The 288,358-nt window shown below is 42.0% G+C and overlaps 2 protein-coding genes and 1 long non-coding RNA gene across 20 annotated transcripts; 2 read left to right on the plus strand and 1 right to left on the minus strand.

Moving 5' to 3' along the window:
* The first annotated feature begins 925 nt into the window (after window positions 1-925).
* Window positions 926-172,906, plus strand: SLC1A2 (solute carrier family 1 member 2). Of its 3 annotated transcripts, none has more exons than XM_050758753.1 (11): window positions 926-1,013; window positions 105,959-106,098; window positions 108,276-108,428; window positions 110,902-111,152; window positions 117,339-117,507; window positions 122,251-122,377; window positions 131,341-131,574; window positions 136,872-137,066; window positions 142,837-142,971; window positions 158,434-158,665; window positions 163,280-172,906. In XM_050758753.1, exons 1-11 carry the CDS (start codon window positions 997-999, stop codon window positions 163,349-163,351), a joined length of 1,725 nt encoding a protein of 574 aa, XP_050614710.1. In that variant the 5' UTR covers window positions 926-996; the 3' UTR covers window positions 163,352-172,906. The 3 variants fall into 3 exon arrangements, with proteins under 3 accessions (XP_050614710.1, XP_050614711.1, XP_050614709.1); XM_050758754.1 differs by lacking the exon at window positions 926-1,013 and adding an exon at window positions 57,978-58,681; XM_050758752.1 differs by lacking the exon at window positions 926-1,013 and adding an exon at window positions 58,717-59,335.
* Window positions 172,907-191,610: 18,704 nt separating this feature from the next.
* Window positions 191,611-283,161, minus strand: CD44 (CD44 molecule (Indian blood group)). Of its 15 annotated transcripts, none has more exons than XM_050758734.1 (18): window positions 282,669-283,158; window positions 246,086-246,251; window positions 242,462-242,595; window positions 236,388-236,456; window positions 233,225-233,455; window positions 226,405-226,533; window positions 225,092-225,217; window positions 222,151-222,264; window positions 221,563-221,679; window positions 218,750-218,878; window positions 216,906-217,037; window positions 214,940-215,041; window positions 213,085-213,174; window positions 211,701-211,904; window positions 208,234-208,296; window positions 203,758-203,829; window positions 201,412-201,490; window positions 191,611-194,849 (listed from the first exon to the last, which is right to left on the minus strand). In XM_050758734.1, the coding sequence occupies exons 1-18, from the start codon at window positions 282,733-282,735 to the stop codon at window positions 194,645-194,647; spliced, it is 2,229 nt and encodes a 742-aa protein (XP_050614691.1). In that variant the 5' UTR covers window positions 282,736-283,158; the 3' UTR covers window positions 191,611-194,644. The 15 variants fall into 15 exon arrangements, with proteins under 15 accessions (XP_050614691.1, XP_050614692.1, XP_050614690.1 ...); XM_050758735.1 differs by having other exon boundaries at window positions 216,906-217,034; window positions 221,563-221,682; XM_050758733.1 differs by having other exon boundaries at window positions 221,563-221,682.
* Window positions 283,081-285,973, plus strand: LOC126936219 (uncharacterized). Of its 2 annotated transcripts, none has more exons than XR_007719396.1 (3): window positions 283,081-283,302; window positions 284,083-284,350; window positions 285,382-285,973. It is a non-coding gene; the product is annotated as an uncharacterized LOC126936219 (long non-coding RNA). The 2 variants fall into 2 exon arrangements; XR_007719395.1 differs by having other exon boundaries at window positions 283,084-283,302; window positions 284,086-284,350.
* Window positions 285,974-288,358: the final 2,385 nt, after the last annotated feature.

A 288,358-nucleotide genomic window follows, 5' to 3' on the forward strand; every position in this document is an offset into this window, starting at 1 on the left:
TCAGCCGCTCGACTCCGCGGGGCCTGGGACCCCTAGACGTGGGAGGATGGGGTGGGTGTGCCCGCCTGTGAGTTTGGGGGTGAGTGTGAGCTGAAGCGGGTGCCCCGGGGAGTGAGGAGGGAGCGCCAGGGGCTGCTCCAGGGAGGCGGAGACGGAGGGGCATCCCGGGTCTCCGCGCCGTCGCCTGCGCTTCACCCCTCACGGGGTGACCCGGGGCCACGCGGGCTTCAGGGGAAACAATAGCGACTCGTTAGATCCTGGGCTTCTGCCACCGGCTGCCCAAGCCTTCCCGGACGAGCGGCGGGGCCTCTTTTCTTATTTGGCTAATTTATGGCGAGAGGCTGGGGGGAGGGATGGCAGAGGAGGGACCGCGTCTGGAGTTGGGGGCGGGGGGCGGCGGTTAAAGGAGTTGCCCCAGGCGGCGGCGCGGGTGATGTCAGCTCTCGACGAAAATAGAGAGGGATCGCCTGCAAATCCTCAGCTCCGGCGGGGCTAAACCTTGCAATCCCTCCCCGGCCGGCGCCGAGCCAGGGCGCAGCGGCCTCCACCGCCTCCCCCGGCGCGCACACACCCGCACACGCGCACGCACGCTCACCGTCCTCTGCCACCACTCTCTGCTCCCGCCACTCGCCGCACCCGCGAGCCCCGCAGCAAAGCACAGGTGGCAGCGGCTGCAGGGCGCATCTCCGGCGTGCGCCCTCCTGCAGCCCTGGGTGCATCGCTCTCTTAGGGAAGCCACCCTCGGAGCCCCCGGAGCTCACGCCAAGCGCCATCCCCGCGGGCGGAGGGGAGCGCGGGTCGCGCGCCGTGGAGAGCCGGGACGCGGATTAGCGCCCGCAGGAGCCTCCTGCGCCCGTTGAGGCGCTAAAGGGCTTACCCCGGAGGCGGGTGAAAGGGCAGGCAGAGGCTCCTCTTAAATACCGCTCCCGGCACCCGCTCTCTCCCTCGCCCACAGCTGCCGGATAGTGCTGAAGAGGAGGGGGCGTTCCCCAGACCATGGCATCCACGGAAGGGTGAGGGGATTTTTAGCTGTACCCGCGGGAAAGCGGGGTCGCGCGCGGGATGGTGGTGCCCCTATCCAGGATGGGGACAGAGAGGCGTCGGCGGCGGGCCTGGGAGATGGTGGCGGAGCAGTGGCTTGGCTGGGGATGCGATGGTGCGGAGGGGATTGATTTTCTTTCCTGGAGATTGCTGCTTAATCCTTTGAAAATGAGAGAGGCGGAGGGTTGTTGTATTTTGATTAAAAGGGTAAGGTGCGCTGGGGGCTTGAGAGTGTGAGGAAGAAATCCTCCTGAGGTTACTTTTGAGATTTCAAAACAATAGGGGATTGGGCACAGTGTGAGCAGACACCGGGGTAGCAGCGCCTGGAGCGCGGCGCCGCAGGCCCGACGCGGGCTTGCAGGTGGGACCGGCCCGGAATGAATGAGCCAAGACCGGGCCTTGGGGCGGGGCAAGGACCAGCGCGCCTGGCCTTGAACGCCAGGTTTGCAGAGTCGCCGTGGAAATGCTGGGCCCACTCCGATCGCTCCTTGTCCCTGGAAGGCGGAATCTCCCTGGCTAGCTCTAAGGAAGGCTGGAAGAGATTTGGGTGCTTCCCGGGAGGAGGCGGGAAAACGTGTGGTCTGGGACAAGGGCAGGAGTCGCCAGACTCCAGCGGACGGGGATAGCACTGGCTTCCCTATTCAGCCCGTGGGTCTGGAGTCGTGTCCTGCCTCCCCGAGACTGCAGTTGGCATGGGGAAAGCTCCCTCACAGTGATAATTAAAGACTTCTGTCTTTAGCAAGAGACAGAAGGGGCTGCAGGGGGCAAAAGGATTCTTTGAATACTCACACATCAAAGAAAAGGTCCACAAACAGAATCCTTGGACCAGTATCTCTCAGAAAACTTTTTGGGCTTGATAGAACCTGAGTGGCAATGAAAAGACTGGGCAGCTCAGCCCTTTGGTTAATTCCCAAAATTGCACTTACTCACTTGCAAGCGATCACAGGATCCATGTTATGTGAAAAGCAAATATCAGGGACTTCTCTGGGCTCAAGTGGTGGTGTTGGCATTTTCCAGTTTCTCCTAAGACATTTTACCAACTCCGCAGGCTTGTTTTAGGGGAATGGATCTCTAAGCAGGCGTGAATAGCTGGTATCCAAAGCCAGATCTCTAGACTGCAATCTCCAATAGAAGGAAAATATTTCTAAAACTGTCTCTCTGTGTGCAGGAGAAGGAATTCCTTCCTTTTCTGTCCCCCAGAGTCCTTCCAAACGCATCTGGCATCTTGTCATTGCATGAAATTTTGTCTCTCCCTTTGCCCTAACCATTCTGCAGTTTGGACTTTTTTGATTATTATTTCTCCAAAAAGATGTTTCAGGAAGACATCTGTGTACAAGGAGGGTGGTACCTTGTGCTAAAAAAAGATCTCTAGAAATAGATAGTAGGAGCCCATATTGATCAAGATCAGTGCCTTCCCATGTTTAATTAAAAAGGCTTTTATATGAGAAAAGATATGAAAGCATTTCTGGTTGCCTTCAGGGACCTTCTAGACTTATCCTTGCTTGTAAAGGCTAGGGTGGAAAACATCTGTGAAAAAGATGGATGATATTAGTTTTCCAAATCCTGCATCCAGCTTACTCCCTATTTTGATGGCCAGATAGAGGAGAAGTTATGACAACAACCCCAAAGTGAGTATGTTTATTTCACCTTTGTCCTAAATGAAAGCTGTCAAATGATGTGACATTCAATATAGAGCCAAAGTGATTTTCAGCATTTTAGAAAGATTCCCATCCAATTAATCCCATCCTTCTGCACCGGCTATGGTTAAGAAAAGAGTCATCAGAGGAATTTATATTTAAGAGATGAAAGAATTGAAAAAAACTTGAATGGCTGGGAAACAAATATAAGATCTATGATCCGTTATTATTTAACAGCAGTAACTGATGAGCAGGTGACATTCTCAGAGGCCCTGGTCTTTCCTTTCTTCTTCTCTTCTTTTATTCCAGGAGCATTTACTGAGCACTTGTTGGGTGGAACTCACATGTGAGGAACTCTGAGTTGGGGGGATACAGAAACAGTCTGGGATCTGCCTTTTAGAAGTCTAGCTCCATCCAGTCAAGGATTTTTATTAGTAAATTGTTCACGTGGATTCATGAGATCTCTTGCCCCTTCTAACATCTTTGATTAATGTGCCTTGTAAAGAAAAATTTACTAAGACTCCTCAGGCTATCTCCTTTGTTGGCTTTTGCCATTTAACAATATTGAAATTGTTTCCTTGAAACACATTACTGAGAAGGAAGCAAAAATAGCAATATTGTTATATGCTTTCAATTTATATGTTTTCAGTTCAACTCTGTTTGATCCAGAATGTTTGGGGAATAGGGTAATATGGGAAACTGACCATTCTGGTTCACATTTATTTGGTGATGTCATTAACAGCAGCAGAACGTGTTAATTACCAATTTCTAAAGAATTATTAGAAGCAATAATGACATCTTATGTTTGTTTAACACTTCACTTTCAAAGCTCATTCGTGTACCTCATCACATTTGGTTCTTCCAGTAACTCTGTGAAGTAGGCAGTCCAACAAAAATAGACTTTAAGGATAAAATTATACATAGAGAATATAATACCATCTTTCCAGAAAGATTCCAATACTTGGAAAAGCTTTGGGGTTATCATCTGAAAATGATGTGTGCTGGGCATGGCTGGTGCAGATTACTGGCTTTCTCTCAAACTTTTGGCATACCTATCCTGCAAATTGCCTTTTAGGATATTCTTTGTAACCTGTGCATTGGTCTTTGCCTGTGCAGAGCGTATGCCACCACAGTCTGGTTTTCTGAGAGCTTTGATTATTTGGAATTGAGATTATTAGCATCCGGTTTCTATAAAAATCAATAGTGGACACTTTGGTAGTTCCCAGGTTCTGAGAGATATTTTCCTGCAAAGCAAGGTCGAATTTAATAGTTGAGCATTCTTTCTTTCTGAGTTCCCTGTCATGGCTAGAATTATGGAGATGGCTTTTAGGTCCCTGACCCAAATTGGAAAGAGATTATAAGTAGTTGGTGGCAGCCAGGCTAGTGTCCATTACAGACTGGGTCACAGTGGAGTGCCCAGATGCTGAAGAGGCAGGCATTTTAGAAATATCTTCTTGGAGGTGGGGGGTGGCTAGGTCACTCTGTATGTCAGAGACCCAAGGCAATCTGTCTTCTGATCAGCTCCCGTGAGCCGAGGGGTCAGGGCGAAAGCCAGCCATGAGGGCCTGTGCTTCAGTTTGACTTAAAGAGCCAGGGAAACAGAAATCTGCTGACAGTGGAAAAACCCTGGCAAGGGAGACCCCTTGAATTTATTATTTCAAGCAAATAAAAGCAAACCATAACCATTGTCCTCTTGCTTTTCCCCTTGGGAATGAATCTGAGGTCAGCAGGAGGAAGAGCCCACAGAGTGGACTTATTGGCAAATGAGTGAAAGATATGGGGCTTATGTGGTCTAGAGGGGTTTGCAGGTTGCATGCCTCAGGCTTGGCTGGAATTTTCTTTTCTCATTTTCAATAATATAGAAATCAGCCTCCTTGGGGAAAATAGATATTAGGAGAGCTATGAGAAAACCATTTCATGTTTATTAAGACAGTCGCTTGTGAGTAATTGAAAGCTTAATTCTCAGGAAATAATTTCTAAATCCAGATGAAACTTGTGAGGCGGAAACTCCATGTTATTAAAAACCAAAAGACAAATCTGTTCATCAGTATCAATGGCCACTTCTTTTCCTCTTCCATGCAACACAGTTAGGTGTTTTGTGTCTCCTTTGGCTTTGGCTTTAAAGGATGTGTCAGACAAGGAAAAGTCCTTAAGCAATGATGTTTCAGCTGCAAAAAATGAGCAATATATTTAACAGCTAAGTGTGAGATTTCTGGGTCAGTGTGCCATAAATCCTACAGTTCCAGAATTGCAAAGCTTTTTCATAATTTGAAGCTCAACACAGAGTGATTTCAATGTAAATCCTCCCCTCCCTGCCCTCCTCCATGGCTGTGTCACACAATGCCCTGATGTCTGGTTTCCCCCCTTTTAAAGGCAAACCGAATTGTTTCTCATATTGAATTTTTCCCCCATTGGACTGGCTTGCCTCTTGGCATGAGCTGAAACTATTCTTCATTTCAATCATCTACTACAATTATTTTAATCTACTAACACACTGATAGTATTAAATCTTCTAGCAATAGTAAGCAGAAGCATTATTCTGAAGATAAAATTTTAGTTTTGCTTGCATTTAAAGAACTTGTCTTCGCAGTCTGAAGAAACATCTAACAAACAAACGCCAGACACTGCCTTGCTTGCAGCTTTTGATTTCATGCCCTTAACAGCTTGTTGGGGGCCAAGCAGGATGCTGCATAGAAAGGGTTTTAGAATCCAGATTATGGCAAATCTCTTTATTTACCGTGATCGTGAGCTCGCTCTCTCCTCCCTCTGCCCGCCCCTCACCCCGCAACTCTCCAAGTGCCAACTCCTTGGAATGAATTAATTAAAGGAATGTTTAAAAATATCTCATTGCTCCATCTCCACGTGCTCCATCATTGACTGGAGGCAGATGGGCCACATATTTGTCGGTAGAATAGAAAAGGACTAGCATCTCGTTATAAATCTGTCTGGTTGTCTTTAAATGATGTCAGAAAAGACAATGGGCCCGCAGTATTAAAGGAGAATGAAAGGAAGATCTTTAAAATTTTAAAAAGAAGACCTCATTTTCTTAATGCTTTGGTTTTTCTTTTAAAAAGTGTTGTTTCTCAATGATGTTGGTATTTATTTATTTTTCATTCATGTATTTAATGTCTCACTTGGATAAGCAGATATGACCACTGTTTGTGGAACTGCCGTTTGGTGTTTTTGGCAATCTCGACAGTTGCTTTAGAGTATGGACTCACTGAGCAAGAACTGTCCTTTGAAAATGGAATGAAAAGAATGAACTCGATTTGGTGGCTGGACTTGATCTGTGTCAATCCTGGTCTCTAGGATAGATGACGGCAATGTTAAAGACCTTGAATGAAGTGTTTGGGGTCAAGGAGGGAGATGCTGTCCCCATGCCCCGTCTATATTAGAGGCGTCACTTATATCACTGAGAGTACTTTTTTCTCTTACGTTTGGTCAGGAGGGCCATCTGTCACTTGCTGTTTGTAATCTGGCACAGGACTTTCTGTCATGTGGTTCTGCCATCCCAAGTTCCCAGCCACTGTGCTGTCAGGATCACAGAGCTGGTGATGAACTTGGAAGTGAGGCTGAGACCTGTCTGCCTCCTGCTTTGCCTGTTTCCCAGCACTGGATGTGAGGTACTGGGTGCCTGTGGACTGTATGTGGCCCATGGGTATATTCTTTTAGGCTCACAGAGGATTTTGAACATGTTTTAATTGTTCACCTATACTTAAAAATGTTTTACCTTAAAAAAAAAACTCCCAATTCTGGCTTCTCTTAAAAATTGGGAGATCTGATGACAAACAACCTTTCCTTTTATCTTGGTACCATTTATTGAGTGATTATATCCCAGTATGGCTTTAAACACTTTAATGTGTATCAATGTATTTAATCCCCACAACAATATGATGCAGCAGGAGTGACTCTTAGCCTCATTTTACAGGTATAGAAACCGAGGCACAGAAAGAGTAGGTGAATTGCCCAATATTTTACAGTCAGTGAGTGACAAAGCTAGGCCTTCGACCCAAGCATCCTGGCTCTGGGATCCATGCCCGTAGTTACTAGGCCACACCTCTTAGCCAGCAGGGCAGGGGTTAACTGGGGTTGAGGAATGGCTGTCTCTTGAGATAGGGCATATACCTTTCAGGTTGCACACAGTCTGTTCTGGGACTGCTTTTCTCATGTTACCTGCTTGACCCCTTACCTCTCCAAGGAAGCTATCGAGAGACTGAAAGCATGCGTTCCATCCTCTTGGTATATACCATTGCCTAGTGGTTCTGGATTTGAAGAATTATTCAAAATCTCATTTCTAGTAAGGAAAGATCATTCAAGCTACCTTCCCCTCCCCCAACCCCCACCCAAGCACTGCTCGTTATTTTCTTTAACTTTGCTCCAGGTTGTACTTAATGGAGAGGTAATTATTTTGTGATTATTGGTTTGGTTGTCAGGAAGCCAATAGCACTGTCTAGTCTAGAGGCAGTGCTTTGAAAGAGCCCAGGGCATGACCACATGGGTTCCAACCTTTGGGATATTGAATTGAGCCTTGGGTATGTGCTTTGTAGTGGTAAATGTAGCCGAGCATATAGCAGCCCCTGGAATTTATTTTTTTCTTTTGCAGCCTTCAGGTGTGGCTGTTTAGGGTTGTGACTTAACTTACGCTTTTTCCTGAAACAGCTACTGGTCTTGTCTCTATATGAGTGGGGCTGATGTTTATTTCACAGCAGATGCAAACAGTGATGAGCTAGGGATGCCTTTTGAATTGAGGAAGAAATCTTCCAGAAGCAAATTTCTGTGTGTTTTAAAGAGTGGAACAGTTTGCTCATCACCCAACAGATGGCAGTAAATGTCAGCACTTGGTCCACACTGGTGGTGGTCTGACTCCCTTTGGAAGCCCTTCAATCCTTAGGGAATCCCAATTTCCATGGCATTTCATTCTCTTTTGATTATAAAAGCTTTCTCCACCAAGTATAGAATTTGGTAAGAGTGAGGCAATGACATATATCTACAGTGTTCAATATCACCATAAACAAATATAAATAGGATCAGCCAAGCTTATGTGGCTATATATACATGACTTCATTTCATCCTTGAAAATCCCCTAGGGAATATTATCTCATTTTAGAGACGAAAAAACTGAAACTTAGAGAAGTTTTGATTTTATGCTGTTACTGAGTTTTTTTTTTTTGTCATCTAATTGTACTGTGTTTTGTATTATCCATATTTTTCAATAAATCCACATTTCCTTAAAATTTCATGGATCCTTCTTTTGCTTTTTTTTTATTTTTATTTTTTGTTCCAGTGGGTGTCTTCAATAATTTCATTCAAAAAAAGCAAGATAGCCAGGTGCCTCTGAAGAAAAAATAATGTAAGAATCTTAAATTCTTAAAGAATCTTAAAGAATTTAAGAGGCACTGCCTTAAGAAGGACAACAATTGTTACAGAAAGAAGTCATTCTTTGAGTGGAGATGTAACATTCAAAAGAAAGTGTCACCATAAAAACGTGAGAATAAGTTTAGGTAATTCAAAATGATTGTCGGACCTATTTGTAGATGTCAAACAAGAGAATTTTAAATGGAAGAAGGAGTAGTACACGAAGGGAGATAGGTAGAAGAAAACAGATAAAGGAAGAAAATCATTCTTCTCTCTTAGATATCATGGAAAGCTAACTGCTGAAGATTGTGTTTAATCTCAATCTTTACTTAAAAGGACAGTTGGGCTGGGCGTAGTGGTGTGCACCTGTAGTCCTAGCTATTTAGGAGGCTGAGGCGAGAGGATCTCTTGAGGCTGGGAGTTGGGGGCTGCAGTGAGCTAACTATCACAATGCCTGTGAATAACCACTACACTCCAACCTGGGCAACATAGCAAGACCCTGTCTCTAAAAAAATTAATTAAGAAAGAACAGTTGAAATTGGATAGATTTCTTAGGAAAGTGGATGGACATCAACATGAACAAAACCCAATTAGACAAACTTGTTCAAGAGTGAAATGGATGGTTATTAACCAACAACACACATCTCAGATATTCAAAAGTGGCTGATGGTACCTGGGGGATTGGTTCAGCTATCATTTTTTCTATTTATATGTAACATATGGTCTAGAAAAAGTGTAAAGAATAAATATTGGACTAATGTCTAAGAATAGAGAGTAATGGAATTATAGACTGAATCTATTTTCCCAGTATTTTTATGGAACTCAATCCCATCAATCAGCAGATATTTATAAAATCATCATAGAATCTTAGCATTTGAAGGATCATTGATTTTTAGATCATAATTAATTGCTAACATTTCAAATGGAGAACTCATTATCTATTAGTCTGAGAGCATTGAACTTTAGATTCTTTTCACAGATATTGATACACTGGGGTTGAGGTGACATTGGTTGGTCCCAGGAAGCAAATTGTGAGATGGAGACTTGTGTGCGTGGAGTTTATTGGGAGGAGCTTTCAGCATAAATCCTCATGAAGGAATGAGGGAAACCAGGGTGGGCAGAGGGAGAGGTTGAAACAGTCGCACCAAAGCCTGCCCACCCACAAGGAGCTCTGGAACAGGGATGACCCTTCAGAATGATCCTGAATTGAGGAAAACAGTCGGGCCTTTCTACCCCTGCATTAACCAGCCATTGAATGGGGCTGTGCTGGAACAGGGGACAGGGTTGGGGTTGGGGGGAATATAGTTAAGAGCTGTCACTTATCAACATGCCGAGCAGCTGGGCAAATGAATCGTTCAGTCCTGAACGTGGGGGGATAGGGATCTGGGTAGCATGTCACAGCATCCACCACTGTTTCTAAATTCAAATGTTTGAAAGATAATAAAATAATGAGTCTGGTTGCTTGTGATCAGAATATTCAGGCATCCACAAAGCTATCATCTGTAATAAAATGCTATACCTTGCGGGTCAAATGATACAAAATTTCAGGTAGTCAGGAGGAATAACGTCAAGTGGTCTATTGTTCAGCATGGTGACTAGAGTTGACAGCAATGGATTGTGTACTTGAAAATTGGGAGAACAGTAGATTTTCAGTGTTCTCACCACCAAAAAATGATAAGTATGTAAAGTAATGGATACATTAATTAGCTTGATTTATTTTATTCCACAGTGTACGTGTATATCAAAGCATCATGTTGTATACCATAAATACATACAACTTTTATTTGTTAGAAATAAATAAGTAAATAAATAAAGCTGTATCTTAAAAAATAAAAATCTTAAATATCACAAAATGGCATAAAGTAAAAAAGTAAAAGACTATCTCCTGCCCCAATCCTGTTCTCCAGAAAGAGTCATTTTTTTTGTCTGCCCTTTAAGACAGGGAAAGTGGATTCTGATGGGCAGGCTGGGGAGAATTCAAGGTCATCATCTTCCTCAGGTTTCTTTTTTTTTTTTTTTTTTTTGAGACAGAGTCTTGCTCTGTCACCCAGGCTGGAGTGCAGTGGCATGATCTCTGCTCACTGCAGCTTCCACTTCCTGGGTTCCAGTGATTCTTCTGCCTCAGCCTCTTGAGTAGCTGAGTTTACAGGTAGACGCCACGATGCCTGGCTAATTTTTGTATTTTTAGTAGAGATGGGATTCCACCATGTTGGCCGGGCTGGTCTTGAACTCCTGACTTTAGGTGATCCTCCCGCCTAGGCCTCCCAAAGTGCTGAGATTATAGGCGTGAACCACCATGCCTATCCATCTTCCTCAGTTTTAGCTGTGTCTCACATAGTCACCAAGTACGTATGACAGAAGGCCTTCTCTTCGTTCCAGTCCTTCCAAGGGTGCCACGTCCAATGGAAAGATGGTTATCTGAAAGTCCTGCTTTAGAGAGAGAAATTAGTTATATTAATCTAATTTCTATCTAGAGTGGTGAGTATAATGGAAGGGGTGAGAAGGAATAATAAATAAATATATTGGGAACAAGAGTGTAGCTGTTATTGATATTTTCAGTGTTGACAGCAGCCATTTTCACACTCCTGCAAGAGTTATTTCCCATGGAGTCCTTACCTGGAGAAAAGTGAACAATGAATTAGATAAATCCTTTCTGGAATATCCACTGCATTGTTCTGTTGATTCAAGAAGTCAGGTATTCTGTCAACTTCAAGCCAAAGGTACGTATATGTTGACATATCTCTGTTCTATTCCACTGGCAAATATGTTCAGAGGTGAAAGAACACTTTTGTTCACACAACCCAAGGCCTTGCAAATTGTATCTTCGTGAGTGTTTTCCCTTATTTTCTTGCATCTGTTGACTCTGCTTTCTGAGACCAAGACATTGATTATCATTGTGTTTGTGTTTTTACCAGCACAACAAATTAATTCCAGTGACTCAATTGTAGAGCAATAGAAGGTAGAGCAAGCCAACCAAATCTCACTGGCAATTGCCTTTCTTTTCTTTCCTTACCTGTTTTTAATAGTTACAAGTCTGTTATTTACCATGGCAGATCGATATTGTGCATATTTCCAGTTTATGGGTAAAGATGTCACTGATTACATTCAATCTACATTTAAGAAATACATTTTTGCACATAGAATGTAACAGCCAAATAAAAGGGTATGAATGATTCACTATTCACTGTCAAAGAAATTATTTTTAACAAAAACTTTTAACCTTTTGTCCTCTGGGCCAGTGGCTCCTTTCCCATAACACAAAAACATGACTTTATTAACAATAAAAACAAAACCCTTAAATCCTTAAATATACCTGACATACGTGAAACTGGGAACAAAAAGAGGTTTAATTAAACTTACAGTTCCACATGGCTGAGGAGGCCTCCGATTCATGGCAAGAGGTGAAAGGCATTTCTTACATGGCAGCACCAAGAAAAAAATGAGGAAGAAGCAAAAGTGGGAACCCGTGATAAACCCATCAGATCTCATGAGACTTATTCACTATCACGAGAACAGCACAGGAAAGACGAGCCCCCATGATTCAATTGCCTCCCTCCCACAACACATGGGAATTCTGGGAGATACAATTCAAGTTGAGATTTGGATAGGGACAGAGCCAAACCATATCAAGGGGAATGAGGCACTGAGACCAGTTAGAAGATGGCAGCAATAATTTAGGTGGGAGATTATGACCTAAATTAAGGCATAGAAATGAACATAGGTTACCAGATTCCAAGGATATTTAGAAGGACTTGGTGACCAAGTGCAGGTGGAAGGGCTTAAAGCCATCTCTCAGCCTTCTAGATTAAGCAAATGGGGGTGAGGTAAGTGCAGAAAAGGAATTCAGGAGAGAAATTAAATTTGAAGAAGACAGTGAATTTGGTTCAGCATACTGGCTTAGCATTTGTGGCAAATGGGATATCAGTAGAGATGCTCACTGGGCAGTTAGAGTCACGAGAAGCCAGGAACTTTATGGAGTGCTATTTGTATTACAGATGTAAGGGAGCTCACCTGCACAGAGCATGAAGTTAGAGAAAAGAATTGGGCTGACAGAAGAATCCTGGGAAGCTCTAGTATCTGAGGATGGGCAGAGGGAGGTGATTCACAGGGTGCAGGGTGCTGAGAAGTAAGGAGGGGAGTCAGGAGTGAGCAGGTGACTTGAAGTGGCCGACAGTGCCGCATGCTATGGCGAGGTCAAATCCTGGGACTGAAAAGTGGTCATTGGATTAGTCAATTTCAAGGCGATCATTGGCCTTTGCCAGAGCTGGGTCAGCAAAGTGATGGCAGCTGCTGCTATGTTGGCATGGGTTGAGAACGGGTGGAGAGAAAATGAATACAAATTATTTTTTTCCATAAATGGTAGTAAGAGGTAGATGGTACTAGGAAAGCAGGTAAGGCGAGAGCAGGATTATATGTTGGGTTGTTTTAGTTTTAGGCTGGGTGTGCTATAAGCCTGTTCATCTGCTAAGGGAAAGGCTTGATTAATGAAGATGAGGTCTTGAATTCTCTGTGGAAGATACTGATGAAGGAAAGAGTTAGAACCTGAGGCTAATTCATTGCTCGCTTTGGGGGGTTCCTGCAGGAAGAGCAGGGTGCCTCTGTGAGACTGATCCCACAGTATAGGGGAGCACAGCCCAGAAGGGACAGTGAGGAAATGGCTGCCTGCCTAGACGGTCAAGTCCACATGGTCAACCCTGGTCATCCATAGAGTGACAGATGGGGCAGCCAGCTTGTCCTTACTTCTATAGCCTCATTAGTCAGCCAGCTAGAGTTGGATATATTTTAGTAGTGCTTGCTTTTTTTTTTTTAATTTACCTTTTTAATCCTTTCTAAGTCTCCCTAGTTGGAATTCTTCTCTTTCCTCCCTTAACCCTTCATCATCTATGCTCTTGCATAGTTTGTAAAAATTTTCTTGCACCCAGTTTTAATCCCAATCTTCTCTTGGGCTCTGCATTCCCTTTGAATCACTTCCTGAGTATTTATATAGCACATGTATCCTGATAACTCCCAAATGTATGTTTCTATTTCAGACCTTTTCCCAGGTTCTGGATTCATATATCCTACAACCTAACTGATGTCTCCATTTGTGCAATGCATAGATGTCTGGAAATTATCATAGTACAATGGAACTCTTGATTTTTTTTTCCCGTACAAACTCATCTGTACCCACTCCCAAGTTTCCCCATCTCAGTAAATTCTATCTGTTTAGAGATTCAAAGACAGAAAGGTTGGTATTATCCCTGACTTTTTTTTCTTCCTTCAGCCTCAACCTACAAGCTTACTCATTTCTACCTCAGTTCCTCAGATATCCCATGGTCTTGTCCACATTTGCATTCTGTTTTCCAGAACCACTTTCTACCCTCCACCTACCGCCATTTCACAGATGACTGGCACCCTCTGATCCTGGAGCATGCTTTGGTCCTCAGTTTGAATGATGTTTCCCAGAAAGGCCTCCTCTTCCCATTCCACCCAAAATAGGTCTCTCTTTCCTAGTCCTACCTCATTCCCCCGTTTGCTTCCTTCGCTGCATCAGTTACAACTTTTACGTATTTTATTCATCTGTCTGTTTGTATCTACAAAGTAAGCACTTTGAGTACTACTTTATCATCACGTCCTCCTAGATCCTAATGCAATGCACTCAGTAAGCATTTGTTGGCTGAATTCTCATCCTTGTCAGCCTAGAGAAGGAGGGAAGGCTTCTCAGAAGAGATGATGTTTGAGTTGTGCCTCTTTCAGGGAGTCTGTCCTTATTACACTTTGTTCAGAGCTCTCTCATAGCAATTCATCATAACAGAGTGTGCTAAGTGTTTTCTCGTCTGCCTGTTCACTATCCTGGTATCTCTCTGAGGATCAGGGTTACATTAATTTCTTTGTGCCTCATCTTATTACCATTATCACTATGAATGTTAGTGTAATTGAATTGTCTGCCTTGCAAAAGAGATATGCAAGGGCATAGAGACGACAGAAGGGAACAGGTGTGGGAGGAAACAGATCCAAGGTTGAGAAAACATTTCCTTTTGCTTGTTGGGGCATGGTCATCTTGGTAAGGTTCTGGTGGTCAATTGAACATCCCTATTCCTGCCTACCAGTCAATAATTACCCTTTGCTAAGGGTTAATAGGGTTCAAGGAGGTTACAAGAATAATCAGTTGGGCAGCAGTTCATCTTGTGAAGCCAAAAATGTATTTGTCACAGTCAATCATGTCCCCATGCTACTGTCTGGGAAAATTACAAACTCCTGTATCTGCAGTTCTTTTAAAATGCAATGAAATTTCATCAGAAAAGAGTCTTTGAGCCCATCCTCTATCTTTCCCAAGATGCCTGCCTCCTCTCAGAATCATGTCTGTCTATTCCCTTCCCTTGTTCTTTGTAAAAGAAAACAAGGAGAAGCTAGAATGAATTTGATATTCAGATACAAAGAAGGGATTTCTTAAGTAAAAGCTGATTTTTCAATTGCATTAGTTAAAAAAAAAATACAGCACTTGAAAAATGATTTAGAAAAAGAAAAGTTACCACAAGCAGACAACATTGTTGTTAAATTGATCTTTTAACTATTAAAGAGACATTAGTATATTTAGTCAGTCTCAATAGAGTTCCCTTACTCTGGTTTTCTACGGGTCTAGAAATAATACCTTGTAGTTGGTATATGTGTTTTCCAGTAACCTAAATAAAAATGTTAGCTATTCTTATATTTCCTGAAATGGAGTTCTTTTCTGGAGTTTTCTGGTGACTGGACATGTTGGGGGATATTTATTGCATCCTGGTGGGATAAGAGAAGAAAAACTATGGCTGGCATCTTTCTTGACTCTGTGAGTCCTCACAGTGCCAGTCCTGTGATTGGATGAAAGATCAGTTTATAAAATCCCCTTCCTGAGCCCTATGGGAAAGTCTTCAGCTGAAGCTATCCTCATCATCCTTACGGAAAATCCTAGAATCCTCCTAGATTCAGAGCTAGGGCACTCAAACTGCTGTTTTTGAAGTGAAAGTAGAGTCAAAACCGCGATGCTGGGTTTTCTCTCGTCTACTCTGATAGGGAAGCCATTGTTAGTTGGGAGAACCAAGCATATACAGATTTCATTTTTACTTATTTGCTTTCTTTCTCCCTCTGAAGACACTCAATGGGGTTCAAGGCAAGTAAACTCCAGATCTCAACACAAAATTCACACGTGATTGTCCAGTGGTCAGACAGACCGGAACAATTTGTCCAGCAGGGAGCACTGTGGAGCCACACCTCTGAGTCATGGTGATTTTCCTGCTGCTTTGAAGCAAGAGCGAGAGGGCAAATTACCTCTTTCCCATGCCCCGCACCAGCTGTTGTCTTGGTTTCCAAGAAGGAAAGCCCAACCACTTTGTTTACATTCCAAGTGACCTGGAGTAACAACCGGGGACCAGCTCTCTGGAGGCCAAGGCTACACCTGGGACAACTGGCCGAGGTTGAAAGTGAGTTGACAGCAGTTGCCATTTACCAGCGGGTCCTGGGTCCTCGTCCTCATCCTTGTCTTTGTCCTCTTGGCTTCCCCTGGGAGTCATCAGCGGGGTTCGAACAAGATTTGCTGCTTCCGGAGCTTGGGTATGTTCAGCCTGGTTTTTTCTGGGTTATTGAAAAATGTTTTAAGGGGAATGGAGCAACCCTGGGTTAGAAGGGAGGCCTTTAAAGCAGGAAGCCTAGACACTCGAGGGATTGAGAAAACATTTGGAAAGGGTTGGAAAGGCCCCAAAATCAACAACACAAGAATGGAGGTGTGAAAACAGGTATTCATCTTTTCAGAATGACTTATCAGCCACCCCCAAGGTCTAGCTTTCAGCCCAATGGGAAGCAAGCAACACAATTAAAATAGGCATGAAAACGTTGTGTTTTGGGAAAGGGCACACTGCCTTAGGAGGCACCGGTGGAGGAGCGGAGATTGATCCACGTGTCCATATGTTTGCTTAGAGAGGACTTTCCCTCTTTGCCTTTGAGCTAAGCTGCCGAGGCAAGCCAGCACGAGGAAGATGTTGGTTCCCTTTTTTTCCTGGGAGCAGGAATATCAGGATTCTGTGTAGCTGAGGCGGCTGTGATGGAGCAGGGACTGATCCATGCTTCCATATGTTTGCTTAAAGGGGACTTTCCCCCGGCGTGGTGGCTCACGCCTGTAATCCCAGCACTTTGGGACGTCGAGGTGGGTGAATCATGAGGTCAGGAGTTCCAGACCAGCCTGGCGAACAGTTGAAACCCCGTCTCTACTAAAAATACAAAATTTATCCGGGCATGGTGGCGAGCACCTGTAGTCCTAGCTACTTGGGAGGTTGAGGCAGGAGAATCGCTTGAACCTGGGAGGCAGAGGTTGCAGTGAGCTGAAGTTGCACCACTGCACTCCAGCCTGGGCCACAGATTGAGACTCTGTCTCAAAAAAAAAAAAAAAAAAAAAAAAAAAAAAAAAAAAAGAGGACTTTCCCCCTTTGCTAAGCTGCTGAGCCAAGCCAGCAAGATGAAGATGTTCCCTTGTTTTTAGGGAGAAGGAAAATCAGGGTTCTGTCCAGCTGTGGCTCTAGTGTCTATTTAGGGGGCTTTTTAAATTAACCCTTGAGTTTCTCATGTCATAAGATCACAGGATATTTGTTGAATAAATAAATGCATGCAGCTGAAGAGCTCACTGGATGAGTTCTTTACCTCAAGAATTTCTGGTTTCTCCTTCAAGGCAATCTTAGATTATTTGGGTATAAACATAGGAACTCTGGGAAGCAGGACCTGCTTTATGGATATGCGACTTGGGCAGTCCATGGTTTAATGTTCTGCTCTTATCTTGAAATGTTTAATTTGAACAAGGGGTCTCAAGATTTCATTTTGCACAAATTACGTGCAGACCCACACATTATGTAGCCAGTCCTACAGGGAAGCCACATGTGTGCAGGCTCGTATGAAATCCTCTTACCAGTGACAGTGAACATGGTAAAGATGACAGATGACCTTGAGACAGTCTGGCAGTGCACTGAAATATTCTCATAAGGAGATACTTTCATAAAACAACTTCTGAGCCAGTGTTGCACAGCAGTTAAAAAGAAGTGTTTTATACTCAGAAAGACCTAGGCAACCATTCCTGTTCCACCACTCACTAGTTGTGTGACTTTGGAGAAGTTAATTAGCCTCTTTGAGACTCAGTTTCTTTGTCTGTTAAATAAGGACATTATCACCCACCTGATAGAGTTTTGCAATGGATGAAGGCAGGATGTGTGTGAAGCACTCGGCATTAGTGCCTGGGACCTGGAAGATACCCATAATGGTGATTGTCATTGTTCTTCTTGGAATAACATTACTGTGTTACTTTTAGTCTGTTGAACTTAGATGGGGTTATCCCTCAGTCTCTTGATTTTGCACATTAGGCTGCTAACATTTGCTGCATACCCACAGGTATGTTTGCTAATTCTTTTCCACAGAGCCACAGGTGATAAGATTAGAAAGTAGACCCTGGGCTTCTTTGATCATTTGAGTGCCGTGTTTGCACTAGTGAAGGGTTGTTTGAAGCTTTTTCTCTTATGTGCATTTAATCCATAACTGTTTTTACTCACAACACTTCTGACTCCAAATGCATGGTGTCTTTCCCGAAACCAGGCAAGTGTCCTACAAGTCAATTTAATTCTGATGCTATCCACCTGGACTATGGATAACCCATAGATTGAGGGCTCAGTCCTATGAGGCTGCCTTCGCTTCAGATGTCAATCACAAGTCCCAGGTTGTCACTGGTACTTCTGACTGACAGGCTGTAATTTCAGGGGATTTGCACAACACCCTCCTCAAGTTCAATAATTCCCTAGAACAGCTTACAGAACACAGGGAAACATTTTACTGATATTTACCAGTTTATTATAAAGGATACAACTCAAAACAGCCAAGTGAAAGAGATGCATAGGGCAAGGTATCGAGGAAGGGCTTGGAGCTCCCATGCCTCTCTGGGTGGGCCACCCTCCCAGCACCTGGATGTGTTCACCAACCTGAAGTTTCTCAGACCCCACTGTTCAGGGGTTTTTATGGAGCATTCATTATGTAGGTATGATTCATCATTGACCATTGGTGATTAACACATCCTCCAGCCCCTCTTCCCTCCCTGGAGGTTGGTGGGTGGCACTGAAAGTTCTAATTCTTAGTCTGGTGAGCAGTCCCCATCCTGAAGCTATCTAGGGGCCCCCAGCCACTGGTCATCTCATTTGCATACAAAAGTCACTCAAAGAGTTTAGCTATGTGCCAGGATCTTGGGACAAAGACCAAATATTTATTTTTTACTGTATCACAGCCCTATAATATCAAAGTCTCCCCAAGCAAGGAGTGCCTGACTTTTCACTCATTCACTCATTCATTCATTCATTCATTCATTCACAAACTTTCTAAAAATATAACTGATTGTTTCAGGTGATGTTGGGTAGGGGGAAAGGAAGTAAAAGATGTTTCAAGCCTAGGACAGGCAGCCACTAGGCAGGGGCATCATAGAGGGCCCCGAGCCTTGGAAGGAGGGGATGGACTGGATGACTGTTGTTTCCTTTAACACTGAGGGTCTACCCCCACCAACATGGTGCTTTAAGGTTTCCAACACCTTAAAACATCTCAAAGGCCAAGATGAGTTTGACTGAGAAACCTGTGACAGAATGGTACAATTAGCAGGTGAGTAGGTACGTGGGTAAAGGTAATCCATGTGGTATAGAAAAAAAAATGCTCATCTCCAAAATAAAACATTAAAAAAGTGGTATGCAGCTAGGATGTGTTAACCAAAAATAAAATTCTAAGCTCCCCAAGCAATTGAATGGACCCCTTCTCTCAGCCAAGGGCATTCTAAAGCAAACCTGAAACACTAGTTTATGCCATCATGAGGATGGGTGGTTGAACATGCCTCGTTATACCCTCCTTCATTTGGAATTCAGGTACAGTTGACCAGCATTAACATTTAAACAGGAACCTTAAGACAGACAAAATAGACTCTTTGTAGCAATAAGATATCAACATGACAGATAACAGGCCCTGAAAGAAATCAAAGTATTTCACCCCCAAATATATATTTAACATATTCTGAAATGCCCTGCAAAAGCTGTCTCTTGTGGGGAAAATCTACCTTCTGTAGAGAATCCTGTTCCTTTTTCAGGTCTTTTTTTCTGATCCAGGAGAGAATTAACTAAGAGTCTGGCACATTTTTAAGCCTGATAAGAAACACTTATAGTCCATTCTCTCTGACAGCTGCTACCTATAGACTTAATCTGCATAATAAGGACCTTGGGCCCCACAACCCCTTATCTTAACCCAGACACTCCCTTCCGTTGATTCCAGGTCTTTAAATAAACTTTTTCAACCAATTACCAATCAGAAAATCCTTGAACCTACCTATCACACCGAAGCCTCACCTACCCACCTCCTTGCTTCCAGTTGTTCTGCCTTTTGGAACCGAAGCAATGTGCATCTTACACGTATTGATTGATGTTTTATGTCTCCCCAAAGTATATAAAATGTGTAAACAAACCAAGCCATAGCCGGACCCCCTTGGGCACATGTTCTCAGGATCTCCTGGGGTTGTGTCATGGACCATAGTCACTCATATTTGGCTCAGAACAGATCTTCTCAAATATTTTACACAGTTTGATACTTTTCACCAGCAAGCACTAAAAGACTTCTATTTGATTATTTTTTCAGGAGAATCAAGTAGTTAGACTTAAAAAAAATTATCTCTCTATAAATTTTCATGGGATTGATTTTTCATGGATATACCTATATGTGGCTGAAGTAAACCATATTAAGGCACCATTCTGTAAGGGTGGAGAGTTTATCCATAACTCTCCATGATTTCATCATAGATGAAATCCATACAAATTAGACACAAGCATGATCTTCAAAAACCCCACAATACTTATCTCACTAACCAGGAATAAATGTCTTTAACATTGGTATATTTTATTTCAGATGCATATACACATGTCAATACATTTCTTATAGTGGGAGCATAGCCTACAGATTTTTGCAACCTACGATTTTTACTTAGCAATGTGTTGTGAACATATCTTAATAAGTGAATCTATAAACTTTTTTAGTGGCTGTATATAGTTTTCATTTTTTGGAGTTACCATGACTTTTACAAACTATCTCCTATTGTTGGATATTTAGCTTGTTTCTAATTTTCACTGTTATAAATATCTTGCATGTACACCTATGCTGACCTGTCTCACTATTTCTTAGGGTAGGTTGCTGGAAGGGAAATCGCCAGGTCACATGGCACTCATACTCATTATTTTGACACATGCTGCCAATTAGCCAGTGTCTGCAAGGGCCGGAGATTCTCCAATGCAGGTGTCTTTTTGAGTCGCCCTCACCGCTGTGCCTCTTACTTGCAGCTGTGACATCGAAGCGCTCTGGGGGTGACTTTGAATTCTTCATCACATGGCAAAATCTTGAGCCAGGGTTAGGCTAAACAAAATCTTTCTTCTGTATTTGGTGAACTTTTTGTTCCTAGGTTGGCTCTTTGTATCTCCCTAACCTTCTCTGACATCCCACATCACCCTATGTTGAAATTGTCATTTAAAAAATGTAAATTGAAGCACATTCTCTGATTTTGTTATCTGTAATTGTGCAGAGTTCACATTGTATTTCTAAGAACTTTGCTTTCTTCTACTGAGTACTTTCTCTAAAATGGTGACTCCCGACTTTATTCAGGGCTGGTTCCTTCTTTTTGGCCCTGCAGATGGAAAGAGCTGAATATCCCCTCTATTTTGAGTAGGAATAGATGATCGAATACTCCACATACAAATGGAAAAGGCATCCTATATCCGCAGCCATCACCATTACCAGGTTTGATTCTCGTGTTCGTAACTATCTTAAGACCCACCCTTACCTCCTCCTCCTCCTAGCTCTACCTCCTGCTGTGGCTATCTAGATTTTGTATTTACATTCTATGGTGGGTCTTCATTTACATAACAAAGTGCGATGGAGAGCAGGAAATCTTTTAGATAAATCAATCAGGGAAAATCATACAAAATGGCTTCATTATCTGGGTAAGTCAAGCTCAAGATGTTTATAATTAGAGTACTTAACTATGCTTGCTTTAGTTTCCCATGAGCCTTAGGAGGCATTTGCAGGAGGCTAAGTGTTGGTGAAGACCAACTCTTGACTTCCTTAGGGATAAAGCGGGACTAAATTGGGAGGACAGCACGGTAGGGGCAAGATGAAGAGGAAGGAAGAGTAGGAAGGACATGTTAAAGGCATCTGTGGGTAGGCTTGCTTTTTCCAGGCTGATAGGAATAGATTGCAAGCCAAACATTTTTATTTTGTGAGTAACTTGCAGGGTGATGCAAATAAACTCCCTCAAATGAAGTGTCTCCTAGAATCCCTAATGACCCAGCCATAGGCAGCCTATGCAAGGTCTAGTGTATTATCCTTCCTTCCCATTCAGGAAGCTGCTGAAACACCCTCTGGTTATTCTCATGTGTTTCACAGCACCAGAGCTGAGCAAATGGAGTGGAGGCTAAGCCTCTTCACATTGCCTCTCTGACACAGTCGGGCAGCGGTACGACTTTCTATTCCTGGATAAACTGTGGACCCCAAATATGTATTTGAGCAGTCTTAACACGGTGTGGTGTTGCTGTAGGCTTAGTATCCTATGAATGGATCATTTCCTAGTAGTGCTTCAAGTTTGGGCTGTGTTTCCTTGATCAAACTCAGGCCATATGTATTTTTTTTCTTTCCAACTTTTATTTTAGGTTCGGGGGTTCATGTTCAGGTTTGTTACATGGATAAATTGCATGTCACAGGGGTTTGGTATACACGTTATTTCATCATGCAGTTAATAAGCATAGTACCTGATATGTAGTTTTGTGATATTCACCCTCCTCCCACCTTCCACCCTCGAGTAGACCCCAGTGTCTGTTGTTCTCTTCTTCATGTCCATATGTCCTCAATGTTTAGCTCCCTCTTATAAGGAAGAACATGTGGTGTTTGGTTTTCAGTTCCTGCCTAAAGTTGCTTAGGATAATGGCCTCCAGATGCATCCATGTTGCTGCAAAGGATATGATTTCATTCCTCTTTATGGCTGCATAGTATTCTGCGGTGTATATGTACCATATTTTCTTTGTCCACTTCACCATTGATGGGCACCTAGGTCAATTCCATGTCAGATCATACTTTTTTTCTATCCCCTTCAAAAGTGAAAGGGGCCAGTGCATGTGAAGTTTGGAAATGAAAGCCAAGTAGGCTTATATGTCTCGTGAGGGATAATATGGTTCTCTACTTGTCATCACTGTGAATGGACTCAGGATATTCCAGCCCCCTTGTTATCCTGAGGACCACAGTCAAAGCATGTTGAGAGACCCAGGTTTTAGCCCTGCTGTACTGCTGGCTGCTGGACCAGCAATCCTTCTGTCATATCTCACAATATGCTTTTTGAGTTTTAAAGACTGTGAGAAAGAAGAAAATGGAGTTCCCTCATGTCTTTGTTTGTGTTAGTGTCACACAATTCCATAAATTGGGTGGCTTAAAAATAACAGTTTATTTCTCATAGTTGTGGAGCCTGGTTAGTCTACGATCGAGGTGCTGGCAGATTCGGCGTCTAGTGAGGGCCCACTTCCTCATAGATGGTGCCTTCTCACTGTGTCCTGACCTGGTGGAAGGGGTGAGGGGTCTCTCTTGGGGCTCTTTTATAAGGGCTCTAATCCCATTAATGAGGGCTCCACCTGCCTGACCTAATCACCTCCCAAAAACTCACCTCCAAATATCATCACCATGGGAGTGAGGATTTCAACGTAAGAAGTTTGGAGGGACACAAACATTCAGTCCGTAGCAGCCCACCTAGCATTTAAGACGTGGCTCGGGTGTATTCAGAGCTTTGCTTCTTTCCACCCAATATGGAAGCTTTAGGAGACTTGCCTGCTGCCTGCTTTACCTGTGTTTGTCTCCTCCTCTTAGGCCTCTCCTTCCGGGTGCTGGCTCTGTTGGGGTCTTGGGGTCTCTCACCTTCTCCTGACTTTGTGCTGCTCCCTTGGACAGTCTTTAGTGGAGGGGTGAGGTGGGAAGAGCTACACTTCCCTTTGCTCTCCTGTCCCTTAATTCCCCAGAGTTTCACACATACAAGGACTTTATCAAAGATTAAAAAGAGAGCGAGAGAGAACCTTAAAAATAGCTATTCTCAGAAGTTAAGAGAAAAAACAAACAAACTCCTAAGCTTTTGACAGGAGGTCACCTGAGAGATTAGCTCTGTGTTGGTGCCTGGCTTGAGGTCCGTCCTCCTCAGAGTAAGTGCTCCTCTTTCAGTCCTCCACGGGGCAAACTCCCACTCCTGTTCACAGTGGATCCCCACTGCCCTCCCTACTCAGGGACAGCCCATTGTTGTTCATTGGGGGTTGTTCCTGAAGTCTGAGTTAATCACTATGGATAGCACTTCCAGGAGCACCAGTGGGAAGGACGCTGTCCTCGGGGGTCTCTGGGATCCTCTGAGCATTGACCCATGCTTAGCACACAGGGCATACACACCCCTGAGGACACTTGCCTTCCAGACCTACCAAGGAGAGAAATGCTTTTCTAGAAGGCAACATACCTGCAGCTGTATCCTCTGTCTGCCACAAAAGAACAGTTGTCTTTATTGTGCCTTGACCTTTTCTCATCTTTCAGCTTCCATGTCATGCCCAACGGCATAACAGTACAACAGAAATGGGACTCAGCACCCAGTACTGTGCCTCTCCAAGCCTCCAGGCCATTTGGCTCTGGCCACTCGCACTCACTAGGTCAGACCTACAGGTTTGCTTACCTGTGGTTCCATCCCATCCTTGGCTGGTGGGATGGTGGCCTTGCAGCGGACTAGGAGAAACTGAAGGTGGGGCAATGGAGTGAACTCTCTAGGAAACAGAAGGGGTCAGCGTACCTGTTTTGGCTGGGTCATTCAGTCGCTTTCTAAAGGCCAAAGTTCATGCTCTTTTGACCAAAGTTAGGGATTTTTTTTTTCATCAGGAGAGTTAAATGAGCTATTTGCATTTCCATATTTTTGAAAAGTGGTCTTTCACTCCAGCAGGTTCAGGCTACCAAATCGGTGTGCCCCCCGCATCTATGGACACCAACATCACAGCCACCCAGAGCAATGGGGCAGATCCCTACGGTGCCTGAGCAGCAGGTTGAGGCTTTGGAAACCTGTTTTGATGTGTCTTTGATCCCTCCACACATGGCTAAAGGCACATAGGAGACAGAGTGTGGACCTCAGGCTTTTGCTGCAACATCATGAGAAAACCAGGTCTCCCTTGCTGCCTGTAGCTGGCGGGTGGGTAGGAGGAATTTCCTTAAAATAAAAAGTTAGACCCTAGAGTTGGGGCTGGGGTTTGTTCAAGGGCTGGGACAAAAGGAGGTGATAGAAAGGAGGGAGCTTGAAAATTGCCAAGGGAGGAAGGAAGGGCTCAGTTGAACAGAGCAGTCTTTTTCCTTTAGGAGGGGACTGGAGGATGCTCCATCACGGTTACAGAAGAGCCCCAAGGGCCGTGGGACCTTCTTTAGCGATTCCCACCAGCCGAAAGCCACAGGGAAGAAGAGGAAAGGGGGCAAAGAAGCCCAGAGTGATAAAAGGGAGTCTCTGTTCTCTCCCATTCTTTAAAACCAGAGCATTTTGAGCAAACCACCATTAAGATACTTGCTTTATTGATTTTTATACATTTTTATTTGGCTATTTTGGGGATTGGGGGAGACACAAATCCCTGAAGGAAATGTTCAAAGCTGGGAGGAAAAGTGGTTGGTGACTTTTTTCCCGTATTTGTAAAACATCCTTTCACATTTTGTCTGAATGCCTCTTGCCGGTTGCCAAATCCTAATTTGATTAAAGGTTTAGCAATGAACACCAGTTTAGAATGGTTTTGCCGTCTCTGCTCAGGACAATAGGCAGTGGAAAGAAGTGAAGAGGGGGCTGTCAGATGCCCCACAATGGGGGCTGTGGGTGCTGTGGGTCACCTGCAGCCATCTAGCTTTGAAATGACTGGGGAAGGGCCTCCTGCATTCACTGTGGGGAGAGGTCAGGAGCTGGGCTGGCCTGTGTCTTCAAAGTGGCAGCTTTAGAAATCAGGAGAGTCTCCTGGGACCAGCTCAAGCTGCAATAAAATGCGGTGCCATTCATGCATTAAACAGTTCCTTACAGACAGGCTGCTTCTCCGCTCGGCGTTAAGGACAGCCCTCTGGGAGACAGACACAGCCGCATCTGGCAGCTGCATGGAGCCCAGCAGCCTGAGACTCTGGGTGATGAGGCACCTTGGGCTTCTGCCACCTGCTAGCACCACACTCTGACCCAAACCTTCACACGGGACACCTGGCACCAAGAAGGAGGATAGAGATGTTTGAATTTAGGACCAGGTACTTACTGGATGAATGACTTGGCCTCTCAGAGCTTCAGGTTCCTCATAGACTCCCACTATAAAGTAGGTATGATAGCACCTGTCTTGGAGGGTTGTAATGATGGTCATCTGTCATTTGACCAGTGCTGAAACATATAGGTATATAGGTGACCAATGCTGGAACATATAAGTATATAGGTGCTTGGAAAAAGGTGGCTATTTTGAAATATGTTATGATTTAAGCACCCGTGTGCTCAATAACCCCCTGAAACACCTAAAGTTGAGACTTCAAGATGTATAAAAGCTTCCAAATGGGTTCATTCCACATTTATCCACCCTCCCCCTCCAAGCACACACGTGCACTGCTGAATCTTCCAAAAGGGGAGGTCCTAAGGGTGCCAAGCCCTCCCAAGATACTGGGAGGGACTTGGGGCATCGCCTCCAGACAGTTTTCCCAAGACCCTCCATAGCCACTGGGAAAAAGAGTGTGGGAACCCCGCGAGCCTTAATTTAGGGAGCCAAAGGGTGGGCCTTGGGAGCTCCAGCTCTCTCCGATTTCTGGTCTGGCAAGATGGAGTATGAATAAGAAACTCTGTAAGCGTTTAACTGCTGATTGGCTCTGGGAATTCCCAATAGTATTCGCAATAGAGAAGGCAGGTCGCCTTCCTCCAAAGCGTCAGAAGCCGAAGCCGGCTTCCTCCTCCTATTCCTGGTGACTTCCACTGCCCTAGACACGTGGGGGCGCTGCAGCCCCACTTTTGCTGGATGCCCTACCCGTCTGAGCCCTGAAAGATCCTGATTTTCCTCTGTATCTGGGTGAGTTCACATTCTCTGTGTCTTCCTTATGTAGAAACCAGCGAAAGCTCAGCAACGTATTTAGAAAATAAAACCAACAATGTGCACCTTCAACCAGGAAACAAAAACTTACTCAAGCAATACTTTTTAAAATTGTACAAACACTTAAAAGTAGGTGTAAGCAAAAAGAATTCCAAATACCCTGTGAGAATAATATTCAAAACACACACACACGTGCACACACACGGAATGGAATGGTAAGAGTGATTTTTATTTATTTATCAAGATAAGGTATTCTGCAAACTATTTTGTTATTAGCTTTTTCACTTAAAAATAGCCCTGGTAAACATTTGCAATGTTTCCTACACTTTTTTTTTTTTTTCCCACAGTGACTTTGGATATCCAGAGTTATCAAATCTAGGATTTGAAGTCCTTCAGTATGAGGGTTGAAAGAGAAAAGCAAGCTGTTTTAATGAAGATTCCTAACTGAAGCTAGGGGAGATATAAGATGCTTAAATTTTGCTCACACCTGAGCTGTATTTGTTTGCATGGCAGGGAGAAGGCTGGTAATTTGTCCTAAAACTAAAACAGCAGTTAACAACCTTTAAATTCCCTGAGGAGATTCCTTCTTCCCCAACCAAACCTGTTCCCATTTCCTTCTAGACTGGTTGAGGGTCAGGTGGGCTGATTGGTTCTGCCTGCTATAGAGGTAGAATTCAGTGCTGTATCGAGGTAGGAAGGGTTTTGGAGGGTGTTTGGGAAGGTACACGCGGGGTAGAGATGATAGCACAGACTTTGTGGTCAGACTGGCAAGGGTTCAAATCCCAGCTCTGTGACTTCTTGCCCAGCTGGGTGGCCTCAGGCAAATTACTTAATCGCCCAAAACCTTATTTGTAAAACAGCGTCATAAAACTGTCACACAATTGTGACTGGCAGTGATAAGTACCTAATGCTATTTTAGGAGTTCCCCAAAGTTTTTCTGCAAAGAGCCAGATAGCGCATGTTTTAGGCTTTTTTTTTTTTTTTTTTTTTTGAGACGGAGTCTCGCTCTGCCGCCCAGGCTGGAGTGCAGTGGCCGGATCTCAGCTCACTGCAAGCTCCGACCCCCGGGTTCCCGCCATTCTCCTGCCTCAGCCCCCCCAGTAGCTGGGACTACAGGCGCCCGCCACCTCGCCCGGCTAGTTTTTTTTTTTTGTATTTTTTAGTAGAGACGGGGTTTCACCATGTTAGCCAGGATGGTCTCGATCTCCCGACCTCGTGATCCGCCCGTCTCGGCCTCCCAAAGTGCTGGGATTACAGGCTTGAGCCACCGCGCCCGGCCCATGTTTTAGGCTTTGTGAGCCATACAGTCTGTATCATAATGAGTCAACTCTGCCATTGCATCACAAAAGCAGCTACGGACAATATGTAAATTCACGAGCAAGGCTGTGTTCTAATAAAAGTTTATTTACAAAAATAGATGGCAAGCTGGATTTGACCTGTGGACCGTAGTTGACTGACCCTGCTCGTGATCATCCCTGTCCAATAGATATATAGCAGTGGCCACAGATAGCATATTAGATTTTCTTGTAGCCACACTAAAAAAAGGAATGAGAAACAGGTGAAATTAGTTTTAAGAATAGATTTTATGTCCGGGCGTGGTAGCTCACACCTGTAATCTCAGCACTATGGGAGGCTGAGGCGGGTGGATGACTTGTGGATCACCTGTGGCGAAACCCTGTCTCTACTAAAAATACAACAATTAGCCAAGTGTGGTGGCTCATGCCTGTAATCCCAGCTACTTGGGAGGCTGAGGCAGGAGAATCGCTTGAACCAGGGAGGTGGAAGTTGCAGTGAGCCAGGATCGTGCCATTGCACTCCAGCCTAGGCAATAAGAGTGAAACTCCATCTCGAAAAAAAAAAAAGAATAGATTTTACTTACATCAATATATCCAAACTATGATTGCTTCAACTTGTAACTCATATGAAAAATTCCTTAATGAGATGGTACATTTTATTTTTTGGTAACATTTTCAAAATCTGTTGTGTATTTTAAACTTAGGACACATCTCATTTTGTACTGGTCGCATTTCAAGTGGTCAGTAAAACGCAACCTCAATATTGCTTCTCAAACTGCAGAAACAATTCTCCAAAACCAATTTAGTGGGTCGAGATAGCAACTTACTAAAAAAAAAAAAATCAAATTTTAAAAATGAAATGGAGGAGAATAGAAACTATCAAAAGTACACTGCATGTAGGAAGGACATGGGCTGTTTCTTGTACTTCGGTGTGTGAATGCCTGTGTGTGCACATGCCTGTGTGTGGGTGTGCGCTGAGACAAGATGAGAAAAAGAAGACATCTATTTCTTACTGTGGATTGCAGGTAAACATGTTTGAAACTCGTTACTGTACGTGCTAAGGTCAAATGGGTTTTTTGTTTGTGTTTTTGTCTTTTAGAGCAGAGGCTGACTGGGGTGTTTAGCTGCTGCTTCACGCAGGCTGTGCTGTTGACTGAATAAACATCTAAAACCAGCTAAACCAGTTGCTAAATGTCATAGTGACCATTATAAAAATACAAACCAAAGTTTCCAACTTTAAACTTTATTATCTCTATTCTTAGTTTTAAAGCATGCTCATTTTACAGATAGCAAACAGAAATCCGGAAAGGTGAAATACTTAAGTCAAGACCCCAAAACCTTGGCTGGGCCCAGTGTCTCATGCCTGTAATCTAACACTCTGGGAGACTGAGGTGGGAGGATCACTTGAACCCAGGAGTTTGAGACCAGCCTGGGCAATATAGCAAGACCAGGTGTCTACAAAAAAATTTAAGAATAAAAAAGAGGTTGGGCGTGGTGGCTCACGCCTGAAATCCTGGCACTTTGAGAGGCTGAGGTGGGTGGATCACCTGAGTTCAGGAGTTCAGGACCAGCCTGGACAACATGGTGAAACACTGTCTCTGCTGAAAATATCAAAATTAGCCAGACATGGTGGCTCATGCCTGTAATCCCAGCTACTCTGGAGGCTGAGGCAGGAGAATCGCTTGAACCCAGGAGGCAGAGGTTGCAGTGAGCCACGATCATGCCATTGCATTCCAGCCAGGGTGACAAGAGTGAAACTCCGTCTCACAAAAAAAAAAAAACAACCTATAGTTAAAAACAAAAACAAAAAAAGACCAAAAACCTGGGAAGTCGTTTTGGAACGAGAATGAGGAGAACTTAGCCTTGAGCTCCTTACCTGCTGGGCTCTCTACCTGTGCACGTGAATGGGAAACTGGGCCAATTCACCCAGTGATTTAAGTATTGAGTCATTTTTTTGCTTGGAATATTTGAATATATGAAATAAAAGTTAAAGAGGTTTTGCTTTAAAGCACTGATTCTTTTATTGATTCTTCTACAAATATTTTTTTCCCTCAGTTTTTGGTCATCTACATATTTAGGTTTTTAAAAAATTAAATTAGATTTTGTACTCAAGGGTACATGTGCATGTTTATTACGTGGGTATATTGCATACTGATGGGGACGGGGCTTCTAGTGTACCTGTTACCCAAATAGTGAACATCGCATCAAATAGGTAATTTTTCAACCCTCGCTCCCACCCCCTTTTGGAGTCCCCAGTGTTTATTATTTCATCTCTATGTCCACGTGTACCCAGTGTTTAGCTCCCACTTATAAGTGACAATGTGTGATATTTGGTTTTCTGTTTCTGAATTAGTTCATTTAGGGTAATTCCACCTGCTCATGCTTTCTGAGCATCTGAAGGTGTATTGTGCTGAGAAACAAAGGTGAAGGAGGCACAGGCTCTACATGCTCGCAGTCTGGGGTGTTGTCTTTCCATAAAAACATGTCTGAGTGGGGCATGGTGGCTCATGCCTATAATCTCTGTACTTTGGGAGGCTGAGGCACGAGGATCACTTGAGTCCAAGAGTTTAAGACCAGCCTGGGCAACATAGAGAGACTTTGTCTCTATAAAAAGTACAAAAAATTAGACAGGCATGGAGGCACACACCTGTAGTTCCAGCTACTTGGAGACTGAGGCAGGAGGATGGCTTGAGCCTGGGAGGTCAAGGCTGCAGTGAGCTGTGATCACACCACTGTACTCCAGCCTGGGCAACAGAGTAAGACCCTGTATCAAAACAAAACAAAACAGAAACAAACAAATGAAAACAAACATGTCTGAAATTATTTAGAATGCTCTGAAAAAGAGTTTGTTTAGTCTGGTATGTAGTTCCGTAAAAGATGAAAATGTGAAACTGATGAAACTCACTTTTCCCCCCTGCTCTTTAGCAATGTGATGAAAGACATTTTAAATAAATCTATGACTCTTTAGGTCTTTCTCTTTTCAGTAAAAATCATTTAAGGCCCATTTTCTGGAAATAAATTCTGGGTAAACCCCACTCCCCTAATGGGATCCCATTTCTTCCTTTCCCAGAGGGCTGATACGTAGAATGAACACAGTCTTGGGATTCAGGCAGACTTGGGTATAAATTCTGCCTCTACCACTTCAAGACTATGAGGCTTAGGCCATGTTCTCTAAGACTCAGCTTTGTCATCCATAAAATGAGTATGATAATGCTGACTTCATAAGGTTGTAGTAACGATTAGTTGCGAGAATATATGTTAATTAAGAAAAAAGTTCAAGTGTGAAAAATGCTTTTACATATGAATTTTTGGTATGAATAAGTTTTCATCACATAGTTAATTGAGTCTAGAAATGATTTTGTTTGTTTTTTCTTTTTTTGTGTGTGTGTCACTTCCTCCTCCTTCCAGAAGGGTGCAGTGGGAAGCTGAGAAAGGAACTTTGGTTCCCTTATTTTAAGGTCCTGATGCTTAATGGCTTACCAACTGCATTTTTAAGATGTTGTTTCTCTACCCATTCATGTCTCTGTCTTATACATGTATGGTTTCTATCAGGAATTCAACATTCACAAAAAAATGGCCCAGATATTATTTTTAAAAAGAACAAAAACCAAATAGGCCTTGCAGTTGTTACTATGGCAACCAAACACTCTCCTGTCATTTATTCAGAAGCGAATTATTAATGAGCTTTGTCTGGGGCATAGTCAGAAAACACACCCGTTACTCTCCAGGGGAAGGTAATATGGCTTTTGTAGCAAGCAAGATCACGGTGTGGAAAAGTAGGGGATGTTCTTGCCTCCTCATTCAGTGTGGGGAAGACCCAAATGAGCCAGCCATTCACATGGGAGCCTCTTCAGTGGCCAGAGACCCCACGTTCCTGCCATTTTGGGATTGCATAAAAAGCTGGGCCCCTCTCTGAGTCACTTTTCTAGAAGCAGCTTCTTGAGGCATTTCTTCCCCCACCCACCCCAGAATGATTTGACCCATTTCTTCTTAGGTAATTCTCTCCCACACATTAAGGCAGCCATCTTCAGTGATTGACCAGGATCAAGTACATATACCAGTTCCACAGGGGGTGAGGGGAGGTACCAGAAGATGGGAAAGGCAGAAGGTCTGTTTTTGCAGGTTACTGGGTGTGGTGGATGCCTGTAATCCCAGTACTTTGGGAGGCTGAGGCAAGAGGATTGCTTGAGTCTGGAAGTTTAAGACCAGCCTGGGCAATATAGCAAGACTCCATCTCTACAACAAATAAAAAAGGGGAAAAAAGATGTAAAATTTTGCCCCTTGTTCTTTTTTAAAAATGAAAAGCACTGCAGGTTAGTCACCAAGCTTCTCAGACAAGGTAATTTTAAGGAATTTTACTTAAGCTTTCTAAGTCCCAGTTTCCACGTTTGTAAAATGGGTTTAATAGTAGGACCACATTATTTAGGGGTGGTTGTGAGGATAAATGCATAGGAACTATATGAAGAAGTTCCTGGCACACATTAAGCCCCTTAGTATGTTAGCTATTGCTTATAAAATGATTTTATCCCTAAACCATATATTGATGTTTCTTGAAGGTTGAATCACCTGAAATCTGTTATGATTTCAAAATACAACCTTTTAAACTGATGGGTTTTTTTGACTTTTCAAAAATATAAATTGATATTCTTTTGATTTCTTTCAAAAGAAAATGCTTGAAATCGCCATCTGAGTGATTGATATTTGATGCCTTTTCATCAGCGCCTTTCTTCAGTTGATTGTTGATTTACACTTACATCCCTGAATTTCATTACAACAGTGACTGAGGGTGTCAACATCTACAGGTATCTGGAAACCATATTTATTTTAAAAGACATTTTTTTTTTCTGGCACAAAAAAAGAGTGAGGAATGAGAGAAGACAAGATAGGCCTAAGAATTTAGATATTCCATGGAAAAAAACCTGAGAGTGTGAAAGAAATATAGCAGGGAACATGGTTAAGGTTCAGAGAAAAGAAAACTGTCATTATTTTTATTTTATTTTTTTAATTAATTAATTAATTATTTTTGAGACAGAATCTCCCTCCGTCACCCAGGCTGGAGTGCAGTGGCGCCATCTCAGCTCACTGCAAGCTCCGCCTCCCAGGTTCGCGCCATTCTCCTGCCTCAGCCTCCCGAGTAGCTGGGACTACAGGCGCCCGCCACCACGCCCAGCTAATTTTTTGTATTTTAGTAGAGACGGGCTTTCACTGTGTTAGCCAGGATGGTCTTGATCTCCTGACCTTGTGATCCGCCTGCCTCGGCCTCCCAAAGTGCTGGGATTACAGGCTTGAGTCACCGCGCCTGGCCAACTGTCATTATTTTTAAAGTTTTGCTGTGCTCCTTGCTCCTGTGTCCTTTGTCTAAATTCTTCCAACTTTGATGAGAGAAATTCCACACAAAGTTTCACCCAGAGAACCTGCAGGCTCAAGAGAAAAATACTATTATAATAATATATGATGACATAAGATTGGTTAGAAGATGCTAAGGAGAATCCAAGCAATCAGAGAAAAATAAAACCAAGCTCTAGATCTTGGATGTAGCACATCTTGGGGAAAGATCAAGTCAGAAGAGCAGATGGCCCCCTGGCTCATTGTGGAATTGGTATTCTGAGATAACTTACAGGTTCCAAACCCTGTCGCTTTAAGGTGTTCTGAAAAAGAACATTTGACTGCTACCCAGGCCCCTCTGCAGGTTCTTCTGCCCCTAGGGAGAATGGGAGACAAAACACTACAAAACTTGTAGGCTTTAGAAATAGACAGACTAGCTGTGTGACCTTGGGGAAATTGCCTAACCTCTCTGAGCCTCAGTTTGCTCACCTGATAAAAGGGAGATAATATTTCCCTTTCAGGTTGTGATAAGGATGAAATGGAAAAACCATCTGACATGTGCTTGTCATAGATTATCAACAGCTGTTACCTCTCTTCAATGTACTGAAAAAGCCATCTATTACCCTAATTCATAAAAAGGAGGGGAGGGCAGGGATGGTTTGAGTTTGGACATTTTCCGGCCTTTCTCAATGACAATTTAGAATGCAGTGAGGGGAAAGCTTTTATTTTTGAATATTTCTATTTCACTGTCTCACTGGGTCACTCTGAGGCCTCTAGAAATTTTATTCTCTAGATATAGTATGATGTTGTCAGCATGTGAATACATTTTTTATCACTTCTTTAGTTTATCTTTGTATAAACCACATATATCTGGGAAATTTAACCAACTGCCTTTCTATAAGTGGTACCATATTTAGGCAGATGGTTACTTTTTGGGTACACAATTGTGGAGGGAACCCATCCTGCACTGAGACTCTGAGACCATGGGCTTCCCATGGCATCTTACTTACTGTCACTTCTCTAGGCTTTAGAGTGGTTGATTATTTGGTTTCTAAAATCCTTCTAAATTCTCCAAATTCTATGGTTCGAAGTCTTTGTGTAATTGTCCAATAGAACAAGCGTATAAGTGGCCAAACTTCTGTGATGATACTCCTTTCCCCTAAAGCCAGTGAATCTTCTGAACATTCGGAAATTGGGATACTGGTGGATATGCCACGGGGCAATTGCATGGGTAACTTCAACGAGCAAATAATCTTCAGTGATGAATCAATATCTTCTAATCCACTGAGCCTAAAGCTGAAACTGTCTGACATTCATTTAGGATTCTTAAATCTAACACGTACTTGTCATTTTGAATTATGGCCATCTGCTTTGCAGATGGCCTCTGAGTGGGTCTTCCTTATTCAAGAAGGAGGAGGGTCACATTCATTATTTGTACATTACTTTTTTAAAGATTCATGGGATTAAATGATGAAATCAGAACTCACACAATCCAGGAGCAACCTGCGTGGATGAGAATAGTCATCGTCCGTATTCCACATGGGATCTGTATTTTCAGTTAAAATATTTATAGAACTATGGTATCATTAAAAAAGTCATACCCAGATCTCACTGACTTCGTTGATGAATCACCCACTCACCAGTTTAAGTTACATGTGGCAAAACAGCTTCTATTACTATTTTGTTTCTTGTTCTTGGATTCCATGAGATATCTATGCTTAGCAACGTGATACTCTCCTCTTTTATTTGCACTAGGGCAAATGTATTTCTCTTTCAAGCAACCAAAAAAGTCCTGACCGGAACAGAGGAGGCAATGGCAGGCCATTGCTAAACTTTGCTGTGTTGTGGAGTACAGATTCTGTCCTTTTTATGTTGTTAAGTGCCAGTACTCCAAACAAGCGAGTAGAACAATTGCCATCCCTTCAGCATGAAGAAACCCCATGGAAGGGATCTGGAGGGAGATGTCACACCATAGATGTACTGAGTGAGATAGTATCGTGGTGGCTGTTCCTCAAAATATCGGCACTGCCCTCCAAAATCCACCCAGGTGACATTGATCAAGCATCTCCTGTAAGCCAGACACTTGGATAGGTGCTGGGACTATAGAGATGAGAAAGACAGGGTATTTGCTCTTGGGTGGTTTATTCCATAATGATAGCAACAACTTATATAGAACCTGTTCTATGCCAGGCATTGTTTTAAATGCTTCACGTATGTTAGCTTGGGTGATCTTCAGAACAACCCCATGAGTTGGGTTGTTCTTACCATCCCTGTTTTATAGACAGGAAAACTCAAACACAGAGAAGCTGGGTAACTTGCCCTAGTTACATAGCTAGTGAGGAGCAGAACCAGGATCCAAACCCAAGCAGAGGAGCAGACTCAGCAGAAGCAGTCAGTTCGAGTTGGGCTTCCCACCGGCACATTCTGCTTGTACTTTTCTTTTCTCTGATAATCCCATAACATCTTTATCTCCTTAAACCATATAGAATTTTCTTAGGCTTATTTCTTTCATAATAACCATTATAAAATAACAACAACAAAAAATACTTTTGACCAAAAAAGGCAGAAAAAAGGCAACACACATAACAAAATTAATTCACCCAGGCCCCATTACTGTTGTCATTTTAGTTTATGTCCTTATTTGTGTCAAACTAACATGGTGTTTTCAGGCATGCTTTTTTCTTTTAGGATTATGCCAGAGTTTTTCCGCTATATTCTTTTTTGACGTAACTTTTAATACCCTATCAGTTTGAGTGTTTTTCAATCACAGCTACACTGTACAATTGACTTAACTGATCCCTTACTCCTGGACATGTCTAACATTCCTCTGTCATAACACTGTTGTGAACATCTTTGCATATATATTTTTTCTTTATGTCTGATAATTTTCTTAGATTGTGGTAGGCTTTTGACTTTTGTAGTGTGCAGGTGGGAAAAGCAGGATAAGTTTTCAGATTCAGGTTCAAAAGAAGCATTTAAACTTTTTTTACCCCTAGAGAGCTAGAAACAATAATACCTTAAAGGTGTAAAGCATCATCTAGATCATTCACCTACCCTTTAGGAGGAATTTTTTTTTTTTTTTTTTTTTTTTTTTTTGAGACTGAGTCTCGCTCTGTTGCCCAAGCTGGAGTGCAGTGGTGCAATCTCAGCTCGCTGCAACCTCTGCCTCCTGGGTTCAAGTGATTCTCCTGCCTCAGCCTCCCGAGTAGCTGGGACTACAGGCGCCTGCCACCACGCCCAGCTAATTTTTGTATTTTTAGTAGAGACCGGGTTTCACCATGTGGGCCAGGCTGGGCTTGAACTCCTGAGCTCAAGTGATCCACCCACCTTGGCCTCCCAAAATGCTGGGATTACAGGCATAAGCCGCCACACCCGGCCTTCGGAGGAATGTTAAAACTTATGATTTGTCCTTTTGGAAATATCATGTATCTTCTTCCTATGAAATGGATTCATGATGTTCCATTATGAGTTAGCTAAACAAAGATTTCACTGGTCTAGTTGCCCCTGTGACCCATCTTGAAGAAGTACTCTGTGGAATGATGGGCAATGAAACACAAGAGGATCAGGAAGAAACCAAATAGGTTTAACAGAAACTCTGTAATCGTGAAAATATTGAGAGGTTGACAAGGACCACAGGGAAAGCACAGTATGAAATATACGGCAAGTAAAGGTCCAACAAGTGGTGGGTGATTCAGTGAAAAGAGAGCAATGCACAGTGGTTTACCACAGGCCTTGTAGGAACATGGAGCTGAGTTTGATTCCATTTCTTAGTTGCTGTGTCATCTTGCACAAGTTGTTCCATTTTTCTGAGCCTCAGTATCTTCATCTATAAAATGGGCATGTTATCATACCTGCTTCATAAGGTTGTTGTGGGAATCTAACCAATCATGTAAGTACAGGAATAGTTACTGTTTGATGGCTTTGGGCAGTGTACTGTATTTTTACAATTTCATCATCATTTTCTTCATTATCACTTCACTCAGTGGAAGGGGACTATGTGATAAGAGATCAGTATTCACTGTTGCAGAACATCAAAATCGTCATAGTTTTGTGTTTCTGGGAAAGACAATAAATGAAAAGGTGCAATACGACATTTACGAAAAATACATACCCGCCTTTGTTTTCCTGAAGTACAAAGTAGGATCAGGTTGGACTTTCCCGCCTGTCTTCTGAGGCAGACAAGAGCAGTTTGGGGGCCTGCTGAGGGGGCTGGTGTCCTCTGAACCAGCAGGGTAGGCATGAGTGGACAGGCTGTGACTTGTACTTTAATGTCCTTCTGATGTTTTTAAAAATTGACAGCTATTGATCATTCTACATGAAGATTTTTTTGGCTGTTCTTGGTAGGACTCAAACTCAAAGAGAAAGAAGGGGGGATCTTTATGGGTAAGGTAAATGGGATGTCGAGGCATTCAGCAGGCTTTGGATACAGTGGACCAAGGGCTGAAAGGCTATCTAGACTTTGCTCCTCTCCCCATCTTTCAGTTGGGTTTTCTTCTGGGTTGTCTTTCTTTCAGGCAGTGATGGGTTTTGGCAGCCCAAGGCTTACAGCATCCTCAGAGCAAATGATTTCAGCAATGGAAAGTGCCTGTTTTCTGATACTTACAGGAAGAGGCCCAGAGAAGAGTCTCATTGGCTGGGCTTCAGCCACACCCACTCTTAGGCTGACCACTGTAGGAAAGGATTGCTCTGATTGGCCAGTCTGGATCACCGTGTGATGATGATCACACAATGGGATGACATGGAAAAGGTGGCTGCCCAAAGAGATGCCCAAATGATGGAAATAAGAGAAAAGAAACAAAGGAATGAAAGGAGGAAAATATATGTGGCTACTGCAAATTCTTTAAAAAATCTCATAATTGAGTAACTTACATCTGAGCTCTGTAATACTTCATTCCAACTTAGTTTGTCAAGGTGTTTTCTTTTCCTTCTCTTTTCTTCTACCTCCATCCCCACATACATGTAATATTGTCAGATGTTGTGTTCTATCGTCTGAAACTTTAGCAGTCGCTGTAACTCCTGTTTCTTTAAGCCCAGGATGTCATTAGGAGCAAAAAGCCATCCAGGGCAGCTCAACTTCTCCCTACAGATTCTAAAAATACCCAGAGGCACTCAAAACAAACAGCGAAGCACTGAGGCACTGCCCGTGCTCACCCACATGCTCGCCTCTTTAAATTGCCTTAGCGCTGTCAATATAGGGAGAGCCAGCAACTCAGGCAGCCCTTTTATTTATTTATTTATTTTGTTTTTATTTCTATACCTCTTTATGCAGAAGAGATGAGGGGCTCCTGATGGGACAGAATTGATTGGAAGAAAGGGAAAGAGGGAGACAAACAGCAAAAGTGTTTGCACTGTCTTTTTGCAGCTCGCTGTAGAACTGAACTAAGATGTATCAAGAGATCAGACCAATCTAGGGAGCAGCACAGATTAGCTGGGATTTAAAATAAAACTCTTTAACAAGAGATCACCTAGAATAACTCTCACATATGCATCCATGAAGAGGCCCAAGGACCACATTCGGAGAAGGTTAGTGCTCACAATGACCAGGGCTACAACCTGGCTTATTTTTCAAAAGCAAAGCAAAAGCCAAGGCCTTTTCCGTGGAATCCTTAGGTGGAGTCAAACCACCCAGGGCATCAGGATTCTTATGTCAAGGAGGTGTTTCATTTCATAGGACTGCGGAGCCGAGGGTATAGGCATTGCATGCTGTGCATTTACAGTTTGAGAACTTGCCTAATGTTGGTTGTCTTATCAAACCAGTGAGCTCTTGGGTTTTTCAAAAGCAGGCTGAGGGATTAAATGATAAAATCAGATGGATTGTGAAAATATGGGAATTATAATAGGTACGACCTTTTATAGATTGCCTGGAACAATCAGGTGTCTGCTTAACATAATGAACCTGACCCAGTATCAGCGTGCAAGTAAAGTCTTTGCAGTTGGTGGTTAAATGGAATTTATTAGATATTGTTAGTGATAATCATGGAAAGGAGAATTCAAAAAGGCCATAGCTTCTAACCAACTCTAGGGATGTCTGGACAACATTTGTTGTGGGATTTGCCATGTGAGTAATGGATTGCCCAGAAGTTGTTTTCAGAGCAACCTTTCAGTTGGCTGGTTTATGGCAGGATCCTGGGATTTAAATTAAAAAGTTAAGCCTTAAGGATAAGCATAAGTAAGTTCTTGGGACAGAATGTGCTTAACATTGTTTCCATCCATACATGAGTGGAGGAAGCCTGTGTGCCCCGGACATATGCTTTTCATTGGGAAAGGTGATCAAATGTCTGTCTTCCTCTCTCCCTAGACTGATTCTCATGGAGAGTCCTTGGCATGTTCTCAAGCCTGAAGCAAAGACTTCTAAGCTCCCAAATTGCTAGGTGGTCTCTCCCAAGGAGTATGTCCAAGGCAGGGGTGCCATGCTCTTTGTGGGTGGGAGTTTGCTTACCCAGGATTTCATGTCTGGCTTAAAAAAAAAAAAATCTGTATTGCCTATTGAAATTGCATTGCCTAAACGTGGCAAAGGATTTGGAATAGTTTTGTGAATCGGGGCAGTCTAAAAATTTTATTAGTAATAACAGCAGCAGCAGCAACAACAAAGGCTATCATTTACATAGACTTCCTATGTGCCAGGCACTGCCCTCTGTGTCGCAATATTTTTTTTTTTTTTTTTTTGAGATGGAGTTTTGCTCTTGTTGCCCAGGCTGGAGTGCAATGGCATGATCTCGTCTCACTGCAACCTCCACCTCCCAGCTTCAAGTGATTCTCCTGCCTTAGCCTCCTGAGTAGCTGGGATTACAGTCATGTGCCACCATGCCCGGCTAATTTTGTATTTTTAGTAGAGACGGGGTTTCTCCATGTTGGCCAGGCTGGTTTCGAACTCCTGACCTCAGGTGATCCATCTGCCTTGGCCTCTCAAAGTGCTGGGATTATAGGCATGAGCCTCCATGCCTGGCTATGTGTCATAAATTTTAGTGGATTTAATTCACAGACAATGGAACTTCAGACTTACCCCTCCATCTTCTCCTTCCCATTCTGTGAGCTACATTTAGCCACATTGGCTATGCATCCTTTCCAAGCTGGCCAGGTATTGCCAACTTTAACTGTATCCTTATAGACAACTTTTCATAGGCTTAACTGAAGAGAACCACAGGTTAAACATTAGTCTGGAGACACTCTTGCTTGTCACACTCTTGTTGCTTTTGTGAGCAGTAAGTTCGAGGCACAAGACTTATCAATCCAATTGAGAGCTTCAGTTACAGACAGACTTATTTTTTCACCCTGTCCTTCTTGTCTCCAATGCATTGGAAAGGTTCTTAATCTTATACTAGGTGGTGCTTAGTTTTCATGAAAAAGGGCAGTGGATTTTTAGTTATTCCTAAAGACACAAACTGCTGATGTGAATAAGCAATTTTTATTGCTTTCAGAGATAAAGATTTTAACAAATCAGCGCAGGTTCGTGACAGTTTTAAGTTGCTTCAGACCAGCTAGCATCTATCTATCTATCTATCTATCTATCTATCTATCTATCTATCTATCTATCTATCTATCTATCTATCTAATGTATCTATCTAATGTATCTATCTATCTATCTATCTATCTATCTATCTATCTATCTATCTATCTATCTATCTATCTGACATTTCTTCTGTTTTTGGTGAATGATGTCTACTATGCAGCCACAAGCTAATATTGCTGTCTTCGCAGGAGGCAGGGCCCTTGGCTGGTGTCTTGTGTATCATCACCCAAACAACGTTTCGGAATAATCAGTCCCTAAAGTAACGTTTTGCAAAGCATCATGCCACTGCGATTTGAGCCTGGGCTTTAGGATCTGGGGGTTCTGCCTGTTTCTAAATTTCATATTGCTTTTCCCTTTCAGAATTTGGAGTTAGTAACTGTGGAAGGGCTTTTGGGATGGGAGGCAGAGGTGGTGCTGATTATGTTTCCAAGTGTAGAATCAATCAACTAGGCTTGGATTTCTGGGAGGTTGTGTGGCTCTGTATGGCTTTATTCTTCTGGCTGAAACTACTAAAGGAACCTCCAAGTTCCTGCACAATGCTGCTTCCATTTACCATGTGCAAGTATTTTTATTTAACAATGGCCAGTTAGTGAAATAGATTGTGAATCTGTGTTTCTTAAAGAAAAGCCCACACTGGGATAAAGAAAAAGAAAGCTTGCAATTTTCTAGATAAGTTAGAACATGTCAGTATGTAAAATGAGAAAACAGAACAAAAACGATTCTTTTTGTTTAGGGTCTGAATTATCTGGATTTGACAAATACAACAGGCAAAATCAACTGAATAATCAGCATGAATATGCCTATTCAGGCCTATCTTTGCAGCTTACCTTTTAGGGGTTGTTGGGGGGTTCCTTTCTTGGTACCTACTCGATGATTTTTTTTTCATATTGCGAGTCTTCCCTGGAAAGAGAATGAACGAAGAGAGCACAGACCTTGGCCATCAGGCATGTGTGGGCTTAAGTTCTGACACAGCCACTTAGCTCTCTGGTGCTGGACAAGTTCCTTAGCCTTTCTGAGCCTCAGTTATCTCACGAAAATAGAGTTGATCATCATCCCCCTTTGGTAACGAACAGATGGAATGGCGGGTGTAGAGCGTCTGTTACACAGTGCGTGCTCTGTGGCATTCATCTGGCTGACCTGCAGCCCACTCTCCGAGTTGAGAACAAACCAGGGATGATTTGACAGAGATAGCCAGTCCAATATGGGTCGAAACAAGAAAGTTGAAAAGGAAAAAGATGGCTACAGTCTCCTGAGACACATGGTTTCCATTCTATATCCCAACTTTACTGCTGACTTGCTGTGCAACCTCGGGAAGTTGCTTAACCCCTCTGACATTCAGTTTCCTGATCTGTGAGATGGGAATAATATTAACGGTTCCTTCCTCCTAAGGGTGTAGTGAATGTTAAATGAGTTAATGAGGATAGAGTGTTACATCAGTGCCCTGCACAATGGAAGGGGGGACATACACCTATTTCTGCTTTATCATTCTGCTTGTCAGTTATTCCGATCTTCATGCAGACACTTGACCTGCCCATTCCTCAGTGGTTTTAGTACCAGCTGCATTTCTGGAAGCTCACTCCTGGCTACAAAGTGACCTACAACCTCCAAGTGATCCAGGCTCTTCCTAGCAGCCGCCATCAGTGTGCAGGGGTTGAGGAAATTTGTCGAATGTGACATTGAGGATATGAGTCAAAGAGAGGGAGAGAGGATAGATTCCTATCTTGAAGCACGTGGAAGTCATCTTGTTTCTGTTGTTGCTTCTTTCTTTCTGAAGCAGATCCAGGTGTCTAAATGTAACCATTGCCAGCTTTAAAAAAAATCATTATTCACAATTGAAAGCAGATTTAATGTTAAATCAAGATGACTAATTATTCACATACACAAGTGGAAACAGGATAATTTGGTTACAATTATAAAGATAAACATGTTGGTTTATAACCTGAGAATGGCAGTGGCTTTGATCCTTTTGTCATTTGTATTTTTTGTCTTTTAAAAATTTTTAAAAATTTCAGACGATTTTAGACTTATAGAAGAATTGGAAAAATAATACATACAGTTCCCAAATTCTCCTCACTCGTATTACATAACCATAGAGCATTGATCGAAACTAAGGAATTAACTTTGCAACAATTGCTAGAATTTACTTGGATTTCATGTTTTTCTGATAATGTTCTCTCTGTGTTCTAGGATCCAATCCAGGGTCCTGCATTACATTTAGTTGTCATGTCTCTGTAGCTTCCTCCCATCCGAGATAGTTCCTCAGTCTTTCCGTGTCTTTTCATGATCTTGATACTTTCAAAGAGGACTGATCAGGTGTTTTTTTTTTTTTTTTTTTTTTTTTTTTTTTTTTAAATAGAATACCTCTCAGTTTGGGATTGTCTAATATTTTCTCCATTTCTAGCTTTTAATTGACTGCACTAAACATACTTTACTGTTCAGGTCAAGGATCCAGTGACAAATAGGAGGTTTTAGGCCTAATAAATTGTCTAGATATTTCTGAGACTAGCCAGGCTGGGTATTACTGATACTGGAGGTTAGGAGTATGGACTTTGGAGCCAGACAGCCTGGATTGCGCTCCTGGCTCTGTGACTTACCTGCTGTGTGACTTTGCAAATGTTACTTGACTTCTCTGTGCCTTCATGTCCTACTCTACCAATTGGGGATAATAATGGAATCAATTTCTTAGGGTCACAGTGAAGATCAAGTGGAAGTATGAAGTGTGTAGAACAGTTTTTCACAGGTGGTGATCACTCAGTATGTCTTAGCTGTTACCATTGCTCACCCTCCTCTGTGGCCCTCGCCATCCCAGTCCAGGCTCAGTGACCTGCTGATGCCACTGCCCAGGTCTGCAAGTACTTGTGTGGCTCTGACCAGAGTGATGACTTTGCAGCAAGGCCCTGGGGCTTTTAGACATGGTTCTCATGGCCCAACTGAAATAGCCACCTCAACTGGAGGGCCCGAAGCTTGGATGCTGGTACCACACGGGGTTTCCGTCTCCAGGACCCGCTGCTGTGCTCAGCTCACCAGCCACCCACATCCTGCAACCTGCACCTGCAGCCATGAGATCCGCTCAGAAATCGCCCCAGGCCCCCTTCTTCTACTCTGCTTTCCTGACCACTTTGTTCTGGGGGTTTTTGTCCTCTCACCTGGGTCTCCCCTCTTTCCCTCATTCCTCTGAATTGACGTGAAGCAGGGAACGACGATGATGACGCATTCTGCTTTTCTGGAAGGACTGACTGGGTTTGCTTCTCAGCCGTAATTCAGCTTCAGTCTGTGCTTCAGCGTCTTGGTATCTAAAAGAGGCTGATCATCGTAACAGTAAATATCATTAAATGTAATGAGGTTTTATTGTCTGCAGGGTACTGCTTTATTTTTTATTTTTTGTTATACAATTTTTATTTATCTGAAAAATCCGTGTCACACAAACACAGTCAAACAGTAAGTCCTCACTTAATGTTCAAAATAGGTTCTTGAAAACTGCAGCTTTAAAAAAATGAAACAGTGTTGCTATATGCCATTCAAATACCTTTTGTTTGTATCAATTAAACTATGGTAAAATTCATTTTCTTAAGCAATATGTTGCTTCACTCACAGTTACAGCTTCTAAGAACCTGTCGACGTTAAGAACTGACTATACACATATGTGATTTATATAGGTATGTGTATGTGTATCACTTTACACATTTATATATATATATAGATATATCTCAATGGCACAGTCCCAGCAGGCTCCCTACTAAGTATAAGACAAAATTATAAGGTAATAGTTATTAAAAAATAAGATAATAGATGGCTTAATATTTGCTTAGCAGTGTTCTAAGCTCATTAATGACAAAGGGCATTTAAAAAAATCTAGAAGGTGAGTAGATACTTTTAACCAGTGGTGTCCAACCAACCCTTGGAATGAGAGGACTTTTTTGCTTATCTGTGGTGATGAATATCATGAAAACTATACACAAACCCTTTTTCTTTTTAGCTCATCAGCTATCATTAGTTTTAGTGTATTTTATATGTGGCCCAAGACAATGTTTCTTCTTCCATTGTGGCCCAGGGAAGCCAAAAGTTTGGACACTCGTTCTTTAAATTGGGGGTTTGGCTACCGTCTCGTCTATCTTCAGATTGTAGGGCTCTTTTCTTTGCTCCGGACAGGTTACCAGATCCAGGGAGACCAGGTTTCTGTAGTTCTCCAACGTCACATCACTATTTAAATTCTGCTGGGCAGGGTCCAGGCATTTCCACTCTTCTGGAGAGAATTCTATGGCCACATCCCTGAATGTTAAGAGTTCCATTTCTCGGCTTCAGGGGTGTCCTCAAGTCTTAGTTATAAATCTTTCAATGCCAGCAGGTCACAGAGCAATGGGGGCTGTGGCAGAATCACCTAGGCCTCCCCGAGCAGAGGACACAGGGCAGTGAAGCCCTGACCTGCAGGACACTACTTTAAATGTCACCTCTATTATATTATTTAATCTTCATCACAACTGTATGACATAACTACTGACATGATGCCACTTCACAGATGAGGAAGCTGAGAAACACAGAGTTTAAATAACTTGCTCAGGATCACACAGCTAAGACATGGAGGAGTCAGGATTCAAACTCAACCTGGCTTTGGAGCCGACATTCTTAGGTACTACGTGTGAAGGTTAAATAAGGTAATCTGTGTGGAGTACTTAGCAAAGTGCCTGGCTCAGAGTTAATACTTTGAACTTGAGCTATATTAATCCCATGATCTGATTTCTGTTTCCTCTGCCTCCTGGTATCTATGACTCTGGGATGCTGTGTTAATCATTGACCCAGTGCTCTGTATCGTGGCGATGGCTCCTTGCCCAGTTCTCAGACAAGTATCCCCGTTGCCCATGCTGCATTAGCCCTACCACTCCTGCCCAGCAGATGAGGCACCCAAAGGCCCTCACCTTGTTGCAGCACGGCCTGCAGCCCTCTCCCTGTTTCACATCTACTCATTTTCTGGGGTCTTTCCTGTGTTCCCATTTAGTTTTACCTCGTACCTCAACCTTTGCTTCTGCTTCTGTCACGCTTGTTTCTACTTTCTGCTCTCACCCACAGCCTGGCCTCACCCCCTCCCTCAACCAGCTGCTCCCCAGCCCTTTGCTTGGTTCCTGGGACCTGTGGTTTGGCACAGTCTAGGGGCGGATGATCGTGACTGTCATCTCTACTGGGTTTGTCCCACTCATGAGGGGGCCCAACCTGGTTATGGAAACAGCAGCACTTGGTCATGGGTCTTGGAACATCTGCTAGAGAGGGTGCCCCAGTGTCCCATACGTGGCTCAGGTCCTGCTCTGGTGGGTCTCAGTGCTTCTACCATGTGCTAAACAAGTTCGAGCAAGTTACCTAAATCCTCTGTGCCTCAGTTTCCCCATCTGTAAAATGAAGATCCCTAAAAATACCAACCGCACAAACTTATTTTAAGGATTAAATGAATGAATTCAAATGAAGGGCTTAGAATGTTTCCTGATGAAAAATAGTTATTGATTATAATTCTAAGAGTTATTGATTATAATTACAAGAATTATTGATTATAATTATTGGTTGTGGATTCTTGCTTTGAGTTATAATTTATTATTGTTTATAAGTGCTATTGATTATAATTATAAACTATTATAATTGCCTTGATGATAATTATTGCTATGATAATAAGTTATTGATTATAATTCTTACTATGACTGAGACTTTATTGAGGCCACCCAAAGCATCATACTCATATTTGTGGCTGGTCCTATGCTAGGCCCTTCCTGGTTATTGAGAATAAGTTTGTAATAATCATCTATGAAGTTGAGGATAAATATCTCAAATAAATTATATGGAGTGTGTACTTGGGAGATACTAAAAGAAGCAGAAAAGTTAATAATCTGGCTTTGGGAGTTGTCATGTGGCTAAATGCCCAGTCCCCAGAGCCACCAAAGCAGGAGAGAGGGGACCAATACACATGATGACGCCATAAGAGAGCAGAGCAGAATGAAGCCATCAGCTGGATGGCATGAGTTGTTGATGAAGGCTCTGTAAGTGAGGAGGGTCTGGGTCCAGCTGAAAAATGAGTGAAAGATGCATCTGATCCTAAAAGACAAGAGAGGCCAAGGGGCAGCCTTGTAGTTCTCTTTACCAGGCAAACTTCCTTCCCTTGCCCTCATCGCTTCTCTGCTTTCTCTCCAAGTCACTTCTTTGTTTACTCCCTTCTGTCTTACACTGCACCCCCTTTTCATAGTTGCAGACAGTGATGAAGGCACCATGACTGATGGGGGAGCCAGCTGCTGGGCCAGACCCCAAGGCTTCTTCATGCACTGTCCAGGAGTATTAGTGGCTTCAGAACTCTCGGCTACTATCACTTTGTTTTGCATTTGCTTTTCCAATGGAAACAATTTCAGACCTGTAGCCTGGTTGAGTTTCAAGATCAGGTAGAATAGTGCTTCTTACTGAAACTCTCATGTGTTTAAGAATCACCTAATGAGGTCACAGAGTCTCCCTTTGCAAAGATCTCAAGGCATCATGGGTGTGTTCCCACCGCTGGTGGTACTAGGAAACGAAGTCACAGGTGCAGGTTTCAATTCTCAGGGGATCCATCAGCTTCACTTTGCTCCACTGTTGTAGACTTCCCAGTAGCCACTGGTCACCAAAGTCACTGTAGTTGACAGATGGTGGCAGGGGGATGAAGAATGTGAATAACCAGTAAAACCTGAGAGAGGAGGTTCTGAGGGCCCAGCTGGACCCTGGTGGATACTTGCCTGTGTCACTAGGAAGGGAGGGAATGTGGATTGGAGCCAAGTTGGTGCCGTATCAAAGTCATGAGGGGAGCTCATAAACAAGAGGCAAATGAAACAATGGGAAGCAAGGAAATGGGGCTTGGGAGTTGGGAGTTTCAGCGGTGGGTGAGACAAGGTGGGTTGCTTTAGGATGAATGAGGCAAAGGATTCTCACTGAGGGTAGCCACCTGGCCTACAGGTGGTAGACCAAAGTGAACATAGATGAGTCAACTCCACCCATCGTCTCTGCAAGAAAACAGCTCAAAACTCACCCCATGAATGACAGTGGAAGATGCCACCCTTTGGGACTCTGTACCCTGGCAGAAATGTTATGATTTATCCCAATAAGCAAGGCAAGTTTTCATATATTTCATGTATTCTTACATATATCTTAGCCATCTTTTCTCTCTCTGGGCCACTCAGCATGTGCAGCTCATGCTTTTCTTGGCCTGGGAGGTCATGGAAATTCTACCTGGCTGTTGCGATGCTGGGGAGGGATACTCAGCAATGGGAATTTCACTTCCTGCCCATCCAGTTCTTCTTCCAGACACTGCCTCCAGTGAGACAGCCTCTCACATAAAATGGAAAGAGTTCTCACCTCTTCCTGCACCTGCTCTCATTCCCCCTGCTGAGCTCTCCTCTTCACTGTTAGCTCTGGGCGGGAGCTGCTCTCTACCTCCTGTGAAACCAGAGTACAACTTATAACACTCACTCTGTTCTTTGGGCCTCTCCTCCAACCCATATGTACCCTCTGTCAGGCTGCTGAGTATTTGCTAAGACCCCAGTCTTCTTTTCTCTTGGTGAGGCACAGTTACCCAGTCACCACTGTCCTTGTTCACTTGAGAGCTGAAGCAACGTAGGTAGTTATTTCAGAAGAAACAATTTGACTCCTTCCTTGAGGAGGTTTACCAGGCACTGACAATGTACCGCCACTAAAGGTACCTAGGAAGAGGTAGAGGAATATTCTGTGGTCACTCCTGCCTCATCACTTTCCCTAAAGAGAGTGAGCTCTGGAATCACATAAACCTAGCCCCAGTTCTTAGAGGATCACATGCTTGACCTTCAGCAAGGCCAAGCCTGTTTCCTCAACTGAAAAATTGGGCAAGTTACACTGTATTTCCATGTCAAGGTGTTGTTCAGGTTAAATTGGATGATCTGTATAAAGCCCTTGCCTGGCTGATGGTTAAGTGCGTCATAAGTATTAACAATTATTATGCTGACACCTGTGCTACAGGCTATTGGAGGGTCACGTATACTTTTCCCTCCATGCCTTAGCCCACATTGTTCTGCCTGAAGCATCCTCTCTCTTCACCTCTTCCACCCAATTTTGTGAGTCTGGTAAGTTTTACTTTACCTTATCCCAAATTCTTGATTTCTGACCACCAGATACTTTATTCCTATATGGACTGTTTCTTACTCGACTGGCTAGGGATCCTTATATTATGATTTTTGTTAGCATCAGTTATGTTTCTGAGTTACTGCCATGCTATCCTGCCCCAGCTCCTGCCTGAATACATACACCTTTTCATCGACGATGATGATTGGTTCTTAGAGGGCAAGGTCAGCTTTGTGTCACTGGCAAGGCAGAGCATAGGAGGGAGTCAATAAAAATTCAGAATACATGTACTGAATCTTGAAGTGGAAATTCCAAGTTCCTTTTAGGGATGTATATGTGGCTGTGTCATTCTCTGGTAGGTTTGAAGATCTCATGTTTGGGACAATGCTCTGGTAAGCATCAACAAAATGTTAGACCATTTAGCTTCTTTATCCCTAAGGCCCCATGGCTTTTTATTTCCAACCTCCAGCATGAGTTTCCATTCATTCTTTTTTTTTTTTTTTTTTTTTTTTTTTAGATGGAGTCTCACTCTGTCATCCAGGCTGGAGTGCAGTGGCACAATCTCAGCTCACTGCAAGCTCCACCTCCCGGGTTCACGCCATTCTCCTGCCTCAGCCTCCCGAATAGCTGGGACTACAGGTGCCTGCCACCACGCCTGGCTAATTTTTTGTATTTTTAGTAGAGATGGGGTTTCATAGTGTTAGCCAAGATGGTCTCAATCTCTTGACCTCGTGATCCGCCCACCTCGGCCTCCCAAAGTGCTGGGATTACAGGCGTGAGCCACCGTGCCCGGCCTCCATTCATTCTTTACACATTTTGTTTTGCTTCAGTTTGGGAGTAGGAGAGAGCCTCAAGGTGTCTGGTGGGGAACCTGGAGCTTGGTAAGCTGCTTCTAGCATGAGGATGGAAAGGTACAACACTATCAGACCTCATGAGTGATGCCGAAATATAACTTGTAATTTTTATACTGAAAGAGTGTTCAATCTCTCACCTTCCCTCACCTTGAGTTATATGACAAAAGGGCCTCTTTATTACTTTGATCTCTAGAGCCCCCAGTCTCTGGGAAGGTGGTGGGGGAAAAAAGTCCATTCTGGGATGCATTATTTTTGCTGCCCACACACTATCCACTCCAGAGCAGGACTTGATGTTTTAAGACCCGGGAGAAGCCTTGGGATGGGAAAGCAAGCAGCATGTATAGTATGCACTCTCCCAGACTTGTGCTTTTCTATAATTTTAATGTCTTCTCTCTAGGCAGTGATTTGAAGTGGAGCTTAATTAAAATCAGGCAAGAGGTGTAGAAATGGAACATTAAAAATAGAAAGGTACAGTAATGGCACTGTCCATCCCCACCCCTGTCATAGTGTCAGTGGCAGGGCTCTGCACTTCATGTTGCTTCTCCAAGTGGTGCTAGACAAGACCTCTGTCCTCATCTGCTTTCCTACACAAAATGGCATATCCCAGGGCAAGCTGACATGCTCTGGGGGCCAAAGACGTAGGGACATCACGACTGGGCCTGAATCTGCCCCAGCTGACAGCTTATGTGTATGCATCATTGTTCTCTGTATCTCATTGTTTCAGTGTGAGGCAACTAAGCAAGCCTGCAGAGCTAGGAAAAATAAAACAGGACAAGAATAAATACCTCTGACTTAAAATAGAGATGACAACTCTTGCTGCTCCTTGCAGCAGTTGTTTAGTAGAGTGGGAAAAGCAAGGCTACGTGAGCTTGAGAGATTACTGAACTGGATTTTACTTTCTTTATGTGTAGAATGGATATCAAAATACCTACCATATAGATTTGATGATAATCAATAATAATGACAGCCATAATTGATTGAGCATGACTTCAGGCCAAGCATTTTTTGAAAGTCTTCAGGAGGTAGGGACTATGATTATTCCCATTTTGCAGACCAGGAAAGAGAAGCTCAGAGAGGGTTAGTGACTTTTCCAAAAATCACACAGCGAGGAAGTGGTAAAGCAGGACTCAAACCTGCAGCTGACAAGCTGTAAATTCTGTGTTGTCAGTAGCTCAACCATACCTGAGTAAAGATTCAGGGAAATCATACAGCTTTACTCCAAGTGTGAAATGAACGTTCTGATGAATTGAAAGATGATTGTAGGGGGCACGTTAGATGATTAGGGGGTGCATTGATGAGGGATTAAATCATGTCCTATCATGGGGTGAGAAAATTATTCCTTTTTAAATTTTCTTTCAATCTTTCTGAGTATGACAAGGATTAAACTTTGATTAAGTGATGTTGTGCCTTCAACACTGTCTAATACTTTTTAACCTCCATTTTTAACAAAGAGAGAGCAGATAGCAGAGGCTTAGCAGACAATAATATCTAACTAGTATTCAATAAAAATGGTTTTAGGTCATATTCATTTTCACTTCCACCTTCTATTGATGGCAGGTGACACTGGATTTTTATTGATAGAGTGATGTAAAATTTTGTCTTAGAATACACTTATTGGAGTATGGAGAATCAGTCAGTTTTCAACACTATTACAGAAATAATACTAGAGGTAGTGTTCAGATAGGGCAAAAATAGCAGAAGCTGAACATGAATGAGTCAAGCATGAGAAATGCTGTGATAGCCTGTGAGCAGTTTTCAGCTGATAGCATGTGGATCATAATAAACGTCAAGGACAGAGTGAAGGAAACATGTAACTCTCTCTTCTGATCTCTTAATAGGAGAAAAGAAATGAGCTGTTTATGAACTAGATGAAACAGTCTTTCCTCTGACATTTTGGGTATGAATTTAGCCTGTTCTGAAGGCTGATGGGTAAAGCAGGGGTTCGGGAAAATGGAGTTTGCTTTGGTCTTCATTGAACCATAGAAGCTGAGTGCTGGGGGTGGAACTTAGGCTCAGGGTCAGATCCTGTGTTAGATATATGAGGATCCAGATGCAGAAGGCATTTCCCCAAGGTCATTCTGGCTGAGAGCAACTGCAGTGTGAATAATGATTTCATCCATTTCTGGGTCAAGTGCCTTATCTTGAGTCTCTGTTTCCCACAACAGCCACCAGGCATGAACTGGCCCATGTGAAACCCAGATAGCTCAGGGTCAAATCTACCAGTCGTAGGTGCTCACCAATGCGCTGGCACTGCACAAAGCGCCATGCATTACAAAGAAATGCTTCCACAAAGAGAAGGAAGTAAATAACTGTCTTCAAACTCAAGGAGCTGATAGGGTTATGCTATATGATTTTTAGCCTTAGATGAGTATCATTTGGAAGGTAAGTAGCAAGTCTGCTATAATAGAGTCGGTTAGGAAGGTCCTCCCAGGAGTGAGAAGCCCTGTATTAGTCAGCTTTGACCAGGTTCTGCTTCAGTAACAACCATTCCCATGTTTCAGTGACTTCCAACGATAAAACTTTGTTTTTTGTGTCTGTTACACATTGGTTGCAGGCCAACTGCATACATTTACCACAGCTTCTTCATCTAGGACCCAGGCTGAAGAAGCAGCCAGGGCCACACCTCTCTTAGAGCAGAGGGAAAAAGAGCAATAGCAGAACCATGGGGAAGTTCCTAATGCTTCTACTTGGAAGTGGCATGTGTTACTTCTGTTCTGTGTGGTTTGGGTTCCTAGGAGCAGATTTTAGGACACGGCTTCGAACTCATATGGATTATTAGGGAGATACAGGAAACACCAGTTGGGGAATGGAGAAATGAGATAAGAAAGGCAGTCAGGAGAACATGCGTTATTAAGCTAGCTACCACTGTGGGCAACTCCAGTTCAGTCCCATGGAGAAGTTCTGGAAAACAGGGCAAATCGTGTGCCTTAGAATTACCTTCTTGAGGAATAAGGGAGCTGGTATATTTACACAACCAAACCTTCCAGACATGGGTTGAAGGCTACTCCTGAGTTGTTTTAATTTCCCAGCACTTCCAGCCTGTGTGTACACACACAGAGTAGCCTTCTAGCTTCTGAGAAAGCACTCAGACAAAGAGATAGATGCTGGCAGTTGCAAGCTGGCTGGAGTGCATTAGAGGGACAGGGAGGAGGGACATGGGTGGGGCACTGAGAGCATCTGAGACATGCTCACATTTCTTTGTCCAAAGGAATTCACGTGGCAAAGGACGTCTTCAGGGATAGAGAAGTGTAATCCTCCCACAGAGGTGCAGCAAATACTTGAGAACCAAAACATAATTTGCAACAGGCACCGAGCCCTGATTCAAAAGTGTAGTAAACTCTAGTTGACACAGTAAATGTAATAGATGGTTAACTGAGAGCTACCATCCAGACGAGGGTTTTTGACCTCAGCACTATTGACGTTTGGGGTTGGCTAATTCTGTTCTATGCATTATAGCATGTTTATTAGCATTCCTGGCCTCTGCCCACTTGGTGCCCATAGCCTCTCTCCCCTCACCTCATAATGGCGGCAACCAAACATGTCTCCAAATGTTGCCAGGTGTTCCTGGGGGACAAAATCATCCTTGTAGTGAGCCACTGATGTAGACCACATATGCATTGCTAATTCCCAAGGAACTGAAATAAATTGTGGCTACCTGGATGCAGCTGCACTCAAGCCCGATGGGAGAGACAGACAAACAGACAGACATATAAACTGCAATGGCCAGTCCACCCTGGGTAACAACAATCTGAAATATGTAAAGAAAACAGAAATAGTTCAGGAGTGGTAAACAGCACGTTTTTTGCAGGCTGGGGATGGTCAGGGAAGGCTTTGCAGAGACAGAGACAACAGAGCAGGGTTTTAAAGGATGAAGAGGAATTTTTCAGATGAGTGATCCCACATGTAGAAGTTAATGTTTCTGCTTGGAAATGGCATGTGTTACTTTGGTTCTGTGTTGGTTTGGGTTCCTAGGAGCAGATTTTACGACAAGGATTCAAATCACACTGTTTATGATCTTTGGTAATTGTGGAGATTTGGGAATGCTACACTGAGACTGATGTTGGAAATGCTGACCTCAGAGCCAGGCTGATGGCAGGACGGTAGTTATACCGGCTTTACCGTGGCATTGATCATATGTAAGGAGCAATGTCAAGGGCTTTGGAGGCACTTAGAGGAGTTGCCAAATGGCATGGATGCAACCCAGCCCTAGAGGCAGAAGCACCTTTGCTCTATTATTTTAGTCAAGGGAGAAAGCCAGCTTATTCTTTGGCCTCCTCAGTATCATTTCCTGACCCATCTACTTTGATGTTTGTTCCATATGTTGTACAAACAAACTGGATGTGGTTTTGTCACTTAACATCTCTCTGCCTCAGTTTCTTGACCTCTTAAACAGAGATCATAATGTTTTCTCTCTTGCCAGTTTCACAGTCTTACTCTAAACCGACAATGAAGTTACACAGCAATGGCTGTGCATTCAGATGAACCTGCCCTGCTCTGCCATCCACCAGGTGTGGACTTCTTTTTCTCCATCTTCTCATCTGTAAAATGGGCTTAATACCCACCTCACAGAGTTGTCTTGAGGACTGAATTGTGTGATGTCTGTGAGTCCTCAGCCCTGCACCTAGGCACACACAGTAAGAGAATAAAGGACAGTTGTTATCATAAATCTTAAGAAATAGGTTGAGTGTGCATAATGATAGCTAACTTGTATTGAGTGCAGGTGATATTCCAGGCACCATCATGGGGGTGTGTATGTATTAACCTATGACTACAGTAGGTATTCTGATTATCTCCATTTTCCACGTGAAGAAACGAAGGCTCGGGGAAATCTGATCACTTACCTAATGTATGCAGTTCAAACAGCAGACTGTTAAGCAAGTAATTGCTCTGCTGGATTGTTTACTGCTTGGCGTTTTACCATAGCTCTTTGAAAAGAAAATCAAGTCTTTAGGTAGATAGTTACATTCACCAAATGATTAGAGCCCATGTAGCTACTATTGGGTAAATGAACTTTTTTTACTATTGACTGAGGCCCCCTTACAGAGTATTAATAAGAAGGTAGGTGAGCAGTGATGTATTTTTAAGCATAGTATCTGAGCCGGCTTCTCAGGGTGAGTCTACATGGGTAGATGATGAATCACCCCAAACTGACCCTTTCCAGAAATGCCTGTGAGGGCAGCACAAAGGAAAACTTTCCATTGCTTAACTCTCTCCACAACCCCCACCCTCAGCTATGGAAATAAAATGCCAAGAGGCTGCTTGCCAGCCTCCCGGACGCCACCTCCAGAGCAGCAGGGAGTGTCTGCTCTCCCTTTGTGGCAGGGACACATATGGTGTTCTTAGTGTCAGAGGGAGCAGACTCTGTTCCAAGAGCTGCTTTTCAATCCAGCCTCTGTGCATGAGATGGCAGCAATGGAAAACAGTGCAGGGTCCCCGGGTCTGAGGGTCATCCTCCTTCAGCCCGTGCCCCTGCCACCTACTAAGCTCTTGTCTTTGGTGGAACAGGAAGTACCACTCAGTGTAGGCATAGACCTAGCCTGCCTTGTGTACCTCTGTGTCCTGGTCCTTTGTAGATGCTTGAATGAGAACCAATCGTGAGGAAAAGGTATGATGCCCTTCCTGTTCAAAACACGTATTGAGTACCAAGTACTACACCCAGGATCATTTTCTTCCCTCTTTCTTTGGCTCAGGTCCTAGTTCCAGACCTTGTCAGCCACGTGTCCTGGAGCAAGTTATTTTCTCTCTCTTTGCCTCATCAACAAGATGGAGATAATAATAATTCTGTGCAGAGACTTGCTGGAAGAACTCAGTATAAAGCAGCTGGCTGACAGAAAGTGCTCTAAGTGCTGGTTCCTCTGTCATTTTGAGACCAAGACAGATGTGTTAGAGATGTCCCTGGGGGAACTTGCATCCTAGAATTCCACAGCCTGGAGGGATCTGAAGGCATGCGCTGGTCTTGGATCCCAAATGAGATTTGAAACCCTCTGATGAGCTCCCTATTTTGTAAGTTACAAAACCTTTGGCAACTGAGAAGAAGAGGCATCTGTAGCAACTTTAGCTGGGTCCCAAGCTCCAGGCTGTCCCCTCTTCCTTCCTCACTGCAGGCAACAGCCTGCTGTCTGCCTCCTACTCAGACATCCACAGTCTGGAGCAACCTCAAAACTGTCGTCTGGGGCAGGATGTTAATGCTGCTCAGGCTGGGGCTAATTGATTAACTGGTTATTTTCTCTACATAATACCCAAAAGATGGTTTTGCTTTCTGAGCCTCACCTGCAGCCACCCCTGGCTTCCTCCACTTTCCATCCTTTATGACATTCATGCTGCACACCTCCCCTTCTCTAGAGAGACAGTAAGCCTCTCCAGTGAGAGGCAGGGTATGCAACAGTAACATGCCGTAGGCTCGGGAGTCCGACTTTGAGGGTCCGCCACTGACCAGCTTTGAACTTCAGCAAGTTGCTCAGCCTCTCTGTGCCTTCTTCTTGTCCCCAATAGGAATAATAGTAGTACTACCTCATCGGGTTTTTGAATGATTCAAACATGCCAAATGTGAAGCACTTAGAATGTGTGGCTGGCACATAGTAAGTCTTCAGTGAAGGTTAGCTAGTATCATTGTCCTAAAGTGATAAATGCCACCAAAAGGGGGAGTAGATCCTGCAACTACAAGTTGGATATAGTCAGGCTGCTACGACATGAGACCTGAAAATCTAGTTTGCTGTGGATTTGCCATGGATTCCCATGGCGACTCTCAAAAGCAAAGTTGCTCAAAGGCCATTAAAGGCTCATAAAGTCAGTGGTTGTTTTGCCTAAGAAATTTTTGTGGAATGAACAAATACAACACAGTAAGGATAATCATAATAGTTACCATGTGTTGCATGCCACATTCCAGGCATTTTCACATGTATTGATGGAATTAATTTTCACTACAGTCCTGTGAATAGTTATTATTATCATCTGTTGTATGAATGAAGTATTTGAGGTTCACAGGTGTTAGATAATCTGTCCTAGGCCACACAGCTCATGAGTGTTGAAAGTAGGATTGGAATCTCAGGTGGAGCTCCAAAAGATGTCCACTGCAGGCCACGCGACTCTTTATTTTGACATATTTATCTATGGCTGCTATTAGGAACTGATGGAAGAACAGTCCTCTCTCAGATGTGTTATCTCCTGTGAAAATTTCAGACTGGGATTGAAATGGCCCAGAGAGGGGCCAGAGACAGCTATGAAAGAGGCACAGATATGGTGAGGAGTGTGTCTAGGTGATTCAGACACCTGTGGGGATTGTGCAGAGTAGAGCTCTGCATCAGGTCACCTGCAAAACATCTTGGGCGTCTGCTGTCTGGGGTAGATGGTAGTTTGGATAGTCCCCTGGCCTGATCCCCACTATTGCCTATCCCAGTTGAGAACTGAAGCTCCATTCTCTGTGCTAACCTCTAGTCAGATTAATAATTCTATATAGCAGCCTGAATCCTACCAATATGATGACAAAAGTCTTTAATTATTTATTTATTTTTTGAGACAGGTCTTACCATGTCTGTCACCCAGGCTAGAGTGCAGTGGTGTGACCATGGCTCACTGCAGCCTCGACCTCCCAGGCTCAGGTGATCCTCCACTTCATGGAGTAGCTGAAACTGCAGCATGCATCACCGTGCCCAGTTAATTTTTGTATTTTTGTTGAAGACTTGGTTTTGCCATGTTGTCCAGTGTGGTCTTGAAATCCTAGGCTCAAGGAGTTCTGTTGCCTCGGCCTTCCAAAGTGCTGAGATTACAGGCGTGAGCCACCATACGAAGCCGACAAAAGCCTTTATTCCTTTCTACCATAAGACTAAATCCAAGTCTGTAGCCTAGACTCAGGGTCCTCTGTGTTCTCACCCATTTGTCCCCTCTTCTTAACCTAGAGGATTGCCATGATATGGGAGATTTTGATGCCTGACAAGGGTTGGGGGAAGCAGAAAGGAGGAACGAGTAACAAAGGACTTCTCCAGAAGTTGAGGTAGGCCAGATTGGACATAGAAGGCCTTGTATGCTACGTTAGGGAGCTTGATCTTTATATAGAAGACTATTGCTTCAGAGTATGTTCCTTGGATCAATAAATCCATACATCTATATAGCTCTTATGTAAGAAAAATAAAATAAACAAAAAGTCAACATGTTTTGGGTAACTTTGGCTATGGCTTGGTTAAGCAAAGTTGAATGTTTCTTCACTGCAGAATTTCTCAGAGCCTTTAGTAAACTAATGTACATTCTTAGCCTCCAAAAAAGGGCAGCTCTGTCCAATCTGATGTGACTCTCTTCATCTTAAAATGTAGGAGCAGGCCAGGCATAGTGACTCATGCCTATAATCCCAGCATTTTGCGAGGCTGAGACAGGTGAATCACTTGAGGTCAGGAGTTTGAGACCACCCTGGCCAACATGGTGAAATCCCATCTCTACTAAAAGTACAAAAATTAGTTGGGCATGCTGGTGGGCACATGTAGTCCCAGCTACTCAGGAGGCTGAGACAGGAGAATCACTTGAGACCGGGAGATGGAGGTTGCAGTGGGCCGAGATCATACCACTGTACTCCAGATGGGCAACAGAGTGAGACGCTCAAATAAATAAATAACTAAATAAATAAAATAAATGCAGGAACATTTTACGTGATTAGTGTTCTGAGAGGCACATTTGAGAAATGGTGCTATGATTTATGGAAGCCATGGAAGGTGACATGGAGCCTAGAGTCCAAACCTACCTCAAAACAACAGGTTGACCTTTCATTTTATATTTAATTAGAAAACAAAGAGAGGTCTTTCCACAAAATCCAGGAGTAAATTAAGCTATGGAACATTTAGAATTTAAGCATCAAGAAAAGATCAGAAGCTGGGACATCTCTGGGCCTTAAAATGAGCTAGTTTCTTCCACATTGGGATTTAGAAGTTAAAGACTAATGACTTTACTGGGTCAGGGTTAAATGTCAAAGAGCAAGTCTTCCAGGCATGAAATGGTTAATGGTCACTGGGGTTGGAAGAATGGTATTAGAGAAGTGAAGGTAGGTACCCAGGGAGGACCATATGGTGTCAGAGCTACCAACAGGCTCAGGGGCTTACCCGTGAACTGCTGGATAACCAAGTAGAAATTCACAAAACATGGGAAGGAAACAGCCATGGTTCTTGCCTAAGGAGAGAAAAGGGACATCAAAGGCCAAAAATGACACTGATGATGTCTTTAACTCCCATAATTACACAACGTCCAAACAAACAGTGACCTTGGGCTCTCGAACGAAATGACAAAAGTCAATAGGACAGTTTGTGACGTCTTTGACATCAAAACACTGGGTAGGTAAACTTTAAAGTGCCTGACAGCTTTTCCTCTGTGGTGTAGCAGGACGATGATGGAAGGCAGAGCTCACTCCAGCACTACGTGACCAGCACGTTCCTGGAGCCGAGAGAATGGTCAGGTCAGAAATCTTGGATGGGATAAGGGTGGGTTGTGAGGGGTGATGAGAAGGGAGGAATCAGTTTGCATTCCTGCAGAAGGAGGAGAAACGAGAAGGCAGAAAAATAGGTTATTATGAGACACTGCTGAGAGTCTATTTTGGTATTTGGCAAAGACACTTGGTTTTCCCAGGGGCTGAAATAATGTGAGTTCCCTCCTGTGAATGAGATCTTCCTTAGAAACACTGAGGCTCAGAGAAAGGAAGAAGACTTGGGAAATGTAATCTGATTTTCAGGAAAAACAATTGGTTTCTGAAATGTCTTAGGATGCTGAATAAAATGCACAGGTCTCTGCATGCCAGTGCCTGGTAGTGAGTCAAGTACTTTTTAGGTTGAATGAATTAATGAATTAATGAATTAATGGAAGAATCAGAGTTATTTCTATCTTTCCACATCCAGTTACTCCCCTTTAAAAGACTGCTTAAATAATATATTAATTACATGATACCGATGACGACTTTACTCTCATGATTACACAACATCCAAACAAACAGTTACCTTGGCCTCCCAAGTCAAATGACAGCAGTCGATAGGACAGTTTTTGATGTCTTTGAGGTCGAAACACTGGCTAGGAAAACTTTAAAGCAGCTGACAGCTTTTTCTCTGCAGTATGGCAGGTGAGTGGTGACTTGGAAAAGCTGTATTTTTTTAAAAAATCAAAATAATCATCCATGATTGCATCTTGAAGAATTGAAGCACCCAAAAATGTGTGATGCTGTCCTTAATGGATATGTGCTCTACATTGAGCCTCATGTTCTTTCTACAGGTTCTAGTGTTAGTGTTTTCAGCCATCACTGTGAAGAAATTGACACAAACGAAAATTCTAGAATTCTAGCTGTGCCATTTCCCTGTTGTGTGATCTGTTGTGTGATAGCTGTATTTCCACTTGCAAGTGCAAGCGACTTTAATTAAGATTTTATTGTCAAGCAGTTTACCCTGCTGTCAAAGCTCTTGGGTCCAAAAGTCTAAAGCAAAAGTGTCAGCGATGTTGCACTGCTGCCTGTATTTGGTGAGAGAATTAGCAGGTCTGGCTTTTGTGGTGAAAAAGGTATTTTTTAATAGTACTAAATGCATAAGATATTTGGTCCCATGTTACACTCTGGGTGCTTGTTAAGTATTTCTCTTTCCTCTTGCAACATAGAGTGTGGGTGTGACAATGACCACCGCCTCCTACTTGCTATTTATTTATTCCTTCAAATTACTCTTTTCTTCCATTATTGGAAAAAAGTGGTTAGTACTTCTTTATTCTCTCAACACATTTTTCAGTGTTCACTAGGTTCTGGGTGCAGCTTTAGGGTTTACCAGAAGTGGGACAATATTCAGTACTCTATTCTTTCACATGTTAGTTTCTCTTTTCAGAAGTTCAAGATGATGATTAAAAAAAAAATAAAGAAGTCAAATGAAACAGAAATTGCAAAGAGAAGTTACTCAGGAAACCAGAAAACATCAAGAAAGTCTGGAAAAATTGGATTTGAGCAAGGGCTTTCTGTATTTGCTTGGCAATGTGGATGATACAAAGTTGTGAAGAACCTGATAATTTTCCTTGCTACAATAATATAAATTACTTATTCTGTTCACATTTTGGCCTATTTCTCCTTACTGTTTATTTATTTTTTATTTTTATTTTATTTATTTTTTTTTTTGAGACAGAGTCTTGCTCTGTCGCCCAGGCTGGAGCGCAGTGGCCGGATCTCGGCTCACTGCAAGCTCCGCCTCCCGGGTTTACGCCATTCTCCTGCCTCAGCCTCCCGAGTAGCTGGGACTACAGGCGCCCGCCACCTCGCCCGGCTAGTTTTTTGTATTTTTTAGTAGAGACGGGGTTTCACTGTGTTAGCCAGGATGGTCTCGATCTCCTGACCTCGTGATCCGCCCGTCTCGGCCTCCCAAAGTGCTGGGATTACAGGCTTGAGCCACCGCGCCCGGCCTCTCCTTACTGTTTAAAATGAATTCCTTCAAGTTCATTTGTTTATAGTTTCAGTTTTAAAAAGGTGATTAATATTATGATCATAGAAGTTCTACATGCTCATTGCAGAGAAGTATTAAAACGTAAATGTACGCAGAAGGGAAAAATCACCTGCAATTTCTTCAACTAGAGATAATCACTGTGGAAATGTTGTATTCCCTTCTAGTCATAACATACATCAATACGTATTTGAGATTATGTTACGTACTTTACGTCTGTTTTCTAGGCTGCCACTCTCCCCTCTTTTTTTTTGAGACAGAATCTTGCTCTGTTGCCAGGCTGGAGTGCAGTGGCGCAATCTCGGCTCACTGCAACCTTCGCCTCTCCGGTTCAAGTGATTCTCCTGCCTTAGCCTGCCAAGTAGGTGGGACTACAGGCACCTGCCACCACACCCAGCTAATTTTTGTATTTTTAGTAGAGACGGGGTTTTACCATGTTGGCCAGGATGGTCTCAATCTCTTTACCTGGTGATCTGCCCACCTCGGCCCCCCAAAGCACTGGGATTACAGGCATGAGCCACAGCACCTGCTTTTCCCCTGCCTTTTTTAAGAAAAAGAACTTAAACCGTTTTAATATCCTATAAAATTATTATTGTAAATTCTTTTCTAGCCTTGGTTTTTGTCCTAATGGTCACTCTTATGTTGTGTGAACAATATATAGGACCTGACTATGCCCAGCTTTATGTACATGCAGTAGGTTGCCATATGAGAATATGGGTAAGGAATTCTATATTTTATCTGTTAGAGTTCACTATTGCTGTGGTGTCATTTGCATAAGTATTTTGCAGGAATTGGACTTGGTCGTTTCCAGTTTTCTTATTTTATAAATAGTGCTGCAAATGACCCTCTTTGTATTGCATTTATTTTACTTAGAGATTGTTCCAGGCACCATATTCCCAAAATGAAGTTACTGAGTTCATGAACATAAACAGATTTATAATGCTTTTTACCCATTTTGAGAAAGATTAAGCCTGATTCATACTGCTACCCATGTTTTCCGAATGTACTTGTTTGTACAAAGCCCTACTCCTGTCTAATTTAAGTCATTGATTTAGATTTTCTGCCTTTAATAGAGATCTAAAATTAATGGATTTGAATTTACTTTTAAAAACTCTTACCTTTTTTTTTTTTTTTTTTTTGAGATGGAGTCTTGTTCAGTTGCCCAGGCTGGAGTGCAGTGGCATGATCTCGGCTCACTACAACCTCTGCCTGCTGGGTTCAAGCAATTCTCCTGCCTCAGCCTCCTGAGTAGCTGGGATTACAGGCATGTGCCACCATGCCCAGCTAAATTTTTTTTTTTTTTTTTGTAGTTTTAGTAGGGATGGGGTTTCACCATGTTAGTCAGGATGGTCTGAATCTCCTGACCTCGTGGTCCGCCCGCCTCGACCTCCCAACATACTGGGATTACAGGGGTGAGCCACTGCACCCGGCCTAAAAGCTCTTACTTTTTTATAATAAGAGATACAATGCTTGCCATAAAAATGAGCAAATTCAATGAGTAAAAAGTTAATTATTGCCAGAAATAACAATACTTAAATAATGTGTTATCAGAACATTAGTTTTACATTTTTATGTAATAAAATTCACATCAAGACTTTATATTTGAAAGAATAAGGATTGCTTTTATTCTCATTTCCCTCATTTTTCTTAATATTCTCTCTAAATTGTCAGAGATTTTACATTTGTCAATGCCACTCACCTACTGAGTCTGTTTCAAGACAAGCCTAAACGACAAGAGCAAAGGAATATTCTAGACCCTCAGAAATAATTTCAAATGTCTGAGAAGGATCCTTGAAGTTTGCTGCCCCAGAGAAAAGATACGTTATATTCTTGACAAAAAGAAGGTGTCTTGGAATGCACCCCATTTTTGCCCACGTTGCAACCAAGGGCCTTCTGCCCAGCGTTCTAGGGGAGTGCTGGGAGTTGCCTTGAGTCTTAGCCACCTGAGCAAGTGCAGTGCCATGACGCATGGTCAGAGGTGCCCAGGAACATTAGCAGATTTTCAACTAAGTCTTTCTACCATCTGGGAACACCAATGAGGTGAAGGATTTTATTCCCAGAAATTTTATAGAACAAACACACACCTGCCCATAACATCACTGTTCAAAAATCAATTAGGGCTATTGTATGGGTTGATTATAAGTTTGTGAAGATGAATCTGGAAAAAAACATCATGGGGTCCCCCAGTCTAGGTGTATTTGATGGTATTCAATTCATTCAGGAACTCTCAAAGTGTAGCTAAGTACAAAGCTATAGAATCTTTAGAATCATTACTGCTAGACATCTTATAACCTGCTCAGAAGGCCATACCAGCTTTCATGGGCAGTTGGCTATATACCATTTATTTCACATAATTATTTCACATAATTATTTTGTTTGTAACTAAAGAGAAAAAACAGCTCTGTAGTGGACAGTGTTGTTATCCATCTGCTGTGCATTACATATGAGAAAACCAAGGCTTACAGAGTTACCTAACTTGTTCAAGGAGACCGTCAGCTAAGACTGTTTTTTTTGACATGAGATGGAGTCTTGCTCTATTGCCCAGGCTGGAGTGCAGTGGCATGATCTTGGCTCACTACAACCTCTGCCTCCTGGAGAATCAAGCGATTCTCCTGCTTCGGCCTCCCGAGTAGCTGGGATTATAGACACACACCACCATGCCCAGGTAATTTTTGTATTTTTAGTAGAGAAGGGGTTTCACTATGTTGACCAAGCTGGTCTCGAACTCCTGTCCTCAAGTGATCCGCCTACCTCGGCCTCCCAAAGTGCTGGGATTACACGTGTGAGCCACCATGCCCAGCCAGCTAAGATGTTAAGACTGGATCTATAATTGGCCTCACTCCCTCTACAGCTGGTGCATTGACCACCTCCTGCTGTTTTGCGCAGACATGCAGCGAAACAAGGCAGTCAGCAGGCACGACCTATGGATGCTTTCTTTCCCAGTTAGCTCCAGTACACTCACAAGTGCTAATCATCTGAAATGGTGTGAATTATGGAAAAATACAGAAGAAAAGCCATATAGGATTATTGGAGTGAAGATGCAGGAGGAGGGTGTGAAGGTTGGGAGGAGGGAGATCAGGTCTCTCTGATGCTAAGATTCTGAAAGTGAGCTCACCATGGTTGGTCTCATTCACAGACCCTCTTACCTTTGGCCTTTTTTCATCCTGAGAGTAAACTCTATAATGCTTTAGGTCTCTCTACCAACAAGGTGGAAGAGTTTGAACTCACATTGGCCAAAGGGGCCTGCCACAGGGGAAAAATTCTTTGAAACCTTGTGTTTTATCCTTGGAAACCAAGCAAATTTTTACATCATGCTCTATTGTTTGTTTGTATTTCTGTGTAAACATTATGGTTTAAACTACCATGTTTCTTTGTAACTTTCTTATAAATGTAATCATTTATAGGAGTTTCTATTGATTTTATAACAGCATTGGAATAAGGGAAACTACATTCATTATGAGACACATTCTATTTTCAGAAAACTTGAAATATGGGAAAATGTATAATTAGAGTTGAGGAAATTCAGGAAGATTTTGCTGCTCGTGGAAGATGTGTCATGTTTCTGTTGGGGCTGGGCCAGGCTTCTGGTATCTATTTGTGTCCACGTGAGAGTAGGCACATATTTCAGTATGCGGTGCAAAGTCTCAGATGTGTTCTTGGGTGACGGGTGTGGGGGCGGCTGGGGGTGAAAAGTGTGAGGAATTGCCCATGGCTGGCTCCTTCTGCCTCACTGACATCTGTTGGGATAGGGTTTCTCGACCTTGGCCCTATTTTTTTAAAACTATACTTTAAGTTCTAGGGTACATGTGCACAACGTGCAGGTTTGTTACATATGTATACATGTGCCATGTTGGTGTGCTGCACCCATCAACTCCTCATTTACATTAGGCATATCTCCTAATGCTATCCCTCCCCTGTCCTCCCACCCCATGACAGGCCCCGGTGTGTGATGTTCCCCTTCCTGTGTCCAAGTGTTCTCATTGTTCAGTTCCCACCTATGAGTGAGAACATGCAGTGTTTAGTTTTTTGTTCTTGTGATAGTTTGCACAGAATGACGGTTTCCAGCTTCATCCGTGTCCCTACAAGGGACATGAACTCATCTTTTTTATGGATGCATAGTATTCCATGGTGTATATGTGCCACATTTTCTTCATACAGTCTATCACTGATGGACATTTGGGTTGGTTCCAAGTCTTTGCTATTGCAAATAGTGCTGCAATAAACATACATGTGCATGTGTCTTTTTATCAGCATGATTTATAATCCTTTGGGTATATATCCAATAATGGGATGGCTGGGTCAAATGGTATTTCTAGTTCTAAATCCTTGAGGAATCACCACACAGTCTTCCACAATGATTGAACTAGTTTACAGTCCCACCAACAGTGTAAAAGTGTTCCTATTTCTCCACATCCTCTCCAGCACCTGTTGTTTCCTGACTTTTTAATGATTGCCATTCTATCTGGTGTGAGATGGTATCTCATTGTGGTTTTGATTTGCATTTCTCTGAAGGCCAGTGATGATGAGCATTTTTTCATGTGTCTGTTGGCTGCATAAATATCTTCTTTTGAGAAGTGTCTGTTCATATTCTTTGGCCATTTTTTGATGGGGTTGTTTGTTTTTTTCTTGTAAATGTGTTTGAGTTCTTTGTGGATTCTGGATATTAGCCCTTTGCCAGATAAGTAGATTGCAAAAATTTTCTCCCATTCTGTAGGTTGCCTGTTCACTCTGATGGTAGTTTATTTTGCTGTGCAGAAGCTCTTTAGTTTAATTAGATTCCATTTGTCAATTTTGGCTTTTGTTGCAATTGCTTTTGGCATTTTAGACATGAAGTCCTTGCCCATGCCTATGTCCTGAATGGTATTGCCTAGGTTTTCTTCTAGGGTTTTTATGGTTTAAGGTCTAACATTTAAGTCTTTAGTCCATCTTCAATTAATTTTTATTTAAGGTGTAAGGAAGGGATCCAGTTTCAGCTTTCTACGTATGGCTAGCCAATTTTCCCAGCACCATTTATTAAATAGGGAATCCTTTCCCCATTTCTTGTTTTTGTCAAGTTTTTCTAAGATCAGATGGTTATAGATGTGTGGTATTATTTCTAAGGGCTCTGTTCTGTTGCATTGGTCTATATATCTGTTTTGGTACCAATACCATGCTGTTTTGGTTACTGTAGCCTTGTAGTATAGTTTGAAGTCGGGTAGCATGATGCCTCCAGCTTTGTTCTTTTTGCTTAGGATTATCTTGGCATTGAGGGCTCTTTTTTGGTTCCATATGAACTTTAAAGTAGTTTTTTCCCCAATTCTGTGAAGAAAGTCATTGGTAGCTTGATGGTGATGACACTGAATCTATAAATTACCTTGGGCAGTATGGCCATTTTCACAATATTGATTCTTCCTATCCATGAGCATGGAATGTTCTTCCACTTGTTTGTGTCCTCTTTTATTTTGTTGAGCAGTGGTTTGTAGTTCTCCTTGAAGAGGTCCTTCACATCCCTTGTAAGTTGGATTCTTAGGTATTTTATTCTCTTTGAAGCAATTGTGAATGGGAGTTCATTCATGATTTGGCTCTCTGTTTGTCTGTTATTGGTGTATAAGAATGCTTGTGATTTTTGCACATTGATTTTGTATTCTGAGACTTTGCTGAAGTTACTTATCAGCTTAAAGATATTTTGGGCTGAGACGATGGGGTTTTCTAAATATACAGTCATGTCATCTGCAAACAGGGACGATTTGACTTCCTCTTTTCTGAACTGAATATCCTTTATTTCTTTCTCTTGCCTGATTTCCCTGGCCAGAACTTCCAACACTATGTTGAATAGGAGTGGTGAGTGAGGGCATCCCTGTCTTGTGCCAGTTTTCAAAGGGAATGCTTCCAGTTTTTGCCCATTCAGTATGATATTGGCTGTGGGTTTGTCATAAATAGCTCTTACTATTTTGAGATACGTCCCATAAAAACCTAATTTATTGAGAGTTTTTAGCATGAAGGAATGCTGAATTCTGTCAAAGGCCTTTTCTGCATCTATTGAGATAATCATGTGGTTTTTGTCTTTGGTTCTGTTTATATGCTAGATTACGTTTATTGATTTGTGTATGTTGAACCAGCCTTGCATCCCAGGGATGAAGCCCACTTGATCATGGTGGATAAGCTTTTTGATGTGCTGCCAGATTTGGTTTGCCAGTATTTTATTAAGGATTTTTGTATTGAAGTTCATCAGGGATATTGGTCTAAAATTCTCTTCTTTTGTTGTGTCTCTACCATGCTTTGGTATCCGGATGATGGTGGCCTCATAAAATGAGTAGGGAGGATTCCCTCTTTTTCTATTGATTGGAATAGTTTCAGAAGGAATGGTAGCAGCTCCTCCTTGTACCTCTGGTAGAATTCGGCTGTGATTCCGTCTGGTCCTGGAATTTTTTGGTTGGTAGGCTATTAATTATTGCCTCAATTTCAGAACCTGTTATTTGTCTATTCAGGGATTAGACTTCTTCCTGGTTTAGTCTTGGGAGGGTATATGTGTCCAGGAATTTATCCATTTCTTATAGAATTTCTAGTTTATTTGTGTAGAGGTGTTTATAGTATTCTCTGATGGTATTTTGTATTTCTGTGGGATCGGTGGTGATATCCCCTTTATCATTTTTTATTGTGTCTATTTGATTCTTCTCTCTATTAGTCTTGCTAGCAGTCTATCAATTTTGTTATTCTTTTCAAAAAACCCAGCTCTTGGATACATTGATTTTTTGAAGGGTTTTTTTGTGTCTCTATCTCCTTCACTTCTGCTCTGATCTTAGTTATTTGTTGCCTTCTGCTAGTTTTTGAATGTGTTTGCTCTTGCTTCTCTAGTTCTTTTAATTGTGATGTTAGGGTGTCATTTTTAGATCTTTACTGCTTTCTCCTGTGGGCATTTAGTGCTATAAATTTCCCTCTACACACTGCTTTAAATGTGTCCCAGAGATTCTGGTATGTTGTATCTTTGTTCTCATTGGTTTCAAAGAACATCTTTATTTCTGCCTTCATTTCATTATGTACTCAGTAGTCATTTGGGAGCAGATTGTTCAGTTTCCATGTAGTTGAGTTTTGAGTGAGTTTCTTAATCCTGAGTTCTAGTTCGATTACACTGTGGTCTGAGAGACAGTTTGTTATAATTTCTGTTCTTTTGCATTTGCTGAGTAGTGCTTTACTTCCAATAATGTGGTCAATTGTGGAATAAATGTGATGTGGTGCTGAGAAGAATGTGTATTCTGTTGATTTGGGGTGGAGAGTTCTGTAGATGTCTATTAAGTCCACTTGGTGCAGAACTGAGTTCAATTCCTGGGTATCCTTTTTAACTTTCTGTCTCATTGATCTGTCTAATGTTGACAGTGGGGTGTTAAGTCTCCCATTATTGTTGTGTGGGAGTCTAAGTCTCTTTGTAGGTCTCTAAGGACTTGCTTTATGAATCTGGGTGCTCCTGTATTAGGTGCATATATATTTAGGATAGTTAGCTCTTCTTGTTGAATTGATCCCTTTACCATTATGTAATGGCCTTCTTTGTCTCTTTTGATCTTTGTTGGTTTAAAGTCTGTTTTGTCAGAGACTAGGATTTCAACCCCTGCCTTTTTTGTTTTCCATTTGCTTGGCAGATCTTCCTCCATCCCTTTATTGTAAGCCTATGTGTGTCTCTGCACGTGAGATGGGTCTCCTGAAGACAGCACACTGATGGGTCTTGACTCTTTATCCAATTTGCCCTTCTGTGACTTTTAATTGGAGCATTTAGCCCATTTACATTTAAGGTTAATATTGTTATATGTGAATCTGATCCTATCATTATGATGTTAGCTGGTTCTTTTGCTCGTTAGTTGATGCAGTTTCTTCCTAGCATTGATACTCTTTACATTTTGGCATGGTGTTGCAGTGGCTGGTACCGCTTGTTCCTTTCCATGTTTAGTGCTTCCTTCAGGAGCTCTTGTAGGGCAGGCCTGGTGGTGACAAAATCTCTCAGCATTTGCTTGTCTGTAAAGGATTTTATTTCTCCTTCACTTATGAAGCTTAGTTTGACTGGATATGAAATTCTGGGTTGAAAATTCTTTTCTTTAAGAAGTTAAATATTGGCCCCGACTCTCTTCTGGCTTGTAGACTTTCTGCTGAGAGATCTGCTGTTAGTCTGACGGGCTTCCCTTTGTGTGTAACCAGACCTTTCTCTCTGGCCGCCCTTAACATTTTTTCCTTCATTTCAACTTTGGTGAATCTGACAATTATGTGTCTTGGAGTTGCTCTTCTCGAGGAGTATCTTTGTGGTGTTCTCTGTATTTCTTGAATTTGAATGTTGGCCTGCCTTGCTAGGTTGAGGAAGTTCTCCTGGATAATATCCTGAAGAGTGTTTTCCAACTTGGTTCCATTCTCCCCATCACTTTCAGGCACACCAATCAGATGTAGATTTGGTCTTTTCACACAGTCCCATATTTCTTGGGGGCTTTGTTCATTTCTTTTTACTCTTTTTTCTCTACACTTCTCTTCTCGCTTCATTTCATTCATTTGATCTTCAATCACTGATATCCTTTCTTCCAGTTGATTAAATCGGCTACTGAAGCTTGTGCATTCGTCACGTAGTTCTTGTGCCATGGTTTTCAGCTCCATCAAGTTATTTAAGGACTTCTCTACACTGGTTATTCTAGTTAGCCATTTATCTCATATTTTTTCAAGGTTTTTAGCTTCTTTGCAATGGGTTCGAACTTCCTCCTTTAGCTCAGAGAAGTTTGGTCATCTGAAGCCTTCTTCTCTCAACTGGTCAAAGTCATTCTCCGTCCAGCTTTGTTCCATTGCTGGTGAGGAGCTGCATTCCTTTGGAGTGGGAGAGGCACTCTGATTTTTAGAATTTTCAACTTTTCTGCTCTGTTTTGTCCCCATCTTTGTGGTTTTATTTACCTTTAGACTTTGACGATGGTGATGTACAGATGGGGTTTTGGTGTGGATATCCTTTCTGTTTGTTAGTTTTCCTTCTAACAGTCAGGACCCTCAGCTGCACGTCTGTTGGGTATCCACTCCAGACCCTGTTTGCCTGGGTATCAGCAGCAGAGGCTACAGAACAGTGAATATTGCTGAACAGTAAATGATGCTGCCTGATCGTTTCTCTGGAAGCTTTGTCTCAGAGGGGTACCCGGCCATGTGAGGTGTTGATCTGCCCCTACTGGGGGATGCCTCCCAGTAAGGCTACTTGGGGGTCAGGGACCCACTTGAGGAGGCAGTCTGTCCGTTCTCAGATCTCAAACTCTGTGCTGGGAGAACCACTACTCTCTTCAAAGCTGTCAGACAGGGACATTTAAGAGGTTTCTGCTGCCTTTGTTTGGCTATGCCCTGTCCCCAGAGGTGGAGTCTACAGAGGCAGGAGGCCTCCTTGAGCTGAGGTGGGCTCCACCCAGTTCCAGCTTCCAGGCTGCTTTGTTTACACTCAAGCTTCAGCAATGGTGGGCGCCGTTCCCCCAACCTCGCTGCCACCTTGCAGTTGGATCTCAGACTGCTGTGCTAGCAGTGAGCGAGGCTCTGTGGGCGTGCGACCCTCCAAGACACGCGTGGGGTATAATCTCCTGGTGTGACCTTGGCCCTATTGCCATTTGGGGCAAAATAATTCTTTGTTGTGGGGGATGATTTGCAGCATCCCTGGCCTCTACTTACTAACAGCACCTCTTCCTCTAGTAGTGACAACCAAAAATGTGTCCAGACATTACAAAATTGCCCCTGGCTGAGAACCACTGGGTTAGGGCAAAAAAGAAACGTTGGAACAGGTGGGCCAACACAGATCCTTTGATTTCAGGATTTTTTATTTTTTATTTTTATTTTTAAAGAAACACAGTCTTGCTTTGTCACATAGGCTGGCGTACAGTAGTGTAGTCTTAGCCCACTGCAGCCTGGAATTCCTGGACTCAAGGAATTCCTCCTCTTCAGACTTCCTGGTAGTGGGTACTCCAGGTGTGCACCACCATGCCTGGCTAATTTTTTATTTTTTTTAATTTTTTGGAGAGACGGGGTCTTGTTATATTGACCAGGCTGGTCTCAAACTCCTGGTCCCAACCAATCCTCTCTCCTCAGCCTCCAAAAGCCCTGGGATTTCAGACAGGAGTCACTGCACCCAGCTAAGATTTTCTTTTTATATCAGAAGGTCTCTTGTCCCAGTGTGCCACTAATAGGATACCTTTGTTATTTGGTAATAGATTTGTGTTTTTGTCCTCTATCTGTAAAATGATCAGACCCAAGGGTTTCTAGGGACTCTTCTAGGCTTGAAACTATTCTCAGTAGTTGCCAGGATTATAGGATTTTTAACCAGTAGTACCATTCTAACAGTGCTGTCTGTTGAAATCCTCCCTCCTTAAAGTTTAAATGTATATTAATATTGCACTAAGTGCTATGGTCATACTCTTTATTCACTTAACATCCTTTCAAGGGAGGCTTAGGCTTGTAATTGAAATAGGCATAAGGAGTCACCGGGAGCCAGTGGGACAAAGGCACAAATAATAATAAATGACTCAATACTATTTAACATGCAATTAATTAAATATCAACATGGTCTGTTGATGGTAGAAAAGTGACAAAACTTTCTGCTTTTCTGAAGGTCTAGCTCATGTCCACCCTTGCTATTAGGGATATTTGCCAAGGACCATTGAAAGAAACTTTTGATCATCTGAGGTGGGAATTAATCATTTGTTGTCGAGCTCTCTATTAGAGACTCACATATTTTAATGCAGCAAAAATTTACTGAAAACCCTATTGTGCTCTTAGTGGATGACTTAGCAGTGAGAAAAAAAAGTCCAGTTCTGTTCTCGATAAGGGTACAGCCTAGTGGGGGATGATGCACATCCATCAATCACACAGATCAATAGGGGAATTAGACTTGTTCAATTAGGTCAGGGAGGCTTCCTGGAAGAAACAAAATTTGATTCAAGATTGGAAGGATGAGCAGGAGTCTGCTAGGTGAAGAAGAGAAGCTGAGACATTGCTTCTATGCATTTGTATGAATGGTTAGGGGAGTGGAAACCTTAAGATCCAAGAGACAAGAAAAGGAGAATGTCAGCCCAACCCCATTTGTCTCTATCAGAAGGTTTCTAAACAGCCACGTTCACTCCATTCTAAGTCACCCTTAGTTGTAAATTGCAATCACAATGGAATAATAGTTTTCAAGTAAAAAGAGATGTACCATAGTAGATAAATGTTGATATTGACTATAATATGCACCCCAATTTCAGAAACGTTAAATATATATATTTTTAAAGCCTATCTTAAAAGCAAGGACATAAGATATCAAAATTCAAAGTCAGTCTTGAAATGATTATTGCTATTATTGTCATCGTTTTTATACTGAGGTCTCTTATGGTCACTGCTACCAGCTGGGAGAGTTTTCATTGGCCATCTCTGCTGCCCAGGCACGTGCTTCCCCACCATGTTGAAAGGATTTCTTGCTTCCTGCTCAAACCTCCCCTCTTTCCTCCCAGCTCCTTGATTCCCAATCCCTTGAGTTCACATTGATTTCTCACATGGTATAGTTTAGCCATACATGAGCTCACTGCCAACCATCTCAACCTAACTGTCTGAAATGTATCCAGTAAGGTATATTACAAAACAAGGGCAGCGATCTCTCTCGGTGCAGTGAGCATGCCCTGAGACAGCTTGGAATTCTAGACAGGGGTGAGACTATCAGGAGGAGAAACTGTGCCACTCCTTTGCAGAAGGGAGCTGGGGCCTTGCTGCTTTCTCAGGAGGCAGCACTGGAATGGCTTCTAGAAAGATGGGCTTGGCCCTGGGACGGTGAAAATTGCTCTCTCTCTGTGACCTCTGGGGCTCAGCCAAGGCAGGGATGGATAAAGAGCTAACCTGCCCCTCCTGCCAGCCAAAAATAGTGCTAACTGTGTCACAGAGCTTTTGGTAATTAAACCTTCCCTCTGCAGAAAGCTGTGGCTTGGACTGGAAAGGTACCATGGATGTGTTAAGGTAATTCACTCCCAACACTGACATTCTTCGCTCAGCATCAGAAGCAGGCTGGAAAACCAAGTGGAACTAGATGAAGGTTGACATTCATAACCAGGGCATGGTATGTAAGTAGTAAGAAAAAGGAACATGTGCCAACAAAGTTTCTTCTAGATTAAGTAGTTCTTTGTTTTTACTCTGAGTCATATGGACTTTTTTTCCTTTTTGGTCAATCAGCTTAGTTTGGCAACTTTTTGTTTCTGATTATAAAAATGGCTTCATTTTTGCTGTAGAAAGTTGGAAACATAAAAGAAGCAATAAGGAAGTAAAAACACATCCATCATCTTATCATTCACAGACGGCCGTTAGGAACATTTTGTGCCCACTGTTTTCTCGATGGAGTGTACAACGTTTATAAAATTATGATCAGGGCCGGATGCGGTGACTCATGCCTGTAATCCCACCAATTTGGGAGAACAAGGTGGGCGGATCATGAGGTCAGGATTTTGAGACCAGCCTGGCCACTATGGTGAAACTCCGTCTCTACTAAAAATACAAAAATTAGCAGGGCACGGTGGCACGCACCTGTAGTCCCAGTTACTCAGGAGATTGAGTCAGGAGAATCCCTTGAACCTGGGAGACGGAGGTTGCAGTGAGCCAAGACTGTGCCACTGCACTCCGGCCTGGGCAACAGAGCAAGACTCTGTCTCAAAAAATAAATAAATAAATAAAAATAAAATAATGATCAGAGAATATATACAGTATACAGTTTTCTGTCTTACCTTTTAAATGTACATACAATGTACTCCCAGTGATATTGTATCTGATGGGGTCATTAAATATTACTTAAAAACCAGACTGTTTTTAGCTTATAAACCTCCTGAGGACCAGGGCTGAGTGGGGTGAGATGTCTGGGAGAACACATGTCCATGTCAGTAGGAAAGTGCTCTGGTCTGGAGTGTTCTTCAGACAGACTCCATGGTCCCAGGAGAAACTGACATGCTGTCTGGGAAAGCAGAGATGTTCTGGTCATTTTGGGAGGCAGAGAAGGAGTGGGAAGTTCGCTGGGGAGAGCATCACGCAGAGAAAAGAGCATGGGCTCGTAAGTAAAATATTCCTGGCTTGGATTCTGTCTCTGGCACTAATCAGTTGCCTGATCATGGTTAGCCTACCTAATCCTCTAAACCTCAGTTTTCTCATTTATAAAGTGGGACTAATGGTATTATGTATTTCACTGGGTTGTTGGAAGATAGTACCTGACTCAGAGTAAGTACTCAATGAATGTTAGCTATCATTAGTATATTATTTTTATTAATCTCCTCAACAAAGACTGGGTCAGCTGATTCCATTGGATGAAGATAGTGGGTAGATGGGTTCACTCTTTAAGATAATCTTTAAAAGGAAGTAAAAATGTTGGTGAGTTTTAGTATTAGTATGTTCTCTCAGAGAGAAGGTATATTTAAGGTTTAGGGAAGTCAAAAGAATGAAATCTTAAGGCTCCTTCCATTTCATTTTCCAGGTCATGAATTGAGGACACTTCAGTGCCTGATAGGAGATCTGGGTTCAGACCAATAAGCAGGTCCAGTCTCAGCCCAGGCATCTTCCTAATCAGGCTTGATGGGGCAGCTGCAGCTTTAAGTATTTGAATAAATCATCAAAGGGTTTGTTGCATCAGCCAAGCTTTTTAGAGTCCAAAATTTAAAAGCTGAGATAAAATCTTATCTTGGTGTGTCTTTATGGAAGGATCCCCAGGTACCTGGGGTTAAGGTCTGGCTCAAACCAGGACCTAGGGAGCAGCATACGGTGATTGGAGAAACCTGGGTTTGAATCCCAGCTCTGCACGTTGTTAGTTATATGACCTTGGGCAAGATTCACAACCTTAGCCTTTCTTTACCTTCTCACCCTAATCGGGGGTAAACATTTGTACCTTTTGAGGTTGTTGCAAGGATTAAAAGAGGCAAACTCTATGACAATGCCTAACTCCATGCTGGACTTAATACAGATTCTCAATAAATGTTGACACCATCTTCCATCCCCCATATCCTACAAGAGAAAACAAGACAGAATAAGAAAATGCTTAGGTTTCTTCATCTGTAAATAAGTAATTGGAACAAGAAAATTAAAGGCAGAAGCTCACTCAGCCTCTAGGGTCTGGGAGATGTCTTCTTGTTGTTTGAGTTTTAGTCTGTACTTTCTAAAAACCAGTAGTGGGCCTCTGGCATTTCCTGGCACATCTTAGCAGATAGGTATTGAATATATACCATGTGCCACTGTACTGCACCCTTTGTATGGGTGATCTCATACAGTGCTTTCATTTCATGGAGGAGAAAAACTGGGGCTCAGAGACATGAAGAAACTCACCCAAAGTTTCTTAGCTGTTAAGTGGTGGAGCTGGGATTGGTACCTAGGTCCCTCTGTCTCTGAGCCCATGTTCGTAACTACTGCAAACATAGGTCTCTAACCATATAGGACTTCTACTCCTTGCTGGAAAAGAGAAGTACAAAACAGGCAGGAATGGCCTTTTCAACTACTAAATTGTAAGCCCCCTGAGCCCAAAGACTGTGTGTTCCCCTCTCAATCCCCTCCCAGGCATGCAGCTAATAGCAGCTAATAGGAAACCCTGGAGACACCTACTGGGAATCTAAGAATCTGGGTTAGGATTCCTTTAAAATGCAGATGTCCTATGAAAAGTAAGTACCTGATTTCTTATATACCTAGGTTCACTAGATACTTATCTTTGATATGGGAAAGTAGGACTTTCTCAGATACCTGGGTGGCTGGCGGCAGCGAAAGGCACTGAAAATCTGGAGGCTCTTCCCTCTCTTTATTTTCTCACAAAGGGAAAGGAGTAAAAGGCAGAGGAAGTGGGGCTGAGATGACGAAGACAGTACCACAGGGTTCATAAGATGTACACATCAGAATTCCTGGCTTGCAGGCCCTGGGCATTGGCTGGACAAGGTTTGGTGGTCTGCAGGGCACAGAAAGAATCTATGCCTCCAAGGATTCATAGAAAATCACCACTTCGTCTGTCATTATCTTTTATTTATTATTCTCTGTGATCTGTTGGTCTTTGATTCCCTTTGTACTTTTGATTCTTTTGTGATTGTCCCTTTCGATTTGGCCCTGGTTTTTACCTTGATCTCATCTATATTGACCACACCTCAATGCAGGCCTCCTCCCTCCCTGCCTGGGCTCCCGCAGTGGCCCCATCTACATCCCTGCCTCCAGTTTTGTTCATTACTGCTGCCAGATTCACCTCCCTCCACGTCTACCTGTTTTTGAACCTTGTCATTCCCATCCTGCTCTGAGCTTTTGCTCTCTATTTCCTCTGCCTGATGTATCCTCTCCCCTTTCCACTTCCAATCAAAAGAAAGTCTACCTATAGTCTTCCAAACTCAGCACACATCCTTCTCCTTTGGGAACCTGTTCCCAATGATTCCATCAATTTCTCTGTCTTCTTCTTCTTCTTTTTTTTTTTTTTTTGTTTTTTTGAGACCAGGTCTCAGTCTGTCGCCGAGGCTGGAGTGTAGTGGTGCGATCTCGGCTCACTGCATCCTCCACCTCCCGGGTTCAAGCAATTCTCCCACCTCAGCCTCCCAAGTAGCGGGGATTACAGGGGTGAGCCACCATGACAGGCCAGTTTTTGCATTTTTAGTAGAGAGAGGGTTTCACCATATTGGCCAGGCTGGTCTCCAACTGCTGACATCAGATGATCTATCTGCCTCAGCCTCCCAAAGTGCTGGGATTATAGGCATGAGCCACCATGCCTGGCCTCTGTCTTCTCAATTCTAGTAGCACTGATGTGTGCCTACATCAGTTGGTCATGTGCTTCCTCCCCTCTGCTTAGGGCATTATCTACCTCTTGGACATGACTTCTCACCTGTTTGCTTTCCTCCCCGTCTATGTCAGGAGTTCTTTAAATTTAATGTTTCTGCTTCATTTATTGAGTATCTGCTATATGCAAGCACCCTATTGAGGGTTGAGAAACAAAGAGGAATTATTAAGTTTGCTCATCGATAAATAATTGAGGTGAGACCTTTAGAAATGTGTGTCCATTGGCCTGCTCCAATTCTAGACAGTTTTTTCACCAACTCCAGGGGAGGGCAAGCAAAGCATGCCTCTGGCTCTTGCATTCCACATGTCTTTTATTAAAAACAGATGGCCCAGGACTGCTTCGGCCATTGCACCAGTTGACAGGCCTGTTCCTGGGGAGGCTCTCCTCATGAATTCTAGAATCTAGCTGCGTTAGTAACAATTCCTCCTGCAGAGCAATAAGGGGATAGTGTTTGTGGGCTGGGCACTTTCCATGAACAAGAAAGGCCTGAATTCAACCCATGTGCCGCCCAGACTTGTCATTTGGAGCTTGGCCTCAGGCAAGGGCAAAATGGGAAGCTAACTTGAGAGGAAGAGGTCCCTTCTGCCACTTCTGCATTCCTGAAGCTCACAACAACCCGCTTCTTTGTCCTCATTTTTCTTAGGAACAAACGCATTCATTTAACAAACATGTGTGGCTGAGTGTGGTGGCTCATAACTGTAAACTCAGTTCTTTGGGAGGCCAAGGCAGGAGGATCACTTGAGGTCAGGAGTTCGAGACCAGCCTGGACAACATGGCAAGACTTCATCTCTATTTTAAAAAATTGCTGAGCACAGTGATCTCTGTTTTCCCAGTGCCTGCCTGGCTCAGGGCCTGGCACCGAGGTAAATATGATTGCTGCTCTAAATAAGCTTATCTCTAAGAAATGAAATGAATGTAAACTATCGAAAGCAAGGAAGGCAAATATGGGCATGCATATGTCCACTTCTTAATTTTGTGTCCCTGGCAGATATTGCTAATTAATCATAGAACTCATTCACTTTGAGTCTGGATTAAAGTGAAGATCCAGCCTTGGGATCCTTCTCAAAGCATTGCTCCAGCAGCCACTATCACTGATTTGGACTTTGCCCATGAGATGAAATCTGCTTGTGATCCTTTTTGTGTGTGTGGGTGTGTGTTTAAAGTGGTCCAAATGCCACTGGAATTGGGGAGCAGGGGCTCAAAACAGCGAGTATATTGAGTTACTGTGTCTGTCCAGAGCAGACTAGGAGACTCCACTCATGGGAGTGTCCAAAAGTAACACCGCTATTACGGAAGCCCTGTACCATTGCTTCGCGCTTCTTCTCGCTTTCATGGCTCCTTTCTGTCTGACCGTTGTGGACTCCTCTTCCTCCTCATACCCCTCAGAAGTGGCTGTTTTGCAAGGTTAAACTCTTATCTGTCCCAAATTCTTTTTTCTTGTCTGTTTTCTCAGTTGGAGAGCTCATTTCTTCCCTCAGCTTTTACTAGCTTTTTAAAGTAGTTAACTCTCAAATCTGTATCTTCAGAGAAGTCTTTTTCCAAAGTCTAAACTCCTCCCTTTGGCACTGAAGCACTTCCACCATCTGACCCTGTTTATCTTTCCAGTCCCCTCTCCAGTCCCAGCTCCTTGCCTACAGAACTTCTGCTGTGAGCACGAGGTCTTCTTCCATCCTGTGTCTGAGATGTGGGGTACCCATGGGCAGTCCTGCTCCCATGCCTTGACACATGTCCCTGCCCTGCCCCTCTTCTCTGTTTTGTCTGTCATAGCCATTCTATGAGTCTCCGCTTCACTGCCATTTCACTGAGAAAGCCCTTTCTGACTTCTTTATGATTTCAGAAGATAACAAGTGCCATGAGCCGAGGATCTTACCATCTTACACTTTGAGTCACTCAACAAACAGTTATTGACTGCCTCCTCTAAGTCCCAACGTGTATGACGTGAACCTGCCCTCAAAGAGCCTGGGGTCTGTTTACGTTTCTATCATTAGTTACTCTTGTTTATAGGTCATGTCTCTGCCACTAGAGCGAATGCCTTGTGGTCAAGAGCTGAGTCCCAGTCACTGTATCCCCTCAATCCTGTGGGTATGCCAGATGCTCCACACATCCCGAGTTGAGTGAAAGGCAGCTTCTTTCCCTGTCTGGTTTGCTGGTGACTCTTTTGAGTATGTGATTCTTGGGGGAGGCTCCCAAAGCGTTGCCCAGCTGGCAGGGGAAGGAGCAACCTATGGAGACTAAGGGAGGGAGAAGTCCCTGCTCTGTGCTTGACCCCAGAACAGCAGGAGCTGGGATGGAAATGGATGCCTCAAATGGAAAGCAGCCCTGGCTAAGATGCATTGAGAACATGGGTCTAGGGGAGGGACAGCATTAGGAGAAATACCTAATGTAGATGATGGGTTGATGGGTGCAGCAAACCACCATGGCATGTGTATACCTATGTAACAAACCTGCATATTCTGCACATGGATCCCAGAACTTAAAGTATATTAAAAAATAAAATGGTTGCAGCTCTTATGCTTAATGATTGTGAGACCTTGAGCAAGTTACTTAATTTCTCTGTGACTTGGTGTTCTCACCTGCAAAATGGGTCTTAAAACAATGTCAACTTTATAGAGAGGTTGTGAGGTTTAACTAAGAAAATGAGTTAAAATGAATATAAAACATTTAAAATAATTCTTGGTACAAGCATTGGCTATTACTTAGATTTTCCTGGCCGTGGGATTTACTGGTGATTTTCATATTCATCATTGTAGCTTTCTGTAGACAAAACATATATTATTTAGCTCATCTGGAAAATATATTGAAAAACTATTTCTTTACCTTCTTTTAATATCTTTTTTATTATTTTTTAAGAGACAGGGAAAGAGTCCGGTTGATAAAGGGGTTATAGTTAACTCTGGTAACCTCTGCCCCATGTACTGTGTGGGTATTTCATGGTGTGATTGGTGTGGGGAGGTAACCTTCAGCTCCCCCTCTTCTGCCTGTCCCCATCACTGGTCCCTCTCCAGTCCCAACAGTCAGATGCTTACAGTGGAGGTGTCTACCTTTCGGAATGGTGCAATGATTGACGCCCAGTGAGCCTTGCACAGAGAACAGGGAATGAAATCATCCAGCAGTTCCTCTGCAAAGAGCATGTGATCCTTAGTGCAATCACAGGCAAGTGACCTGTTTCTCCAGAACTCAGCAGAAAGTTCCGAGAGCTGGAAGGCCATTTGCAGAACCCAGGAGAGAAAGGAGGGAAGGCAAGGCTGGGTTTGCAAAAGCAGGAGCAAGGTCTGCACTTTTTATGAAGTGTTTTACGGTGGAGCTGTAATTGGAACCCTGGTATTTAGCAAGAGTTATGAGGTGTGATGGTCTTAGCACTGTGAGTCCTTTGGCGGCATATGTGATACTGGCATGAAACAGGCCAAGCGTCATGAACTGGGTTGCTTGGGTTCAGCATGCTGCTTAAATCAGCTAATTTATTGTTTTTAAAAGGACTATATGTTTTTACTCTTGGGGCATTCAAAACTCCACTTAGAGACAAACCAAAAATATTTCTCAGTTATGTGCTCACTGTTTGAATCAGAGCTGCTAAGCCTAATTGGTTGGTCCAATTCTCTTACTACCTTCTGGAGATTAAAAGCTTCTCTAGCTCGCTTCCAAATCAGAGTGGATGGAATTTGATCCAATCCAGGTGCTCAGGGCTCCAGAAGCCCTTCCTGTTACAGAGAGGGTGAGTGAGCAGGCCAAAGATTGTGCTTTTCATTGCTCCAGGATAATTTCCTAGTCCTTGAAGCTGAGAAAGCAAGCAGGAAGGGTCTCCTGTTCTTTTCGAAATTCAGAATGAGCACATTGTCTGAAGAAAGAGGTTTGCCTTCTTTTTGTCTTTCACTCTGTGAGGGATGGCAGCCAGGACCCAGCCTTTTGGAACCACAGAGCCATGTCAGAAGCAACAACTGGTTGGAGTAGAACAAAGGATCTTAACTAGGGGCTGTGGGAAAAGGTCTTCAGGAGTCTGAAATTGTAAGGAAAGTTTGTCTGTATGTGCATTTTCAGGGGGAGAGTTCCATAATCCCATCAAGCATGCACTCACAGAATTTGACCTATGCATTGTGTAGTGAGAGCTTGCTACTATTCGTAGCATATACCAAGCTTGCTCCTGCGTCAGGCATTTGCACTTGCTGTTCCTTCTCAGAATACTTTCCCCCAAGATCCACATGGTCACTGTAACTTTCTTCAAGCCACTGTTTAAATGTCACCTCCTGACCACCTTATATTAAATATCCCACTCACCACTACATTGCTTCATTGTTCTTTACAGTGCTTATTCCACATGACATTGTTTGTTATTACCTCCCTCTTTCAGTATGTAAGCCTCTATGGTATTCACTGCTGTATCTGTAGCATATAGAACAATGCCAAGCCCATAGAAGACGCTCAGTAAATATCTGTTGAATGGGTAAATGCATGAACAAATTAACAACTTTGATTATATTTAGGTCTCGGATATTAAAAAAAAAAGTTTTAATGATGGGAAAAAAATGATCTGAGTTCTCAGTGGGGCCACTTCTCAGCCATGTGTCTTGGGTTCCAGACATTTCATCTGCTATGAAATGATCACCTGACATTGTAACAGATGTTTAGGCAGAAGTCTTAAAGGGATTTCACAATGCTTGTACATCATTATTAATTTCTGTTTTTGAATATACCAGATTTGTGAGTGTGTGTGTGCCTGTGTGTGTGTGTCTGGGTAAAAATGTGTGTGTGTGCCTGTGTGCGCGTGTCTGTGCACGTCCCGGTGCACAGATACTATTATTATTATTCTGGTGCATATATAATAGGTTATCTCCATTTGAAAATGGGGGTGCTAATACTATTGCTACCGATGGGCTAGGGAGGTCCCCAAATTCCCAGGGGACCTCTATCCTGATTGGTATCCAGACTCTTGACACCTGAGCGAGAAGGAATTCAAGGACTAGTCTGGCAAATAGTGAAAGTATGGAGAGTTATTACAAGTGAAAAGTATACACTCAAGAAAGGGGATTGTGTGTGTACTCAAGAAAGTCATGCCCACTAGGGTTTGGGGCTTCTAACTTTATGAGTTTCTTTAACCAAGGAGTGGAATATTCATGAAGATTCCTGGAAAAAGGTGAAGATTTCTCAGAACTGTGGTGCCACTCATTTTTACACCAAATATGGTTGTTTCTGAAACTGTCATGGTGCTGGTGGGTGTGTGATTTGGTATGTTAATGAGTGTATAATGAGGTCCTAGGTGAAACTTAGGTCAAATCCAGTGCCATGCTGGGTCCAGTCGGTCTTAGCCAGCTTGGGCCACATCCTGTTTTTCAGGGTCTTTTATCAGCCCCTAGCCTGTGCTGCTATTTCAACAGTTTCCTTTTTGCTAGTTTTGTGAAACTGCTTCTATTCTCTTGCAACCACCCAGTATTATTCCTGTCTCACTACTGACACACCAGTGTGGATTTTGTGACTTGTCTGAACCATCACGATATATCAGAGCAGGACAGTGATAGAAGTCCCACTTGCCAACTCCAGTTCCACTCTAGAACCATTAGTGTTCTATTCTGGAAAAGATGTCCTGGGTAGGAGTTGAATATAGTGGTCAAGACCAACTTGGGGCTAGTATTTTCTGATACATGAACTTGAGTGTGAATGGGATATAATTGCCTCTGTTACTGAATGAGTAGGGTTAAGGTTTAGAAAAGAGGTGGTGCATTCTTCTCTAATCTTTTTAAATTTCATTTTATTTTTTAATTTTATTTTTTCGAGGCAAGGTCTCACTCTGTCGCGCCCAGGCTGGAGTGCAGGGGAGTGATCACTGCCTACTGCAGCCTCAACCTCCAGGGCTCAAGCTATCCTTCCACCTCGGCTTCCCAAAGTGCTGGGATTACAGGCATGAGCCACCACACCCAGCCATTTTTCTCTAATCTTACACGAGGCAACAAAAGGTACCATACCTAGAAATTATTATGCTATGGCTCCTTTTGAACCAAGGCAAAACAACAACAACAACAAAACACTCATTTGAGAGGTACATTACATCTGAGAGAAATAAACTCTGGTCTCTTCTAGACAAACTGCTTTGATTTTCAAGCATATACCTCAGAATCATTTTGGGCAGAAAGTTACCGTTTGTCAGTATCTGTATCGGGTGAGCTTGGAGGTAAATCTTCACACAGAGCTTATTACATCCTCAGTAACTTCCTTTATAAATGACAGCTTCTTAGACTCATGTTTTGAAAGTTAATATTTTTTCTCATTAAAACAAATACTGTCTTCTTCCAAACATCTTAGATGGCTGATTCACCATTTCTCAAAAATAGTTTTAATTGTACAGCATGATACATGTACATGCATTATTTTAAAAGTGAAAGCCTACCAAAAACCCTACAAAAATATATAAGAATCTCCCTTTACACACCTGTCTCAAAAACCCTCATCCATTCCCAGAGGTAATCCTTGCCTATCCTTTTTTAACTTTTCTTTCCAGAATTTCTTTCCAAACATTATAAATGTACACATGCACATGCAATTTTCAACATCTTAGATACATCTCAGATATTTTTCCATGGTAGTTCATATAGCAATGCATCATTCTTTTTAGCAGGTACATATACTTTCATTGCATCAAAATATATCAGAATTTATTAAGCACTCCTCTATTGATGACATTTAAGTTATTACTCAGTTTTTTACTTTTATAAACACTTCTGCAAAGAATCGACATCTTTGTGAATATATATCCACATTTCTCAAGATAGATGTCAAGAAAAATATTTTGGGATGTGAGAAGGTATTGCATATCTTAAATTTTGATAGAAACTGCCAAACTTCCCCCCAACATCCAATACCGGTTTGGACTCCCATGTTAAATTTACCTGTCCTTGGCAATCACAGATGTTGTCAACTTTTTAAAGATGTTTTGTCAGTTTGATGTGCAAAAATTGGTATTTTCACTTGCTCTGCCCTGATTGCTAAGGTAGTTGAAAGTGTTTTTTGCATGCTGCTTCTGATGCTCTATACCTTATTAGGTTTTTAACAGGGTTTCAAACATTTTCGTGAATAGGACTATTTCAGAAATGCTTCTTCCCCAGGGTTGCTGTGCAGCTGGTAGTTAAAATATGCCTTCATTTATTTGTATTGGTAGGTAGCAAATGCTTAAATACTTGTTGGTAAGGTGTCCCAACCCAAGTTCACTTTCCGCAGTCTTAAGTCTCGTTACCCCCACTTCTCCCCTCTATCTCCCTGTCCTGGGACCTCCCTAGGAGGCAACAATTAAAAGGTTAGTATGTAGCACTTTGGGGCAAACCTGAACCTTCCAGAGGCTGCTCTAATGCAGTTCCAGCCTCTATTCAGAGAGTTTGGCATATTGATATACCATTTAAAAATTATTTTGACAATTCCCTCCCCCGCTGTCAACCAAAGGTACTCAATCTGTGTTTTATGTAAGTTCCTGGCATCTGGGAGATTCACAGTAACATACTGCTGGTTTGCTTCTTGAACTGGTCACTGCTTTGTTTGTCAATTTTCCAGGATTATGCTTACATAATTTCCTTTTGACCTTAGCCTCCACACCATAATCCCAGAGGGCATACTGGGGGAATAAGATGATCCTTATGTAACTTGTTACGTAAGAGTCCGGAGAAGCTGGGTCTCACTTCAGTGTCTGCACCGTTTTCTAAGAAAGTTCATTTTGACAGTTTTCTGTTGTCTCTTTCAATCAATAAATTCTTTTAAAAAGCATTCCCTTTACTTCTGAGATGCCAAAGGGGAGGGGGGAACCAGGACAATACTGATTGCTTCTTTGTAGCTGGCACTTAACAGAAGTGATTCTGTCTAATTTACGCTACAATCTTCTTCCTTGGTATGGATAAGGAAACTGAAGCTCTCGGGGACTAAAGTGAGTTGCTGAGGATCATACAGCTAGAAAGGGGTAGAAGTCGGCTTTAAAGCAAGACACAGGTTCTTCCTACAGAATGTGTGTGTGATTCAGAATTGTGCAGGATAGCTCTGTTTCATGTCCTATTCTTTTGAAGTGATAAACGTTGTCCACTGACTATACTAAAGCAGATAGGGAGTTCAGATCATTCTATGGACTTCAAGTTCCTTGGAGGCCAGACTGCAGACAGCTCTTTTATCTCTGTGCCAGGGATGCCCTGTCCTGGCTCCAGCTGTGCCCAGATGGACTAGAGGCCTTTGTGGCCTGTATTTTGGAATTCTTCCTGTCACCCTATGCTCTTCACCTCTGGCTTGGCACTGAGTTGGGGCAGACACCAAAGGAACAGGTCTCATGTAACATATTTTCCTGACATGAGCTGGGTCCCATTACTTCCTTTCTCTGCTCAGAGAAGTGACATGTGAGCAGAGAGCTCATGTCGATGTGTCTGCACGGCTGGTATTACAAAGCCTCAAGGAAAAAAGCTTAACAAGAAAGCCTGAGGAATTGGGGTTTTGGTCATTTAAATTTTAGAGTCATTGAGGGATGAAACCAAGAGGGCTTTGTCATTAAATATATTTTTGATAATTCCTTCTTATTTTTAATTCTAACATTGAAAAAGCAATAAATGCACATAGGAAAACATTTAAACAGTGCTAAGGAGAATGCAGTGATCTGTGAGTCACCCTCTCATTTGAGATACCCATTTTCTCAGTTCTCCCCAGAGGCTACCACTCTCAGCAGTATTCTGTGATCTTTCCAGAAATATTACTTGTAATCTCTGTATATACAATTATACGTGTATATATTTGTGCTTATCAATCTTTTGTCTATCCAATATCCATCCCTCCATCCATCCATCTGCCCATGCAACTTATGCTCAACTCTCATGGTTGAAAATCATTCAAAAATGCTTGAATCCATTCTCTCATTTGATGTGGTGTGTTGAGACCAGTGGACCCCTGACAGAGGGTCCTGTGACTTGCCAGGATTCCTATCTGAGACCAAGTCCTTATGATAAGGTCCTCCAGCTGGTAAAGGTGTAACACTGAGCCACACACTAACCAAAGATCTCCCTGAGAGATTTTGTTTCCATACCCCGCACCGCATGTTTCCTTCTGGAGTCTGTCCCCTTCAAAGCAGAATATAAGAAGATGCCCTGTGGAATGGGTAGTTCCAGTTAAGTTTGATTTTATGAAGTCTCTTCTTCAGCAAAATCTGTCCTGTCTTACTCCTTGACACAGAAGGGTCTCAACCCACAATCTTGCTCACCACATTGAGATTCCCTGATTACATGTTTCTTGCTGAATGACTAAATATCCCAACAGAGGGAGGTCAAGTTTCTCCCCAGCAAAAATTTTTCCGAGTTAAATGGCAAGAATGAAGAGCTGACCAATGGCTATGACATCACTCTTGGTCATAACTTCCCCCAAATTACTGCATGAGAAGCCAGTACTCTACTGGGTCTTACCATGGGACAGTCATAAGTAGAAAAGTGGATGATCCCCAAAGAATCGCCCTTTAGAGAGCAATTCAAAGACAGGAAAATCACCTGTTGGTTGTGTTCCTGATTCCAGCCAGATCTTCTAGAGAGCTCTAGATGCTGACCTCTTCATCTTGAAAAGCTCAATGGAGACCTGGGTCCTAGGCTCTGCCACTTACTAGTTATGTGGTCTTGATCAGGTGTGTCTTAGTGGGTAAAGTAATTATGTCTATTTCAAAGGATTGTTTTGTTTTAGTTGCCAGTGATGGAAGCCTAACTTAGTCTGACTTAAGTGAACTAGAGAATATATCAGCTTATTAACCAAGGAGTCTAGAGATAACTTTAGGCATATCTGGATCTAGGAGCTAAAATCTTCTTATTAGATCTCATTCTCTTTCCTTATCTCCTTGTCCTCGAACAAAGGCAGGTCATTCCCTTATAAGCTCCTGGCAGCTCTGAACACATCCTAACAGCTAAGAAACCTCAACAAATAAGAGCTCCTCCTTCCCACTTTTTCTAGCCAAAGTCTTAGGACTATATCTCACTGGACCAACTTGGTCTACATGATCACCCACAAATCTATGTGGTTATGAGGATGGAGTATTCTGATTCACCAGTCCTGAGATGGGCATGGGTCAGTTCCATCCAAACCATAGGGATGGGAGTAAGAAGGGGTATTGCCCTGAGAAGTTAGAACCAAAAGAGTAACAAGCAGACACTAGGGAGGCAAAAAACAACAGATTTGCTATGTAGGGTCTAAAAGAAGGGGGTCAACAAGTGTTTTCTGTAAAGGGTCAGATAAATATTTTAGGGTTTCTGTTGCAATTACTCAACTCTGCTCTTGGAGTGCAAAAGTAACCATAGACAATAGGTAAACAATAGGCTTCACTGTGTTCTAATAAAACCTTGTTTATAAAAATAGGCTGTAGACTGGATTTGGCCCACGGCTGTAGTTTGCCAACTCCTGGTCTATGAAGATACTACAATCTTCTTATCCTACATATTCTAGAGACCTCAACAAATAAGATCTGGCACAGCAAAGCACTTAACAAATGTTGGCTATTATTATATTGTTATTATTTATGCTATACTAAGGATAATAACAATGATAATATTGATGGTAATTATAATACTAATTAGATAATATGAGGAATGATGAGTCATAAGTCAGCAATGTATTCCAGGACTGTTTCTACACTGTTAGTGGAACTTCCCGTCCACCTATACATAGAGCTGGAAGGCAGGGCAGAGGCATCCAACTCAAACATCCCGTTTTATAGATGAGTCTTAGGCTCAGATAAGAGGCAGCACATGCACACGTTCACACAGCAAGCTGGGGCAGTGTTGGAGTTTGCAGCTGTTTCTTCTACAACCTTAAAGGACTGTACCCTATAGGTAAAGTCTATAGTACATCTACTGGTACCTATGTTATACCATGGTACATCTAGTGCATTTGAACATGTAGGTGTAGTTAGATAGATATTCCTTGAGTTTTGGATCCATACTGAGTAGTGTGGTGATAGTGTTGGTAATACTCCTGAGCTGGTGGAAAGACCTGATTTGGGACTAGCATGTGTTTTATGACTCATGAGAACTCCCTGCTGCTGAGATGACTCAGATGTCTGTTTTACACAAAGATTACCAAACACCTCTCGCCACGTTTGAAAACAATGTATAGTTACTCACTGCCTTTCTGACTACCCTCTGTATCACTATTTCTATTCGCTTAGCATGCTGGCAGCCATTTAAACAGCTAGTCTTCAGTTTGGCTGCATGTTGGTAGGAGGAGTCCCCTCTAATCCCCCATCAACATGGATACAGAGAGGCCTGTGGGCACTTTTCTCTCTACTCAGTGTAGACCCATTCATAAAATTCTTCATGATTCTGGCAAAACCCTCCCTGCATTTTGGCTAACCAGCAGCTCTGCAGTAATTTGGGAGGTGGATATTTTACAACCAGAACTCTTTAGCTCTTTTTTTCCTCAAATTTGTTTCCAACTTTCATCACTCAGGGTTATTTACATAAATTAATGCAAATAAATATTTTTCTTGAGTTAAAAAATGTTATGGAATCTGCTGGTCCCAAGTACTACAGAGACCTCAGTCAACTGAATGGAAAATTTGGGATTTGGTTTACTGTTCTTCTAAGTCAAGGGTCAGCAAACTTTTCTGTAAAGGGCCAGAGAGTAAATATTTTAGGCTTTATGGGCCATATGGAGAGCCATGAGTTGCTGACCTCTGCTGTGAGTGCTAATACGTTATAAATATAAAATCGGAGGATGGAGTATTTGAATTGACTGCCTAGTTACTTGAGCATAGTCCTACAAACTAGAGTCTTGGGCCAATGCAGGTTTAGCTATGTGATTCTGATGCTTACTACGTCATTCTAGGCACATTGGTGGCCTTAGTTCCTAGTCTATAAAATGAGGATAATAATAGCACTCTATCTGTTTGTTCCTTCCTCCTATTTGCTTATAGAGTTGTTGTTAGGATCAAACAAAGGAAATCACTTATCTCGGAACTAGTATGTTCCATAAATGTTGAGAGTATAATCAGTACTGTTATCAATAACAAAGCCCATTGGGTGAAAGCACCTATTCAAGAGTATACAATTAATGAATTGATTGGGTCACCTTCAAAGGGGTCTAGATAGAGATCATGAAGAAACCTTTTTTCCTTCTTTTTTTTAATTTTATTTTTTATTTTAGTTGCGGGGTACATGTGCAGGATGTGCAGGTTTGTTACACAGGTAAACCTGTGCCATAGCGGTTTGTTGCACCTATCAACCCATCACCTAAGTATTAATGAGCCCAGCATGCATTAGCTATTTTTCCTAATGCTCTACCCCCACCCACTCCACCCCCTGAGAGGCCTAGTGTGTGTTGTTCCCCTCCCTGTGTCCATGTGCTCTCATTGTTCAGCTCCTGCTTACAAGTGAGAATGTGTGGTGTTTGGTTTTCTGTTCTTGCATTAGTTTGATGAGGATAATGGCTTCCAGCTCAATTCATGCTCCTCTGAAGGACCTGATCTTATTCCTTTTTTATGGCTGCATAGTATTCCATGGTGTATTTGTACCATGTAAGAAACCTTTTTTCAGCATCTTCTGTGGGAGGATGTCTGAAGAGACTGGATCAGATTTTTAAAAACATTTTTAAATCTAATTTTTAAACATTTTATTTATTTAATTTTTTCAAGACTGGGTTATGAGACTGCCTAATTTTTGTGTTTTTGGTGGAGACAGGGTTTTACCATGTTGCTCAGACTGGTATTGAACTCCTGGCCTCAAGTGATCCACCCACCTTGGCCCCAAAGTGCTGGGATTATAGGTATGAGCCACTGCGCCCGGGTGAGACTGGATCAGATTTTGCTTTGCATTGTTGTGAGGACCCTGGTAGTAACTCATGATAGACTGTCTTCCTTTCTCCAAAAAATGAATCCTCATGTTATTCAAAGGAAAATCTCAAATTAAAAATCCTTTCCTGAGCACTTCCTTCAGCTATAGAGTTCAGCTAAATGCCATGCCCAGGGTCTGGATCATCAACATAGTCTGAGAGCCAGTGATGAGGAGTGATTACAGGCCAGAGGAGTACTGGGACCTCTGCTAATTTGTTCCCAGTGACTTCATCACAGCTGGCCTTGGTTGTGCAACTATGGTTGCTACGGCTGAAGCTGGAAAGAACTTGGCCTGAAGCTGCCTATATGGCCAGTATCTTGGGGGAAATATAGCTTTCAGTAAATACGTTTTATGGGTATTTGTGAAGATTTAGCAGCTACGAGGTTGAGGTTGGGTATGTTGATGAGACTGGAGAAGGAGAAGTTTACTTGAGAGTGGCAAAATAAAACAATATAAAACAATACACACACTTCCCTGCCATCAATGCACACACTCTTAACTACTTTGGACAATTGAAGGCTATGTCTATGATGCTGTAAATAAAGAAATATTGAAGAATGTTATTCTCATCTTAAAGTATCAGGTTCTTGCAGCTGCCATATTGTAATGAAAAGGAGTTGGTTTCGGATGAAGACAGACCAAGGTGTGATTTCCACCTGTCTACTCCTAGCCTCCTAGCTACCTGACAATGGGAAAGTTACTTAACTTTGTTCTCCCATCTGTGAAATGACTAACAGTCACTTCTCATATTGTACGAAATGTCTGTCTTAAGGGATGTTGCAAAACAAAACAAAACAAAACAAAACAAAACTGCTCTCCAGCCAAACTCTACAAGCTGTGAGTCCAACTCACCAAATCTCCACATCCTGCCCTGCAAAGTAGACTAGTAAAGAAAAGGCTGAAGTCATGTCTCAGCATTTGAGCACATACTGAGTCATTACTCTAGAGAGTTCTAATCTTGGGGCTACTGATAATAAGGGGCCATGCAGAGAAGACAGTGAAGCCCTCCTCCACCCCCTGTAATCTGCTAGTGAGTCATCAATTATTCTTAAAGCACCGTCTCTGCCTGCTCTTAGGAAGGTGATATGACACATCACTTGCTTTTGTTTTCACACCTGTCCCCTGGGAACCTTTGCTCAAAGTCGTAAATTATGTGACATCTTTAGTAACAACAACGTGATTCGCTCTGTTAAATCACTCCCTGCCTACTTGTAGCCTGGTGAATAAATTTTCATTCCTTTTTTGAAGATTTTACTTAAGCATACGAAGAAAGCTCCCATCTGTACAATGATGGAACCAAAAGGGACGGGGGCTGCTAACTTAATGAGAGCCAGGCAGGTATGCACAGGAAATCAGGAAACAGTTTACTTTCCTCTTAACACTCTTTTCAGAAAGACAGCAGTGGAAACCTGATGATAAATAGTAATTGACACTTGGCATTGGTGGCAAGGAGGCAATAAGGGATGGTGGGGACTGTGGCAGACTGGAAAATCCATGCCTATCTAAAGGACAATCACTTCTCAGTTCTATCTGATTGTTGCCACTCAGGGATCTAGGTTTCATAATTATAAGTGGACAAAACCCTTTAGTAACTTTCAATAATAAGACTGAAACAAAGTGCATTGAAATTTACTTAAGAAAAACTTAAATGAGCAGTGGCTCATACCTGTAATCCCAGCACTTTGGGAGGCCAAGGTAAGTAGATTACTTGAGGCCAGGAGTTCAAGATCAGCCTGGACAACATGGCAAAACCCTGTCTCTACTAAAAAAAAAAAGAAAAAAAAATTAACTGGCATGATGGTGCACGCCTGTCATCCCAGCTACTTGGGAGGCTGAGGCATGAGAATTGCTTGAACCTGGGAGGCAAAGGTTGTGGTGAACTGAGATCGTGCCAGTGCACTCCAGCTTGGGTAACAGAGCAAGACACTGTCTCAAGGAAAAAAAAAAAAAAAAAGAGAAAGAAAAACTTAAATGATTAACAATATGTTACCATAAATTAAAGGGTTTTAGAATAAATTTCCAACTCTTCATCATTAACATTGTTAAAGTTCCTGCTTATTTAGCTTAGCAATAAAGCAAAGGAATCCTTACCTTAAGGTGAATAAACTCTGTGACGTCTGTTATTTTTAGTGTAACAATATAGATAGGTTATGTTTCTTTTTGCTTTCGGTTTTTGCTTTTTTTTTTTTTTTTTCCTGAGGCAGAGTCTCATTCTGTCACTCAGGCTGGAGTGCAGTGGCGCCATCTTGGCTCACTGCTGCCTCCGCCTCCCAGGTTCAAGTGATTCTCCTGCCTCAGCCTCCCCAGTAGCTGGGATTACAGGCATGCACCACCACATCTGGCTAATTTTTTGTATTTTTTTTAGTAGAGATGGGGTTTCACCATTTTGGCTAGGCTGGTCTCAAACTCCTGACCTCAGGTGATCCACCCACCTTGACCTCCCAAAGTGCTGGGATTCCAGGCGTGAGCCACTGTGCCCACTCACTGCACCCTGCCAAAGGTTACGTTTTTGGAGTAGCTGCGAAAGAGACCTGTTTGGGGAGTGAATACTTGATCAGCTGTGTGCGGATGGGGAATGAGACCACTCCAGGGAGCACAAAGCCCTGTGAACAAAGCCCTGTGAACCAGTCTGTCTCCACAAGCTACCAGAGTGAGAATACACATTCTTCTCTTTAGAAGAAATTCTCCTGGTGAGAACATTACCTTTCAGGGGTGACTGGATAGCTCAGTTTATCACTTGTAAACTTAGCAGATCAAACTAGTTGAGAAGCGATTGGGCAGTCAGTAAGCTGACTGGACTGCTGGGATCAACAGGGACTGGATGTTTAGTTCACTTCAATAACCACAGATTTAGCATCTCATTCGAAGGAACCAAAGTAAGGAACTGCACAAGTCCTCTGGGAGGCCTTGAAATGCTTCCATGAGCGATGGAAGCCATTTAGAGGCATGGTGTTGCTGAACCTTTTGAACACAGGATCGGCTAAAGAGAGAAAGATGTTACTTTGGTCTACATTTCTGTAGGGCAGGAAGAAGTGAGGAAGGGAGGAGCAGAACACTTCAGCCTACATCTCAGGAAGGGAGGTTTGAGAAGCGGTGTCTGGCTGAGCATGCTGCTTCTCTGAGCAGATTTCTAGAAGCAGCAGAGGTGTGGGTATGGATAGGAGACTCTCTGTGTCTATCACCTTCTGCTGAGGCTTTTTGTAAAAAACAAATGAGATAGTGTAGAAAGCACTTACCATAAGGTCTGGTACTACATTAGTTTCTCATTGTTGCAGTAACAACTGATCCCAAATCAAGAGGCTTAAAACAAGACAACTTATTATCGTATGGTTCTGGAGGCCAGAAGTCTGAGTTGGGTCTCACTGGGCGAAAATCAAGGTGTCAGCAGGGCTGCATTCCTTTCTGGAGGCTCAGATGAGGAGTCTGTTTCCTTGCCTTTGCCAGTTTCTAGAAGCTTCTCACATGCTTTGGCTCATGGCCCTTTCCTTTATCTTTAAAGCCAGCAATGTTGGGCTGTGTCTTTGTCATGCTGCCATCCTCCAGTTCTTTCTTTCCTGCCTCCCCTTTTCAAGCATAAGAACCCCTGTGATTCCATTGGTCCCACCCAGAGAATCCAGGCACATCTCCCTGTCTTGAGGTCAGCTGATTTACAACCTTCTTTGTACCTGCAGCCTTAGAGCCCCTTTGCCATGTAATCTGACACATCCACAGATTCTGGGGATTAGGACATGGACATTTGTGGAGGCGTTACTCTGCCTATCACTGGTACAGAATAAAAAGTCAATAAATGGTTCTATTCGTTACCAGTACTCCCTAGACTTTCTTTCTCTACTGTGAAGTTACCTATGCCCTTCAGTTTTTCAAAGGCAGTGCTAAAGCCTCAGCTCTGGTAGAATCTGATGAGCTGGAGGGTGAGAGCAAGAAAGGCAGTCTTTGATGGGCTTAGGGGAGTGGGGAAGTAGCCAGCCCTTACCTGGAAGGTTGTGTGCAGGTCTAGGAGACACATGCAAGTAACTAGCTTGAGGTGCTTTAACCATGATAGTAACAAACTTGGAGAAGAGAAAACCCTCAGCAGAAACTTCATATGCCTCAAAGGTTGGTAGATTGAGAAGGAATTCAGCTTCATTTTCTGTAAGTATCATGATTAAGTGTGTGCACCTTGTTCAAGACGAGCTGGGTTGCCATCCAGCTCATCTACTCACCAACTGCCTGACTTGGAGCAAATGCGCTCCTCTCTCTTATCTCCAGTTTTTCATCTATAAAGAGGGACTAATAATAGTAGCTATCTTGTAAGAGTGTTGTGGGGAGTCAATGAAATAACATATGTAAAGCATCCAGTACATTGTCTGATGGTAACTGTTATTATTAGGTAGCTCCACAGGGTAGAAAAATAACCTGTGGATAGAAGCTGCAGGGAAACAGATATAGGCTCACCATAAAGGAAGGACTTCTTAATAGTCAAAGCTATCCAACGGCAGGATGGTTAGAGTAGAAGTGATAAGCTGCCCTGCACTGCAACTGTTCAGGCATTGACCAGACATCGGTATGTGGACTGGCTGCAACAGTGTCATCTGGGTGCTTCTGCAAAAGTCCGGAGGTCTAGGCCCCATCCAGATGTGCTGAATTGGAATATTCAGGAATGGGGCTTGGAGATCTGTTTTGTGTTTTGTTTTGTTTGTTTTTGTTTAATATACTGTTTTTTAAAGAGCAGTTTTAGGTTTACAGCAAAATTGAGTAGAAAGTACAGAGAGTTCCCATATGTCCCTGCTCACATTCAGGCGCAGCCTACTCCACTGTCAACATCCCCCACCAGAGTGGTACATTAATCACAACCAATGAACTTACCTGGACACCTCATTATCATGCAGAGTGCTTACTTTACCTTAGGGTTGGCTCTTGGTGTTGTATGTTCGTGGGTTTGGACAAATGTATGATGACATGTATTTACCATTATAGTAACATACAAAGTATTTTCATTGCCTTAGAAAATCCTCCGTGCTTCACCTATTCATCACCATGCCCCTCCATAGTTTTGCCTTTTCCAGAATGTCATATAGTTGGAATCATACAGTATATAGCCTTTTCAAATTGGCTTCTTCACACTTAGTAATATGCATTTATTTTTCCTCCATGTCTTTTTGTGGATAGATAGTTCACTTCTTTTCAGTGCTGAATAATATTGCATTGTCTGCATGTACCGTGGTTTATCCATTTGCCTACTGAAGGATGTCTCAGTTGATTCCAAGTTTTGGGAATTAGAAATAAAGCTGCTATAAATATCCCTGTGCAATGTTTTGTGAGGACATAAGTTTTGGAGATCTGTATTTTTAACAAGTGAACCAGAGACAGAGTTGGGGCCACTAGACCAGATAATCATTTGTCCAGAGGCTTAGAGGGGACAGGAAGCCTCTGTAATCCAGAAATTCTAGGATTCCATGACTGTTCCATATAGCTCTTGGAGCAGGCTCTGGTTTGGACTAGGTGTTACCTTTCTTCTCTCAGGAATCCTCCCCATCCCCCAACAGCAAAATCACTTTTTTGGCCAAATGTTCGGTTTCAATGTGTATTGCTAGCAAGAAATTGCCTAATATAAAGAGCAAGTTTTCTCAGACTGGAGGGAGAGTGGGCTGACCGGTTCTTCCAAGTCCAGGACTGACAGGGATCAAATCCTAGCTCTACCATCTATTACCTTTGTGACACTGAGCAAGTAACTTAACCATTCGATGACTTCGTTATTCCTTCAGTAAAAGTTGCTGATACTAGTACCTATCTCCTGAGGTTATTGTGAGAGCTAAATAAGTTCATACATAAGAAGACAGAAAAATACCTGGTATGAAGTTAGTTGTGAGTAAATGTTAGCTGCTGTCATCATTATTGTCATCATCATCATTCTTATCATTACCAGTTACCAGACATTAGGGTCCTTCTGGTGGGGAAGTCCTTCCTGGTGAAGGACCAGAGTTGGAGTGAACCCTTGAGGTTATTTCACAGCAGCAAGTGCTGGCTAAGTCAACAGCAATAGGATGGTTCCTGTGTGCCCTGGTTGCCTGAAGGGAGGAGTCAGTTGAATGGATGCCATTTTCTCATGATGGTACATCTGGGGCCATGGCACCAGCAGCATGGATTGTCCAAGGCAGACAACAAGACCATAGCTTCCCAGAGCTCACTTGCTCTTTCTCTTGTTTAGCAGCACCTCCTCTCTCTATCTTCTCTCTCCACGTGCTAGGATGCAAGTCTCATAAGTAGCTACCTAGTGCCTTGGTGTAGGTGGTAGTTCTAATGTGTCCATTGCTCTGCAAATACCTCTAGAAAGAGTATGCCCATAAAACACTGGATTCAAAGGCAAAGGACAGCACAGGTTTAACTTTGCTGCAGACCCACAGCACAGGTTTAACTCTGCTATTTCTAACCTTCATGAGCTTGGGCAAGTTTCAGAATCTTCTGGGGCTTCTGTCTTTTCATTTCTAAGATAGAATAATCCTTCCCTCTCAGGAATGTCATTAACTCTTGATGAATGCAAAAATGCCTTTTAAACAATACAAATGTTATTATTGGCTTATTTGTTAGAAAGTTAAACTGATGAAATGTTGGTTATTGTTTACAATTGAAAGATGAACACAAGAAGAACCTGCCTGGGTTCCTGTTATGGAAGACAAGAAAGGAAATGTATGAGAGTTCTTTGCTGTTATGGGCATGGAAGAGTAGAAAGAAGATGAAGGCCACAAACTTCTTTGGCCAGTCAGGTCACTCTGTTATAACCTGGACTACCTTAAGGCCCTGCTGTTTTGCCTTATCTGAAGGAGATGGTTACATGTTCCCAAAGTATAAGGTGTTCTTTGGGCAAAATTAGTACCTGTTCTTTTGCTGGGAAATCCACCAGTATGAATCAGCCATTTAGGGCCAAAGATAGATGTGCTATATGTATTTGCTTCTAACACCATAATTTAATTTGACTATTTTTCAACTTTTAACTCAAGTATAGCACTCAGACAAAAAAACACACAAATCTTACGTGAATGGTGTGATTAATTTCCACAAACTGAACACTCATGTGAAATAAGCATCTGGATTAAAAAGGAAAAAAAGGAGAATAAAATTGCTAGCATTCAAGAAATGCTGTGGAGGCCTCAGAATTTCAATAGTTGACTTCAAGACTGATCCTGGCAATGGTATGCAGTTGGAAAAGTTTACGTCATTTATGTTTTGACATCTCCTTTTGTTTGGCTTCCAGATACAGTTCTGTCCAGGACCTATATTAAGGGGTTCCTCCAGACAATTCTATTTTGGGGGATGGATTGAGAATCTCCTTTACACTGTGGTGTCAGTGAATGGGTTGCTTTTTCCATACGTTTCTGGCTTAAATCTGGGTCTTTGGGTGGAATCAAAAGGGATAGTTCTCTCAAGGAGAAAATTTGGGTCTCTGGGAGCCAGAAGTGGGTGACTTTGAAGGTCTTCAGGGAACCTTTGAAGAAGCCCTTAAAATCATCTCACAAAAGCATTGTGTGGCATTTTGAATGCCTGCCATGGTAAATCTTGCAATTTGCAAGGTCATGATAGTGACTTGCCTTCTTGCTTGGGATTGATGCTACATTGCGTGGTGGGCTGCTCAGTCTAGAAGGAAGAAAAAAGAGACAGGCTGCACTGAAGAAAATCAATCGTAAAGTGTGATCAAAAGACCCAATCCCGGCTAAGGTGTACAGCGCCTCACCCAGTTTCTGCCTAGTGCCTGAAGGCGCTGCAGCTAATTGAACCACCTCTTAGTCAACATCCTAGTCACTCCTGTCTGGCAGACTGATTGGAAAGGCTCAGTTTGAGAAGCTTCAGAGGCTAGAAGAACCTCCCAGGCCTGAGGGCCAAATCTTGAGCTCTTTTAACCTCAAGATCAGGGTTCCAGTGACTCTTGGAAGGGGAATAAGTACTCATGCTTTCTGGCAGTAGGACCACATTTTGGAGGGTCCAATTTAGAGATGCTGATGCTTAGCAGTTGGGTCCTAAGAGATTCTTCAGGGACCAGTGCATCTTCCCAGGTCCTCATCAGTTTCCCCAAAGGCCTTGTTGGGGGAACCTAGAGTGGTTCCTCGTTCTATCTTCCCTCAAGAGTGCTGGGAGCACTGAGACCACCATACCTTGGTCAGGGCAGCTGGATCACAACCACCAGCAGAAAAGAACCAGCCCTGCTGAGATGCTGCCCATTTCTGCTACACACTGTTTTTCTCAATGCAGGTGTTCCCTGCTTGTTTTCTTCTTTCTTTCTTTTTGTTTTTTGAGATAGAGTTTCACCCTTTTTGCCCAGACTGGAGTGCAATGGTGTAATCTCAGCTCACTGCAACCTCCACCTCCTGGGTTCAAGCGATTCTCCTGCCTCAGCCTCCTGAGTAGCTGGGATTATAGGCTCCTGCCACCATGCCCAGCTAATTTTTTGTATTTTTAGTAGAGACAGGGTTTCACTGTGTTGGCCAGGCTGGTCTGAAACTCCTGACCTCAGGCGATCTACCTGCCTCAGCCTCCCAAAGTGCTGAGATTACAGGCGTGAACCACTGCACCCGGCCCCCCTGTTTTTTACAGGATGGGACTTCCCCACTTGAAACCATTTCTTATGTTCCTTCTCTCATTTCTCTCCTCTTCTCAGATTTGTTAGCCTTCTGGACCACTACCTCTTATAATGGAGTGTCACAAAGAACCTGTGACAAGAACATATTTTTAACATAATCATCCATTCCTTCATGCAACATACACTAATTTAGCATATACTATGTGCCAGGAGGATGCTAGGCATGGTGGAGACAGAGTCAAATAAGACACGGTTTGTCCTCAAAGAGTTTATGTTCTAGTGGGGAAAATATACGAGTAAACCGTGAAAAATGCCTTGAGAGCATGGGTGACATGGTAAACTACATCTACAAAGCAAACTCGGGAGTCAAGTCATCAAAGGCTCCTGAGGGAAGTCATGCCCAGAGTTATTTGGAAGGAATAAAAGTTGGTCTAAGAAGGCTGGTTTGAAGAGTGGGTGGAGGATGTTTTAGCTAGCAGAGATGGTTTGCTTCAAGACAAGCTGGCTTATTCATCTGGAAAGGGGCCAAGTTGCCCCTGGCTCAAAAGCCAGAGTGCATGCCACGTGAATCTTCCTCATCTTGTTGATGTTGTGTGAAGTTATCACATGTATTTTTGTGTTGTTCCATGAACCAGAAATGGGTAGCCATTACTTCAGAATTGACAGGCCTTTGGGGACTGGGCTGGCCAGTGTGTTCCTGAGCCATGGCATAATCTTTATTTTTAGAAGAGGTTCCCAATTTGAGATGATCAAACACCCCACCCCAGTCTCTCATTGGGCCCTGGAGGCTGATTGTTCCTTGGTGTCTTATTTCTGTTTGGGGTGGTGAGTCTATCTGGAAATAAGGAAATTTGTTGGGTCAAAGCTGCCTAAGTCTCTGCCTGGGGAAAGATTTCATAGAAGTCCAGAGGCCATATCCTTAAGGTTGTACTCCTGATGTTCTTTGAGAGGTTATTTAGTCATTCCATCATAGGGAGGCTGATGGCAGTGGGATCTTCCCAGACCCTCACCTACTCTGGACCCTCTGAGACTTTCTGTTTGTAAAAGGCACAAGCACCAATGTATTGGCAGGGAGATTTACTAAAACTCAACAGTGAGTAAACTCTCTTACTGGTCATTTTGCATCATATGAGGGATTTCAGACAAAGAGAGGATATTAAAATTGAGTATCTACTATATATCAGATACTCTCTCAGTGCTTTCATAGATATTATCTTATTGGAGCTCTATAATGATGCAATGAGTTGCATCGTTTGTCCAAAAGACTAAATGTCTTGTCGCAGCCACTGCCAGAAAAGGGACATTTTAACCAAGAATCAATGGCCATGTAATTATGTGATTGTATTCCACCAACTTGCCTTCTGACAGTTGCTAATCAGAGCTGGTGTTATAACATCTGTTTCTGAGCCAAACAAATAAAATTTTTATTCATCCCTTGAAAACTTTGTCTCCTGCTACTTTGTCTTTGCAGTTTGTGTGTAGACACCTGAAGTCTCAATTGGCTGTATACCTGCCATTCATGGCATTAGCTGGCTTGGACCATTGCACTTAGGAAGTGATATGGAAAAAGAGGCTCTTCTCCTTCGATTTCTCGTCTTGTCTTTTCTGAGTGCCACCTCACCAGTTCCACAGAAGTTGACTGTGCCTGATGTAGGTGGTCTCTCAATGGCTTAGTGGTCAGTTTAGCAGTTGGCCGGTCCCAATGCCAGTTTACCTGTTTGACTGTTCCCAAGGCATTGATTTGCCCATGTTAGAAATCTAGACCTGAGAATGGGTGAGGATGGATGAGGAATTAGAAGATGCTCACGTCTGAATTGTGTGCTGAATTTCATCCCAACCCAGCTTTATTGGCCCTGGAAAACAATGCTTCCGTAGCAGACATAAGGAAGGTTAAAAGGAACGCCAAAGGTTGTTGTTATGGTTGCTGTTGGTTTGTCTCTCATCTCTGCCTTTCCCTGTGAGGGTTGTGGTGTAGCTACTGGGCTATCTCATGGTAAATGAAATGACTTGTCTTCATGGTCATCTCTAGGCTTATTCCATCGTGGGTAGCTAGAATGGAATCCACATCTCTGGAACTGAATGCTATTACTATCCTTTTCCCTCCCTGGAGAATTAGAGAATCACAGAATTTTATAATGTTAAAGAATTTCCAATTCGATCCTCTTATTTTATAGATTAAGAGAATGGGACCTAAAAAATAAAAATGGGCCAAAATTGATACTTAAACCTTATTGATATCTTACATTAAGAGTGTGTTTTTACCATCTCATAGCAGTTTACCCTACTGTCTGTTGATCACGGAAGGTAACGTTACATCCATTTTATCCTCATACTTTTCCCCTGACACACCCATTGAGCAGCAGTCCTGGAATTAGAACACAGACTTCCTGACTTCCAGTCCTATCCTGGCCCAATACCATCATGATTCAGGATAGCTATAAACTGTGTTCTTTAACCAGCCCCTCGAATGGACTGAAAGAAGCTGTAGAAAAGAGGTTTGTGAAGTCTGGAGTGCCTCACCAGCAGGACAAGAAAGTAATTCTGTGATTTTGCAAATGAACACTGTGAAGACACAATGAATAGAAGAAGGGACTGAAAGAGACTTTAGAGGCTGTGACCCTTTAAGTTTCATTTGCAGGATCTGTGACAACACCGTATCTGTCAGAGAGAGACTGACATCTTGGTGGGTAAGCATCTTTGACACAGTTAAGGCAGGTCTTACAGGATCTAGGAAGGGTGGAGGGACTTGCAGGTTGTTGGAAATGCCAGAAAGTCTTAGAGTTTCAGGCCCTTTTACAGCAGGGGTGGCATTCTTCAGGGAGCTGGGGATATCCTGGATGTGGGACAATCAAAGCTGAAATCTCTACCTCCTTGTTCTTGGTGCTCGAGCTGACATCACTGGTATTTCCATTTTTCTTATCCAAATACAACAACTGTCTTAGGCGAGAGGCCCTGCTACGAGCACTGTTTTTGTTCTTGATACTAGGGTGACCTAGTGTCTTCCAGTAGGGCAATTTCTGGACATCATTGGCTCCCCAGTACCTCCCCAGATCCTGAAGCCTGGGGCCAGAGAGGGGAGGTTAGATGTCAGCAGTGGAAAGACAGGTGGGTGAAGCCCATTGCAAACCCCACACACATCCTCCAGGAGAAACACACCAGTTGCTTTTAGGGTCCCTGGGGAGTGTTCTGTTGCCACCTCATCAAATCAGTGAAGGTGGAAAAAAGAGTCTGGTGCCAGCTAAGGCGACACTGAAGTGTGCAGCAGGAAATCTGAATCCAACACCACATCTAATGAGCCTATTATTAGAGGCTCTTGGCAAAGCAAGAGAAATTGAATGCTAATGAAAAGCAGGTTCTGAGAATAGTTTAAAACTTAGTGTTAGCCCCATTACACGTTCCCTTCTGAGTCACAGAGGATGATTTGCACGATAAGCTGAGCTTGCCTTGAAACAGGACTCACGTGGATTTGCATGAGAAAGAACTGGGCAACGATTGCAAAATTAACAGCTGTTTAAATAATTCAATGGAGAGGCTAAGGCTGAAGGAAATTATAGGCTCATTGTTAAAAGTTTTTAATTATCCCCCAACAGCTGTCCCACCACATGGCCTTACTTTGTTGGGCAGTGGAGGCCATTCGAGAGATCGGTCTGAGTTGGCGCACTGGAACTTCCAACATTAAGGCATTGCATTGCTAATATTCCTCCATTCAGGAGGCACTCAAGTAGAAACACGGACGGCAGGCAGTGTCAGAGAGCACTAGCCTTGATGGATTTGGTGGACCCAAATCCCACCTGGGTTTTGTTGCTTTGTTCTGTGTGCACAGCTATAGGATGTAGGAAGGGACTATTAGTAAAGGGGTAAGTGTGCACACTGGACATCTTACTGTGTATCCGATGGACTTCCCAGACCAGATTTGGCACTTTCTGCTTATTGCCATGGGAGCAAATCTGCTGGCTGCTGTGACCTTAGGCTTTCCACCTATATCCAACTCACCTCTTCCTGGTAACTGTTTCTCTTAGGGATAGTCATTTACACCCTCATAATATTCATGATGGTGATAGGACCCAGCATTACTTATTACATATTCATTTGAATCCATGTAAAAATCAACACGTGGACCCCAGGGTGTGCATCTGGGTGGGAGTTTTGGGATCTAGGTAGTAAGACAGATTTCCAAATTGTGTATGTTCCATTTATTTGCTAAGCTCTAGACAAATTGCATAAAATACTTGAGGAGACCCCTCATTTCTTCTAGGTTTCTATTCAAATGTCCCTTCATCATAGACACCTTCCCCGGACACTTGATACAAAATCACGCTGCCTCCCCACACACTACTATCCTTCTCCTTCACCCTTGATACAGTTTGGCTGTGTTCCCACCCAAATCTCATCTTGAATTGTAGCTCCCATAATCCCCATGTGTCGTGGAAAGGACTCCGTGGGAGATACCTGAATCATGGGGGCAGTTACCCTCATGCTGTTTTCATGATAGTGAGTGAGTTATCATGATATCTGGTGGTTTTATAAGGGGATTTTCCCCCTTTTTCTTGGCACTTCTCCTTGCTGCCACCATGCGAAGAAGGACACGTTTTCTTCCCCTTCCACCATGATTGTAAGTTTCCTGAGGCTTCCCAAGCCATGCTGAACTGTGAGTCAATTAAACCTCTTTCCTTTGTAAATTTCACAGTCTCGGGTATGTCTTTATTAGCAGAGTGAGAATGAACTAATACAACCCCCCTCCCAGCACTTCTCACTACTTAAAATGTATTTATCTACGTATTTGTTCTCTCACTAAAGTGCACGCTCCGTGATATCAAGGGCTCTTTTTGTTTATTGCAATATCTTTAACATTGACAACAGTATGGGGCCTGTAATATGGGCCCACTAGAAATTTGTGGAATAAATGCAAGAATGGTCAGAATCTGACTGAAGTGGCATGCTGCCAGTCTGTCTGCAGAAGGGCCTTATTCCCAGGGGCAAGCACGGGGCCATTTTAGAGCTACTTTTCAATTCTCAATTTCTCTTGGCAAACATTGATTAAGCTCTCAGTACTAGGTGTTAAAGATCACAATCTTGCCCTCCTGGGGTTCATAGACTGGTGGAGAATGCAGGCATTTAAATTAAATCCTTCCTTCAAGAGCTGACTCAGGTCTTGGCCCCTTCTGGAACCCCTTCTTGAACATCCCTTCCTCTTCCCTGAACCTGGGTTAGGCATTGTTCTTATGATTTCCCATAGACTCCTTTGCAAGCTTGCTCAGGGCCTGTACATAAAGCAGACAATTACAGTACAACGTGCTTTATGTTTTCTCTCTGAGTAAAGGCTCTTTAAGAGTAAAGATTGTACCATACCCATTACTGAGTATAGTATCTGACACATAGAGAACACTCAATAAATATAAGTTATCCCTGTTATTGTCACTGTTACCAGGTGTGTTTGCAATCAGCATTTATATAGCTGTTTGTGTGAACACATTTTTAAAAACTTACATCTTATTCTAAAGGTGTATAGGCTTAGAAGCAGCTCTATATTATATAATATTCTATATACATTATATAATCATGCTATATTACGTGATAATTCCCATGTCAGTCTCTCTTTGTGTTCTGGGAGCTGTAGTGATTAGTTAGACTAATTAGAATAGTTGGAAATTTTAGATTAGTCAGAATTTTTACAGAGAGTTCTTGGGGGACTCTCTGTGTTTCCAGCTGCAAGATGAGTCCCTGAATTACCTTTAAAATTATTTTCTATGTGCAAGCATCAAGGACTCTTACAAGTCTTCCATATCTGTTTAATTCCAAGAGGGCAACTCACGGAAATTCTCTCAATTAATATTTGTGGGTTTACAGTATTTTGATGTAGTCACTTTGATGTGGCTATTTTGATTTAGGACTTCAGGGACATTTTGTTATGGCCTAAAAAACAAACCATTAAAGAAGCAGCAATATTGTACAACAAAGAAATGTGTGGCACAGGCATCCAACCATGTTGCCGGGTTGGGTGTATATGCTAACCTGATTGTTTGTGTGTTTTCACTTTGACATGGCTGTTTTGATGCCTGACACTTCCATTACATCATATGGATCTTGCCGGAATGGTTGCTTTAAATACTTCCTAGTTTTACTTGAATACCAACCATGTGCCTGATTCTCATTTCAATGGCAGGAGGGATTCAAATGAAGCAGAAGGCAAGGAGATTAATGATCTCAAGGGGACTGGAGAGTTTGGCCAAGAGCTGGCTAAGGAAATACATTCACCATTTCAGAACACATACTACCTCCATTCTTTGTTCGACATTTCCTGCTTTAGAGCTTCATATTACTGACTGGAGACATGTTTAAAAATGGAAAAAGATCCCACTGTAAACATAGAAATATGGTCTATCCATGTTAAAAAGATCATTTTGATCATTTCCCCCTGCTGTGTTGTAAAGTGAATTTTCTGTCTGTTTCACTTGGTGATAGGAGGAAGTGGTATTTATTGCTCACTGATCAGAAAGGCCCTCACCCACCTGCTGTGGGCAGTCATACCCTATTTCCTTTTTCAGACGGTCTGAGGGATTGTTAGTGCACACATATGTCAGGAAACCAGAAGTTGCCTCAGAAATTAACTAGATGAGTAGAAAATTCGGCCATTAAGGGGAGACTAGGAAGCTTATATTTTGACTAACATTCTCATCTGATCATGCAACGTTATTCCTAATTTTAAAACATTTGGGTAGCGAGTATATTAGGCAGCCTGTTATGAAAAAGCAAGTAGTTGTATTTGGGTTCCAGGTCTTAACTCTGAGACTGGAAGCTTAGGTCTTGGTATCTTGCTGGAATGGCAGTGCAAGTGGGTAAGCCCCCTGAACAAAATGTCATCCTTGCCATGAAGCTGATGGGTGTTAAGTGTCTCTTCTTTGTGTACATTGGAGAAAGGTACTATGCTAGCATATTTTTGTTTAACTTTTATCAAGTAGGCATCAGGCTTTTCTTTCTACACCCCACACAACTAGCAAGAGTTGGAGTCAGGATTTGAAGCCAAGGCCCTCTGGCTCCAAAACCCACACTATTCCCATTATAACCAGTTATTTCAAAACACAGGTCTGCAGCTTGGTGTTGGTTCCAAAGGAAATTTTCTCCAGTCTATGACAAGACTATCTGGATAAGGGCAACACCTCCCTGTCTTGAAGGCACTGTCATCTGTTCAGAGACACCTCTCTTTCTAGGTGTGAAAGGCTTATTTACTTTTTTTCTTTTATCAAATGATGGTGATTGTAAACAGCAGGTAAAAAATGTCCTAAGATATGAAAGTGAAAAACTGGCCTCCCTATGGCAATCCCCAAGCTTACATCTGGAATATTATTGGCCAGGGAAATGACAAAGCTGAGGACGAAGTATGCCCATTACCCCAGCAAGGGCTCCTTTGGGCAGACTCCCAGGATGGCTTAGGCGTACCTGGGGTTTACCCAGAAAAGGGCTTGGCTGCAACCATAGCTGGAGGTGATCAAAATACTTCTTAAAACCATACTTCTAGATTCTAAGTGGTATTAGCTCTTGGCCAGTTTAGTAGTCTTGATAATGTAGGTGACCTTTTAAAAGCCACAATAGGTTGATTGTTTTTTTTTGTTTGTTTTTGTTTTTTTACTATGTAAACCATCTTTTCCAAAAAAGAGGTAAAGCTTGGATGATCAACATTTGTGACTTTCACATGTCAGGATGGGGAAGGCTTGAGCTTGGAGACATTTTAAAGTTGATGTAACTCAAGTATGACTCACCTTTTTGCTGTTGTTACAAGAACAAAATAGCTCAGGTTTTGGAGCCAGACCTATCTGGATTTGGATCTCTATTTATTTTAGCCTTTGCAACCTTGGTCAAGACTCAAGTAAAGGCTCTGTAACATGGTAACTTCCTTCCCTAAGTTACTATGGGGGGCAACTCTTTGGAAGACCCTACCATTGCATGTAGTGTTCCTTTCCTTTACTGGGAGGATCCACATCAGTTCTCAGTGTGTCCTACTGTCCTGCTTATAGGTGACCCTGAGTCACACTTACTTTTACTTTCCTGCAGATGGTTCCAGATTCCAACTGTGCCTGGAGAGGTTTCTCCTCATCTAGCCCCTGAAACTGTATAGGGGAGGTGCCAGTCTTTCTAATCTCTGCCTTCACTTCTGTTCCAGTGCCAACAATATGCCCAAGCAGGTGGAAGTGCGAATGCACGACAGTCACCTCAGCTCGGAGGAACCCAAGCACCGGCACCTGGGCCTGCGCCTGTGTGACAAGCTGGGGAAGAATCTCCTGCTCACTCTGACGGTGTTTGGTAGGTATCTGCACCACCCCACCCCCAGTCCCCTCTTCTCTGGGACTCTCCTGGCTCTGTGGGGCAGCTGGTCTCAGCAGCCAGTCGTTCCACCAGAAAGGAAGCCACATGGTTTGCCTAGGGTCCTGTCTACCCAGGCTTCAGTGATACAATTTTCCTCCTTACCTCCTTTAGCCATTCGTTCTCCTTTGGATTCTAGTAGTTCTTAAATTTTTTGCAAGTAAGCATCTTGTGAGAATGTTGGCATGTGGATTCCTATACTCATGGAGACTTTGCTTTGGGCCATCTGAAATGAGGCCCTGCAGTCTACATATTAGCAAACCTTCTAGGCAGTTCCAAAGCAGTGGTCCATGGACCATGTTTAGAGAACCACCTGCATCAAGATAAGCCCAAGTATTGCACAAAACCACACTAAAATGGCTCCCAAGGTCTGAGCTTCTCCAGACACATCATTAATTTAGGTAATTTGGGCACATTGGCTAATGAGGTCAGTGCGGAAGATGTTTGCCCCAATGCCTTAATCTGATACAGCTCCATGTAGCAAGTCCTCCTCCTCTGCTTCAGGCCTCACCCAGGTGATGGTTGTTCTCAGGCTGTTGATGCAATCTTGGTCTTAAGTTTCCCATGAGGGTTTATTGAAAATGGGGCGAGATACAGTTTCTTACAATGACAACCACACCATTTCCTTTTTCAATCCCTCCCTTGTTCTTCAGCTCTCACTTAGGTTACACAGAGAAGCAATGAACAACTTGTCCTTCCCACCCTCCCACCCACCCACACACACCCACCTGAACCCCTCTATTCCATGGCCTTTCCTTTGAGATAGATGCCTTGGTTGCCAGTGGCCCAGCTCACCACAGCTAAGTTCACTTAATAAGAAACCACAGGCATGGTTAGGTTTTCCAAAGGTTACCTACCATGTAACCACATCTAATTCATCACAGGACTTGAAGAAGTTGGAGAGTATGATTTTCACCTGCAGAAGAAAAAGAGTCAGGCTTGCAGCCACATGACTCCCTCTACATCCATGGAATTAACACCGTAGCCTGCATTCCTGGAACTCCCTCCCTCCGTTATGGCCAGTGGTACTGACTCAACTTGTGGTTTCTGCAAGAGTCATTCATGTTGGCCACCCATTTGCAGAGATCTAAAATTTTTCTTCTGAGATCTGAGTCTGTAAAGTGAAAGATCCCTGCCAGCATCTCTGCCTAAATTGTTTCCTCCAAAATTAAATATTTTAGACTCCATTCTTGAGCTCCCATAAAATCAGCAATCTAAAAACTATGTAAAAGGACACAGAAGTCAAGGACAAGCCTTGAGAGTGAGCCATGGGGAAATTATTGGAAGCCAAAGAAAATAGATAGGAAGAAAAAAATAGAATTCACACTAGCTTGGTCAATTAAATGTTCTTTTCATCTGGTCTCCAGTTACAATGAGAAGACACACATTAAATGCCATGCCATGTGGTCAAGCTTGGGCTGGGTGAGGAAGCAATATCTGTCCTTGTGAGTTATTTCTTTCTTTTTTCTTTCTTTCTTTTCTTTTTTTTTTTTTTTTTGAGATGGAGTCTCACTCTTTTTGCCCAGGCTAGAGTGCAATGGTGCCGTCTCAGCTCACTTCAACCTCCGCCTCCCGGGTTCAAGCGATTCTCCTGCCTCAGTCTCCTGAGTAGCTGAGATTACAGGTTTCCGCCACCACGCCCAGCTACATTTTTGTATTTTTAGTAGAGACAGGGTTTCACTGTTTTGGCCAGACCGGTCTCACTGACCTCAGGTGATTCACTCACCTTGGCCCCCCAAAGTGCTGGGATTATAGGCATAAGCCACTGTGCCCAGCCCCTTATGGTTTATTTCTATGGACAATTTCTGGCTCCAAGTAGACAAATAGCCTCAAAGAAGTTGGAGTCAAGTTGCCAGTGTGCACTTTCATAAAGCCTTGAGAAGGTTCTCCTTGACTCTTTGGGTGTTGACTTTTTTAGAATAGTTGGAGGGTTAGAAAGTCTTCTCGCTAGTCAACAAAATCAGCTTCACTTATCTAATGTTGTTTTTGTTACACATTGCTCATCATCTAATACTGCAGAAGCATGAGAAAGGTCAATGTTGCTGAAATAAGTGTCTACAGTTAGTCATTTGACGAGGGCAAAAAACAAATTCAGATTGTTTTCCCCTTCCTTTTAGGTGTCATCCTGGGAGCAGTATGTGGAGGGCTTCTTCGCTTGGCATCTCCCATCCACCCTGATGTGGTTATGTTAATAGCCTTCCCAGGGGATATTCTCATGAGGATGCTAAAAATGCTCATTCTCCCTCTAATCATCTCCAGTTTAATCACAGGTAAGATGACCTCACCAGTGCCTGGCTAACATGGGTCATACTCCTGCCCCAGCTTTTGGATTGACTAGAATCTCAATTTGGTTGAGGGAAAGTGATCGTCTATGTCATTTCACTTCAGAGCTTTGGTTTTCCTGTCTCTGAAATGGGGATAATCAACCCTAAAGAAATAAAAGCTTGCCATCAATTAGTCAAGTCTATTTGTCTTTCTCTCCAGCAAAAAAAAGAAAAGGAAACACAGCCACATGTTACAAGTGATGATACCTCTAGTGGTTTTAATTTTTTTTTTTTTTTTTGAGAGGGAGAGTCTCCCTCTGTTGTCCAGGCTGGAGTGCAGTGGTGCAGTCTCGGCTCACTGCAACCTCTGCCTCCTGGGTTCAAGCGATTCTCCTGCCTCAACCTCCTGAGTAGCTGGGGCTACAGGCGTGTGCTACCATGCCTGGCTAATTTTTGTATTTTTAGTAGAGACAGGGTTTCACCATATTGGCCAAGCTAGTCTCGAACTCCTGACCTCATGATCCACCAGCCTCCAAAGTGCTGGGATTATAGGCATGGGCCACCATACCTGGCCTTAATTTTTAATGTCTACTTTTCTCACCATTCTAAATTGTATTTTGTCCAGATACTGATAAAGGTAATAAATGGAAAAGGAAACTTTCTACTATTTTAATCGGGAATAGAGGGAGGTTGCATTAAAAATAAATGAAATGCTAGGTATGAAAGTCCTCTGAGTTTTTCAGAACAAAAGTACTCCTAATATGTGGCATCATGTTCACTTATTTTTGACTAAAATAATTAATTACTGTATTTGAAAGAATTTGGTCCTCCTCTGTGGGCTTATACTGATATTTTCCTCCTTACCAAATAATATTGCTGAAACAGGGTATAAATTGGTGCCCTTTGGAGACTAAGCTCTGAGTTAAGGGCAGGAAGCCAAGCTTTGGTCCAAATTTGGGTACCAGCCAGCTAAGTGATCTGGAGAAGTTATCCCCCTGGACTGGCAAGGCTCTGGTCACTCCAGGAGATTCAGGGGCTGAGCTGGGTTGTCAGACAGCCTCAGCTGGTTGACCAGTGACCCCAGTACCTGAAATGCTGGAACTCAGAATCAGGCACTTAGGGGCTTAGTGGGATCTTATCATTCAACGCTAGATTGAGTGAAATGGTGCATTTACCATGAATGCTCCTCTCTAAACCAGATAAAATGTTCTCTAGGCCTGTTAACAGATCATACGTTGGCCAACTTGGTGGGGAAACCTAGCTCCCATTGGCTAGAATTAGACTTTAGCTTGTAAAGAGAAGTAGGTCATACGTAGGTCAGCTTAATTTAGAGCAGCTCACATCACTAACTTCCTCCCCCACAGCAAAAAAGACTGACCCCCAAAAAGGGGTTCAATCTCTCTTTCTGGTAAAAGCAGGAACTGAAACCAGGAAGTGGACACATTGAAGAAACAATTGGAAAAAAACCCAGTGGGGCTGGAGTTTTTGTTAATTTGCTTGGAATTTCCTCTAACCTCCCTAGGTATAGATGAAGTGCCCACCATTGGCAGGGTGCTTCACAGGGTGTTCCCTAATCCCTGCATGAGGCTGGGAACGTGGATCTTCATGCTTCACCTCAGAGAAATGAGAGGACTGGGCGAAATCTTCATTCTCAGACTCTCCATGTCAGTTACCAGTAATATATTCAAAAGACATTTTGAGCGTGGGACAGAGCTACTAACTTTTTAGTCTTCCAAGTGAGGACATTAAAACCTAAATAAATAAACAAGTTAAAAACTAGCATGTACCAGCACCATCGCATTGCTTCATAAAAGAAAGGATATGTTAAGACCAAAAAAAAAAAAAAAAGTGGAAAGAACATAATCTCAGAATTAAAAATGGGTTGTCTTCAACTTTATTTTAACTCATTATTGCAGACTGACAAAAAAGTTGTCACAGACCATTCGTAAACTCTAAACAGGAGAATCTTCAACTCTCCCAGTTCTGTAAAATCTTGAAAATCTCCCCGGAAAATAGAATGATAAACTATGAGATTGACCAAATATTCAGTCCAGTCGGCCCTGCATATCTGTGAGTCCCTCATGTGAGGAATGAAAATATTTGAGAAAAAAAACTAATAAAAAATACAAAATAATGCAAGTTTAAAAATATAGTATAACAATTATGTACATAGCATTTACATTGTATTAGGTATTGTAAATAATTTAGAGGTGGTTTAAAGTAGACAGGAGGATATGCATAGGTTATATACAAATATTACACCATTTTACAGAAGGGACTTGAGGACCTGCAGATTTTGGTATCTGTTGGGAGTACCAGAACCAATTCCCTCATCGATACTGAGGGAAGACTACAGTAGGGGATTTAATCAGCCATTAACACATTTGAGTAATATGAAGCCAATGTCATAGAAATGTAGACATAGGTCATTAGCACAAATGTAATAGAATTAATCCTTCTGCATTTCTTTTCAATCCAGGGTTGTCAGGCCTGGATGCTAAGGCTAGTGGCCGCTTGGGCACAAGAGCCATGGTGTATTACATGTCCACAACCATCATCGCCGCAGTGCTGGGGGTCATTCTGGTCTTGGCTATCCATCCAGGGAATCCCAAGCTCAAGAAGCAGCTGGGGCCTGGGAAAAAGAACGATGAAGTGTCCAGCCTGGATGCCTTCCTGGACCTTATTCGAAATCTCTTCCCTGAAAACCTTGTCCAAGCCTGCTTTCAACAGGTAATCCAGAGTTCAGATGTTCTCTCTTCTCCAGTCCTCTAAGTTATCAAGGCGATAACTTAAGAGTCTATTTTGCCAGGCGCGGTGGCTCAAGCCTGTAATCCCAGCACTTTGGGAGGCCGAGATGGGCGGATCATGAGGTCAGGAGATCGAGACCATCCTGGCTAACATGGTGAAACGCCGTCTCTACTAAAAAAATACAAAAAACTAGCCGGGCATGGTGGCGGGTGCCTGTAGTCCCAGCTACTCGGGAGGCTGAGGCAGGAGAATGGTGTAAACCCAGGAGGCAGAGCTTGCAGTGAGCTGAGATCCGGCCACTGCACTCCAGCCTGGGTGATAGAGCGAGACTCCATCTCAAAAAAAAAAAAAAAAAAAAAAAAAAAGAGTCTATTTTAACAGATCAACTCTGGTAGAAATTTTCTTAATATGTAATTATCTCTGTCTAGGCCCAGGGATTCTATGAGGTGGTTTAGGGCAGGATCTTGGGATTGGAGTCTCCTGATTTTAACTTTTTTAAACCTCCTTTTTTTTTCCAGCTCACTTAATATCTTTTTGCTCTGGGATTGTCCTCCTTTTTTCTCTCTCTCTCTCCTTATATCTATCTCTTCCTTTCCTTTTTGTGCATGAGGCTGGGAAATGTGTCTTTGAGTCATCCATGGGCATATTTTCATTAGCCTTGCCCACAACCTTCTAGAGTACACAGGGGTTCTTAAACTTGGCAGTAAAGCCAAACCATCAATGGCACTTTTAAGAAAATACAAATACCATACACAATCAGAATCTCCAAGGGATGAATCTGGAGCTTGGGTATTTTTTTAAATTGTGGAAGTAATACATGCAGATTATGAAAGATTTAGAAAGTATAGAAGTACATAAAGTAAAAGTTAGAAGCTTCTACTTTCCCTTCTCTAGAGCTACTTCTGTTGAGAATGTTGTTTCCTCCCCTATATTTTTCTTTTGCCACATATGCAAGTTTGCATAATCTTTAAAAGCGTTCAACCCTGGCCAGGCGTGGTGGCTCATGCCTATAATCCCAGCACTTTGGGAGGCCAAGGCAGGGGGATCATTTGAGGTTAGGAGTTCAAAACCAGCCTGGCCAATGTGGTGAAACCCTATCTCTACCAAAAATGCAAAAATTAGCTGGGTGTGGTGGCATATGCCTGTTATCCCAGCTACTCAGGAGGCTGAGGCAAGAGAATTCCTTGAGCCTGGGAGGCAGAGGTTGCAGTGAACAGAGCCACTGCACTCCAGCCTGGGAGACAGAGTGGCATACTGTCTCAAAACAAACAAACAAACAAAACAAGAATTTAACCCAACGGTACTCCATTGTTCATAAAATGTTACATTTGACTTTTTCATTGAACAATGTTTTAAAGTCATCTCTTCTTTTTTCATGATTGCATAATATTTTTAAAGGATAAATTCCTAGAAGTAAAAATGCCCTGACAGGAGTTTTATATTTTGAGTTTGCTGGCTCTTGCAAAATGGCACTACAAAAGTATGTAGCAGTGGGTACAGATTCCTTAGCAATGTACACTCTTGCCTGCTGCATACATGCCTATACATTTTTTTAAACTTGGGATTTTTAAAAAATAGGTGATTCTGCTGAGTGGAGCCACTGAGTTAGCTGAGTAGGCACCATCCACTACCCTGTTTTCTAGCCCCAAGGCCTGCTTAGGCTAGAACACACTCCACACACGCCAGTTCCCATGAACCTGCGTAGAAACTAAGCTAAAACCAAGCAGTCTCCTTCGGCCATTTCCAAGCACAGAAGAATGAGCTTAGGACACAGGTAGCTTAGAAGAAAAGTGTGTATTCCTAGCTGTCTCCAAAATGTAGTCCTTAACCATTGCTGAACCCAGATTACTCTGTTCCCTAGTTTCAGATACCATTTTAGTGGTACATGTAGCATGGACCTATATTAAAGGAAACCACTCCAGGCCAGGGAAGTTGGATGCAGAAATAAATAGAAATAAGCTGGAGGAGAAGGTGCTTACTGGGCTCCATCTGTATAGCATGTTTGCCCCTCAGCCAGCCTGCTCAGAAAGATGAATTGACTTGCTTTAGAGTGAGACACACAATTGGGTGCTGTCCATTCTCAACGTTTTGGAGAGAGTGTTCTGGGATCGCAGCTGCAGGAGGCTGAGCTGGTAGTAGACTGGGGGAGAGTGGAGCATGGGAGGGCCTGGGAAGGACAGATTTGGACTCAGTTCTGTGCCTGGTCATGCCATGCTCTGTGAAAACAGGAAGGCAGGACCAAGAAGCAGGCAGGCTCCTGGAGCTATTGCTCTGGTCTTGGAGTGAACTTTTGTGGAGCTGGCTACACTCACACTCGGTGAGCGTTACGGTGGATGGGCAGTCTTTGCATGCAGCTGCCCATGGCGAGAGGTGCTGTCTGCCACTCTGGAATAAAGACATGAGCCATTCCCTTCCCCATCCTGGCCCTGACCCCAACTTTCCTTTGCCAAAATTCATATGAGGACTGAGCCTTGGTCCCCCGGTAGGCTCAGGATCAAGGTCCCTTTGGGTTAGGACAACCTGAAGAAGAATGGTGTAGAATCCACCTCAGGGAGAGAATGGGAACAGATTCCTTAGGCCTGGGAGGAAGGCACTGAGGAGGACTTGAGACAGGAAACTCTTTTAAAGGGACATGGCATTTCCAGAGAGAAAGGGTGCATGAGAAACATCTGTGTCCATGAGTACAGCTAGAAGTGATTTAAAATAACCTGTCTTGAGTGGAGGAGGCTCCCTGACCAGAGTTAGAAACAGAGATGTAAAGAGAAAGATGAGCTCCCCCCAGAGAGGAGACTGCCTTCTCCCAGGTGACAGGGCCTGGTTTGCCCAAGTCAGGTCCCTGTGTCTTTGTGAGCAGGGAGGTCTCCTGCTTGCTATTTGGGGCTTACTCTGAACTAAAGTGAGATTTCCAAGAGAGTAACTGGCTGTAAGATATGGCCTTACAATATTAAACCCAGAATCACCTGTTTTTAAAATATCTCAAGTTTAAATTCTGAAGGAAAAGAGCATGGGTTCTTTTCCTCCAGAAAATTCAGTGATTTGTGTATGTTCACTCGGCCGATACTTGTGAGCAGGACGGGCTGCCAGGCTGTCTGCTTTGCACAAGGATGCCATGGGGGAGGAGAGAGATGAGGTCCCTGCCCCAAGGAGCTCACTTACGTTAAAGGGGAGGGAGGTAGACCAAAATAAACATCAGGGAAACACAGAAGAGACTTAAACACTGAGACAGGTGTTCTCTGAGGGCTAGAGGCAGGATGATAGGCTGGTGGTAACTAGGGGAGATGTTTGAGCTGAGAGGATAGGGGATCAGAATGAGTTAGGCCTACAAAGAGCTGGGGAAAGATGCTTCTCAGTAGAGGCACACATATGCAGAGGCTGAAAAGTACTTATAATGTTCAGAGAAGAAAAAGGAGGCTGTGTGAGGCCAGTGTTGGGGGTACAGAGACTGGAGGAAGGTGAACTCAGCTCAGGCATGACTTGGTGGGCCAGGGGAAGCTAAGGATACAGACAGGGCTATAGATAGCCACACTTATCTGTAGACTGTATGTAGACAAGAAGAAAGCTGAGTAGGTAAGTTTATGGTTTTGCAGGTTTTACAGTGAGACATGATGGTGGCTTAGGGTCGGGGAGACTGGAGTTGGCACCTGCTATGCTTTGGATGTCTGTCCCTTCCAAAATTCATGGTGAAATTTAGTTGCCATTTTAACAATATTGATAAGTGGACCCTTTGGGAGGTGATTAGGCCATGAGGTCTCTGCTCTCATGGATGGGATTAATGCTGCTATAAAAGAATGAGTTTGGCTCCTTTGTGCCTCTCTTTGCCTTTCTACCTTCTTCCATGTAATGATGCAGCAAGAAGACTCTTGCCCGATGATGATACCTTCATTGTGTACTTCCCAGTCTCCAGAATGGTGAAAAAATAAATTTCTGTTTATCATAAATTATCCAGTCTTAGGTATTCTGTCGTAGCAGCACAAAACAGACTAAAACAGCAAATACATGAAGTTGTGCAACCAAACAGGTTCTGTGAATCAGGAACTCAGGCAGAGAACTAGGCCTGTGTTCAATGTTCCTATCTCCTCAGCTTCAACTTACACTACTGGCCTATGCTATTTGGAATCTGGATTTCTGGAGTCAAGCATAACTCATCTTGAATCCTGCCTCAGCAACTAACTAGCAAGCTGCCTTTGAGTCGAGGGGCTACTGTTGACCTAAGACATAATGGATGTAAAACAGGTAGCAGCTGGCCTCCTGCCCGATCCTGACAGCCACCATTCATTTAGATCCATGAGTATTTCTCTTTTAAACCAATTTAGGCTTCTTTAGCATTCTTAGGATAGGTTGACAGTTGACTTTGGTCCCCTTTTCTTTCCTGGGAGCATGACTCTGCTGTTCACAGAAGCTTCTCTTGTGATCCTTCCTGCATTCACTCTTCACACCAATGTTGCCCAGATGAAGGGGCCACATTGAGGGGAGAAGTGGGCTGCCTGTTCTTCCCTCACACAGCTGGCCCTAGGCTTCCTCTCTCCCTGCACGAGTACATGTGGCCAGGCTAGAACAGAGAGCACCCTCCTCTCCTCAGAGAACACTGACCTCCCTTCCCTTCCATTTTGGATAACTGGCAGTGCAGCTTTGCTTCCTATGGAGCCCAGCACAGTAGGATTGGATCCCTATAGCTTAACGTACAGCACAGCCTGTGGAAATAACTCAATGGAGGTGAGGTCATCTGAGTTGAAGCCCCAGTTCTGCCCATACCTCCATGACGTCCAACAAGTCACTTGACTTTCCTATGCATCTTCTTCCGTATCTATTCAGGGTTCAGCCATCTGTTACCTACTACATGCCGGCACTGACATTCTAGGATTCTGCATTGAGTTCTATTTTAATGCCCCTGGAGGTGGTGTTTTTTAGCCTCAGATGTGGATTTTTATAGCACTCTGCATGTAGGGTGCCTGGCACCTTTAAAAATAGGACCACTGCCATGGATGTCGAGGAATAGCGGGAGAGGTTCCTTGTGAGTCATCTGGCAGAGACGCTTGGGGAACATTGAGCAAGGCTTGGCATCACTGCTCAGAAGGAGCGGCTGTCTTCCCACCTTGAATTTGGATCTGAAATATGAGCAAATGCTCCTGCCATGGTGGCTGCTGGCAGCTGGCACTCTTGGTGCCCAGATGGAGATTTCCAGCCGAGCCTGGCTCTAGAAGGAGCCCAAACTGAGGCAGCCTGTGATGCCCCTATCCAGTGGGGACCAGGTTGGGGGGAAAACAGGTGGATCATGAGTTGCTGATCTGACCCCTGCCAAGGCTTTCTATTCCTAACCAGACCCAGGGCCCATCACAACTGGAAGGACCATCACAACTGGAAGGACCATCTAACTAGGTCTCACAATTGGGAAGAGCATCCAAGTTAGATGTCTCATACTGTTTCTGAGCTACAATCATAGGAGTGAAAGAAAACATTTATCCCCCAAGTTTAAGACTGTGTCCTATTATTGACCATAGTACTTATAGTACATTTGCAAATTATTTTTATACATTCTATACTTATGAAATCGTGTCATTTGCAGCAACATGGATAAGACTGGAGGTCGTTATCTTAGGTGAAATAAGCCAGGCACAAAAAGACAAATATTGCATTTCTCATTTATATGTGGGAACTAAAATATTTGAACACATGGAAAAATAGTGGAAAAATAGATAACAGAGGCTAGGAAGGGTGAGTGTGGGGGAAAGGGAAAGGATGAAGAGAAGTAGCTTAAAGGGTACAAACATACAGAAAGATAGAAGGAATTCATTCAATGTTTGATAGCAGAGTTGGATGACTGTGCTTAAAAAATGCATTGTACTCAGATGATAGACACCTTAAATGCCCTGATTTGATCATCACACATTGTATACATGTAAAAAATTTCTCATGTACCCCATAAATTTGCACAAATAAAAAATTCTGTAATTATCTGTGATTAGGACAATTGTATCTCACTGTGTATAATAAAACACTGCTTTGTAAATAGACATAGAAAATATTCTCCAGTTTTCATAACCTTGCTTTGGCATTTCTTAATTATTGTTAACCTGTTGGGAATCTTAAAATATATGAGTAGTCAGGCTTTTTTTTTCACCTCATAGGCCAAACCTCAACTTTATGCCTTTTTTCCCCTCACTCTGTTAGATTCAAACAGTGACAAAGAAAGTCCTGGTTGCACCACCGCCAGACGAGGAGGCCAACGCAACCAGCGCTGTTGTGTCTCTGTTGAACGAGACTGTGACCGAGGTGCCGGAGGAGACTAAGATGGTTATCAAGAAGGGCTTGGAGTTCAAGGACGGGATGAACGTCTTAGGTAGGCCAGCTGGTGGTCCGGGATTCTGCTTCCCTGTCTATGGCTGGGCTCTCCTGCACTCCTTTTTCAGAAAACTGATGACTCAGCTGTCCTCTAGGTGGAGCAGGAGGCTCTCTCTGGGGAGCAATTTGAGGGTCACTGGGACTGAGAGCTGAGCGATTTAAGGAAGAAGGAGAAGGGCAGAGGAGACCATGAGGGGACAGGGCAGCCAGAAGCTGGGTATCGGAAAAAAATAAGGGAGCTTACCATCATTGGGCACATTCCCTGACTCTCTGTGTGGTGTTAGAAAGTCACTTTCTCTGACTCTCTATGTTATTAAGTGACACATCCATTGCTTTCATTTCTTAAGCATTTTTTTTTTTTTTTTTTTGAGACGGAGTCTTTGCTCTGTCACCCAGGCTGGGGTGCAGTGGCGTGAACTCGGCTCACTACAAGCTCCGCCTCCTGGGTTTACGCCATTCTCCAACCTCAGCCTCCCGAGTAGCTGGGACTACAGGCGCCCGCCACCTCGCCCGGCTAGTTTTTTTTGTACTTTTAGTAGAGACGGGGTTTCACCGTGTTAGCGAGGATGGTCTCGATCTCCTGACCTTGTGATCCGCCCGTCTCGGCCTCCCAAAGTGCTGGGATTACAGGCGTGAGCCACCGCGCCCGGCATCATTTCTTAAGCATTTTTTAAAAGCTGCCCCCATGTACTGGTGCTGTGCTAGGTGCGGAGGCTGGACCACCGCAGCTCTCATAGTCTGCAAACAAATGCAATGCTACCAGGACTGTGAAGTGTTGGAGTAGGTACCAAAGGAGCTTTACAGATTATCTTGTTTTACTTTCTGGGATCCCAGTGAGCTCTTTCTCCTAGCCTGGTGCCTTCTTAGCATGCTATCCTAGAGGTTTTTGGGGCTCTGCAGTTGGGCAGACCTGGGTTTGGATCCAGTATGGGCCACTTAACTGGTTATCTGACCCTGGGCAAGTTACTCCATTTCTCTGAGCTGCATTTGTAAAATGGAAATGGGATTGACATCTGTTTAGTAGATTATTGTGAGGATGAAATGTGATTGTGCATACAGGACACAGTAGCTTATGCCATGTGCTCTCTCCATATGAGCTCTGATCATTATTCCAAGTGGGTGGAGAGCTGAGGAGTTCAGTAAGAAAATACCTCCATGAGGGACAGAGGTTTCTTACCATGTGAGCAGCTCTAGTCTGCCCAGTTTGCTCCCCTCCCACTCAATGGGTCCACTCCCTTCCATAACCTCCATCCACCATTAGAATGGTGTCCCCTAGACAGGAAATAGGGGCGTTTGGCCAAAACCTGGGAGAAATGGTGAATCTGGATGGATGAAGTATGTTTATTTATCTAAGCACAATTTCTAAAGGTTTGGATGACAGCTGCTTAGAGATGAATGAGCTCAGTAGTCCTTTCACATTGTCATCTAAAAGATCGCATGGCCTGTCTCCTTAGTTGGGTTGTCAGATAAAATACAGAATGCCCAGATAAATTTGAATTTTCGATAAAAGGCAAATAGTTTTTTAGTGTGTGTCACAAATATTGCATGGGACATAAGAATACTAAAAAAAAAGTATTCATTACTTACCTGAAATTCAAGAAGTAATTGAGTGTCATGTTTGTTTGTTTGTTCCAAATTTGGTAAGCCTACTTCTTAGCTATCCAGAATGGTACAGAGAAAGAGGAGAGAGAGGGAGCAGAATTGCATAGTCACCAAGAAGCAGAAGCGGATCTTTTTTGTTTGGCCTGGCAGGAAGCAGGTTGGGTGAGTGAGAGTGAGGGAAGAGATGAATTGACTAGGTTGCTGGGCAATGGAAGATCAATAAACATTGTTTAACAACCAGTGGGAGGTGAGAGGTGGAAGAAGCGAGGAGAAGGAAGGAGAGTTCCTCTAGGGAGGTTTTGCAAATATCCCCAGCACCCACCACTGAGCAGCTCTTCTCCCTCACTGTCCAGCTATCTATGTCCCTTTTAGGACCTTCCTAACTCCCCCGTGGTCCTTTCTGGTGGGTCATAACTTAAAACACCCAACCCCCTTTTGTCAAAGTGTTCCTTAGTCTTCTCCATACTCTGGAGGAGTTTGAGGCCATGAACAATGGGGCCAGGGCTTTGGAGTGAATCATTCAAAGACTTTCCTGGTTGTTTCCAGAGTCTTGGTGGATTCTGGGAAGTCACAGGACCTTTGGCTCTACTGGGGAGTTTCAACACAACTCACTACTCTGTAACCCCAGCGGCCAAGTCCAAGAGGGTTTTGTTCAGATGGAACACCCCCGTTTCAGTGAGCAATTTCAATTAGGCAACGTTTACAGAGAAAAATTACAAGCTGAATATGGTTTCCATCCAAGTGCAGATCAAGGCTCTGGAAAGCCAAGGGAAGTTAAACTGTTGAGAAACTTCCCATTTACAAATCATGGCTGAAATAAGGTTCTTTCCATGGTCTTCTGAGGGTGGAGATAGTGGCTTTTTTTATTTTTTAGTTTTGCTGTCTTTCTGTTTTTTGTCTTTGGAAAGTCCCGAGGATTAAGCACTTGCAATAAGTGAAGATACAACCCCAGCTCTTGTCTCCCACTTCTTTAAGGAACCACTTCTCTCCTAAGAATCCTCCAGAAACATTTCTGGGCTCCACCCTCTCCCAACTGCTTAAATCAACTCCAATTCTTCCTTTAAAAACCTATCTCTCATAGGTATGGCCAGTTTCTGCTGACACTGAATGGAGCTATTTTTTATTCCAGTTCTTTGGGACCTTGATACCTCAGGCATTTTTTTCTTAATTTCAAATGAAATTAACCAAGTAATATGAGCTATTCTCAACCAGAATATTCAGATTGACTCTCTCTCCCCGCCCACCTAGCAGACTCCTCTCCATGGGCTTGAGAGAAGGACTTGGGAATGGCTTGAAATTGACTTTGTACATTGCTGCAGGACTAGTTCCCTCTGTCCTGGATCTAATCTTCCCTAAGCCTTTGTCTTCCCAGGCCAATAACTCACTTATGAAGTCATTTGTCAAGCTTTCTAGCTGAGAGCAAAAAGGGGAGATACTAAATGTGAAGTATTAGCAACCCCAAGTGCAAGTAATGGATTCTTTTTGCTGAAGATAGAAAGGATCCAGCAAAGGGTAGTTAGACAATCTGGGTTGATATGTGTTTGGTGTAAAGAGGTTAATGGGTTAGATGGCTAGGGAAAGGGTAAAGTCAAAGGTTCAGAAAGAAGGAATTTCCTTCTAAGAGAATCAAATTATGATGCTAAAATTTACTGAGTATGGGTTAAGACTTTAAGCATAACTGGACACCATAGGAAACTGGATATAATAGGGAGGGACTGGAAATTAGGACTGCCGAATTGAGCAGGTTAGATGTGGAGAAGAGGAAAGAGAAGACGGCTCATACTTCAGAGTCAGAGAACAAGTCAGGTGGGCAAGCAAAGTCCTGTAGCCAAGGACATAGTAACATTGATTTATAGAACATGTAAGTAGTAAGAATTGAGACCTTAAGACTGTCAATACTAGATCAGGGGTCAGAGGTCAGGGAGCACATGGGGATTGGCAGTTAGAAATCCAGATAGCCCCCAGGCACTACTGGAAACACCTGTAAGCCGCACAGTGTACCCCAGTCCCTGGATGCATTGGAGTGAGACTCCAGGCCTGAGCATGAAATACCAAGGGAGAGAATGGAAGGGACCAACAGGAGTGGTAGGAAGAGCAAAGCCAGGCCTAGCCTTGGAGGAACTAAAGTGTAGGGCAGATTCCCAGGACCTCAGGCATAGGGATGAGGTGAAACCAACACAGAAGTAAGACTCATGGTTGGGTATTGGAGTTGGTCCAAGACCTAGTGCAATGTGATGCTGACATGAAGAGGGCAGAGATGAAGCTCCTTAAATCCTTCCTGGGGTTAGGATTGACCCCAGAGGCTGATGTGAGGCTGGACTTAGATACAAGTCAAGAATGTCAAGTGAAGGAAGAAGAGAGTGGAGAGACTAGGAACTAGCAAAATCTGACAGTGAATCTATATTCTGTCTTTATGATCCTGAAAAAACAAATAAAATAAAAAAGAAAGCATTCTAACCACTTCAGTCATGAAAAGAATTGTGACAAATTCATAAATAACAGATTACATTTTTTAAAAACTGGATAAAATGGAGTTTCAGATTTCTTATTGTTTTCCCTTTGATTTTTCAGTATTTTTTTCTCCCTGTCATTTTATGTATGTAGTAATAAAAAATAAATTTTACATTTAGGATTTTGTAAGAGTGAAACATACCAGCCATACGTTGACTTGGGATAATACCAAAACAAACTAGATGTAACTCTAGCAAAGAATTTATTGGCTAATTGGTCTCTGCTATTCCAATATTGGCTCCAAAGTTTGCATGATAATCCTCAAGTCCCAACAAGCCTTTACTCGTTAATCTGTGTAATAATGGAATCTGCTTACACATGACTTCATAAGTGAGAGGAGGGAGAAGAGAGCACCTTTTAGTTCGGAATGAAAATGAATACATTTTTCTGAACCTAACACTGCTTACAGTTTAACTTGCTCATGTGGAAAATGTTCAAGAAATCCATAGTTATCCAGGGGAAAGTTACATTCAGTATGAAATATAATGTTTTTTTTCTTTTAATGTCTAATTCATAGGGTAACCAGCAGTGAGAACATGGCTCCATACATTTGGGAATGGTAAAGAATGAGGAGAAAAAATACATTCTTTGTAATTTGTCCTTCTGTGTAATGTGATTCACCCAACAGGTCTGATAGGGTTTTTTATTGCTTTTGGCATCGCTATGGGGAAGATGGGAGATCAGGCCAAGCTGATGGTGGATTTCTTCAACATTTTGAATGAGATTGTAATGAAGTTAGTGATCATGATCATGTGGTAAGTGGCCTTGTTCTTACTTCTTCTTAGCCGTGGGTTGAGAAAGCCTTGGGGTCCCCAGAGGATACTGGAGCTCTCCCTGCAGGAACAAGTTGGCATAGGCTGATCAAAGGTCTTTCCAGAAAGACTTTGAGAAAGGGATGAAAATATCTTTTTTGGAGCTTCCCCTAAAACAAGGGTAGACAAATTATGCCCCTTGGGCCAAATGTAACCTACTGTCTCTTTTGTATGGCCAGCGAGTTGAGAATGGGTTGTATATTTTTATGTAACTGTCTTAGTTGGGTTGCTATAACAAAGTACCAAAGACTGGGTGGCTTAGAAACAACAGAAATTTCTTTCTTATGGTTCTGGTGGCTGGAAGTTCAAGATCAGGGTGCCAGTATGGTTGGGTCTGATAAGGGGCCTTTTCCAAGTTGCGGACCAACTTCTCATTGTACCCACAGTTAGAAAGATATTTATTTATTTTTATTTGAATTTTATTTCATTATAATTTTATTGAGACAGGGTCTCACCCTGTCACCCAGACTGGAATGCAGTGGTGTGATCATGGCTTACTACAGCCTCAACCTCCCTCACTGCAGCTCAAGTGATCCTCCCACCTCAGCCCCTCAAGTAGCTGGAACTACAGGTGCACACTACCATGCCCAGCTAGTTTTTGAAAATTTTTTGTAGAGACGAGGATTTCACTATATTACCCAGGCTGATCTCAAACTTCTGGGCTCAAGTGATCTTCCCACCTAGGCCTCCCAAAGTACTGGGATTATAGGCATGAGCCACCTCGCTCAGCATGAAAAGAGATTCAGAAAGCTCTCTGGGGTCTCTTTTACACAGTCATTGTCTTTCCATCTGTTATAACAAAATACCTTAGACTGGGTAATTTATAAACAATAGGAATTTATTGCTCATCCTTCTGGAGGCTGACAAGTTCAAGATCAAGGTACTAGCAGATTTAGTATCTGTTGAGGGCCTATTCCTCGTAGTTGGCACCTTTGTGTGTGTCCTCACAGGAAGGGGAAAACAGGCTCCCTCAAGCATCTTTTATTAAGAGCACTAATTCCATTGAAGAGGGCAGAGCCCTCATCACCTAATCACCTCCCAGATGGTTCACCTCTTAACACCACTGCCCTGGGAGTTAAGTTTCAACATATAAATTTGGGGGACATATGAATTCAACATATGAATTGCAGTTTTTGCCATTACTTTCAATGGCAAAAACCACAATTACTTTTGCACCAACTTAATAATTAACTTGCCTAAGATTATTATAGGTAGGTAGACGAAGAGCTATAGTTCATATTGGTATCAAAATCCTTGATACCTAAGCAGGTAGGTTTTTTGGTTTGAATCATCTAAACAATATTGTTTCCCCTTGATTTCACGTGTGTTTATAGTCAGTGACTCTGAAATCTAGGGGAGCCTAGGAGAGCACGAGGATCTACTCTCTCATCGTGGAAGCTCTGTCGTCTTCAATCGTAGGAAACTTTTGGTGTCCCATATCCATCAGACAGAAAGCTTTTTACTTGCATTTGTTTCAGATCCCTAGGATGGTCCTGTATGTCTGCCTAGAAAAAAATAAAACCACTCTTAGACCAAGTCATAGCTGTGTTCTCTTTTCCATAGGAATTCTGGGTTACCTATTCCCCATCTTTGCATGTTCCAGGCTTACCCACTTTCTTTGCCAAACCTCTTCTGATCCTTTTCCACATTTCTGTAGGTGCCTTTCATGGAAATTCCAGCTGCTTTTTCTCTTCTTCTTTTTCTTGTCTCCCACCCCACCTCACAAGGACAAAAATCTGTTCTTATTTTTTATCTCCACAGAACCAAACATGGTGATGTGCCTGTAGTCAATTGTTACTAAAACTTTAGGAATGAGTGGGATAGCTGAAAACGCCAAGATTTCAGATCAAGAAGATGTTCCTCACTATTTCATGAACCATATTTAGCAGACCTGGCTTGTTCAGATCATTGTTTTACAGTGCTTTTAAAACACAGAAAGGATGCTAATGAAATAACATGTTCTCTTTCATGATTGTACTGATCCTTCAGCTTCTCAGGCAATGCTGGATTTCTGGATATTTCTTTTGTATGAAGATTTGGTAATATGGTGGTGGTGTAAAACATATATATACACACACACACACACACACACACACACACACACATATATATATATATAGAGAGAGAGAGACAGAGAGAGACAGAGAGAGAGAGAGAGACAAAATCTTGCCCTGTCGCCAGGCTGGAGTGCAATGGTGCGATCTCAGCTCACTGCAACCTCCGCCTCCCGGGTTCAAGTGATTCTGCAGCCTCAGCCTTCCAAGTAGCTGGGATTACAGGTGCACACCACCATGCCCGGCTAGTTTTGTTAATCTTTAGTAGAGACAGGGTTTCGCCATGTTGGCCAGGCTGGTCTCGAACTCCTGACCCTATGATCCGCCCAACTCGGCCTCCCAAAGTGCTGGGATTACAGGCGTGAGCCACCGCTCCCAGAGGTAAAATGTATTTTTTAAGTCCTTCAGATTCATCTGAGTCTGTTGAGAGTTTAGTACATAATACACAATGCAGAATAAGTCTCTTGCTTAAACATTAGGATTTTCCATTGTTTCCTAGAATTTCTAGCAGATTATGCATCTTTACTCCAAATATGCAGCCCATATTTCTGTAATATGATGCCAATAACATGGACAATGTGTGTGTCCTTCCTACGTCCATACCAATGTGATTTCCACTAAACCCTTGCAGGAAAGGGAATCTTCTAGGACATCAGATGAGTCAGTGGGATGAAGTGTAGCCTCCCTCCTCCCCAGAGATGGAGGGTGGTGGTATGAATTAAGAAGTTTCCCATTCATTGAAACCAGAACTCCTAAATACTTAGTATCATCTTGGGAGGTAAAAAGTGGTTGTGAGGCAGGAGTAAGACCCTAGAATGATTTCTGACAGCTGTTTGGTTACTTCATCTAGGCTCATAGTCAGGACGATGTCACGTGACATGAGATGCCAATTCTACACATTTCTTTAATTCTTTCACTGCCTCAGCATCAGTATTTGCTAATGATGTGTGTAAAAAGGTTCTGGATAAAACAGTCAACTACTATTTAACTGACCCCTCAAAGCTTAAAAAATCAGAATTCTTTTGTATTCTTTTCTATGTAGCAGTTATAATAGTAATGATAACAAAATGTAACATTGAAAATATTATAATAATTGTTTTTGTTATTAAATTATAAATTAGAATTACTAACTTCTTGCTATATGCTCAGTACTATTTCAGTTATAGTACATGTACTAACCCATTTATTACTGAGGAAACAATTATTATTAAATAACTTAAATTTACCAAATTCCTGCTAAATACTTAATATTACTCCAATTATTTTACATGCATTAGCTCATTTATTCTTCACAATAGTACTGAACACAAAAATATGTGCTTTTGTTAACCCATTTACCAAATGAGAAAACTCAGCACAGAGGGCGACTTGCCCAGTATTATGGAGCTGTACAGAAGTAACACCTATGTCAATTTCTTTTTTACTTCAGACTGGATTGAATCCAGGATCCTCCTATTGCAAGCTGTGTGACTTCAGGCAAGTTAGACACATTCTAAGCCCCGATATTCTGATCTGTAAAATGGGATGATTCTAGAATCCATGCCATAGGTTGCTGTGAGAACTAAGACTGTGACCAACGGTCGTGAAGCACCTTTTTGGTGCTGGGAACTGTCTAAGCACTTTACATGGATTAGTATTATAGTAATAGCTGTTTGCTGTTACCAATATTATCATCAATTCAATCCATATCCTTTGTATCTCTGTGTTTATGAATTCTTTAAGAAACCTGAAAACCCCTTAATTTTGGTATGATTTTCATATCCTCATTTTCTTATGAGGTTATTTAAAACATTTTTTTTCAAAATTTGAAAAACTTAAACAGAAAGTAAAATATTTCATAATCTTACCCCTATAAAAACATAAGTGAGAAGTAAAATCTCTGCCTACTCTTCCAATTCCTTCTTTCAATAAACCACCATCCATCCACACTGTTAAAGAAAAAACTATTCAATGACACTTGTTAAAGCAGAGTAAGGCAGATTTTATTCAGGATCGTTGCAATGAGCACAGGGACCACAGCAATGGGATTTTGGAGTGGGGGAGAGAGATTGGGCTGACTTGCAAGTACACATGGGCAAGTGGGAATTTATAGGCATGGAGAAAGGTGGGGGCAGTGGATGGTCTGGGGTAAGGAGTATTTTGGCTAAACCAACCCCACAGGATTCTAGCTGAAGGCCACAGGGTGACCAGACATCATCCGGGGGAGGATGAAGAACCTGATCAGATTTGAGGGTGATCAGATTTTGAGGACGGAGGTTCTTGCTAACCTGACTTAGACGAGTGTTTTGCTAAACCGGATTTTATAAGGTTTAGCAAAGAGCCCAGAAGAGGCCAGAAGAAGGTTCAGAAGCCTAACTAAAATTTGGTCAAACAAAGAATCTTTGTCAATCCATCTATTTTTTTTTTCATTCAATAAATATTCTATTCTGTGCAGGCAATGATTTTAGGTACTGGTGATACAATGTTGAATAAGATAGAGAAATGTTCCGGCCCTCGTGGGGCTTACATCCTAGGGAAGGGAGAGAGGGAAAGCCAAAAGGGAGCAAATGGGAGCAGATTGTCTTTGTAGCACTTATTACTAATTCCAATAGTCATAAGTGCCGTGCAATAGCGAGAGATAGTGATGGCGTAAAAGTGTTGGGCCACATGGTGCTGTCTGGGAAGTTGACCTTTAATGAAGAGCTGCAGAGTGAGCCAAGCAACCTAGTAAAGAACTGAGGGGAGAATGTTCCGGGGGAAGAAGTGGCAGGGAAAGGCTTTTGAGGATCAGAACAAAGGTCTAGAGAAGCTGCAGTGTGGTTGGTGAAAGGGGACAGAAGGAGGTGCAGTTGGAGAGGTAGGCAGTAGGCAGATCCTCCAGGGTCCTGCAGGCCACCTTGATGGGTTGGAATTTCATTTACTTGCAAAAGGAAGTCCCTTAATCATAAGCCTAGAGGCTGTACAAACTGTTTTTCACTCTGTCTTGATGAAAAGTTCTAATCACAAATGGTAACTTTGAACAAGAATCACTCTTTGGGTAGCTGGAACACGTATCCCTAAATGGATTGGGAAAGATGATTTGTAATACTTTCTGAGCGTGGACAGCACCTTTCAGCTACTCTTGGAATGTGTGTTTAGCTCTATTGACAAGCTATTGGAAATATGTGGGACAGCACCAGAGGGGCTTCACAGCAGGACTGAGAAAGTCCCTCAGCTTACCTCCTTTCCCATCATCAGTGTCTGCCCCATCATCTGTCCCAGGCCTGTAAGTCCCAAATGAATTATTCCAGTGGGTTAAGACCTCAAAGATGCTGAAGAAATTGGAGCTAAGGTAAATGGTTTCCAAAAGGTCACCAAGTAATATCTGCATTTCATCAGTTGCAGTTAAGATTTTTGTTTCTCGAAATACTGGTTTTCAAACAGATCAGCATTACCTGGGGAGCTTGTTTAAAATATAAATGCCCCAAGGCCAGCTTCAGGACATTCTGACTCTGTAGGTGTGTGGTAAGCCCAAGGAATCGCATTGTTAACAGGAAGCCGGTGGTTTCTGACACCCGGACACTGACTGAATTCTAGGTAACTTGCCTGCTGTAGATGAGTGTGTTTGTGGAGTCCTGCGAGGGGCATCTTGGTGGGACCCTTAGGCTGGCAAGGGCTTTGAGACAAAGTAGGTGGAGGCTAGAATGGATACAGCAGTAAGAAAAAGACTCCACAGGCCAGTCCTGGATGCATCTGTGGCCCTGAAAACAGAGAACAAGAACAGCCTAAGAGCAGCATGGGAGCCATTCCCTCTCCCCAGCTCTCTAGCCGTGTCCCTCTCATTTGGAAACTGGACCAACAATCACAGGGCATTATTTGGCTTCAGAACTCTCCGTGCAGCCCTCAGCCTCTTTATGCACTTTGGTTTGTGGTTTTGATTGCTGGCTTCATCTCAGAAGATTTGAGTGGTGGCCTTGGGTGCTGGCCATTTGCCCATCCTTTTCCATGGCATATTATTTTCAATTAGGTAATTCATTGACATGGAAACCCAGGAACCCAGAAGCCCCAGTTTTGGAGTGAAGGCCTGAGTTGTTTGTTTTAAAAATGGGCGCAGTTGGTTGGCCACACCTGTAATCCTAGTGCTCTAGGAGGCTGAGGCGGGAGGATTGCTTGAGGCTAGGAATTTGCGACCTGCTGAGCAAAATAGTGAGATCTCCTACAAAAATAAAAGTAAACAAAAATTAGCTGAGAATGGTGGCATACACCTGTAGTCCTAGCTACTCAGGAGGCTGAGGTGGGAGGATTGCTTCAGCCCAGGAGGTCGAGGTTACAGCAAGCAATGATTGTGCCACTGAGCTCCAGCCTAGCTAACAGAGCAATACTCTGTCTCAAAATATAAAAAATAAAAAATAAATAAAATAAAAATAGGCACAAGAAAGTAACGGCCCTGAAAGACTTCATAGAACAAAGATTCTTACCTTCTTCTACTTAATGCTCATACTATTCCCAGAGATCAAGGTGTTTGGATTAGCAAGGGCTTCTGCTTGCTAACACTTCACTTTCTGGCCTTTAACACTCTCCATTTACAATGGGAGCTCATGCTTTTCCCAGCTGGCTAAGTGTCCCAGAGGTAAACTGTTACCTCTCTCTAGTCCATCTGTCAGTGGCCCAAATACATTCTCCAGGAGACTCTATAGCTAGTCTTTTTTTGGCAAAGAGCCTTGAAAGCATTTTCTCTCCATTCTACAAATTGCTTGTCCCAGGAGAGAAGGAAAATTGAATGGCACCCAAAACAGCTTATAGTAGTGTTTTTCTGGACAGCTTTCAAGGGTGCTTGGTGCTTGGGAAAGAACTGATCTCTTGGTTTATGAAGATAAATACTTTTTTGCTTTATAGGAAGGTTCATTCTGCTTATTTACAGTCTCAGTGAACGAAGTGCTGGTCCCCGAGACTACCTTGATAATTTATGAGATGTTGTGACTATGGACACACCAGCAGAATATAAAACGGTGGGAGAGCTCAGGGTTTAATGACATGAGTACAGGTTTGTCTCAGACTCCCTAATGTCTAGGGAAGCAGTCCTCAGACTTGACCAGCCTGGACCCCACAGAAAGGAGAAGTAGGAGCTTCAGGCTAGATTCTCATATGGGAAGAGAACAGCTATGCTAATGTTTAATAGTGTCAGTTACAAATCAGTTCCTTCAAGATTAGGTTCCTCTTGAGAGAATATGTTGCTATAAAATCATCTTGCAATTGGGTATCCCATGAGATGTTCTAGAAAGCATCACTAACTCAGGCTTAATAAGCATGAGTGGTGGGAGGACATGGGGTACATGTGTGAAAACAGAACCCACGAGGAATTCCTTTGTCAGGACTCAGAGAATTAATGGTACTGACAGAGATGCGAGAGGGCTTTTTTGCAGCACACACACATGCATGCTCAAAAATTTAATCCCCACAGCATCTCCATGAGGTTGGAGTTAGCTGCTCTGAGCCTTGACATCCATATCTGTAAAATGGGAATAAGCCACTAACCATGGTCACATATTAATAGCTAATAAGTGGCGAGATGAGCTCCATGTCTTACGTAGTATTCATATATATGTGTCTCATCTACTTTTCACATTTTTTCTTTAATTCAGGAAAGTGTTTGCTCCAGGCACAATTACAAGTCTCTATAGATCTTACAATTACAGCAGCCTTTCCTGACTCCCTGACCCCTGCTGGAAGCCTTATCTAGGGACTTCATTTTCCCCATAGTCTTTCTCTCAAGTATATTCATAATTTGTATTAAGGTAGCAACCTTCCCACAAATATTTTCATATCAGCCAGAAACTGTCACAGGCTGAACAAATTCATGCCCTAGCAACATCATTCTGGATACTAAAGAATTTTACCAAATATGGGAAGAATATATTCAGGTTGAGAGACAAAACAGCTTTCCCAAGAGTGAGGACCAAAGTAGTTTCCAAACTCTCTATAAAGTAATAAGGTAGAACTATAACATCAGTTTATATAGGATAAATTTGGCATATGGTGAATTGCTTATTGTTCACTAAAGAGAAGTGGTTTGTCTTGGTTGGGAAAATCCCCCAGTTGGGAGTTTCAGAGACCTGAGATTGTTCTCTTATTTCCTGGTTTCCTGGTCTTGGGCTGATTATTTAGCTTTTCTTAACCTCAGTTTCTTTATTTGCCACGTAGCAATAATGACACCTAGATTTTCGGGTTGTGGTAAGCATGAAGTGAGGGAATGAGTGTGCAGCTCTCACCATAGTGCTTAAAACAAAATGAAAGTAGTTAGCATTATTGTTAGAGTAAGTATGGAAAAACTACTTTCAGACTTGGAAGTCATAAAACCACTTTTCTCTAAATGTACATTTTGGCCCAGATGGTTTCCTTGTTCTTTCTCTTTCTCTCTCATTTTAATATATTCCCTATCTTCCAAGGTAAAAACAATGCAAATTTACAAATTCCAGTTTATGGTTTTCTAAAAAGCTCAAATTCCCAAATTTCTAGGAAGGAACTGAGGAACACAAATCAAACAAGATTCCCAGAAACACGCCTGAGTCTCTCAACTTGGAACTTGATGGTAAAGCTAAAAGATGGTAATGCATGTCTCTCCTTTATCCCTAAAACTCACCTTAAGCGACAAAATTTGCCTTTGGACTTTTCATCAGAGCAGGCACCACCAGATCCACAAAACAGATTTTGATTAAGGGAGTTGGTCCAAAATAAAAAATCACATCAATGGAATGTCATGACCTTTTCTCAGCAAAAGTCTTTTTTTGTACAGAAGAGCCATGTGTTTTCCTCAGGGTGCAGTACAGAGGCGGCCCAGGTTCTGAATGCCATAATGATCTCTTCAATGCTGTTTTTCCCTTTTGTGTTTTTCAGGTACTCTCCCCTGGGTATCGCCTGCCTGATCTGTGGGAAGATCATTGCAATCAAGGACTTAGAAGTGGTTGCTAGGCAACTGGGGATGTACATGGTAACAGTGATCATAGGCCTCATCATCCACGGGGGCATCTTTCTCCCCTTGATTTACTTTGTAGTGACCAGGAAAAACCCCTTCTCCTTTTTTGCTGGCATTTTCCAAGCTTGGATCACTGCCCTGGGCACCGCTTCCAGGTAGAGAACAAAAGAAATCACCTTTCTCTTTGCTCACTCTTCTTTTTTTTTTTTTCTCCTCTTTTTGTTGTTGTTGTTGTTTATTATACTTTAAGTTCTAGGGTACTTTTTTTCTTTTCTTTTTTTTCCTTTTTTTTTTTTTTCTTTCTTTCTTCTCTTTCTTTCTTTGTTCACTCTTTTGCCCTCTTTGCCATTTCTCATTTCTCAAAACCCTCCCATCACAAAGTTCAATAAGAACACTTGGCACACATTACTAAGATCTTTTGGAAAAGGCGAATGCTTTGAATTTTTGTCTCCTTCTAGGAACTTCTGAGCCTTCTGGTGAACATTTTTGCTGGTTTGCAACTATATTGGAAATATGATCTCACATTAAATTTTTCAGATAAATGCATGCTATTTGTTTGCATGCCTAATTTGCCACTTGTATCATTAGTTTAGTTTTAGATGTTTTCTAAAGGAAGTTTAACACGATGTTTTTCAATTAACATTTCACCTGTGATTTGGAAAATGCTATCACAAAATATTACTCTTTGAAGATTTTGGTAAATAAATTTTCAAAAGTAGAAGAAGCAGCTTTTACAAAGTAAATGGTATGTTAGGTGAGACTTTTTCTAACAAACAAAGCTCAGCCAAATCTTTGACCTCGACATGAACCTCTAATGGATTATTCTTCCCCAGAGTTAACTTGGCATTGATGAAGAATCAGTTCCCCCTTTATTACCTAGTTCCAGTGCCTAGAAAGCCAAAGAGGACCCCAGAGATATGCAGAGAAAAATCAGTTTTTGGACTATCATCTTGGACTGAATGTAACAAAAACAACCCAAAAAATGAACAAGAAGAAATACATAAGAAATGCCTTACAATTGGGCTGGGCGCAGTGGCTCATGCTTGTAATCCCAGCACTTTGGGAGGCCTCGGCAGGCAGATCACTTGAAGTCAGGAGTTCGAAACCAGCCTGGCTAACATGGTGAAACCCCATCTCTACTAAAAATACAAAACTTAGCCAGGTGCGGTGGGGAGTGCCTGTAGTCCCAGCTATTCGGGAGTGTGTGGCAAGAGAATTGCTTGAACCTAGGAGGCGGAGGTTGCAGTGAGCTGAGATTGCATCACTGCACTCTAGCCTAGGTGACAAAGTGAGGCTCCATGTGGAAAAAAAAAAAAAAAAAAAAAAGAAAGAAAGAAAGAAAGAAAGAAAGAAAGAAATGCCTTACAATTGAGAATTTTTAAGACTAGTGTTTTACTTTCAGCTTGCAATCATTGTTTTATATCTGCACATATGTCCTTGGGTCACAAAACTAAGACTGAATCATAAAACAGGGAGGGAAGCAAATTCTGAAACCCATAGCTCATCATCAGGTCCTTGTTGCAGACCCTGTGCCCATGCACTGCTGGTGAGGTGGCACTCCATGACACAGCAGGGCCTGTTGCTCCACGGCTGCTGAGCAGGCAGTCAGGTTTCCCTTAAGCGACCTAACAGACCAATAATGCCTGGGAAACCAAATTAAATTTCCACCTTGCAAATCAATGAGGATTCAGTGCTAGTAGAAAATGGGGTTTCAGACCAAGCTGGAATATACACAATCTTGAGGATCTAGATTCTGCACCCATTTTCCGAAGATGAAGGAAAACACTTCAAAATTTCCTTCTTGGTTTTATAAATTTCCCATGACTAAGTATCTCTATCCATACAGATCTCCACTTGAAGAAAAGAGGAAAAAGAAAAAAAAACCCACCTGGTTTAATTTTATTTTTGTTTTCTGGTTATAAGCCTGGTATCTCATACTTTATCTCATACCTGGCTCATAACCAGAAAACAAAAATAAAATAAAATTTCTGCAGGCTCATTGTGAAAAAGTTCAGGCAGTGAATACAATTTTGAAGAAGAAAATGAGCTTTGCCAATTATTCTATCACCCAGTGATAATTGGTCATAACCTTTTAATTAGTCTTTAGTTATATATCTTTCAAGTTCTTACTATGTATATATATGCTGTTTTATAAATAGCTATTTTTTTACTAGTCAACATATCATAAAAGTTATATCTATTGCAATAGACTTTACTACAATTTTTTAAACTGCATAATAATGCACTGTATGTACTACAATGCAAACCCCACCCCATCCTAGCCACAGTGATGTACATTTAAGGCATGTCTATTAAACAGGGCTGTGACAAATATCCTTACAAATACATCTCTGCAAGGTTGTATGATGATCCCCTCAGGATAAGTGGAATTTCAGAGTTAAATTGTATGCACATTGACGGTTTTGAATCACGTTACCAGATTGCTATTCAGAAAAATTTATTATTTTATGTTCCCATTAACTGGTGTTTGAGGGTGTGCCCATCCCCGCTTACTTACCAGCTCTGGATATTACCGGTCACTTTAATGCTTTCCAGTCCTATTGGGTGAAAAGTAATCTCATGGGATATGCATATCTTTACTTCTCCTTCCCTTTTCCCCTGCCTCGTGAATTGTTCATGAACTTGGTCATTTCCCTGTTGAGGTATTCGTCCCTCCCTGATTGATTTTCAAGCTCTCTTTTTGTATAAGAATATTAGCTCATGTGTCACAAGTTGCAAATAATCTTTCTCTTCACTTGACATTTGTCTTAAAAAGTTACTGTGCTTTTTGCCTCTAGAAGTTTTAAATTTGTACTTAGTCAAAGCTATCAGTACTTTTCTTTAGAATTTAGAATTTAGATTTTGCTTAGGAATAGCTTCTCAAGTTAATACAATATGACTTTTTATTTTCTTCTGATACCTTTATGGTTTAGATCTTTCAACTATTTCAAAAATATTAGTATTATTTTCTTTTGAATGACTAGGCCATTATTTCAGTAACTTTGTAAGACAAGGTGAATCTTAAGGGAATTTGCGTGGCCCAAATTTGTATTTAAATCAGAGACAAATGCTCAGATTATCCAACCAAGGCTGCAAATATTAGACCGATTTCTTCCCCAACCCTATATTTCATTTGAAAAAAAAAAAATGTGGTTTTAATCTTTCATTAAAATGTGGTTTTTGCCTGGATGTGGAATTTCTTTGTTTAAAAGGCTGTGTGACATGAGTCATGTACCGAGAATTAACTGAAGGTTTCTTTGCCATCATGGTCACAGAGAAGAAAAAAAAAGCAAAACCCAGGAACAGCCCACAAAATATCCTTCCTGCCTCCTCGGCCCTTGTACAGAATAAAAATGTTGAGGGTAGTTGAACGGCTTTTCTCAATGGTTCCAGAGGCTGGTGTCAGGGAGGGCAGAGGGAGGGGGGTGGCCTGAGACTGGCTTATCTTCAGCCCTCCAACTTCAGTGCAGGCTGTTAAAACTAATACATAAAAAACAAAAGAAGCAACATTTATTATTTATTAATAATTGTTATTATTAGCAACATTTGAAGGCTGTCATATGGCCATTGAGGCAGGAGACAAAAAAGCAATGTCAGAATGTCAGCCCGTCCACATAGGAAAGCTTGAAATTAAAATTCTCAAGTCCTAGTTTGATTGGGTGGGTGGGTTTAAAGACACAAAGAAAGCCTGTCCAGTTGAGAAATAGAGGATATTTTTATACTTACCGATCATTTTTCCCAATCTACTTAATTGTCCAAAGACCATTTGATGACAGTTTGGAAAAATGAATGCAATAATAAATATAAATGTATTCTAGCAATCCCAGAAGTGTCCTTAGATTTGAGAATCCTTGCAATCGAGAATCCTGGCCACCAACCACAACTGAGCAGTCATCTCAGACCAGTCCTGGTGTCCTGGCAACCCTTCGAAAGGGCCCAGGAGAGGGTGGGGTAAGAGGAAGAAAGGGACACTGACTTCGCATTAAGATAGCAAGCCAGGTCTAATGGCATCTCCTGCATGCAAATGAGGCCAGGCTCCAACTTTGCCCTGGGTTTGCAAGATTTTAGTTATGAAATGTTCCCCAACAAACATTTCTTCTTCCTACCCAAGATCAAGAAGGAGGCATGAGACAGACCCCTGACTTGAAATCACAAAGAATGTTCTGGTAAAAGAAATTTGGCTCTCCTAAGGTTGTTTTAGGAGCTTGTGGGCCAGTGGTTTGATAAGATGCACATCTGGGCATCCCTAGTTTTAGGGCTTCTGATTCGTTGGCTCTGGATAGGCCCTGGAATCTTCATTTCATTTAGCTTCCCTGGAGCAGATGGTCTTCTCCCACTCTCTGAGAAACCAAGACCTCTACAGGGATCTATGTCCAGCTTAGTCACTAATTCTGACCAGTAGGAGGAAACTTTGACAAAAGCTGTAAGTGCAAGAGAGAAAACACCTCCAAATGTTGTCTGCATTGCAGGTTTTCTAATTCACTTTGCTAAAGTTTGAATAGAAAAAAATCAAGAGGATGGACCATGAAGCACTTCCATGGCAGTTTGAGTGTTTTGCATTGCTTTCTACATTACTTAAACCTTGCAGCAAATCCACTCACCCTCCCATGCCCTTCTATCCATATGGAGATAATATTCTGGCCTTTAGCAATCCTTATTTTTTATTGGTCTCCAATTTTGAAGACATATGAACATGTCAGGAATTCTGGCCTTTGAGGCTGGATCATGTGGTCATGAATCCACATCCCAGGCCTGGGAGGAGTGGGGGTGAAGTCACTTCATATTTAGTCTCTGATTTGCTATTGAACACATGCTTTCCTGCTCCATGTCATTGAAGTGACTGTAGAATTGGCTGATGAGCATGTATCAGGGTGTTGGACTATCTGTGAGGTTCCCCAGTGAAGGGCTTCAGCTCATGCTGAAGGGTGCTGGACATGTTTATTGTTGTGGAAATTAGCAAGCCCAGCTCAGGGCAATTTCTTGGGGCTAAATGCGATCCATTCAGTCATTTTATTGGAAACAGCATTTCTAGCATGAAATTATGGGTTATCCAAAAATTCCTCATCCCATTTCACTGTTGATAGCTGATTCTTTTCTGACATAGATTTTTTTTTTTTGCAACCCAATTAATATGGGCAATCAGATGCACTGCAATATCGAATCCAAGATGGAAACAGTGGTCAAAAGAAAACATCTTCAAGTTCTGAGTGTATCTCCAGAACCAGAACCAACGAAAATATTTTGCTGCCTATTAGCATCTCAGTAAGATTGAATTTCAGCCTCCAACTCACCAGTTTTTAATCTGGCTCCAGATACTGCTTTTTTGCATGTCACCTTGCTTGATTGACACAAAACAAGAAAAACTAAGGATGCAGTGGCGTTCCAGTTTGTGCATTGTCCTGCTTCTCTAAAGTGGACATAACCCTGTCTCTCTCTTTCTCTTTGTTCTCAGTGCTGGAACTTTGCCTGTCACCTTCCGTTGCCTGGAAGAAAATCTGGGGATTGATAAACGTGTGACTAGATTCGTCCTTCCTGTTGGAGCAACCATTAACATGGATGGTACAGCCCTTTACGAAGCGGTGGCAGCCATCTTTATAGCCCAAATGAATGGTGTTGTCCTGGATGGAGGACAGATTGTGACTGTAAGGTGAGGAGGGTGGGGTAAAACACAAAAACAACTACCTGTTGTTCTACCCTGTTTCCCCTCCACACTAGCTCCATGTGACAGAGGCCACTTGAATTTCATTTCTGCTGGTGGAAGACAATGAAGGTAATAAAAGAAGAGGAATTATTGGCAGCCTTCAAAAGGAAAAGATTGCGACAAGAAAGAAGACTCTCATTAATGCCTCCTGTTTGTATTGCACATGTCAACTTGCTTTAGAAATTGGATATTATTTGATTTTTAGCAATCCTGTGATGTAGGCAGGGTAATTTCCTTGCCCATTTAATAGACGAAGAAACTCAGGCACCAAGAGGCATGGTAGTTTGTCCATGGCTACAGCATGGCTGTAAGTAAGGCCAACATCAGTAATGATTTGACAGGACTGTAACTGAGGCCAACATCAGCTGACTCTGGATCCAATTTTTGTTTCACTAAAATATGCTCCGTTCAATATTCTATCACCAGAGGGTAACGGCAGAAATTACAAAATACTGGAAGAGATTCCTAAATATGACATATAAGATTTTATTACAAATAAATAGCACATAGTTTTGCTTTTACTAAAGCTGTTTTTATTTAAATGCATTCATCATTTTAAAAATTCAGAAAGAACATTTTCCTAAGAGATCATTAAAAATGTGTTGCCTCACCATAAACTTAAAGATCACACCTACTAGCCAAACTAACACTTCACTTTCTTGCTTATAGGTTAAGTCATTGAAAATATCGGTCTTCAACCCATTCAATGTTATATTGACATTATAGCATGAAATAAAGCTTTTTGCAATCATCATTTTAATATTATCACTCTCAACCCATCTAAATGCTTCAATTAAGCCAGAAGCCAATTTCTGCCCTAACTTATGTTATATCCCTACTCTCAGTCTCAATTTCCTCATCTATAAATAAGGAAGGTATTCATAATTTGGGGCTAAAAGTTGGAGTTCATGGATGGACTCCCAGCCCAGAGTGTTGCTTTGTTTGCCTTGAAATATATTGTAAAAGGTTAGAAATTCATCCTCTTGTAAGACAGCTGCACTTCAGTTTCCTACAGTCTCCCCTGCCTACCCTATTACTTATGCCTGGTCTGCTGCACCTGTCACCGCAGCTTGGTCTTTTAAGACACTGGAGTTTGTCAGTTTTGGACTCAACAATGTGTAAGTTTTATTTCCCTTCTCGACTCTATGTGATCAGAAAACATAGGGAGTAAGTGGGTCACATTCTGTGTGACAGATGTACTTGTAGTAGAAAGAGAATTCCAGATATTAGAATAGCCAAGGCCTGGGTGATTCATTTTAGGAAATGAATGAGGTAGACACTGGAATATACTTTCATCCTCCACGATGATAATCACTCCACTCTTTGGTTCCTCTGAGGTAGCAGACTCTTTCCATATATTGCTTTGAACATGCCCAGCAGTCCTGAAGAGAAGGGATAGTCATTATTCCCATTTTACAGAGGAGGCATGTGAGGCTCAAAGAAATTATGTGACAAACCTAGGTCTCATGGTTATGGGTGGCAGAGGCACAAGTCAAATTTCTGTTCCACAGTTTACTTCTTCCAACCACAAGTCATTTCTTCTTTCTGACTATGACTCAAAAACAGACATTAGAATAGTGTTTTTATTGGCTTTTTCCATTGGGCATTAGAAGGGGCAATATTTTTTGGGTTCAGGCTAAGGCGCTAGCCTCTTTCTCCCACTTCAGTTTCTCCCCCAGGCAGCACTGTCAACCTCTATATTAGAAACTTTGGTAATAATCTGGTGTCTGGTTGATTCATGTTATTCAACAGTCCATTCTCTGGTAGGCCTTTAGTGGACTAGGGCCATTTTAGGAGATCTCTCCTAAGAGGCAGTGTTCATTTGGGTCTGATGTCTCTACCTGCTCAGATTTTTAAAAAGTTCAAACTAAGGGACCACCCAGTATCTGTAGCAGTGCTGGAAAATTCCTCTAATCATGTCCTCTATGTGTTCTAGGGGCTGATATTGCCATGGAATGGCCACTTCAGAGCCTGTGCTTGATCTGTCTAGCTCTGAGGTATTCAACCAGCTCAAGGACATTTTTGTTAAAACACAGCTTTCTCCTTTATCCTTATAACCATTCCAGAAGATTTAGTGAATATCCCATGTGCATCTGAGTTCACTTTAGCAACTCAGCAAATAGAGAAAAGAAAAATTCACCATGTTTAATACACACACACACAATATGAAAACATGAAATAGCAATCACATTTATTTAATCAGCTAGAATGTATCATCTGAAATGTCTTCCAGTGACTCTCTTGCTAAATTATCTCACCTTAGATAAGGAAACAGAGGCTCAGAGAATAGATCACACACAGCCATCTAGAGGAACAACTACAATTTAAGTTTCCAAATGCTGGCATATGCTTCCATTTATTTAACTTGTGATCCTAGAAACAGCCCTAAAAAGTAGATACTGGGTTCCGTGTTTTACAGATGGAGAAAATGAGGCACAGTAAGATGAGGTAACTGGGCCAGGATCACACTGTTTATAAGAGGCAGAAATGGGATTTGAACCCAGACCACCTTACTCTGGGGTTTGTGTTTTTAACCATTACACACACTGCCTCCACTATATTATACTGTTGGGTTGCAAAATAATAATTTACATACATATAATAAAATCTTCACAACCACCCTATGAATTATATACTATAAGGGAGCCTCAGTTTCCTCATCTGCATAATGGGAACAATAACAAATTCTAGGGTGGCTGAGAACATGGTGCCTGGCTCATAGTCTCTTATGAGTGTGAACCAGGCACCAGTCAATAAATGTTAGCTTCTATTATTATTACTGATGTCTAATAAAACACACAACACTCCTAGAATATTAAAGAAAAATGTGGCCATGACATCATGAGTACCATGATGTTACTGACAATGGAAAACATATTTCAGGTCAGAAGATCAAGTCTTTCAGAATTATGTCCTAACAATTATCATAAGACTGCTAACCTCCCTTGCTTTAAAGCTCAAAGACAAAAAGGGCTTCTTAAGAAAGTCTTTTGCCAAGCAAAAGTCATTTCTGCTCTCTCAACAGTTGGTCTTGATGGTAACCATATTTTCCATTAAGTTCGCACTATTAGATGGGAACTTACAGATGGGAGAATGGACCAGTGAGTGATTGAATTTATGCTTAAATTCTATAAATTTATCTACACAGGGTTTGTTTTATATTAACAGTGATACTACTGAGCATTTTCAGTTGACAAAAGATGAGTTTGACCATACACATTTAAATCTCTGGCCCCTGGGTGAGTTTAGTCAAATCCTCCTGAATTGTAGACCCCACAAGGGCTACATCTGGGGCACCCACCACGGGTGGATATACTTCATGCCTGCAGTTTATTTGGAGGAAAATAGCCAAATCTATCTTCATGCTGCACTTCGAAGTAAATTCTTCATTCCTCTCCTTTCACTGCATGTAGGAAAATAGTGATTAGAAATTCTCAGCATTTTATTAATTCATAGAATTTTCAATGTAGGGAGGGATCAAGGCCATCAAGGACCAGCGTGGCATTGAAGTCAAGTAGACCGTTGTTCAAATCCCAGCAGACCATGTTCAAGCTGTGTGACCTAAGTTTCTCCACCCATCCTATATATGTTTTCCTCACAGTGAAAGCAGGTGTTACCATATAAGTCCCTTGCAGGGTTACTGTGAGGTTCTGCTCTGATATTGTGTGTCTAGTATCTTAACAGCTTCCAGGAACCCTAGAGAAGTGAGCCAGGGGAGTGGAAGACCAGGCAAAGCAGAAAGCAATGAGGGATGCAGGGAAAATCACTGCCCAAGGAGCTCTTGCAGGGCTTAGAATTCCACAGACAGACACTGTGCCCACTGGAGGGTGAGGATATTATTAGGGTGGAGGACAAGAGGGGAAAGCAACTTCCAGGAAGAATTATCTTTATAAGACTTTGTCTCACACAACCAAAAGATAACCAGATAATGTTAATGTTAACCACAGTTCAAAGGGATGTGCAAGAGTGACTCAGAGCAACTGATGCTGTAAATAAAACAGTCAAGGTCAAGACCGTTGGAACTTGGGGAGTTCCCCTTCCCTGGTGTTCTGTCTGTTTGGGAAATGGTTGAGAATTCCATTCTTCCAGCTCTCGGGGTTTTAGGGAAGTTTTCATTGCAAAGCAGCCTAGTCCTATCCAGATTTCTTGACAAGAAAAACAATTCACATTTACTGGGCGGGATGGGGCGGGGTGGGGATGGGTCAGAATGTGCCCGGCCCTTCTAAGTGCATTTTAATTTATTAGCTCCTGAAAGCTTCTGACCAGCCCATGAAAGAGATACCATTACTGCCTCCTTTTTACAGGTGAGGAAATCAAGGCACAGAGAGGTTAAGTTGCCTGTAGTCACGTGGTTATTAAGTGGCAGAGCTGGAATTTGAACTCAGGTTGTTCAACTGCTGAACTTTCACGGCTGAGCACTCCACACTGTACCTCTTGTGACCCAGATAGATTCAAGGAAATTGGAGTGCGCCGAGCCTTGACACCATGGAGTGGGAGGGGAAGGGTGTGGTTGGGGAGTCTGTAGATCACACCCAGGGGAAGTGTCTATGCAAGGATGGGCCTAAACCTGGGAAGGATGGCAATATGGGAAAAACAGCTCAAACCACAGGCTCTCCAGGGGACTTAATCTCCCAAACGTAAGATTAGGTATATTCAGGGCCCTCCCGATGATAAGACCCCAGGATTCTGTGCTTGGTCGCACTGATGGCCCGGATTTAGTTGAAACAATTTGAGAGGCTGCCTCTCAGCTCATAAAATTTCTAGGATTTTATGACTACAAAGAAAGCAGTCCCCCTTACCTTTTGGTACCCACAAAAACAGCTTAGGAATCCATATTTCTAAAGTACTCTTGGATATTTTGATATGATATTTTGATGTGACAGCTTTGTACAAATGGCATCCAGAAAAGAGGAAAAAGAGTCACTGCCCTTTGCCAGACCGCAGAGACTCCCTGGTGTCAGGACAGGGCACTGGAACTCCAGATTAACCCTCTCCCAGAGACAAACTTCAGAATGGTGCTGGGTGTGGCCCTGGCATTGTTCGGAAAGCACTGATGAGATGCTTCAGAAAGAAAGCCTCCCTTTCTTTCATTATCATTTCTTGGCATCCTCCTTCTGAATAATGTATTTTCCAGCCCACAGTGAGGCATCCAGGCGCCTGACGCTTAGTGTCATTTGGAATCTGTTGATTTGTTCCCCTGATGTCCAACTCAGTTGCGTCTGGATATTTGCTATTCTGAGTTCTCCTGTTAACCTTGGCAATGGCCTTCTCAGACCCTTGCCACATAGTCCAAAAGCCTCTGGTGCTCACAGAGACATAAAAGCGTAAGCAAAAATGAATGCAGTTGTGTTCCCATGGGAGGATTAAGGGCGATTTGTTTTTATCTTTAGTATTTCCTTGCCTGCTTTTAGAGCCACGCTTACCTTATTTGAGCCCTGTGATATATTAGACTAATTGGATAGCATGATGGGAATAAGGCTCCAATCCATGAATTTATAAGCTTACATCATAGTTGAGCAGAACCCAAATAGGCCTTAATCGTTAATTCCTGGGTCTTAGTACTTTAGATTTCTCTATTCCTTGGTGGAGAGTATGGGGTGGGGGTTGGGAGGGTGGGGATTTTATGGCTGCAGGAAAATTAGAGCTTAAAATTGCCAGGGTTGGTTTTGCTAAGATTCTTTCCGTTTCCATGACCTGGACTTCTCTGTTCTTATAGCCTCACAGCCACCCTGGCAAGCGTCGGCGCGGCCAGTATCCCCAGTGCCGGACTGGTCACCATGCTCCTCATTCTGACGGCCGTGGGCTTGCCAACAGAGGACATCAGCCTGCTGGTGGCTGTGGACTGGCTGCTGTAAGTGCCTGTGGATGGGGTTCTGCTGGGACTGTGAGTACTGCCTCCCAGGGATGGACAGGTAGCAAGGCTGCAACCAAGATCTTAGCTAATCCCCATGGCAACTCCCTCACTCTTCCTTCCTCCTTCCCGCTCACATTTACTGAGTACCTATTTGAGAACGAAAGAAGAAAAAGATTAAATATTTGAAGGCCTCACAGTCTAGTGGAGGAATCAGATAGATTATGACACAAGGTTAAAAGTACAGTAATAAGGAACCAGCTACTGATGCATTCAAAGACTCTCAGAACATTATATTGAATGAACAGAGCCAGACACAAAGGAGTATGTACTGTATGATTCCATTTATATGAAGCTCTAAGAAAAGACAATGTAACACATATCAATAGAAAGAGATCAGTTGGGGCTGGGTGCAGTGGCTCACGCCTGTAATCCCAGCAATTTTGGAGGTCGAGGGAGGTGGATCATCTGACGTCAGGAATTCAAGACCAGCCTGGCCAACATGGTGAAACCCCATCTCTACTAAAAATACAAAAAAATCAGCTGGGCATAGTGGCATGTGCCTATAATCCCAACTCCTGGAGAGGCTGAGGCAGGAGAATTGCTTGAACCTGGGAGGCGGAGGTTGCAGTGAGCTGAGACTGTGCCACTGCCCTGTAGCCTAGGGGACAGAGTGAGACTCTGCCTAAACAAAAAAAGAAAGAACAAAGAGATCAGTGGTTTCTTAGGGCCAGGTATAGGGGAATAGAGATCAACTGGGAAGGAACACAAGGAAACCTTTGGGAGTGACAGAAATGTTCCGTATGCACAGGTATGCACAGGTGTCTACATTTGTCAGAACTCTTCAAACCATGCACTTAAAATGGGTACATTTTGTTGTATGTAAATTACACTTCAATAAAGTGATTAAAACATAGCACACATATAAAAGCACAGTGATAGAGAGAAGCCTTCATCCCAGTCAAGAATGGAAGGACAGAGTGGAGAATATCAAGAAACATGAAAATGGTTACTGAATTTGAGTGTTCACTAGGTGAACAGCTACTAGACTGAGCACTTTTATCTCCCTCTTTAACAGCCTTGAAAGTTCCATGATATTATTCCCACTTTATAGATGAGGACACTAAGGTTTGTAGAGGTAGAGGGACTTGGGAATGGACAGATATTCGACCCTCAGTCAGCCTGTCTCTGGAGCCTGACAAATTCTTGTTTATGGTCACATTCAAGCTTCTAAAGGCAGTGGTAGCTGAGCTGAATCATAACCAATAGGTAAAAGTTTCTCAGGTGAATGTAGGGAGAGGGGCAACAGGACATTCCAGTCAATGCCAGCCTGCACAAAGGCACTGAGGTTATAGCACTGTGAGGATGTACGAGTGGTCTGGTACTCTTGGAGGCAGCGGGTGGTGAAAGGTGAGCAAGATGGACATCCTCAAAGGTCGTGCAGAGAAACTTGAACTTGACCAAGTACAGTAGTTCAGCTACCTTTCTCAGTGAAGGACATTTTCCTCCTTTACAAAACTCACTGCCCATTCACAAAGGTGGGAAAGTCTAAACAGATGGTCCTTGATAAGGGGGTTGCAATGGATCCCTTCTAAGTGCCCACTTGGGCTTTGACGTTCTATGAGATATACACTGATGCCTCCTGTCCAGCATTGGAGTTATATGATAGGGCCTCCGGCAATGCCAGTCTTCAATGTCAGAGGCACAGAGTGACAAGTGCTGGCCCAGAGGCCCAAGGCCAAAGTGCCCACACTTATTTTTCAAACTGCCTCACTTGCCAGTAGCAAATTTTCTGACATTTATTGGCATTGATTTTAAGAGCCGGAAACCACATTTTTTTTTTTTTTTTTCAGATGGAGTCTTGCTCTGTTGCCCAGGATGGAGTGCAGTGGTACAATCTCGGCTCACTGCAACCTCTGCCTCCTGAGTTCAAGCAATTCTCCTGCCTTAGCCTCCTAAGTAGCTGGGACCACAGGCATGTGCCACCACACCCGGCTGATTTTTGTATTTTGTAGAGACAGGGTTTTACTATGTTGGCCAGGCTGGACTCAAACTCCTGACCTCAAGTGATCGGCCCACCTTGGCCTCCCACAATGCTGGGATTACAGGCATGAGCCATTGTGCCCGGCCTCAGAAACCACATTTTGTGGACTTGAGTTTGTTCCTCCTTCCTACCCCCACCCTTCCAAAGAGAGGAAAATGCAAGTGGCTGAAGGGAGGAAGGACATCTGGGAAGGCTAAAAAGAAGCCCAACCTCTCCATAAGATGTGCCTGCTGTTGGTGCAGACAACAGGACTTAGGTTAGAAGTAAGAAGTGCCCAGCACTTTGGGAAGCCTAGGCGGGCAGATCACCTGAGTTCGGGAGTTCAAGTCCAGCCTGATCAACATGGAGAAACCCCGTCTCTACCAAAAATGCAAAATAATTAGCCGGGTGTAGTGGCATATGCCTGTAATCCCACCTGCTCGGGAGGCTAAGGCTGGAGAATCGCTTGAACCTGGGAGGTGGAGGTTGCAGTGAGCTGAGATAGTGCCATTGCACTCCAGCCTGGGCAACAAGAGTGAAATTCCATCTGAAAAAAACAAAACAAAACAAAACAAAACAAAAGCAGAAGAAAGAAGTGGCTCCCTGAACAGAATCAGTTCAACTTAGGAGGACTGCAAGGAGGGCCATGGATCTTCTTGACTGGCTCCTTCATCATCAGAAAACGCTCAGGAAATACCTTTAGCAGAAGGTGAAGAGCAAACAGAATAGCCTCATCTCTGTCTCTGCCAGTCTCTCAGGTGGTGGTAGTGGCATCCTTACCTGCCAGCTTGGTTGTTCTCTGTGTCCTATGTTGGCCCCAAGGGACAGCCTTTCTCATGACATCTGTTCAGACAAGGCAGCTGAGAGTCAATGGTGGTGTATGGGTGGGAAGGATTGTGAGAGAAGGGGATGAAGAATACAAAGGAATGGGGTAGGCTGTTGGATGGAAGGGGGACCAAGGGGAAATGAAGACATTGGCAGTGGTCTAGAGACAGAGCACATAGTAGGAGCTCAATAAATATGTGCTACTCTTAACCACATAGTTGCTGTGTGATAATTAGGGTCCTCCCACATGAGAAGAAAGATGAAGGAAGCCATTTAAGTTCTGCTGGCTTTCCCTGTGACTTGTTGCTGACTTAAACCCTTGACTCTTTGCCTGTCAAGTCTTTTCAATGCGTGTTGTCATTGAGGGTCCCTTGCCTGCTGCAACAATATCACCTCGCTTTTTTCTTGGGCTTATTTCCAAGGCTTTAAACCACCATTAGAGATTCATCTTTTTAAAAAATATTATTGTAGAGGCTGCCCCCATTATAATACAAATGCCTTTGAGTGGAAAAAATGCACTAATATGATCAGGAATGAGGAAAAGGGGCTGATATTTGGTGGGTACTGCAATATCTTTACATCTGTCCCCATTTAATCATTAAGGTGCCCTATGATGTATTTCCAGATGAGAAAACTGGGAATCAGAAGAGTTGAGTGTTTTACCTGATGCACAGCAGAGCTTGTATAGCCAGGTCAGGGCACTTCACCCAACTCTACACAGCCTCCTAATTTGTACTAAGCAGTTCTAGCAATGGGGAGGAGGAGCAGAGAGGCCCAGAGTTGGGAAAGTTGGAGAAGACACACTTATTAGGGCCTCCTATTGGGCTATGGTTTGAATATTTGTCCAGTCCAAAACTCATGTTGACATTTAATTGCCATTGTAGTAATATTAAGAGGTAGGACCTTTAAAAGGTGATTGCGTCATGAAGGCTTCACCCATGAGTGGGGTTGGTGCATTATAAAAGGGCAAGTTCAGCCCCTTCTTGCTCTCTCTTTGCCTTTCTGCCTTCTGCTGTGTCATCATGCAGAAAGAAGGCCCTTGACAGATGCCAGTGTCTTGATCTTGGAGGTTGGGAACCAACCTCCAGAACTCTGAGGAAATAAATTTCTGTTCTTCATAAATTACCCAATCTCAAGTATTTTGTTATAGCAGCACAGACTAAGACACACCTGAATCTGCATGCTAACCAGAGAAATATTTTTGACCTATTTTTTTCTTCTCACAGCATGAAAATAACAAATAGACTCAATGAGGACAAATGGGGTACAATCAAGGTCTTAGCCACTCTTAGAATTCAAGTCCTCCACCCCCAGTGGGTCTGCCATTGTGGGCCCTGTTCCTTCTTGGCAGTCATTTGTTCTCAAGCCTGTTGGATGTGAGTCACTTCATGAAACATTCAAAACCCTGCCTACTTCTGACCTAAATGTTAGCAAATGAAATAGGAGGGCCAGGTCCTCCCAGATCGCCCCACGCAGGTGCTCACATGCTTACACTTGCAAAGGAAAGCAGAGCGTCCTAACTCCAGGGCTGAAGTGTGTCAGCAGGAGGGAGTTGGCTGAATTAAAAAAAAAAAAAAAAAAAAAAAAAAAAAAAAGGATGATACATTTGGATTAACTATATTGATGAAATCAAGTAAGAGAAAACTCTATCCTTGGCTGGAGGTGGGAAGAAAGGGGCAAATGAAGAGCTGTTATCTAGTTCTAGATCTCAAATGGAGGGAGGAGTGTGATGAAGGGAAAGAGAGTCTAAGAGGCAGGAGCCCTGGGTCTGAGAGCTCTGCACTTACTATCCACAGGACCTTGGGCAAGTGACTTTCTGAGCCTCAGCTACATTATGTGTAAAATGGAGCAATAACCTATCAGGCTGGAAGCAAGAGTCTAGGTTCAATGCCTTTGAGTGCCCTTCTAGTTTTAAGACCTAGAGTAGAATTCTGCTGGGGATGAATGATTGTATACAAATAAACATGAGCATTCCTTTTAAGAGGAAAAGAAAAAGGAAGGGTAGAGGATCCTGGGAAAATGTGTGTAGCTGTTTGTAGCTAGGTCGGATCTGCTTTGAATTAGTAATGGTGGCACATTCTTTCTCACCAGCAAGAGGAGTTCCGGAAACTAGCTCTTGGTTATGGGCTCTGTGACTGTTGGGTGCTCATTAGTGTGTAAGTGGTGGTGGGGGCTAAGATGAGATGGGGTGCAACTGGCCATTCCCTAGATAAGTAGCCTGTGGAGGAAAAGCAGACAAGAAGAAAAGGGGGAATTTTTTTTCTCTTTATCCAAGGTTTGTAAGCTTTCATAACTCTAGCAATTTTTCCATTTAAAACCAAACAAAGCCTACAGTGACATTTAATGTGTCACAGTGTTTGCCAACTGCTGGAGACCAGCCAGCCTCGCTACTGCCCTTTAAGCCCTGGATGGTTTTCAACAGGCAAGCTTAGCTGCTCCATAAATGTCATGGTGAAAACCAAGATTCTGGAGTCCTGAAAAATGCCGAGTCCCAGAGCACCGGATGGGTGGGACTGTTTAAAACTAGAAGCTTTCCCTGGGTCCAAGAAGCTCTTTGTGTCAGGAGCCCTTGGCAGATATTTATAAGAGACCTTGCTGACACCCCAATGTCTCTGACAGAGACAGGATGGAGTGATAAATGGGAGCCAATACCAGGAAGAGGTAATAAATAACTGGGTCTGGCTACAGGTAGGAAAAGGAAAATCAAAATAAAGTGAAATCCAAGTGGACCTGTGGCCCAATTCTCACGTAAGACTCTGCTGGTGAGATCTTTTCTGGGCTCACATGTGCTAATGGGGGAATATAGTTGAGATGGCACTTAGAAGGAAGACCTCAAAGAGCCTCCAACCTCCAGGAGTGCTCTGAAGCTCCTCCCATTGGCATTCCTCTCTGGAGAGAATAGAGCATTCGTTCTCAAACTTGAGCATGCACCAAAATCTCCCAGAGATTTATCTGAGGTGGGGCTGGAGAACTGGCATTTCTAACAAGTTCCCAGGTGATTCCGTTGGTGCAATCTCCAGGGACTCCCTTCCAGAAGCAATGAACTAGAGACAGGGAAGGAAAACAGGAGTTTCTGATTGTGGGTATATGAGCACCTCTACTTTTTTTTTGAGTAACAGTTGACAGTTCATGCATCCATTCAGAAAAATAGATTGAAAGGATGCAGGATGCAAATAGCTAATACTTAGTGAGTGTCCCTTAAGTGTTAGACATTGTTCTAAGCACTTTACATGGGCTCATTTAAAAGTCACAGCAGATTATGAAGCAGCTAATAGTATTATCACTGTCTTACGGTTGAGAAAACAGGTTCAGAGAGAAGTAACTTATCCCAATTTAGTGGATATTAACTGGCTGAAATGGGGTTCAAACCTAGATGATCTAGATAGCCTTGGGTGTTCCAGCGTGCTCATCTGAGTTCTGCTGTTTTAAAAATTTAAGACACACACATGTATGCGCCCACACACACACACACACACACACACACTTAACTGACTGACTTACCCTCCACTCATGGCTGGTGGAAAACAAAACTAATTCCTACATTAATCTTTTCTTTGAAGATTTTAGGGGCTTATGTCTGTCTTAGTCTTTTGCTTTGATTTCCCACTTCCACTGAATTCTCTTTTTTACACCTTATCTCCAGTCTACATCAACGTCACCAAGGAATGTGGCCCCTTTTCCACTAAGTCCTTTCCTCTCTCGCCAAAGTGTCAAAGAGGCAGCGTAATTGCAGATCAAGGCAGGATGGGGCAGGGCTATAGTTCTGTGCAGCAAAATCATTTTTAATATATCACAAAATAAATGCGTGTTCATAGAAAAGGGAAGGACAAAGTTTAAAAGAGTAATAAAATGAAAAAGAAGTCATCTCCCCTTCGCCTACTGTTGAATCTCAAGTGTTATTTCACTGTTAATAATTTCAGGTAGGACAGAAATAAAATAAAAATGTAATGTTAGGCATCTCCTTTTTAAAAAAATCTTTTAGTATTCCCCACTCCTGGGAATTTCCCCCTGGGCCTCCTTGTTCTCCATCTTTGAATCTTTCCCCGGCTCTCTGGACACCTCTCTCCTTTTCATCTGTAAAGTAATCTGAGCTCTCTGTGCCTCTTTCCTCATCCTTCTAGATCATGGCCTGCACTCTGACTTTTTACCACCAAAATATCCAACTAGATATTTTACTAAACAAAAACCAATTGTGTCTCTAGAGCTAATCTGCTTTCAAGTCTTAAACTCACAATCCATCCTGGTCCTGCCCCTTCCGCATACCAGCCTCCCCATTCTCCCCTGCCCAGCCCATGCCATGAGTAAATGAAGCATAGTCTCAGTCCTCAGGAGCTTATAGTCTAGTAATGTGTCAAGAAATCCCAATGGAGCATGCTAGGTGCAAAAAGAAATGGATAAGATGTAGTGGAGGAATAAAAGAGAGAATGCTCTGATCCTGTTTTCACTTGGACTAAAAATGGTAATATAAGGAGAAGCTTCTTCTGGGTCCTATAAGCCTTTTATATAAAAGAGCCTTGGTGGAGGACCTCTTGGTTGACAAGCACTCAATACATGTTAGCAGTTATTATCTTCTCAACATGATTGCAGGTGAGTATCACTCTCCATATGTTATGAATGAGAAAACTGAGCAGGACAGGCTAAGAAATCTTTTCTGTTGGAGCTGGGATTGTTATCTGGGCTGGAATCCGGACTTCACGCTCTTAGCCAATGCTTACATGGATCTCCTTTTCTTCCCTAACCCCATGTGACTTTAGCCCTTCAATGCCCAGAGCTGTGCCAGCCTTCCTCAGGTTTGGGGCCTCAAGTGACCCCTCTGCCACACCCTGCCCCTAAAGACAGTCCCTTGACACCATGCATCCTGAGAGGCAGGCACTATGTTTTGTTTCTATCAATATTAAGTTGAACCATATGAAATTGCCAATATTTTACCTTTTTATATTGAAATAAATGGCAATTTCATATGGTTCAATCCAATGCAAGACACCAGATGAATTGTGGGTGACCCAGCTCCCTCAGCCCTGTTCTTCTCTGTGAACCAGGAGTTCCAGACAATTTCACATTTCCCTGCTAGAGGATATAAACTGAGAGATGAAGATGAGACAGAGTACCTTGGTACTTGTTTTTCTTCTAGTGAACCAGACCCAGTGACTCAGTGCGAAATAACTCAGTCAAGCCCCTCTCTCATTTTTGGTTCCTGGTGACCTCTAAAGCATAGCTGTGTCATCTGTAGAAAACCCACAAAATGGGCCAGGCGCAGTGGCTCACGTCTGTAATCCCAGCACTTTGAGAGGCTGAGGTGGGCGGATCACGTGGTCAGGAGTTCAAGACCAGCCTGGCCAACATGGTGAAACCCTGTCTCCACTAAAAATACAAAAATTAGCTGGGCATTGTGGTGCATGCCTATAATCCCAGCTACTCGAGAGGCTAAGGCGGGAGAATTACTTGAACCAGGATGCAGGAGGTGTGGTGGCAGTGAGCCAAGATCACGCCACTGCACTCCAACCTGCGATACAGAGTGAGACTTCATCTCAAAAAAAAAAGAAAATCCATGAAATGCAAGATCAGCTTTCATCTTCATCCCCTTCTTTCAGTCCTGACACACAGCCTCTAGACCCAAAGATGGCGTCACACACTCTAAAAGTTGTTTTTTACCAAGTCTTAAAGCTCCTGAGGTCAACACGAAAGACAGGGTTTCCTGAGTGGTCAGGGATGATTGTGAGAGAAAATGAAACTCTTTGCCTGTGGAGAAACTTTCCACACATGAACCGCAAACTCCCATGTCCTGCTTTGGGCCTGAGTTAAACTTCCCCAGAGTTGGTCAGACATTCCCCTGGCAGCTTCAACGGTGTTCTGCCTTGCAGCATTTTCAGAAAGGAAGACCCAGGTAGAGCAGCCATGACCTACCTCCTGGCTGGGCATCCTGGGAATCTTCCCAGAATGCCTTGTGGCAGAGAAACCTGGCATGAGAGGGTTCTGTATTCTAGTTTAATCCAAATTAATAGCTTTCTGTTTAACAGAACCCCTTTAACGTCCTGCCTTCTCACTTAGAAACCTATCTTCATAACCTTGCCTTTTACTCCTTCCCTTCTGTATTGATGCAATACAGTCCCTCCACCAAAGGAAATGGCCCTTATCTGCACTCTGGACTTCCATCCTCTCTGATCTCTCTAGGAACCTAACTTCATCAATTATTCCCCCTTCTCTGTGTCTTCAGTTACTTCTTCTCCACCAACGTCTTCTCTTTTTGATTTAAACATGTTCAAATATTCTACCTCTTAAAATAAAAATTTGATCTCCTTTCCATTTCCATCTGCCATTTCCTCTCCTTCCTTTCTTATCAATCATCTTGAATAAGCTGATTATACATAATGTCTCCATTTCTTCACCTCACATTCAATTTTTCACCTGTAGTAAGCTGGCTTCTATCACTACCTCTGTATTGAAACTGCCCTTGCCAGGCCAATAGTTACCTCTTTGTTGTTAAAACCAAAATAACTTTTTTATCTTTATTTTTTTTTTTTTTTGACGGAGTCTCGCTCTGTTGCCCAGGCTGGAGTGCAGTAGTGCTATCGCAGCTCACTGCAACCTTCATCTCCTGGGCGCAAGCGATTCTCCCGCCTTAGCCTCCAGAGCATCTGGGATTACAGGTGCACGCCATCATGCCTGGCTAATTTTCTGCATTTTTAGTAGAGACGGGGTTTCGCCATGCTAGCCAGGCTGGTCTCAAACACCTGACCTTATGATCTGCCCACCTCAGCCTCCCAAAGAACCTTCTTACCCTCATCTCACCTGATCCCTAGATAATAATTAGCATTGTTTGCCACACCCTTATTTTGGAAGCATACTTCCATTTACTTATGAAATACCAAACTCTTCTAGTTTCCTTTCACTTTTGCAGGCTCTTATCTTTCCCATTCATTAAATGTTGGTTGACCTTAGTGTTCCAGCCTAGACTGTCTGCTTTTTTCACTCTGCATTCTCTCCAAGGATTAACTAAGCACCTCTCTGGCATCCTCAGCCATCTCTATGTGATGAATCCTATTATCACCTGCATCTCAGATGTGTCTCCTGACCGTCAGTCCATATTATCAGCCATCTGTGGGGCATCTGCTCATAACTGAGTCATATGCTTCACCCTCAACGTTTCCAAACCAAAGCCAGAATCTTTTCCACTCCAACTCATCATACTCCCTACATGTGCTTACATTGTCTACTGGTTGCCCAAACCAGAAACCTGAGAGGAATCTTTAACTCTTTTTTATTCCCTATAACCAGTCTTCAAGTCCTGTAATTCTGTCTCCTGAGTCTTGCTCAAATCCATCTTTTTCCAAATCCACCATATCCTCACTAACTGGATTTCACTCTTTCAGGCTTATCTTTTTTTAGTTTGTTCTTCACAATGGAACAAACATGATCTTTTCTTTCAATGGTACTTCATTACACTTGGGATAAAGACTAACCCCTGAACTTGACTGATAAAGACTAACCCCTGAACTTGACTGATACATGATTTGGTTAATTCTTATTTTCTGCGTCTCTCACTATACTTGTTAGCCATCCTGAATTCATCTAAGTGTTCCTACCTCTTAGATTTCCTGCATATTATTTCCTTCCTCTCTCTAGCTCATTTTCTTGGACTTATCCTTAGGGCCAACTCAAGATATTTCTACTTAAAGCTTTTATTGTGACGCAAGTGTGATAGTGTTCTACCTATATGACCCTGTAGCACTCTGTACTCATTTCTTTTTGAACATTTATCTCACTCTACTGGAGGAGATAGACAAATAAACAGTACATGGGTTCTTGGGGAAAAGGGAGTTTAGGAAGGATTTTTGCTGCCTGGGCAATTGGCATAGTGCCCTTACACACTCTAAGAAGCTTATTAAACATCTGTTGAATAAATAAATTCACTAACAAAGAACTCAAAGTATTAGAGTTGATGTTTTCTTCTTCTTTCTACTTGGCTATTAACAGGTGTAAGAAAAGGAACATTTTCATGCTCATGTATGCCTGTAACCTACAATGAGTACTTAAAGCATGTCTAGTATTTTTCTTATTCCACTTAATACAACCTCCTGTGAGGCTGGTATTAGCCTCATTCCCTATTTCATGCTCAGGTGAAAAGTGATTTCCTCAAGTGGGAACCAGAAGACCTGGGTTAGTGTTCTCACCCAAGGTCCAGGGTCTTTTGCATCTTGATTTTCCATCAAAAGAATAAAAGCATCAATCTGCTTTTATTGTTTTTAAAAAATTCATTCATTCATTCATTCATTTTTGAGACAGAGTCTTGCTCTGTTGCCCAGGCTGGAGTACAGTGGCACAATCTTGACTCACTGCAGCCTCCGCCTCCCAGGCTGAAACGATTCTCCTGCCTCAGCCTCCCAAGTAGCTGGGATTACAGGCATGTACCACCACGCCTGGCTAATTTTTGTATTTTTAGTACAGACTGGGTTTAGTAGAGACTGGGCTGGTCTTGCACTCGTGACCTCAAGTAATCCACCCACCTCTGCCTCCCAAAGTGCTGGGATTACAGGCATGAGCCACTGCATTCAGCCAGTCTGCTTTTATCCTGTACAACTCTGTCTTGCATCCATTCCTGTCCTAATGGCTATTTCATTGGCCAGAGTTCTTTTTCAGATGCAGGGAGATCTGATGGCATGGAAGAGATGTGGTGGTAAAAAGAAAAAATATGGGGAAAACTTACTCAGAAATCCTATTCCAAAAACTTGGCTACTTCAGTGGCTGCTTCTGGAGAGCAAGGATTTGGTGTCAAGGGTTGAAGAAGCAGTCGTTTGTAAACTTATGTCAACCACTTGAGTGGAAATGGATTTGTTAAACTGGAAAAGTCGTTAACCCTTTAGCATAGTATTTTGTGTTTTTGTTCAAAACATGGTATGTGAGTGGAGTTATCCCCAAAAAGGGTAGGACCCAGCACGTAATGAGTGTCAACTATGGGCTAGGAACTGAATTTGTCTTCCTCAAATTCTATAAAGTATTAATAGTTATTTTGGCTACAAGAGAAAAATTATGGTTGAGCAAGTGTCTTAGTCCATTCAGACTGCATAACAAAATACTATATACCAGGTGGCTTATAAACAACAAAAATTTATTTCTTACAGTTCTGTGGAGGCTTGGAAGTTCAAGATCAAGGCACTGGCAGATTCTTTGTCTGGTGAGGGTCTGCTTCCTCATAGACAGCTATCTTTTCACTCTAGCCTCACATAGTAGAAAGGCCAACGAGTCTCTGTTGGGCCCCTTTTCTGAGGCCACCAATCCCATTCATGAAGGCTTCACCCATGTGACCTCATCACCTCCCAATGGTCCCGTCTCCAAATACAATCACCTTGGAGATTAGGTTTCTTCATATGAATTTGGGGGGGATGCAAACATTCAGATCACAGCAGTAAGTCATCCAGATTGCACAGTTAGTAAGTGGCTGAGCTAGATTCAAAACCAGGGCTGTGTGGTTCCAGGGTGCTTCTCAACATGTGGCAGATGCTGGATTCTGGAGTAGTACTGCCTGTGTTCACACTTGCTCTATGACTTTACTAGGATGTGAGACTTTGGGAAGCCACTAATCTCTCCAGGCCTTAGTTCTGTCATCTAGTAAATATGAATAATAATCCCTCTTCAGAGTTATAGTGAGGGTTAAATAAGGTAGTATCTATAAAGTATATTCTTTTTTTTTTTTTTTAATTTCTTGAGGCAGAGTCTCACTCTTGCACAGGCTGGAGTGCAGTGGCATCATCTCGGCTCACTGCAACCTCTGCCTCCCAGGTTCAAGCAATTCTCCCGTCTTAGCCTCCCGAGTATCTGGGATTATAGGCACACACCATCATGCCCGGCTAATTTTGTACTTTTAGTACTGTATTGTTAACCAGGCTTATCTCAAATGCCTGATCTCAGGTGATCCACCCGCCTCGGCCTCCCAAAGTGCTGTGATTACAGGCGTGAGCCACCATGCCCAGCCTATAAAGAATATTCTTACACATAGTAAGTGTGATATAAATTTAATTGTCCTCATCATTATCACCACCACCACCATCATTACCTTTGGTCTCTTTCTTTGCCAATAATGCAAATTATTCTGGGCTATGAGATCAGTGGGTACTCAGAGTATTGCTCTGGAAGACTTTAGCATTCTTTGAAATTTTGCAATTGGTCAAAGGTATTGGATATGTAAACTAAAAAGTATCTGAGTCAGGTCTCAATCAATTTAGAAGCTTATTTTTCCAAGGTTAAAGACATGCCCAGAAGAAAAAAACATGGAATCACAGTAACAGTCTGTAGCCGGTACTTTTCTCCAAAGATGATTTTGAGGGCTTCCATATTTAAAAGGGAAATGCAGTCTGGAGGGAAAAGAGGGAGAGTCTGGTCACTTTACTGAATCCACATGTTGCCAGGGAAAAGAAGCTGGTAGGGGAATAGATAATTAGGTATTTGTCTTGTGCTCAGTAAATTGGCACTTTACATAAGATAAGGTGAACATAGAGTAGCTACCTGTGGAGATATTTAACTATTAGCTATCTGCTTAGGAACAGAAGGAAAGGCAGTTTCTTGCATGATTCAACTTTCGGCTTTTTCTTTTTTTTTTTTCCATTTGACATAGTAAATTGGGGGCTGGAGTTTTTGCTTTCCTTTCACAGATATATGACTCAGGATACATTCCAGGAGGGACTGAAAGTATAGTGGAGTAGCTCCAAAGTAGACCACAACCATATAATGGACAAATAGGTCAGCTAGTTAGTTGGGAGTGTTGCCATAGAAATTGTGCTATAAATAGGGTTAATGTTTTCAGGGGGTGATAGTAACTTAACTAGCCATATTTGGATGAGCTACCTAGAAGTTGCCACAAATATATTTGAATTGACTTGATACAATTTATAATAATATTAGAATTATACATCATAGATTAAATATTTTTTTGAGTTCCTATTAAATGTCCGGAAGCATGTAAGCACTTTGTTATCTTATTTCATCTTCACCACAACCTTATGTATTGGAGATTTTTATTATATTCATTTTATGAATGAGGCAACTAAGGCTCTCAAATGTCAAGTATCATCAGGGTTGTCACACAGGCAAGGGACAAATTGGCATTCAAATCCAAATCAGGCTGCCTCTAAAGTCTGTGCTTTTTCTTAACTACTGTCATGTATTCCTTCCTAAAACCCATACACTGGGACTTCTTAGCCACGTATTCCAAGTGCCCGATTTTGTGGATGACCTCAAGACCCAGTCTTCGTTCAGATGTAGACACGATCACCCTGAGGCGGATTCTCCAAAGCAGAAGAGGCGCAAGAGCATTCTCAGATGGAGAGAGGCCCACAAGAGTTAAACTCCAGCTTTGATCACAATTTTCCCCACATTTTCTTCTTAGTTGAAATCAGAAAGACGACCAGCTTATACTTTGCAAACAACTGGCCTTGCAAGGGAGCCAGGCCTGATTCTTCCTAGTGCAGCTTCCTTATTATTCTCTAATAAGAAATAGATTTAATAATAGCAACTAGAATTTATTTAGAGTTTGTTCCAAGAACAAGTTAAAGTTTCCGCTTTGCCTGGAACTAATATTATTTGAATTGAAAGCTACAATGTCCTGGACTAAGACTGTCTCAGCAGCATCTTTATGTAAACAACTTCATTTTAATTTTTTTAAAACATTTTTTGTAGTTTTTCAGCATCCTTTTAAGACTTTGAATATCTGGTAAACATGGCCAAAAGGATTCTTCACACTGATTTGACTTGAACTTATGGATGAGAGGAGAAAACTTACTCTTAAGAATTTAATTAGCTTTCCTGGCACTGAATTTCTGAGAGAGAGAGAGTTATCAACCATCCTTTTTTCAAGTTAAAACTTGCAACACAAGATTTGGAGAAGGATTTTCTTAATATTTCCTGATTCCAGAAACACTCTGGGAGATTTAATTTTTTTTTAGGTTAATAGAGCAAGATAAAGTATTTTGTTTTTTTCAGGACGAGTAGTCGTTATAACACATATTGGTCAATGAGAAAATTATGGCTGGATTTCTTATCTAACAGCTGTGTCTGTGTGTGAGGGAAGTGGGTGCAGGGAGAAAGGAAGGCTTAGTTCCCATTCTTACAAAAACAGTGACTTTTCTACTATGAGAAAGTTCACAGATGAGTTTTTCCAGTAAAACTAATAAGTAACATAAGCAGAAATAGTGTAGCGTCTTCAAAAACAGAACAGTTTAAATCAGGAGTGGTTGCTGCACTCAGCTAGGTGTGTCTGGAGCCTGTGTACTAATTCTGATTTAGACACATTATTTTTCTTTAATCCTTTCTTTCCTCCTCCTCCTCCTCCTTTTCCTTTGCTACTGGTTATTGGTGTTTACCATTTGCCAGACATTTTACCAAGCCCTTTACGTATAATATCTCATGGAATTTTCACACGGTCTATGAGAGAAGTATAAGCATCATCTCCAACTGACAAGGAAGTCAAGGCTCATGAAGGTTAAGTAACTTGCCCCAAATCAAGCAGAGGGAAAAGGTAGAGCCAGAACTCAACCCTACGTCTCTCTGACTCTAGACCTTGACCTCTCAACCACCACATAATACTGCTTCCTCACTGAACCTTTTCTGTTCTTTGTTCTCAGGGACAGGATGAGAACTTCAGTCAATGTTGTGGGTGACTCTTTTGGGGCTGGGATAGTCTATCACCTCTCCAAGTCTGAGCTGGATACCATTGACTCCCAGCATCGAGTGCATGAAGATATTGAAATGACCAAGACTCAATCCATTTATGATGACATGAAGAACCATAGGGAAAGCAACTCTAATCAATGTGTCTATGCTGCACACAACTCTGTCATAGTAGATGAGTGCAAGGTACATTTCCCATTCATGGATATCGAGACCTGTATATAGTAGTGCATGCTCGATTTCTTAAGAAAAAAAAAAAAAAAAAAAAAACCATAAAGCCCTGCATGTATTATTGTCACATTTATTTTCCTAAAGAATCATGTAACCCAAGCTTCTGTGAGTCCCAGATCATCTAATTCTGTGTCTAACGTGGCAGGAAATCAACAAGTCTGACAGAGAAAGAGTCAATCAGTTGCTTATTTTGTCCATGTGACATGAAACAACCATTGGATTCCCCCATCTACCCCACTTGACTAATTTGACCAGTTATCTTGAATATTTTGCCCAAGAATTTGTGGTTACTAGAGCTTTTCTGACTTTCAAATATTTGATTCCTCAATTGAAACATCAAGAGAAATCCCAAGCTGATGTACCTATCACAAGTATTGTCCTTGCTATATATCACATATTGGTCAAAAATGTGCCCACAGAACTTTACACAACTATCTTTTTCTTAATTATTTTTGTGGGAAAGGTGAATTTTGACCTGAGAGTACCTTGCTCCAAAAGTGGGTAAACAATTTCAAGTAGAGAACAGGTATCCTTCAGGACAATTATCCAGAAATGTCTTTTTAAAAACACTACATCTCAGACACTGCCTGGCTGCGCCATGCAGCATGGATGTTCTGGGCTCTCCTCCAAGCTGTTGGGTGCTAATTCTTCAAGCTTGATGGGCTCTGTCTAGCCTTCATTGTAACTAATTTGACATTGTCAAAGTCAGAGTGTCATGACCAGAGTAAAGCAAACTTGGAGAAACCCTGGCAGGTGAGCAGAATCAACTCTGGGGGTTGGTTTCTAAAATGATTCCACACAGCAGCTGAGGACAAGCTGAACCCAGCCAGAGATCTCTGGTACCTTTTTGACTTCTGTTGACAAGGTCACATTTAATCACTAATTTCTTCCTTTATTACTTCTGGGTCATTACAAATACATACTATGGCTCTTGCTGGGCAACTAAGGATGTCACAGAAATAATTCTCTTTACTGGATTGTAACATAGGTCCAGAATTCTCGTGGACTAGCACAGGCTTTTGCTTGTCCTCTCTATGTAAGATACATACATGGGTGAACAAGGAATCTGAAACAAATTAGGGAGGGAAACCATCCATCAAGAGGCAATTGCACAAGTTTATTAATTGACTCAGTGAAAATGATTCAAATTATTAGAAATTCAGATGTGCCTAAAGGACATGATGCATTCTCATGGAAAGCTGGTGTTTCCCACATCTGAGTGAATGCGCTGGATTATTCCCCGTCAAAATGTTAGTTTGAATCAACAAGGGTCAATAATCTTGTGAATGGCTTTATGTTCTATTATATTTAAGTACTTGTTGTGTGCCTTGTAAGGTTTAGTTGAGTGTCCCTGTCTCATTCCTGTGAGATCCTATATTTTGATTATTCATCAAGTATTTACTAAATGCCTATTATCTATAAAGCCATAAATTAGGCACTGGAGGACAGCAAGGAGAATGTACAATGTTGATAAGACTTGAACTCGAATTATTGCCATATGAGGAAAAGTTATGTAAAACAAAACATCACAATTTTTTAAAAATTTCATAATTATATTTGAGAAGAATCCTAGTGGTTAATTGCGTATGGCCCTTTTGGAGTTTCTCAAGAGGCTTCTTAATATTTTGTAGGACACTTTTTTAAAAAGAAGGTGTGTGCACGTGGAGATATCTTTAGATTTCAGACTTCCTGGATTTGTTTTTGAAGGACATCAAGCACATGAGGATAAATTTGCTTCTTTTTGTTTGTTTCTGAGACAGAGTTTCGCTCTTGTTGCCCAGGCTGGAGTGCAACGGCGTGCTCTCTGCTCACCGCAACCTCCGCCTCCCAGGTTCAAGCGATTCTTCTGCCTCCGCCTCTTGAGTAGCTGGGATTTTTTTTTTTTTTTTTTTTTTTTGTATTTTCAGTAGAGAAAGGGTTTCTCTGGTCAGTAACTCCTTATCTCGGGTGATCCACCCGCCTCGGCCTCACGAGCTGCTGAGATTACAGGCGTGAGCCACTGTGCCTGGCCAATTTGCTTCATTTTTAAAAGCAAACTATTTCAAGCCCTATAAGGAAATGTTGTGAATTATCCATATCAGTAGGAAGTAAGCTAATTAGCAGTAAGGCTTTGTCCCCAGTTATACTACTGTGACCCAGCACCTAAAATAGTGTCTGGCATGTTGTAGGGTTCTCAATAAATATTTGTTGAATGTATCCTTTTAGCATCTTTAGTCCTTGCTGTATTTCAGATAATGTTTTTGCTGGACATTCCATAGAGATAGTGGATCAATCTCTATATAAATGGTCAGTCAGCCAACCATCTGCAAACTCATTGGTTAATTAGCCTTTAGGTGACCAGTGGTCAAGCTGAGCAGGTCTTGAAGATGATGAAAATAGCTCTATTGGTTTATCAACTGTTTCAGCTGTTTACATTTTTAATGAAACGGTTGGGTTCAGCTCAGTGAAGGCTATTTTATCCTCAGCCTTTGCTAGGTAAAGCAAGTTGATTTTTCTCACTCTAAATCAGTTAACTGTGTTGACGCTGATGTGGGAAGGAGGCAGCCAGAGCCATGGAGATACATTTACACCTTTCTGAGGATATCTGGGTCACATTTATTTATTCCTTTGAGCTTCCTTATGGTTAATTCTGTCTCGCTATTTCCCACTTTTTAAAAACTGAGATGGGAGATGTCAGCACTTGCTGCCAATGCCATCCTCTTTTTCTTTTCTATTACCCAAGTGGTTGGAGCAGAGAGGATTGGGGAATGGAGTCCTAGCTTTCTTTAGCCCAACCAAGAAAGGAAATGCCAAAAAAAAGCTGCTGTCCCAGATACTTTGAAACATAGGCCCCAGTATTTACAAACAAAAAAAACAAAAAACAAAAAAACACTTCCCCCCAAGTGCTGTCTGGTCTTCCAAAGGCACCACACTGTGATTGATAATTTTGTACCACTATTGATGTGGTTCATCACCAAGAGCCAAATAGGCACATTCAAGATCATAGTAAACAGGCAACTTTCTCCAGGCAGACAGTCTGTCCCTGGCAGTCTTTCTTGACAGTTCACTGAAAGGGAAACAAATTTGCTGCAGCTCTGGTCAAAACTTTAACCATTTCAAGCATTGTTATGTCTCGTTGGTCTGTGTATTCAAACTCTTGCCTGGTAATAGTAGTTTGAAGTTACACAATAGTTTTCAAGTTTAATCAGAATAACTGCATGTGGAGCTGTCATTGCTAATTGCATGGTCTGTTTTTCGGAAAAAAAAATTGAGGGGCTAATGGGGATTGGATGAATGGTTTTTATTTTCCTTTGCTTGATTCGTTGAAGGGCACTTGGTTTTCTGTTCCTAGCATGTTGTATGTGGTCATGATGCATGCATTTCACTTCCACTTGGGTAAGAAGAAAGTCAGATTTCTTTCAAACATTGCTGTGTTTGTCATGTCTTCATATTCTAATGCTTTCATAAATCCAGTCTCTCCATTATGTGGAATATCAGTCGTGGGTTTAAGTTTGCACATGACGTTGAGGACAGACAGAAGGTAAGCTAGGAAAACTACTTAGAAGTGGAGGGGAAAACCTCCTATTCTGCAAAAAGGTTCAGTTCACTTTGAGCCAGGGAAGCATAATATAGATGGTCTGGTAATAATATAGCATAATATAGATGGTAATTATATCTGATTATTAAATGTCTGCATTTAAGTAATTTAGATAAACATTGTCACCAATCTCAGACTTTTAATTCTCCCTACTTTTCTTTTTAATCTTTAAAGCTGGGATAGCTTATTTGGCACAGCTGAAACGTCATGATTTCTGATATAAAAATTAGACATGTATGCCATCTACCTGGTGTCATTGCAACTGAATCTTTCACATGCATGAGTAGAACTAGATACCTAGTTCTGGATTTCTTCCTCTGTGGTTGTATGGAGTAGCACGTGGGCACTATATTTTAAGGACTGTGTTATTGTGTGATGGATCTTTGGGTAGTTAGACACCCTGCAACACTAAAAACATAGTAGAAGTTATTCCCCAAATTGCAAAGCAGCTTTAATACACTGATACTCCCACGGCAGATATGGATTTTTTTTTTTTTTTTTTTTTTTTTTTTTGAGACGGAGTCTCGCTCTGTCGCCCAGGCTGGAGTGCAGTGGCCGGATCTCGGCTCACTGCAAGCTCCGCCTCCCGGGTTCCCGCCATTCTCCTGCCTCAGCCTCCCGAGTAGCTGGGACTACAGGCGCCGCCACCAAGCTCGGCTAATTTTTTTGTATTTTTAGTGGAGACGGGGTTTCATTGTGTTAGCCAGGATGGTCTCGATCTCCTGACCTCGTGATCCGCCCGTCTCGGCCTCCCAAAGTGCTGGGATTACAGGCTTGAGCCACCGCGCCCGGCCCAGATACGGATTTTTAAAATTCACAGATCACTGTTGAAACCCAAGACAGGCTCAAATTCAATTTGGAAAGAACTCCATTTAAAACTAATATTTCAGTCATGTCATATAATCTTGGATTTGGTGCTTCTCCACATAACCCACAGGGCTTTCTTCTGGTTCATGGCCTGTAAGCTGGATGTTGATGATAATTATTTTCAGGTAACTCTGGCAGCCAATGGAAAGTCAGCCGACTGCAGTGTTGAGGAAGAACCTTGGAAACGTGAGAAATAAGGATATGAGTCTCAGCAAATTCTTGAATAAACTCCCCAGCGTATCCTATGGTAAATGATGATTTAAACAAGCTTTCTTTAAAAAGGAAAAAAATGAAAAAAATGCATATATTTCTATGTTTACTTAATCTGTTAGCCGAGGCTTAGAGGAGCTCTTGTGAGTCAGTGATGACAGGCACGGTGCTGTGTCTTTGCCAAATAATGCTTTATAACCGTCTAATTTTCTCACTTGTATTATTATTTGAATGGATGCTGCTGGAGGAATCAGTTTGAATTGAAGACATGTTCTTGCCAGCTTCACTTTTCTCCCTGGATGCTCTTTTCCCAGGGGACATGAGTAAAGCAGTGTGGTATACTCCAGGGACTTGGGATAATGAGCAAACACACAGTGTGTTATTCCTTAAAGTGTTCTCCATGTCTCGCCTTGTTATGCACAAGAGATTCTATTAAAAGCCTCTAGAAGTAACTCCCTTTAAAATGTCTAGTAGAGTTTGCACATGGGCTGATTAAAAGCAAATACCTGTCTTAGGGAATTCTGACAATTTATTTTCCATATGCTCTTTAAGTAAAATGTTTCAAAGAGAGTTTTAGAGGGAGCCATGCTCTTAAAGGCAGTTGATTAAAGAACCTATTACGTCTCTGCCTTACCCTGTGTAATCTATGAGAACAATGGTTGAAATTTCAAACTATGCTTCATAATTCTTTCTAAATTTGATAATTAATTAGAAAGTATTTTATATATAACCACTGTACACATTGACAAAAGTAAGAGAGCACAGTCAACATAAAATTTAACCAGAGTTAAATATTCAAATTTATTTATGTCTGGTTTGCCTTCACCTGGTGTAGTAAAATCAAGTGAGATTATTTGGTGTATGTTTTGCTTTGTTTAACCCAAAATATTATTTTTTGAGTTCCTAAAGACAAAGACATTTTTAATCTGTCAATTATTTCAGTCATCATGTCTTCATCCTAGAAAGCCTCGACATTTTGCTGTCCTCACACATGGAAGACACTTGTGTTGGCTGTGCCTCTTTTAATGTCATCTCTTGATGAAACAAAAATACTGGTATTTATCTAATATGTAGAAAGCATTTTGTTATCTTCTATCAAAGCACATAAAACCAGTTATAGGACACAATTGGAAGCAGAGCCAGTCTTCCTCCTCAATCTTCTCAGTAGAGAGGAACAGAAAACAAACATCTGTGCAAAACCCTATAAAAGTGACATTCCTATGGCAGAGTCCAGGCAGCCTTGAACCATGACGTGGCAACCAAGGATGGCTCTGTACAACTTCATGGATGGAATCTTGTTTAAGGCTGTGAAGTGTTAAGTAATAAATAATATAATTGGTGTAGCACAGTGCCTTGCATGCAGTAGGCAGCCAACAAGTTCTTAATGATTGGTTATGCAAGCTAAAATTTTTAATGTCTCTACTATCCTTTTTTTATTGAATAATGCACAGTATTTTCCTAATGTTGCTGGGTTTGGGAGTAAGCTTGGGACTTTAATCATTGAGAAATAAAGCACATTTGACTCTAAGAAGTATGTAGAACCTTGTTTATAGGTGAGAGTAGGCTGTATTATATGAAACCAGCAGAGGGATGCTGAGATAGTCATGGTTTATAGAGCCCAAATTCTCTGAGATGAGGGTGCTTATGGACCTCAAATAGCCTTTCTTATCTACTCCTTGTGACTTCTCTCTTCTAAATCAGATACCTTTGAAACATACAAGAGACATGAGATTCCAGTTGTTTTTGTCTCCTAAACCCTAGTTATTTTTGGATACGGATCACTACTGAACAGTATTAGGCAACTTTTCATTTTTGTTTTTTTTTTTAGATGGAGTCTCGCTCTGTTGCCCAGGCTGGAGTGCAGTGGCACGATCTCGGCTCACTGCACTGCACCCTCTGCCTTTCTAGTTCAAGCGATTCTCCTGTGTCAGCTTCCCAAGTAGCTGGGACTACAGATGCATGCCACCACGCCTGGCTAATTTTTTGTGTTTTTAGCAGAGATGGGTTTCATCATGTTAGCCAGGATGGTCTCAATCTCCTGACCTCGTGATCCACCCGCCACGGCCTCCCAAAGTGCTGGGATTACAGGCATGAGCCACCGCGCCTGGTCAGAAAATGCATTCTTTACAGCAAATGTTGCAGGTTAAGGAGACAGTTCTTGGGTTTAGCTGTGAAACTGTTTAGGATTTTCTTTAAGTGGTGTTCCCAAGAGCTTTTCTATGGTAAGTTGGAGGCTCTAGGCAAAGTGTTTAGGAGCTTGTTGTTTTTTGCTATGGAAGGCCAACTTTGGGATTTGTATATATGGGCATGTTTCTCAAAGGAGTGATCACAGGATTGTCTTCTCAAAACTCTGCCTGAAACCTTTCTGGTGTGTTTTGTCTTCAACTTTTTCCTAGCTATCCTATTAGCCTGTAAATATATCAGTAGACAATGTGTTTGGAAGAAACAAGGTGTACAACTTCACAAAGCAAGTTTTTCTGGTTCGAGACTTACTGTTTGCAGGAAGTCTCATGAGAATATCATAGAAAATCATACTTATCTGGAAATTCAATAAGTCATATTAAAAATAAACAATTTCTTGAACTCAGGACTAGCCTGAAAATCCAAAATGTATGTAGACATATGTCTATGTCCTCTGTTTTTTTTTTTTTTGGTTTTTTTTAAGCCTCATTTATTTCTCCCATGCCATGCCCATTTGCGATTTTCTTTGCCCAGCATATGTGCCATAAACAGAACAAATGGATCCAAGGTATACCTCTAATAACCTTTATCTGAATAGAATACATTTAACCTGTCAATTATATGTGTAGATTTATCCTAATTGGTTCAACATGTATATGAATGCTTGTAATAGTCTGTTACTGTTTGATAATGCATAAATGTTATATTTATATACAGTTACAGCAGGCCAGAAACATACACACACTGCATCCTGTAAGGTCTGTAAATCAGGGCTTTGGCAATGCCATTTTGTTATAGACTCATTCACTTTTTTTAGGAATCAGAATCATTTCAGGAGAAAACCAACCAAGTAGACTTTAATTCTTCTCTTTCTCATTCTTATCCTTTGAGAAACCCAAGTGGAATCATCAGTTAATTACTTACTCAAATTCAATCAATCAAATCCAGTGGGTGAGAAGAATGGCTTATCTTTCAAGGTAATGCTTTACCTTAGCTCTTTGAGGGCATGCTTCCCATACAAAGAGCATCAGAAAATCAGGGCAATCATCTAGATCTCACAGATCTTCAACATAGGACTCTAGCTTATGACATCTGAACCACAGAGCTATCAGATTCAGTTTTTACTACCTATTGAGTGTGTAGAGACACAGCCTATGGTTTTGCTGCCTGTGGAAGTTACCATACCCTGTAAAAGACAAATATTTCTTTCTCCTCTCAAACCACTAGTCAGCCTGGATATTCATGAAAGCTGAAAGAAGGGGTGCCAAAATGCCTAGCTTCTGGATTTAGACTCATGGAATGTGAGAAAGGCTTAGGAAAAATTCAAGTCATGGGGAGATTCCTGCTAGGTGATGCCAGGAATCCCAATGACCTGTTGATTAGAGAGTCTCTGGTCATTTCCACTTGTGCATGGAGAAATATGTCATTTGCAAATGTATCTAGTCAAGAAGCCCTTTTGGAATAAAGTGGTTGGGAAACTCATTTACTGGGTCCCCCAAAGGAAACCCAATTCTGCCATGTTTTTGCAAATACTACACGTCCCTTTGCTCTCAATAGCAAAAGTTATCTTATAGTGTTTTACTTTTGTCAGAATCAAGGCTTCAGCCACAGGTGCAATATTTTCCCATGGAATGCAGCAATAAATTCAAGTAGGTATATCCATGCTCAGAGAGAATTCTCCATAGTTCTGACTCCTGAAAAACAAGTCTCATCAGCTCTCACCTGGTTTGATGACTGAAAGTGCACAGCAGTTACACCCTAGTGGAAGTGATTTTTCTCACCTCGCTGCTCTCTAACTCTTACGGCTATCTAGTTGTCTGAGCTGCTGGTTTGTTTTACTTATTCTCCAGCTGAACTCATTCCAAGCCAAGAAAAAGGACCAAATGAAATTTTCAGTTATTATCATACTTGTTCCTTGAATAAGAATGCTAGAGTCTGGAGGTGTAAGAAGACTAAGTTAAAGCAAACAGCCTGAAGGAATTCTGGAGTGAGAGTTTTGTAAGTCTAGTTGTCAAAGAAGATAAATGGTCTCAGTATCTGTAGTAATTTCTGGTTAAGCCTAGAAGGATCACTGAGTGCCAACCCAGGCAGGTGGCACTAGAGGCAGATTGTTCTCCTAGTGTAGAGTGAGTTTCCAGTTGCTCATGAAACATGTGCTTATGATTTTCCCTAAAAGAAAACCAAATTTTCTACTCCTCCTCCTTCTTTCCTATCATTCCACTTATTGTTGCTGCTTTGCAAACAGACAGCTTAGTAAGCCATCACACAAATTAGTGTGAGGCTTGGTTTTAAAATAGATAACAGAGAATCTTGATTAAATAATATCCAACTTTGTAGCGTAACACAGCTAATTCAGGCAATGACATAGAGATGATAAGAAACAACATGGTTTGGTAGAGGGAACATTTGATTTCAACTCTGCCCATCTTTAGCTGTATGACTTACGTAAGTCATTTTGTGTCCAAGCCCCATTTTCTCCCATATGAAAAGTGAAGGGGTTGGATTAAATGATTAAAATCCCCTTCCAGCCCTGTGATCCCAACGTATTATGATCTCTGCTTTGTTTCCTTCTTAAGAGGCTTCCTACTATAAAATGTGACCTATTTACATTTTAAGTTGAAGGAGCCCACAATAATGAATTATCAGTTTAGATTTTTCTCATCCCCTCTGGGAGAAATTAAATTCAAGCCTCTATTCATTTTATGTCTTATAACAAGCTTGGAAGGTGGCCATGTTCATTCACAGTTGGATGTTTTGAGACACCAATACACGTTTTTTCCTAAAAGTTCTCTCTACCTAAACTCATCTTCCCAATAGAAGTAGTGATTTGGCTCACAAAAAAATGTTTCCAGAGTCACCATGAGAGGACTGGATGAACCTACAGCCTCACTCAAGCTCTTGCATCATTCCTGCTGTAGCAACAGAGCCCACTCTGAATACCCAAAAAACACAATTTTCTCCAACAATTCTAATTGCCAACCCAGTGTGGGAATTTGAGAGCCTTTGGCAAATAACCTTGAACACTCTTATGAAATTTGGTGCAACACTTACACAATCACGGCAACTGTTTGTAAATATCTTCTCTTCTCTGCCAGCATGTAGACACGCACATCCACTCACAAGTAAGCCCGCAAATTCATTTTCACATTTTCCTCTTGGTTTCTTTTTATCATGGGCATCACATTGCAGGAAGAGATGCTCTAACTTACAAGAATGGAATTTTCTGACTATCTTTGCCCTCTTCAAGGCCTGATGAGTTTCTAGGGTGGATGGGATACAATGCATGGTCTACAAGGTGCATGTCACCAGCCATGATCTTTAAACACCCTCTTGTACTTTCCAGCACTGCTGCAATGGCCCATGGCTGGCACCTCTGCTCTTTGTCCAAACTTCTGCTAAATAGAATAGTGTTGGTATTTACTGTGTTGTGAACTCCTTTATTGCCAGAGAAGACTTCAGCTCTTTAGGTTTGCAGGGGCAAAATGTAAAGCTAGGACTGAAAGGACAGGGTTTTGTTTGTTGGCCGGCTTTATTCCATTAGTGCAAAAAACCTGATGCAAGGGCAGCAAGATATACACAATTTCTTCATTGACCCATATAAGAACCTGTAGAAAAGTGAGAGATGCCCCTAAGTTCCTATTTCATTCATCCTAAATAATATCCTGAGTAACTACTGATCAGTTTTTCCCTATGTCCAGCCTTGCTTCACTTCCCAACCTCCAGGCCAAATATTCATTCTGATATTTTACAAAGTCCTTCTGGTTTTTACACAAGGCCCTTTTGTGCTGAGAATAAAACCTGCTATTGAAACAGATCTCACTGCTTTGTAGAGTCAGCAGTTGACCTAAAGAATGGGTAGCAACAGGCCCTCAGTTTCTCTGGAGACACGCCCAATCCTTGGGTGAGTGTTGGAACCTGACAACTGACTGTTAGCCTTGTCATCATCTCCCCTGGAGATGGAGATGTTGTTTTCGGAAACTCACTCCTTCTGGGGCACTGTTTCTTCTCACGGCAACCATTTTCCTTGCCTGGAAACAGCCTGTTGCCTTTGGTTGGGGGCAAATACACACACTAGCCAAGGAAGTTGGTCCAACATATCTCTGAGGTTTCTCCCCCATGGACCCATGGAGCGAATTCCCTGAGATATATCATCAGAAAGTTGGCTGTCTGGTGGTTTGATACTCCATAAGTTACTTCCGTTATAGAAACTCATCCTTTGGCATCTAGATTTTTCTACAAATCACCTTAACTCCCTCCCTTTCTCCTTCTCCTGGAAAAACCTCAACATTGCATCTCCATGTTGCACAACACAGATCAGATTATCTGGTCACTATAGAGATTTGTATATAAAAAAACTACTTTTTTGAGGATTTTGTATATTGTTTTTCTATTTGTTTTCTACAGCTTGAGGAAAGAGCTGGCAAACTGTGAATCTAACTTGATCTTGTTGCCAGCAGATATATTTTGGCTTCCTGGTAAGAGTCTGTGTTACCAGGGACAATATATTGCCCTCTGATCAGTATTGCACCCTAAATCCACAAATTCCTCCAGCCCAGTCTTACATTTTTTTAAACGAATCCCCTAGCTTGTTTGCTATTATTTATAAAGAGCATTAGAAAATGTATTTATAGACCTGGATATTATATGTTTAATATTAATTTAGCCTTTAATAATGTTATAGGTTTGTAACTATTCTTCAGAAATTATAAAGAACTCAGTGTAGACTGAATTAATCTATTTAGTATCTGTAATTTTGCAGACATATTTTCTTACAGTATTTTCTATGTAACCACACATGTAGAATTATAACTAATTAGAGCACAAGAAGTTTCTTCAGCAATTTAGAGCGATCAATTGTTTCTTGACTATATAGTCACATTTGACAAATTTAAGAACCCAGTCCTTAGTGATGCAATAAACAAAATGAACCATTAAGAACAAGGAATTGCTCAAATCCCTTAGCTGGTGAGGATATGCATCTAAATAATTCATCTTTTTAACTCAAGGAATGGTGCTGGTTTTTAAAATTTTTGACACCAGGCCTTGTTTTTCCAGCTGAGCATTCTAATTTTGCTTTTCTCTAAGACTATCAAAGGCAAGGTATTAATAGTAGGATTATTTCTAGATCAGAATATTTCATACCTTCCTGAAGGTTTATGTGAAAATTGGCTTAGGAAAACTTGGAGTAGCAGAGACTGAGGATGAGTGCTAGAGATGAAATCAGGACAGATTTGTTGCAGTTAATTCTTGTCAAGCAAATTGGTGGTAAATGTCACATTGTTATGTGAATTGAGTACATATTTTTAAAGAAAGTTTGAAAAAAATTTTAGAACCAGCTATGAGGCTATACTGTATCACTGGGGGCTGGAAGTAGGGGCTTAGAATCGTACTGAAGAAGCAGCCCAGGTAGTTTCTGTCAGGTGAATAACGGACTATGTAACTTTCCCGAAAGGTAAAACAATAGCCACTGCAAAGACGAGGTGTCTTACTTCCACCAAATACACTTTCTGAGATGGTTGTAGGGCTAGTATTTTTACCATGGTTTAAAAAGTAGTCAGTTACATAGAAAGTGTATTGGTATGTATTTGAACCTGCTCTTCATTAAACAAACAGATTAGATGTACCCTCAACTGGCAATAATTGTATCTATTTTCAAGTACAGCTAGCTGTCAAAGCATGAAGCTCTTGTGTATACACACTGACACTTGGTTCACGCATGAAGAACAGTGCCTATGCACTTTGTGTAGCTATAATGTAGGGATCTAGGTGTAATTTCAGTGAAATGGTGTATAGATGTATTGTAATTTAATGTATATGTTATTTTTGGCTATTCATCTAAATGCAGTAGACATGTTGATCGGTGTTTTGCAAATCCTTCTTTTCCTTCTTAGATAACTAGTCGTGAATCATTTCTCCTCTTTCTCAATGTGGTTTGGGAATATATATGAGTGAAGAATTTATCTGTGAATCCTTTGTACTGATAATTGTTTGAAAGTCTGTGTGTGTCCAGCACCTTTGTAAATACACAATTCAGAGCAGGGATGGGCTGGGTGTGTGTCCTGGTTCTTAGTGAAAGGTCATCTCATGTCTGTATAATACATGGTGAATACAACTGTGGAACTTTTGGTTACCTAGACTTAGGTAGGTTTAGAATGAGAATGTCCATCTACAGTCCTTTGCTTGGTGGATTGGGCTCAGAGAGACAAAAAGTTAGTCTGCCCCTGTGCATATTAGCATCATGTCTTTAGAGAAAGGTCAGTCTCTCTGGTTGCCAAATACTCCTCATGATGCTCATGACTTAAAGGTTCTGAAGAGCCTTGTCGCCCTTGAATTTTTGAGTCAGGGTACAGGAAAAACATTGCTGACTAACTAACTGCAAACGAACATGCAGGTGAAACCCCACAAAAGCACAGTTCTGGCTATAAACTTCACAGTTCTCTGTAAAACAATGTAGAACACTAGAAGCACAGGAATAGTCAGTGTACAGCTTAGGGGGTTGTAGAGGAGCAACTGATGAAGCACAGGTCCCACATATATGAGGGAGTATGACCTCCTCTACCTAATACGTTCTGTGTGCATGTTTTGAATTATTGAAGATGGTATTAACTGTTGCAAATATACACTTGCCTCCTAAAACATACATTCTGTATAATTGTCACTAAATACAATGCTGTGAGGTCTATAATTTCTGTAACCCCTTTCTCCTCCCCAAGGACAGAAAAGAACTAGTCATTGCTATAGGGAACTCTGAGTGCCCTACTCTTTTCCCAAGAAGGGTAAAGCCTACAATATCATCGGGGGCATGAAGCACATTAATTTGCAGTGGCTTCTTCATATGAAGAGATATGGTGGACAGGCTAATTTTTCCTTGAAAATGTGACTTTTTCAACTCCTTTCAAATTTAGGATGGAATACTTCCTGAAATAAAACTGGGCTTTATGCAGGATTCTCTTTGAAAATTCTTGTATGTCCAGAATGAAAGATAAAAATAATTGTATTCCTCACATTCACAATCCCCGTTGGTCTGAAGTCATGTAGCACAGAGCATCTATAGCACATAGTGTTTAAAGACTAATGAATGCAAAAAGATAAATTCTTCAGCTAATTTTTGAATTGTTTCTCATATATGGTACTAGAAAAATGCCTTGTTGATGAAGCACATTTTGGGTAGTTGAGGTCTTTTGTTTTCGCCTTTAGCTTTCTAAGCTTTCTTACAATGTGGACTGATTACTGTAACATTTCATGTGTAAAATAACTGGATATTCTTTATATACTGGAAATAACCTGTGAATCCAATATTTCACTAAGTGTTTTAACTTTCGTGTATATATCTTTCATCAATAAATGTGGATTTCAATTTATTTTGGTTGTTGCCTCTTCTTTAATTCCCATTTTAGACTAATTGTTGGTGACATAGTAGTGTTCCTTTTGCAGAAACTTATGAATTGATGGCTACAATGTTAAAATGAATATTTTCTAGGAAGCCTAAATATATATTGGAGTTACATCTTGCAATCTAAATTAGTAAGTTGAACAAAATGGTATATTGTCAATGAATCAGTCAATATGGGGTAGCCCCCAAATCTCAGGGCCTTAAAACAACCAAAGTGTATTTCTTATTCATGTGACATGTCTGTTACCAGTTGGCTGGGAGACTCTGCTGTGTTCTGTCCTCACTCAGGATGTATGTGGGAGGCTCCATCTCCATGCTTTTGCAGCTGCCAGTGCAGGAAGAGGAACATAACAAATCTTACGTGGGCTCTTACAGCTTCCCCTGAATGTATGTACCTCACTTCTGCTCATATTTCAAGGGCCAAAGCAATTCACACAGCTCCATCTAACTTCAAGAAATGAAGGAGGTGTAACCTCACCAGATTCACAGGAAGAAAACTGGAACTAGTTGGTGAATAGCTCTAATGACTATCAGGCCATGGAAATCCCTTAAATCATTCATAAAGGATAGTATACAAACATATCATTTCTCAACAAGTTCAACATAGCAAGTTTTTCCTCCAGTATTGGGAAAATAATGACCATGGAAGTAAGGGGCAAGCCTTAAGTGGTGATGCTGTAGAAATAAAATGCATGCTCTTCAACAGTAGGGTCACACTCAGCATGGTGAGATTCTGATGCACTGAAAGGTATATGTCCAGGAACAGAGACCCACAGAAAGAGTGGCAGACTCTTGTGTCACACTCTAGGACACCCACTGGTAGACGGCTTGGATTAGTTGAATTGTTTTCTCTTATTCTATTTTGGGGGAAAAGAAGGCAAATATTTTATTTTAAGTAAGTAAAGTACATAGATGTAATACATCACAATTTTTTTCACCACTGTTGGTAATTTCTTAAAATATTGAAAATGGACTCTTCATTTGAAAAGACATGTTTTATTCTTCCCTTGGAGCCAGGTCTACATCCTATCCACATTCAAAATGTTTTTAAGATCTTAATTACGGAAAATATGCTCATTAGTAAATATCTGAGCTGCCATTTTATTTTAAGATAGCAAATAGCCACAAATCAGAGTTAAGGTAAACTTCTTAATGCTTTAGTATGTATACTCTTAGGTCCAAACCAGCCACTCCTGCCAAAGGCAACACAGCCAGAATGAGACTTGACTTTGCTTGCTTAGGGAATGTGATTTCCCTGCTCTTCTGGATCAGAGGTGTTTAATCCATCCTTTTGTGAGGGCCCGCTAAGTGTTGCTTTTAATTACCACTGCGTGAAAAGGAAAAATAAAAAAAAGAATTTACAGGGGTAAGTAGGGAAAGTGTAATTGTGGACTGAGAGTTATGACCCAGGAATTCCGGTCTCCACTCAGTCACTGAAGGGTCATACGAATGTGGCCAAATGTCTTTGTAGTTTGGAAGTCATCTTGGCGTACATAAAATTAGGGGTTTCATGTAGATTACTTCTAAGCTTTTGGACTGTGAAATTTGAATGATCTTACCTAGGTAAGTCATCATGGCTACAGATTCACTTTTATTTTCTAATCTTACTGTCTTAATATAACATCTCATACCTACAAAAGAATCTCTGTAACCTGTGTCTGGGTCTTATGCCACATGAGATACTAGCCCAAAAGCCCACTACCCAGTGCAAGAGCTATAGAGCCTTCCTTCACCCCATGCTCCTCCCTTACCTTGTTCTTGTGCTTTACTCCCCGGAGGAAGCTGCTACTTGCAATTTTGTGTTTATCATTCCCCTGTTGATTTTTTTTTAAAAAAATAGTTCTACCCCCAACATAGGTGTACCCAAACCAGCTTTGCTTATTTTTGAGCTTTTTTAAAAAAAGAGTGCAATACCACATGTAGTCTTTTTGAACTGCTCTTTTTCTATTTAACATTGTTTCTCAGTCCATCCATGTTGTTTCAAGTAACTGTGGTTTGTTCATTACACGGTTGTGTAATAATATGATAGCATGTGGAATATGTCATGTTTTGTTTATTCATTTTTTTGGACAGTGGGTGTGTGCTCTTTTCCAGGTGTTTTTCTATGTTGAGCAGGGCTGCTATGAACATTGTCATCTGTGTCTCCTGTGTGTATGACCCAGGAGGCTTTAGTGCATGTGGTCCTAATTTTTAAAAAGTATGTGTATGTGACTGAAAAGTTCCTGTTCAAATCTTCTGCCCATTTGTCCTTAGCCCCATCAGTGAGTCCACTTGTGAACCATTTGACACTCCTAATAATTCGTGCACTGCTAGTATTCCCCAAGTGAGCCACACACTGCTAATAATTCCCTGTTGATCCATGCACTGCTAGTAATCCGCTAGTAATCCATGCACTGCTAGTAATCCCCTGTTGATCCATGCACTGCTAATAATCTCCTAATAATCCATGCACTGCTAGTAATCCCCTGGTGATTCATGCACTGCTAGTAGTACCCTGGTGATCCATGCACCGCTACTAGTCCCCTAGTGATCCATGCATTGCTAGTAATCTCCTAGTGATCCATACATTACTGGCTGTATTATGGGTCCATCTTCCCAACATGGATACTGAGACAAGCAAAACCATCCCCCCTTTTAGGAGGGGAGTGTAAGTTGCAAGGCTGAAGCCTTCTTTCCTCAGGCTCAAATGGTGAGGCCTTTGAGCACAAATCTAATGGGAGCAAAACAGGGCCCACTTCATCTTTGATCTCTTCTTTGACCGATAATGTGTGAGGCCCAGCAGCCTCCACCTGACATCAGCGGGCTATTTGCTTTGATGTGAATTGTCAGTTAACAGATGAAGTTACAGGAAGTCACAAAAAAGTCTCTCCACCTATCGCAAGAACCACCAGGGGCCCCTTCAGCCACATCCCCAACTTAGTTCTGGCTGTGAGAACCCTATAGGCTGAGTGCTTTATCAGGTACAGAAATTGATGCCTTGCAGTTGAGGAGGCTTGCAGTGTGAGCTCAGCGTGGCAGCATGGTGTTTTCTGGGGAGGGCCCTCTTCTGAGTTTCTCCTTATATCCTCACATGGCAGAAAGAGGGCAGGGGAGCTATCTGAGGTCATTTTTATAAGGGCTCTAATCCCATTCATGAGGAATCTATCCTCATGACCTAATCACTTCTGAAAGGCCCCACCTCTTAATACTATCACCTTGAGGGTTTGGATTTCAACTTATAAATTTTGGGGTAAAAACAAACATTCAGTCCAATGCAACCCCCTGCCCTGTGATGGAGGACTATAGAACCACAAAGGGCAATACCTATAAAGAGGGTGAACTATGAGGCCTGCCAGCTAAGGCACTGGCCCCAGTGTGGACATCTCCTTCCAGGCACAATGACGTAAACAGGATGCCAGTGTTCTGTATAGCAAAGAACCACAGGTGACAGAGGGTTCCGGCACCTCCAGGAAAGCTTTCATCAGAAGCTTTCCCCACTTGTCACATTTCAGCCCAGACAGGAAGGTGTGGGTGGAGATGCCCACACGTTTGACATGGGTTGAGCAAGGAGAGAAGACTGTGGAGTCCCTGGCAACAACACAAATGTTTTTAGCTCAATAATTCTTCGCCCTGGTAGTTTTCAAAGTTCAATTAATTCATTCTTCCACCGAGGCAGTGAAAGACCATATTTAATTCCCATGTTGTCCTAAGAAAAACTGAGCCACAGAGTCAGGCTCAAATTCCAGAGGGTAGACTGGGTCTACACAGCTTATCCAAAAAGAATATAAAAAGAATAAAGCCATCCAATGCAAATCCTGTTTTTACTCTCAAACATTTAAAAGCAGCGACATTAAACTCTGAAGAATTCCATGAAGCAGATAAATAAAACATTATTTCACGGTTCTCCCTTTCCTTTTTACCAACTGAATGAATATGTAAAATCTCAACATCTTTTTATGTCTGTTATTTGGGGTAATCAGATTTAGCCTTCCAAATATTGTCTGGAAAAATCTAGTGGCTTCCAGTTAAGGAAAAAAAGACAAATTTAGAATTGCAGTCATCTGTTCCTCACTCCTTTTGTTGAGTGACCTGACTCCCCTGGAATTCTCGAACAGCTTCTGTCACTTCTCAGATGTTTTCCAGGCCTGAATAACACATTGCTCACAAAGGGAGGAGCCGCAGAATTTCCCAACTGCTTTCCTCTGAATGAACAGTTCCATCAGAACACCATCTTCCTTCTCCACCTGATCCCAAACTTTCCTTTCATCATGGTGATGAGAGCAGAGATCATTCCAGATTGTAAAGCCAGATTGTCAGCCTGTGCTTTTTTTTTGCAGATGAGGAAGCAGATATCTTAGTTTAAATGAACTAGAGGTAACTCAGTTACAAACCAAGGTTAAGTCCTGGTTCCATCCCTTTCCTAGCTGTGGGTGATTGGATTGTTAACTTAGCCTCAATTGCTTCATCTGTGGAATGGGGCTAGTCATGCCTATGAGATAGAGATTTTCATATGAGAATATTCATAAAGTAGTTAGTGCAGTACTTGGCACATAATAAGGGCTCAGTCAGTGATAGTTACCACCATCATCCTCATCATCCTCCTCCTCATCATCACTGTTTTCATCCTTAACATTACCAATCACCACCTCTTTGTGACCAAGCTGGAAGAAGTCATGCCTCCTCTCTCCCAATTTGGCCTTTTTCTCAACCATATCATGGACACCAGCATGTAACCCATAGTTCAGCTGCCCTCCCCCAAATCTGAGCTTTGTTAGTAGACCATGAGCTTTCTTGACCTAGCCTGAGATAACCCCACCTTTCATCTAGAGGAGCTTCATGGTCATTACAAGTTTGCATTATCTGATGTTCCAAATGTCTTCAGTTACTTGCCAAGTTTTTGAGGCTTAGCAGTGAGAGAAGGCACTGCATTTCTTCAGGGAAATGAAGTGAGTTTCAGCCGGCCCAAGTGGCCTCTCACTGAGATGGGAGCCTGAGCTGACCCTTCCAATGGGAAACAGGACATCCAGAATTCTTTTACTCACTGGTGGAGTCCCTCGGGGAGTCCCCAGCTCACAGCCTTGGATGGACTCCGTGAGAAAGGCCATTTCTGTGGAATGTACCCACCCAGAAGGACCCTCCAGAATGCCCTTAGCTGATCAATTCCCAGCAGCTCTCCTTCCCATCATCCCTTTATTCTTTGCCCTGTGTTCTTTCACAAATGTTCTTGCTCTTCCAAGAGCAGATCTCAGGAGGAACTTCTGGGAGCTTTTAGGTTGAGGGAGCTTCTCTGTGGCTATGCTAGAATCATCTCAAAATGGTGCCTTCTGTAGTTTTCAGCAGCTCAAGGCATCACCACAACCTTAAGACTGCTATTTACTATTAATAGTAAATCAATTAATAATAATATTAATAATAATGCAATTATTAATTGTCTTAGGTGGGGATCCCTGTGACAAAATTCAAATTCACAAGATTTTCTTGAGGGAGTATTTCTCAGGAGGGCCTGTAAGGGCACAAGGAGATCAGGACAGGGAAGGGAAAGAGCTGTACAGGAAGACAGTCTCAGGAAAAATCTAACTTTGAGTTGTCCCCTTGAGGAAACGAGGCTTATCTTTGAGCACTCATTATCAGTCAGTCATTGGCTGTGGGCTACCTATGGGAAGGAGGCATAACCTCCAGGGTGAGGCAGCTCCCATCTGCAGAAAGCCGTTTGCTGGAGAGGGGCCAGCTGCAAGTTGTTAGCTGTCAACACAGCAGTTAGGCCATGAGTGCACCAATACAGGAAGGATGTCTGAGCAGAGCACCAACAGCATCTCCTAAATATCCCATTCCCCACATGCCTGCTATGTGGCAGGCTCTTATGTAGGTTCTTTAGTCTTCAAAACAGCTCTGTGAAGTAGTTACTATTAGTCTCCCCATTTTGAAGATAAGGAAATTGAGATTCAGAGAAGGAAACATGCACACCTAAGAAGAAGCTGACCTGAAAGTCTTTCTAGTTTCAATGCTTCCTACTATACTCCCTCTGTTTTCTCAAATGACCCAGAGAGTATATATTGTCACATTATCAGTTTCTTATGTTGGTTGAACCTCTGTGCTGGGTGCAACTTCCCTTGATATCTAATTTTGGAGTCCTAATTATGCGTGGGGCTTTAGGGCATTCAAAGAAGATTGGTCATGCTTGTTATCCCATAGGGTCCTGCATTATCTACTTGCCTGACTCCCAGAATCATGAAATCCATGTATGGTAAAGAGGAGATCTCAAAAAATAACTGGAACCCATAGATGTACCCATACTGGTTGGCCCCAGCCAGTTAGGACAAATTCTTTTCCCTAAAGAATTTGCTAAGTCAATAGGCCAAAGAGTGTCATCTTGAGTGTCAACTCTAATCAACTGGGAGTGAGGAAGTTTCTTAGAAACTATTTGGGCAGATTAGGAAAGAATTCAAAATGATCATAAATGACCGCAAAGGAAGAAGGAAGAGGGAGTGACTAATATTTGTCTTATATCTGCCATCCTTGCAAATATCAATCAGGATGGGCTCAGTTGTGCTGCAGTGACAAACAATATCAAAATCTCAATGGTCTCAACAAGATAAGTTTATTATTGACTCTCATCACAGTCCCACTGTAGGTCAATAGAAGGTTCTGCTCTCTGTAGTTACTCAGGGACCCTAGATGACAACCATCTACTATTTTTAAACAGGCTTTTGTTGATGTGCCAGTGGAGAGAAAGAGCTCTAGTAAAGTCCTTACCTGAGCAGTTAAATGTCGCCTCAGCTTACAACCCACTAGCCTCGTCAAATCTAGCCACATAATCCCACCCAGCTTCAAGGATAGTGAAATGCAATTCTACCACATTCTCAGAATGGGAATTGGGAATGTTGAGGGACTGGAGAGTAGAGAGAGAAAGAGATCCAGAAACATTTGGTGAACAGCACAAATATGATACCACAGTCTACTTCTCTGATCACCTAGTATTCGGTAACTGTTTCCCACATGCAAAATTCTTCAAAGACACCACATAAAAGTTTCATCCAGTCATGACATCAAGGTGAAAGTCCAAGAACTTGGCAAGATGAATAGAAGGTTTCACATATGGTTCAGATGTGGCTTCCATTGACTCAAAAATTTATGAACAGAAAATAACATGTTTTCTGCAGCCCCGTTCCCTCCTTTTCCCTGGTACACACACTCCAATGGTGGAACAGGAAGAGTTCAGTTACCATAAATACTCCTGTCTGGAAAGGGGACCCCTGGAAGACTTACGAGTCACTGAGCCATAGCATTTCAGAAATCCTGATGGACAGACATTACAGAACCCTTACACTATACATAAGGAATTCTTTTGCTTGTTTGAGACCGAGTCTCACTGTCACCCAGGCTGGAGTGCAGTGGCACAATCTCAGATCACTACAACTTCCACCTCCTGGATTCAAGTGATTCTCATGCCTCAGCCTCCCGAGTAGTTGAGACTACAGGTGTACACCACCACACCCAGCTAATTTTTTGTATTTTTAGTAGTGACAGGGTTTCATCATGTTGGCCTGGCTGGTCTCGAACTCCTGGCCTCAAGTGATCCCTTCAACTGCTTCAGCCTCCCAAAGTGCTGGGATTACAAGTGTGAGCCACTGCACCCAGCCAATAAGGAAAATGCTTTTATTAGATTCTGATCTGGCCTCCTGGGAGGGCTTCCGCAGTCCATCTCCCTGTCTTCCCCCATGGCCCTTAATATTACCTTCTAGGAAGTCCTTCTTTTTCCATTATACTTTGTTGATGCATCCAAAGAGAAGACTAGGAAATAATCTCTTCTTCAGCAACATCCTCTGCTTTATGCTCACAGAAAGTTAAGGTTCATTTTCAGACTTGAACAGTTACAGAGTTTTCTAATTAAGTTCCATAGTTTTTTGCCATCACAACTCTTAACATCTCTGCTGGCCTTTATGTTTTTGACTCTAATTAGCCATATATGCCAACAGTCATAACCACAGCCCTTTTAAAAACATGTTCCTTTTCCTTAATTGTGGGTACCTTGAGTCAATCAGGCTTAAGGCAGAGAGACGTATTCCTAGATTTATTTTTCCCTTGGCCATTTTTTAAAATGAAAGAATATCCTGGATGCCACATTAGTTCATGCAGAGGCTTTAACAATGTATGTAATGACCAAGCACTTCAGTTGATTTTGCCTCTGAGGTTAAGTTGGCTTTTATTGCATAAAGCATCTCTCTATTTCATCTTGTATTGTTGGGGATTAAGAAGCAATTGTCTCTTCCAGCTCTACAACTATTTATATTTCTTAAGTGGCTCTTCCCCTCTGGCAGGTAATAGAGACATTTTTAGATCACAGTTGTGCCATTAGTCAGGGTCTCCGAGTGACTATGATGATAGAACCTGTCTGTGGCCTGTGAGGAGCATATAGCCTGAATGAGCAATAAACTTTTATTATTTTAGGCCACTCAGAATTTGCAGTTGTTTGTACTGCAAACAACTGCCTGAAAACATTAAGCAAATTTATGTCCTGCTCTGGTGTTTCAGCTTAGATATTTCTTCTCTGGTGTAACCTCAGTTGGGAATAAAATAAAACCCTTCTTATATGCTAGTAACAAACTGTCCCTATGAAAATGATGTTTAACTGTCCTGAAGAGTGAAGACTTTGATCATTAAAGAAGACTTCCAAAGGCAGGATGAAGGAAATGACAGAATACGTAAAGTCAATCTCTGAAGATAGAATGTTATGATAGTTTCCTTAAGAGTGAGGCTAGAGAGTTTCAGAATCGCAAAACATTTTTTTTGGCACCAATTTCAAATTAAAAGTGAGGTTTTTAAATAGCTATGTTGTTGGAAGTTAAACAATGGACTGGTTGATTAGAAATGACCAAAAACTAATGTTACGTGTTTATTTCCACCCCCATGGGATAGGTCTCTAGCTATCCCCTGAAGAGATGGAAATCTCCATTGTCCAGCTGGGTTCTTGCAACGGGGAAATGCCTAGTTGAGGACGCTCTTGTTCAACAGTTATTGAACATGTATTAGGTGCCAGGCATTGGTCTATGTGTATTTTTATATATATTTACACATCTTTATACATATTTCTACAAGTGAAGAAACTGAGGTCTAAATATATCAAGTACAATGCCCTCAGGCATAGCGTCCAGTAAGTAAGTAAGGCCGGCCTGCCTCTATTTTTCTTAGATATGTAGAGTTTAGGAGGCAGATTAGTTTTGCCAGGATGTAGCCACCACAGTTGCCATTCAGTAGCTATGCCACTGGACACAGTCATTGTGTCACTACCGCTGTGAATCTCTCTTCATCTCTCACTTGTCTGTGTGTGATTTGCTCAAGATTCAAAGCCCTGGACAGGAGAATTCTTTGTGTTCCTCATCCCCGTCTCTGCCTGCTTGGTGCCTCTAAGGCATAAGCATCTCCAAGGTTCTGCTGGAGCAACTGGCTCTCTACTCAGAGGCTGTCACTCTGCTCATACTTAGGTGACATCTTCCTACACCTGCTAGATCATGAATTCCTCTGCCATTTACTGTTTTCCAAAATCTCTTGGTATCTTTTTCTGCTAAGGTCCCTTCTTCCAATCTCTTCATGAGTCTACATTCTTTTGATGCATTTGTGATCGTTTGAGTGTTAGGAAGGAAAATACATAATGAGTACATTCAATCTGTTGACTTTAACTGGAATTCTGTGATGGAATATTCATTCTCAACTGGAAGCAACACTTCACGCTGCTTCCCAGCAAGCAGCTCCAGGCCAATGCTTAACTGCCTCCAGTAACCCCCTCTCATTAGAAGAAACTCATATACATCCTGGCTAGGTCCATGTTGGCACCTTGGTACCATTCTACTAGCTATTTAGCAGCTGGCTTGAGGAATATATTATCAGCTCTAGTTCTAGGCTATGACTTAGACAGGAAGTAAGCAGACATTTTATCTCCATTCAAATACCCTGGAAGAGCCCCTGGGATACAGCCAGTGAGTTAATTCCTTTTTTTGATCACTTACGGGATCTCTTACTATTATTATTTGTGCATTTGTTCAACATACATGACTGAGCATCCATGTGCCAGGTGCTCTTCCAGATGCAGAAGACATTACAGGGAAGGTGAAAATTATAGACTCAGTTACTGATTTTGTAAAGCCTTGCATAATGACAGTGATGGTGAAATGGGGGGAAGGGACGAGGTTTTCTTACCCCTGAGTCACACAAGCTGGTGTGTGTGTGTGTGTGCATACCTTTCCAGGAGGTATTCCTCTCCTTTTTTTTTTTTTTTTGAGACAGCCTTGCTCCTGCTCTGTTGCCCAGGCTGAAGTTAAGTGGCGCAATCTTGGCTCACTGCAAGCTCCATATCCCAGCTTCAAGTAATTCTCATGCCTCAGCCTCCCATGTAGCTGGAATTACAGATGTGCACCACCATACCTAGCTAATTTTTATATTTTTAGTGGAGATGGTGTTTCACCACGTTTGCCAGGCTCATCTCGAACTCCTGGCCTCAAGTGATCCACCTGCCTCGGCCTCCCAAAGTGTTGGGATTACAGGTGTGAGCCACCGTGTCCGATCCTTCTCCTTTTAATTCTTGACCCTCATCTTTCTTCCTTTAATCTCTTCTATCTCTGGTATCCCCACAACCCTCCCTTTCTCCTTATACCCACGACCCCTTCCCACAGAAATACAGATAGTCCCCAACTTAATGATGGTTTTACTTAATTTTTTTTGACTTTATGATGGGTTTATGCCAGTATTAAATGTATTCTTGACTTCTTATGACGTGTTATAGGAATATGGCCCCATTGTAAGTCCAGGAGCCTCTATAACCAGCTCATGCCTGTCTCAGCTTTTTCGGTCCCCTCAGCTTCCCCAGCCTTCCACATTGGATGCCAACTGCTTTTCTCCTCCTTCAAGTGATAGTCACTCTACAGGGAGAAGAGATAACTTGAGTCCACAAGGGTGAGAGTTTGTCTCTGGGAACTGGGGGCAGGGGGCGGGGTGCTGCATCAAAAAGATACTACCACACTGGGTTGTACTGGCTTTCCCCTGGGTTACCTAAAATCAAGCACATCTCACCACCTCCAGGATTAATTTCTTTCAGAAACACTCTGTTCTAACCTGTATGACATATACCATTTTCTCCTACTCATTTTGACAATCTTACTAGCAGAATTAAATAACCTGGACTTATTATGCTAAAAGAGCATTCACTTCCACCTTGCCTTTGAGATAATTTATCAGACACCTCATTGTTATTTGACAATAAAGAATGTCCAAGTTGCACCTCCCTAAACCCTGGAGGCTGAGGGGAAGTCTCAGTTCATTCAGTCACAACGATAAGACTTAAAATGTAATCCCTTTGTGTGGTTTGTTAACAAGATTAGATGATATTTTTTGGAACAGAAAACATTTCCAGTGTAAAATTTCTGGGAATAAAGAATTTTCTAGAAAGCAGATGTCTTGTTGTCTACCTTTCTATAGAAATGAAGTAGACCATTACTTTCGTATTTTTAATGTTGAATTCTTTTTAAGGAGCAATAAAAGGCAGAAAATAAGCCAGTCTCTTCTTTGAGTAGTCTTAGATTCTTTCAGGAAATTTAGTTAGCCAAGAGCTTCATCATAAGTGAAAACTGAGAACCAAGGTTTGGCATATTATTGAACTTTTCCTCAAACACCAAATGAACAAGTAATCTGTGCCACACTTAGAATCAACTAATAGACATAAAGTGATTTAGAGTCCCCAATAATTTTGACACTTGTTTAATAGCTCACCAATGTTGATGCCAGCCTTCTTTAAGAACTGAAATGAAAACTATTCCTGTTTAAAGAGTCAGTATGTTCAGGCAGAAGCAGTGTGGCATAGGAGTTAAGACAGCATGTTCTAGCTCTGGGCTGTTCACATTGGCAGACTGCTCTGCCAGTTACTAGCAGAGTGACTATGCTTCCTCTGCCTTAGTTTCCCCATCTGTAGATGCAAGATAATATGGTACTTTATATCACAAGGTTGTGCAGAGTATCATTTTCGTTTTCTTATTTTAGCATGTCTGTACCAGGCACTGTTTAAGATCTTTCAGATATTATCTTGTTTAGTTCTGATAACTCTGTAAGCTGTGTTCTACGATTACCTGTTAAACCGCAGAGAGGTTAAATAATTTAGTTAACACATGCAACATGCTTAAGACAGCACCTAAGTAGATAGCAAATGCTCAGTTTCAGCCATTATAGATCAATACTCTACCTATCCCTCCGTCATAGCAGGTTCTTGGCTACAATTATCAGTGTCCTTCAGACAAGTATCTGTAGCGCAGCAATGGTGCAATGTCTGGCATATAGTAGATAATCAGTAAATGATGTTTAAATTGCAACTAATGAACGTTTCCCTCTCTTCATGATCTATAAATCCTTTTCAAAACACAAAATGTTGATTAAAAAGAAAACGTGGACCCTCAGTTGTTCCCCAACCCTTTGTTCCAACTCAGGCAACCCAGTTCCACTCCCATTCCCACCCCCCAGTAAGCCTTGAGTGCAAGGATACCCACCTTTACCCTCTTCTTTCTGGTTTTACCTTGAGGATTCCAGGACTGAAGTCAGGCGGAAGGACTCAATTTCTACAGAGACAAAGGGGATGTTGTAAAGCATCCACTAGGGGGCGCATTATCAACGGGCCGGAGAAGGCCAACAAGATGGGTGAAAACGAAGGTTCTGCAAGGGACGTGAACGTTGATGGGAAAATTTCCATTACTCTCATCCTTAGCTTGACAGATGAACACATTGCACTTTTCTCAGTCAGCTTTTGCACAAAGGTCTAAATTTTGTCTAAGGGGGAAGTGATCTAAAACAGGGAGTCGGAGGTCCCTCGCCTGTTGAGAAAGATCCCGGCTCTACCTGACCTGAGGGAGAGTACAGCGCGGCCAATGACTCTGCTGCCCGGGCCAGACTTTGTACTTCTGAGCTGCTGTGCCTCCCAGCCCAGTGAAAGGGGTTCAGAGAGTGGAAGAGAAGTCAAGTGTGGCCAAGACAACTTGCCCTGGAAATGCAGCCAACAAAACCCACTGAGGTTTGGAAGAGAGATGCTGTCCTTATTGAGACACTTTTGAGGTTACTTTATACCTATTGTGATTTAAGTATCTGCTATATGCATAGACAGTCCTTATTAAATAGCTACTAACTTTCTTTCAGAACAATTGTTTGAAATCTTACTCTTCTTTGCATCCCTCTGACAATGTTTACCCCTCTGACAGCTTTTCTTCATCTTTCTCTCTTCATTTCTTAATGAGATTTAAAGAATCCTGGAGGAGGAGAAAATAAAAAGTAAAGCTCTTACTGAACTCTAGTAACCCAAGCTGAAATTTGAAGCCCTTAAGCCTTTATTATTGAAAACCTGTCTCTCCACTTCTGCGTGGGTGAGTTCCCAAGGTATAGGATCTTCAGAATCTCCAGAGCTAGGCCCTTGGAATTTCAATCTCATTTCTTCTCTCTTCCTATCAAGGGGCCACCTTGAAGGCTGGCTCTGGCAGAGCCTTTGTGTTACAGATGTTGGCAATAATAAACCTGCATATCCCACCCTTCCCCAGAAAACAGGAGGGGGAATCTCTTTTTCTTTCTGATGCTATTTGGAAATCTTAGGGTGGGAGAGAGTAGGCTTTTCAGACCCCAATGCTTAAAAGCGTTTGGGAGAGGTTCAGAAATTTTCGGAACACCTCTGATTTCTCCCAAATCCTGGTTCATATTCTATCTATGTCCCTACTGTGTATTCACACAAGGAAAGTGTTGAAGATAGCAGAAATGAGGGAGGGAAACCTATGTAGGTCTACTATATTCCATCATTTTACAGATATTATCTCATTTAACCTCCCAGCATTCTTTCTGGTAGAGATTATTATTCCCACTTTACAGATGAGGAAACTGAGGCACAGAACTGTTCAATAATTTGCGTAAGGTTATACATAAGTAAATGGCAGAGGTTGAATTTGAACTGAGAGTCTTATTTTAAAAATCACCTTTTAAAAGCTAAACCTTAGCCTCCTTTTCTGAGGTGGTTATTATTCCTCTTTAGGGAGAGAGGAAGGAGGAAGTGGTTTAAACAAGACTTCTGGAAAATAGTAGTTACCACGTAATGACATCAGCAGTCTAGAAGCCTAATGGGGCAGGATTGAGGAGGCAGGTTTTGGGCGGCCCTTACAGGCAAACTACTGGTGTTCAAGACCAGGTGTCAACACAGGCACGAAATGGGGCTTGAGGCCAGGATGCCCAGCCAGACTTTCTTCTCCACTGAGCCTTCTTTGCCCAGGGCATCACAGCAAAAATCACATTTACACATGACTGATTCTTCCCTTTCCAATAAACACAGCATCTATGAAGTTGTTTATGGTTTCCTAAATTAATTCCATTGCTAATATGGTCTAAATCGTGAGTGTACTCATCCCCAAATCTTTTCAGTGGTTTGTGAAAGCCTCCTTTGGCTCCACCAGGCACAGAGAGCTCCGGAATACAGACCTGGTTTGCAACATTTGGAGATGATGTCTTAACTTCAGCAAATTCAGTTTACCAAACTTCTGATAATAGACAATTCAGGCATATTAAGCCAGAGACTTTGGAAACAGCTGAGGTCTATTCCTGGTTCCACCACTTTCTGCTTACTTGGTTTGGGGGACCATAATGAATTTCTCTGTACCCTCAGATGACCCTCCTGTTAAAAACAGGTAAGAATTTCTTCCTCATTGGTTGTAAGGGAAATTCAAAGATGTGTAAACCCGGACATTCATTAAGTGCTCAGTAACTTTTGAGGCTATTATTGAGATGAGTTTTCTGTTGCACATAGGATACACAAAGCAGATCCTGCTATTAAGAGGCTCATCATATAGTAGAAGAGACAGGTTCATGGGCAGATTAATGAAATTGCAGAGTAAGAACTACAATGACATATGGACAAGGTAAGATGTATACCCACAAAGGGAGAAATGAGCTCATTGTGGGTAGGGGTGGGGCAAGACAACTTCTTGGAGGTGACAATCAAAGCCATGGGTGGATGCCCAACTTTGGTTAACCTGCAGCCACAACTTGGATGGCCAAGATTTGATCAACGAATGTCAGCTATTTGCTTCCAGGACTCCCTGCTTGTTAGCCTTGCTTTGAAAGCAAAAACCTTTCGACTAAAATTGAAGGGCTTTCTTCATGGGGAGCTTCAGATGCTGAAATAATCTGTCTCCAGCCACTGTAAGTTAAAAGCAACTCACACTTAAAAGCTGGTTAGAGTTCAGAACATTGGAGGAAATGGTGAAGGAAGAAGTTAAGTACCTACTGTGCATATGTGGGCAATGGCAAGTAGAAATTAATATTTTTGAGGACCTAATATACCGTAAGCACTGCCAGGTGCTTATTAAATTTAATCCTCATAGCCACCCTATGAAGGTTTTACTGTCTCTTTACTGACTCAAAATATTTAAGGTGTGTGAACAGGGTTGCATAGTTAAGTAAGTGGTAGAATCAGTATTAAAACTCAAAATTTGTCTGATCTCAAAGCTCATGTTGTTTCTACCATACTAAGCAATCTCCCAAACACATTTACACATGACTGTGCTCCTTCCTTTTCTAAAAGCATGGGGTTTATAAAGTTGTTTATGGTTTTCTAAGTTAATGCTATTGCCAATATGGCTCACATGGTGAGTGTATTTTAAGCATAAACATGAGAGGTGCCCTTGAGCACAAGAATCTTTCAACATGTCTATCATAGATCTTGATTGCACTAATGGCCCTGATAGTTGGCTTTTTGGTAACCACACTCTTTTCAATGTGACTTTGCAGCTTCTCCCATTAGGAGATAGAATCTATTTCTCTTCTTTTAAAATCTGGGCTGCTCTTGTAATTTGATTGGTCAATAGAATATGGTGGAATGACAGAGCACCAGTTCTGAGCCTAGGCCTCAAGAGAACCTGTGAGCATGTGCTCTTACTTGGAACCCTGCCAGGCCTGGACCAGCCAGCTGGAGGCAGGTGAGAGTCAGATGGAAAAAGGCCCCAATCATCCCAGATGAAGCCATCCGAGATCAGACAGCTTCCAGCTGACCTGTTTGTTAATCACACACACAAATGCATGAGTCCCATCATGCTCAAGTGAGTCTTGCCAAGATCAGCAGAAGCACTCAGTTAACTGGTGGATGGATAAGAAATAAATACATGCTTTTTATTTTAAGCGACTAATTTTGGAACAGTTTTTAATGCATCAGTAGTTAATGAATATAACAAAAAATAATTTTCTTTTTAATTAGTAGTCAATAAAAGCAAAACATTGATTGTTTTAATTATTAGTCAGTACTCCAACTTTAATTGTTCTCTAAACCTGCTGTACAGCTGTCATCTTGGGATCTCCCTATGTCATCACCTTAAGAACTCCTTCTACTTTGTTTTCTGAAACTCATGTCCTCTCCTCTCTTGGTAACTCCCTTGTTTTGATGGAGTACATCCTTTGGGAGTTGCCTGTGAATGGGTGAGCAGGTTTGGAGACTATGATTACCTAAAATGTCTTTATTCCATCATTATACTTAATTTGCAGTTTAACAAGTTAGAATTCTAGCTTGGAAATAATTCTTTCAGAATTTCAAGGCACTGTTTCATAGTCCTCTATCTTCCAATGTGGCTGTTGAGAAATCTGATTCCATTCTGATTGTTGATCCGCCATATATGTATTTTTCCTTTCTAGATATTCATAGGATCATTTCTTTGCCCCAGGTGTCATGAATTTTTAAGATAATATGCATTAGTGTGGGTCTGTTTTTATTCATTTTACTAAGTACTCACCTTGTCTTTAGTCAAGATATTCATGTTTTAAAGTTCTGAGAAATTTTCTTGATTTTTTTTTCTTGGATGATTTCTTCCTGTTTGTTTTCTCTCCCTGTGACTTTTATTACAGCATTTGCATGTTAAATTTGCTGGACCAGGTGCCAATCTTCCCAATGTATTCCCCCTCTGTTTCCATTTCTTTGCTTTTGCTCTATTTCTGAGGGTATTTCTTTAACTTTATTTTGCAAACCTTCTGTGAGGTTTATTTTTAAATTTGTGCTCTCACGTTTACATTTTTAAAAGCTTCTTTTTCAGGTGTTCTCTATATGTTCCTTTTTATCCTGGCATTGTGTTCTTGCTTTATAGATATACCATCGCCTCTTACCTTACTGAGGGTATTGGTGACCCTTATTAGAGAAAGTTTCCTTATCTAAGCAGTTTCTTTTCTGTCAAGGTACTTTTTCCTGTTTTTTATAGTCCCTGACTTTAATATTAGATGTTTTCTCCAAAATTCTGGTGCTCCTTGGTAACAGCTCATGTGTGAGAGTAAGCAACAGAAAGCTGACTGAGCTTTCTGGGTGCCTGGTGTGGCTTGAGATGCCATCTTCATTGCAGATCGCTTTGTTGGGCCATTTCTTTGGGGAACTACCATGTTAATATTTTTAGAATTTTATCTCAGGCTTATAAGATTCCCCAGAAACACTGAGCTTCTGCCTGGAGAACATATGCCTAGCTGCCAGTATTCCGAGAGCCAAGCTGGGAGAGAAGGATAGGGAATCTCAACACTCTTTAAGCATGGTTTCACTTTTTCAGCATGGCCTTTCTTTTCTTTTTTGTTTCTTTTCTTTTCTTATCTTTCTTTTCTTATTCAGGGTGTCACTCTTCACCCAGGCTGCTGTGCAGTGGAACAATCTCAACTCACTGCAGCCTTGACCTCCCAGGCTCAAACATGATCCTCCCAACTCAGCCTCCCGAGTAGCTGGGACCACAGGTACACACCACCATGCCCAGCTAATTTTTATATTTTTTACAGAGACAGGGTTTGCCATGTTGCCCAGGCTGTTCTCTAACTCCTGAGATCAAGCAATCTGCCCTCCTCAACCTCCCAAAGTGCTGGGATTACAGGCATGTATCACCGTGTGGTATTTCTAATGTCAACTGTGTACGTGCTGTTGGACTTCAACCAGAGACTCTCTTTTTCCCTGTATCCAGAAAATAAACTTCTGATCTTTTGCTGAGATTGGGAAAGGATGGTATTCAGTTACACAGAGTAAGGAAGGGGACCTGGAATTCTAACTGCTTCTTACATAGACTTTAAGCTTGTCCTCCTAATCTTAGCCTCATCTTCCCATTCATTTCCAGAGTAGCTACTGAGCCTTTTGATGGTTCTGTCACATAAATCTGGTTGTTTCTCAATTTTCCACACTGCAGGCTTAGGAGTCAGCTTTTCCAGATCTGTTCATTCAGTTACCAATCAGCTATCACTTTTCAGTTTCAATTTTTTGTTGCTCTTGTCTCTTCTTCCGATCTTTTGAACTCCATTGGTTGAATCCATCTGGAAATATCTCTTTATTTTCTTTTTAGAGGCTTACATGAGGGAATGAAGGTATGTACACTCTCCTCTCTTTAACTGGAAGTCCAGGAGTAGTTCTTGGCTTTAAAAGAATGAACACTTTACTATATCTCATTTAGTTTGAAACATGTGAACCACAGATCAATCATAGAAAACCAAATTTTCTCCAAAAGAAGACTTTCAAGTTGATAGAAACCCATTTTGTTTTTGCTTTTTTAAAAAATAAAATGAGTGTGAGGCTTCAGCCACCTCAGATACCTTTGACTTTGTTCCTCTAAATTACCCATTCAGTGCCAGATAAGCATAGTTCTGTCCCTCTCAGCCTCCTGTTCTTTTAAATTAGAGACTTCTGAGTCTGTTTCCTTTAGTCTTTTAATGTTAGCCTTTTAATATTTTCCAATAAGTGCTTTCAACTCAGCAATATACATATCATGCTTTCCTCATTATTATTGATCCATCAATAAATATACAAAAACCAGAGGAAGGGTGTGCTCTGAAAAGTCGAAGTAACAATAACAGTGGTCATTGTACAGTACAAGAATGAACAATGAGCTATTCTTTGAAAACTCAAAACAAATGATTTACACAAAGACATACCTATAACATAAAGGTAAATGGACCATGTTATTCTTGTTCTTAAGTACATTTTGCTTTTCCAGATAAGTCAAATGTTTCCTCTCTCCTACTCCTGATATAATAGTATTGAATGAATGTTGGTTACAAAATCAATTCTTGGTGTTGTTATGAATCTCAATATAAAACTTTTTGAAAGGTTCTGCTAGAAAAGCCAATTCTACCAGGCTTGAAATATGGATTTGAAGATGTCTTTTGTCTCATTTGATTTTTCACTCAGAGCTAATTTTAAGGGAAGTCCTCAGGAGACATAAAAGATTTACAACTGCAGGAAAAATTACATCTTAAGCTCTTAGGTTGCTTTGCAAAATAACTAAATGTTGGCCTTTTACTTTTATAAACAAGACCCAGTTTAATGACTTAGCTCAGGTCACCTGGAAAATCATTGGTAAAAATGACATGTAGTCAAGCTGTGCTTCCAGAGTTATGCCCTTGAGATCAAGAGAGTGAGAATACATCTTATTCCATAAACTTCAGGCTATGTTTATGTTACAAGGGTTTGTAAAGACTTGGGCAGCTCTCCATTGACAATGGCCAAGGAATAGAAGCTCTAGACCTCTCTTATTTCTATCGTGAAAACAGAGGTATATCCAAGTGAGGGACTACAACAGTAATAAAGGAAAAAAGTATTTAATTCCAAAATAAAATTGAAAATAATCTCCTGTCTCAGCCTCTTTGTTGGGAATATCTAGAAGGGGTGGAAAACCATCTCTGGCTACGAGACTTGTATCACTACCCGTCTCTCCCTGGGGGGACAGGTAGAGGCTGGTGTAACCATTTTGAACCTTGTCCCAGAGTGACTTGTTGCATTTCAGTTAAAGAGCTTGAGTGAGCCTGTCTGGGCCTCTGGCAGACCCAGTAAATCTCTGGGAAAACAAGGGGCACTTGCACACTAGTGGCAGGAACAACACATAGTGACCTAATGTCCAGTTTCTTTCAAATTGAAAATAAAAAGAAACCCAGACCACTGAATGTGGAACTGGCCAATGATGTTCACAGAAAAGAAGGGAAGTTTTTGAAGATTATGGGGCAAAGTGGAGGGAAGGAGGGAGGGGAGAGAGTAGACAGGGAGGAGCAGAGGCTGGGAATAGTGCAGAAAGTTGGCATCTCTCCTTTAAAGATATTCTTCAGATCAACTCTAAGCCCAGCCCTGATTTAGTTGGGAGCTTTGTGGTCTGAGAAGCATTGCCCGTTAAGCATATAAGTTTAGGTAACAAATGACTTTTAGTGGGAGCCTCAGAAAGGAGATACCATTTAATAGGAGCTGTTGCTTTATAGATGCAATGGCTTCTATTACAAGCAGCCTTTGGAAGTTCTAGGACCAATCGGACACCCTGCTTGATGAATAAATGCCACAAAGGACTTGCCAAGTGGGAGATAATATGGGATTAGAGCATAAAGTCAGTACTCACTTGTTTGGTCATAAACTTGCCTATCTGGTAATAAGATTCCAATGATGGGAATCCCTGTAACCTTTTGAGGGACTCCCCAGGCACTTAACTCAACCTAAATAGCAACTGCATCAAGAGCAGACACTGATGTGTCAAAGTTTAAGTTTACAAATACAGCCATAAAAATGTCAAACAGGATCTACACTGCATCATCCTTCCCCCTTGCCAATCTCTTTCATTTCCATTGGCTTCTTCTCCTATTGTAAGACATCAAAAGGCACTTCCATATTGTTTTTGTAAATCACTAATAGGGCCAGCCTCTATGAAATAGGGCCCCAGGGATAACAAGTCATGCAAACTTAATGTGACTTTGCAAAACCTTTGACAGGAGAGAACAGTTGGCCATTAAACCATAACAGAGTCCGAAGCTCCTCAGCATCCAACTCTGATTCCAGGACAGGACAGAAAACCTTCGGAAAGTGTCAAAAACTAAACAGTGCTGCCTTCCTTGATCTTCCATGAGATATGGCTGAGAGGGTCTGAATGGGAACTCAGGGTCTCTGAGATGAAGACTTAGAAGAGTCTTCTTACCATCCTCAGCTCTTCCTGATACATTGTAGGAATCCAGACAGTGCTGGTTTAGAAACTGAAAAATCACAGCACAAAAAGTGAAGATGGAAGAAGTACAGATGTTTATTATGAATCAGTTTAAACCCTTTTGTGCTTCTGACAAAGTAACTTTAAAAAATTATACTGATCAAAGGACCTCCAGGGTTTAATATTTTGAAAACACAGATAAATAGTTTACTACAGATAAATAGCTTCACCCTTTGTGTGTCTCCCCGAAGCATCTGAAAAATTTCTAGGGGGGTCTGTTGAAGGAGATGTGTAACTAGTACACCACAACCCCCAACCTCACTGGAAATCAATGCCCAGGGATTAGGATACTGGAAGGGAAAAATGGACCCATTCAAATTTCCTCCCAGGGACCAGGCCCTATTAGCCCTGGGGAATGTCCTTAGCTGGTGGGGGAAATGTTGGCAATCAGGAATATGTATGTGTAGTTTTTGTTAGAAGTCATCCACAGCACACCTGAGGGATGAAAGTCTTCCACGTGGGAACTGGAACAATCAAATTCTTGCTGATTATTAATTGGGCCTTAATTTCAGAAAGCAATGCTGTTTTTACAAATTGGACCTGACTTTAAAGAACAAAACACAAAAAACAAAAAGAGTAGAAAATTTTCTGCTAAAAAAGATTTCCAATGAAACAATCAGTAGCACATTGCATCTGTTAAGTGTCCCAGCTCCCTGTAATGGTTATGTTTCCAACGGTTGTTTCTTTCCAAGATAACAGTGTAGGTGTTACACCCCAATCTTCATGTCCACGTTCTGCAGGTTCCTTGTCTCATCAGCTGTCATAAACTGGTCTGGAGTTTCTGATGGCTCCTTGTTCACCAAATGCACCATTTCCTGAGACTTGCTGGCCTCTCCATTGAGTCCACTTGGCTTTCTATCATCCACAGCTCCATTGCCACTGTTGATCACTAGCTTTTTCTTCTGCCCACACCTAATAATTTAAAAAATGCACCATATGAGAAAGAGTGCAGTGACTCAGGCATCAGATCGTCATCATTATTGAGCACCATCATGAGGATCACTATGGTTTATGATGGCTTTAGTGTGTGCCAAGCACTGTACTAGGTGTCTTCTCTACTTTAACAACTAACAACCAGCACTTAATGACCAGACTCTTAACAACCAGCACTCCTCAAAGTGAGGTCCCTGGACCAGCAGCAAGAGCATCCTCTTGGAACCTGTTAGAAATACAAATTCTCAGCCCCACCCCAAACCTACTGAATCAGAAAACTCTAGGGTTGGAGCCCAGTATCTGTGGTTCACAACTCCTCAGGGGGCTTCTCTGCACAGTCAACTTTGCAAATCAGCAACTACAACTCCAGGAAGCTGGTGTTATTATTATTATCCCCCTAATGCAAGAGAAGAAACCTTGGGGATCAGAAAATTCAGTAACTTCCCCCAAGTAACTCAGCAAGTAAGAAAAGAGGATTCAAACCCTGGTCTGTCTTACTCTCAAGTTCTGATTCGCCTTCTATCATACTTTATAATGGAAATGTTTGCCTCTTTTAAGCATGTTGGCAGTTTCTGCAGATTTAGATAAACCATCAACATGATGATTGTAAATCATTCTGATTTGTATATTCAAGAAAGTCCAATAACTTCCTCTCCCAGTCAACACTTTGTCGGCCTTGTCAGCGTTATTACTGAATGTACTGAGAAGAATAAAACATTTTTCTAGAGGTGTAAGGCCATAATGATGTTTTCCTAACATTGGTTAACTCCCATATAACCCTGATATAGGAAGTTTAATAACATAAGACGAATTATTCTCATTACTTTAACATTACTTAAGACTCAAACGCAAAAGAAAATTGCCATGGAAGAGCAAGACCTTGATCTTTTCCCTGGTTACTGTCCATTGCTGCACCCCACCCAGGCTGACACAATGCTTCCTCTTTCCTGTAACACATCGCTGCTACACATATACAAGTCAGACTATGCTTAGAGGAAGCAAAGTTGCACAGTTTCACAACTACAAGCAAGATGGGGATGCAGGGAAGCAGATTACCTCCTGAATGCCAGCCACTTTACATGTAATTTTCTATAATTCTTACAAGACTCTTTCAAAGCAGCTATTGTTCCCATAATACAGCAGTGGAAACTGAGGCCAAAAGAGGTTTAATAACTTGCTCGAGGTCACATAGAGAGTAAGAATGACAGAGCCAATATTAAAATCCAGGCCTTTATGACCAAAGTCTGGGCTCTGCCTGGCTCTGTCAATGCTGCCAGCCCTCTGGAGATTTGGAAACAGTATGAAGTCAGAATTGTTCACTTTGCCTCTGGATATTTGGGGTAATAGAGACAAAGCATCTATTATTCATGATCATGGACCATTCCCTGTAGGACTGCCAAGGCCATAAACTTTAAGTTCTTGTTTGGGGAAATAGAAATTATACCTCCTCAACAGGAGGTAGATCCTGTCTCCTCTGGCATGAGGCTTGATGAGGAGTTGGGGGAAGGATGCTTGAACCGTGAAACAGATTCATGGGAACCAGGAATACAGATGGAGTCCAGCAGGATGCATGGTCAAAAAAAGGGCCTTGGAGGTCAGGTGCAGGTGGGTGACACAGTAAGACTCCATCTCAAAAAAAAAAAAAAAAAAAAAAAAAAAAAAAAGAAAAAAAAGAAAAAGAAAAAGAAAAAAAAGAAAGAAAGAAAAGAAAAGGGGCTTGGAAGGCCTGGTTTTGAGAACTTCCTGCTGTGTGACCTGGGGCAACTCACTTAACCTCTCCGAGCCTCAGTTTTGCATCAATAATACCAGGTTATTAAGAGTAGCAATATCATAGGATTGTGAAAAGCCCTTGAAACAGAGACTGTCACTAAATAAATGAGTCTATTGTTATTATTCTTGCTCTTATGAAGGATAAGGAAATAATTGTTGTTCTTGCTCTTATGCAGGGTAAGGAAACTAAGGTTTGGGATAACACTTAAAACAGTATCTGGAGCACAATAAGCTTTCAAGTGCTGTCTATAATTGTTAATATAACAAAAGCCATATGAAATGAATTTTGTTTGTTTCTCCTGGCTTCCTCCACCTACCTCGTTATTATTTACTATGAAGAGGATTTAAAAGGCTCAAGGTAGAATGCTGCTCGTGTTACTTCCAATTCTCTGGTCCCTGTGTTCTTTGGAGGAAAGTTGTCTAGTTAAAGTCATTCCCATTTGCCTAACCAATGGGTGGTTGAGGGATGGAATGAAATATTGTGGGAAAGTGATTTATGAGCATAAAAAATGTGTCTGTGCATGGGAGTGGGTGGGGATTAATTTTGTTAATCTAAATGAAGCTGATCTTGACAGTGGATAACATTTGACCTATAGAACACAGGAATATTGTGCTTAGGTTTTGGCTGGCCAGCATTTCCCTTTGGATTTATGTGTTTCTATCTGTCTGAGTACTTTCAGGAGGGTAGGATGATTCTCATAAATAACTCATTCCAATATTCAGTGCTCTAGGCATCTAATAAGTACTTTTAAAAGACAAATTCAAATTTTTAAGTTCTTCTTAGTTATAAGAATTTAAGAAGGAGCACTAGACCTGAAGGAGCTTCAGAGATGAGCTAGCCCAGCTTCTTCATTATGTGAACTGGACACCAAGTCCAAGAAGTCAAGGGTATTGTCCAAATTCACAGCTAGTTATGGCACTGCAAGAATCACAGCTTGGATTTTCTGTTTTTTTGTTTGTTTTATAAAGTCTCACTTCATCAACCAGGCTGGGGTGCAATGGCACCATCTCGGCTCACTGCAACCTCCACCTCCTGGGTTCAAGCAATTCTCCTGCCTCAGTCACCCGAGTAGCTGGGATTACAGGCACCCGCCACCACACCTGGCTAATTTTTGTATTTTTAGTAGAGAGAGGATTTCTCCATGTTGGCCACGCTGGTCTCAAACTCCTGACTTCAAGTGATCTGCCTGCCTCGGCCTCCCAAAGTGCTGGGATTACACGTGTGAGCCACTGTGCCCAGCCACAGCTTGGATTTTCTGACTCTGAAGATCAGAGGTCCTCGTGGATCTGTGTCTTACCTTTTTCTCCTCTTCCCTTAAATCTCAGGCATTAGCTGAGCACACAGCAATCACACAGTGTGTGAAGGAGGCAGACTGGGACCTCACCAGGAAAGGGAGGGCAGGCTGGCTGGGGTTTAGACGCCAGGTAACATAGTTTTATGGCATGGCAGAATTTATCTCAAAAGATTTAGGTGGGTAACTTGGCAACTGATCTCATGACTCTTCTACCTGACAATCCTTAAAGATATTTAGGGATTTATTTTGCACTGTTTTAGAGCTGTGCCATCCAATATAGTAGCCACCAGCCACATGTGGCTATTTGAATTTAAACTAATTACAATGAAATGAAATTAAAAATTCACTTCTTCAGTCAAACTAGCCACAGTTCAAGTGCTCAGTAGCCACAATTGGCTAGTAGTTATATATTGGACAGTGGAGATATAGAACATTTCCATCATCACAGAAAGTTCTATTGCATAGCACTGTTCTAGACAGCAGGAGGAAGTTGGGTGAGCTCAGATTACAGGAGCTCCTGTGGAGCATAAGAGAATGAAAATATTTCTAAATTATGGCGATGCATAGAGAAGACCTACTGATTGGAGTGTGGGTGACTGACTGCTGGGGTTTGTAGAAAACACGATTATTCCCATTAAAGTGAAGGCTGGTGAATAGTTTTTATGTACAAGCAGCGCATAGTAAAGTCCTCATGTTTTTTTCTCCTCTTCAGACAATTCAGATGGATTTTTGTTTGTTTGTTTGTTTGTTTGAGACAGGGTCTCACTCTGTTGCCCAGGCTGTAGTGGCACTATCGTGGCTCACTGCTGCCTCTACCTCCTGGGGCTCAAGCGATTCTTCCACCTCAACCTCCCAAGTAGCTGAGACCACAGGCATGCGCCACTACGCTCAGCTAATTTTTGTCTTTTTTGTAGAGACGGTGTTTCACCATGTTGCCCGGGCTGGTCTTGAACTCCTAGGCTCAAGTAATCCACTGCCTCGGCCTCCCAAAGTGAGCCACTGCACCTGGTATGAGCCATTGCGTAAGCCACTGCACCTGGCCCAGATACATTCTTTAAAGGAAAATCTTCTCTGGAGCCTCACCCAGTATCTATCAACCCAGTTGACTCCTAAAATAATTATGTGCTCTCACAGAGAGGGAATAAAGCATGATTTCCCGTGGAGAGCTGTAATTCAAGGAGTCAGGTGACATGAGGAACAGCAAGGAAAGCTGTTGTGGATGATGGCAGCAGTGGAAAAAGCTAAAGAAGTAATAGAACCCCCAAGCCAGCATCTTTAAGACAACGTGACTCACAGATCACTTCATCATGCAAGCCCATGAGCCATCCTTGTATGTCAACTTCAGAGACTAATGATTTTCCACTTTTGTCTTTTAACCATAATTTATATAACAGTGTCTGGCACAGGGGTTCTCAATAAATATTAGCCAATTCAAATTCAAGAGGCCAATACTGCCACTAAACCTCAAGATTCTTTTAAAAAAGGGATGGTACTCTTTGTTTTTTACCTTCTCTTTCTCCTTGCCAGGGCTGGTAGTCACAGGAGCCACTCAAAAGATGTTTGCTGAATAAATGAACACTCATTGGAGGCCCCATTTTCAACCAACCTTTCTCTGATGAAAACAGGATTCTGTATCTCTTTCTCTTAAATGTGACACTCAAAGCAGAAAAGCCCCAGCCTTTGAAGGGGATTAGAAATGGGTTGACAGCTTCAGAATCACAGAGCCCATTAAGGGGCCTGTGCAGCTGTTAACCACCCTTTAGCTGCGTGGCAAATCTGTTTTCAATTATCAAATCAGGACATAGTGATCTATGGCATCCAAGCAGCTACTTTCCTGGTGAGATACTCGCTGTGCCGGACCCTGTGTGTCCCTGTTTGCCGGTTACCAGGGTGACTGTGGTCTTGGGAGGAGGGAGAGGGCAGGAGTGAGGCCCCTTCTCTGCTGTCTGCTGCTGACAAGACACAGACGATGGGGGAGATACCCAGCTCCAATGTATGGACTCCAGCTGCTCTTGGGGACAGCTGAGATGCTTCTCTGAGGTCTCCCTGAATGTTGACAGCATCCGTGCCAGCGTTTCTATGGTGACATGTGCAAAGCTTATGGACTGTGTATGTGAGCAAAAGTGGTGCATGCTAGGGCTTGGCAATAAAGGGCTGATTGCACACAATAGGAAATTCATATTTAATTGAGCAAAAGTAATCCAAGGGAAAACAAGGAAGCTGAAGGGAAGTATAAAGACTCTTTGTAAAGACTCCCCCAAGTCACATTATTTAAATTCAACTAAAAAAAAATTTTTCCATTCAATCATAGGCAGCCTTTTAGATTTTTTCTCTCAGTTTTGTTCCTTATACAATCAGCTATCATAACTACTTTTTAAAATTATGCCCTGAATGGTATAGACAGCAACATAGCTATTTAACTGTAATATGGCACTTTTATTAACTTGTACCAGCATAATTATATAACAGCATCATTTGATTTTCTCAGATAATTAGAGACTGTATGGGCTGCCCATGGTGTTGGAATTAGCTGTTGGTTGCTTTCCAAAAGCCAGTAAGGAGTCCATAATTCTCTCTAGGTCTTCTCCCAGACTGAGGGGCATTTTTCTGCCCTGTGAGGTGATCTGGGGACACAATAAATGTGGCCCTGCTTGGAAATAAGGTTCTTTTACCTTATGAGAAACCATCTAAAGGGACATTTACAAAAGATTTAATATTCCTATGAATTATGTCCTGGAGAAAAATAATGTATCTTTAAAGTGTCTTGGGTAAGAAATTTAGATTTATACTTTTATAAATTGAGATTTATGCCCCTGTTAAAGTTCATTTCCTCTGTTGCTAGAATTACTATTGTGTGTATACCTGAATCTCTTCAACTACAGTTCCCAGAAAATAAAAAATGATATCATTACAAACAGCAAACAACAAACAAAAGCACAAAGCCAATACCTCCTTCTGGTAAAAGTTCTTAAACATTCCCTGGACCTCAGAGAGGCTACAGGGGATGATGAATCACTGAATCTTTATACAATATTTGTGCATCATGAATGTATTTAATCAATATTTCACAAATCAATGAATGAGTATATACTTTTGCATGCCTTCCTGGTGAGATACTTCATAACTTTTATCAGATAGAGTCTGCATGAGGTTTAACCCTAAAAAACATGTAAAATCACAAAGCATTCAACCACTACTTAAAAGTGATGAGCCAAACAATCACAGGTGTCTCCTGTCTTTAAAAACCGGGGCAGAGAAAGATGTCTTAAGCTGCACCATGCACATGAATCACTGGAATCTTGTTAGGATGCAGACTCTGCCATAGGAGGTCTGGGGTTGGGTTTGAGATTGTGTATTTCCAACAAACACCCAGCGTGCCCAGGCTGCTGGTTCCAGGGACTACACTCTGAGCAGCAAGGATATGAAGTTTAAATGATGCCCTTTCCAAGGTGAAGGCCCCCAGGACAGCCCCTTACCTTCTTCGACTGTTGACTGCAATGCAAACTGCAAGAATCAAAGCCAAGGCCAAGAGGGATGCCAAGATGATCAGCCATTCTGGTGTGAGTAAATTAAATGACATGTATGAGCTTCAGAGACACACTTTGTAAAAACAAAAATGCACTTTATAATTGACCTAGTTCAAACAAGCACCAGTCAGCGTTGCAGGGGGGTCTGGTCAACAGGTCCAGCCAATAGGCAGGTAATTCTGGAAGAGCAATTTGCTATACGTATTTGTCCAACAGCCTTCTTGCTTTAATCTTTTATCATCAGTCAGGATTTTTAAGTCCCTTCAGGAGAACTATGTTTCTAAAAAAGGACAGGATGACTTGTTGAATCTTGTAGATGCCTTTGGTATAATATTATTAAACAGATAAAAGGAAATGTAGGCTTCTTTTGAAAGGAACATTTTTTCCTGTATAAGAGCACCAACCTATCCACCTTACATTGTATTAAAAAACAAAAATGGAGACAATAAAGGATTGGTTAAATAAATTAGGGTACATCTATTGCATTATGCACTACAATACAAGGAGGAAATATTCAATGACATGGAAGCCATGGTTAACCAGTAGGCAATGTTTGCTAAACACCATGTAAGGCACAATCACATTTTGGTATATATTTTACATTTTAAAATGACAGGAAAGGCCAGGCGTGCTGGCTCACGCCTATAATTCCAGCACTTTGGGAGGCTGAGGTGGGTGAATCACGAGGTCAGGAGTTCGAGACCAGCCTGACCAACATGGTGAAACCCCATCTCTAAAATTACAAAAATTAGCTGGGCGTGGTGGCATGCTGTATTCTCAGCTACTCAGGGGGCTGAGGCAGGAGAATCGCTTGAACTCAGGAAGTGGAGGTTGTAGTGAGCCGAGGTCGTGCCACTGCATTCCAGCCTGGGTGACAGAGCAAGACTCCATCTCAAAAATTAAATTAAATTAAATTAAATTAAAGACGTATATTAAAATGGTAACCATGGTATTTCTGGATGGTGAGATTGATAAGTGATTTATATTTCCATTATTTTATCTAGTTGTATTTTTTCAAATGTCTTCAATAATTACATATCACTTGTGGATTAATATTCTACACATTTTGAAATCAGGCTCTTGTAGGACTAAAATATGACTTGACAACTCTCCTAAATTCAGTTGCAAAGTGGGTTGTCTATGTGTGCCGTGAACCAGGGCTTGAGAAAGAAGAGACATGGAAAGTCTCATCATCTGTTTTCTTCTTGGAAATCTTGGTTTACCTCTGATTTCCTGCTCAGCACTACCTTTGCCTCACCTTTTCCTGGTTTAGATGAGTTTGGAGAGGGAGGTAGAGTCAGAAGTGGAGGAGACTGACAGGAGGGCCCCATTTCTGTTCTTCCTGTCTACTCCTGCCCACAGTGGCCCTGGTCTCCAGCCTGAGATGTCCCACCTGCACTACCCCTGGAGCTGGGAAGAATCTTGCTGCCTGATGACAGCTAAGGCTTCCCCTCCGCTCTCCCCCAGGGCAGCCCACCCCTCTCTCTGTCTGGGCTGTCTTCAGGTGTGCTTAGGCAAGCTGGGACAAAGGAGAAAGGTGCAAGACACATTCTTCTCTTTCCCCAAGGGAGACTCAGTTTGGAGACCTCTGAAGGGTAGAGAATTAAAAAGGTAATTTACAACCTTAGGAGATGATTCCCTTTAGTAATTCTCCTTGACAAATCAATTTTGATTCCAAGTCAAATAAAGAATTTGCAACAAATGCCTTGTCTTGATGCTCAGGAGAACCAGGTGTCCCAGCCTCCTCACTGCACATGTCATACTTTCTGAAAAGTTTATTCTGTCCACATCAGCAGGCGGTCCCTCGACCAAAAAAAAATTAGTTGGGGAACCAAAAGAAAGTTTTCACTCCATCTAACATAAATGCTCTTGTAGCTCCTCCCTGTCTGTAATTGTAAGAGGAAAATTACATGCTTCACTTTGGACCCCAGAAATAAGGGAAAATTGGATTGGGATAGAAAGGACCTAGGAATGACATGGGGTCCTCTTGGCGATCATTCACTTAGGAAGGAAGCTTTAGTAACTAACATGACACTTCTCTGGGACAGGCCAGGGACAGATCTGAGTATGAGCTCAGCTAGTTTGCAGAACCCAGGAAGAGAAGACTATTCCATATTTTCCTACCAAGAGGCTGCAGTACTCTCACTCATCCTTTAACTTGTAAAGAGGAGCAATCAGATTCATATGTTGGGCATTGCAGAGAATGTGCTTTCAAATGGGTCTCTTCTTCCTTGCTGGGACATTCAGAGAAAGCTACTTTCAGCGTGTTTTTCTGCCTCACAGTTGGAAACTCACCTGGAATTTGGGGTGTCCTTACAGGACCAGAGGTTGTGTTTGCCCCACCTTCTTGACTCCCATGTGAGTGTCCTAAGGGGAAAAACAACATCTCTGAACCAAAGTTTGCAATGAGTAACCATGAGTTCCTTGTGGAGCTGCAGAAAGGGCAGCTCTCCACATTCTTAATCACTGAGAAGCCATTTATGGATTCAAGCTGCAGATGTTTATGAAGCATTACACAAAAGATATCCCCCCTCGCCACCCTGGTTTGATTAAGGCTAAGGCTTGGTAATGTTATTTTGTATCAAGGAACATGAGAATTCTCCGCAGCAGTGTTGTACAGTGTTCAGGACTTTGGGGTCTAGAGCTGGATAACCCTGGATTTGAGTCTCACCGCTGTCTCTTGCTAACTAGCCATGTGTAATGGGTCAATTTACCTTCTCCAAGTCTCTCTTTTCGCACTTGTAAGATGGGGATAATAGAATCCTGTTCATCATAATTTTACAGACATTTAAAGAAGTACATGGTATTGGTAGTTGTGTGTGGTTGTTATTTCTATTTTAAATTTAGGACCTTGCTACTCAAAGTGTGGCTCTCGGACCATCAGGACAGGCATACCTGAGGAGATCGCTAGACACGCAGAATCTTATGCCTCATCTCAAAGCTACCAATCAGAATCTTCATTTTAACAAGACCCCCAGGGGACTCACACACTCCAGAAAGCCCAAAGGGAACCTGAAAATCCCATCCAATAGCATCATAGGAGCCAACATAAACGCTATAAAATAAGGAGTTTGCTCACACCTGTAATCCCAGAACTTTGGGAGACCGAAGCAAGTCGATCACGAGGTCAAGAGATAGAGACCAGCCTGGCCAACACAGTTAAACCCTGTCTCTACTAAAAATACAAAAATTAGCCAGGCGTGGTGGCGGGCACCTGTAGTCCCAGCTACTTGGGAGGCTGAGGCAGGGGAATTGCCTGAACTCGGGAGGCAGAGATTGCAGTGAGCTGAGATTGTGCCACTGCACTCCAGCCTGATGACAGAGCGAGACGCCATCTCTAAATAAATAAATAAATAAGGAGTTTGGCAGCAGTGGCCCTTTCTGACTATGAAAAATCACCCTATTAGAGTCCCTGCTAATATATTACTGAAACACACCTTGTTAGAAGAATCAACATTTTCTACTGCTAAAAAGCAAAATAAGGAAATGAACAAAATGCCTTAAACTGGGAGGAAGCATCACAAGACAGACAATCCTCAAGTCAGAAATAGAGGCCTATCCAAATGAGGGAGACACAATGGTTCTAAAAGAATCTTCTAAGAAGCTGGGCACGGTGGCTCACACCTGTAATCCCAGCACTTTGGGAGGCGGAGACAGGAGGATCACTTGAGCCCAGGAGTTTGAGACCAGCCTGGGAAACATAGGGAGATCCTGTCCCTATTAAAAATAAAAATAATAAATAAATAAATAAATAAATAATTTTTTTCAAAAAGAAACTTCTAAGACATCTTGTGAAGAGACTCATCAAAATGAAAGGTTCAGAGATTTTAAAAAATTCTTCCTCCATTGCTTCAAAACAAAATGTGAAAGTGTCCCACCAAAATGAACTTTTTTTCCTACCAAAGGGAAGCCCATTGTAGAATCGTGAAGGCTGATCAATGGATGAAGATGGTGGGGTCTTAAATGAGAGCTTTCCTCATGGAGCCAAACTTTAGGCTGTGCACAATGAAATCTTGATTACGATGGTTATATGGGGACATGATAGCTCTTGTTTATGCAATTTGATGCTTTTGTTAAAACTTAAAAGGGAGCAAAACAAGTTCCTACCAGACATCTAGGTGTTTCAACATCCCCCATCCTATGTTGACAGCGGCCTCTGACTTTACAAACCTCCAAAACAATCCAAGGCCCTTTCCCTACATGCTTTCCAGTGTCCTTGGTGGTTGGCAGGTTTTCACCTGCCCAAGTCATGGGACATTGGCCACTTAAACTAAAGATCTTTGGCCTTGAAAACTCCCCAGGAGGTATAGTCACTCTCACTGTTTTTTTATTTTATTTTTTCTGACTCACATAAGCCTTTGATATTTAAAAAAGAGGCCATTAATGGATCATAATCTCTTTATTTTCATTTTCAAAAAAAAAAAAAAGAAGTGCTCCCAGCAAGAAAAGATCTGGGTGTGTGTGCAACAAGATGAAACCTCCTGTTTGAACAATAGACACCTGCTCAGAAGCCAAACAAAAGAGACTGGCTCCTGTCCGCCTGATTCTCACTTCAAGCAAAAGCCACAGAGGATGGATGTGAGACAGCAGGGCTTGCCTTGTGCCCTAGATGTCTACAAATCCAGCCAGGGTAGGACTGGCCACAATAGCAAGTTCCACAGAGAGGAGCACTTGATATTCCTGTTGGGAGATGACATGTAATCTGAGACATGTGCACAGAGATCGTTCAATTGGCTTTAATGGTGAGAAAACCAGTCTAGCACAGTCTAAGTCGCCAAACTTTAATGTGCGTGTAAACCACCTGGGTGGGAGAGTATAGTTAAAATGCAGATCCTGATTCAGTAGGTCTGGGTTGGCCAGGGATTCTGCATTTCCAACAAGTTCCTAGGTGATGTCTGCACTGATGGTTAAAGAATCACACTTACAGAGTGGCTGGGGTCTCTTGGTTTTAGAGATCATGCCCCTTAATAACTCCCCACTGTTTCAGAGTACTTTCACACTTCTGGTACCCTGTCTTCCTCACAAGAACTCTAGGAAGCAACTGAGGCAGATGATCTGATCTCCTTTTTCCTAACAAGGAAACTGAGTCTGGGAAAGGTTAAGTGCCCTGCCTAAGGTCCCCAGTGAACCTGTGACTTCTGTCTCTAATTCAGAGGCATCTCTAATGAATCCCTACCTCCTAGTGCTCCTCCATAGAGAGTTATTGTGAAAGCCACCATGTAAATATCCATCTTCATATTTGTTTCAATGTGTAAACATTAAACCTGTTGGTGAGCCTCACTCAAACTTGGGCATAAAAAGGGAAGGCAGTAATTGATACGGCTTAAATCATTTACATGGGGTCACCTGGATTTATGATGTTCAGGGAGACCACAGTAAAGCAGCACTGGCAGAACCTCCCAGTAGCCCAGCAGTAGAAGTCATTAGTAAACCTACCTCATGCCAGACTTTTGCAGTCTGGGGTAAGGTTTGCAGGGATGTGATCTGAATCACAACAAACAGGAGTCTATTTACGAATTCACGCCTGGCAGTAATTATGGGCATTATGGAATGCTTTCTCCAGACTGTGCTATGAGAAGTAATATGAGACCCTCCAGGCTTGAAAGGTGGCTCTGTCACTCCCTGGCCCTGTCAACTCTGACACTCTGAGCCTTAGTTTCCTCATCTGTAACATGGGGATAATAACAGTACTTACCTATGTCACAGAGTTTGTAGGATGACTGAATGAGTTCATACTAGATAAACTCTATACATTTGCTGATATCAACTTTTCTTTTCTTTTTCTTTTTCTTTTTCTTTTTTTTTGAGGCAGAGTGTTGCTCTGTCACCCAGACTGGAGTGCAGCAGTGCGATCTTGACTCGCTGCAACCTCTGCTTTCCAGGTCCAAGCAATTCTCCCGCCTCAGCCTCCCGAGTAGCTGGGATTATAGGTGCGTGCCACCACACCCGGCTAATTTTTGTATTTTTAGTAGAGACAGGGTTTCACCATGTTGGTCAGGCTGGTCTCGAACTCCTGAGCTCGTGATCCACCCGCCTCGGCCTCCCAAAGTGCTGGGATTACAGGTGTGAGCCACTGCGCCTCGCTGATATTGACCTGTTCTTGACCTACAATAATGGCCGTTCCATTTGGCCCAACTTAATACATGTAAAGTGTTTAGGAAGATACTGTTGGCACACAGCAAATTCCCAACAAATACCAGTGATGATATCATGTGCCAGGATGATGCTAAATGCTTTGCATGTATTCTATCATTTAGTCTTTGAAACAATGTCCTGTGACAATTATTATTATTCCAAGTTTATTACTTGAGAAATTTTGTCTCAGACCCTTTAAAGCATCTTGCTCAGTTAATATGTAGAGGGCTGGAATCGTTCTCAGGCCATTTTTGCTACAAAACTCATGCTCTTACTCACTCTGGTGTAGTGCAATGTTAAATTGGGACACTGCCTGAATTCTTCCTGAGGTTTTCAGTGCAAGGCTTTTCTCCAGAGCAGTAGTTCTCAAAGTGCAATCCCTGTCCCAGCAGTGTCAGCATTACCAGGGATCTGATTAGAAATGCAAATGCTTGGGCTCCACCCCTGACCTACTGAATCAGGAGCCTTAAGGGTGGGGTCCAGCGCTGTGATTTAATAAGTCATCCCTGTAATTGTGATGTATGCTAAGAAGGTTTGAGAACCACTTCTCTGGAGACACTGACTCATACTTCATTAGTCGTCATCGTCAGGCTCAACGATTATAACAGTACATGACTGAAGCGGTTTTGAACTCACCAGCTGATTCAGATCCATGAGTGGTATGGGACCCCCCACTGGGGTAGAATGCATCTTGGTCTCCTGTAATGAGCAATCAGGAAGGTCAGTACTGCATGTTTTCACTTACACTCCCGTCTGCATTTCCTTACATTTGCATTCCTATACAGCCTATCGCAAAGTTTAGTCTTTTTAAGGTATTCCAAAAAATGATGGCAAAACAGCCTTGAATGGGTGCACAATATTAATTACTGTTCATTGCTTAATCCACGGATAAATGAGCTAGAGCTTTAATCAGAATTAAGGAAACTAGGGCAGCAAAGGCTAAGAAGGATGACCACAGGAAGTTTTGTAGAAACTTGGTTTTGGTAGAAATCCCAAGAACTGTGGTAAAGAACATGCTAACAAAAATATTGTGATACCTTTGCAGGTCTGAGGTTGAGACTAGACATTGTATATTTTAAATAAGGACAATATGAATTGGATTATGAGAAATGTAATCACTGGAAATGGGCGTACGCTGGCTTAGGGCATGAAACAGATTTCTTGGCGGCAGGAAATTAGTATGCAATAAGGAATCTTGGGATTGAATGATGTAAAGATTCAAAGAGAAAAGTTAACTACTTATTTTCAAAAAAAAATTAAAAATAAGTAAAAAAGGAAATGGTGAGATGATAGCTAACATGAATAATGTGTATTGGAATATGGGTATTATAATAAGTTTAAAATAATATTTTTTAAAGTTAAATCTGTGGTTTCAACATGACGAATTAATATAATCCTAACTTCTCAAACATCTATCACCAGAAAGCTTTAGATTAAGTCAACCTCATTAATTGCTAAAATCTAAATCCACAGGTCAAATCTTGAATGCAGCATATTAAAACTCCCTCCCCCACCCCCATTTTTCAAAAGTATACTGGAATCTTTTTTTTTTTTTTTTGACCACAGGACAATGCTTACATAAATGGCTGCAGTTATCCATTATGAAGGCACCTTATAAGGAGTCTATAGTAACCTGATCATCACCATTTCCTTGATTAGAGAAGGTGGAAGTGGGTAACACTTAGTCACCTGTGTAATTATGTTGAAGAGACAGATTGCTTTGTTCCTTGGCTGATGGTTAAAACAAATGAAAACAACATTTGCTGAAATGCCACACCAATACTCCCACTACCAAAATCACCATTACCGTCGCCATCCCATCACCATCATTATCACCATCACCATCACCATCACCACCACCACCACTGCCACTATGATTCTAAATGCTTTAGTTCTTTTTTGGGGGACAGAGCCTCATTCTGTCACCCAGGCTGGAGTGCGGTGGCATGATTTTGGCTCACTGCAACCTCCAATTCCTGGGTTCAAGTGATTCTCATGCCTTAGTCTCCCGAGTAGCTGAGACTACAGGCATCTGCCACAATGCCTGGCTAATTTTTTGTATTTTTAGTAGAGACGGGGTTTCACCATGTTGGCCTGGCTAGTCTCAGACTCCTGACCCCAAGTGATCCGCTTGCTTCAACAAATGCTTTAGTTCTTAACATTAAGCCTAAAGACTGAGAAAAATGTATGGACATAAATGAGATTTATATGGGTGAGTATTTTTGAAGAAAACCAAGGATGAGAATTGGGTGACTTAATTGTCTAATCCATGGAGAATCATGGAAAATCTCTCCTTACCACTGTGGAAATTAGAAGGAATCAGTGTCTGTGAATATCAGTCTTGTAAAAAGCATTTGATATACTAACATTAGGCTATAAGCCTTCTAGGGTACTGTGACTATTAAAATTGCCATTTAAAATTTAAATTCATGGCTGGGCGCGGTGACTCACGTCTGTAATCCCAGCACTTTGGGAGGCTGAGGCAGGTGGATCACTTGAGGTCAGGAGTTTGAGACCAGCCTGGCTAACATGGTGAAACCTCATTTCTACTAAAAATAAAAAAAAATTAGCCAGGCATGGTGGCACACATCTGTAATCCCTGCTACTCAGGAGGCTGAGGCAAGAGAATTGCTTGAACTTGGGAGGCAGATGTTGCAGTAAGCCGAGATCGCGCCACTGTACTACAGCCTGGGTGACAGGGCAAGACTCTGTCTCTAAAAAAAAAAAAAAAAAAAAAAAAAAAAAATTAAATTCATTAGGTTGCACAACAGGCTTTCTTTTGCCAAGAGCAATGAGACAGCACTGTAAGATTTTCTGAAGAATACTGACAATGGTACTTGGAAATTTTAATAAGTGAGAGCAGAACAATGCTGAATAAGGAACTAAGGAGTGTAAGGGGCTTTGTCTTGCCAATATTGCTGAAGTTAGCATTTTCTTAAACTGTTTTTCTTGAAGCTCTGGGGTAGGCCACCCAGAGAAATGAGGCCTAGCGTGTGGCATTCTGAATTTTCTGTCCCTGCCTCGCAACTCTCATCTGTTTTACATATTGGATTCTCATGGAGGCTGAGGCAGAAGAATTGCTTGAACTCAGGAGGCGAAGGTTGCGGTGAGCCGAGATCGCACCACTGGACTCCAGCCTGGGCAACAAGAGCAAAACTCCATCTCAAAAAAAAAAAAATATATATATATATATAAATAAATTCTTATTTTTCTTTTTAGGGGGAGGAGAGAAGATCTCTGCTCCAAAATTATATATCTAAAGTCTCTAATCTTGAATATGCCTTAGTGACTGTGTTACAAAGCAATTGAAAAACTAGTACTAGGAAGACAGAATCTGTTTTTTATTTCTTCACTAAAGTGGGTGTTTTCCAGTTCCCCTTTCTTCAGTGTTAATTTCTTAATACAAATGGAGAAGCAAAGAAAAGCAGAAGCAGAGATGACTACTTATTTGAGGAAAAAAAAAGACTTACTCTAGGTTCATGTCAAACTTAATTGAATAAATTATCTTCAGTCCTCTCTTCACTATTACAATCAGAGAAGTGGTCCCTCATTAATACTAGATTAAATCATGAACATTTTAAGTATGCATCAGAACTAGAAGAGGTTTATCCAACACCAAAAGTAAAACTGATCAATCTATCACCAAAACCAGATAATAATTTCAGAGCAAAGATACTAGTATATAGAAATTATTCACCTGTAGGATAAAACCTTACCAAATAAGTAGCATATATTAGTCAAATTAAATGGAATTGCTAAAATTCGACTATTTTGACCTGCAAAAATATCAGTTTCATGTGGTTCAACTTCATATATCACAAGATAAGACAAAGAAAGCAATTCCATCATAACAGCCAAGTTGTACACACACACACACACACAAACATACACAAATGGAAAAAACACTGGCAAAAGGAAGTATTCTTTTATCTAAAGTATACCCAAGTTTATTTGCACTAGAATTGATAACCAATAATGAAAGACATTTCTATATCACAAACTAGTCCAATTCCAGACGACACAGAAAATGTCCTCTGTAATATGAAACTGTATACTGTTTCTCTGTATAGAGAAAGCAAACTAGATAATAAATGCCAAATTACCTGATAAGGAGTGATTGACATTAGAGTTGGAATCTCCAACAGTAACTTCAGTAACTCCAAAGGACCCAGTCTTAGCTGAGGTCACTGGGATGAAGGTCCTGCTTTCCTTCGTGTCTGGGTAATGAGAGGTATAACCTTCCAGTAAAGTGGTTGAGCCTTCAGAATGATTTGGGTCTCTTCTTCCACCTGTGACATCATTCCTATCTGTGTGGAGGTGGAATCAGTGATGAACCCATATTTGTAAGATTACCACCCACCATGTGCTTGTCTCCAGAACACACAACTGCTGCAAAAGCTTTCCACTTGTTATCCATAAATAGGGAGCAATAGAGTGAAGTCTGTCACACTACTGAACAGAATAAATATTTTGCAATAGACACCACTTGGACATCACTCAACAGAAGAGATTTTGGTGATCTTAATACCCAGAATTGGCATTTGTTGCAACATCTGCTTGGGTTATTAGGTAAGGCTATGTCACTAAAACTGTGACCTTGAAGTCAGCTGAGGTCATAGATAATCTTGAGTTCTTTCTCAATTGGATTCATCTTTGATGAAGTGGAGGGAACATACCATTGGATTGAAAGATAAAATTTTGCTGCTTGCAATTAGAATAGCAAATGCATGGTTTCAAGGGCCCGAGGCTACTAAATTAATTATTCTTTTCTTTTCCAGAAGGGACTGCTTTTTAGTCATCAGCACCATGTAGGTCCAGAGGACAAAAGGCAAAATAATATTATTGTGAGGAATATAAAGTGATATAATCAGACATTTACGCCAATTATAATGCAAAAGAACTGAAATAATAAACAGTTTCTTGGACCACAGCACAATCAAATTTGAAATCAAGACTAAGAAACTCACTCAAAACCATATAATTACATGGAAATTGAATAACCTGCTCCTGAATGACTTTTGGGTAAATGATAAAATTAATGCAGAAATCAAGAAGTTCTTTGAAACTAGTAAGAACAAAGATACAACGTACCAAAATCTCTGGGACACAGCTAAGGCAGTAGTAAGAGGGAAATTTATAGCACTAAATTTAAACGCCCACATAAAAAAGCTAGAAAGATCTCAAGTTAACAAAAATAAATAAATAAAATCAATCATATATAAGCAATCCATTATGGTTAAAACAAAGCACTAACCCTAGAGTGAAAGAAATCCAACCTTTAAGACTAAGAAATGTAGTTTCCACTTAATGTTCAAAGAGTATATAAAACAGGAAAATCAGAAAACCACCACCAGACGCACCTTTTGATTAAAAGTAACAGTGTAACAGCAGCTAATCGATGCACCTCCACCAAAGACACTGCAAAAGTACCCATAATTGATTGATTCTTATCAATAGCTGAAGCCAACTAGATTTTATAATCCTTACTGCTTGATGTCAGAGTAGAAGTTGTTGGATGGTCTTTATCTTCTTCCAAGCCTTCATGTGATGTAGAGAAGCTCTGAGAATTACTCTGCTCTGTTTCAATGGGGGATGAATCCAGTGTTAATTTGAAGCTATGGTACAAATCCTGTTATCTGCTAGCAGGGAAGATCTGGCTAGAGTAGAGTCGGATAGGTGCACAGGAAGACCAAAGTTTGTGCACACCATTCTCTGATTGATAGAAATATACAGAATTCTATTTTGCCCCTAGTTGGTTCCAAAAATCCTTTATTTCTCAGTATAATCATCAAAGGTAATGTGGCAAGGTGAAGAATGAGCCAAAACTTTGCCTACCCTGGATTGTCCTGGCGCAATTGTAGCATTGCTCCCAGTCACTCAGGAAAACCAGAGAACACAGAGACATGGAAAAAAGAATATTTGAATCCCAATGCTCCTATCAGTAATCAAGAGCACCTAACTGTGTGTTAAGACATGTGACTGTAGGGAAAATGAACACTATGATAGCCTGCAGTCTACTTGTAACCACAAAAGAAAAAGAAGCCTATCTAGAATAGCCTACTCAAGTAACACAGATCAAATTTATACAAGGAAATACTTAGCTACCTTGTAAAGGTCATCAAATTAAAGTTACCATTTTACTCCATTATTAAGTCCATTTTTTTTTTTTTTTTTTTTTTTTAATTTCACCTGTGTATAGGGATTCTCATCACTGCACCAAGGAAACGCTTGCCTGGGCAAACACAGGGCCCTCAGTGACATATACCAATTTGAGGTTGAACCATTGCCCATATCTAAAATCACTTGGACTGTTTCAAGTTTATTTTTGTGTTCTTTCAAGAAAGGTACTGACCTCTGAGTTGCAGGTACAAAAACTTCATAAAGCACACCCATAAGCCATGCCCACCACCAAACAAATATTACAACCCAGGAGAGAGACAGTCACCAAATCCCAAGCCCAATGTCAGAACAAAAGCCAACAGTGACATAAAATGGAAATAAAAGTCCTTCTTTGGCAAGGGCCATTCATAGGCTTATTTGCATCTCCTTTGATGCTTAATGCTGTGCTATTTACATTGCTGACAATCAATACATGCTTGCTGATTTTTTTCCTTTGCCTAAAGGGCTCATATGAAGGACTCTGCCCATTGTGTGTGGCAAGCAATAAAATGGGACCTTCTTAATTCTAGATTTCTTTTGTATTCTTCAAAGAAATTATGAATGACTTTAGGCTGATCTCTAGGACATCCCTGCACATATAGTAGAAATTAAGGCTACTAGAAGTTGAACATTTCTTAGTGACAGAAAGAGATACTAGCAATTTTTGTTGTTGTTGTTGTTGTTGTTCCAGGGATCCCGTCACCTTTGTTGATTGTCAATAACATGCCTTGCCTCTCCTCTAAGAACTGATGTGATCTCTAGGATTATCTGGCCCCAAAAATGTCTTTTTACAACCATGCAAGCAATCCTACCCCTCTTCTGCACTGGCTGGAGGAAAGATGGATATTGAAAGGAAATGGTCAGTTAAAACACAGAGATATCCTGGAAGTGGGCTTGTGTTTCACTGACATAACTACTTAGAGAATGAAAATGGAGTTGAATAGAGTTCTACTTTTTTAAAAACACAAAGTCATTGAATCTGGAAGGCACCAAGAAATGAAGGGAAAATCAGCTTGAGAGACCTCCACAAGAAATATAGACAATGAAGACAGTTTCACACTCTGGGCTGAGGTGAGCCTCATAGCACCATTCCACCACCAAAGTTCTGCATCTTGGCCAATAGGGTGTAAGAGATGAAGCAGGAATACAAGTCAATAAAGAGGCTGAGCATCGTTATTCTTACTCGTTGTCATTGAAAGAGGTCCTGTCCTGTCCAAGTCTTCCACCAAACCTGTGTTTGGATCTGCAGTAGGCTGAAGCGTTGTACTATGACTGGAGTCCATGTCTGAAGGAATCAATGTTAGTGTTAATGCTTGATTTCCCAAACCCACTACCCGAAGGTGGCTTATGGTCTACAACTGATTTTTGAAAATATTCGCATCTGGCCAAGAGGAAAGAAAGCACATACTGACTATATCTCCAGAACTGAGATAGATTATTGTTTCATCAAGAGCACCACAACAAGTAACTGACTTTCCTTGAAGGGCCGAGTTATATGAAAGCTATGATTCGTGTTTGTTTTTGCTGAGTCTCGAAGGACTCTACATGGGCACATGATGGAACACCCAAAGCTTGCAGAGAGACAGAAACATTGCCTTTTTTATAGAAACATGCAATCTGACACATGGAGAAAAGATAAAGTGTGCTGGCTCAGGCACCATTTTATCCCCTCCCCGTTACCAACCAAAGGGACTTGTAAAAATAACCCTCTTCCCCGCTTTAGTCTTTTTCTCTTCACAGAGTGAAAATGCAAACAAACACAAAATCAGCATTCAATAACACCTAGGTGGAGTTACAGAAAGTATACAGGGGCAAGAAATAAGAAGCAGTAGATGTCATTGAATTATTCTTCCCCAAAACCCAAGTATAAGCGGTCTTTAAAATTTAACTTGTACAATGTTGAGTAGTGCAGAAATTTCACTGAGATACTTGTAAATGTTGTTTTTAATAGTTATCACAGATCTATTCTGCTGAAATAAGAAGTCTTGAGTGAAACAGAGGCCAAACAATTTATAAACCCCATCTATATTGCTGGCTCTCCAATTCAGTCAAAGTCTATCCACACCACTGCCTCTGGAGAGATTTAATCAGTTCCAGCGAAGCACCAGAATACTGGGTACCTACGTGTGCACTGCAGCTTTCAACACTAAATATTCAAGATTCAACACTAAATATTCAACACTAAAATATTCAAGATCTTTGTAGGACAAAAATGTGGTGACTCTACTATCCCAGATTTCAAACAAGAGCAAGTGCTAACCTGAATCAAAACTACAAATGGACATTCTCCCAGAAAAAGTCCCACTTGATGATGGGATCTAGACTCTTGTTCATCTTCCCTCTTAGAAGTAGAGTCCTTCAAGAGTTATCATACCATTGTGTAGTTGAAGCCAATTGTATTGTCCTTGACATGTTCATTAATTTAATGGAATCTCTTTCTCTTCATCAGTACATAGACTTAATATTGATTCTGAAGATCTTTGCCTGGCTTGGTTTTCCCCCATATCTCAGAGCTCCAGCTCCTCAGAGCTCCAGCTGCCATGTGCAAACTCATGTGTGCTGGGTCTGCCTGTGGTACTTCAGTCACTCAACATAATGGCCCCTCCCTAGCCATTCAAACACATCTTCCTTTGTGAAAAATGGATCTACTCACTTGACATATTCATTCCTTGGCTTTTCTTCCTTCACATTTCTCCTTAAATGAGTCTCCTTCTTAGGAAAACTGCCCCCCACCCCCCACCACCCACTTCCTTTCTCTGACTATCCAGGGTTTTTTAATTTTTCATAAACCAGATCCAATTCACCTTTCTGTGATGCTGTGGTGGGCGGGGAGGGGTTCTCAGAATTTCTTTAGCGTTTATTGTTGGCAACATTCATTTCACATCTATTACTTACTGCCTCACACAGATATATTTTGACAATAAATGTTTTCTTTTGCCAACTCTCCTGCTAAATTCTTTACTTTCAGCTCGGAATTTCATATTCAGGTGAATATGTGTATCACTCCTACCAAGAAAACTAATTTTTGAAGAATCTCAAGTCCTTCAGGAAAGTAGTTTGGTCTAAACCTAGGGCATATTTCTAGAAAAATAGTCAGCAGTCAGTGGATTTCAAAAAACAGAATATATAAAAATCTCAGAGGCTATTACCCATCCTTCTTCCTGCTTGATGACCTCGTCCCATGGGATGTGAGATTGGGTCAAAGAAATCAGTCCAGGAACTGTCCTCTGGGCTTGGTGTTGTCCTTCCTTGCATTGGATGGCTGGTAAGAGCTGAGGCTGCTGAGACCATGCAGTTGGAGCAATTGTCAAAGTGTTAATGGACGCTTGGTCAGGAATACACTAATTTTATTGTTTAAAAAGACTTTATTCTCTAGACAAGACAATGAAACCATCTTCCTTGTAAAGAGGGCAAGGAAGTTGCATAAACGCAAAATGTTTCAGCAGGTTTGGGTTCACTCATGCTCATTTTCTTCTTAGCAATCAGCATGTGAACTGGAGGACACAAAAGCATTAACGACTCCTGCAGTGCAGAGAGGGTGAGTTACAGACATCATAGGAAGATGAAGGAGTAGTTCTTGACCTGTGCCATGCTGCCACCGTACCCTAACGGCAGAAGTGTAAAAGCCCGAGTGCATTATGTTATTCTGAGACAACCATATTCCAGCCGAATGCACATTAGGCTGGAAGTGATCTCAGGAAAGGAATCAGGTAACAGCTTTCCATGTGATCAATATGAAAGTCAGTGCCATTTATCTCAAAAGCATGAATGGAATCCGTTAGAAGCATTACCTGACAACGGGATTTATGGCATAAATGACATATAAGAAAGCAGCACATGCCTTGCTTCATTCTGAGCCAATGAAGAAGTATAGGTAGAAAAGATTGCAACAGCATCCTCTTAGCAACAACCACACCACATAGACAGTCACAGAATCCATTGCTCTGCCAGGAATTCATTCAGACCTTGCCATGCCCCAGAAGTACATGACGCATTATCTTCTATATTGTAAATAGAAATATGGGAATATTTCTCACTGATACCAAGTGAGAATATGCATAAATGACATATAAGAAAGCAGCACATGCCTTGCTTCATTCTGAGCCAATGAGGAAGTATAGGTAGAAAAGATTGCAACAGCATCCTCTTAGCAACAACCACACCACATAGACAGTCACAGAATCCATTGCTCTGCCAGGAATTCATTCAGAACTTGCCATGCCCCAGAAGTACATGACGTATTATCTTCTATATTGCAAATAGAAATATGGGAATATTTCTCACTGATACCAAGTGAGAATATGGAATTCACATTCTTGATAAGGCAGGACACATTTCAATACTTATGTCACACAGACAAAATATCCTGCATGGGAGCTTGCAGAGCCAAGTCATCTGGTATCACTTAGAGATGATGATAAGACTTGATTCCAATTTCCACAATCTCACAGTTCAAGAATAGAGAAGATGGCTTGTTTATACTCAAGGACAAATTACCAAACAGGCATGGCCAAAAGGCCAAATGACATCAGACTGGTGTCATTTTTCACATAATGTCTGGCTCTATTTCTTCAAACACTGGAGTTCTAGCAAAATGCTTTCTCACAAGTCAGACTTTGCAGAATCACATTGTAAAGTCTGGACCCATATTCTAGAGTAGATTCCTTTGTACGACAAAAGGGGATATTTTATCAGGGCCTCCGCTACAATCTCACTAGATAATGCCCAGAACTCGGTGTGAAAGAGACATGTTCAAGGGCATGTTCTCTGTGTTTCCTGTTCTTATTCGTAACTGGCTTGTATCCATTCCTGTTCAGGTGACTTGTTATGAGCCTTTAAGGTTTGGCTCTGTGTTAACTGCAGCATAATTTATTAAGTAACCTAACATCTTGTGACAATTCCTCCAATGTCCTTTTGTTCAGTGTCCTCAATGTCTACCATTTAACCCAAAAGGAAGTTGCCATCCAAATTTACTTGTTAAACCACCCATTACCAGCTGTCCCTGTTGTCGAATGGGAGTCTTCTCTGGGTGTTTGGAGATATCCCTCATGCCATCTGTTGCCAAACCACTGTTCCTTCTGGGTAGCTGTTTCTTCAGTTGTACTACTAGGAATTGCCTGGACTGTGAGAAGAGTATCAGTTGGGAGACATAATTGTCTATTTTCCTTGCCAATAGCTGTCAATGTATCTTTCTACTTTAAGGGCAGATACACATGGGAACAGAAGGTAGAAAAGAAAAGCAGCAAGGAAACAGGCCACTGATATTCTGAAAGGGATATTAGAAATAAAATGATCCAAACATTTAATTTTTCAGATGGGAACATTGTGGTCCAAAGAGGTTTTGATTTGTTCAAAACCATAGGACTAAGCAGACCATAGCTGATGAATTCTCAGAGTTCTATGAGTTATCATTATTTTTATTTTACTGTAGTATATGGCGTCACATACCCTGTCTTAGAAAACCATTCAAAGAATAACCTCTTCGCTCCAGTCATTCTGATGAAAGGAAAATACTGTATAACAACTGACAAGATCAGCGCATTAGGAGACCGTCTCAAATGGTGGTCATGTAACCCATAATTGCACACACTGGAAATGCACCAGCAGTGGATTTGCCCAGCAGGAAAGGTGTTGGGATGGCTTGAATGCTATTTCACTAACACATTATGTGGCAATGTTCATATGGCGCCTAAAATTGCTAAAATCACTTTTTAACAAAATTAATTCAGTTGACAAAAACTATCCAAGCCAGTTTGAGGCATTATATAAATAATAGTGTGTGACAAGCTTAAAATTTCAACCATTATTTTAAAAAGGACAAAATCAACAGAATAAAATTCCATCAAGGTGCCTTCAGGAAAAGTCAGAAAGCCACCAACATTTTTAACTATAGCAACTTAAAGCAATTTTGTTTTATCAAGAAAATGAGAGCCTATTAACTTGCCAAGCCAGAGTATTTTTTTTGTAACTTGTAAAATGGTTGTATTTCATTATCTTAGAAAATGATATGTGTGATTTGGTGACGGCAATGACATTTAAAAAATAGAACAGTCCTCATTTTACCCTTACATTGGCCAAGCCATTATTGGGTTAACTGGTTATCCAGGGGGAGGGGAAAAAAGCCAGAATCTTAAGTTTTACCTACCACTGACTAAATCACTAATTCCCAACCAATAATGAAGTTAGAAAAACCACTGAATGTAATTACATAAAAAGGAAAATTGACCCAAACATAGACTGCCATGTTACTCAAAGTTTAAATAAAAGAAATAAGGAAGTGTATGTGTGTGACTGCATAGAAGGACTCTATACTCCTTCTATCACTACTTTAATGAGTTTTTAAAGTACCCATAACTCTTTATTGTTTTCAGCCTAAATAGGAATGAGTTCACAAAACATATGATTTCTATTGTAAAAGATGAAGGTTGACTTTCTTCTAGAAGTTGTGATGTTAATTTGATAAAGACCAGCGGTCACCAATCAGATCCCTTTGAGTTTCGCAAATATTCATAAGAGAATTGTTACAGTTTTCGCTGTCTTCTCTTTGTCAAGTTACATTCTGTCTGAATTTTCACCTACCCTCTAGTCCTAATGCCCCCCAAGCACCACCTTTTGACAATAGGCTCATTATTTCCAAGTCTCTAAAGTAGCTTTCTGGTCTTTAAGTGCAAACTGTCTAAAACAATTTCTAAGATATACTGTTAGGGCTCTAAGGGACTGGAACAAAATCCTATTCCAAAGAGATTTATGCTTCCTCTGTATTTTCTTTTCCTAGACTTCTTTGTTAACTTAGTCCGTAAGCCTTATGCATACATCAGATCTACTGGGGTTTGTAATGGAATGTAAGGTCTGCTGGATATATTTAGTACAACGTCTAACCTCTATCCTAGCTGGTACCTGAAACTTTTCTTTTGTTGTCTGAAGACACACCTCAAGCTATAGATTCCCAAAGCCCTTTGGTTTTTAAGTGGCTATAGCTCACATTTCCGCATTAGGTGTATTTAGGGCTGTGAGAATGACAGTCAAATCATCATTTTAAAAATGCTAAAAAGCTGTTTTCCAAAATAAATACTCTTATTCCAAATAAGATAGACATATCTCAGTGGGACAGATAAAAGAAGAAAAGCACTTACTTCTTATGTTTGGGGAGTGAGGGGGTCCCCTATTCTCACAGTCCAGTGCTGCAACTTGAGATTATTTTAGAAAAACTGACAAGTTTTCATAATAGTAGAAATAACAGTAAGAGCATTAAAGCCTTCCCCAAGTTACCTTGGGCTTAAAAACAGAAAAAGAAGCAGTGGTAGAATTCAAATGCAGACCATACGAGCTACCAACTTTGTTCTAAAGAGTACAAGGGACTATAGAACAGTCAAGGACAGAATGCAAAAAAGAAACTATATTCATCAAAGATCTTCATAGAAAATAAGGATTCCAAAGATCAATTCACTTGACAAGCTTTCTTTCCAGATTTCACTACTAAGCACCAAAAGAACACACTTTGCCACACATTTCCATAAACACACACAAGTTACCCAAATGGAACCTCTAGGAACTTTTAACACAAAAATTGTATCTAGATCTACTTCTTAAAACATTTTGGTCTTTGGGCAACCTGAAGTGTTATCATTTTCCTTCCAATTTTTAAAATTTGTGTGCAAGTTTGGCAGATTTTCAGGCTCTGAGAATAAAATAAATTACTAAGTGGAAATAGAAGATGTGGCCAATTTCTAAACAAAATCTTCCCTGTTGCTGGAATGTCTTCACTAACTCATCTAACCCAGAACTGCCGACCGCCATCTTGCTTACTTGTGCTTGTAGAATGTGGGGTCTCTTCTTCCTCATGATGCTCATGGTGAATGAGGGGAGGATGTGCTTCCGGGTTCCAGTTTCCTTCATGAGCAGTAGTGCCATTTCTGTCTACATCTGCTGTGATGATGGTTAAATACACTGTGACTTGTTATCAATCAAGCTTTAATGATTCTGTTCTTCCATTAAAGTGCATGCTATTTAACAATTCTATGCCAAAGTATTATCTCTGAGCATCCACTCTCAAAAATTTTGAGTGACTTTACCTAATTGGTCTCAAGAGAAAATCAATGGGCTTGGAATTTCTTCATGTTCCCTTATTATTCCACTATGATCAGTTTGTCAAAGGCAGCACCATAAATCCTTCAAACATATTCATTTTTATAATGAAGCAACATAAAAATATACCCACATGGTATAATTGATAAATGACTCCTAAATGGAATTAAGTATCCTCATGAAAGTCCACTAAGAATTTCTTGATGAGATACTAGCTAAATTTCCCACTGTGTCCCGATGATTGACCTTTGCAGCATCATAGGCTTTGAGGGGAAAAAAACCTTTCATTAAATATGCATAACCCATTACCAGTTATCCTTGCGGTTGTCTGAAGTAGCACTTCCGGATTTGAATGGCTTGGGTTCCACTGGGTCCAGTCCTTGTTCTGTTTTGTGTGGTCAAAAACCCGTGGTGTGGTTGAAACTGTGATAACGATGATTGAAGCAATTAGAAAAATGTTATTTCTTGAGCCTTCGCCACTTGTCTCGCATATAGTCTTGTTTCTGTAGACTATGCAATGAATCATCTATACCAGGTTGTATAGATGGCGGCATGGAAATGGAGGGAAAGCAGAGGATGCCTTCAGCTTAATTCAGCCATATTGGTAAGCATCTCAGTGTCCTTTGCATTCTGTCATAGAATACCTTGGGGTTCAGAACATGAGATCTTCCAGATAAAACAGTCAAAGAAGCTGCAGCAGTAGGAAGGACAGCTTTGAAAACACCAGCCCTTCACCGAGGATAACCAAAGGCGCCATTTTGCCCATCCATGCAGTCTGTAGTATCCCTCTGCACTTGAAAGCCCAGGGACTTAGTCACTGTGTGCTATTTGTAGATCCTCAGGGTGAAGAGGCAGATAACTGAAAGTTATACCATGATAATCACTTTATGTTGTTAGTAATTTCAGTGGGGAAAGAAATGTCTGAGCAGCCAGAGCTTTCCTATAGATGATTCCGAAAAATATTACCTACCTAGAATAGCCATATGTTTTAGCTGTCCATTTCTGAATATTTATCAAACACTATGGTATTCTCATCAAATACAAAATATGTCACGAGCAAGCCATTCATAGCCAATGAAAGAAAATAAGACACCACAGGTAACCAGCCACCATCACAGAAGCACAATGGAAAGAAAGAGGCATACATCCACCAGCACCCTGATATTGTCACCCAATCTGTTAGGGTTGGAATAGGAGATGTACCTAACAGAAAGATCATGACAAAATCTGAATCAATGTGTTTTGTGGAAAGGTTATTTGCAAATCCATCCTAATTGTTTCAAATTTTATTTTGAAACCCAAATAACACAAAACTGTTTTCAGAACTATAATACTGTCAGCTCTATTTTACAAGTTATGAAAATCGAGTTTAGAATCATTAACCACATTCTCAACAAGCATGAAAAGGTGCTTATTATCAAGCAGTTATCGCACCCCTCCAGAAGAAAGAGGGCATCATGTTGAATTATGTCCATAGGTGCTAAGCAGAAAAGTAAACTGAAATTGGAAAATATGCCATAGAGATTTTAAAAATTAACAACAACAACAACAACAAAAAAACACCATGGGAAGTTTTTCCCTGAAGCCTGACCATACAATTCATTTGCAGGTAGATATCTTTGGGTTACTCCCCAAGGGAATTTAATTTCTTCAATATCAAGACCACGTCTTTACTAATGGGCCTACCTGCAAAGCTGGGCCACATCCTGAACACAGGAGACAGTGTAATGTAAAACTCCAGTGTTTTTGATTATTTGGTTTTTGTTCTGAAGTTACCAAAAAGAATTTTCTTATTCCATAGATTAAGCTCTGGAGGGGTGCTGGGTCTAAAAAAAATCACTTAAAAGTTTAGATAGAAAATTCTAGTTCCTTTTGAGTATTTGTTATATCAATGTTATATATTCAGATGCCTTCAAGGCCTAAGCTATTTTTTTTTTTTTTTTCTGGACCCTTTCTTCTCTGTGTGCTGTCCGTTTGAGGATTAAATTGTCAGGTTTTAATGGAATGGATAGAACTTCAGTGAATTGGGGGAGCTCACATAGCACCCCAAAAGCCTTTTTTCTAAGGAAAAGCAAAACTGTGATGGAGTCAGGTTCAGGATTCTCAGCTCTATTCAGCAAAATCTTAAGTCATTATAGGTATGTGTGGAAAACTCAGTAATCTGGCAGACTATTAGACCAACCTTTGCATGTTTTTAACTTTTTAAGGACATCTTTAAAGCTCAATTTCCATCTCTTTGTTCTCAAAAAGTTTTATAATTGTCAAAAATTTGGATACTATTATGTACCAATAGTGGTTTCATTTTTTGCTTTTAATAAGTGGTAATGTCTTGTTAAAGCTAACCTGACATTTGCCCTTCCCTTCAAGGTCTTTGGTGTCCAGCTCATTTGTTAAAACTCTGGATTTGTTCCTTTGACCTTAGTCGGGTTTTGATTAAGATAATTCTTGAGTTCCAGCTCCCATCATTTAAGCCTTAAGGGCCTTCAATTTAGGATCTTCTACAACTTTTTTTTTTTTTTTTTTTTTTTTGAGATGGAGTCTCGCTCTGTTGCGCAGGCTAGAGTGCTGGAATGCAGTGGCGCTATCTCCTTCCTGATTCACGCCATTCTCCTGCCTCAGCCTCCCAAGTAGCTGGGACTACAGGCGCCTGCCACCACGCCGGGCTAATTTTTTGTATTTCTTAGTAGAGACGGGGTTTCACTGTGTTAGCCAGGATGGTCTCGATTTCCTGACCTCATGATCTGCCCGCCTCGGCCTCCCAGAGTTTTGGTATTACAGGCGTGAGCCACTGCGCCTGGCCTACAAATTTTAATTAATACCCTCCTAATCACATTCTTCAAGTCTATTGCTCCAACAGACCATGAGATTCTGAAAGGCAAAGGCTCTGGCTTTTTTCATCTTTGTGTTTCCAGCACCTAGCACAGTAAGTACACAATGAATATTTTTTGGACTGTTTTAATGTCATCCTCTGACAAAGCCTGATCATTCAAAGACAATCTGTAGCAGTAGACTTCATTGATAAATAAAACAGGAAGAACCTGAGACATTAGAAATTTTATGAGATATTTTCCCCACTTCTCAAAACATTCTATTTCTTCTTCCATAATCTCATCAAGATATAACTAAGGTATGATCACAGGTTCACCTATTTTTCACATTAACTACTTCTCAAGAGAGATACAATTAGGTATCACTCAGATTAATCAATAAGCCTTGCATAAATGGCTGTACTGTAATTGATTATTCTTACTGGTGCTGGAGATAAAATCTTCATCATCATCAATGCCTGATCCAGAAAAACTGAGGTGTCTGTCTCTTTCATCTTCATTTTCTTCATTTGGCTCCCAGCCTGCTGAGATGGTATTTGAAGACGTACCTGTTGTGGTGACTTGCATTAGTGGCTGAGCTGGATGCCAGGCAACCCACTTGCAAAGGAAGAAAATCAGGCACAGAAGGTATAATGGATTTCCCGAATTTTTAAAAGAAAGTGAGGGAGTTGACTTGCATACCCCAAATTCTTATGTTCTGGTCTCCGAAGCTAATACATAAATCTCAAAACAAGTGACTGTGATCTTTAAAACTGAATATTCTCCTTAAGAAAGCTAAAATAGGTCTTCAAAGGCCAATGAAAACTCCCCCACGCTTTCAGATGTGTTTATTATTAACTCATTAAGCATATGCCATTAAAGCCAAGCCGTCAAGAACAGAATGGAAAGGTTTCATAGTGCCTTTATTTATTTATTTATTTATTTGGTCAAGACTCCTTCAGAAAAATTTGGAATCTACACCTGTGTCAGTCATTTCATTGTGTTCACAATTTGCTAATTCATTTTTTGTCTTCAGAGATGGAAGCTACACTGCAGTTCCCAACACTACTTCAGCATAGAGCAAAAATGTGGAGCCAATTAACAGAGAAATCATTTTTGGCATTATTAGGCAATCAAAGGGGTTAACTAAAGTGAACTGTGGTTGAGATATTGAGAAATTCTTTTTCTTTTTGAATAAAAAAAGGAGATGAAAAACTTCATCTTCTTCTCAGTGGTTACTGTAGACAATGTCTTTTTACTAAAACGGGGTTTTCTACATTTTAAATGAGATTCAGGCTATCTTAGGGAATGAGCATTTGCCTTTTCGTATGATTAGTGTCTACCCCAAGAATAGTTCCATTGATGAAGATTTTCTATATTTTTTCAGATCTAGCTATGCTATTTCCTCATGAAAGTCCAAGACTTTTTATGACTGTGGTAATTTTAGAATATACATGAATAATCTTTCAGAGTCACAATTTTGCTACATCATTAAAAAAAGCTTATTCCCGTTTTATAGTCTCTATATTAACCTTCTCCTGGGCTATACTAATCCATATATTAGAAAGAAGAAATCTGCTTATTGGTGCCATACAAGCAAACAAACAGATACCAGAGTTCATGATCCTTCTAAAGTCATAATGAACATTTGTGAGAATAGAAGGAACTTTAGGCTTTAATAACATCCCAGAGGTCAATCAAAATTATTCAACACTGTCAAGAAAACATATGCTATGAGACAATAATAACTCATTACCAGCCATTTGTGTTGTTGTGTGAAGATGATTCTTGGACTCTGATGGTAGAAACAACCATGAAAACCAATCCTGGGTTTCTTGCCTCTTGGTTGCTGTCTCAGTTGCTGTAGCACTAGTGCTCATCAAAGCTGTTGTAATCATGATTGAATTGATTGTTGAAAGATTAATTAACAGTTCCTAAGAAATAGCATTGAATATGCTTGTACTGTTTTACTATTCAAGAGAATCATCTATATTTGATATAGATAGTGAAAAGAATGGGAAAAAGCAAAAAAGTTCCATTTTTTTTCAGAGGCTCAAACTGAAGTTTATAGAATGTCAGAGAGGGAAGGATCTTAAATGTCATCTGGTTCATGCTCCTTATCTTAAAGATTTAAAAATTGTGCTGGACAGAGCTTCTGACCTATCTGAAGTCAGAAGCCTAATTAGCAAGAGTGAGGGCTCCAGGAACACATGAGAGCCATCTTCAAATTTTGAAAGTCTATATAATGTAAAAGAGGGATTAAATTTTTTGTCTCTGGATCCAGGAGGCCAAATTAGGATCTGTGGTGAAAATTTCAGGGAGATGAATATTCTTCCAAATGTTGGATTGAAAAAAGCAATAATCTGAACTATCCAACAATGAACTTCTTCATAAAGTATTAGGTTTCCCATAGTCAGGAAGATCACTTGGCAGGAAAGTTGTGTAAGAGATTAAATTATTAGAAGTGTTGATTGAACCAGACCATTTAACATCCTTTCCAAATCTGAGAGTTTATGATTCTAAAACCCAGCTCTTCAGAGTCCTAGCTCCTTAATCTTCTATACAATCTTGGGCAACCAATACCATTCTCCAAGAATTTAGAATATGATATTTCTGCCAGCAATAGATACATAATCTTAACAATCCAACACACAGGGAAAATGACATAGAAGTAGAAGATTGAAAAATGTGCCTCTCCACTTTTCTCCATTTAGATTCCAAATCCTCTCACAACCTTGCCCAAGGTAATTTCTTATGTCAAACTATATTTTGCAAAGCAGAATAGGACATTTTGAGTCTCATTCTTTGAAAATAGGATAATCAATCAGGAAAGACAGACAGAGATGAAGTGACCCCAATGATCTTGCTAATAAGACCAGAAGCAAGAGTCTTGATTTAAAAATCTCCAAAGACCGCCATTTCTGCAACCAATAATGCACAAAAATGTGTATCAGAAGAATATGAGCTAACAGTAGACAAAAAACTGAGAACAAGTTCAAGCAGAGAGGCTGAAACCATCATCCCCAAACACAACAGTAAGGTGAGTTAGATTTTTTTTTTTCAGCTATCAAGAAAGCCCAAAAATGACCTAAGATGAAATACTGCCAAAAAGACCTTTTCCTTCACATTCTTTGTCCTATGAAGATAAACATTGTCAACATTTAAAAATAGCATTTTCTTTATTCTGCAATTTCTCTATCCCTCCTCCCCACCCCTGCATGATCTTAGACATTGTGATATGGCAATAATAACATAACATGAGCACTATTTTCCTCATGATTATTTATAGAAGTAAAGAATATAATTTGTCCAATGTCATATAAGGCAAACAAATGCAAAGAATCATTTTTCCATGTTTATTACTCCCCTCTGCAGAAAGAATGCCTAGTTATTTTGGAGTATGGCCATTACCTCCATCAATGAAAGTTAATAAATGAAGGTGTCCTTGCAATCTCCCATTTTTACAGGCTTTGAATCGTTCTTCCCCAAAGCTCCTTTATCAATACACTTTGCAGGTATATAGAGCTAAGAGGCACACACCCAGGGAGCTAGTTAGAGGCCTAGATTCTGATATGGAGCAATAGGTCATTTCCTACATTTTACAGCTGAGATTTTAAGTGTTCAAAGAAGGGTTCAGGGCCTACACTTTGATGAGAGAAATCTGCATTTCCTTCTCTTATTATTGGCTGTGAGAATCAGAACAGCAGAAAGGAGAAGCCTGCACTTTCCAGCAGACTTCTTTCTAAAGGACATTTTCTCATTGAATCACACAGTCAATTCATTCATTTGTAGTTTTTCATAATTTCATTCATTCATTCAGAAGTATTCATTCATAGTTTTTCCTTCCTCTTATGGAAAATTCATTCTGATTCTACATACACATTGCCAAAAGGAAAACATACAGGACATTTAAGAATATCAGTCATATTCCCAGATCCACAGGCCTTTCTGATATACCAAGTGGTACAATACCCTATTCTCACTAAGAATGGTGAAGGAGATTTGACGTGATGATGGATGTCCTCTCCCCTAACACTAAAAGATCTGACATTCAGGAGTGCCGATAAGCAAAAGACGAAGCAGTTTACCTGTCATTGCTGTTGTTGTGAGATCCTGAGTCTTAGGCTATGAATTACCAAACCAGGACCAAATCCAGTTATTTTGCTTCTGTGCTGTTGCGTGGCTGTTTGAGTGCACAGTTGAAGTAACTGGATCAATTATGAAAATATCACTTAGTGATATTCCCTCTATAAATCTTCACTTTCAGTTCTGTCTATATATGATGTCTGTATCTATTATTGAATGATAATTAGAAAAGAAAAATCTAGGCCTTGTTTTATCTTTCCAGACTCCTAACATCTCCCACTATCTTAGGACAACATCAGAAATGCAAATTCCACATGGGTATAAATTTCATGCTACTCATTCTTCAAACTGAACCTCCTGAATTCATGATCAAAGCAAAATCAAGCAGCAACTTAATAACCTGTGAAGGAAAGAAATTTTCTATTTTCTTGATTGGGCGACTGAGCCATGAACTGGAGGTTTTCGAAGCAGAATTTCGAATGATTGCTTTCATTCATTTATCTTTGGATTATCTTTGAGTTGCTAGTATGTATTTTTCACATCTGTCTAACATTGTACCCAAGTAGCTTGTGATGACAACTGGCATTTCAAAGCTCCACCCACATGCATCAGCCTCAGGTCAAACTTCATACTTGAGCAGGAACTTTGCAAAGAAAATGTGTTCAAAGTATAGAAATCAGATAAAGCTTCCTCAGGTATCCATCTACCATTTCTGTTACTTTTTATTCTAATTCAATATGTGTTTCTACCAAAAACCAGAGTAGCCAAAGTTTTTCTCAGATTAGAGAAAATATCATCAGTAACATTTTGCAATTTAAAATCTCTCATTTGACTCTCAAGTTTGACTTGAGTCCAGCATATTTCCTTGTTGAAGTGGAGTGGCAAAAACCATCAGGATAAATATCTAATTTAAGCCAGTTGAGATTTTAAAAGACCACTTTAAATTATATATCCCTTTGAAAATCTATGTTATGACCTCCTTCCTCAAAAAAGAGATGCTACGTATACACACACTCAAAATTTTGCATATTATTTCAGATGGTTCTAGAATGCCTTATGGTCTATCATTGAACCTACTGAAAGTCCATGAACCCTATGTTAAAAACTTTGACTCTATATCAAATGCCAACAGGCATTTGTGCCCCACTGGCACAGTACGTTCTATCCTCTAAATCAGGCTTGTCCAACCCACACCCTGCGGGCCACATGTGATCCAGGATGGCTTTGAATGTGGCCCAACAAAAATTCATAAACTTTCTTAAAACATTATGAGATTTTTTGTGTGTGTGTTATCCCATCAGCTATGGTTAGTGTTAGTGCATTTTATGTTTGGCCCAGGACAGTTCTGCTTCTTCCAATGTGGCCCAGAGAAGCCAAAAGACTGGACACCCCTGCTGTAAAGGACACATTAGTTTAGAACAGAGAGTAGAGAAATAGGAGCCAATTTTACCCATGAAGCTTCCCGACAAACCTGAGCATCCCCTGGAAAATCCACAGACACCACATTCTCACCTCAGAAACTTTATTAAAGATGCATAGTTCCCACCACCCTCACCCAATAGTACACCAGGAAAAAATAGTACCAGAGGAAACAAACCTACAAGAACAAGATAGAAATAGGTGTTATTTTTGTTTTCCTGAAAGGAGTGGTATGAGGGGGAAAAATAGAAAAAGCTACTGCCTAGCCAGCAGAATTTCTAATTTTCCCCACCTAAATAGGCCATACCAGATCTGGAAAAAAAAAAAAAAAAGAAAGTATTCCTTTGACACCCAGAAGACAAGGAAATACAGTGTTCCAAGGCAAGAGTCAGTTTCCTGAATTAGTTTAGGTTTCTTGATCCCAGAGAGCTCCAGGTCACCAATAGGAAGAGGCTGATGACACTCAAGGTAAACAGCCTGCTGGAAGCCTAAAGCTACCCAGATGGTTATTCTGACTAGCTGTCCCTATTGCCACCCACTACAGGCCCTTCAGGAAGGAATGAGCCAGCCGAGCCAAAGACAGCCTTCTTCTATGCTCTTAGCCAGCGCTCCTCTTGACCCCTGCCCTCCTGCAATGCATGAGGGAGGTTTTGCAATCACTCCCTCTCACTCTGTCCCAGCTCTCAGTCCAACAGTGATAAGGTTTTGCAAATCTCCTCACTGGACTTTAGAGATACAATTCTATTCAAAAGCCTATCGGTGTTGAGTTTTCCTGTCATGCCATTATGCTACGTTCAAGTTTCCACCAGGTTGTTTGCTTTGGTACCTTTCTTTGCATGAAGCGATCCACTTGGAGCTGCTACTGGCCCATTGGGTCCTACAGTACTTCAGTGACTCTCAGGTTAAACTTGGACTCATCTGGTAGACTCATTAGTCTCTTTCTTTTTTAGCTGCTGAAGGAAACTTAACTAATTTATCTGGGAGGAGAAAGGCACAATTCATTTCTCAGCCCAAATCCTGGACTATGTTTTAGTTAAGTCTTATAAACACTCCTTTTCCCTGATTTCTAAACTAATAGTATATGGTCTCCATGAAGGTAAGTCCAACTCTGAATTCCTAGCATCCTAGAGCCATGTCTGGCATACAGAAGACCTCAAATATTGATTCAATGAATAAATATCTCGGTAATCTTTGCTTCTCTTCAATGTTACTTCCTACCCATGTTTATCCTTGGATCGCAATCATTCTAATAGGCCTGGTACATAGTAGGTTCTCAAAATACATTTGCTGACTAACTTAGGAAGGGAAGACACAGTTCTTAAGAGATATTCTATGAGGGTTAATAAAATGTGCTAATTGCCTTTTTAAAACACACATGAAATACTATTTTGTATAGGCTATTAGTGGCTTGAATGTTAGCTATGTATGGTCCCCACAACTTATGTTTTATCAGGATTTTCTTCTTTGGTGGGAAGCGGTACTTTAGGGTAGACCTATTCTGCTTCCTGCTGAGACCACTAATTATTGTGTTTGCCAGCATCTGACAAAATTGCATGCCATAATGATATGCACCTTTGACATGGTTACTTTAAAAAGACAGGAACCCAAGAAGCAGTGAGTGGCTAGCAGCACTGCCTGCTTGGTTTGCAGAAGCCTCTCTCAAGAAGGGCTGCCCACGGGACTACCAACAATAAGCTGATGCAAACTCAAGAGGGCCAATCACCCAAGAAAGCATGGACAGCTTGAAAAAGCTGCTTTTTAAAAGGCTTCAAAGAATGTGCAGGGAGTGATGGGAACCCCAAGCCTATTTATATCATGCCCTCAGCCAGAGACTGACAGAAATTTAAAACACTATTGCACAAGTGACCTTATAAATGAAATCACAGTGCTGTGGGGGTTTCCCTGGTTTCTGGGTGGCGAGGAATAGAGAAGGGCCCTGTCTTGAGTATTCACAAGCTAGCGCATTTCTGCCACACTCTTTGGGGCCCAAGTTTCACCCCTCAGGAGCTATAGCCAGGAAAAGAGAAAATCCACACCATACTAGGAAAACTGCTCCAGATGCAGATGTCCTATTTGAGTTTGATTAATCCTCCATTGGAGGAACATGGCACATCTGGGAGCCCATTTCAAAACAAACTGTAGAAGAAAAGCAAAGAGGGAAACAGAGGAGACAAGAGATATGTAAACACTTTCCAGTGGAGCTGAAGCGCAAGGGGCACACTCCAAAGAAATCGAACGCAATGTTTACATACTTCCACTCTTGCAGCTCTGAGTAACGAATTACCCCCACACACCAAGTAAGTATTGAGAACATTCCCCAACAGGCTGGAATATAGAGCTCTTAAGCTGATTTGATTTCACCAGAAAACTCATCCAGATATGCTTCCTTGGACCAAAAATGAAGGAATTGTTGAGTAAATCATGGTTGATGAAAATCACTGAATATCACACTATCAATAGTTTAAGTGTAAATCAAGTTAAAACATAAAAAGCCACAGTTGACCCATGTATGCCTACAGTTCCATTATTGGAACGCTAAGCATGTGGGAGTTATTTATATCCTACTGCTCAAGGTCATCACCAAGTTCTGATTGCAAAAATTATAAAAAATTGCAACCTCAGGCATAAACGGGTTTTTAAAAAGGTGATAGTGGAGTGGTACGCAAACTGTATGATCCCGACTTTATGAAAACAATCTTATCCATAGGTGGATAAGAACAAGAAGGAAACATGAAAAAATGAAAATGGTTTTCATACCAGGCTTGAATTGTCACTGTATCTCTGGGGATAAGAGAATAAGGAGGGCTCTCCCCAAAATAAAACTTCCTATATGGCACTTCTTATGCCAAGGTAAGAAAAACAGTTATAGATGAGGAAAAAAAGGTAGGCAGTAGTAGTCAGTGCATACAGTTCACTGACAACCACAAGAGCCCACCTCCCCAGATGGCATCACCAGCTTCCAGCTGTCTAGAGATGAGGAAATCAGCATGTGAGTGTGCAATGCTCAGGAAGGTCAGAGACATTTTGCCAAGGAATTGCTATTGGGAAGCACAGTGATTTATTTTCCTTACTGGTAGCAGGGATTCTGTCTGTGCTGTCGGTGATCCAGGGACCGTCTTCGTCTGGGATGGGGTGTGCAGTAGAAAAGGTGTGAAAGATGTAACCTCCCGAAGTGCTGCTCCTTTCACTGGAGGATCCGCTGCTCACGTCATCGTCAGTAGGGTTGCTGGGGTAGATGTCTTCAGGATTCGTTCTGTATTCTCCTTTCTTGATATAGCGAGTGCCATCGGGGTTAACAATAGCTGGGAGAGAGAAAAGGTTCTTACAGAATTTCACAGCTCATATTTTGAGTTTGTGGATTAGCATTTAACATAGTGACTTCAAAGCTATTTTCCTCTGCTTTATGAAAATGAAAAACACCTATCTATCCAGTGATGGGACAGAGTGGCAGATGCACTTAGAAAGTGCAGCCTCCCATCCCCCCACACACCCTGGGGATGAGGCAGGAAACAAGGAAGTACTGGGGAGTCCCATCCCCATGTTTGAATCCCAGCTTCATAGAGCTCTGGACAAGGCAACTCTGAGCTTCAGTTTCCTCATTTGTAAAATGGGGATTAAGTGATACATTGTAAGTAAAGTGCTCAGCACAGTATTCAAAATACAGTGGGTGCTCAATAAATAATCATCCTCCCACTTGGTTCCCTACTCTCCCTTCTGAAGTACATATAAAATGTGTTGCTATTAATTCCATATGTTCCTCCAAAAAGGATTTGAAGTAGCAGACTAATAGCCTCAGCAGGGAAGATACATCTGAAAATTGATGAAGATTTAGATTTTCTTTTTTAAGGGGCAAATTTTGTCTGCTTGTGCAAACACCCACTTCTGGCTAGGAAATCAGCAGGTCTAAATACAGACAGAGCCTTTGCAGTTCTCTGTGAAATTCAACCTGGAAATTAACAAGCCCAGATATACACGAAGATCAACATCTGTGGTTTCAACAAGCAAATGACTAGAATGAACTGGAGAAGAAAAAGCCTGAATGGATTCATTCATTATTCCTCCCTAAAAGTATTTGCTGCTCTCAAGTCTGGGCCACTCACTACGCAAGTGAGATGAAATTATTTTCTGCTGTATTGCATTGATGGGACTAAAGGTTCTTTTTGGCCACCTATTTAGCTTGCTCAAATGGAACTTTTTTTTTTTTGAGATGGTCTGTTGCCCAGGCTGGGGTACAGTGGTACAATCTCGGCGTGCTGCAACCTCTGCCTCCTGGGTTCAAGCAGCTCTCCTGCCTCAGCCTCCCAAGTAGCTGGGACTACAAGTGCACGCCACCACACCCAGCTAATTTTTGTATTTTTAGTTGACATGGGGTTTCACCATGTTGGCCAGGCTGGTCTTGAACTCTTGACCTCAGGTAATCTGCCTGCCTTGGCCTGGGATTACAGGAGTGAGCCACTGTGCCAAGCCTCAAGTGGAACTATTAATAATACATAAATGAAAAAAAAATCAACGTGTCAATCACCCTGGTAATCTCTGCTGGTGAGGATTTGACAAGGAAATATTGTTGACCAAACTCTTACAGGTCTGGACTTCAAAAGAGAACTGTGGGCATCAAAGAAACAGGGCATTTATTAAACATCTACTATGGGCTGGGCATACATTAGACATAGTGTCTTTTACAAATTTCCTGAAAATTCTCATAGGTTGTTCCATTATACGTATGAGAAAACTGAGGATCAGAAAAACTATGTCACTCCTCTAAAATCTCACACGTGGTGAGGAACTGGGATTTCAAACCAGGCCTGACCAAGACAGCACATCTCATGTCATAGCCATCATGGTGTGAAGCCTCCCCTTCCTATCGCAAGGCACAGGTCAGGCACAATTCCTTACACAACAATGTGGGGCTGGGTTTGTATGGTCTACAAAGATTCTCATCCGTCTGCCACTGCAACATCATGCCCATGCACACTGTCAGTGTCCAGCTGTGAGGAAGCAGAAATCAGACCTCCTCAACACTGTACTGTTTCCCATTAAATGAGGCTCAGAGGCAGTAAGATCAGGGTTAGCAGACTAGCCTATTTGAAAGTTCTGGTTCAGATTTTCTGATTTCTAAAATGCTGGAATAGGCCAGGCATGGTGGCTCATGCCCGTAACCCTGGCACTTGGGAGGTTGAGGAGGGAGGATTGCTTGAGCCCAGGAGTTCAAGACCAGCCTGGACAACATAGTGAGACCCCCATGTCTATTTTTAAAAAGTGCATGAATATATACATCTGTGGATAATCAAATATCAGGATGATTTAAGATGGATGTGGTATAAATAATGTCAAAACTCATATCAGGAAGTTTATATCCTTCATGATTATCTTTCAATACTTCAGTTATCTCAAACATGAAATTGCTAATTGGGGCCAAAATGCCCCTATGCCCGACACTTATTAATCCCCCTTTATAAGAGAGAACATGACTCAGACCCAGAGTTTTCAGCAGCTACAAATTAAGAACATTATTTAATTTTTCTTACATTTTAATATGTTATTAAGGTTGCCTTCTATTGATGATGTGGTGTTGGTTTTCCATGTGCAATTTCTTTTTAAAAATAAATGCATTTTAAGTAGAAAACAATGGGTCAATTAAATAAAAAAATCAAGTAAATGATAGCATTGTATATATAGAGATACCAAAAACATGTGAAAGTGGGTTTCGAATGACTGAAGTTTGAGGAACGATGCATGAGTGTAAACCAGAGAGCAGTTTCAAGTCATTGCAGAAAAAAGGGAAGGGACACTGAATTAAAGCCAACTGTCCTTAGTCTTAGGGAAATGACTAATTTTTTTTTTTTTTTTTTTTTTTTTTTTCTGAAATGGAGTCTCACTCTGTTGCCCAGGCTGGAGTGCAGTGGCGCAATCTCAGCTCATTACAACCTCTGCCTCCTAGGTTCAAGCCATTCTCCTGCCTCAGCCTCCCGAGTAGCTGGGATTACAGGTGCCTGTCACTACACCCAGCTAATTTTTTGTATTTTTAGTAGAGATAAGGTTTCGCCATATTGGTCAGGCTGGTCTCAAACTTCTGACCTCAAGTGATCCAACCACCTCAGCCTCCCAAAGTGCTGGGATTACAGAAGTAAGCCACCACACCTGGCCTAATGTTCTATTCAAATATACCATAGAGAACCCACCTGAGCCCCTTCCCCAAAATAGGAAAATTCAATTAAGATTAGAAGAGAGACATACTTATGGTAATTGGTCCATCAAAGGCATTGGGCAGGTCTGTGACTGATGTACAATCTTCTTTAGGTGGAGCTATGGGGTAGGAAAAAAAAAAAGGATGAGAACACTTTAAAAATATGAGGAAAATCTATTCTCATTTTTATTAGTCAGTTAGGATGGAGTTTTATTATAACTTGTCCCAAATAATTTTCTTTTTCCAAAACTCCGTAAGTTGGCTAGGAATTTCTCTGTCTTCTGTGATGCGTTTTCCATTTTTACTTGATTTCATAAATTTCTGGAACTTATGAAATTTCCAGAAATTTCCCCACCCCCATGAATTCATTCATTAATAAATATACATTCTATATCAGGCACTGTGGAAGCCTGAGATAGACATGGCTCCTTCTCTAATGCAAACACATTAGGGAGGATTTTTTAAGTTTGTGATTATAAAGGTAATGCAGGAACATTGTAAAAAATATAAAAGTAAAGTATGAACTATCATGAGAAAATCATTTATAATCTGGGCAATCCACAGAAATGATGAGAAAACATGACAGACACACAATCAAATGTTTATCAACATGAACAGCCTGACAATCTGAAGGTTAAAATAACATAATCATAACAAAGAATTTACTCAGTTGAAATATTAAAAACCAAATGAATCTCTAGTCTTTCATTAATGTAGTAATGTATTTATTAATTTAGCTGATCTTTTGAAGTGCTTACTCTGTATAGACAGCTTCTCAGCATGTTGCTTCTGAGGTTGACCACCTTTGGCCTAGGTGCCCACAATATTTTTCAAGGTTACTGTTTTGGCATATCTCATTATTGGTATTTCTGGATTTTTTCCTCTTGTTCTCCATTTATCCTCTGCTCTTTCATCCCTTTCTTTAGGAATAAATATTTCTGCCTGAATCTTGGACCTGACTGATCATCCACAGATGTTACTGGTAGCCCTCTGAGCAGCACTGTCTCAAGCCCCCTGACAACAGGCCCTGAAACTTCCACCCTGCATTTCATTCCTTGTGTCTTAAAAGCAGACTGCAGAGTAGCTGAAGCAACCTTCCATTCATGCCAAAGTGCTTTATTCTGTGACTAGACCTTGAATTGAGCTCTAAAGCCTCAGAGAGCTTTAAACTGGTTTTGCTGCTGTAGAAAGGTTAAGTCCATTTGTGCATTACAGTTTTTGTACTGTGTGTGTGCATACGTAAATGTAAAATGGAAATTTATTTGTTAGGTTAGTTTCTCCCAGAATTGCTCCTGGCAAAGAGGAAGAAGGAGATGGATGGGTGGAGACGGATAGATGGATAGAGAGAGGGAGGGAGGAAGAGAGGCAGGCAGACAGACTGCTATCACAAGTATTTTAAGTGTCCTGCTATAATTTTTGCGTGCGCATAAAAGTGAATAGAAACACAAGTTGAACAAAACAGGTTTTGTTTGCTTCCTAGTACATGCGAGCATCTTTTCCCACAGATAAAAGAGGATAACCTTAACCTGCCCATTTCTTTGGCCTCATAGTGAAAATAACTGTCAGTTTTATACATTCGATTGGAAAAAACAGAAAGTTTTAGGAAAAGCCATTCTTGCAAAGCCTGTTCTAAAAGATTTCTCAGATTTTTTAAAAAAGAAATATCACCTCCTTGGCGAGGCCATTCCTTATCATCCAATCTAAACTGCTTCATCACTCCCCCACACCTGTCACCATCATGCAGCATCTTGCTCTCATTTCTTCTTCATGTTTACCACTATATAAACTTATCTTGTTCATCTTACTTGATGGCTGTTAATGGCACATCTCTCAATCACTGCTTCCTGCTACCTGCCTCCCTCCCTAGAAATATATAAGTTCCACAGATGAGTAATAACTTTATCTGTCTTGGCCAGAACGTTTATGTGTGATGGGGACAGATAAACATGCAATAAAAATGTGTTAAATGGATGAAAAAAGAAAAAAGTACCAATATAATTTCCCAAGGGTCTATTCTTCCAGTAAACACACCTAAGATGTTAACCCCCCAAAATGGGTCTCCAAATATGTACAGGTCAAGCATTTAGATTATCCCTAAATGATAATGCCATAAGAAATAATTAAAGGAAGTTACATCTATAACTCTTCATTTATTACTTTTAAGCATCTACTCAACACTTATATGCCAGACCATATAAAAGGAGAAAAGAAGATGAGCATGCTTCTGTCCCTGCTTGTGAGAAATTCACAAGGTCATCGGGGACAGTAATAATTAATATTAATTTAGCTTTTTACAGTTTTCAAAAATATTTTCCAAAATTATTGCACTTGAAAATAAGGGCATATAACCAACCTGGGAGATTTGGTGGAGTATCTATCTTGTTTCTCATGGAAATATCAGCAGAAACTGACCCAACCTATGAGATGTTTCTGATATTTGTATGTTGTGCATACCTGGAACCAGGCTTTGGATTATGGCTTCTTAATGCCAGGGATGCAGCAACCTCCCCCAACTTCAAATATAACTGCAAGTAACAGTACACTGGGAATTTCCAGGCAGCAAGTTGTAATAGAATGGAGCATGATGTCAAAAACCCTAAGACAGTTTTGTAAATTATTAGAGCATTCGTTCACATGGACCCCCTTCATGCTCCAATTCACCTTAACTTTTATAAAGAACATCAAATCTGGCAAATACACTTAGTGGATGGTGACCCAAATGTGCAATTAACACACTCATGCTCTCATGTCGGATTCCAGGGCCTCATTAGATAGCCTTTCTTTCCATTTAATGAGCTCTGTACTGCTTGGAAAGCTAGACCTGGTGAGGTATTCCTGAATCTGAGGACTTGTTAGAAATTCTCTGAGGTGGGCATTCTCATAAACCTTGGCTTCAACACACCAAAATAACCAAGAGAAACATTAATTATTCAGTCTGGCCACTAATCTCCAGATAGAAAAGCACCCTCTTCAATGCTGGATACATTTTAGTTATCTCAGAAATATTCTCAAATAGTTGTTGAATAAAGGAGGAAATGAATAAACAAATACATGTAGAATCTTCCCTTTAATTCTACCTTCAGAATAAAATGAGGCACTTGACTGAAAGCAAGCTTAAATGAATCAATTCAAGTCAGTTCTGTGTTCACACAGAAGTCACCAGGCTCACATTGGTCCTCAGCCACTGAGAATGAGGGGGAAAAAAAAATCACAAAGGTCTTTTCAAGTTCTGCCTTATTTTCATTTGTTAGCCACAGGCCATGTTTTCTAAAAATATTGCTAAAACTTTAAGCTTATGGAAGCTATCTACTAAGATCGAGCTGACTTTTGTCCCTATAGCTGTTTTATGGGGGGATCACAGCACTGGGACAGGACCACCTACTAGCAGCTTTCAGGCTAAATTAGATTCAGGGATCCTTGCAATGAAATCCTTTGTATACAGCAGTTTATCAAAATCTTTAGCTCACTTAATACCCCTATCATCTGACTCTAATTCAAGACATTTAGAATTTATGTATCCTTAAACACATTTATCCTCTTCTCCAGTTTCTTTCTTATTTTTTTTTTTTGTCTCATTGCTTCAACGAGATTGTTAACTCCTTTAAGACAAGAAATGTAGCCTCCAGTTCCTTCTTACCCCATCTGTGCCTAGTGCAGTACTGAGCACATAGAGGTGATCAATAAATATTCCCTTTAAACTTAAAAACTTACAAAAGTAGCTATCAATATTGAGTCAATTTGGAAAATAGACAAAAGGAAAAATAGTACTTCTAGCTTTATTATTTAATTCATCCATTTTAGTAAGGAACATACCCCCTGTACTTCTCAAACTTTTCAACTGAACTAACCCTCCAAGGAGAAGAAAATTAATCAATGCTCTTGCTCCCAACTCCAGGGATGGACCCAACCTCATGAACAAAATTAAGGATAGAAACAAGTCTCAGTAGCAGCCTGCCTAGATGGCTTCGATGCCAGGCAATAAAACAGTGTGAGCTTCTACCTATTTGAGTTGAGGTTCCTTTTGGCAAGTGAAACCAACTTGCAAAACAGGTAAGACAATGTGGGTATGCAACTACATAATTTATTGCATACATTCATTCAGTAAGACTCAATGGGAGATGCAATAAGCAGTGCCCAGAGACTCAGGAGTGTACAACTTCAGGCCAGCCCTTTCCCACTGAGCCAACCTCTTCGTCTAAAGCACAGACTTTTCCCAATGTCTCCCTCTGACCTGTTGCACCGAGATGGAGCTAGCTAGACCACATGTTGCTCTATGTCTATTTCTTGCTTTTTTATATGTGGTTTTCTCATTATAATATCATTAGAGTGACATGCTAGACATGGGTATGGGAACTTAGTATGTATGAGTCGTGTACTATTTAGCGTTAATTGGACTCCCTTCCCTTTATCAAAGTCCATTTGTGTTCTTCACTCATATAACAGGGAGGAGTAAACATTATACAGTTTTCTGTTCCTGTTTTGTGTGTCTCTCCATAGGTTTAATGACCTGTAAATTTTTGTCAAAATCTACTGGCTTCACACACTCCATTTCAACTAGCCAGCCCTGATACTTTGTCCTAAACTCTAGATTTCTTCTCTGAATTTCCACTCTGATACCTACTGTTCACACAACAAAGAGTGGGTGGTGTAGATTAAAGCCACTGATGTAATCTCACAATTAATTTTAATTTTTGTTTTTTTATTAGTAGGTAGAAGATCTCATAATTAAGTTGATGTTCTTTTTATAGCTTAAAAATCCATGCAGATTTTTATATTTTACTAACATAAATGTATATGGTATATATATGGTATATGTGATATATATGGTATATATATATCTGTGATATCTTGATTTTATATATATATTTATATGTGTTTGTCTCAGGCTGTTAATGTCTTAAGTCCCTTTCCAGCTAATTTAACATCTCCTTCCCATCTTTGAGGAAAACTGATGCTCCAACAAGATGTACCAAGTTTACCTCAAGGCTTCATCTTTCCCTTCACACAACTTCAAACTTTCCATGGGAACAGAAGACCCAGTTTAAGAGGTAAGACTTTTGACAGGTGGCATCCAGATATTTGACATTTATAATTTTGATTCTTTTCAAAAAATTCTGAAAATTCATGATGCATAGAACTATTTAATTTTGCTAGGACTTGAATAAGGCTCATAAGCCTGAGTTTCTAGGTTAATGGTTGGGAGAAAGTCACAAAGACATAGAGAAAGGCTGGCCTGTGTCCTAGCATCTACATCTTAACTTAGGTTTCTTCTCCTCTGGTTCTCTTAACTGTTGGGTAAGGGATATTTAAGAAGGTCAAAGGCATACCATATACTCTCCAAGAATTTTTTCCAGCCCTCTCATATAATAAATAGCTCTCAGCTAAGACATTTGACTTACACCCCGAAGCTATCATTAGATTCATGTCACTCCCTTATTCAAAACCTGTAATGACTTCCCATCACACTGAGAATGAATCACCCCCTGTTAGCGGGCCCTTGCTTAGCTCTCTGACGTTGTTCCTTGGCATTCTCCCCTCTGAGCACTGATATTCTCACAACAGGCCAGGGGGCACTTTTCCTGACCACCTTCTCAGAAAATAAAAGCATCCCTGACACTAGTTAGCCTTGTACTCTGCTCTCTTTTTTACAACACTTGTATCACTTTCTGACTTCATACATGGCAAGCTTGTCCAACCAGCGGCTCACAGGCCACGGGTGTTCCAGGATGACCTTGAATGTGGTCCAACACAAATCCGTAAACTTTCTTAAAACATTATGAGATTTTTTTTGTGTGTGATTTTTGTTTGTTTTTTAGCTTATCAGCTACTGTTAGTTTTAGTGTAATTTATGTGGAGCCCAAGACAATTATTCTCCCCGTGTGGCCCAGGGAAGTCAAAAGACTGGACACCCCTGAAGGGTATTTAATATTTATTTGTTTATTGTTTGCCTCCCCAGTTTAGCATATAAGCTCCATGGAGACAGGAGTGTTGACTCTGCTGTACAGATATTGAGTGAGCATTTGTTATGTAAATGGAAGCTATGAGAATCCCCACTTGAGCTGAGCTCCAAAGACCAGGCTCCCAAAGCCTCTCATGCCAACAGACACCCCCCCTGAGAACCAACCTGAAGCATTGAAGCAGTATGTGTCATACTGGGAGGTGTTGGACGTGAGGATGTACACCCCTGTGTGGTTTGCTGCACAGATGGAGTTGGGCTGAATCCGGGGAATCACCACGTGCCCTTCTATGAACCCGTACCTGTAAGAGAAAAACAAGAGGATATTGACCTAAAAGGTTAAGATGGGAATTTCATAATATCCCACTGAATGACATTTAATGCCGTGCAACTCTTCACTCAATTCACCTCTAGGGATATCGGAGGTTTCAACAACTGAGTTATGTGAAATCCAAAAATAACAGCATAGAGAGGGAAAGAGATCAACAAGACTAATAGAAACAAAGTGATTTTATTTAGAGACCTATAAAGAGCTTTAAAAAAAATCATGAAAGGAATAATTAGTTTCAAATAAAATTTGTGTTCAGCAGTGTTGAGTCTATCTGAACAAACAGAAGGAAGCGTGAGTCACAGAGGAGAGAAGTTTTGATGTGAGATTCATACTGGCTCTGGATTACTTTCATGTTTTCCAGAAAATACACAAAATGGCCAGCTTCCATAGATAGGAAGGGGTGCTTCTTCATTTCAGTGCACATATTTCAGACCTGTCTCATGTCCCATTCCCCTGCTTCTTTCTCAGCCACAACTTTTCCTGCGAGTCCCCTTACTCCATACTCCGTTATCCTAAACACAAAGCCTTGTTCATATGCCGAGTACACAGCACAGCACACGGCCTCCTGAGCATTGCAGGCATAATTCTATTGCCAGTGGGAATAAATTAACCATCATTACAATAGGAGTCATAGCAATTAAGTAAGCAGATAGCAATGGCTCATGTAGCTCAGGAACTTTCCAGAAGCAGCACAGCCAGAGAAACGCATAGCCCCTCTCTCTCCGCCAAGGTATCTCTGAGAGTGTGTTACAGCTGGAGGCCCTTTCAGATACAACATACACAGCCCAGCCTCTTCTAGCAGCATCCTGATGGCTAAAAAGTTGCTTACTTTTTAATTGTGCTAAAAACACAAATTTTTCTGAATATAAAATGCCTCAAAAAAATGAGATGTGGGCTGAGAAAATGCCATGTACAAGAGAAGCTGTGGCAGAAGGAGGGCAGAGAGGAGGAAGCTAAATCCAGCAGGTTTTTCAAAATTCAATTCTGGCTAAAATGCACTTTGTTGCTTTTCATCTTTCCTGCCAGGGGCAACAGCATGGAGTGCATCACCCTGCAAGACCCATGGAAATGTCTCTGAGTCTGCAGTTCCCAAGCACACAGAACTCCTATCTATGTGGCAATTGTAGCTCGCATGACTAATTTCTCATCTAAACAGACAAACTGGTTTCCCCAAAGCCTCTTTAGCTTGGCAGGGGATACAGGCACATTTAAATGGTAATAAGTTTTCATATATCTAAGAGTTGCTACCAATCAGGGTGGGGTAGACAAAAGAGAGTAGCTGCTAAGGTTTTATCCTAGCCCATGAGACTCTGCCATCTGTCCTATGGCAGAAAGCTGATTCATAGCTACTGGAGTGAAATTATGGAAATAAGTTTTGCAATCCTTAATACCAGTTATGGGTGAAATGATAGATTTCTTTGGCACAGTTTTTCTTTTTCTAAATAATACTTCTTGGTGAACCTACCTGCCAACTCACCCCCATCACATCATGTCATCAAGTATGGATAACACCGACATTCTAGAATCTATTGCATTCTCTTTGTAAGCTATTACTGAGTTTTTGCCACCTCATGTTGCCTGCCAGTTTTATGTGTCATGCTAACTGTAAATTGGGGATATTAAAGTTTATATGTGTGTATGTGGCATGAGTAAGTGATTGTTCACAAGGAGGAAAGAATATTTAGCAAATCCAGAGAGCATACTTTCCTCCCCTTTTAAGCCCCTGAGGAGGGCTTGGTCATTAAAATCCTGTCCTGGGCTCAGGCTAAGCAGAACCAGAATCCCAACTCCTCTTTGGGCAGACTGTGTGTGTAACTTCTCTAAGCCTCAGTTGCTTCATCCATAAAATGAGGTGATAATATTGATCAACAGTGCAGTTTGAGAATTAAGTGAGGGTTTGGCCAGGTGGGCAGTAGGGCTCCCAGCATCTAAGTGCTTGATGATTGGCCAGTGGCGGTTGTAAGAACTCCCCTGGTCCTCAGCATATGGGAGCATTTCTATATTTTGCAAGTATGCCTTGTTTGTATTTCACAATCGAAGTTCAGCACAATCGAAGTTCAGCTTACTAAATTCACTTTCTTAGGCCAGTGGCCTAGTCAGGGCCATAATTAAACAATTAGCCTTGGGAATAGAATAATGGATTTGCTAACTGGCCTTTCCTTATTGCATCTTACAGTATAAGTTCAGTAGCCACCAGAGCTTTCTCCCTCTCTCTGCTCCTTTCATATTCTCCCAGACCTAGCTCTGAACACATACAGATGTCTGTGTACATCTGCTCTTTATTTTAGAGTGGTGCTGCTCGATAGAACTTTCTACAACGATGGAAATGTTCTCTAACCTGGGTCATCCAGTACAGTAGCCACTGGCCATTGGTGGCTAACCGAGCCCTTAAAATGTCATTAGTGCTAGTGAAGAACTAAAGTTTTAATTTTAGTATTTTAATTAATTTAAGTGTAAGTCACCACATGTGGCTAGTGGCTACCATATCAGACAGGGCAGTTTTAGGCAAAAGATTTTCCTTTCCCCTTTCAGCAAGAGTCTCAGCCATCACTCATAATGTGGGTGCATGACTATAATCAGTGTGGGAGGACAGAAGCACTTAACTTAAATTTCATGGTTTCCATAAAGAGTTCTGCAGCTTGACTTTTCAAAAGCAGTCTGTGTGCATGTGAGTGTGTGTTGCAGAGAAAGGGAAATCGTATCACCTAAAGACACTGCAAAAGCACACCTGCAGGCTAGGGTAGAAGCTTAGAGCAGTTGTAGAGGTTACTCAGTCCTCTTCTAAAGAAAACAAACTGAACCAAAACAATTCACTGTGATTGCCATCATGGCTTGCTCTTCTTGTGCACTGCTTAACACAAGACCATTGGAAATTCAAAAAATAAAGTCCTTGCTTGTTGTGATTATCTTGCTTGGAGCCATAGTTTGAGGAAGGCTCTATGGAGCTCTAGAATACCTGGTATATATAATAATATAACTTGATATAATATAGCTTAATAGCTTTCATGCCTTTTTATTTACTTTTTCAAACCAGAGAAACATAGAAGAGAAACCAATAAAATTTTTTTTGAAGAGAGAGCAAGGTAGAGTAATTTGAAAAGTCTGCTTTGAGCCAAGTCTGCAGGGCCAAGACTCTACCAGCCACATATTTATTTTAAACACTGTTATTTGGTTTATGTTTCCTTGTGGTTCTGACAATGATATTGCAGCTTCTTCAAAGCCAGGAAAGCTCTAATGGCTTCCTCTGGGTTCCCACTCTATGATTCACAAAGGTGTCTTTAGCTGACTTTAAATTCCAGTTGTCATACAGGTTCCAAATTGACTTGGCCAAATTAATAGGTGGGGTTGACTCTTTAGGCAATAGTCCATTCAGCTGTGGGAGAGGAGCCTTCCAGTTCTAAGCCCAGCTCCCTGGTCCCAGGCCGCCAGCTTTCGCCAGTGGTCGGGTGCTGGTATGTTACCTGCAGGTCTCAAATCCGACGCTCAGAGCTTTCTCCATCTGGGCCATTGTGGGCAAGGTGCTATTGAAAGCCTTGCAGAGGTCAGCAGCCTCCGTCCGAGAGATGCTGTAGCGACCATTTTTCTCCACGTGGAATACACCCGCAAAGCGGCAGGTTATATTCAAATCTATGAGAAGAAATAGAAATGTTAGATTCTTTTGCATAATTTGGAGACAGTAAGAAGTTCACTTTAGGACAGACTCCTTAAAAAGCCAAATAAGGCCGGGTGCAGTGGCTCACGCCTGTAATACCAACACTTTGGGAGGCCGAGGGAGGTGGATCATCTGAGGACAGGAGTTCGAGACCAGCTTAGTCAACATGGCGAAACCCCGTCTCTCCGAAAAATACAAAATTTAGCCGGGTGTGGTGGCACACACCTGTAGTCCCAGTTACTTGGGAGGCTGAGGCAGCAGAATCACTTGAACCCAGGAGGCAGAGGTTACAGTGAGCTGAGATCATGCCACTACACTCCAGCCCGGGTGATAGAGCGAGACTCCATCTCAAAAAAAAAAAAAAAAAAAAAAAAAAAAAGAACAAACCAAAAGCCAAAGCCAAATAAACTTCTCTGCTAGCCAGAGCCTTCAAAATTCACTCCAGCATTCCAAAGCACCATGATATTAAGCTCAAATCTGAGGTAAGACACAGTAAAATAGTGTCACTCTTACATTCTCTCCATTGATTGCTCTGCAACAAAGTTTTTAAAAAGCAAATGATTTAATTTTGATTACTGATGTCATATGAACTTAGGGAAAACTTACACAAGAAAGCAATGAAGGAAAATAAATCCACCACTACAAAAACTACAGCAAACACTTTTCTTTATCTTCTTCCAGTTTGTTTACTGAATACACACATTCACACATGCACACACGCACACATGTACTTTATGCATATATACATAAAGTATGTATCTATATACACATACACACATATACATACACATATGCTTGCATAATTGAAATGGTACTGTATATACAGTTCTAGATTTGAGAGTCAATTTTCCACTTAATCTTATGAGCATTTTTCCACAATCAAGTGATCTCTCTTCCTGGCTTACAACCTCCGACAGTTTATGTTCACACCCAGTATATATGTTCTTATTATGGCTAAAACCAACATAATCTGGCTCCTGGCTCCCTCTCTAACCTCAAAGTAGCTTGCTCTGCTCGAAACACAAATCTTCTCTTCAGTTCTCTCAGACACTCTGAGCTCCTTCGCATCCTAGAACATTTATATCTGCCTTCTTCTCTGTCTGGAATGTTCCATCCTCAAATGGTCACATAGGTGGTTCATTAATGGTCACATAGGTGGTTCATTATTTTGTATTTCAGAATTTTAACTCCACATCACCTCACTTTAGAGTGCTTCCCTAAACACCCTTATCTAACCCCCAGTCTCTCCCTCAACTCATTTGGCTTTTGTGTCTTCACAACAGCATGGTCATCTATTGTTGTGTGTGGTTACTCTCTTTCTCTCCTTCCTGGAATGAAAGCTCTGAGAAAGCAAGGGCCTTTTACTTGCTTGCAGCTGTTATCTCTAACCCCTACAACAGTACCCAATAGAAAATAGACGCTCAACAAGTATTTGTTATATAAACGAATGACTCATTGAAATTTCCTCAGAAATACACTTTTAATATTTTGGCAGACTCAAAGCCTGTCGTTTGCTCTCGGAGTTAATGGCATTGAAAATGAAGCCTAACTGCTATCAATTGGGTAAAGAATTATTCAATACAAAGACTTTAGTGAATTTTGTAGACATTAATCTGAAATTCCAATAGAGAGCTAGAAATCATCCTATTCTTCTTGATCCTGTGTAACAATCTCAAAAGACTTCAAAGGCTGTAATTGAAAACTCCTGGGACTATATGATCCCCAGTTTATACTTGAGGAAATTGCATGCAAAGGGTTAAGACATTGAAACTCTCCTGGTGAAGCTTGATTCCTCCTGAACACTTCCTTAGGCCTCAATGATAGTCCTTCTCTAAGGAGACATGTTGACATCATCTTGGGACAATGACCCAGGTGCCTGGCCAGGCACCACTCCTTGTTGTTAGTTAAGAACCCAGTCTGGAATCAGACAGAACTGGCATTAACCAGCTCCATCCCTTTCTTACACAGGTCTAGAGGTGGGTAGGAAGATTCCACTTATTTACCAACAAGAAAGTTGAGGCTCAGGGAAGTGAGTTGCCCAAGGAAGTGAGTGATTACTTCTATCTAGAGCCTGTAGTCTCCTTCCTGAATCCCAGTTGCTCTGTTCTGTATTTCTGAGCTGACAGCAATGGGAGAAGGGACCTATTACTGCAATGTCCCTGGGTACCCAGTACCTTTGAGATTCTGTGTTGTATCATCTTCACCAGAACCCTGAAAGGTGAGTTTTGTGTATGTATGTATTATTTATGGGCACACCTAAACAATCGTTAAATAATGACAAAGATAGAGTCATTATTATTGAATTGTATGGGCAACCACTGCTTTCTCTTTCCTGAGCAGGAAGCAGGTCTCAACCACTAGGAAACAATGTCTAACACATGAAAATGAGATAAGAAAACTGTTAAAATTCTATATTATCTTCCTTGATTCTGAAAATAGTAAAAGAAGAAACAAGAAATGGAACTTGAAAATACATAAGCCAATGTCTATTATTTTTATTTTCTTTTGTTTGCGTCATTGGCACATGGGGGGAAGTACCAACTAGGTGAAATGGAGAAAATGTGTTTTTGCAGTTCACTCTTTTTCAAGCCTAGTGGTGTTCTCTTAAGCCACTCATGCAACACTTGGCTGATGGGGCAATGAAATGATAGAGAAGGAAATGCATAAGGCCCTTTTGCAATACTATTTGTTTTTACTGACATTTTCAACTTTGGCCTCAGTTGGCCAGTCTTACAAAGGGAAACTGTCAATCTGCATGACAGACCTTCCGGGACCTCTCCTTCTCCAGCACACAAAAGGAAAACAAAGCATTCCTATCAGCTTCTTGAAGATAAGGCTAATAGGGGAGCCTCTGATTCCAGGAAAGGCAAACTACCTGTCTGCCCCTGGCCCAGGTGGCTGCTGTCACTCTCAGGTTAAAAATCAACTCTGAGGCATGGACAATAATTGGAGCTAAATGGTAGTTTCTTTCTTATTACAGTCAATTCTACCTTGCCACCTGGCAGACAGAATATGCAAATGTAAGAGGAACCAATTAAGGCTGAGACTTTTCAGTAAAATCCTTTGAGTTTCATGAGTTTCAGTAAAATCCCTTGAGTTTCAGAAGCCAACATAACTTCATTGACAATACATGCATGCATTGTGTGAGTGTGTCTATATGACGGGTCTTCCAAAAGTTCATGAAAAATATGTGTTACGAAAAAAATTATACATGGATTTCAATTTTTTTTGTACCAAAATCAACTCTCACTAACTTGATATGTCTGAACAGGAACTAGTTTGAGGCACTAACAACGATAAGACATATTTGAAAAGATGCTCTCTCAGAGCAACATGAATTCTGTTAAAATTGAAGCAAGAACACACACCAAAATTTTTGGTGAAGCTTAGGTGGAAGAATGGCAAAATCATTGATGCTTTATGAAAAGTTCATCAGGACAATGCCCCAAAGAAATCAGCAGCTTACAAACAGATAACTTGTTTGAAGAAGGGACAAGATGTTGCTGAAGATGAAGCCTGCAGTGATATGCCATCCACATCAATTTGGAAGAACAAAATTAATCTTATTTGTGACCTAAATGAAGAGGACCAATGATTAACAGCAGAAACAATGGCCAACATCATAGGCATCTCAACTGGTTCAGCTTACACAAATCTGACTGAAAATTTAAAGTTGAGCAAACTTTCCACTCAGTGGTTGCCAAAACCATTGCGCCCAGATCAGCAGGTGCAGCCAAGAGCTGAGCTTTCAATGGAAATTTTAAACAAGTGGGATCAAGATCCTGTAGCATTTCTTTGAGAACTGTAACAGGAGATGAAACATGGCCTTATGAGTGTGATCCTGAAGACAAAGCACAATCAAAGGAATAGCTACCAAGAGGTGGAAGTGGTCCAGTGAAAGCAAAAGTGTACCAGTCAAAGCAGGTGGACCAGTCCAGAGCCAAGGTCATGACAGCAGTTGTCTGAGATGCTCAAGGCATTTTGTTTGTTAACTTTCTGGAAGGTCAAAGAATGATAACATCTGCTAATTATGAGAGTGTTTTCAGAAAGGTAGCCAAAGCTTTTGAAGGAAAAAAATGTATGAAAAAGCTTTACTAGAGAGTCGTCCTCCACCATGACAATGCTTCTGCTCATTACTCTCATCAAACAAAGGCAATTTTTTGAGAATTCCTAAGGAGAAGCCATTAGACATCCACCTTACAGTCCAAATTTGACTTCTTCTGACTTTTTTTTGTTACTTAATCTTTAAAAATCTTTAAAGGGCACCCATTTTTCTTTAGTTAACAATGTAAGAAAGACTGCATTGACATGATTAAATTCCCAGGACCCTCAGTTCTTAAGGGATGGACTAAACGGCTGCTATCATAGCTTATAACAGTATCTTGAACGTGATGGCACTTATGGTGATAAGAAAAGCTTACATCTTTAAACTTTTCTCTTTTAATCTCATTTTTCCATGAACATTTTGAATTCTCCTCATACTCATAAGTGTGTATGCAAGTGAGTGTGTGGTTGTATGTGCATGTGATGAGCCAAGACAGGATGAAACAGATAAACTCAACCTTTAGCCTTCCTCGATGTGAAGGCTTAAGCAGGTCCTGAAACATTGTAGGTATTTGCAAAGGGCTACTGATTGGATGAAGAAATGCTATGCAAAGTAAAAATTCCACAGCTTACATTTATCTTGATCTCATGAGAAAGTCCAACTCCTAACCCTGATGCTATTTAGCCACTTAGGAGTTGCAAGAATGGTGTCAATACTTCACTTCTGGTCAACTATCCTGTGAGTGTTCACAATCCTTCTCCTCTAGGTCCCTCTTGACTTAAAAGGAGACAACATTTTCAAGGCTGTGTGTCATTCATATCCTGATAATTTATGAAGACCTTTCAATAGGTTTCCTTGATACAAATGCAAACCCAAATTATTACCCTGCAGGATATTAATAATGCCAACAGCAAGAGCAGTGGCTAATATTTATTGTGCATTCATTATGTATATACCAGGCTCTCTTTTAGGCACTTTAGAATTATTTACTTATTTTATCCTTAAAACATCCCTATGAGGTGGGTAATATTAGTATCCTCATTTTCCAGATGGAGAAACTAATACACAGAGAGGGGAAGAAATAAAGAAACATGCCCAAATTCACAATGAAGTAGAGTTAAGGTAAGGTTAAGATGTGAATAGCCATGGACCACAGAACATTGCTTGACAGAGTGCCAGTGTCTCTGGCAATGGTGCTAGCCATGCTGCAAACCACTATAGAGAGGCAAGACTCCTCAGATGTCTGTCTGTCTCTCCTGAGAAACAGAGACCTCTGTGATTCAGGATCCACTTTGACTCAAGAGGCTGATACTAAATGGCTGATTGCATCTCTCAAACAAGCCTTTCTGGCTGGAAATAAATCAAGAATGTTTTCCGTTGAGCCCTCTGGTCTCCAATAAATCTCCTGTATCATGTAATGAATAAAGTGTCCCAAGTGGCTCCCTCTGAGCGATAAATGGGCTCAACAGAAAACACTGACTGTTTGAGGCCACTTTTGGATTCAGAGAGGAGACTTCCCATGGGAGAAATGCCACCAGGCCTTTAGAATGCTCATTACTACAGGGCTGTGGGCAGCACAGAGGGGTCATGGTGACCAGTATCTCAGTGTCTAGGAACCTTATCTCCCCACCCACATGGGAAGAGGTCTGCTAGGGAGCTGTCAGGACAGCGAGAAAAAGGAGCTCTGAAAGAAGGTTTATTTGTCCTATAAAGCTAGTCTCTAGTGCCAAACTTTTGTGAAGGTTGGTAGTTCAACCTAGTTAGGACCTCCTCAAACCTGCTTTAATTCCTGACCCTGCCACTCGCTTCAGGTGACACAGGTTGTTAGTTACTTAACCTCTCTGACTCTCCACCTCCTCCTTGATGGGATGACAATGCTAATCTGTCAGGGTTTATGGGACTATTAAATGAAATAAGGTATGTCAAACACTTGATATGGTGTTTGACACTTAATAATCAGAGCCAATGAGCATTGCACACTTACTAGGTGCCTTATGTCCTTCAGCTAATTTAATTCTCATAAAAATGCTATGAGGTAGGCACTATTGCTAAACCTATTTTAGAGATGAGGAAACTGAGGAACAAAGTTGTGAAGTCCTTTGCCCAATGTCATCTAAGCAGGAGAGTCAGGGTTCTAACCTCTGTGCTATCTTGCCTACTCTCCAGGCTCCTGGTTACGGGTACTATGCATTCTCTCCTGGATAAACCATCGCTGACCCCAAATGCCATTAATCTCATCTATACTGTCCCCTAAGCCTCAGATCAAGGAAAACAGATCTCTAATAAAATTGCCCCAGCACGTTTCAAAGCTTTGCCTAGATTGTAGGGCCTGCGAGGAATAATAGCTTCTTGGTCCAGCCCAGTTATTTCTGAAGTTGTAGAAAATCACAACATGTGGTGGGAAGAGAGCACTGTGTAATTTTCACCCACGTTGCCATTATCTACGTCTTCCCAAACTTTCCTGAGAGGTGAGTGGGCTGGTTCATGCAGTAGCTAGTGTTGGAGCTGGGCTGCAAGGGATTTTCAATATGGGATCCAGGAGCTGATCTTCAACACGTCCATGGACCTGTGAGATTATATGCAAGATTGTGTGTATGGATGTGTGTGTGTGTGTGTGTGTGTGTGTGTGTGTGTCTGTGTGTGTTTAGATGGGGCAACATCTCTGGTTTTCATTGGTTCGTAAAGTCTGTGACACAACCAGGTAAAGAATTGCAAGAAATTATTATCTCCAAGGTCGCTTCAGTAACCAGAAATTCCAGCATTCTGAAATTTTGGAACTTCCCTGTGGGCTTCGTGACAACAGAAATGGTGTTTCCCTTCTTCACAATTATATCCCCAGTACCCAATACAGCCACCCATGGTAAGCAAATTTTGAATGAAATAATGAATTAATAAATGCTCTCTTTCTGCCTCCAACCCCCGACAGGCTTCAGTCTTATAGAGTGCAAAAAGATCACCTATCAGGTTCCTTTCCCACATCATATCTGAAGAATCACCAGCTGGTGTTTGCTGAGAATTCCTTATTGGACACTTAAAATGTCTTTAACCTAGAACTCTGCTTCTGTGAACATTTGCTATTTTCCCAGAAAGCAAATGTTTCAGAGACCAACTTTTAGTTTTGTAACTGGCTTTGTCTGTCTGAATGTGCAAGCCATCATCTCAGTAACAGAACAGTATGTTCACATACCATCACAGGGCCATTTCTGAGGCCAAATCTCCTAGGGAACATGGCAAACACAGTACGTTCCATATGAAGACCACCCGAAGACAACTTACAATTGTACTATGCCCAAAGAGAGGGCACTGTTAGTTCTCCAGACCAGACGTCTCCAGATTCTGCAAAATGAGTTAATTTGTTTTCTAACTTGAGCCACCCAGTTGTGCCTGATCCCTATTTGTCATCTCCTCAGGAGGGATGAGACAGAATTAGATTTTTGGTTCCAGATTAAGCTATATGTAAGGAGAAGTTGCTTCATCATGAAGATGAGAATAAAACCGGTTCCTACTACTCAATGGTGTTCTAATTCCTGCAGCTCGTGGTCCATGATAACCACAGTGAGCGCACACTGAGTGCCTAGTCTGGGTTCAAGGTATTCAGAACTTTACACCTAATATTTCACTTAATTTTCCTAACAATCCTATGTGGTAGGCATTTTTATTATCCCCATTTTACACAAGAGGTAACTGATTCATTGAGAAGATGTAAGTAACTTGTGCGAGTCACTGTGGGACCTGGGTTTCAGACTGGGCAATCTGGCTGATCATTTTCCAGTGTTAAATTCCAACTTATGCACAGGTCAGACGCTGAAATGACAGGAGGCCCACTTACCCTTCATGTCATTTTTTAATAAAGTGTGGAGAGGTTATCATGAAGAGAGCCCTAGAGAGAAGAATTTGAGCTTATTGAATATTATTTTAAGATCAGAAATCCCTTGATTCTGGACCACAAGATAGGGGCCTTTACCAAGGCCTGATTAGGCTTCAGTGGAATAAACTTCACTAATGGAATTTTCACTCTCTCCCCAGAGAGGAGATTCTGAAGTCTTGACCTTGACTGGCTTTCCCCAACAGTGGGTTGACTGCTTTCTCTGATTCTACCTGTTGGTCTTCACACCCTTGGGAATTTAGAAAGCCCAAACCTAGTCATAACCCCCAGGCCTGCTGCCCTTTACAGCCTGAATGCTCTCTCTACAATTAGGCAGGGCTCTTAGGAGAGGACTCCAGGACCCAGGGTTGGCCCAGGGTTGGGTCACCAAGGACACAGGCTGTCCTTGTGACATCTGGAGATGTCTGCAGTCAAACCTAAAAATCTAGACTGACCAAGCTAAGGCTCCAGGTTGATGTAGCTGGAACATGACTCTTTGGGTGGACTGCACCCAAAGTTATCGAGCTCCTGGGAGTCAGCCACACACAAACCACTTGCGCAGTCAGAAGCACTGGTAAGCTCTCCAAATTTTTTATTTTTACAGTGTTTATCATTAAAAAGCCAGGATTCTATTTCTGTCCTCTGATTTGCTGAGCTCATGTCCAAAACAGATTGCACAACTAATAAATCTTACTGAGCTGGTTCTGATCAGAAGTAGGAAGGGAAAAGGACAATGTTTTGTTGTTTTAAAGCATTATTGCTAATTGGATTATCTACTTTTAAAGCCAGGAGGCACAATGGGAAGCTTCTAATCAATTTCTCTTGTGACACAGGAGAAAGTAAAATCAAGAATAGCCGAGCATGGTCCTCCAGCACATCAAAAAAAAAAAAAAACTCAGGGGTTCATAATTGCAGATTCCTGACTCCTACACTAGTGCTCTTGCTACTGATCTATCTTTCATAAGAGGTCCGAGCAAGCTGTTCTCAAAAAAGCCACAACTCACTGTCTTAATAGGACACGAAGAAGTCATTTTCTTCTTCATTTGTTCAAAGGTTTCAAAGCCCAGAAGTTTTCATCTGGGAGTCTTTCTAGCTATTATGCCCTCTGCTGCCCCACAGGCCTGCCAGTCTAGAGGGCCGACAGCCTTCCCTCTGCCCCCACATCACTCGCCCCCATCTCCTGACGCCCATGTGATGGGCTCCTTGTGAAAGGGTGTATTGTTTAGCATCCACTTCTGAAAGAGGCCAGAATCACACTTAGGGGCCGAATCGCCTTTGGCTGCCCAGTGCAGACCATGAGTCTTGAGTGACTCAGTCTCTCCCGGAATTGCCCTGGAGGCAGATGAGGGTTTAATGAGCAGAGAAAACAGTCATGCACAATCATACCCAGAGAATTTCCTCCAGAATGTGCCCTGGGTTGCTTTCAACTGAGCTATTCATCACTTGGCACGTAGAAAGGCACGGCACCCCAGCGTGTTGGTGCCTGGCTGGACCCCCTGATTTCTCTGCCTTTTTTCTGTGGAGCACGGAGCCTGTCATGGCAGCCAATGCAGAACCCACAGGGTCCTGTCACATTGGAGAAGAATCTTCAGGCTTCTCTTAGCTGTTACCCTGGCCCTTCAGCCAAAGCCACCAAATGACCAACCCAATGCACAGTCTAGAAAGCTCTGGGGTTGTTTTGAGAGTTTGGAGAGCAGTCCTGTCCCTGCCTCCTGATGGGATGATGGGGACTTGGAGGTGAGAGTATGGAGAACTGTTTAACCCCCGACTCCTGATCCTGGATCCGACAGAGTCTTTCTGGCAAAAGAAAGTATGTGTCCCAGAACTGTTGCTTCACTGCACTAGAATTCTGTAACACCAAGTAGTCTTTGACGAGTGCGTCTTCAGGGAGAGAAACCACAGTGCCTACCCCTGTGTGTTGCCATGGTGATCAGGAAATCCTCTGGCCTCACGATCTTTGTTTTCTGCTTTTTCAGATCTTATTGATTTAGCAGATTGACTAGCACAAACCCAGGATGTGGTAAATGAAATTTAAAAAGCATCTTGGGGCCCAGATAGGGTTTTTCCTCTTGCAAGTAGAAAATAAGGTTGGTCCACTTGGTTTTGTCATTGGATTTTATTTTTATGGGTAGTTACAATGACTGATACATCACCTAATCAGTAGACAGTTTCTGCTAATGTCTACAGCTGGCATTTTGTGGAACTGCTTAGCTTTAGTTTGAGGGAAGACTCTCACAACAGTTGAGGTAGGCTGAAAAACTGTTACTAACAGGTAATATCTGTATTTCAGGGGTGCTTAATGGTTGCTGACATGTTGAGTTGAGCTAGGGGCCCCCATCTGGGAGTAGGATGCACTGGTTCTAGCTTAAACTCTGTTAATTATAAGCTAATTATGTGACCTTGAATAACTCACTGTAGCTCCCCCAGGCACACCTTGCCTTCCTACCACCCAAGATGAAATAAAAAGTTATGAAACTTTTGGAGCTTGGGGGATAAAAGTGAGAGGGTTGATGTGCATACCTGGGACAGTATTAAAATCTCAGAAAGCTTCTCAAAAACCTCATATGAATTAAGACACATTGGGGTTCCACCCTCAGCAGAACAGAATGGATTAAAGTACATCAGGCTTTGCTATTCTTGCCATGTAGGAGTTTCCTTCACCAATTATAAAGCATTTTCACATCCAAAAGCAGCCTTGTGAGGCCCAGAGGGTAGGTACTACAGACCCATTTAAAAGATGAGGAAACTAATGGACATAAGTTTCACAGACTCAAAGTTTTACGGAGAGTTTGGTAAACCCAGATCTCAACTCAGATTTTCCAGTTCTGTTAATTTTCCCCATTCCCCAGTGGTGCTGCTTTTTCAACTTGGGTTGTCAACAGGCCCATGGGACCAGTGGCAGCACACAGAGAAAAGATTGATGGTTTTCAGACGTTTCTTCCTCTCCCTGCCATGATGTCTTGGGCACAACCACAATATTTCAAGTGGTTAAAAATCGAGCTGAGCTAATGGGGACTGGAGTGAGGGTGGAAGGGCAGACCCAGAGACTCAACCTACCAGCTGCTCATTCTCATCCAGCACCCACCCTACCCCATCAATTGTCCTGGCACCTGCCACAAAGCCCTAGGAGCCTCAGTGGAAAAGTCTGGAAAATACTGTGGTAGGGGCCAATCAAAATGCTGATGGCCACCACTTAGTAAGTCCTGCAATGAACCAGGGGCTCCAAAGCATTTGGAAATCTAGGAGGGTAAATCACCCCATGCAACAGACATAAAAACAGATGCTCAGAGCAATTAGCACAGCTCAAAGGTGCAGCCCAAATGAAATACATTGTGCAAAAATGCTATCCATCAGCCAGGCTTAGTATTATCATTTTTGTATTTTTCCCCTCAGTAACAAGAATACAAGTATCTTGCAACTTAAAATTTTTCATAAAGATAGTCTCTAGTTCACTCTGCAGAAGAGATAGCAAAGTCCAAGTTTCCAATCCTACTCTAAGGAGACTGGGGCTGGGTAAGTAGTGGACTTGGCCAGATTTATACTATCAAAAACTGCAGTAAGACTTGTCCTTGAAGATGCAGCCATCCAAGTGGAGAGAAGAAAAAGGCCACCAGTAATTCCACCAGAGCCCAACTTCAACACACAGCCCAGGGCATCTCCAAATTTGATTTTCTTTCCTCTTGCCTCTTTTAACATCTCCTTAAGTGAAAAAGAAAAGATTCTGCAATGTATGGAGCTGCTATTTTGTGTCAGATTGTAGTCTATGTGCCTTAACAGATGCTATACTTTGAGAAGTCAAATAATCACCCCCATTTCACAGATGCAACAAGTGAAGCTCAGAGTACAATCCACTCAGCATCCTGCTATGAATGTGGCAAGAGCCAGGAGTCAAACCCCAGGATAACACCTGGTCTCTGACACGAGTGAGCTAAGACTCAGTTTATCAAAGCTGTGGCTCTCTGCTTGGAATATGTGGATTCTCACGCTGGGCCATGAAATGCATGTGAATGGTGGGGTAAAGGATGTGGCTGTAACACTAACGCTCTGGTAGCTTCTACTGCTGAGCCCCAGCTGGGCTTTCCAGTGATATTAATACTAATAGAGCACCTACTGTGTGCCAGGCTCTGTGCTCGGTTCCTCACATGAACTATCTCATTTCCATTCCATAATAGTCACATGAGATAAGTACTATTTCGATCATTGAAACTTTATACACATAATAAAACTGAGGCTGAGAGAGGTGCAAGTTTGCACCAGCAGGGGGTGAGACAGACAAATCTCTTCTTTCTCAGGGGCCACGTGCAAATGTTTCTCTCCTTGCTGCATCTTTAGGAGAGTACAGACAAGAAGCAGAGTCATGCCTCTTCTCAGATAGTTTTAACATCTTGGGTTAGAATTTGCTAATACCATGCAAATTTAGCTGGCGGGTGGGAGCCGATTACTACTTTCTCCTCCCAGGAAGTAGCTATGAGACCAAAGGAGATAGGGAGGATTTCATAGAGAAATTGGTCTTGCACTGGGATTTAGGAGGCTCAAGCCTAAACAGGGCTGACCCTGTAGGGACCACAGCAAGAGGAAAAGCTTGACGAATGGACTGGATTTCTGCCTGACTGGTATAGTCCTCTAACTCTCCTATGAGGGACGTCTGTTCTTCCCAGGACAGATGCCATCCGGTTTGCATACTCCATAGATTGATGCTTTTTAACTCCTTTCCCCATACCACCACTATAATTCACAGGGTGCACAATGCCAGTCACACTCCAATGGGCACTAAGTGCCTTGTAATCCCAGTGGCCTCTTCTCTGTTACTCAAAGAAGCTTATCCAAATGCAAGCGAGGGTGCATGCTTTTCTAGGAACAACCATGAGTTTGTTTCAGTTTAGAAAAAAATAAAAAGGTAAATCATTCATAACCCTGGCACTTGGTGGCCAATAGCCCTTATAATTTACCTTGCAACCAACACTGACCTATAGGTGGATTAAGACAGAACAAGATTCATGCCTTTAGGTTATCTTGCCTTCTTCAAATATATTAGCAATGAAGTGATGCAGTTGCAAAAATATTTATTTGCAACAACAAAGCATTACAAGTGACAAAGTAGAGCTCTAGGTTTCCACTGATTTCAAAGTCAGAGGACTCAGAAATCACCTGGTCACATGTTAATGACTCAATCTCTGTCTTTCCTCATGCTCTTCCTTTTCTATCAGATGCTAAAGCGAACATGGGTGTATGTGTCTGTGTGTGTGTGCACGTGTGTGTCTGTTTCTGTCTGTGCACACAAGAGCATGCACACAAGAAGCAGGGTCTCCGTTGCAGTCCAAGAACCCTACTGCTAGTCACTCTTTAGATGTTTTGGGGAGTTACATAAACCTCTCCAAGCAGAAGCGCCACAGAGGGAGAAGCTGGATTGTGGGGATATTTTTAAAATCCGGGCCAAAAGATTTCCAGGATTACTACAGTTCCAACTGCCCTGTGAACTAATTGCTTGTAATTCACACCTCTTCCTGAGGTTTCAATCTGTGAAATCTCATCTGGAAAAACAGATGCCAGTCTCAAATGCCAAGCTCCAGAGAACTCATTTCTGACAAGCTTTTAAATCCAACTCAAGCCACAGGGTTTGGACCAAAATCTTTACCATTCCATGCTCAGTTGAAGCAGGCCAAATGTAACTTCCTTCTTTTAAGGAGCATGATCCATACAAAGATCCAGAGGCTTGGAAATGAAGGACTTTACAAACGACCCTTGCGTGCAGTTGTCAAAGAAAATAAGTCTTGGTTTTCCCTTAAATAAATGACCCTCAAACGTGACATGAGACCATACCTCGCAAAAACACATTCTTTCACCATAGACATTGGAGAGCAACTCTAGAACCATCAGGATGGGAACAAGTGGGCCTCTTTCTATGAAATCTGTGCCTCTCAAAGCACCATTAGTTCCCATAAGGCATGGTGCAAGGTGTCAATTCACAGCACCTTCCCTATGATATGGATGATACAAGCCAGATATAATCTTGGGTGCTGGAGAGTCAGACACAATCTGTGCCCTCAAAGAACTTACCTCTAGAGTGAGGAGATAGTATACAGGTAAATGATTAATACATGAATATGGTAATTTCAGATACTGATAGTGTTACACGGAAAATAAAAGAGGATATCATAATAGAGAATGACAGGCCTCTTTTGACAGGTGGTCTGTATGTCTAAGGCTCACTCTTTTATGAACTCATGGACATATTTTACTTATTTATTACAGGCCTTTTTGTAGGCTCAGATACCTGGCAAAAGGAAATACACTCCTCCTCCCCCCAACACACAGATTAAATAAGATTTGGAATTCATCTTTGCCTTCCACAGTCCATAAGGAGATGTCCTTAGAATTCAAACTCAGTAGGGTAGACAAGGGAAACTTGGAAGGCAAAGGCTACAACAACTGAATGACCTGGCTTAAGGGATAAGAGTTCCATTTGGGTCACAAGCTGGGTAGAATTGGTGTTAGTGAAGCTACATCTATCCTTTCTGAGTCTTGACCAGAAAAAATTCAAGGCAAGATCCAACCAGAGATTTACAGAGCGGCCCAGCAGAGTGCAACTGTGATGTGTCCACTCCCAAGCCCTCTGAATGCTTATAAGGCTCTCCTGACCCCCTGACATCTATGCCATCCATTATTTCACAGTTGCTGGTGACTGGTGATTGCAAGGATTTACCCTCATTGTATTGTAAGATTGTAGTAACCATACTCCAAATATGGCTTGGATCAGAAAGATCCAAGAAAGACTTGGGTCCAAGTCCTGGCTTGAGCTCTTGTGGGATGTTATGCATGCTGTGTTTTCTTAACCTTTAAGCCTCAGTTTCTTCATCAGTAAAGTAAAAGTAATACCTTCCTTATGGGGTGCTTTTTGAGTATTAAATGAAGAAATATACCTAAATCATTTAGCAAAGAACCTGACTCTGCAAAGAGCCTGGTACTTAACAGATATTAGCCAATCATCTCAAAGATTAAAGTGTATAAAAGGCAGCTTAAAAGTAAAGTGCCCTTACTCTAACTTAATTCTTCATTGACTGGCCAACCACTTTCAGTATCCTTGGTTACAACCACTCAAGACCTCCAGGCTTCCTGATAATTAGGAGCCAGAAGCCTAATTATCCAGTACATGGGCTCTTACTCTACATTATATGGTTTTCTCTTGATAGACAGGATAGATTGGAGATAGATGAGAGAGAGAGAGAGAGACTTTATAAAACACCATTCTAAGGAGGATCCTGCCTCAAGTGTCCTAACTCATATAACCAAAGTGGATTCCACTGGGACCATGCCTTATTCATCTTTGTGTCCCCAGTGTCTGCCATTTAGTATGGGGCACAATAAACGTTAACTTGGTTTAGTGGAAAGAACATTAGGTTGAAGGTCTAGTGACCTGGAGTTTTAATATCAGGCTTCTCACTGATAAGCTGTGAGTACTTAGAGAAGTCATTTTACCTTCTGAGCCCTCGTTTACTTTATCAGACAAGGATGGAGTTGGATTTGAAAACCTCTAGGTCCTAGTCAACCCAGCCCTCTGCCTCTAGGAGAAGGCTACATATCTTTCTCACTTACTCTACAAACACTCAAGGAATCTGCGTGACTCCCTCCTGCCTGCAGAGAAATGGCATTTCACTCTGGTGTCAAGGTGGTTATGGTATAATGAATGCGTCAGACAGGGTGGACTGGCCAGTAAAAAGAAACAATTGGCAAAACACAAAAGAAAGTGTTGCCAGCATCCTGCTCTCAGATTACACCAAACAAATGCCTTTCAGCACACAGATATGAGAACCTGCCCCATCGAAGCTGGAGGGAAAGGTCTCAATTAACAGAAATGCAGCAGTTACCGATTCCCTCACAGAGAAGGCTCCTAAATTGCTACACACTGGCCCAATATTCCCTGCAATAAATTTCAGCATCTTGGGCCAGTTTGAACCATTCTTCAGTTCTGAGACAATCCGTGCCTTAGGAGCTGCTGAGTGGCCCCCAGTTGAACAATGAATGGGGAGCCGAGAGGCATCCCCCACCTGGCGCCCTGATCTTTGGTGGTCTTGGGGGCCCCATTGCTCCTAGGGAGAGTGGGGAGAGGGAAGTTTCCACCACCTCCTTTCCTGACGATGCCTCCCAAGAGTTCTGAATTGTTTTGAGCTCCTTAATTCTAAAGGAGCCAGAAAAATCCAATTTCTTAGGAAAGGGAGATGTCTTGAACTTTCAAGCCTCCATTCTAGGGACAGAAGAACAGGATTAATCCCATGAAGCTGAACGGAAACTTGCAGTGTAGTGTTAAACGGGAGAAGGAGCTCTGAATTGAATTCCAGCCCCACCGCATAAGAGCTGAGACATCTCTGGCGGGTTACGTCCGCTTTATGAGCCTCAGTTTCTCTGCCTGTAAACTGGCTCTGATGAAATTCAGCCATTCATTTATTCAGTTGTCATTTGCTGCCTCTCTCAAAGAGAGGCTGATGGGAGTTAGAGAATAAATATAGAAAAAGCACCAGTAAAGAGTCTGGATCATACCAGATGCTTAATAAATGTCCGTTTTTTTCCCTGCTCCTACAGGAAGAGGAAACCCTGGATGACTGGCCCGTCTTCCCCACTGCAAAGGGGTCTCGTAGGTTCTAATTTATGATGTGTTTGCACCATGAAAAAATCATTTGCACTTTGATAATCTGCTCTTTCATCTCAAACAACAGTCCAAAATCACACTCTCACGAAATTAAAAGCGGATGAGAAACTGACACACATGTAAATACTCCCATTAAAAGGTGCAAAAGCCTTACTCACTTCTAAGGTGTGGCTGGGAGGGGCCAGATCTTCCTTTCTTTAGAGGAGAGCAGAACTAAGCAGCTAAAGGCAATTAAAGATATTTTTGGAGATGAGAGAATTGATTAAAAACGATGGACACACTTTATGCACTCAGAAGCTGGCCCCTCATCAGCAACCAAGAAATTCCAAGCTTGCGCTTCTGGGGAGGAAGTGGGCTCTGGGAAACTCCAAACTTCTCGGAGTGAAAAGGAAGCTACTCTGGTAAACTGCCTCTAGAAAGGGCCCTTCTGTTCTCTGAGGCCAGAGAACAACACTGTAAAGAAACAATTGCATTTGAGAGGGAGGAAAGTACCATTTCTTCCTCCAGCCCCACCACCCACTGCCACTGCCGGGACAGAAGGCAGGAAGAGGCTGATCCTGCTGAGACAAGCAGCCTGGGAGATTGACTGTAATTGTGCAAGTAAAGACAGGACCTGGAGTGCATTTCCCAGTTCACTTTTACCAGCTACAGCAATACCCCTGCTTCCCGGAACGTTCCATGCTGCTTCATTGGCTCAGCAACAGTTGTTCCAGGAAGCCCGTATGCACATAGTGTCAGCTCGCTGGTGTGCCTGCCCTGCCAAATTCAATGAGAGTTTATTGGCTAATGTTTTGCCCAGAAACGGGATGAAAATCTTCCAGAGGCAGCTGGAATCATTTTCAAGTGCAGCAGGAACACAGTTGGGGCAGAATGGTGGATGGAGAGGCCCCAAGTGCAATCATCACAATGATCTTAATTATAACTGTTGAATGCTTACTCCATGCCAGTTGTTCTATCAAGGGTTTCAAGTCTGTGATCGCATCAGTCCTTACACAACTCTAAGCCATGGTTATATTACAACTCTATTTTAGAGAAGAGAAAATCGAGGCTCAGAAAAGTTAAGTAAACTGCTTAAGGCCACATAATTGGTGACTGGCAGAACTGGAACCCAGCTCTATCTCTGCAACTCACACAGTTTTCTGAGCACCCAGCACACCAGAGGCAAATCCCCCTAATGCATCCTTGACAGCCCAGAGACTCAATTATGTGGGCTGGAGTAAGCCTTCTCAATTCCGGCCTTTGGAAGAAGATAGGAGAGCTGGTTCTGAGAGACCCTGGTCCCTGCTGGACTATTTGAAAAGGATCTTATTTCTGAATGTCTCCCAGGGCTCTGGGAAGCTACTTTTGGAGAAGAAATCAGATGAGTTTTCCAGAGTTTTTAACAACGCAAACAATGCAGAATATAGAAGTGGCTGTTGACTTTAGCCTTCCGAACAATACAAAGAACAGGCAGTTCAAATAGATAATCAGGCTCCTTTCCTATATCATCAGAAACTATGCGGAAGGAAGCCTGGGGATGATCTGATGAGGCTTGTTTCAGAGGCGAGAGAGCTGCCCCAAACATGTCCCAGAGGGGAGCCACACTGAGCAGACCCATCAGCCCCAGCAAGAACTAGCCTGGAGTATCCATGTCTTGCTTCCCCATCCCTTGCCCCAACTGCCCTGTCTCTAGAGGAAAAATGTTTCCTCCTTATCCCTCACACTCATCCTGAGTGGGCAAATGTTGCATGTGTTCAGCTTCCCTTGGGGTGATAACCGTGCAGGAAACTGTGGAAGAGATGATCTCTTAGATGATGCCAGCCAAATAAGTGGGTACAGGGACTGGGGTGGCTCACAGCCATGAGGAGGAAGGAGGGAGTGAGAGAAGATGTGGCCTGTGTATCGACTCTCCTCTGCTTTCCAAACACTTGTCTCTTATTCCAATAGAAACAGGTAGGTTAAAAGATGATAGATATAGATAGATGATAGATATAAATAGGTAAAGATAGAGATAATTAAGAGATAGATATATGGCAGATAGATGATAGACATAAAGATAGAGATAATTAATAGAGATAGATATATGACAGACGATAGATGGAGCATAGAACATAGATAGATAGATACATAGATAGATAGATAGACAGATAGATAGATGGATAGCTGATAGATAAACAAGGTTTTTTAAGAAGTTGACTTTGGAACTCACAGGCTGCATCCACCATGGTAAGCCACAATCCCACCAAAATCACCCCAATACTGAAGTGGATATGGGACCTTCAAAAACGAGAATCCCAATTCAGTGTCTCCATGTGCTGGGCACTGTGCTAGGAGCCAGGAAAGATCCAGGCATTGAATAAAGCAGACAAAGTCACTGTCTCGATAGAGGTTATGGACCAACAGAGTAGACAGGTTATTTATTAATTTTTTTAATTTTAATAGAGACAGGGTGTGGCTCTGTCACCCAGGCTGGAGTGCAGTAGCACAATCCTAGCTCACTGTAACCTCAAACTCTTGGGCCCAAGCACTACTCCCACCTCAGCCTCCTGAGCAGCTGGGACTACAAGTGTGTGCCACCATGCAGAGCCAATTAAAAATATATTTTTGTAGAGACAGGGTCTCACTATATTGCCCAGGCTGGCTGCAAACCTCTGCTGTCAAAGTAAGTCTTTTGCCTCAGGCTCCCAAGGTGCTGGATTACAGGCATGAGCCACTGACAGACATTAAACAAGTTGACAACACAGCACAATAAACATAACACACACATGAGGTGTAGTAGGAGCCAAGCTCAGTGGAAAGGGAAGCCTTTCCTCTAAGAAGGACTGTGCTGTCCCCAAAGGAGATCTGTCTCTCTGAGGAAATGTCATTGCAGCTGAGAACTGAAGGATGGATTAGGAACCAGCTGGCCAGTCTAATGCTCAATAAGGCTCAAGATCAGGAAATTCACCCTCAAAAGAAAGCATATACCATTTTGGTTTAGAATCAAATGGTTTAGAATCCATTTCCTTTAGATCATTCATCATTAGATACTGAAAAGAACCAGCCTGCTTTCTGCCTAAGACACAATCACATCCTTCAGGTCCATCTTTAAACATCTCTGGATGCAGTCTTCACAAATCCTTTAACTATATTAGGTGATACAAAAGGAAAGGTAAACAAAATCCTGAAGACTTCTCCCATGATGTTGGATTCATGAGCTAACTCTGTGGAGGCAGGGGACTGGCTCAGAAAGCCCTCCTGTTCAGTTTTGGGTTTATTAAAAGGTTGAGATGCTAGACCCTTAAGCTTTGGACTCAAACTATTAGGAAGGACTTTTCCTGCCTATGAAGGAGCAATTTTTAATATAAAATCCAATAGTCAATTCCAGACCCCTTGAAAGTATATCAGGTATAATGGGAGCAAATGATGTCCATAGTGACATGGACATCAGCTCTGGGGTAGAAACTAGGATTCAGATCCTGAATTTGCACCAATTAGCTGTGACCTTGACCTTTCATAACCTTGCAGAAGTCATTAAACTTTCATCCCATACAGGAGGACAATAATGCCAACCACGACGTTAATATGAGGGCTGCTTTAGATAATGGAACTGAAAACACTTCACACACATTAATACACGCTAAGAGTGCAGTAGAAAAGGGAAGACGGGCATTTCCTTTGAGGGTCATCATCTCATAATTTAGAGAGAGAGATGCTCACTCAAGGTCGTAGTAATTCTTTTTTAATGGATCACTCTAGAGCAGTGGTCCTCACACATGGTGTAGCTCCAGCAGTGCTGAGATGTGTTGCAAGTAATGAGTTTCTAATAATAAAGTACTCAAGTGTGCAAAAGACTGGCTATTTCTTGTAAATTGTAACAGATTTAAGATTATTCCCTAATATAATTCTCTTTTGTGGAAGAGAGGAAAGGATAAAGTTATAGCTATTATCGTTGAGTATAAGCCACAGACCATCTAAGCCTCAAACTGCAGTGTGTTCCCCATGTGAGCTCTACCCATGAGGCATGGCTTCTCAGAAAAAGGTTGAGGGTGTGGCATAGAAACACAAAAACTTAGCTTTGCCTTCTTTCCTTAGCCAAATAGAGTCTCAAACCACAACTCTAGAAGGTAGATGGACTCCCTCACTCGTTGTAGCCCACATTGTTACCAATGAAAAAGAATTATTCTACTTGAAGTGCAATTTTATTCAGAAACCCTGAACTTGTGCTACAGGAGAGGTGAGACCTCAAATCCCAGCTCCAGTGGGTGGATCATGATTGGTCTAAGTCAAACACTGTGGTCCAAGCTCTCCTTGCCAGTGATTGGTTAGGTGTGGGCATGTGACCCCATTCATCCAATGAAAAATAAGGAGAAGTCAATTACAGACTTCCCGAAAAGCCATTCCTCCAATTTAAGAAGAGATGTTTGTTAATATGCACTCTTTCTTCTGCTGCTAAATATTGATTTTTTTTTTTTCATAGAATGCCTGGAACTGTGGGATTTAGTTTAGGAATATGAGGGGTGCTAAATTGCAGGAAGACACTGGGAGTGGCAGAATTGAAAGTTGCAAAAAATAAACCTGAGTCTTGATAATATCATTGACTTTCTGGAATCATCCCAGACTTCTTGCCCTGGGAGGTAATATTTTATGAGGGTTGATTGTCCTGTTATTTACAGAAATATTCAGCTGGTATGTATGGATAGGGATACACAACAGGTAACAATCACACATGAGACACGTGATGGTTTGATGCATAGATGGGTTGTAGCTTAAGTTCAGTCATGATAGCTATAACTCCATCCCTGTCTCTCCTGCCCAATAAAGCCAATTTGAGTAAAAATGAGTGAGAAAGATATTATCATCGTCATTGGGAGAATAAACTTTGATCTATTCTCATTTACAAGACATAGTTGTTCACAACAAAGTATTTGAATTAGCTAGTACCTATACTCTACTAATTTTTAAATATTTCTGTTATTACATGTGCTTGCATCTGAAGGCATCTTAAATGATGTTTTAGTTTTTGTTTTGTCAGCACAACTATCTCACTGCTCTGAAAGAGTCTACTCTTGTCATCTCCAAGAAGTCACCAGCAAGGAGCTAAAGGAGTGAGGCTGTAGGAGCCAAATGGTTGTACATCCATATCCCAGAATTTGTTCTATTCCTCCCGCATGACCCCAAAAGAGGCACCTGAATGACCTTGGAAGACACCCTGTAAACCATCCCCTACATACACACTAATAAAACCCTAGGCCCAAGCTTCAGCCACAAGATCAAGGAACTTCCAATGAAATGGATAAGATTTTACTCTAAACCAATGCTTGTCACTCAAGATCCCTAAGTAAATTATGACTTTTTCCCAGTAGCTTAAAATAACATCTATACCATATGGCACTTTTTGCTTCTTCAGAATTTTTGTTTCCCTTCTCCTCAAATGTGTGCGTCTAAAATCCTGAGTCAGATTAGAGGTTCCCATGATTTTCTCACCACTGTCTATTACAGGGCAGACAAGATAAACCACTTGCTTTCAGAATTTTGAGGAGTAAAATTTTTTTTTCTTGTTCTCTTACTCAGAAGACCCAATGGTGAGACAGTGAGAGGGTTGGTGCAACTCTGCGAAGTCCGGCAAGGGGGTTCCTCAAGGAATTGTGGGGATCCTGGAGACACAGTTACTGCTATAGATCCAACAGGTCTTGGGAGGCTTTCCCTGGTGCTTTAAATCAGATGATATCTCTCTATTATGCTCTCACAAGATCCAGTGTTTCTCCTTCATAGCACTTACCACAAGTGTAATTAAACAAAAGTATCATTACTTGTTTACTGTCTGTCTTCCAGATAGACCGTAAGTTCCAGGAGAGAAGAGACTATGCCTCTGTTGTCTACAGTGGTATCCCCAGTGCCTAGCAGAGCACAGATATTGGTGTTCAACTAGTGTGCATTGAGTGAACAATTGAATAATTTGAAAACCATTGATTATTGACTCAAATCACAAAATTGCTCAGAGAGTCTGGGCAAGGCAAAGGTCAGGTTGCTCTGGGCCTTATGGTTTCCAAATGCTCATTAAGTCAAAAAGGATAAAAAGTATACCAAATATGGATGCGCAAGACAGTGCGCAAGGAACCAGTTCCAAGCCCAGTGAGGGCCCCAGTGCAGTGTAAACACCTACTCCATTTCCCATTGTGCCACTAAAACATCCATTACACTTTTATCTTCTTCTTGTTTTGCATTCCAAGTCTTATTGTCCTGATCAGATCATTGTCTGCTTGTTTAGTTAGTGTCCTCTCTTTTAGCATCTCAAAGGATAAAATGAAAAGGAAACTGGACAAGTCAGAAGACCACGGTTTTGCCACTAACTAGTTTTGTGACCTTGGGAAAGTCACTTGCAGCCCTTGAGCCTTCCTTATCTTTCCAATCAAACAAGTAGGCTACAAAATTCCTGGCACCCTTTCCCATTCTGACATGCCCTCATCTTTGGCTTTTTTGTCATCAGCCCATGATAACTTCCCATATAGGGTCCTTTCTCTCTTTCTCCTCTTCTTCCTCTTGGAACCCATATTTTGGTGCTGCTGCATGGGCTCAGCTCGGCTTGTACCTTCTAAGCTGTCCCATCAGCCTTAGCAAAGCATCTGATGATTATCCCATTCCCACCTCTAGCCCTTTATTGAATTATCCCAGCAAGGGCACTGAGAGCCACCCTGGCAGGCTGAATGAATTTGCAAGCCTTAGGAAATGGCACAACCAAGAACCCTGAGCCAATACTGGGCCCACCTAGATAAGGAGGGGATGGCAGCTTGGAGGAGACTGCTGAGCATTCCAAAGAATACAGTTTCAATGATTGGGGTCAACCAGCAACAGGAGACATCGATACAGGCGAAAGTTATCCTAGGTAATAATAGGACCTTGTAGTTTTGTATCACGTGCTTCTGCCTACTAGCACAAAACACTTTCACACCAGCAGGCAAAGGTGGAGAGGTCTAGGGGAGGCAGAGGGATTATTATCCCCAAATGGTTCACACAGTATATTGAACCATTAGACAGATAAAGCCAATAGCCCAAGGTCAAACAATTAGGCTTTCACAGGGTGGGAATTAGAGCAGAGTGTCCTAATCTTACCCGGGGGCTATTTCTGGTAGACTTTTGATGGAGCCTTTTGTTTATACCTTGGTTCTATCTTATCTTACCTGCCCAGGTAGCTAGCCTACTTTTTCCCTTGGGGATGAGTAGTGGGAAACTTGAGTGGCCCAGAGTGAGCTAGCTGGCCAGCCTGAGCTCAAAATCCAGCCTTCTTGATTTGGATGCTCTAAGCAGGACTCAGTGAGGTCAGTTCGTGGAATGCGGCTGCTGTTTGCATTTGGGAGGCACAGAAGAGCTTCCAGTGGCAGCTGAGAATGCAGAGGCTCCAGGGCTGATAAACGTTGTAATTAACGTGCACATACCACCCTTTCATCTTCAAAGGCTTTCTTCGCATTAGCTAGTTATTCCTCCTGTCGCCACCACGAGTGAGGCATCACTTTTGTCTTCTCAGTCTGCAGCTGAAGAAACTGATGGGGAGAAGGGACCCTTTGCCAGGAAGTCTGGCCCTTGTTCAAACACAGGAGATATCTGGATCCCAGCATCTAACTTCAAGTGGGTAAATGGGAAGACAGAATGAGAATGAATGCTAACAAAAGGCTCAAGTGACTAAACTCTGCCCTCTGGGCAATAGACTGCTTTTCTACTGTTCTAGAAGGAGATAGAGTCTATAGTATGGCTAGCTGGCCAGATTCTAGAATGGCTAAACTCCCAGAGGACTATACACACAACTCTCAGAAACATTAACAAAGAAAGCCTGCTGTTCTTCTACGGTGATGTCCATGTGATGCATGGGGGTCAAATCCTTCATACTGTGCCCATAGCAGACATCACTAATGGATCACAGCACTCTCTATACCTGAGCCAAGGTTTGACTTCTTAGCACAGCATTTTAGGAGGCCTCTAGGCAGTCAATGAGAAATGTTCCTTGAGCTAAAATCTATTTGTTATTGCCACAGTAGGTCTTGTTTGGGATTCATTTAAATTGCCACTCTCTAACCCAGGCAAAGTTGCCAAAGTTCTTTCTCACTGTTGGAGCTGGCCTGCTTCTGAACTCTGTCTAGCACTGTCTGAGAGGGTGATTCATGAGAACTTCTGAGTTTCTGGGGCAGAAAAATTGGGTCTTCTGCCAGTGGACAGTGCCACTGTTACTTGATTGCCTGGAATCTGTCCAACCTCATCTCTCACTGTTCTTAACATGAATTCTCTTATCCAAGCAGGCTGACCCCTCCCCCGGCCCCAGTCAAGCCATTCTTACTCCCCACTTAAAACTCCTGGCTCATGTTTTGCTCTTTTCTGGGTTTCTCTCTTCTCCCCTCTCTCTGTCCATCTTCTTTTCCACGTTCAACTCATCCTCAAATTCCTTGAAGCCTTCACATACAGTCGAGACGTCTGTTTTTCCTGATCTTCTGACACTTGGTTATGCTCTCTTGCATAATTCTTTCACCTGATTAACTTTACTTCCACCAAACGGTAAGCTCCCTGAGGACAGAAACTAGGTCTTCCGCTTTCCTCATTTCTGTCCACAGTGCTAATACATTTTAAGGAAATTTTAAATTGGTCAGTTTGTCACCATCTTATAACTGGAGAGACAGAGGCAACTAACAAGGGAAGGACCTTGCCCACAGTCACCCTGTGACTAAGAGGGAGAACCTCTCCTGGCTACGAGTGGGTTCTCACTTCTAGAATACTGTGTCTGTATGATTAGCTGGAGAGACAGATGACTGAACCGTATCTGCAATAATCGAGGGCATTGCACAGGATGTGAGATCTGAGCACATCTGTGATTTTATTTCAACTAATGGTCAGTAGATTCCAGATGGGTATAAAGTGAGCACAAGAAGAAGGAGCTATGATCTGACCAAGGACATTCAGTGACGGATAGAATGCCAGAAACTAGCCTTATATGATAGCCTCTGACACACTTTGACAAACTTCTAAGTCATGCAATCTCTATGATTTCCATTTTTTCTTTCTTTTTCCTGACCAAGAATTTATCTGGTTTTATGATGAAAAGAAATTTTTACTGGGGGTCTGGAGGACTCTCAGAAGAAGCAGAAATTCACCATCTCACAGGCCTACCTTGCTCAGTGCCTTGATTTGGGAGAAGATTATATATAATCTTTTGTTTTGTCTTGCTTTTTTTCCCCTAGATTCTCAGGCTACCCTAGTTGCATAGGATACTAGTGCTCACCCTGTAAGTACTGCTTTGTCTGAATATTGTGGTTAATTTTGTACCAACAAGTTGCAGGGATTGCTTGCGGAAAGCTGGCAAGTCCAAGGTGCTCATGAAGCTCTGAGAGTGAAGGGAACAATTTTTCTCTCCTTTGGAGGTTGGTTTTTCTGGCCATGTGAAGCAATGTTTTTTAAAGTACAATATAAAGAGTACAGTGTTCAGATCCTGCAGGTAATCCCAGGACTGACTTCCTGCAGTTTCAGTTGTGTGACTGGGACATGTTGCTAACTTCTCTGGCTAGAGCTTCTTCATCTGCTTGCCTTCCACATGGTCTAGAGGATTCTATGGAGTACTATGGGCAAAGCACTTTCTCCCTACGAGTCACTCTTGCCGATTGGAGTTAAAGTGTAATTGGGTCCATATGTTTATTTCTGGCATGGATTAATAATTCACTTTTGACATTTAATACAAATCAGGCATCAATTTTTTTTGACACTGCATTATGGTGGTTTTATGTTATTCTTTCCATTAGGTTTTATGAGGCTTAGGTGTTAGTAAGCCCACAGAGTGACGAATTTATAGAACATGAGTCTGAAAAGGACTTCACAGATCAACTAGAATCCAACTCTCATTTTACACGTGGAAAAACAGAGGTAAATAGGGGTGAAATACTTTGCTTTGCAGCACATAGTGAATCAGTAATAAAAAGAAGCTAAGATATAATAATCATTTCTATTCTTGGGGTACCTTCTATGAAATAAACATTTAGCTTTAGACATTATGTGCTAAGTATTGTTCCAGACACTTAACAAGTGCAACTGCCCAAGCTCATGCTGCTGTTAAGTGGCAAGAGTGGAATCAACTGGTATGTGGGTCCCCCTGTCTTGTTCCATTGTCTTTATACCTTCTAAAGGACTCTCCTCAAAGCCAGACCTCCTCATTTTCATTATACCACACCAAGCATCTGATTATATGGAGGTGATTTTTAGTCTGGGAGGTTTACAAACCATTGACTGAAAGAAACAACTGCCCTTTTATTCCTCTGGCATGGTGACCAAAAAGCCAACAATTTTTCTCTGAGGATTGTTGAGAACATGACTCTAAGGTTTGGGGTCTTTTTATACACGAGGCCAGATTTGGAAGTAAAGGTGTAGACAAAGAGACAGTCAGACCTATAGGAAATCCAGATCCCCATTCTACTGGACAAAATACAATGAGCTGTAAACTTTCCCTGCCTTGTGTTACATTTCAAATCTCAAGAAAGAACTCTTTAGACTGAAGAGAGTGCAGAGAACAGAAATTTCAAGGGGGGAAGGGGGTTGAGGATTGCTACAAGCAGCAATGGAGAAAAATGAAAGAAGATTTGCATAGACCAGAAAGAAAAAAAAATGAAGAAAAAGAATTAGACAGAACCTATAAAAATCACGAAAAATAAGTAACAGAGATGGCTTTGCTAGCCAAGTCTAGAAATGTTATTAATTCAGTAAGCCATCCAAGTGTTTACTGAGTACTCACTATAATTGGGGAACTGTGCTGACTGCTCAGGGCTATTATGAATATGAAAATGTGTAGAGCGTTTGGGCTTTTCCCTAAGGAGCTTTTATGCTCACTGACAAAAAGAGAAGAGATAGCCATTATACGCCACCCCTTAAACTTTCTCTTTTTAAATGGAGATGTGTTTGTGAGGTTTTTATGAATTTTCAGGGGGAACAATAGGAGAAAGTAAGTCACTTAAGGGAGTCTACAGGAATGTACCTGACCTCTAATGATATTGTAAAGACAACTAGTCTCACCACAGAGGATCCACTGCAAAAACAAACTCCTTAACAGGAGATTTATTCCCCAAACTTTTATCCCGTCTGTGTGAGCAGCACTCTTGTGGGTTACCTGAATTCCCCTCCCCCTCTTGCAGGCTAATGTGGGCCCAGCAACTCACTGGTGGCTGCAGAGCTGACATCAGCTGGTTTCCTGCAAGATGGTGCTTAGTTAGCTCTGTTGGATTCTGGTTTTTGGACTGCACACATTCAGCAGAGGCAACATCTCTGATTGGCATATAGTAGGTACTCATTTAGAGCGTGCAAAGACTGGGGCTAGAGGCTTGGGCAGAAATGTCCTTCTAAGCCACAGGCAGGAGACCAGGTGTTGGATGCATGGAATTGTTTATTTCCCTGGCATCTTTTTTTTTTCTTTTCTTTTTAGACTGAATTTCGCTCTTGTTGCCCAGGCTGGAGTGCAACGGCGTGATCTTGGCTCACCGCAACCTCCGCCTCCCGGGTTCAAGTGATTCTCCTGCCTCAGCCTCCCGAGTAGCTGAGATTACAGGCATGTGCCACCATGCCCAGTTAATTTTTTTGTATTTTTAGTAGAGATGCGGTTTCTTCTTGATGGTCAGGCTGGTCTCGAACTCCCAACCTCAGGTGATCAGCCCGCCTCAGCCTCCCAAAGTGCTGGGGTTACAGGCATGAGCCACCATGCCCGGCCCTCTCCCTGGCATCTTAATGTGCATAATGGTGAACACTTACAAAGGGGCTTTACTGTTACCGTGCTACTATCTTGGAAAGGAAGTGGAAAAAGATGCTGCCTAGTCCCATGATTGGTGTGTGGGTCCTGCAGGCCTGTTTAAGTGTAAAGAGATACATTAAAATTGAAAAAAAAAAAAATCAAAAGTTGGGGGAAGGGGACTGGAATCTGGGATGAGTCCCCATTCCCAGGAAAAGGCCTGCATCCCTTCCAGTGGACTGAACCAGATGTTCCCAGGGGGCCTTGCCTCCTCCCTTCCTGGGTGGCTTTTTTCTCAGTGAGGGGTACCCGAAGGAAACTCTCTTGCTCCCTGATGGGATGGTCACATGCTGGGCCAAATAGAAGCCTGGTTGTCTGGTTTAGGCTAGGGCTGGAGAGAAGGGCTATAGCACACTTCCAGCTTTTGCCAAATTCCTTGTGCCCTGGATATGTACAACCCTACTCTTAACAGTCTCTTTTCTCAGAGTTTCCCTCCCTCCCTCATCCATTCTAGCCAGTAGAGAGAAGACCCTGGAACCAAGGGCCTGTAGGCTGAGGGCAAATATTTTGCTGCTATTTGATTAGCTCATTTCCCAGTCAAAGTTCTAGATGATGGAGAACCACTAATCAGCCACCTTCACCTTTCATCCAGGTGACAAATAATGAAGTGATAATGAACAAACAACTCAATTCACATCCCTTTCAGCCCTACCTTATCCTAATGAACAAACAACTGAATTCACATCCCTGTCAGTCCTACCCTATCCTCAACTTTCCATCACATAGAAGAGAGTAGAGCTTCTGTTCAGAGATCGGAATGAATGAGTCAACTCAGAATATGCATTGGAAGAAGTTTCCGTTACAACTTCCTCCTCCTTCATTTTTGCAGTTCTAGCACCTTTCTCTGACATCATATTTAAAAGCTCTGTGGATGTTATGACCTCACCCACAGCTAGATTCCCAAATGAAGTTTTTGAAAACAACTACAGTACTTCCAGGTACAATCGTCTGGATTTCTGGGGTGCCTCGACATCTTAATATACGAAGAGAAGCACTCTAATGTAGTGACAAAGAGCATAAACTCTGTAGCCAGACGTGAGTTTGAATCCCAGCGCCATCACTTATCAGCTGCACGGCCTTGGGCAAGTTACTTCAATTATCTGTGCCTCAGTTTCCTCATATGTAAAAGACAGATAATATCAGCACCACCTTCATGAGATCAGTGTTTGGATTAAACAAGGCAGTATATAGGAAACAATTAGAATGGCGCTGGTACATGATCAACACTCTGTGTTTGCTATTATTACTAACAGTGGTGAGAGTTCTCAGAAACATAGAACTTATGCAAAGATGCAAGCAGAAAAAGCATAAGAGCTCTCAAAAACAAATGAATTTTCAGGCACTGCCAAAGGAGACTTGCAATGCCACAACAGCAGATGCTCAAAATGACTGGTGTATATGAATAATCTCTTCCCTAAACTCCAGAGTTTTGCAATTAACGTTTACTTTTAAAAGCTGAAGACCTGAAAGTTTTTGGGACCTGAGTTTTGCAAATCACCTCCTTGGTGACTCAGTCCCTCCCCACCCACCTGAGATCTGTCTGCCCACACTTGCACTTAGCAGGGACACTTGCCTCAGGAGGACACACCCAGGCAGCCAGTGCACCTCAAACTCGGGGAGATCTGGCTCTGCGAGTTTCCATTGTTCCCCACCCCCACAAGACCCACCCCCTCATTCTGTGTTTGTCTCCCTGTCTCTCAAGTCTAGCTGGGCAGACAATCTTCAGGAAAACAAAACCTGCCCCAGTTATGGGTAATTTCTGACATCACAAGCTCTGTAGAGAGGAGACATGGTTTGCCATTGCCAAAGTGGCTCCCTGTTGGATGTCAGGATTCCCTGTGGATTTGCCCCTGAAGAAGCTACAGTAGTATCCGGCCAGACAACAGCTTGATAATTGCCCAAAGAGACCAACAGAGAAGGCAAGAATCTCCTGTGTAGTACTTCTACTTCTGTCCTCTGCCACCACCTTCCAGAAGCAGGTGTTGGGGCTGGAGGAGTGTGGGCCTCTCACCCAAGGATCTTAACCTCATATCAGTATCTCCAAAATAACTAGAACTCCAATCTGGCTGCTGCTGGGGTGTGTTCTTGTTTTGAGGCTTAAATTTGGGGTTGGTGTCTTCATCTCATTGGCTCCCACTCCCTTCTCAGCCCAACTATCTAGTAACCCTGTCTTTAGCCAGATGTCCCCAGCGGTCACAGCAGGCAGCCACCAAAGCCACAAACAAACAGATGAGTGAGCTCACTGTTTGGGGTAGACCAAACATGAGGCCTGTGGTGGGCAGTCAGTCAGCCAAGCGCCCTCCTCATCCCTGTCCCGAGCAACACAGCCGTCACTACGGTTCTCACTTACACATAAATGTATTTGCACCTTAGCCATACTGACAGCATGCTTCCATATATATAGATAGCATGACTTATATTCTAGACATTCGTTGAAGTTCAACAGTTATGTGTCAATACTACTGGGATCTGGGCCCACAAAAATGAATGTGACATGATCCTTGTTATCTGGGGACTCCCCCAGTGCTGCAGAAGACGGACAGGAGAAGATACATTGGAATTTGTTTTCTTGTGGTTATTTTCCCCTTTAAGGGGCATGAAAGTCTTTAGCATTTTGGCATCACCAATTCCCACCACACACATAGATCCATCAGGCACATACTTACAGGCACACCTGCGATGTATATATGTCCACATCCAGCAAACAAGAATCAAACATGTGGCTTATCTTGGTACGTCACACAGTGGGGTGACTGAGCAATGGAGAGAGGAGGAATATGAAAGACTTATCTCCAAAGTACACATGTCCTGGATCAAACATTAATTTAATTGACACCATCCTAGTTAAGGAGTTGTAAAGATGTGAATTTCTTTATGCAAAAAGCATTTTTTTAAAAAAGCGTTTGACTTTCAATTACATGAAGTCATGTATTTATTTGTGGAAAAATATATAAACATTTAGTCAAAATATACACTATACATCAATTGGTAGAGTGTTTGCATATTTGAGATCCTGACTCTCCTGGAAAATCTGGAACACACAATGACTGTATCCATGCCAGACCAGACTCCAGAACCACAAACTTTAGAAAGCACCCCTTCTGGTTTACTCTGGCAAATTGGGCTTGCCTTCCAAACCCAGTTGGGCAGTCGTGGGGGCTACACTTAAAAAAATTCAACCTGCTAAGTGAGTGAAAAGTGGGATTCAAATTTAAGGTAGAAGGTATCAACCTACCCTGCCATTCTAAAGAATGCCTGCAACCTTCCCATTAAAGCAGGGACACAAAGGAAGTTGAGTCATCGGCTTCTTGCTGTTCAAACCCCAGAATTTCTCTCTGAGGCAGAAAAAGATCCCCTTTGAAAACTACACAGTGCCTGGTAGCATCTGCCACGTGCTTCAGCCCATTCTTTCACAAGAACCACTTCCCTTTCAGGCTCTTGGCTGGAGTGAGCTAAAGTGAAGGTGCTGGGGAAACACAAGTGCAGTTACTCTCTTATCCCCAGCCCCAGCCCCAGCCCCAGCCAGGAGGCAGTGCTGGGGAGGCCCAGGTGATCTCCAACCACCTCCTCTCCATCAGTGGACCCCAGCCTTGAAGCATCTGACACTGCAGGTGGATCCAAAACCTCACTTGGGTGGCCATGTGTCACCTAGAGCCACACACTGGGTTTCAGTTCAAGACCCATGTCAGCTTCCTGCCAGGGGTCACACAACCTACTAATGAGATGTGAGGAGTGGGTCTCTGGGTCAGTGCATGTGAAATGCTTGCCAGGTCAGAGTCAGAGCTCCTGTAGTGCTGCTTTCCTAATATTCAGGCAGAGGGCATTGCCCTAACTTGTCTTGTAGACAAGCAACCACCTCTCCCTTTATTCCAAGCCTGCAAATGAGAGCATGTCTGGGAGGGCAGCTGGACTCTGATAAGGGAAGTGACTTATTTTAGTTTACAAATAACTTGGTTGGCATCTCTGATATCTGTGGCCAAACCTGGGGAGACAGGCCAGGGCAGGACAGCCAAGAGTCCACAGCCTGCTGGGGTGGAGAGAGAAGCCACCCATGCAACGCTTTACTTATGCTAGCCACAGGAGACAGGGAGTGTGGGAGAGCCACGCAGAGTTTTCAAAGTCCTCCAGACACGTAATGAATTGAAGGAGCATAAGCACTGGAGTCTAACATAGGAGGATGTTAGATGGCAGGGAAATCCCAACTCCACCACTGGACCCTGGGGCAAGTCATGCCATCTCCACAAGTCTCGATCTCTTTATCTAGAAAATGTAGTTAAGAAAGTGCTAGGTGTATAGGGCTGTTGGGAGGCTTAGATAAGATATCCTGTGCTACCCCCTGGCTTCATGTCTAGCATAGAGTCAGTGCTCCCTGAGTGGTATTTCCTAGGGACTCAGGACTTAGGGCCCTGCTTTACATAGGACCATATGGTACCATAGCAGAGTGTCAGGCTTTTGAAACTTCGGTGCTCCTAATCATCTAGTGATGTTCCAGGAGGTGCTAGAAGCCCCAGGACAATACAGAGGATCTTTCTCAAACACCATCGCTGCTATATGGTCAAAAATATATGTCATGATTATTGCATTAAATTCAAATTGGGTATATTGTAGAGTAATATATAAAATTGTAATGACTGTGTAAGGTAGTATTTAAGGCGTGAAACAAATGTTGTTACCCCAGTAGATCACACCCTCCCCGCCCAGTGCAGGGGTTGGGGTTGAGGCTCCCACAGTCCTCATGATAGAGATATATGAGAGACCAGTGAAAAATGCCCTGCCCTAATATCTTAACAAGTCTCAGAGAGGGGAAGTCACTAGTCCCTCTCTTTCAGGTTTTCTAAATGATCCTTAGAGTTCCCATCTCTGAGTCTATGACAATGAGTCAGGAAATAGTTCCTGAATGAATGGAAGGGAATCTGTCATAAACTAAGAATTCTATGCTGTCCAGCATCCCCTCCTTTGTGGGGCAATTTGGGAAAAAACAAACGGAACATTTTCCTTCTGGCTGCCAGCCTCCCACACGCGGACTTGTCACCATGCCTTTGCAGGAAGTAGATGTCCAATGTGTGAATGGGGAATACCTCAATTAATCAATGCTAGCCCCAACAGAGATGAAGCTTTGCCTCTTTGCTTCTTCACATGGGAAAACACAGCCAAAGTTCTAACTCCCGGCAAAGGGGCGGAGTCTCTAATGCTCAATTAGAGAGAAAAGAGCAGAAAGGTATGTGCCAACCCCAAGCCCCAGGACTCTCAGACGTTCACCTCTTTCTCAACACCAGGCATGCAATTCCCAAGCAAAGAGCCCCTCGCCCACAGAGAAAAGGAGATGCGTGTGAATGAAGGACTCATCCCTGCTGGCCTCCACCAAGGGTCACTTTCTTCCTCCTACACAGGACCCCTAATTCAAGATATCTGTTCCCCAACTCAGAGTTTCTGGGTCCAATGTCACTTAACTACATTTGGCCATTTCTCCACTTTTTGCTTTCCCATACAAAGACTGGATCCCCTTCTCTTCCCGAAAGCCTTGCTCCTTTCCAAAGTTTCCTCTTGGTTGTCCAGAGTCCACCACTCCCCAGAATGGGGCAACAAGAGCTCCTTTCCTTCCCCCTTCCTCCTTCTCCCTCCCGCCACCCACCCCATGCCCAGCCCCAAGCCCTGTGACAAAGTCATGTCTCCTTTCCAAGTCTCAGTTCCTGCCAAACAACTTTACAAGCACATGAAAGTGAGGGCCGGGGCAGTTATTGCTACTGGCACTTCATTGTGCTTCCTCTAAATGATGCTGCACAAAGGGGCCGTGGAAACTCGGGGCAGGAGGGAGCCTGCCGGTCTCTGGGAGAACCTCAAGGGTTAGGACGTGCCAAATATTTGGAGGTGGGGCCCTTTAGAAGAATCAGGGAGACAAGTTGGAAGGAGTCAGGAGTCAGAAAGCCCAAAGACAAAGCAGAAGATGGCACTGGTAGGTAACATACAAATAAACTTCCCTAGAGGCCATAGGGAAACCACCAGGGCCCTCTTCTCTGAGGCCAGGCCCAGGGCTCTCCCTGATCTCCAACTTGACTCTTCTCTCCCATCCTGAGTGTTTCCACTTTTCAAGGGCTTATTTGAACTCCAGTCCCTTTTGGAACTTTCCCTAAGGCCTAGAGTCCACCAAAATCCTTTCCTCCTTGAATCCTTTCCAAGTTTGTCCATCTTATACAGTCTAACATATTATAAGCCTAGGCTTTGGAGCTCAGTGCAGCTGGGTTTCCATCCAGCACTGCTCCTGGCTATGTGAATGCCAGCAAGTCACTTAACCTCTCTAAGCATCAGTTTTCCTCCTGTCAAACAGGCCTGATAACAGGAAACTTCTTACTAGGCCATTGTGAGGGGAGAATGAGATAACACATGGAAAGGATTTAACATAATGCCTGGCACAGTGAAAATATACAGTACATGGTAGCTAGTGCTGTATTGCTTTTTTTTTTTTAACAGAGTCATGCTCTGTCACCCAGGCTGGCTCACTGCAACCTTAGCCTCCTGGGTTCAAGCAATTCTCCTGCCTCAGCGTCCCAAGGAGCTGGGACTACAGGTTTGCACCACCACACTGCTAATTTTTGTATTTTTTGTAAGATGGGGTTTCACCATGTTGGCCAAGGCTGGTCTCGAACTCCTGACCTCAGGAAATTTGCTGCCTCAGCCTCCCAAAGTCCCGGAATTAGAGGCATGAGCCACCATGACCGGCTGTGTTATTGCTGTCATTATTATTACTATTTCAGCTTCAGTAGTATAAATCCTAGATCCCCAAATCCCCACCTAGTAATGACCTCCTACTCACACAGAAAGGGAGATGCATGTGCACAAAGAACTCATCCTGCCTAGCCTCTACCTAGGGTCACTTTCTTCCTACTGCAGAAAGTAGGAAGATACAGAAAGCAGAAAGTAATTCAAGATAAGTTATACTGGGTACGCAATCTAAAGTAACCAGGTGGGACTGCGTTTCACTTTCTCAGTACCCCCGTGGAACTGGGTTAATAAATATTTGCTGAGTAGAATTTACTGCATGCAGGTTGAGCTGTCTTAATGACCCAGCTGGCACTTCTTAAGAGAAAAATTAATTTTGGCCAGCGATAAGCGAATTGGCTGTGTAATTATCTGTACATATATAGACAAAGAAAGAGAATGCTTGGAATTGAGCCGTGCTAGAATATACCTTACACGCAGCCCCTCCCCTTCATAGCACTGACCCTGTTGGGATGAGATATTGGAGTCCTAGCCCCAGTGTCCCTGATGTCGCGCTGGTATCAAGGCTCTTCTCTCTGCTCTGAGGCTGCCAGGCAGGGAATATGAGCCACCTTACCGTTGAGATTTCCCCCACACTGATTGGCAGAAGCAGGAGGTAGCAAGGACCAAGCAGCTGGTCCAGTGGTTGCCTCTCCTATTCATGCTCCCTGTCCCAGGCTGGAATCTCATGGAGACCCAAGACTTCACCGCAGAGCTGGTTCAGGCTTCCACAGCGCTAAGGTGGCAGTGGCAGTGCGGACTGTAAGCTTTGGAACAATGCTCAGTGGGTAGTTGAGAGAACCCAGGACCCCTTTCTGGAAAACCCATTGCCAGCCAGTCTCACACTTGCAATTGTGACCCCTTCTGTGACCACCTTGGTAACAGCCATTCGCCCTTTTCTAGCCCCAGTTCCTGCCCCGCCTAGCTCTGCCCTGCCTAGACACAGCCCGGTGGGGCTTGACGAGCCCTTGGGCACAGGAGCCTGTTAGTCCAGACACTGACTGAGCGCATCCAGGAGAACGGTTACTTTCTGCCATGTGCTCTAGCTCTAGCGACCTCGCCCAAAACTGCGTGCCGGCAGCCTGCCCAACAAACTTTCTTCTCTTTCTCTTTTTCTTTCAACCAAACGGTGCTTCCACAGACACATTCTCCAACGGTTTAGCGCAATCCCAGCCCTGCTTTCCGGAGCCCAAAGCACTTCGCAGGCAACTCACTTGACTCCAGTCCCCCAGCGCCGACTCAGCCGGAGGGGCTACCTCCGGGTCCGCGCTGCGCACCCCGCACCCATCTTGCTGCCCAGGATGCGGCGGGCACTCACCGATCTGCGCCAGGCTCAGCTGCAAGAGGCAGAGTCCCCAGGCTGCGTGCCACCGAAACTTGTCCATGGTGTCCAGAGAGAACGGAGGGCGCGGGGGAAAGGGGCTGGAGGATCCCTGAGCGCGGGGCAGGGGCCGGTGGAGGACGGGACGAGGATGGCGGACCGAACCTGGCAGAGGCTGGGGTCCGCTGGGCAATGAGGCTGCCTCGGAAGTTGGCTGCAGTTTTTATTCGAGGCTTAAAGTGACCTAAGACGGAGGGAGGGAGCGAGCGAAGGACACACCCAAGCGAGGGGGGCTGTGACTAAGCAGCCGGCAGAGGTTTAAAGAAGTAGCAGCCCTCCTGGGCGGGCCCCTCTGCCTCCGCCCTGTGCTCTGCTGAGGTTGTAAATAATCGGGGCTTCCGTGGACGTGGGTCGGGGAACCTGGAGTGTCGCGGGGTGCTTGTGCCTCCGAACCCCACCGGCCCCTGCGACCCAGGACGCACTGGCTTTCTTCTCCCGCTGGCCCCGAGACGTCAGGACAGAGGATGACTGCATCATAAAAGCTTGCACCGTTGGGTTCAGCCTTTGGCCTCTCTTTTCCCGCTAAATTTCTCTTTGAATCCGACTGGAGAAAGATCTCTGGGTTACACAGGTAGTTGGATATCCTGGGAGAGGAGCTGGAGACAGGGCGAGGTCTTGCCCTGGGTGGCGCAGTGCCTCCATGCCCACAGTGGGGAGTGAGGGGTGGGGAGTTGGTGAATCTTCTAGGTGGAAAGAGGGAGAGCTCATTCTTTTCCCCCTCAAAAACAAGTGAAGTCCACATGGCTTGAATAAGTTTTTGCTTCTTGGCAGAACGGCTCAGGGAAAGCTACTGATGGCTGGTCATAGGGCTGGCATTTGGCTCGGCTAACCCATGTGTTCAAGCCAGTGGGTGTGGGCACCTCTCTCCACACACATGCTCATTCATCTTCCTAAATACCCTTCCATCCACCCATCCATCTATCCACCCATCTTTCCTTATGTCTTTCCGGGACTCTCGCATCCATGCATCCTCTTGTCCATCCACTAACCACTTAGGTCCATCCATCATCCCATTCATTCATTAATTCTTCCAGCCACACATCTTTTAATTTATTCATACACCTATTCTTCTATTCATCTTCCCATACAACTTCTCAATCATCATTCCACACTTCCTTTTTCACATCTCTTCATAAACCCACAACCATCCACCATCCTCTTCTCCACCCATCCACCCACATATCTGTTTATTGATATATCCACTCATTTCCCATCTGTCCATGATCAACATATCCACCTGTCATTTTATCCATTCTCTCATCCACCCATACATTCATCTGTTATTTTTTGCCCCCATTATCCTCCTTTCTGTGTAAACATTAATTCATTTTCTCCCACCCCTTCTACCCAGCAGATCTTAAAGAGAGGAAGAGATTGTAATATTCTTCAGGGGAAGCCCTTTGAGATTGAAATATCATACTTTGAATGATAACTCTATATCTACCTATAATACACTATGGTTTAATGTTTGGAAATCAAACACAGTATTTATTTTTCATGTGAACTACTAAAAGTAAATCTGCAAGGACTTCTTGCCTGGTGAGTTGCACAGAAAATGAAAGTCATTATCAGTGGCTGTGGCAAGACTGAAGGAACCATGCCAGAACTTCTGAGGGAAGGTAAGATTTTGTTATTTATTTCAAGAAATTGAAAAGTTGAGAGAAATGCACCCAACTATCCACCTATGCATTCATTCGTCAAACATGTAATGAGTGTTGTGGGGTATCAAGGTAAACGAGACCTGGCGCTATCTCCAGGGCCTTCACCCTCTGGTAGGGAAACTAACTCACAAGCAGGCCTTTACCATGCAAGGTGAAATATGTTGCAAAATGTGTGTGTTCAGGGTGCTACCGTTCCTAGAGAAGGGAGTCACACTGTCTCCTGGAGAACACCAGACAGTCTTCACAGGGGAAGTGATATTTGAGGCAGACCTCAAAGGAGGAGGAGGAATTCTTCAGATGAAACTACAGGGACAAGTCATTCACAGGTGGTACTGTGTAATGATGAACAGCCTGGATTCAGGAGTCAGAACACCTAGATCCAAACCCTATTTTGACTGCTTCTTAGTCGTGTGACATTGACCAACGCAATTAGCTCAATTTTCTCAAGTATAAAATGGGCTTAATAATAGTATCTATGTACTCCATAGAACTGATGAGGATTAAATGACTCAAAAGCCCTGCATGTATTAAGCACTAGATTTATGTCTATATATGCATGTAGTAAGCACTTTAAATAAGTGTTTGCTGTCATTACTAAAAGCAAAATTATGTTTGAGCATAGAAAAGTGAAAGAACATGGCTTGTCCAGAGAATGCAGAACAATGTCAGCTGATCTGAACATAGATCAGATGAAGGGGCTGGGGGAAGATAGCAGACATGAGGTTACAGGTGTGGGGAGTACAGAGTGTAAGCTATGCCAGGGAGTTTGAACTTGATCCTGTAGGAAATAAGGAGCCAATGTACATAGTTAAAATTATTATCATTATTATGTTAAAATATGCATAAGATAAAATTTACCGTTTCCCCCTTTTAGAAGCGTATATATCCGTGGCATGTAGTACCTTAACAGTATTGTGCAACCACCACCATTGTCTAGTCCAGTGCAAACTTTTCTGTTTGACTAAAGACTACTCCTCTTGCATTTTCAGGAAGAGTGTTTGGGACTGAAAAATCCTTGTCTGGATCTAGTCCTCAGCCACTCAGAAGCTGGCATGCCATGACTCAAAGAGCTGCCAGTCTGGAATGAAGACAGTGCCCCGAAACTCCCACCTGAAGAGCCGGTGCTTGGAAAATGCTGCCAGTCCGCAGGAAAAAGTTGTTGCTGCTGCTGTCTGCGACCAAGAGGACACTTTATTTCTTGAAACAACTGGGGGCAAACTGACTCCCAGATAAGACTTCAGGCCCTACCCATGTGAGAAACCAGCCCTGGGAGGTTCCATGCACAAGAATACAGGACAATGAGCAGCTTTGCTCACCTCATGCAACCTCCAGGGATTTCAGCTTCCTTTTCTTGGAGGAAGAAAGTGAAGTGACATGGGGAGTCACTAGGAGCAATGTCTGTCTTACTGTGTTTCATGGAAACTGGAGGTTCTTTAGAGACCTCTCAGAAGCAGACATAGTGGTCAGAGTAAAAGCTTAAGAGTAAGCTGTGCCTCTCCCTCCCCAGGCCCCATCCCAACCACAGAAGTTCCACCTGCGTCAGTTTTATATACCAGACTACTGCATGAAATTACATTTTGACAGAGGATTATTCTTTAAAAATATATAAATCTACCAAACTAGGCCATATCAAGTCCTGGTCCCTTCTCCATTAGTGCAGTAAACAATTCCACCAAGGAATAAACAGGTCTGAAAGTGCTTTGCAAACTGTAGAAGGGCATGCAAATTCTAGGGGCTGTAATTAGGATTCTTCTCCCCAGCAGAGGGGAGTATTTTGTTTGCCTTCTTCCCGATAGTTTGGTGAGGGACTGAAGTCATTTGCCCCCATACCACAAATGACTCATTTCAAATAACAGACCCGGTGACTTACTGAGTCAAGGCCCACCTTTGGGAATTCCTGGATCACCTCTTTGAGCTCCCCTGCCATCCACTTTCCATTCCAAATACACCTTGCCTACTTCAGTGGTCACACAAACCCTTCCAAACTCTTAGATGCTTGATATCTATTGTGTGTTGCACCACCTTTCTTTCTAAGCCAAACCATGGGATGTGGGAAACTGGAAAGGAAACTTGAATTGATTTGAGTTGACATGAGGTCACACTATTTGGAAAAAATCCAGAATGCAATCAGCAGCCTTGGACTGAGAAAGCCCAGGTCTGAGCATTGTCTTTCCCCCTTATCAGAGGATGACTTAACCTATGGGAGTTTTGGCAATCCCAGCCACAAAACAAGGGTAATCAGACCTTTCCCATAGTTTATTATGAGTAGTCAGTGAAAGAAGACATCAAGACCATTTCCTGGGGTGCCTGCCACGTGGTGCGACTCAGTGACCTCTAAGATACCTGAGAACAGGGACATGTCCTTCTGGGGCACTAGCACATACTCAGCTCTCAGTCCCTAACATATACACTGTGCTCCATAAATAAGCATTACATAAATGCATGAGGGACTGTTATTTTTTTTCCTCCCATCAAAGCACATAGGGGTGTTTCAGGAATCACATGAACTAGTGGGTGGAAACACGTAGACAACTTGACAGTTTCTAAATAAATGCAAGCAATGACATCCTATTTGGGGTGACTGGTTCAGGGACACTTGGGTGTAGCCAGAGCATTACTCACTCTGGCAGACTAGTGTTCTTTGCTGAAATATTGGGGCCTGATGGCTTCTGACTGGTAGTAATAAATCCTGCTCCTCTCAAGCAACGAAAAACCAAATCTAAACCAAATGTGAGCAGGAGTGTGAAATGCAAAGCTGGGAGACCTTGGACCGAATCGTGGAATTCAAGGATTACAAATGCAGCAGGTCACAGACTTTTAAAGGAACAATATTTAATTATTTCATGGGATTGCTTCCCAGAAAAGGAATGATCTGGCACAGTAAAGAAAAAGTGACATTCCAGTTGAACTTTAACTCTTAAAAAAATTCATACTTAGTTCATATTTACAGTGTGAATTCTACATATACAAATGAGCGGTGGTGAAAAAAGCTCTTGTGAAATAATTATTAGTAAAGTCTAAATAAATCAGTAGCTGGGAAGCAAACTTCATGAAAAATAAATGACCTCCAAGGATTAGTCTCAAGCTAACCAAGTCTGATTACAGAGCTGAGCCTTTGGGATTAATAAGGCTTTCAAATTATGGCAGATAAAGAAATTGGTGTAGTTGCTGCACCCTGGAAGTGCCAAGGGGACAGATGCATCTGGATTTTTTTTAGATAGGTCCATGTTAGCCACAAAATAGGTTTTACACAGACCTTTGGAGGTTAAAATAGTATGCAGATAGGACAAATCCTAGACTTGGATGATAATAAATTTAGAAATGTGAATTTTTGAGGATGAGATTTGAATTAATGGTATGTGACTTTATGTAGCAAGCTGTCTGGAAGGAAGACGAGTGAAACAGTCTATATTTTATGCACTACTATTTAAGGGAAATGTAATTATATTTATTTTTAATTATATTTCTTTTATGTTCATGTAGTAACTAAAATTCATATTTATTCCTCTTCACTTCATACAAAGTGGTTAAACATCTATTGGAAGGCTTTAGGAATCTGTTTTAATGAACATTTAAGCATGATTTGTTTTGGACATATCCATGGTTGATATGTAAATGGTAACTAAGAGCCTTGTAATTGTCTGAAAAAGGCTTGTTCTCTGCACTCATTCAGTATATGACTACTATGTGCTGAGAACAATTTATACATTCTTGGTTCTGTCATAATTAATCATCACCACTCCTTCACTGCCACTATTGCCATCATCACACTACCACAACCACCATGACTACCTTGAAGACTAACACCACCTCCACCATCACCACTGCCACTATCATAACCACCACCATCACCACCACCGCTACCATTATCCACCATCACCACTAGAGTTATCACTACCATCACTACAACCACCATTATCTTCAACATTGTAGCTAATAGCCAGTACTTTCTACATGTCAAGCCTA

Source organism: Macaca thibetana, chromosome 14 (assembly GCF_024542745.1).
Source record: "Macaca thibetana thibetana isolate TM-01 chromosome 14, ASM2454274v1, whole genome shotgun sequence".
Lineage (NCBI taxonomy): Eukaryota > Metazoa > Chordata > Mammalia > Primates > Cercopithecidae > Macaca > Macaca thibetana.

Excerpts from the sequence above, each read along its gene's own strand:
- SLC1A2 (XM_050758752.1), top strand. The coding sequence starts at position 59,235 with ATGACAGCAGTCGATAGGACAGTTTTTGATGTCTTTGAGGTCGAAACA. Across the intron at positions 108,429-110,901 it reads CATCTCCAGTTTAATCACAG|GGTTGTCAGGCCTGGATGCT; the intron begins GTAAGATGACCT and ends TTTTCAATCCAG. Across the intron at positions 158,666-163,279 it reads TCATAGTAGATGAGTGCAAG|GTAACTCTGGCAGCCAATGG; the intron begins GTACATTTCCCA and ends AATTATTTTCAG.
- CD44 (XM_050758733.1), bottom strand. The coding sequence starts at position 282,735 with ATGGACAAGTTTCGGTGGCACGCAGCCTGGGGACTCTGCCTCTTGCAG. Across the intron at positions 208,297-211,700 it reads TGTCAATCACTCCTTATCAG|GAGACCAAGATGCATTCTAC; the intron begins GTAATTTGGCAT and ends TGCTCATTACAG. Across the intron at positions 203,830-208,233 it reads TCATGGATCTGAATCAGCTG|GACACTCACATGGGAGTCAA; the intron begins GTGAGTTCAAAA and ends TTTTCCCCTTAG.